The sequence below is a fragment of the Astatotilapia calliptera genome, chromosome 2, assembly GCF_964374335.1.
Source record: "Astatotilapia calliptera chromosome 2, fAstCal68.1, whole genome shotgun sequence".
In the NCBI taxonomy this organism is placed as follows: Eukaryota; Metazoa; Chordata; class Actinopteri; order Cichliformes; family Cichlidae; genus Astatotilapia; species Astatotilapia calliptera.
Genome location: NC_137423.1, coordinates 17,269,324 through 17,557,681, shown reverse-complemented (window position 1 = coordinate 17,557,681; position 288,358 = coordinate 17,269,324).

Below are 288,358 nucleotides of genomic sequence, written 5' to 3'. Positions count from 1 at the left end.
CTCAAGGTCCCCGTGCTGGGGAAACAGGTTTTGCAGCTGTTTGAGCTAAGATTTCCAAGTTATACACATAATGAAAACCTATACTTTGTTTCGGGCGAGTTCCCCATTCAAATGCATGCAACAGTGAGAAACGCACTATCTTGGCGAAAGAAAGCGTTTTTGTACAACTTCATATAAATCGCTGTAACTTTTGATAGAAGACTCGGATACACATGTTTATGGCTTTATCTTATAGAACTCAAGGTTCCCGTGCTGGGCAAACAGGATTTGCAGCTGTTTGAGCTAAGATTTCCAAGTTATACACATAATGAAAACCTATACTTTGTTTCGGGCGAGTTCCCCATTCAAATGCATGCAACAGTGAGAAACGCACTGTCTTGGCAAAAGAAAGCGTTTTTGTACAACTTCATATAAATAGCTGTAACTTTTGATAGAAGACTCAGACAAACATGTTTATGGCTTTATCTTATAGAACTCAAGGTCCCTGTGCTGGGAAAACAGGATTTGCAGCTGTTTTAGCTAAGATTTCCAAGTTATACACATAATGAAAACCTATACTTTGTTTCGGGCGAGTTCCCCATTCAAATGCATGCAACAGTGAGAAACGCACTGTCTTGGCGAAAGAAAGCGTTTTTGTACAACTTCATATAAATCGCTGTAACTTTTGATAGAAGACTCAGACAAACATGTTTATGGCTTTATCTTATAGAACTCAAGGTCCCCGTGCTGGGAAAACAGGTTTTGCAGCTGTTTGAGCTAAGATTTCCAAGTTATACACATAATGAAAACCTATACTTTGTTTGGTGCGAGTTCCCCATTCAAATGCATGCAACAGTGAGAAACGCACTGTCTTGGCGAAAGAAAGCGTTTTTGTACAACTTCATATAAATCGCTGTAACTTTTGATAGAAGACTCGGATACACATGTTTATGGCTTTATCTTATAGAACTCAATATCCCCGTGCTGGGGAAACAGGTTTTGCAGCTGTTTGAGCTAAGATTTCCAAGTTATACACATAATGAAAACCTATACTTTGTTTCGGGCGAGTTCCCCATTCAAATGCATGCAACAGTGAGAAACGCACTGTCTTGGCAAAAGAAAGCGTTTTTGTACAACTTCATATAAATAGCTGTAACTTTTGATAGAAGACTCAGACAAACATGTTTATGGCTTTATCTTATAGAACTCAAGGTCCCTGTGCTGGGAAAACAGGATTTGCAGCTGTTTGAGCTAAGATTTCCAAGTTATACACATAATGAAAACCTATACTTTGTTTGGTGCGAGTTCCCCATTCAAATGCATGCAACAGTGAGAAACGCACTGTCTTGGCGAAAGAAAGCGTTTTTGTACAACTTCATATAAATAGCTGTAACTTTTGATAGAAGACTCGGATACACATGTTTATGGCTTTATCTTATAGAACTCAAGGTCCCCGTGCTGGGCAAACAGGATTTGCAGCTGTTTGAGCTAAGATTTTTAAGTTATACACATAATGAAAACCTATACTTTGTTTCGGACGAGTTCCCCATTCAAATGCATGTAACAGTGAGAAACGCACTGTCTTGGCGAAAGAAAGCGTTTTTGTACAACTTCATATAAATAGCTGTAACTTTTGATAGAAGACTCGGATACACATGTTTATGGCTTTATCTTATAGAACTCAAGGTCCCCGTGCTGGGGAAACAGGTTTTGCAGCTGTTTGAGCTAAGATTTCCAAGTTATACACATAATGAAAACCTATACTTTGTTTCGGGCGAGTTCCCCATTCAAATGCATGCAACAGTGAGAAACGCACTGTCTTGGCAAAAGAAAGCGTTTTTGTACAACTTCATATAAATAGCTGTAACTTTTGATAGAAGACTCAGACAAACATGTTTATGGCTTTATCTTATAGAACTCAAGGTCCCTGTGCTGAGAAAACAGGATTTGCAGCTGTTTTAGCTAAGATTTCCAAGTTATACACATAATGAAAACCTATACTTTGTTTCGGGCGAGTTCCCCATTCAAATGCATGCAACAGTGAGAAACGCACTGTCTTGGCGAAAGAAAGCGTTTTTGTACAACTTCATATAAATCGCTGTAACTTTTGATAGAAGACTCGGATACACATGTTTATGGCTTTATCTTATAGAACTCAAGGTCCCTGTGCTGGGAAAACAGGATTTGCAGCTGTTTGAGCTAAGATTTTTAAGTTATACACATAATGAAAACCTATACTTTGTTTCGGTCGAGTTCCCCATTCAAATGCATGTAACAGTGAGAAACGCACTGTCTTGGCGAAAGAAAGCGTTTTTGTACAACTTCATATAAATAGCTGTAACTTTTGATAGAAGACTCGGATACACATGTTTATGGCTTTATCTTATAGAACTCAAGGTCCCCGTGCTGGGGAAACAGGTTTTGCAGCTGTTTGAGCTAAGATTTCCAAGTTATACACATAATGAAAACCTATACTTTGTTTCGGGCGAGTTCCCCATTCAAATGCATGCAACAGTGAGAAACGCACTGTCTTGGCAAAAGAAAGCGTTTTTGTACAACTTCATATAAATAGCTGTAACTTTTGATAGAAGACTCGGATACACATGTTTATGGCTTTATCTTATAGAACTCAAGGTTCCCGTGCTGGGCAAACAGGATTTGCAGCTGTTTGAGCTAAGATTTTTAAGTTATACACATAATGAAAACCTATACTTTGTTTCGGGCGAGTTCCCCATTCAAATATATGTAACAGTGAGAAACGCACTGTCTTGGCGAAAGAAAGCGTTTTTGTACAACTTCATATAAATCGCTGTAACTTTTGATAGAAGACTCAGACAAACATGTTTATGGCTTTATCTTATAGAACTCAAGGTCCCCGTGCTGGGAAAACAGGTTTTGCAGCTGTTTGAGCTAAGCTTTCCAAGTTATACACATAATGAAAACCTAAACTTTGTTTCGGTCGAGTTCCCCATTCAAATGCATGTAACAGTGAGAAACGCACTGTCTTGGCGAAAGAAAGCGTTTTTGAACAACTTCATATAAATCGCTGTAACTTTTGATAGAAGACTAGGATACACATGTTTATGGCTTTATCTTATAGAACTCAAGGTCCCTGTGCTGGGCAAACAGGATTTACAGCTGTTTGAGCTAAGATTTTTAAGTTATACACATAATGAAAACCTATACTTTGTTTCGGTCGAGTTCCCCATTCAAATGCATGTAACAGTGAGAAACGCACTGTCTTGGCGAAAGAAAGCGTTTTTGTACAACTTCATATAAATAGCTGTAACTTTTGATAGAAGACTCGGATACACATGTTTATGGCTTTATCTTATAGAACTCAAGGTCCCCGTGCTGGGAAAACAGGATTTGCAGCTGTTTGCGCTAAGATTTCCAAGTTATACACATAATGAAAACCTATACTTTGTTTCGGGCGAGTTCCCCATTCAAATGCATGCAACATTGAGAAACGCACTGTCTTGGCGAAAGAAAGCGTTTTTGTACAACTTCATATAAATAGCTGTACCTTTTGATAGAAGACTCAGACAAACATGTTTATGGCTTTATCTTATAGAACTCAAGGTCCCCGTGCTGGGGAAACAGGTTTTGCAGCTGTTTGAGCTAAGATTTCCAAGTTATACACATAATGAAAACCTATACTTTGTTTCGGGCGAGTTCCCCATTCAAATGCATGCAACAGTGAGAAACGCACTGTCTTGGCGAAAGAAAGCGTTTTTGTACAACTTCATATAAATCGCTGTAACTTTTGATAGAAGACTCAGACAAACATGTTTATGGCTTTATCTGATAGAACTCAAGGTCCCCGTGCTGGGGAAACAGGTTTTGCAGCTGTTTGAGCTAAGATTTCCAAGTTATACACATAATGAAAACCTATACTTTGTTTCGGGCGAGTTCCCCATTCAAATGCATGCAACAGTGAGAAACGCACTGTCTTGGCGAAAGAAAGCGTTTTTGTACAACTTCATATAAATCGCTGTAACTTTTGATAGAAGACTCGGATACACATGTTTATGGCTTTATCTTATAGAACTCAAGGTCCCCGTGGTGGGAAAACAGGTTTTGCAGCTGTTTGAGCTAAGATTTCCAAGTTATACACATAATGAATACCTATACTTTGTTTCGGGCGAGTTCCCCATTCAAATGCATGCAACAGTGAGAAACGCACTGTCTTGGCGAAATAAAGCGTTTTTGTACAACTTCATATAAATCGCTGTAACTTTTGATAGAAGACTCAGACAAACATGTTTATGGCTTTATCTTATAGAACTCAAGGTCCCCGTGCTGGGGAAACAGGTTTTGCAGCTGTTTGAGCTAAGATTTCCAAGTTATACACATAATGAAAACCTATACTTTGTTTCGGGCGAGTTCCCCATTCAAATGCATGCAACAGTGAGAAACGCACTGTCTTGGCGAAAGAAAGCGTTTTTGTACAACTTCATATAAATCGCTGTAACTTTTGATAGAAGACTCAGACAAACATGTTTATGGCTTTATCTTATAGAACTCAATATCTCCGTGCTGGGGAAACAGGTTTTGCAGCTGTTTGAGCTAAGATTTCCAAGTTATACACATAATGAAAACCTATACTTTGTTTCGGGCGAGTTCCCCATTCAAATGCATGCAACAGTGAGAAACGCACTGTCTTGGCAAAAGAAAGCGTTTTTGTACAACTTCATATAAATAGCTGTAACTTTTGATAGAAGACTCAGACAAACATGTTTATGGCTTTATCTTATAGAACTCAAGGTCCCTGTGCTGGGAAAACAGGATTTGCAGCTGTTTTAGCTAAGATTTCCAAGTTATACACATAATGAAAACCTATACTTTGTTTCGGGCGAGTTCCCCATTCAAATGCATGCAACAGTGAGAAACGCACTGTCTTGGCGAAAGAAAGCGTTTTTGTACAACTTCATATAAATCGCTGTAACTTTTGATAGAAGACTCAGACAAACATGTTTATGGCTTTATCTTATAGAACTCAAGGTCCCCGTGCTGGGAAAACAGGTTTTGCAGCTGTTTGAGCTAAGATTTCCAAGTTATACACATAATGAAAACCTATACTTTGTTTGGTGCGAGTTCCCCATTCAAATGCATGCAACAGTGAGAAACGCACTGTCTTGGCGAAAGAAAGCGTTTTTGTACAACTTCATATAAATCGCTGTAACTTTTGATAGAAGACTCGGATACACATGTTTATGGCTTTATCTTATAGAACTCAATATCCCCGTGCTGGGGAAACAGGTTTTGCAGCTGTTTGAGCTAAGATTTCCAAGTTATACACATAATGAAAACCTATACTTTGTTTCGGGCGAGTTCCCCATTCAAATGCATGCAACAGTGAGAAACGCACTGTCTTGGCAAAAGAAAGCGTTTTTGTACAACTTCATATAAATAGCTGTAACTTTTGATAGAAGACTCAGACAAACATGTTTATGGCTTTATCTTATAGAACTCAAGGTCCCTGTGCTGGGAAAACAGGATTTGCAGCTGTTTTAGCTAAGATTTCCAAGTTATACACATAATGAAAACCTATACTTTGTTTCGGGCGAGTTCCCCATTCAAATGCATGCAACAGTGAGAAACGCACTGTCTTGGCGAAAGAAAGCGTTTTTGTACAACTTCATATAAATCGCTGTAACTTTTGATAGAAGACTCAGACAAACATGTTTATGGCTTTATCTTATAGAACTCAAGGTCCCCGTGCTGGGAAAACAGGTTTTGCAGCTGTTTGAGCTAAGATTTCCAAGTTATACACATAATGAAAACCTATACTTTGTTTGGTGCGAGTTCCCCATTCAAATGCATGCAACAGTGAGAAACGCACTGTCTTGGCGAAAGAAAGCGTTTTTGTACAACTTCATATAAATAGCTGTAACTTTTGATAGAAGACTCGGATACACATGTTTATGGCTTTATCTTATAGAACTCAAGGTCCCCGTGCTGGGCAAACAGGATTTGCAGCTGTTTGAGCTAAGATTTTTAAGTTATACACATAATGAAAACCTATACTTTGTTTCGGACGAGTTCCCCATTCAAATGCATGTAACAGTGAGAAACGCACTGTCTTGGCGAAAGAAAGCGTTTTTGTACAACTTCATATAAATAGCTGTAACTTTTGATAGAAGACTCGGATACACATGTTTATGGCTTTATCTTATAGAACTCAAGGTCCCCGTGCTGGGGAAACAGGTTTTGCAGCTGTTTGAGCTAAGATTTCCAAGTTATACACATAATGAAAACCTATACTTTGTTTCGGGCGAGTTCCCCATTCAAATGCATGCAACAGTGAGAAACGCACTGTCTTGGCAAAAGAAAGCGTTTTTGTACAACTTCATATAAATAGCTGTAACTTTTGATAGAAGACTCAGACAAACATGTTTATGGCTTTATCTTATAGAACTCAAGGTCCCTGTGCTGAGAAAACAGGATTTGCAGCTGTTTTAGCTAAGATTTCCAAGTTATACACATAATGAAAACCTATACTTTGTTTCGGGCGAGTTCCCCATTCAAATGCATGCAACAGTGAGAAACGCACTGTCTTGGCGAAAGAAAGCGTTTTTGTACAACTTCATATAAATCGCTGTAACTTTTGATAGAAGACTCGGATACACATGTTTATGGCTTTATCTTATAGAACTCAAGGTCCCTGTGCTGGGAAAACAGGATTTGCAGCTGTTTGAGCTAAGATTTTTAAGTTATACACATAATGAAAACCTATACTTTGTTTCGGTCGAGTTCCCCATTCAAATGCATGTAACAGTGAGAAACGCACTGTCTTGGCAAAAGAAAGCGTTTTTGTACAACTTCATATAAATAGCTGTAACTTTTGATAGAAGACTCGGATACACATGTTTATGGCTTTATCTTATAGAACTCAAGGTTCCCGTGCTGGGCAAACAGGATTTGCAGCTGTTTGAGCTAAGATTTTTAAGTTATACACATAATGAAAACCTATACTTTGTTTCGGGCGAGTTCCCCATTCAAATATATGTAACAGTGAGAAACGCACTGTCTTGGCGAAAGAAAGCGTTTTTGTACAACTTCATATAAATCGCTGTAACTTTTGATAGAAGACTCAGACAAACATGTTTATGGCTTTATCTGATAGAACTCAAGGTCCCCGTGCTGGGGAAACAGGTTTTGCAGCTGTTTGAGCTAAGATTTCCAAGTTATACACATAATGAAAACCTATACTTTGTTTCGGGCGAGTTCCCCATTCAAATGCATGCAACAGTGAGAAACGCACTGTCTTGGCGAAAGAAAGCGTTTTTGTACAACTTCATATAAATCGCTGTAACTTTTGATAGAAGACTCGGATACACATGTTTATGGCTTTATCTTATAGAACTCAAGGTCCCTGTGCTGGGAAAACAGGATTTGCAGCTGTTTGAGCTAAGATTTTTAAGTTATACACATAATGAAAACCTATACTTTGTTTCGGTCGAGTTCCCCATTCAAATGCATGTAACAGTGAGAAACGCACTGTCTTGGCGAAAGAAAGCGTTTTTGTACAACTTCATATAAATAGCTGTAACTTTTGATAGAAGACTCGGATACACATGTTTATGGCTTTATCTTATAGAACTCAAGGTCCCCGTGCTGGGGAAACAGGTTTTGCAGCTGTTTGAGCTAAGATTTCCAAGTTATACACATAATGAAAACCTATACTTTGTTTCGGGCGAGTTCCCCATTCAAATGCATGCAACAGTGAGAAACGCACTGTCTTGGCGAAAGAAAGCGTTTTTGTACAACTTCATATAAATCGCTGTAACTTTTGATAGAAGACTCAGACAAACATGTTTATGGCTTTATCTTATAGAACTCAAGGTCCCCGTGCTGGGAAAACAGGTTTTGCAGCTGTTTGAGCTAAGATTTCCAAGTTATACACATAATGAAAACCTATACTTTGTTTCGGGCGAGTTCCCCATTCAAATGCATGCAACAGTGAGAAACGCACTGTCTTGGCGAAAGAAAGCGTTTTTGTACAACTTCATATAAATCGCTGTAACTTTTGATAGAAGACTCAGACAAACATGTTTATGGCTTTATCTTATAGAACTCAAGGTCCCCGTGCTGGGAAAACAGGTTTTGCAGCTGTTTGAGCTAAGATTTCCAAGTTATACACATAATGAAAACCTAAACTTTGTTTCGGGCGAGTTCCCCATTGAAATGCATGTAACAGTGAGAAACGCACTGTCTTGGCGAAAGAAAGCGTTTTTGTACAACTTCATATAAATAGCTGTAACTTTTGATAGAAGACTCGGACACACATGTTTATGGCTTTATCTTATAGAACTCAAGGTCCCTGTGCTGGGAAAACAGGATTTGCAGCTGTTTGAGCTAAGATTTTTAAGTTATACACATAATGAAAACCTATACTTTGTTTCGGTCGAGTTCCCCATTCAAATGCATGCAACAGTGAGAAACGCACTGTCTTGGCGAAAGAAAGCGTTTTTGTACAACTTCATATAAATAGCTGTAACTTTTGATAGAAGACTCGGATACACATGTTTATGGCTTTATCTTATAGAACTCAAGCTCCCCGTGCTGGGAAAACAGGATTTGCAGCTGTTTGAGCTAAGATTTCCAAGTTATACACATAATGAAAACCTATACTTTGTTTCGGGCGAGTTCCCCATTCAAATGCATGCAACAGTGAGAAACGCACTGTCTTGGCGAAAGAAAGCGTTTTTGTACAACTTCATATAAATCGCTGTAACTTTTGATAGAAGACTCGGATACACATGTTTATGGCTTTATCTTATAGAACTCAAGGTCCCCGTGCTGGGCAAACAGGTTTTGCAGCTGTTTGAGCTAAGATTTCCAAGTTATACACATAATGAAAACCTATACTTTGTTTGGGGCGAGTTCCCCATTCAAATGCATGCAACAGTGAGAAACGCACTGTCTTGGCGAAAGAAAGCGTTTTTGTACAACTTCATATAAATCGCTGTAACTTTTGATAGAAGACTCAGACAAACATGTTTATGGCTTTATCTTATAGAACTCAAGGTCCCCGTGCTGGGAAAACAGGATTTGCAGCTGTTTGAGCTAAGATTTCCAAGTTATACACATAATGAAAACCTAAACTTTGTTTCGGTCGAGTTCCCCATTCAAATGCATGTAACAGTGAGAAACGCACTGTCTTGGCGAAAGAAAGCGTTTTTGTACAACTTCATATAAATAGCTGTAACTTTTGATAGAAGACTCGGATACACATGTTTATGGCTTTATCTTATAGAACTCAAGGTCCCCGTGCTGGGGAAACAGGTTTTGCAGCTGTTTGAGCTAAGATTTCCAAGTTATACACATAATGAAAACCTAAACTTTGTTTCGGGCGAGTTCCCCATTGAAATGCATGTAACAGTGAGAAACGCACTGTCTTGGCGAAAGAAAGCGTTTTTGTACAACTTCATATAAATAGCTGTAACTTTTGATAGAAGACTCGGATACACATGTTTATGGCTTTATCTTATAGAACTCAAGCTCCCCGTGCTGGGAAAACAGGATTTGCAGCTGTTTGAGCTAAGATTTCCAAGTTATACACATAATGAAAACCTATACTTTGTTTCGGGCGAGTTCCCCATTCAAATGCATGCAACAGTGAGAAACGCACTGTCTTGGCGAAAGAAAGCGTTTTTGTACAACTTCATATAAATCGCTGTAACTTTTGATAGAAGACTCGGATACACATGTTTATGGCTTTATCTTATAGAACTCAAGGTCCCCGTGCTGGGCAAACAGGTTTTGCAGCTGTTTGAGCTAAGATTTCCAAGTTATACACATAATGAAAACCTATACTTTGTTTGGGGCGAGTTCCCCATTCAAATGCATGCAACAGTGAGAAACGCACTGTCTTGGCGAAAGAAAGCGTTTTTGTACAACTTCATATAAATCGCTGTAACTTTTGATAGAAGACTCGGATACACATGTTTATGGCTTTATCTTATAGAACTCAAGGTCCCCGTGCTGGGAAAACAGGATTTGCAGCTGTTTGAGCTAAGATTTCCAAGTTATACACATAATGAAAACCTAAACTTTGTTTCGGTCGAGTTCCCCATTCAAATGCATGTAACAGTGAGAAACGCACTGTCTTGGCGAAAGAAAGCGTTTTTGTACAACTTCATATAAATAGCTGTAACTTTTGATAGAAGACTCGGATACACATGTTTATGGCTTTATCTTATAGAACTCAAGGTCCCCGTGCTGGGGAAACAGGTTTTGCAGCTGTTTGAGCTAAGATTTCCAAGTTATACACATAATGAAAACCTATACTTTGTTTCGGGCGAGTTCCCCATTCAAATGCATGCAACAGTGAGAAACGCACTGTCTTGGCAAAAGAAAGCGTTTTTGTACAACTTCATATAAATAGCTGTAACTTTTGATAGAAGACTCGGATACACATGTTTATGGCTTTATCTTATAGAACTCAAGGTTCCCGTGCTGGGCAAACAGGATTTGCAGCTGTTTGAGCTAAGATTTTTAAGTTATACACATAATGAAAACCTATACTTTGTTTCGGGCGAGTTCCCCATTCAAATATATGTAACAGTGAGAAACGCACTGTCTTGGCGAAAGAAAGCGTTTTTGTACAACTTCATATAAATCGCTGTAACTTTTGATAGAAGACTCAGACAAACATGTTTATGGCTTTATCTTATAGAACTCAAGGTCCCCGTGCTGGGAAAACAGGTTTTGCAGCTGTTTGAGCTAAGCTTTCCAAGTTATACACATAATGAAAACCTAAACTTTGTTTCGGTCGAGTTCCCCATTCAAATGCATGTAACAGTGAGAAACGCACTGTCTTGGCGAAAGAAAGCGTTTTTGAACAACTTCATATAAATCGCTGTAACTTTTGATAGAAGACTAGGATACACATGTTTATGGCTTTATCTTATAGAACTCAAGGTCCCTGTGCTGGGCAAACAGGATTTACAGCTGTTTGAGCTAAGATTTTTAAGTTATACACATAATGAAAACCTATACTTTGTTTCGGTCGAGTTCCCCATTCAAATGCATGTAACAGTGAGAAACGCACTGTCTTGGCGAAAGAAAGCGTTTTTGTACAACTTCATATAAATAGCTGTAACTTTTGATAGAAGACTCGGATACACATGTTTATGGCTTTATCTTATAGAACTCAAGGTCCCCGTGCTGGGAAAACAGGATTTGCAGCTGTTTGCGCTAAGATTTCCAAGTTATACACATAATGAAAACCTATACTTTGTTTCGGGCGAGTTCCCCATTCAAATGCATGCAACATTGAGAAACGCACTGTCTTGGCGAAAGAAAGCGTTTTTGTACAACTTCATATAAATAGCTGTACCTTTTGATAGAAGACTCAGACAAACATGTTTATGGCTTTATCTTATAGAACTCAAGGTCCCCGTGCTGGGGAAACAGGTTTTGCAGCTGTTTGAGCTAAGATTTCCAAGTTATACACATAATGAAAACCTATACTTTGTTTCGGGCGAGTTCCCCATTCAAATGCATGCAACAGTGAGAAACGCACTGTCTTGGCGAAAGAAAGCGTTTTTGTACAACTTCATATAAATCGCTGTAACTTTTGATAGAAGACTCAGACAAACATGTTTATGGCTTTATCTGATAGAACTCAAGGTCCCCGTGCTGGGGAAACAGGTTTTGCAGCTGTTTGAGCTAAGATTTCCAAGTTATACACATAATGAAAACCTATACTTTGTTTCGGGCGAGTTCCCCATTCAAATGCATGCAACAGTGAGAAACGCACTGTCTTGGCGAAAGAAAGCGTTTTTGTACAACTTCATATAAATCGCTGTAACTTTTGATAGAAGACTCGGATACACATGTTTATGGCTTTATCTTATAGAACTCAAGGTCCCCGTGGTGGGAAAACAGGTTTTGCAGCTGTTTGAGCTAAGATTTCCAAGTTATACACATAATGAATACCTATACTTTGTTTCGGGCGAGTTCCCCATTCAAATGCATGCAACAGTGAGAAACGCACTGTCTTGGCGAAATAAAGCGTTTTTGTACAACTTCATATAAATCGCTGTAACTTTTGATAGAAGACTCAGACAAACATGTTTATGGCTTTATCTTATAGAACTCAAGGTCCCCGTGCTGGGGAAACAGGTTTTGCAGCTGTTTGAGCTAAGATTTCCAAGTTATACACATAATGAAAACCTATACTTTGTTTCGGGCGAGTTCCCCATTCAAATGCATGCAACAGTGAGAAACGCACTATCTTGGCGAAAGAAAGCGTTTTTGTACAACTTCATATAAATCGCTGTAACTTTTGATAGAAGACTCAGACAAACATGTTTATGGCTTTATCTTATAGAACTCAATATCTCCGTGCTGGGGAAACAGGTTTTGCAGCTGTTTGAGCTAAGATTTCCAAGTTATACACATAATGAAAACCTATACTTTGTTTGGTGCGAGTTCCCCATTCAAATGCATGCAACAGTGAGAAACGCACTGTCTTGGCGAAAGAAAGCGTTTTTGTACAACTTCATATAAATAGCTGTAACTTTTGATAGAAGACTCGGATACACATGTTTATGGCTTTATCTTATAGAACTCAAGGTCCCCGTGCTGGGCAAACAGGATTTGCAGCTGTTTGAGCTAAGATTTTTAAGTTATACACATAATGAAAACCTATACTTTGTTTCGGACGAGTTCCCCATTCAAATGCATGTAACAGTGAGAAACGCACTGTCTTGGCGAAAGAAAGCGTTTTTGTACAACTTCATATAAATAGCTGTAACTTTTGATAGAAGACTCGGATACACATGTTTATGGCTTTATCTTATAGAACTCAAGGTCCCCGTGCTGGGGAAACAGGTTTTGCAGCTGTTTGAGCTAAGATTTCCAAGTTATACACATAATGAAAACCTATACTTTGTTTCGGGCGAGTTCCCCATTCAAATGCATGCAACAGTGAGAAACGCACTGTCTTGGCAAAAGAAAGCGTTTTTGTACAACTTCATATAAATAGCTGTAACTTTTGATAGAAGACTCAGACAAACATGTTTATGGCTTTATCTTATAGAACTCAAGGTCCCTGTGCTGAGAAAACAGGATTTGCAGCTGTTTTAGCTAAGATTTCCAAGTTATACACATAATGAAAACCTATACTTTGTTTCGGGCGAGTTCCCCATTCAAATGCATGCAACAGTGAGAAACGCACTGTCTTGGCGAAAGAAAGCGTTTTTGTACAACTTCATATAAATCGCTGTAACTTTTGATAGAAGACTCGGATACACATGTTTATGGCTTTATCTTATAGAACTCAAGGTCCCTGTGCTGGGAAAACAGGATTTGCAGCTGTTTGAGCTAAGATTTTTAAGTTATACACATAATGAAAACCTATACTTTGTTTCGGTCGAGTTCCCCATTCAAATGCATGTAACAGTGAGAAACGCACTGTCTTGGCAAAAGAAAGCGTTTTTGTACAACTTCATATAAATAGCTGTAACTTTTGATAGAAGACTCGGATACACATGTTTATGGCTTTATCTTATAGAACTCAAGGTTCCCGTGCTGGGCAAACAGGATTTGCAGCTGTTTGAGCTAAGATTTTTAAGTTATACACATAATGAAAACCTATACTTTGTTTCGGGCGAGTTCCCCATTCAAATATATGTAACAGTGAGAAACGCACTGTCTTGGCGAAAGAAAGCGTTTTTGTACAACTTCATATAAATCGCTGTAACTTTTGATAGAAGACTCAGACAAACATGTTTATGGCTTTATCTGATAGAACTCAAGGTCCCCGTGCTGGGGAAACAGGTTTTGCAGCTGTTTGAGCTAAGATTTCCAAGTTATACACATAATGAAAACCTATACTTTGTTTCGGGCGAGTTCCCCATTCAAATGCATGCAACAGTGAGAAACGCACTGTCTTGGCGAAAGAAAGCGTTTTTGTACAACTTCATATAAATCGCTGTAACTTTTGATAGAAGACTCAGACAAACATGTTTATGGCTTTATCTTATAGAACTCAAGGTCCCCGTGCTGGGAAAACAGGTTTTGCAGCTGTTTGAGCTAAGATTTCCAAGTTATACACATAATGAATACCTATACTTTGTTTGGGGCGAGTTCCCCATTCAAATGCATGCAACAGTGAGAAACGCACTGTCTTGGCGAAAGAAAGCGTTTTTGTACAACTTCATATAAATCGCTGTAACTTTTGATAGAAGACTCGGATACACATGTTTATGGCTTTATCTTATAGAACTCAAGGTCCCCGTGCTGGGAAAACAGGATTTGCAGCTGTTTGAGCTAAGATTTTTAAGTTATACACATAATGAAAACCTATACTTTGTTTCGGGCGAGTTCCCCATTCAAATGCATGCAACAGTGAGAAACGCACTGTCTTGGCGAAAGAAAGCGTTTTTGTACAACTTCATATAAATCGCTGTAACTTTTGATAGAAGACTCAGATACACATGTTTATGGCTTTATCTTATAGAACTCAAGGTCCCCGTGGTGGGAAAACAGGTTTTGCAGCTGTTTGAGCTAAGATTTCCAAGTTATACACATAATGAATACCTATACTTTGTTTCGGGCGAGTTCCCCATTCAAATGCATGCAACAGTGAGAAACGCACTGTCTTGGCGAAATAAAGCGTTTTTGTACAACTTCATATAAATCGCTGTAACTTTTGATAGAAGACTCGGATACACATGTTTATGGCTTTATCTTATAGAACTCAAGGTCCCCGTGCTGGGGAAACAGGTTTTGCAGCTGTTTGAGCTAAGATTTCCAAGTTATACACATAATGAATACCTATACTTTGTTTCGGGCGAGTTCCCCATTCAAATGCATGCAACAGTGAGAAACGCACTGTCTTGGCGAAATAAAGCGTTTTTGTACAACTTCATATAAATCGCTGTAACTTTTGATAGAAGACTCGGATACACATGTTTATGGCTTTATCTTATAGAACTCAAGGTCCCCGTGCTGGGGAAACAGGTTTTGCAGCTGTTTGAGCTAAGATTTCCAAGTTATACACATAATGAAAACCTATACTTTGTTTCGGGCGAGTTCCCCATTCAAATGCATGCAACAGTGAGAAACGCACTGTCTTGGCAAAAGAAAGCGTTTTTGTACAACTTCATATAAATAGCTGTAACTTTTGATAGAAGACTCGGATACACATGTTTATGGCTTTATCTTATAGAACTCAAGGTCCCCGTGCTGGGAAAACAGGATTTGCAGCTGTTTGAGCTAAGATTTTTAAGTTATACACATAATGAAAACCTATACTTTGTTTCGGGCGAGTTCCCCATTCAAATGCATGCAACAGTGAGAAACGCACTGTCTTGGCGAAAGAAAGCGTTTTTGTACAACTTCATATAAATCGCTGTAACTTTTGATAGAAGACTCAGATACACATGTTTATGGCTTTATCTTATAGAACTCAAGGTCCCCGTGGTGGGAAAACAGGTTTTGCAGCTGTTTGAGCTAAGATTTCCAAGTTATACACATAATGAATACCTATACTTTGTTTCGGGCGAGTTCCCCATTCAAATGCATGCAACAGTGAGAAACGCACTGTCTTGGCGAAATAAAGCGTTTTTGTACAACTTCATATAAATCGCTGTAACTTTTGATAGAAGACTCAGACAAACATGTTTATGGCTTTATCTTATAGAACTCAAGGTCCCCGTGCTGGGGAAACAGGTTTTGCAGCTGTTTGAGCTAAGATTTCCAAGTTATACACATAATGAAAACCTATACTTTGTTTCGGGCGAGTTCCCCATTCAAATGCATGCAACAGTGAGAAACGCACTATCTTGGCGAAAGAAAGCGTTTTTGTACAACTTCATATAAATCGCTGTAACTTTTGATAGAAGACTCAGACAAACATGTTTATGGCTTTATCTTATAGAACTCAATATCTCCGTGCTGGGGAAACAGGTTTTGCAGCTGTTTGAGCTAAGATTTCCAAGTTATACACATAATGAAAACCTATACTTTGTTTGGTGCGAGTTCCCCATTCAAATGCATGCAACAGTGAGAAACGCACTGTCTTGGCGAAAGAAAGCGTTTTTGTACAACTTCATATAAATAGCTGTAACTTTTGATAGAAGACTCGGATACACATGTTTATGGCTTTATCTTATAGAACTCAAGGTCCCCGTGCTGGGCAAACAGGATTTGCAGCTGTTTGAGCTAAGATTTTTAAGTTATACACATAATGAAAACCTATACTTTGTTTCGGACGAGTTCCCCATTCAAATGCATGTAACAGTGAGAAACGCACTGTCTTGGCGAAAGAAAGCGTTTTTGTACAACTTCATATAAATAGCTGTAACTTTTGATAGAAGACTCGGATACACATGTTTATGGCTTTATCTTATAGAACTCAAGGTCCCCGTGCTGGGGAAACAGGTTTTGCAGCTGTTTGAGCTAAGATTTCCAAGTTATACACATAATGAAAACCTATACTTTGTTTCGGGCGAGTTCCCCATTCAAATGCATGCAACAGTGAGAAACGCACTGTCTTGGCAAAAGAAAGCGTTTTTGTACAACTTCATATAAATAGCTGTAACTTTTGATAGAAGACTCAGACAAACATGTTTATGGCTTTATCTTATAGAACTCAAGGTCCCTGTGCTGAGAAAACAGGATTTGCAGCTGTTTTAGCTAAGATTTCCAAGTTATACACATAATGAAAACCTATACTTTGTTTCGGGCGAGTTCCCCATTCAAATGCATGCAACAGTGAGAAACGCACTGTCTTGGCGAAAGAAAGCGTTTTTGTACAACTTCATATAAATCGCTGTAACTTTTGATAGAAGACTCGGATACACATGTTTATGGCTTTATCTTATAGAACTCAAGGTCCCTGTGCTGGGAAAACAGGATTTGCAGCTGTTTGAGCTAAGATTTTTAAGTTATACACATAATGAAAACCTATACTTTGTTTCGGTCGAGTTCCCCATTCAAATGCATGTAACAGTGAGAAACGCACTGTCTTGGCAAAAGAAAGCGTTTTTGTACAACTTCATATAAATAGCTGTAACTTTTGATAGAAGACTCGGATACACATGTTTATGGCTTTATCTTATAGAACTCAAGGTTCCCGTGCTGGGCAAACAGGATTTGCAGCTGTTTGAGCTAAGATTTTTAAGTTATACACATAATGAAAACCTATACTTTGTTTCGGGCGAGTTCCCCATTCAAATATATGTAACAGTGAGAAACGCACTGTCTTGGCGAAAGAAAGCGTTTTTGTACAACTTCATATAAATCGCTGTAACTTTTGATAGAAGACTCAGACAAACATGTTTATGGCTTTATCTGATAGAACTCAAGGTCCCCGTGCTGGGGAAACAGGTTTTGCAGCTGTTTGAGCTAAGATTTCCAAGTTATACACATAATGAAAACCTATACTTTGTTTCGGGCGAGTTCCCCATTCAAATGCATGCAACAGTGAGAAACGCACTGTCTTGGCGAAAGAAAGCGTTTTTGTACAACTTCATATAAATCGCTGTAACTTTTGATAGAAGACTCAGACAAACATGTTTATGGCTTTATCTTATAGAACTCAAGGTCCCCGTGCTGGGAAAACAGGTTTTGCAGCTGTTTGAGCTAAGATTTCCAAGTTATACACATAATGAATACCTATACTTTGTTTGGGGCGAGTTCCCCATTCAAATGCATGCAACAGTGAGAAACGCACTGTCTTGGCGAAAGAAAGCGTTTTTGTACAACTTCATATAAATCGCTGTAACTTTTGATAGAAGACTCGGATACACATGTTTATGGCTTTATCTTATAGAACTCAAGGTCCCCGTGCTGGGAAAACAGGATTTGCAGCTGTTTGAGCTAAGATTTTTAAGTTATACACATAATGAAAACCTATACTTTGTTTCGGGCGAGTTCCCCATTCAAATGCATGCAACAGTGAGAAACGCACTGTCTTGGCGAAAGAAAGCGTTTTTGTACAACTTCATATAAATCGCTGTAACTTTTGATAGAAGACTCAGATACACATGTTTATGGCTTTATCTTATAGAACTCAAGGTCCCCGTGGTGGGAAAACAGGTTTTGCAGCTGTTTGAGCTAAGATTTCCAAGTTATACACATAATGAATACCTATACTTTGTTTCGGGCGAGTTCCCCATTCAAATGCATGCAACAGTGAGAAACGCACTGTCTTGGCGAAATAAAGCGTTTTTGTACAACTTCATATAAATCGCTGTAACTTTTGATAGAAGACTCGGATACACATGTTTATGGCTTTATCTTATAGAACTCAAGGTCCCCGTGCTGGGGAAACAGGTTTTGCAGCTGTTTGAGCTAAGATTTCCAAGTTATACACATAATGAAAACCTATACTTTGTTTCGGGCGAGTTCCCCATTCAAATGCATGCAACAGTGAGAAACGCACTGTCTTGGCAAAAGAAAGCGTTTTTGTACAACTTCATATAAATAGCTGTAACTTTTGATAGAAGACTCGGATACACATGTTTATGGCTTTATCTTATAGAACTCAAGGTTCCCGTGCTGGGCAAACAGGATTTGCAGCTGTTTGAGCTAAGATTTTTAAGTTATACACATAATGAAAACCTATACTTTGTTTCGGGCGAGTTCCCCATTCAAATATATGTAACAGTGAGAAACGCACTGTCTTGGCGAAAGAAAGCGTTTTTGTACAACTTCATATAAATCGCTGTAACTTTTGATAGAAGACTCAGACAAACATGTTTATGGCTTTATCTTATAGAACTCAAGGTCCCCGTGCTGGGAAAACAGGTTTTGCAGCTGTTTGAGCTAAGCTTTCCAAGTTATACACATAATGAAAACCTAAACTTTGTTTCGGTCGAGTTCCCCATTCAAATGCATGTAACAGTGAGAAACGCACTGTCTTGGCGAAAGAAAGCGTTTTTGAACAACTTCATATAAATCGCTGTAACTTTTGATAGAAGACTAGGATACACATGTTTATGGCTTTATCTTATAGAACTCAAGGTCCCTGTGCTGGGCAAACAGGATTTACAGCTGTTTGAGCTAAGATTTTTAAGTTATACACATAATGAAAACCTATACTTTGTTTCGGTCGAGTTCCCCATTCAAATGCATGTAACAGTGAGAAACGCACTGTCTTGGCGAAAGAAAGCGTTTTTGTACAACTTCATATAAATAGCTGTAACTTTTGATAGAAGACTCGGATACACATGTTTATGGCTTTATCTTATAGAACTCAAGGTCCCCGTGCTGGGAAAACAGGATTTGCAGCTGTTTGCGCTAAGATTTCCAAGTTATACACATAATGAAAACCTATACTTTGTTTCGGGCGAGTTCCCCATTCAAATGCATGCAACATTGAGAAACGCACTGTCTTGGCGAAAGAAAGCGTTTTTGTACAACTTCATATAAATAGCTGTACCTTTTGATAGAAGACTCAGACAAACATGTTTATGGCTTTATCTTATAGAACTCAAGGTCCCCGTGCTGGGGAAACAGGTTTTGCAGCTGTTTGAGCTAAGATTTCCAAGTTATACACATAATGAAAACCTATACTTTGTTTCGGGCGAGTTCCCCATTCAAATGCATGCAACAGTGAGAAACGCACTGTCTTGGCGAAAGAAAGCGTTTTTGTACAACTTCATATAAATCGCTGTAACTTTTGATAGAAGACTCAGACAAACATGTTTATGGCTTTATCTGATAGAACTCAAGGTCCCCGTGCTGGGGAAACAGGTTTTGCAGCTGTTTGAGCTAAGATTTCCAAGTTATACACATAATGAAAACCTATACTTTGTTTCGGGCGAGTTCCCCATTCAAATGCATGCAACAGTGAGAAACGCACTGTCTTGGCGAAAGAAAGCGTTTTTGTACAACTTCATATAAATCGCTGTAACTTTTGATAGAAGACTCAGACAAACATGTTTATGGCTTTATCTTATAGAACTCAAGGTCCCCGTGCTGGGAAAACAGGTTTTGCAGCTGTTTGAGCTAAGATTTCCAAGTTATACACATAATGAATACCTATACTTTGTTTGGGGCGAGTTCCCCATTCAAATGCATGCAACAGTGAGAAACGCACTGTCTTGGCGAAAGAAAGCGTTTTTGTACAACTTCATATAAATCGCTGTAACTTTTGATAGAAGACTCGGATACACATGTTTATGGCTTTATCTTATAGAACTCAAGGTCCCCGTGCTGGGAAAACAGGATTTGCAGCTGTTTGAGCTAAGATTTCCAAGTTATACACATAATGAAAACCTATACTTTGTTTCGGGCGAGTTCCCCATTCAAATGCATGCAACAGTGAGAAACGCACTGTCTTGGCGAAAGAAAGCGTTTTTGTACAACTTCATATAAATCGCTGTAACTTTTGATAGAAGACTCGGATACACATGTTTATGGCTTTATCTTATAGAACTCAAGGTCCCCGTGGTGGGAAAACAGGTTTTGCAGCTGTTTGAGCTAAGATTTCCAAGTTATACACATAATGAATACCTATACTTTGTTTCGGGCGAGTTCCCCATTCAAATGCATGCAACAGTGAGAAACGCACTGTCTTGGCGAAATAAAGCGTTTTTGTACAACTTCATATAAATCGCTGTAACTTTTGATAGAAGACTCAGACAAACATGTTTATGGCTTTATCTTATAGAACTCAAGGTCCCCGTGCTGGGGAAACAGGTTTTGCAGCTGTTTGAGCTAAGATTTCCAAGTTATACACATAATGAAAACCTATACTTTGTTTCGGGCGAGTTCCCCATTCAAATGCATGCAACAGTGAGAAACGCACTATCTTGGCGAAAGAAAGCGTTTTTGTACAACTTCATATAAATCGCTGTAACTTTTGATAGAAGACTCAGACAAACATGTTTATGGCTTTATCTTATAGAACTCAATATCTCCGTGCTGGGGAAACAGGTTTTGCAGCTGTTTGAGCTAAGATTTCCAAGTTATACACATAATGAAAACCTATACTTTGTTTCGGGCGAGTTCCCCATTCAAATGCATGCAACAGTGAGAAACGCACTGTCTTGGCAAAAGAAAGCGTTTTTGTACAACTTCATATAAATAGCTGTAACTTTTGATAGAAGACTCAGACAAACATGTTTATGGCTTTATCTTATAGAACTCAAGGTCCCTGTGCTGGGAAAACAGGATTTGCAGCTGTTTTAGCTAAGATTTCCAAGTTATACACATAATGAAAACCTATACTTTGTTTCGGGCGAGTTCCCCATTCAAATGCATGCAACAGTGAGAAACGCACTGTCTTGGCGAAAGAAAGCGTTTTTGTACAACTTCATATAAATCGCTGTAACTTTTGATAGAAGACTCAGACAAACATGTTTATGGCTTTATCTTATAGAACTCAAGGTCCCCGTGCTGGGAAAACAGGTTTTGCAGCTGTTTGAGCTAAGATTTCCAAGTTATACACATAATGAAAACCTATACTTTGTTTGGTGCGAGTTCCCCATTCAAATGCATGCAACAGTGAGAAACGCACTGTCTTGGCGAAAGAAAGCGTTTTTGTACAACTTCATATAAATCGCTGTAACTTTTGATAGAAGACTCGGATACACATGTTTATGGCTTTATCTTATAGAACTCAATATCCCCGTGCTGGGGAAACAGGTTTTGCAGCTGTTTGAGCTAAGCTTTCCAAGTTATACACATAATGAAAACCTATACTTTGTTTCGGGCGAGTTCCCCATTCAAATGCATGCAACAGTGAGAAACGCACTGTCTTGGCAAAAGAAAGCGTTTTTGTACAACTTCATATAAATAGCTGTAACTTTTGATAGAAGACTCAGACAAACATGTTTATGGCTTTATCTTATAGAACTCAAGGTCCCTGTGCTGGGAAAACAGGATTTGCAGCTGTTTTAGCTAAGATTTCCAAGTTATACACATAATGAAAACCTATACTTTGTTTCGGGCGAGTTCCCCATTCAAATGCATGCAACAGTGAGAAACGCACTGTCTTGGCGAAAGAAAGCGTTTTTGTACAACTTCATATAAATCGCTGTAACTTTTGATAGAAGACTCAGACAAACATGTTTATGGCTTTATCTTATAGAACTCAAGGTCCCCGTGCTGGGAAAACAGGTTTTGCAGCTGTTTGAGCTAAGATTTCCAAGTTATACACATAATGAAAACCTATACTTTGTTTGGTGCGAGTTCCCCATTCAAATGCATGCAACAGTGAGAAACGCACTGTCTTGGCGAAAGAAAGCGTTTTTGTACAACTTCATATAAATAGCTGTAACTTTTGATAGAAGACTCGGATACACATGTTTATGGCTTTATCTTATAGAACTCAAGGTCCCCGTGCTGGGCAAACAGGATTTGCAGCTGTTTGAGCTAAGATTTTTAAGTTATACACATAATGAAAACCTATACTTTGTTTCGGACGAGTTCCCCATTCAAATGCATGTAACAGTGAGAAACGCACTGTCTTGGCGAAAGAAAGCGTTTTTGTACAACTTCATATAAATAGCTGTAACTTTTGATAGAAGACTCGGATACACATGTTTATGGCTTTATCTTATAGAACTCAAGGTCCCCGTGCTGGGGAAACAGGTTTTGCAGCTGTTTGAGCTAAGATTTCCAAGTTATACACATAATGAAAACCTATACTTTGTTTCGGGCGAGTTCCCCATTCAAATGCATGCAACAGTGAGAAACGCACTGTCTTGGCAAAAGAAAGCGTTTTTGTACAACTTCATATAAATAGCTGTAACTTTTGATAGAAGACTCAGACAAACATGTTTATGGCTTTATCTTATAGAACTCAAGGTCCCTGTGCTGAGAAAACAGGATTTGCAGCTGTTTTAGCTAAGATTTCCAAGTTATACACATAATGAAAACCTATACTTTGTTTCGGGCGAGTTCCCCATTCAAATGCATGCAACAGTGAGAAACGCACTGTCTTGGCGAAAGAAAGCGTTTTTGTACAACTTCATATAAATCGCTGTAACTTTTGATAGAAGACTCGGATACACATGTTTATGGCTTTATCTTATAGAACTCAAGGTCCCTGTGCTGGGAAAACAGGATTTGCAGCTGTTTGAGCTAAGATTTTTAAGTTATACACATAATGAAAACCTATACTTTGTTTCGGTCGAGTTCCCCATTCAAATGCATGTAACAGTGAGAAACGCACTGTCTTGGCGAAAGAAAGCGTTTTTGTACAACTTCATATAAATAGCTGTAACTTTTGATAGAAGACTCGGATACACATGTTTATGGCTTTATCTTATAGAACTCAAGGTCCCCGTGCTGGGGAAACAGGTTTTGCAGCTGTTTGAGCTAAGATTTCCAAGTTATACACATAATGAAAACCTATACTTTGTTTCGGGCGAGTTCCCCATTCAAATGCATGCAACAGTGAGAAACGCACTGTCTTGGCGAAAGAAAGCGTTTTTGTACAACTTCATATAAATCGCTGTAACTTTTGATAGAAGACTCAGACAAACATGTTTATGGCTTTATCTTATAGAACTCAAGGTCCCCGTGCTGGGAAAACAGGTTTTGCAGCTGTTTGAGCTAAGATTTCCAAGTTATACACATAATGAAAACCTATACTTTGTTTCGGGCGAGTTCCCCATTCAAATGCATGCAACAGTGAGAAACGCACTGTCTTGGCGAAAGAAAGCGTTTTTGTACAACTTCATATAAATCGCTGTAACTTTTGATAGAAGACTCAGACAAACATGTTTATGGCTTTATCTTATAGAACTCAAGGTCCCCGTGCTGGGAAAACAGGTTTTGCAGCTGTTTGAGCTAAGATTTCCAAGTTATACACATAATGAAAACCTAAACTTTGTTTCGGGCGAGTTCCCCATTGAAATGCATGTAACAGTGAGAAACGCACTGTCTTGGCGAAAGAAAGCGTTTTTGTACAACTTCATATAAATAGCTGTAACTTTTGATAGAAGACTCGGACACACATGTTTATGGCTTTATCTTATAGAACTCAAGGTCCCTGTGCTGGGAAAACAGGATTTGCAGCTGTTTGAGCTAAGATTTTTAAGTTATACACATAATGAAAACCTATACTTTGTTTCGGTCGAGTTCCCCATTCAAATGCATGCAACAGTGAGAAACGCACTGTCTTGGCGAAAGAAAGCGTTTTTGTACAACTTCATATAAATAGCTGTAACTTTTGATAGAAGACTCGGATACACATGTTTATGGCTTTATCTTATAGAACTCAAGCTCCCCGTGCTGGGAAAACAGGATTTGCAGCTGTTTGAGCTAAGATTTCCAAGTTATACACATAATGAAAACCTATACTTTGTTTCGGGCGAGTTCCCCATTCAAATGCATGCAACAGTGAGAAACGCACTGTCTTGGCGAAAGAAAGCGTTTTTGTACAACTTCATATAAATCGCTGTAACTTTTGATAGAAGACTCGGATACACATGTTTATGGCTTTATCTTATAGAACTCAAGGTCCCCGTGCTGGGCAAACAGGTTTTGCAGCTGTTTGAGCTAAGATTTCCAAGTTATACACATAATGAAAACCTATACTTTGTTTGGGGCGAGTTCCCCATTCAAATGCATGCAACAGTGAGAAACGCACTGTCTTGGCGAAAGAAAGCGTTTTTGTACAACTTCATATAAATCGCTGTAACTTTTGATAGAAGACTCAGACAAACATGTTTATGGCTTTATCTTATAGAACTCAAGGTCCCCGTGCTGGGAAAACAGGATTTGCAGCTGTTTGAGCTAAGATTTCCAAGTTATACACATAATGAAAACCTAAACTTTGTTTCGGTCGAGTTCCCCATTCAAATGCATGTAACAGTGAGAAACGCACTGTCTTGGCGAAAGAAAGCGTTTTTGTACAACTTCATATAAATAGCTGTAACTTTTGATAGAAGACTCGGATACACATGTTTATGGCTTTATCTTATAGAACTCAAGGTCCCCGTGCTGGGGAAACAGGTTTTGCAGCTGTTTGAGCTAAGATTTCCAAGTTATACACATAATGAAAACCTAAACTTTGTTTCGGGCGAGTTCCCCATTGAAATGCATGTAACAGTGAGAAACGCACTGTCTTGGCGAAAGAAAGCGTTTTTGTACAACTTCATATAAATAGCTGTAACTTTTGATAGAAGACTCGGATACACATGTTTATGGCTTTATCTTATAGAACTCAAGCTCCCCGTGCTGGGAAAACAGGATTTGCAGCTGTTTGAGCTAAGATTTCCAAGTTATACACATAATGAAAACCTATACTTTGTTTCGGGCGAGTTCCCCATTCAAATGCATGCAACAGTGAGAAACGCACTGTCTTGGCGAAAGAAAGCGTTTTTGTACAACTTCATATAAATCGCTGTAACTTTTGATAGAAGACTCGGATACACATGTTTATGGCTTTATCTTATAGAACTCAAGGTCCCCGTGCTGGGCAAACAGGTTTTGCAGCTGTTTGAGCTAAGATTTCCAAGTTATACACATAATGAAAACCTATACTTTGTTTGGGGCGAGTTCCCCATTCAAATGCATGCAACAGTGAGAAACGCACTGTCTTGGCGAAAGAAAGCGTTTTTGTACAACTTCATATAAATAGCTGTAACTTTTGATAGAAGACTCGGATACACATGTTTATGGCTTTATCTTATAGAACTCAAGGTCCCCGTGCTGGGAAAACAGGATTTGCAGCTGTTTGAGCTAAGATTTCCAAGTTATACACATAATGAAAACCTAAACTTTGTTTCGGTCGAGTTCCCCATTCAAATGCATGTAACAGTGAGAAACGCACTGTCTTGGCGAAAGAAAGCGTTTTTGTACAACTTCATATAAATAGCTGTAACTTTTGATAGAAGACTCGGATACACATGTTTATGGCTTTATCTTATAGAACTCAAGGTCCCCGTGCTGGGGAAACAGGTTTTGCAGCTGTTTGAGCTAAGATTTCCAAGTTATACACATAATGAAAACCTATACTTTGTTTCGGGCGAGTTCCCCATTCAAATGCATGCAACAGTGAGAAACGCACTGTCTTGGCAAAAGAAAGCGTTTTTGTACAACTTCATATAAATAGCTGTAACTTTTGATAGAAGACTCGGATACACATGTTTATGGCTTTATCTTATAGAACTCAAGGTTCCCGTGCTGGGCAAACAGGATTTGCAGCTGTTTGAGCTAAGATTTTTAAGTTATACACATAATGAAAACCTATACTTTGTTTCGGGCGAGTTCCCCATTCAAATATATGTAACAGTGAGAAACGCACTGTCTTGGCGAAAGAAAGCGTTTTTGTACAACTTCATATAAATCGCTGTAACTTTTGATAGAAGACTCAGACAAACATGTTTATGGCTTTATCTTATAGAACTCAAGGTCCCCGTGCTGGGAAAACAGGTTTTGCAGCTGTTTGAGCTAAGCTTTCCAAGTTATACACATAATGAAAACCTAAACTTTGTTTCGGTCGAGTTCCCCATTCAAATGCATGTAACAGTGAGAAACGCACTGTCTTGGCGAAAGAAAGCGTTTTTGAACAACTTCATATAAATCGCTGTAACTTTTGATAGAAGACTAGGATACACATGTTTATGGCTTTATCTTATAGAACTCAAGGTCCCTGTGCTGGGCAAACAGGATTTACAGCTGTTTGAGCTAAGATTTTTAAGTTATACACATAATGAAAACCTATACTTTGTTTCGGTCGAGTTCCCCATTCAAATGCATGTAACAGTGAGAAACGCACTGTCTTGGCGAAAGAAAGCGTTTTTGTACAACTTCATATAAATAGCTGTAACTTTTGATAGAAGACTCGGATACACATGTTTATGGCTTTATCTTATAGAACTCAAGGTCCCCGTGCTGGGAAAACAGGATTTGCAGCTGTTTGCGCTAAGATTTCCAAGTTATACACATAATGAAAACCTATACTTTGTTTCGGGCGAGTTCCCCATTCAAATGCATGCAACATTGAGAAACGCACTGTCTTGGCGAAAGAAAGCGTTTTTGTACAACTTCATATAAATAGCTGTACCTTTTGATAGAAGACTCAGACAAACATGTTTATGGCTTTATCTTATAGAACTCAAGGTCCCCGTGCTGGGGAAACAGGTTTTGCAGCTGTTTGAGCTAAGATTTCCAAGTTATACACATAATGAAAACCTATACTTTGTTTCGGGCGAGTTCCCCATTCAAATGCATGCAACAGTGAGAAACGCACTGTCTTGGCGAAAGAAAGCGTTTTTGTACAACTTCATATAAATCGCTGTAACTTTTGATAGAAGACTCAGACAAACATGTTTATGGCTTTATCTGATAGAACTCAAGGTCCCCGTGCTGGGGAAACAGGTTTTGCAGCTGTTTGAGCTAAGATTTCCAAGTTATACACATAATGAAAACCTATACTTTGTTTCGGGCGAGTTCCCCATTCAAATGCATGCAACAGTGAGAAACGCACTGTCTTGGCGAAAGAAAGCGTTTTTGTACAACTTCATATAAATCGCTGTAACTTTTGATAGAAGACTCAGACAAACATGTTTATGGCTTTATCTTATAGAACTCAAGGTCCCCGTGCTGGGAAAACAGGTTTTGCAGCTGTTTGAGCTAAGATTTCCAAGTTATACACATAATGAATACCTATACTTTGTTTCGGGCGAGTTCCCCATTCAAATGCATGCAACAGTGAGAAACGCACTGTCTTGGCGAAAGAAAGCGTTTTTGTACAACTTCATATAAATCGCTGTAACTTTTGATAGAAGACTCGGATACACATGTTTATGGCTTTATCTTATAGAACTCAAGGTCCCCGTGCTGGGAAAACAGGATTTGCAGCTGTTTGAGCTAAGATTTCCAAGTTATACACATAATGAAAACCTATACTTTGTTTCGGGCGAGTTCCCCATTCAAATGCATGCAACAGTGAGAAACGCACTGTCTTGGCGAAAGAAAGCGTTTTTGTACAACTTCATATAAATCGCTGTAACTTTTGATAGAAGACTCGGATACACATGTTTATGGCTTTATCTTATAGAACTCAAGGTCCCCGTGGTGGGAAAACAGGTTTTGCAGCTGTTTGAGCTAAGATTTCCAAGTTATACACATAATGAATACCTATACTTTGTTTCGGGCGAGTTCCCCATTCAAATGCATGCAACAGTGAGAAACGCACTGTCTTGGCGAAATAAAGCGTTTTTGTACAACTTCATATAAATCGCTGTAACTTTTGATAGAAGACTCAGACAAACATGTTTATGGCTTTATCTTATAGAACTCAAGGTCCCCGTGCTGGGGAAACAGGTTTTGCAGCTGTTTGAGCTAAGATTTCCAAGTTATACACATAATGAAAACCTATACTTTGTTTCGGGCGAGTTCCCCATTCAAATGCATGCAACAGTGAGAAACGCACTATCTTGGCGAAAGAAAGCGTTTTTGTACAACTTCATATAAATCGCTGTAACTTTTGATAGAAGACTCAGACAAACATGTTTATGGCTTTATCTTATAGAACTCAATATCTCCGTGCTGGGGAAACAGGTTTTGCAGCTGTTTGAGCTAAGATTTCCAAGTTATACACATAATGAAAACCTATACTTTGTTTCGGGCGAGTTCCCCATTCAAATGCATGCAACAGTGAGAAACGCACTGTCTTGGCAAAAGAAAGCGTTTTTGTACAACTTCATATAAATAGCTGTAACTTTTGATAGAAGACTCAGACAAACATGTTTATGGCTTTATCTTATAGAACTCAAGGTCCCTGTGCTGGGAAAACAGGATTTGCAGCTGTTTTAGCTAAGATTTCCAAGTTATACACATAATGAAAACCTATACTTTGTTTCGGGCGAGTTCCCCATTCAAATGCATGCAACAGTGAGAAACGCACTGTCTTGGCGAAAGAAAGCGTTTTTGTACAACTTCATATAAATCGCTGTAACTTTTGATAGAAGACTCAGACAAACATGTTTATGGCTTTATCTTATAGAACTCAAGGTCCCCGTGCTGGGAAAACAGGTTTTGCAGCTGTTTGAGCTAAGATTTCCAAGTTATACACATAATGAAAACCTATACTTTGTTTGGTGCGAGTTCCCCATTCAAATGCATGCAACAGTGAGAAACGCACTGTCTTGGCGAAAGAAAGCGTTTTTGTACAACTTCATATAAATCGCTGTAACTTTTGATAGAAGACTCGGATACACATGTTTATGGCTTTATCTTATAGAACTCAATATCCCCGTGCTGGGGAAACAGGTTTTGCAGCTGTTTGAGCTAAGATTTCCAAGTTATACACATAATGAAAACCTATACTTTGTTTCGGGCGAGTTCCCCATTCAAATGCATGCAACAGTGAGAAACGCACTGTCTTGGCAAAAGAAAGCGTTTTTGTACAACTTCATATAAATAGCTGTAACTTTTGATAGAAGACTCAGACAAACATGTTTATGGCTTTATCTTATAGAACTCAAGGTCCCTGTGCTGGGAAAATAGGATTTGCAGCTGTTTTAGCTAAGATTTCCAAGTTATACACATAATGAAAACCTATACTTTGTTTCGGGCGAGTTCCCCATTCAAATGCATGCAACAGTGAGAAACGCACTGTCTTGGCGAAAGAAAGCGTTTTTGTACAACTTCATATAAATCGCTGTAACTTTTGATAGAAGACTCAGACAAACATGTTTATGGCTTTATCTTATAGAACTCAAGGTCCCCGTGCTGGGAAAACAGGTTTTGCAGCTGTTTGAGCTAAGATTTCCAAGTTATACACATAATGAAAACCTATACTTTGTTTGGTGCGAGTTCCCCATTCAAATGCATGCAACAGTGAGAAACGCACTGTCTTGGCGAAAGAAAGCGTTTTTGTACAACTTCATATAAATAGCTGTAACTTTTGATAGAAGACTCGGATACACATGTTTATGGCTTTATCTTATAGAACTCAAGGTCCCCGTGCTGGGCAAACAGGATTTGCAGCTGTTTGAGCTAAGATTTTTAAGTTATACACATAATGAAAACCTATACTTTGTTTCGGACGAGTTCCCCATTCAAATGCATGTAACAGTGAGAAACGCACTGTCTTGGCGAAAGAAAGCGTTTTTGTACAACTTCATATAAATAGCTGTAACTTTTGATAGAAGACTCGGATACACATGTTTATGGCTTTATCTTATAGAACTCAAGGTCCCCGTGCTGGGGAAACAGGTTTTGCAGCTGTTTGAGCTAAGATTTCCAAGTTATACACATAATGAAAACCTATACTTTGTTTCGGGCGAGTTCCCCATTCAAATGCATGCAACAGTGAGAAACGCACTGTCTTGGCAAAAGAAAGCGTTTTTGTACAACTTCATATAAATAGCTGTAACTTTTGATAGAAGACTCAGACAAACATGTTTATGGCTTTATCTTATAGAACTCAAGGTCCCTGTGCTGAGAAAACAGGATTTGCAGCTGTTTTAGCTAAGATTTCCAAGTTATACACATAATGAAAACCTATACTTTGTTTCGGGCGAGTTCCCCATTCAAATGCATGCAACAGTGAGAAACGCACTGTCTTGGCGAAAGAAAGCGTTTTTGTACAACTTCATATAAATCGCTGTAACTTTTGATAGAAGACTCGGATACACATGTTTATGGCTTTATCTTATAGAACTCAAGGTCCCTGTGCTGGGAAAACAGGATTTGCAGCTGTTTGAGCTAAGATTTTTAAGTTATACACATAATGAAAACCTATACTTTGTTTCGGTCGAGTTCCCCATTCAAATGCATGCAACAGTGAGAAACGCACTGTCTTGGCGAAAGAAAGCGTTTTTGTACAACTTCATATAAATCGCTGTAACTTTTGATAGAAGACTCAGACAAACATGTTTATGGCTTTATCTTATAGAACTCAAGGTCCCCGTGCTGGGAAAACAGGTTTTGCAGCTGTTTGAGCTAAGATTTCCAAGTTATACACATAATGAAAACCTATACTTTGTTTCGGGCGAGTTCCCCATTCAAATGCATGCAACAGTGAGAAACGCACTGTCTTGGCGAAAGAAAGCGTTTTTGTACAACTTCATATAAATCGCTGTAACTTTTGATAGAAGACTCAGACAAACATGTTTATGGCTTTATCTTATAGAACTCAAGGTCCCCGTGCTGGGAAAACAGGTTTTGCAGCTGTTTTAGCTAAGATTTCCAAGTTATACACATAATGAAAACCTATACTTTGTTTGGTGCGAGTTCCCCATTCAAATGCATGCAACAGTGAGAAACGCACTGTCTTGGCGAAAAGAAAGCGTTTTTGTACAACTTCATATAAATCGCTGTAACTTTTGATAGAAGACTCGGATACACATGTTTATGGCTTTATCTTATAGAACTCAAGGTCCCCGTGCTGGGGAAACAGGTTTTGCAGCTGTTTGAGCTAAGATTTCCAAGTTATACACATAATGAAAACCTATACTTTGTTTCGGGCGAGTTCCCCATTCAAATGCATGCAACAGTGAGAAACGCACTATCTTGGCGAAAGAAAGCGTTTTTGTACAACTTCATATAAATCGCTGTAACTTTTGATAGAAGACTCAGACAAACATGTTTATGGCTTTATCTTATAGAACTCAATATCTCCGTGCTGGGGAAACAGGTTTTGCAGCTGTTTGAGCTAATTTTTCCAAGTTATACACATAATGAAAACCTATACTTTGTTTCGGGCGAGTTCCCCATTCAAATGCATGCAACAGTGAGAAACGCACTGTCTTGGCAAAAGAAAGCGTTTTTGTACAACTTCATATAAATAGCTGTAACTTTTGATAGAAGACTCAGACAAACATGTTTATGGCTTTATCTTATAGAACTCAAGGTCCCTGTGCTGGGAAAACAGGATTTGCAGCTGTTTTAGCTAAGATTTCCAAGTTATACACATAATGAAAACCTAAACTTTGTTTCGGTCGAGTTCCCCATTCAAATGCATGTAACAGTGAGAAACGCACTGTCTTGGCGAAAGAAAGCGTTTTTGTACAACTTCATATAAATAGCTGTAACTTTTGATAGAAGACTCGGATACACATGTTTATGGCTTTATCTTATAGAACTCAAGGTCCCCGTGCTGGGCAAACAGGTTTTGCAGCTGTTTGAGCTAAGATTTCCAAGTTATACACATAATGAAAACCTATACTTTGTTTCGGGCGAGTTCCCCATTCAAATGCATGCAACAGTGAGAAACGCACTGTCTTGGCAAAAGAAAGCGTTTTTGTACAACTTCATATAAATAGCTGTAACTTTTGATAGAAGACTCAGACAAACATGTTTATGGCTTTATCTTATAGAACTCAAGGTCCCTGTGCTGGGCAAACAGGATTTGCAGCTGTTTTAGCTAAGATTTCCAAGTTATACACATAATGAAAACCTATACTTTGTTTCGGGCGAGTTCCCATTCAAATGCATGCAACAGTGAGAAACGCACTGTCTTGGCGAAAGAAAGCGTTTTTGTACAACTTCATATAAATAGCTGTAACTTTTGATAGAAGACTCGGATACACATGTTTATGGCTTTATCTTATAGAACTCAAGGTCCCTGTGCTGGGAAAACAGGATTTGCAGCTGTTTGAGCTAAGATTTTTAAGTTATACACATAATGAAAACCTATACTTTGTTTGGGGCGAGTTCCCCATTCAAATGCATGCAACAGTGAGAAACCAACTGTCTTGGCGAAAGAAAGCGTTTTTGTACAACTTCATATAAATCGCTGTAACTTTTGATAGAAGACTCGGATAAACATGTTTATGGCTTTATCTTATAGAACTCAAGGTCCCCGTGCTGGGAAAACAGGATTTGCAGCTGTTTGCGCTAAGATTTCCAAGTTATACACATAATGAAAACCTATACTTTGTTTCGGACGAGTTCTCCATTCAAATGCATGTAACAGTGAGAAACGCACTGTCTTGGCGAAAGAAAGCGTTTTTGTACAACTTCATATAAATAGCTGTAACTTTTGATAGAAGACTCGGATACACATGTTTATGGCTTTATCTTATAGAACTCAAGGTCCCCGTGCTGGGGAAACAGGTTTTGCAGCTTTTTGAGCTAAGATTTCCAAGTTATACACATAATGAAAACCTATACTTTGTTTCGGGCGAGTTCCCCATTCAAATGCATGCAACAGTGAGAAACGCACTGTCTTGGCAAAAGAAAGCGTTTTTGTACAACTTCATATAAATAGCTGTAACTTTTGATAGAAGACTCAGACAAACATGTTTATGGCTTTATCTTATAGAACTCAAGGTCCCTGTGCTGGGAAAACAGGATTTGCAGCTGTTTTAGCTAAGATTTCCAAGTTATACACATAATGAAAACCTATACTTTGTTTCGGGCGAGTTCCCCATTCAAATGCATGCAACAGTGAGAAACGCACTGTCTTGGCGAAAGAAAGCGTTTTTGTACAACTTCATATAAATCGCTGTAACTTTTGATAGAAGACTCAGACAAACATGTTTATGGCTTTATCTTATAGAACTCAAGGTCCCCGTGCTGGGAAAACAGGTTTTGCAGCTGTTTGAGCTAAGATTTCCAAGTTATACACATAATGAAAACCTAAACTTTGTTTCGGTCGAGTTCCCCATTCAAATGCATGTAACAGTGAGAAACGCACTGTCTTGGCGAAAGAAAGCGTTTTTGTACAACTTCATATAAATCGCTGTAACTTTTGATAGAAGACTCGGATACACATGTTTATGGCTTTATCTTATAGAACTCAACGTCCCTGTGCTGGGAAAACAGGATTTGCAGCTGTTTGAGCTAAGATTTTTAAGTTATACACATAATGAAAACCTATACTTTGTTTCGGTCGAGTTCCCCATTCAAATGCATGTAACAGTGAGAAACGCACTGTCTTGGCGAAAGAAAGCGTTTTTGTACAACTTCATATAAATAGCTGTAACTTTTGATAGAAGACTCGGATACACATGTTTATGGCTTTATCTTATAGAACTCAAGGTCCCCGTGCTGGGCAAACAGGTTTTGCAGCTGTTTGAGCTAAGATTTTTAAGTTATACACATAATGAAAACCTATACTTTGTTTCGGACGAGTTCCCCATTCAAATGCATGTAACAGTGAGAAACGCACTGTCTTGGCGAAAGAAAGCGTTTTTGTACAACTTCATATAAATAGCTGTAACTTTTGATAGAAGACTCGGATACACATGTTTATGGCTTTATCTTATAGAACTCAAGGTCCCCGTGCTGGGGAAACAGGTTTTGCAGCTTTTTGAGCTAAGATTTCCAAGTTATACACATAATGAAAACCTATACTTTGTTTCGGGCGAGTTCCCCATTCAAATGCATGCAACAGTGAGAAACGCACTGTCTTGGCAAAAGAAAGCGTTTTTGTACAACTTCATATAAATAGCTGTAACTTTTGATAGAAGACTCAGACAAACATGTTTATGGCTTTATCTTATAGAACTCAAGGTCCCTGTGCTGGGAAAACAGGATTTGCAGCTGTTTTAGCTAAGATTTCCAAGTTATACACATAATGAAAACCTATACTTTGTTTCGGGCGAGTTCCCCATTCAAATGCATGCAACAGTGAGAAACGCACTGTCTTGGCGAAAGAAAGCGTTTTTGTACAACTTCATATAAATCGCTGTAACTTTTGATAGAAGACTCAGACAAACATGTTTATGGCTTTATCTTATAGAACTCAAGGTCCCCGTGCTGGGAAAACAGGTTTTGCAGCTGTTTGAGCTAAGATTTCCAAGTTATACACATAATGAAAACCTAAACTTTGTTTCGGTCGAGTTCCCCATTCAAATGCATGTAACAGTGAGAAACGCACTGTCTTGGCGAAAGAAAGCGTTTTTGTACAACTTCATATAAATAGCTGTAACTTTTGATAGAAGACTCGGATACACATGTTTATGGCTTTATCTTATAGAACTCAAGGTCCCCGTGCTGGGCAAACAGGTTTTGCAGCTGTTTGAGCTAAGATTTCCAAGTTATACACATAATGAAAACCTATACTTTGTTTCGGGCGAGTTCCCCATTCAAATGCATGCAACAGTGAGAAACGCACTGTCTTGGCAAAAGAAAGCGTTTTTGTACAACTTCATATAAATAGCTGTAACTTTTGATAGAAGACTCAGACAAACATGTTTATGGCTTTATCTTATAGAACTCAAGGTCCCTGTGCTGAGAAAACAGGATTTGCAGCTGTTTTAGCTAAGATTTCCAAGTTATACACATAATGAAAACCTATACTTTGTTTCGGGCGAGTTCCCATTCAAATGCATGCAACAGTGAGAAACGCACTGTCTTGGCGAAAGAAAGCGTTTTTGTACAACTTCATATAAATCGCTGTAACTTTTGATAGAAGACTCAGACAAACATGTTTATGGCTTTATCTTATAGAACTCAAGGTCCCCGTGCTGGGAAAACAGGATTTGCAGCTGTTTTAGCTAAGATTTCCAAGTTATACACATAATGAAAACCTATACTTTGTTTCGGGCGAGTTCCCCATTCAAATGCATGCAACAGTGAGAAACGCACTGTCTTGGCGAAAGAAAGCGTTTTTGTACAACTTCATATAAATCGCTGTAACTTTTGATAGAAGACTCAGACAAACATGTTTATGGCTTTATCTTATAGAACTCAAGGTCCCCGTGCTGGGAAAACAGGTTTTGCAGCTGTTTGAGCTAAGATTTCCAAGTTATACACATAATGAAAACCTAAACTTTGTTTCGGTCGAGTTCCCCATTCAAATGCATGTAACAGTGAGAAACGCACTGTCTTGGCGAAAGAAAGCGTTTTTGTACAACTTCATATAAATAGCTGTAACTTTTGATAGAAGACTCGGATACACATGTTTATGGCTTTATCTTATAGAACTCAAGGTCCCCGTGCTGGGCAAACAGGTTTTGCAGCTGTTTGAGCTAAGATTTCCAAGTTATACACATAATGAAAACCTATACTTTGTTTCGGGCGAGTTCCCCATTCAAATGCATGCAACAGTGAGAAACGCACTGTCTTGGCAAAAGAAAGCGTTTTTGTACAACTTCATATAAATAGCTGTAACTTTTGATAGAAGACTCAGACAAACATGTTTATGGCTTTATCTTATAGAACTCAAGGTCCCTGTGCTGAGAAAACAGGATTTGCAGCTGTTTTAGCTAAGATTTCCAAGTTATACACATAATGAAAACCTATACTTTGTTTCGGGCGAGTTCCCATTCAAATGCATGCAACAGTGAGAAACGCACTGTCTTGGCGAAAGAAAGCGTTTTTGTACAACTTCATATAAATCGCTGTAACTTTTGATAGAAGACTCAGACAAACATGTTTATGGCTTTATCTTATAGAACTCAAGGTCCCCGTGCTGGGAAAACAGGTTTTGCAGCTGTTTGAGCTAAGATTTCCAAGTTATACACATAATGAAAACCTATACTTTGTTTGGGGCGAGTTCCCCATTCAAATGCATGCAACAGTGAGAAACGCACTGTCTTGGCGAAAGAAAGCGTTTTTGTACAACTTCATATAAATCGCTGTAACTTTTGATAGAAGACTCGGATACACATGTTTATGGCTTTATCTTATAGAACTCAAGGTCCCTGTGCTGGGAAAACAGGATTTGCAGCTGTTTGAGCTAAGATTTTTAAGTTATACACATAATGAAAACCTATACTTTGTTTGGGGCGAGTTCCCCATTCAAATGCATGCAACAGTGAGAAACGCACTGTCTTGGCGAAAGAAAGCGTTTTTGTACAACTTCATATAAATCGCTGTAACTTTTGATAGAAGACTCGGATACACATGTTTATGGCTTTATCTTATAGAACTCAACGTCCCTGTGCTGGGAAAACAGGATTTGCAGCTGTTTGAGCTAAGATTTTTAAGTTATACACATAATGAAAACCTATACTTTGTTTCGGTCGAGTTCCCCATTCAAATGCATGTAACAGTGAGAAACGCACTGTCTTGGCGAAAGAAAGCGTTTTTGTACAACTTCATATAAATAGCTGTAACTTTTGATAGAAGACTCGGATACACATGTTTATGGCTTTATCTTATAGAACTCAAGGTCCCCGTGCTGGGCAAACAGGTTTTGCAGCTGTTTGAGCTAAGATTTTTAAGTTATACACATAATGAAAACCTATACTTTGTTTCGGACGAGTTCCCCATTCAAATGCATGTAACAGTGAGAAACGCACTGTCTTGGCGAAAGAAAGCGTTTTTGTACAACTTCATATAAATAGCTGTAACTTTTGATAGAAGACTCGGATACACATGTTTATGGCTTTATCTTATAGAACTCAAGGTCCCCGTGCTGGGGAAACAGGTTTTGCAGCTTTTTGAGCTAAGATTTCCAAGTTATACACATAATGAAAACCTATACTTTGTTTCGGGCGAGTTCCCCATTCAAATGCATGCAACAGTGAGAAACGCACTGTCTTGGCAAAAGAAAGCGTTTTTGTACAACTTCATATAAATAGCTGTAACTTTTGATAGAAGACTCAGACAAACATGTTTATGGCTTTATCTTATAGAACTCAAGGTCCCTGTGCTGGGAAAACAGGATTTGCAGCTGTTTTAGCTAAGATTTCCAAGTTATACACATAATGAAAACCTATACTTTGTTTCGGGCGAGTTCCCCATTCAAATGCATGCAACAGTGAGAAACGCACTGTCTTGGCGAAAGAAAGCGTTTTTGTACAACTTCATATAAATCGCTGTAACTTTTGATAGAAGACTCGGACAAACATGTTTATGGCTTTATCTTATAGAACTCAAGGTCCCTGTGCTGGGAAAACAGGATTTGCAGCTGTTTGAGCTAAGATTTTTAAGTTATACACATAATGAAAACCTATACTTTGTTTCGGTCGAGTTCCCCATTCAAATGCATGTAACAGTGAGAAACGCACTGTCTTGGCGAAAGAAAGCGTTTTTGTACAACTTCATATAAATAGCTGTAACTTTTGATAGAAGACTCGGATACACATGTTTATGGCTTTATCTTATAGAACTCAAGGTCCCCGTGCTGGGAAAACAGGATTTGCAGCTGTTTGAGCTAAGATTTCCAAGTTATACACATAATGAAAACCTATACTTTTTTTGGTGCGAGTTCCCCATTCAAATGCATGCAACAGTGAGAAACGCACTGTCTTGGCGAAAAGAAAGCGTTTTTGTACAACTTCATATAAATCGCTGTAACTTTTGATAGAAGACTCGGATACACATGTTTATGGCTTTATCTTATAGAACTCAAGGTCCCCGTGCTGGGGAAACAGGTTTTGCAGCTGTTTGAGCTAAGATTTCCAAGTTATACACATAATGAAAACCTATACTTTGTTTGGTGCGAGTTCCCCATTCAAATGCATGCAACAGTGAGAAACGCACTGTCTTGGCGAAAGAAAGCGTTTTTGTACAACTTCATATAAATCGCTGTAACTTTTCATAGAAGACTCGGATACACATGTTTATGGCTTTATCTTATAGAACTCAATATCTCCGTGCTGGGGAAACAGGTTTTGCAGCTGTTTGAGCTAAGATTTCCAAGTTATACACATAATGAAAACCTATACTTTGTTTCGGGCGAGTTCCCCATTCAAATGCATGCAACAGTGAGAAACGCACTGTCTTGGCAAAAGAAAGCGTTTTTGTACAACTTCATATAAATAGCTGTAACTTTTGATAGAAGACTCAGACAAACATGTTTATGGCTTTATCTTATAGAACTCAAGGTCCCTGTGCTGGGAAAACAGGATTTGCAGCTGTTTTAGCTAAGATTTCCAAGTTATACACATAATGAAAACCTATACTTTGTTTCGGGCGAGTTCCCCATTCAAATGCATGCAACAGTGAGAAACGCACTGTCTTGGCGAAAGAAAGCGTTTTTGTACAACTTCATATAAATCGCTGTAACTTTTGATAGAAGACTCAGACAAACATGTTTATGGCTTTATCTTATAGAACTCAAGGTCCCCGTGCTGGGAAAACAGGATTTGCAGCTGTTTGAGCTAAGATTTCCAAGTTATACACATAATGAAAACCTATACTTTGTTTCGGGCGAGTTCCCCATTCAAATGCATGCAACAGTGAGAAACGCACTGTCTTGGCGAAAGAAAGCGTTTTTGTACAACTTCATATAAATCGCTGTAACTTTTGATAGAAGACTCAGACAAACATGTTTATGGCTTTATCTTATAGAACTCAAGGTCCCCGTGCTGGGAAAACAGGTTTTGCAGCTGTTTGAGCTAAGATTTCCAAGTTATACACATAATGAAAACCTAAACTTTGTTTCGGTCGAGTTCCCCATTCAAATGCATGTAACAGTGAGAAACGCACTGTCTTGGCGAAAGAAAGCGTTTTTGTACAACTTCATATAAATAGCTGTAACTTTTGATAGAAGACTCGGATACACATGTTTATGGCTTTATCTTATAGAACTCAAGGTCCCCGTGCTGGGCAAACAGGTTTTGCAGCTGTTTGAGCTAAGATTTCCAAGTTATACACATAATGAAAACCTATACTTTGTTTCGGGCGAGTTCCCCATTCAAATGCATGCAACAGTGAGAAACGCACTGTCTTGGCAAAAGAAAGCGTTTTTGTACAACTTCATATAAATAGCTGTAACTTTTGATAGAAGACTCAGACAAACATGTTTATGGCTTTATCTTATAGAACTCAAGGTCCCTGTGCTGAGAAAACAGGATTTGCAGCTGTTTTAGCTAAGATTTCCAAGTTATACACATAATGAAAACCTATACTTTGTTTCGGGCGAGTTCCCATTCAAATGCATGCAACAGTGAGAAACGCACTGTCTTGGCGAAAGAAAGCGTTTTTGTACAACTTCATATAAATCGCTGTAACTTTTGATAGAAGACTCAGACAAACATGTTTATGGCTTTATCTTATAGAACTCAAGGTCCCCGTGCTGGGAAAACAGGATTTGCAGCTGTTTTAGCTAAGATTTCCAAGTTATACACATAATGAAAACCTATACTTTGTTTCGGGCGAGTTCCCCATTCAAATGCATGCAACAGTGAGAAACGCACTGTCTTGGCGAAAGAAAGCGTTTTTGTACAACTTCATATAAATCGCTGTAACTTTTGATAGAAGACTCAGACAAACATGTTTATGGCTTTATCTTATAGAACTCAAGGTCCCCGTGCTGGGAAAACAGGTTTTGCAGCTGTTTGAGCTAAGATTTCCAAGTTATACACATAATGAAAACCTAAACTTTGTTTCGGTCGAGTTCCCCATTCAAATGCATGTAACAGTGAGAAACGCACTGTCTTGGCGAAAGAAAGCGTTTTTGTACAACTTCATATAAATAGCTGTAACTTTTGATAGAAGACTCGGATACACATGTTTATGGCTTTATCTTATAGAACTCAAGGTCCCCGTGCTGGGCAAACAGGTTTTGCAGCTGTTTGAGCTAAGATTTCCAAGTTATACACATAATGAAAACCTATACTTTGTTTCGGGCGAGTTCCCCATTCAAATGCATGCAACAGTGAGAAACGCACTGTCTTGGCAAAAGAAAGCGTTTTTGTACAACTTCATATAAATAGCTGTAACTTTTGATAGAAGACTCAGACAAACATGTTTATGGCTTTATCTTATAGAACTCAAGGTCCCTGTGCTGAGAAAACAGGATTTGCAGCTGTTTTAGCTAAGATTTCCAAGTTATACACATAATGAAAACCTATACTTTGTTTCGGGCGAGTTCCCATTCAAATGCATGCAACAGTGAGAAACGCACTGTCTTGGCGAAAGAAAGCGTTTTTGTACAACTTCATATAAATCGCTGTAACTTTTGATAGAAGACTCAGACAAACATGTTTATGGCTTTATCTTATAGAACTCAAGGTCCCCGTGCTGGGAAAACAGGTTTTGCAGCTGTTTGAGCTAAGATTTCCAAGTTATACACATAATGAAAACCTATACTTTGTTTGGGGCGAGTTCCCCATTCAAATGCATGCAACAGTGAGAAACGCACTGTCTTGGCGAAAGAAAGCGTTTTTGTACAACTTCATATAAATCGCTGTAACTTTTGATAGAAGACTCGGATACACATGTTTATGGCTTTATCTTATAGAACTCAAGGTCCCTGTGCTGGGAAAACAGGATTTGCAGCTGTTTGAGCTAAGATTTTTAAGTTATACACATAATGAAAACCTATACTTTGTTTGGGGCGAGTTCCCCATTCAAATGCATGCAACAGTGAGAAACGCACTGTCTTGGCGAAAGAAAGCGTTTTTGTACAACTTCATATAAATCGCTGTAACTTTTGATAGAAGACTCGGATACACATGTTTATGGCTTTATCTTATAGAACTCAACGTCCCTGTGCTGGGAAAACAGGATTTGCAGCTGTTTGAGCTAAGATTTTTAAGTTATACACATAATGAAAACCTATACTTTGTTTCGGTCGAGTTCCCCATTCAAATGCATGTAACAGTGAGAAACGCACTGTCTTGGCGAAAGAAAGCGTTTTTGTACAACTTCATATAAATAGCTGTAACTTTTGATAGAAGACTCGGATACACATGTTTATGGCTTTATCTTATAGAACTCAAGGTCCCCGTGCTGGGCAAACAGGTTTTGCAGCTGTTTGAGCTAAGATTTTTAAGTTATACACATAATGAAAACCTATACTTTGTTTCGGACGAGTTCCCCATTCAAATGCATGTAACAGTGAGAAACGCACTGTCTTGGCGAAAGAAAGCGTTTTTGTACAACTTCATATAAATAGCTGTAACTTTTGATAGAAGACTCGGATACACATGTTTATGGCTTTATCTTATAGAACTCAAGGTCCCCGTGCTGGGGAAACAGGTTTTGCAGCTTTTTGAGCTAAGATTTCCAAGTTATACACATAATGAAAACCTATACTTTGTTTCGGGCGAGTTCCCCATTCAAATGCATGCAACAGTGAGAAACGCACTGTCTTGGCAAAAGAAAGCGTTTTTGTACAACTTCATATAAATAGCTGTAACTTTTGATAGAAGACTCAGACAAACATGTTTATGGCTTTATCTTATAGAACTCAAGGTCCCTGTGCTGGGAAAACAGGATTTGCAGCTGTTTTAGCTAAGATTTCCAAGTTATACACATAATGAAAACCTATACTTTGTTTCGGGCGAGTTCCCCATTCAAATGCATGCAACAGTGAGAAACGCACTGTCTTGGCGAAAGAAAGCGTTTTTGTACAACTTCATATAAATCGCTGTAACTTTTGATAGAAGACTCGGACAAACATGTTTATGGCTTTATCTTATAGAACTCAAGGTCCCTGTGCTGGGAAAACAGGATTTGCAGCTGTTTGAGCTAAGATTTTTAAGTTATACACATAATGAAAACCTATACTTTGTTTCGGTCGAGTTCCCCATTCAAATGCATGTAACAGTGAGAAACGCACTGTCTTGGCGAAAGAAAGCGTTTTTGTACAACTTCATATAAATAGCTGTAACTTTTGATAGAAGACTCGGATACACATGTTTATGGCTTTATCTTATAGAACTCAAGGTCCCCGTGCTGGGAAAACAGGATTTGCAGCTGTTTGAGCTAAGATTTCCAAGTTATACACATAATGAAAACCTATACTTTTTTTGGTGCGAGTTCCCCATTCAAATGCATGCAACAGTGAGAAACGCACTGTCTTGGCGAAAAGAAAGCGTTTTTGTACAACTTCATATAAATCGCTGTAACTTTTGATAGAAGACTCGGATACACATGTTTATGGCTTTATCTTATAGAACTCAAGGTCCCCGTGCTGGGGAAACAGGTTTTGCAGCTGTTTGAGCTAAGATTTCCAAGTTATACACATAATGAAAACCTATACTTTGTTTGGTGCGAGTTCCCCATTCAAATGCATGCAACAGTGAGAAACGCACTGTCTTGGCGAAAGAAAGCGTTTTTGTACAACTTCATATAAATCGCTGTAACTTTTCATAGAAGACTCGGATACACATGTTTATGGCTTTATCTTATAGAACTCAATATCTCCGTGCTGGGGAAACAGGTTTTGCAGCTGTTTGAGCTAAGATTTCCAAGTTATACACATAATGAAAACCTATACTTTGTTTCGGGCGAGTTCCCCATTCAAATGCATGCAACAGTGAGAAACGCACTGTCTTGGCAAAAGAAAGCGTTTTTGTACAACTTCATATAAATAGCTGTAACTTTTGATAGAAGACTCAGACAAACATGTTTATGGCTTTATCTTATAGAACTCAAGGTCCCTGTGCTGGGAAAACAGGATTTGCAGCTGTTTTAGCTAAGATTTCCAAGTTATACACATAATGAAAACCTATACTTTGTTTCGGGCGAGTTCCCCATTCAAATGCATGCAACAGTGAGAAACGCACTGTCTTGGCGAAAGAAAGCGTTTTTGTACAACTTCATATAAATCGCTGTAACTTTTGATAGAAGACTCAGACAAACATGTTTATGGCTTTATCTTATAGAACTCAAGGTCCCCGTGCTGGGAAAACAGGATTTGCAGCTGTTTGAGCTAAGATTTCCAAGTTATACACATAATGAAAACCTATACTTTGTTTCGGGCGAGTTCCCCATTCAAATGCATGCAACAGTGAGAAACGCACTATCTTGGCGAAAGAAAGCGTTTTTGTACAACTTCATATAAATAGCTGTAACTTTTGATAGAAGACTCAGACAAACATGTTTATGGCTTTATCTTATAGAACTCAAGGTCCCTGTGCTGGGAAAACAGGATTTGCAGCTGTTTTAGCTAAGATTTCCAAGTTATACACATAATGAAAACCTATACTTTGTTTCGGGCGAGTTCCCCATTCAAATGCATGCAACAGTGAGAAACGCACTGTCTTGGCGAAATAAAGCGTTTTTGTACAACTTCATATAAATCGCTGTAACTTTTGATAGAAGACTCAGACAAACATGTTTATGGCTTTATCTTATAGAACTCAAGGTCCCCGTGCTGGGAAAACAGGTTTTGCAGCTGTTTGAGCTAAGATTTCCAAGTTATACACATAATGAAAACCTATACTTTGTTTGGTGCGAGTTCCCCATTCAAATGCATGCAACAGTGAGAAACGCATTGTCTTGGCGAAAGAAAGCGTTTTTGTACAACTTCATATAAATCGCTGTAACTTTTGATAGAAGACTCGGATACACATGTTTATGGCTTTATCTTATAGAACTCAAGGTCCCCGTGCTGGGGAAACAGGTTTTGCAGCTGTTTGAGCTAAGATTTCCAAGTTATACACATAATGAAAACCTATACTTTGTTTCAGGCGAGTTCCCCATTCAAATGCATGCAACAGTGAGAAACGCACTATCTTGGCGAAATAAAGCGTTTTTGTACAACTTCATATAAATCGCTGTAACTTTTGATAGAAGACTCAGACAAACATGTTTATGGCTTTATCTTATAGAACTCAAGGTCCCCGTGCTGGGGAAACAGGTTTTGCAGCTGTTTGAGCTAAGATTTTTAAGTTATACACATAATGAAAACCTATACTTTGTTTCGGACGAGTTCCCCATTCAAATGCATGTAACAGTGAGAAACGCACTGTCTTGGCGAAAGAAAGCGTTTTTGTACAACTTCATATAAATAGCTGTAACTTTTGATAGAAGACTCGGATACACATGTTTATGGCTTTATCTTATAGAACTCAAGGTCCCCGTGCTGGGGAAACAGGTTTTGCAGCTTTTTGAGCTAAGATTTCCAAGTTATACACATAATGAAAACCTATACTTTGTTTCGGGCGAGTTCCCCATTCAAATGCATGCAACAGTGAGAAACGCACTGTCTTGGCAAAAGAAAGCGTTTTTGTACAACTTCATATAAATAGCTGTAACTTTTGATAGAAGACTCAGACAAACATGTTTATGGCTTTATCTTATAGAACTCAAGGTCCCCGTGCTGGGAAAACAGGTTTTGCAGCTGTTTGAGCTAAGATTTCCAAGTTATACACATAATGAAAACCTAAACTTTGTTTCGGTCGAGTTCCCCATTCAAATGCATGTAACAGTGAGAAACGCACTGTCTTGGCGAAAGAAAGCGTTTTTGTACAACTTCATATAAATAGCTGTAACTTTTGATAGAAGACTCGGATACACATGTTTATGGCTTTATCTTATAGAACTCAAGGTCCCCGTGCTGGGCAAACAGGATTTGCAGCTGTTTGAGCTAAGATTTTTAAGTTATACACATAATGAAAACCTATACTTTGTTTCGGACGAGTTCCCCATTCAAATGCATGCAACAGTGAGAAACGCACTGTCTTGGCGAAAGAAAGCGTTTTTGTACAACTTCATATAAATAGCTGTAACTTTTGATAGAAGACTCGGATACACATGTTTATGGCTTTATCTTATAGAACTCAAGGTCCCCGTGCTGGGGAAACAGGTTTTGCAGCTGTTTGAGCTAAGATTTCCAAGTTATACACATAATGAAAACCTATACTTTGTTTCGGGCGAGTTCCCCATTCAAATGCATGCAACAGTGAGAAACGCACTGTCTTGGCAAAAGAAAGCGTTTTTGTACAACTTCATATAAATAGCTGTAACTTTTGATAGAAGACTCAGACAAACATGTTTATGGCTTTATCTTATAGAACTCAAGGTCCCTGTGCTGAGAAAACAGGATTTGCAGCTGTTTTAGCTAAGATTTCCAAGTTATACACATAATGAAAACCTATACTTTGTTTCGGGCGAGTTCCCATTCAAATGCATGCAACAGTGAGAAACGCACTGTCTTGGCGAAAGAAAGCGTTTTTGTACAACTTCATATAAATCGCTGTAACTTTTGATAGAAGACTCAGACAAACATGTTTATGGCTTTATCTTATAGAACTCAAGGTCCCCGTGCTGGGAAAACAGGTTTTGCAGCTGTTTGAGCTAAGATTTCCAAGTTATACACATAATGAAAACCTATACTTTGTTTGGTGCGAGTTCCCCATTCAAATGCATGCAACAGTGAGAAACGCACTGTCTTGGCGAAAGAAAGCGTTTTTGTACAACTTCATATAAATCGCTGTAACTTTTGATAGAAGACTCGGATACACATGTTTATGGCTTTATCTTATAGAACTCAAGGTCCCTGTGCTGGGAAATCAGGATTTGCAGCTGTTTGAGCTAAGATTTTTAAGTTATACACATAATGAAAACCTATACTTTGTTTCGGTCGAGTTCCCCATTCAAATGCATGTAACAGTGAGAAACGCACTGTCTTGGCGAAAGAAAGCGTTTTTGTACAACTTCATATAAATAGCTGTAACTTTTGATAGAAGACTCAGACAAACATGTTTATGGCTTTATCTTATAGAACTCAAGGTCCCTGTGCTGGGAAAACAGGATTTGCAGCTGTTTTAGCTAAGATTTCCAAGTTATACACATAATGAAAACCTATACTTTGTTTCGGGCGAGTTCCCCATTCAAATGCATGCAACAGTGAGAAACACACTGTCTTGGCGAAAGAAAGCGTTTTTGAACAACTTCATATAAATCGCTGTAACTTTTGATAGAAGACTCGGATAAACATGTTTATGGCTTTATCTTATAGAACTCAAGGTCCCCGTGCTGGGAAAACAGGATTTGCAGCTGTTTGCGCTAAGATTTCCAAGTTATACACATAATGAAAACCTATACTTTGTTTCGGGCGAGTTCCCCATTCAAATGCATGCAACATTGAGAAACGCACTGTCTTGGCGAAAGAAAGCGTTTTTGTACAACTTCATATAAATAGCTGTAACTTTTGATAGAAGACTCAGACAAACATGTTTATGGCTTTATCTTATAGAACTCAAGGTCCCCGTGCTGGGGAAACAGGTTTTGCAGCTGTTTGAGCTAAGATTTTCAAGTTATACACATAATGAAAACCTATACTTTGTTTCGGACGAGTTCCCCATTCAAATGCATGTAACAGTGAGAAACGCACTGTCTTGGCGAAAGAAAGCGTTTTTGTACAACTTCATATAAATAGCTGTAACTTTTGATAGAAGACTCGGATACACATGTTTATGGCTTTATCTTATAGAACTCAAGGTCCCCGTGCTGGGGAAACAGGTTTTGCAGCTGTTTGAGCTAAGATTTCCAAGTTATACACATAATGAAAACCTATACTTTGTTTCGGGCGAGTTCCCCATTCAAATGCATGCAACAGTGAGAAACGCACTGTCTTGGCAAAAGAAAGCGTTTTTGTACAACTTCATATAAATAGCTGTAACTTTTGATAGAAGACTCAGACAAATATGTTTATGGCTTTATCTTATAGAAACCAAGGTCCCTGTGCTGAGAAAACAGGATTTGCAGCTGTTTTAGCTAAGATTTCCAAGTTATACACATAATGAAAACCTATACTTTGTTTCGGGCGAGTTCCCATTCAAATGCATGCAACAGTGAGAAACGCACTGTCTTGGCGAAAGAAAGCGTTTTTGTACAACTTCATATAAATCGCTGTAACTTTTGATAGAAGACTCAGACAAACATGTTTATGGCTTTATCTTATAGAACTCAAGGTCCCCGTGCTGGGAAAACAGGTTTTGCAGCTGTTTGAGCTAAGATTTCCAAGTTATACACATAATGAAAACCTATACTTTGTTTGGTGCGAGTTCCCCATTCAAATGCATGCAACAGTGAGAAACGCACTGTCTTGGCGAAAGAAAGCGTTTTTGTACAACTTCATATAAATCGCTGTAACTTTTGATAGAAGACTCGGATACACATGTTTATGGCTTTATCTTATAGAACTCAAGGTCCCTGTGCTGGGAAAACAGGATTTGCAGCTGTTTGAGCTAAGATTTTTAAGTTATACACATAATGAAAACCTATACTTTGTTTCGGTCGAGTTCCCCATTCAAATGCATGTAACAGTGAGAAACGCACTGTCTTGGCGAAAGAAAGCGTTTTTGTACAACTTCATATAAATAGCTGTAACTTTTGATAGAAGACTCAGACAAACATGTTTATGGCTTTATCTTATAGAACTCAAGGTCCCTGTGCTGGGAAAACAGGATTTGCAGCTGTTTTAGCTAAGATTTCCAAGTTATACACATAATGAAAACCTATACTTTGTTTCGGGCGAGTTCCCCATTCAAATGCATGCAACAGTGAGAAACACACTGTCTTGGCGAAAGAAAGCGTTTTTGAACAACTTCATATAAATCGCTGTAACTTTTGATAGAAGACTCGGATAAACATGTTTATGGCTTTATCTTATAGAACTCAAGGTCACCGTGCTGGGAAAACAGGATTTGCAGCTGTTTGCGCTAAGATTTCCAAGTTATACACATAATGAAAACCTATACTTTGTTTCGGGCGAGTTCCCCATTCAAATGCATGCAACATTGAGAAACGCACTGTCTTGGCAAAAGAAAGCGTTTTTGTACAACTTCATATAAATAGCTGTAACTTTTGATAGAAGACTCAGACAAACATGTTTATGGCTTTATCTTATAGAACTCAAGGTCCCCGTGCTGGGGAAACAGGTTTTGCAGCTGTTTGAGCTAAGATTTTTAAGTTATACACATAATGAAAACCTATACTTTGTTTCGGACGAGTTCCCCATTCAAATGCATGTAACAGTGAGAAACGCACTGTCTTGGCGAAAGAAAGCGTTTTTGTACAACTTCATATAAATAGCTGTAACTTTTGATAGAAGACTCGGATACACATGTTTATGGCTTTATCTTATAGAACTCAAGGTCCCCGTGCTGGGGAAACAGGTTTTGCAGCTGTTTGAGCTAAGATTTTTAAGTTATACACATAATGAAAACCTATACTTTGTTTCGGACGAGTTCCCCATTCAAATGCATGTAACAGTGAGAAACGCACTGTCTTGGCGAAAGAAAGCGTTTTTGTACAACTTCATATAAATAGCTGTAACTTTTGATAGAAGACTCGGATACACATGTTTATGGCTTTATCTTATAGAACTCAAGGTCCCCGTGCTGGGGAAACAGGTTTTGCAGCTGTTTGAGCTAAGATTTCCAAGTTATACACATAATGAAAACCTATACTTTGTTTCGGTCGAGTTTCCCATTCAAATGCATGTAACAGTGAGAAACGCATTGTCTTGGCGAAATAAAGCGTTTTTGAACAACTTCATATAAATCGCTGTAACTTTTGATAGAAGACTCAGACAAACATGTTTATGGCTTTATCTTATAGAACTCAAGGTCCCCGTGCTGGGAAAACAGGATTTGCAGCTGTTTGAGCTAAGATTTCCAAGTTATACACATAATGAAAACCTATACTTTGTTTCGGTCGATTTTCCCATTCAAATGCATGTAACAGTGAGAAACGCATTGTCTTGGCGAAATAAAGCGTTTTTGAACAACTTCATATAAATCGCTGTAACTTTTGATAGAAGACTCAGACAAACATGTTTATGGATTTATCTTATAGAACTCAAGGTCCCCGTGCTGGGCAAACAGGTTTTGCAGCCGTTTGAGCTAAGATTTTAAAATTATTCACATAATGAAAACCTATACTTTGTTTCAGGCGAGTTTCCCATTCAAATGCATGTAACAGTGAGAAACGCACTGTCTTGGCGAAAGAAAGCGTTTTTGTACAACTTCATATAAATCGCTGTAACTTTTGATAGAAGACTCGGATACACATGTTTATGGCTTTATCTTATAGAACTCAATATCCCCGTGCTGGGAAAACAGGTTTTGCAGCTGTTTGAGCTAAGATTTCCAAGTTATACACATAATGAAAACCTATACTTTGTTTCGGTCGAGTTTCCCATTCAAATGCATGTAACAGTGAGAAACGCATTGTCTTGGCGAAATAAAGCGTTTTTGAACAACTTCATATAAATCGCTGTAACTTTTGATAGAAGACTCAGACAAACATGTTTATGGCTTTATCTTATAGAACTCAATATCCCCGTGCTGGGCAAAAGGGTTTTGCAGCCGTTTGAGCTAAGATTTTAAAATTATTCACATAATGAAAACCTATACTTTGTTTCGGTCGAGTTTCCCATTCAAATGCATGTAACAGTGAGAAACGCATTGTCTTGGCGAAATAAAGCGTTTTTGAACAACTTCATATAAATCGCTGTAACTTTTGATAGAAGACTCAGACAAACATGTTTATGGCTTTATCTTATAGAACTCAATATCCCCGTGCTGGGCAAACAGGTTTTGCAGCCGTTTGAGCTAAGATTTCCAAGTTATACACATAATGAAAACCTATACTTTGTTTCGGGCGAGTTCCCCATTCAAATGCATGCAACATTGAGAAACGCACTGTCTTGGCGAAAGAAAGCGTTTTTGTACAACTTCATATAAATAGCTGTAACTTTTGATAGAAGACTCAGACAAACATGTTTATGGCTTTATCTTATAGAACTCAAGGTCCCCGTGCTGGGGAAACAGGTTTTGCAGCTGTTTGAGCTAAGATTTTTAAGTTATACACATAATGAAAACCTATACTTTGTTTCGGACGAGTTCCCCATTCAAATGCATGTAACAGTGAGAAACGCACTGTCTTGGCGAAAGAAAGCGTTTTTGTACAACTTCATATAAATAGCTGTAACTTTTGATAGAAGACTCGGATACACATGTTTATGGCTTTATCTTATAGAACTCAAGGTCCCCGTGCTGGGGAAACAGGTTTTGCAGCTGTTTGAGCTAAGATTTCCAAGTTATACACATAATGAAAACCTATACTTTGTTTCGGGCGAGTTCCCCATTCAAATGCATGCAACAGTGAGAAACACACTGTCTTGGCGAAAGAAAGCGTTTTTGAACAACTTCATATAAATCGCTGTAACTTTTGATAGAAGACTCGGATAAACATGTTTATGGCTTTATCTTATAGAACTCAAGGTCCCCGTGCTGGGAAAACAGGATTTGCAGCTGTTTGCGCTAAGATTTCCAAGTTATACACATAATGAAAACCTATACTTTGTTTCGGGCGAGTTCCCCATTCAAATGCATGCAACATTGAGAAACGCACTGTCTTGGCGAAAGAAAGCGTTTTTGTACAACTTCATATAAATAGCTGTAACTTTTGATAGAAGACTCAGACAAACATGTTTATGGCTTTATCTTATAGAACTCAAGGTCCCCGTGCTGGGGAAACAGGTTTTGCAGCTGTTTGAGCTAAGATTTTCAAGTTATACACATAATGAAAACCTATACTTTGTTTCGGACGAGTTCCCCATTCAAATGCATGTAACAGTGAGAAACGCACTGTCTTGGCGAAAGAAAGCGTTTTTGTACAACTTCATATAAATAGCTGTAACTTTTGATAGAAGACTCGGATACACATGTTTATGGCTTTATCTTATAGAACTCAAGGTCCCCGTGCTGGGGAAACAGGTTTTGCAGCTGTTTGAGCTAAGATTTTTAAGTTATACACATAATGAAAACCTATACTTTGTTTCGGACGAGTTCCCCATTCAAATGCATGTAACAGTGAGAAACGCACTGTCTTGGCGAAAGAAAGCGTTTTTGTACAACTTCATATAAATAGCTGTAACTTTTGATAGAAGACTCGGATACACATGTTTATGGCTTTATCTTATAGAACTCAAGGTCCCCGTGCTGGGGAAACAGGTTTTGCAGCTGTTTGAGCTAAGATTTCCAAGTTATACACATAATGAAAACCTATACTTTGTTTCGGGCGAGTTCCCCATTCAAATGCATGCAACAGTGAGAAACGCACTGTCTTGGCAAAAGAAAGCGTTTTTGTACAACTTCATATAAATAGCTGTAACTTTTGATAGAAGACTCAGACAAATATGTTTATGGCTTTATCTTATAGAAACCAAGGTCCCTGTGCTGAGAAAACAGGATTTGCAGCTGTTTTAGCTAAGATTTCCAAGTTATACACATAATGAAAACCTATACTTTGTTTCGGGCGAGTTCCCATTCAAATGCATGCAACAGTGAGAAACGCACTGTCTTGGCGAAAGAAAGCGTTTTTGTACAACTTCATATAAATCGCTGTAACTTTTGATAGAAGACTCAGACAAACATGTTTATGGCTTTATCTTATAGAACTCAAGGTCCCCGTGCTGGGAAAACAGGTTTTGCAGCTGTTTGAGCTAAGATTTCCAAGTTATACACATAATGAAAACCTATACTTTGTTTGGTGCGAGTTCCCCATTCAAATGCATGCAACAGTGAGAAACGCACTGTCTTGGCGAAAGAAAGCGTTTTTGTACAACTTCATATAAATCGCTGTAACTTTTGATAGAAGACTCGGACACACATGTTTATGGCTTTATCTTATAGAACTCAAGGTCCCTGTGCTGGGAAAACAGGATTTGCAGCTGTTTGAGCTAAGATTTTTAAGTTATACACATAATGAAAACCTATACTTTGTTTCGGTCGAGTTCCCCATTCAAATGCATGTAACAGTGAGAAACGCACTGTCTTGGCGAAAGAAAGCGTTTTTGTACAACTTCATATAAATAGCTGTAACTTTTGATAGAAGACTCAGACAAACATGTTTATGGCTTTATCTTATAGAACTCAAGGTCCCTGTGCTGGGAAAACAGGATTTGCAGCTGTTTTAGCTAAGATTTCCAAGTTATACACATAATGAAAACCTATACTTTGTTTCGGGCGAGTTCCCCATTCAAATGCATGCAACAGTGAGAAACACACTGTCTTGGCGAAAGAAAGCGTTTTTGAACAACTTCATATAAATCGCTGTAACTTTTGATAGAAGACTCGGATAAACATGTTTATGGCTTTATCTTATAGAACTCAAGGTCCCCGTGCTGGGAAAACAGGATTTGCAGCTGTTTGCGCTAAGATTTCCAAGTTATACACATAATGAAAACCTATACTTTGTTTCGGGCGAGTTCCCCATTCAAATGCATGCAACATTGAGAAACGCACTGTCTTGGCGAAAGAAAGCGTTTTTGTACAACTTCATATAAATAGCTGTAACTTTTGATAGAAGACTCAGACAAACATGTTTATGGCTTTATCTTATAGAACTCAAGGTCCCCGTGCTGGGGAAACAGGTTTTGCAGCTGTTTGAGCTAAGATTTTTAAGTTATACACATAATGAAAACCTATACTTTGTTTCGGACGAGTTCCCCATTCAAATGCATGTAACAGTGAGAAACGCACTGTCTTGGCGAAAGAAAGCGTTTTTGTACAACTTCATATAAATAGCTGTAACTTTTGATAGAAGACTCGGATACACATGTTTATGGCTTTATCTTATAGAACTCAAGGTCCCCGTGCTGGGGAAACAGGTTTTGCAGCTGTTTGAGCTAAGATTTTTAAGTTATACACATAATGAAAACCTATACTTTGTTTCGGACGAGTTCCCCATTCAAATGCATGTAACAGTGAGAAACGCACTGTCTTGGCGAAAGAAAGCGTTTTTGTACAACTTCATATAAATAGCTGTAACTTTTGATAGAAGACTCGGATACACATGTTTATGGCTTTATCTTATAGAACTCAAGGTCCCCGTGCTGGGGAAACAGGTTTTGCAGCTGTTTGAGCTAAGATTTCCAAGTTATACACATAATGAAAACCTATACTTTGTTTCGGGCGAGTTCCCCATTCAAATGCATGCAACAGTGAGAAACGCACTGTCTTGGCAAAAGAAAGCGTTTTTGTACAACTTCATATAAATAGCTGTAACTTTTGATAGAAGACTCAGAGACAAACATGTTTATGGCTTTATCTTATAGAACTCAAGGTCCCCGTGCTGGGAAAACAGGTTTTGCAGCTGTTTGAGCTAAGATTTCCAAGTTATACACATAATGAAAACCTATACTTTGTTTCGGTCGAGTTTCCCATTCAAATGCATGTAACAGTGAGAAACGCATTGTCTTGGCGAAATAAAGCGTTTTTGAACAACTTCATATAAATCGCTGTAACTTTTGATAGAAGACTCAGACAAACATGTTTATGGCTTTATCTTATAGAACTCAAGGTCCCCGTGCTGGGAAAACAGGATTTGCAGCTGTTTGAGCTAAGATTTCCAAGTTATACACATAATGAAAACCTATACTTTGTTTCGGTCGATTTTCCCATTCAAATGCATGTAACAGTGAGAAACGCATTGTCTTGGCGAAATAAAGCGTTTTTGAACAACTTCATATAAATCGCTGTAACTTTTGATAGAAGACTCAGACAAACATGTTTATGGATTTATCTTATAGAACTCAAGGTCCCCGTGCTGGGCAAACAGGTTTTGCAGCCGTTTGAGCTAGGATTTTAAAATTATTCACATAATGAAAACCTATACTTTGTTTCAGGCGAGTTTCCCATTCAAATGCATGTAACAGTGAGAAACGCACTGTCTTGGCGAAAGAAAGCGTTTTTGTACAACTTCATATAAATCGCTGTAACTTTTGATAGAAGACTCGGATACACATGTTTATGGCTTTATCTTATAGAACTCAATATCCCCGTGCTGGGAAAACAGGTTTTGCAGCTGTTTGAGCTAAGATTTCCAAGTTATACACATAATGAAAACCTATACTTTGTTTCGGTCGAGTTTCCCATTCAAATGCATGTAACAGTGAGAAACGCATTGTCTTGGCGAAATAAAGCGTTTTTGAACAACTTCATATAAATCGCTGTAACTTTTGATAGAAGACTCAGACAAACATGTTTATGGCTTTATCTTATAGAACTCAATATCCCCGTGCTGGGCAAAAGGGTTTTGCAGCCGTTTGAGCTAAGATTTTAAAATTATTCACATAATGAAAACCTATACTTTGTTTCGGTCGAGTTTCCCATTCAAATGCATGTAACAGTGAGAAACGCATTGTCTTGGCGAAATAAAGCGTTTTTGAACAACTTCATATAAATCGCTGTAACTTTTGATAGAAGACTCAGACAAACATGTTTATGGCTTTATCTTATAGAACTCAATATCCCCGTGCTGGGCAAACAGGTTTTGCAGCCGTTTGAGCTAAGATTTCCAAGTTATACACATAATGAAAACCTATACTTTGTTTCGGGCGAGTTCCCCATTCAAATGCATGCAACATTGAGAAACGCACTGTCTTGGCGAAAGAAAGCGTTTTTGTACAACTTCATATAAATAGCTGTAACTTTTGATAGAAGACTCAGACAAACATGTTTATGGCTTTATCTTATAGAACTCAAGGTCCCCGTGCTGGGGAAACAGGTTTTGCAGCTGTTTGAGCTAAGATTTTTAAGTTATACACATAATGAAAACCTATACTTTGTTTCGGACGAGTTCCCCATTCAAATGCATGTAACAGTGAGAAACGCACTGTCTTGGCGAAAGAAAGCGTTTTTGTACAACTTCATATAAATAGCTGTAACTTTTGATAGAAGACTCGGATACACATGTTTATGGCTTTATCTTATAGAACTCAAGGTCCCCGTGCTGGGGAAACAGGTTTTGCAGCTGTTTGAGCTAAGATTTCCAAGTTATACACATAATGAAAACCTATACTTTGTTTCGGGCGAGTTCCCCATTCAAATGCATGCAACAGTGAGAAACGCACTGTCTTGGCAAAAGAAAGCGTTTTTGTACAACTTCATATAAATAGCTGTAACTTTTGATAGAAGACTCAGACAAACATGTTTATGGCTTTATCTTATAGAACTCAAGGTCCCTGTGCTGGGAAAACAGGATTTGCAGCTGTTTTAGCTAAGATTTCCAAGTTATACACATAATGAAAACCTATACTTTGTTTCGGTCGAGTTTCCCATTCAAATGCATGTAACAGTGAGAAACGCATTGTCTTGGCGAAATAAAGCGTTTTTGAACAACTTCATAAAATCGCTGTAACTTTTGATAGAAGACTCAGACAAACATGTTTATGGCTTTATCTTATAGAACTCAAGGTCCCCATGCTGGGAAAACAGGTTTTGCAGCTGTTTGAGCTAAGATTTCCAAGTTATACACATAATGAAAACCTATACTTTGTTTCGGTCGAGTTTCCCATTCAAATGCATGTAACAGTGAGAAACGCATTGTCTTGGCGAAATAAAGCGTTTTTGAACAACTTCATATAAATCGCTGTAACTTTTGATAGAAGACTCAGACAAACATGTTTATGGCTTTATCTTATAGAACTCAAGGTCCCCGTGCTGGGAAAACAGGATTTGCAGCTGTTTGAGCTAAGATTTCCAAGTTATACACATAATGAAAACCTATACTTTGTTTCGGTCGATTTTCCCATTCAAATGCATGTAACAGTGAGAAACGCATTGTCTTGGCGAAATAAAGCGTTTTTGAACAACTTCATATAAATCGCTGTAACTTTTGATAGAAGACTCAGACAAACATGTTTATGGATTTATCTTATAGAACTCAAGGTCCCCGTGCTGGGCAAACAGGTTTTGCAGCCGTTTGAGCTAAGATTTTAAAATTATTCACATAATGAAAACCTATACTTTGTTTCAGGCGAGTTTCCCATTCAAATGCATGTAACAGTGAGAAACGCACTGTCTTGGCGAAAGAAAGCGTTTTTGTACAACTTCATATAAATCGCTGTAACTTTTGATAGAAGACTCGGATACACATGTTTATGGCTTTATCTTATAGAACTCAATATCCCCGTGCTGGGAAAACAGGTTTTGCAGCTGTTTGAGCTAAGATTTCCAAGTTATACACATAATGAAAACCTATACTTTGTTTCGGTCGAGTTTCCCATTCAAATGCATGTAACAGTGAGAAACGCATTGTCTTGGCGAAATAAAGCGTTTTTGAACAACTTCATATAAATCGCTGTAACTTTTGATAGAAGACTCAGACAAACATGTTTATGGCTTTATCTTATAGAACTCAATATCCCCGTGCTGGGCAAACAGGTTTTGCAGCCGTTTGAGCTAAGATTTTAAAATTATTCACATAATGAAAACCTATACTTTGTTTCGGTCGAGTTTCCCATTCAAATGCATGTAACAGTGAGAAACGCATTGTCTTGGCGAAATAAAGCGTTTTTGAACAACTTCATATAAATCGCTGTAACTTTTGATAGAAGACTCAGACAAACATGTTTATGGCTTTATCTTATAGAACTCAATATCCCCGTGCTGGGCAAACACGTTTTGCAGCCGTTTGAGCTAAGATTTTAAAATTATTCACATAATGAAAACCTATACTTTGTTTCAGGCGAGTTTCCCATTCAAATGCATGTAACAGTGAGAAACGCACTGTCTTGGCGAAAGAAAGCGTTTTTGTACAACTTCATATAAATCGCTGTAACTTTTGATAGAAGACTCGGATACACATGTTTATGGCTTTATCTTATAGAACTCAATATCCCCGTGCTGGGAAAACAGGTTTTGCAGCCGTTTGAGCTAAGATTTTAAAATTATTCACATAATGAAAACCTATATTTTGTTTCAGGCGAGTTTCCCATTCAAATGCATGTAACAGTGAGAAACGCATTGTCTTGGCGAAATAAAGCGTTTTTGAACAACTTCATATAAATCGCTGTAACTTTTGATAGAAGACTCAGACAAACATGTTTATGGCTTTATCTTATAGAACTCAATATCCCCGTGCTGGGCAAACAGGTTTTGCAGCCGTTTGAGCTAAGATTTTAAAATTATTCACATAATGAAAACCTATACTTTGTTTCGGTCGAGTTTCCCATTCAAATGCATGTAACAGTGAGAAACGCATTGTCTTGGCGAAATAAGGCGTTTTTGAACAACTTCATATAAATCGCTGTAACTTTTGATAGAAGACTCAGACAAACATGTTTATGGCTTTATCTTATAGAACTCAATATCCCCGTGCTGGGAAAACAGGTTTTGCAGCTGTTTGAGCTAAGATTTCCAAGTTATACACATAATGAAAACCTATACTTTGTTTCGGTCGAGTTTCCCATTCAAATGCATGTAACAGTGAGAAACGCATTGTCTTGGCGAAATAAAGCGTTTTTGAACAACTTCATAAAATCACTGTAACTTTTGATAGAAGACTCAGACAAACATGTTTATGGCTTTATCTTATAGAACTCAAGGTCCCCGTGCTGGGAAAACAGGTTTTGCAGCCGTTTGAGCTAAGATTTTAAAATTATTCACATAATGAAAACCTATACTTTGTTTCGGTCGAGTTTCCCATTCAAATGCATGTAACAGTGAGAAACGCATTGTCTTGGCGAAATAAAGCGTTTTTGAACAACTTCATATAAATCGCTGTAACTTTTGATAGAAGACTCAGACAAACATGTTTATGGCTTTATCTTATAGAACTCAATATCCCCGTGCTGGGCAAACAGGTTTTGCAGCCGTTTGAGCTAAGATTTTAAAATTATTCACATAATGAAAACCTATACTTTGTTTCAGGCGAGTTTCCCATTCAAATGCATGTAACAGTGAGAAACGCACTGTCTTGGCGAAATAAAGCGTTTTTGTACAACTTCATATAAATCGCTGTAACTTTTGATAGAAGACTCGGATACACATGTTTATGGCTTTATCTTATAGAACTCAATATCCCCGTGCTGGGAAAACAGGTTTTGCAGCCGTTTGAGCTAAGATTTTAAAATTATTCACATAATGAAAACCTATACTTTGTTTCAGGCGAGTTTCCCATTCAAATGCACGTAACAGTGAGAAACGCACTGTCTTGGCGAAAGAAAGCGTTTTTGTACAACTTCATATAAATCGCTGTAACTTTTGATAGAAGACTCGGATACACATGTTTATGGCTTTATCTTATAGAACTCAATATCCCCGTGCTGGGAAAACAGGTTTTGCAGCTGTTTGAGCTAAGATTTCCAAGTTATACACATAATGAAAACCTATACTTTGTTTCGGGCGAGTTCCCCATTCAACTGCATGTAACAGTGAGAAACGCACTGTCTTGGCGAAATAAAGCGTTTTTGTACAACTTCATATAAATCGCTGTAACTTTTGATAGAAGACTCGGATACACATGTTTATGGCTTTATCTTATAGAACTCAATATCCCCGTGCTGGGAAAACAGGTTTTGCAGCCGTTTGAGCTAAGATTTTAAAATTATTCACATAATGAAAACCTATACTTTGTTTCAGGCGAGTTTCCCATTCAAATGCACGTAACAGTGAGAAACGCACTGTCTTGGCGAAAGAAAGCGTTTTTGTACAACTTCATATAAATCGCTGTAACCTTTGATAGAAGACTCGGATACACATGTTTATGGCTTTATCTTATAGAACTCAATATCCCCGTGCTGGGAAAACAGGTTTTGCAGCTGTTTGAGCTAAGATTTCCAAGTTATACACATAATGAAAACCTATACTTTGTTTCGGGCGAGTTCCCCATTCAACTGCATGTAACAGTGAGAAACGCATTGTCTTGGCGAAATAAAGCGTTTTTGAACAACTTCATATAAATCGCTGTAACTTTTGATAGAAGACTCAGACAAACATGTTTATGGCTTTATCTTATAGAACTCAATATCCCCGTGCTGGGCAAACAGGTTTTGCAGCCGTTTGAGCTAAGATTTTAAAATTATTCACATAATGAAAACCTATACTTTGTTTCGGTCGAGTTTCCCATTCAAATGCATGTAACAGTGAGAAACGCATTGTCTTGGCGAAATAAGGCGTTTTTGAACAACTTCATATAAATCGCTGTAACTTTTGATAGAAGACTCAGACAAACATGTTTATGGCTTTATCTTATAGAACTCAATATCCCCGTGCTGGGAAAACAGGTTTTGCAGCTGTTTGAGCTAAGATTTCCAAGTTATACACATAATGAAAACCTATACTTTGTTTCGGTCGAGTTTCCCATTCAAATGCATGTAACAGTGAGAAACGCATTGTCTTGGCGAAATAAAGCGTTTTTGAACAACTTCATAAAATCACTGTAACTTTTGATAGAAGACTCAGACAAACATGTTTATGGCTTTATCTTATAGAACTCAAGGTCCCCGTGCTGGGAAAACAGGTTTTGCAGCCGTTTGAGCTAAGATTTTAAAATTATTCACATAATGAAAACCTATACTTTGTTTCGGTCGAGTTTCCCATTCAAATGCATGTAACAGTGAGAAACGCATTGTCTTGGCGAAATAAAGCGTTTTTGAACAACTTCATATAAATCGCTGTAACTTTTGATAGAAGACTCAGACAAACATGTTTATGGCTTTATCTTATAGAACTCAATATCCCCGTGCTGGGCAAACAGGTTTTGCAGCCGTTTGAGCTAAGATTTTAAAATTATTCACATAATGAAAACCTATACTTTGTTTCAGGCGAGTTTCCCATTCAAATGCATGTAACAGTGAGAAACGCACTGTCTTGGCGAAATAAAGCGTTTTTGTACAACTTCATATAAATCGCTGTAACTTTTGATAGAAGACTCGGATACACATGTTTATGGCTTTATCTTATAGAACTCAATATCCCCGTGCTGGGAAAACAGGTTTTGCAGCCGTTTGAGCTAAGATTTTAAAATTATTCACATAATGAAAACCTATACTTTGTTTCAGGCGAGTTTCCCATTCAAATGCACGTAACAGTGAGAAACGCACTGTCTTGGCGAAAGAAAGCGTTTTTGTACAACTTCATATAAATCGCTGTAACTTTTGATAGAAGACTCGGATACACATGTTTATGGCTTTATCTTATAGAACTCAATATCCCCGTGCTGGGAAAACAGGTTTTGCAGCTGTTTGAGCTAAGATTTCCAAGTTATACACATAATGAAAACCTATACTTTGTTTCGGGCGAGTTCCCCATTCAACTGCATGTAACAGTGAGAAACGCACTGTCTTGGCGAAATAAAGCGTTTTTGTACAACTTCATATAAATCGCTGTAACTTTTGATAGAAGACTCGGATACACATGTTTATGGCTTTATCTTATAGAACTCAATATCCCCGTGCTGGGAAAACAGGTTTTGCAGCCGTTTGAGCTAAGATTTTAAAATTATTCACATAATGAAAACCTATACTTTGTTTCAGGCGAGTTTCCCATTCAAATGCACGTAACAGTGAGAAACGCACTGTCTTGGCGAAAGAAAGCGTTTTTGTACAACTTCATATAAATCGCTGTAACTTTTGATAGAAGACTCGGATACACATGTTTATGGCTTTATCTTATAGAACTCAATATCCCCGTGCTGGGAAAACAGGTTTTGCAGCTGTTTGAGCTAAGATTTCCAAGTTATACACATAATGAAAACCTATACTTTGTTTCGGGCGAGTTCCCCATTCAACTGCATGTAACAGTGAGAAACGCATTGTCTTGGCGAAATAAAGCGTTTTTGAACAACTTCATATAAATCGCTGTAACTTTTGATAGAAGACTCAGACAAACATGTTTATGGCTTTATCTTATAGAACTCAATATCCCCGTGCTGGGCAAACAGGTTTTGCAGCCGTTTGAGCTAAGATTTTAAAATTATTCACATAATGAAAACCTATACTTTGTTTCGGTCGAGTTTCCCATTCAAATGCATGTAACAGTGAGAAACGCATTGTCTTGGCGAAATAAGGCGTTTTTGAACAACTTCATATAAATCGCTGTAACTTTTGATAGAAGACTCAGACAAACATGTTTATGGCTTTATCTTATAGAACTCAATATCCCCGTGCTGGGAAAACAGGTTTTGCAGCTGTTTGAGCTAAGATTTCCAAGTTATACACATAATGAAAACCTATACTTTGTTTCGGTCGAGTTTCCCATTCAAATGCATGTAACAGTGAGAAACGCATTGTCTTGGCGAAATAAAGCGTTTTTGAACAACTTCATAAAATCACTGTAACTTTTGATAGAAGACTCAGACAAACATGTTTATGGCTTTATCTTATAGAACTCAAGGTCCCCGTGCTGGGAAAACAGGTTTTGCAGCCGTTTGAGCTAAGATTTTAAAATTATTCACATAATGAAAACCTATACTTTGTTTCGGTCGAGTTTCCCATTCAAATGCATGTAACAGTGAGAAACGCATTGTCTTGGCGAAATAAAGCGTTTTTGAACAACTTCATATAAATCGCTGTAACTTTTGATAGAAGACTCAGACAAACATGTTTATGGCTTTATCTTATAGAACTCAATATCCCCGTGCTGGGCAAACAGGTTTTGCAGCCGTTTGAGCTAAGATTTTAAAATTATTCACATAATGAAAACCTATACTTTGTTTCAGGCGAGTTTCCCATTCAAATGCATGTAACAGTGAGAAACGCACTGTCTTGGCGAAATAAAGCGTTTTTGTACAACTTCATATAAATCGCTGTAACTTTTGATAGAAGACTCGGATACACATGTTTATGGCTTTATCTTATAGAACTCAATATCCCCGTGCTGGGAAAACAGGTTTTGCAGCCGTTTGAGCTAAGATTTTAAAATTATTCACATAATGAAAACCTATACTTTGTTTCAGGCGAGTTTCCCATTCAAATGCACGTAACAGTGAGAAACGCACTGTCTTGGCGAAAGAAAGCGTTTTTGTACAACTTCATATAAATCGCTGTAACTTTTGATAGAAGACTCGGATACACATGTTTATGGCTTTATCTTATAGAACTCAATATCCCCGTGCTGGGAAAACAGGTTTTGCAGCTGTTTGAGCTAAGATTTCCAAGTTATACACATAATGAAAACCTATACTTTGTTTCGGGCGAGTTCCCCATTCAACTGCATGTAACAGTGAGAAACGCACTGTCTTGGCGAAAGAAAGCGTTTTTGTACAACTTCATATAAATAGCTGTAACTTTTGATAGAAGACTCAGACAAACATGTTTATGGCTTTATCTTATAGAACTCAAGGTCCCCATGCTGGGCAAACAGGTTTTGCAGCCGTCTGAGCTAAGATTTTAAAATTATTCACATAATGAAAACCTATACTTTGTTTCAGGCGAGTTTCCCATTCAAATGCATGTAACAGTGAGAAACACACTGTCTTGGCGAAATAAAGCGTTTTTGTACAACTTCATATAAATCGCTGTAACTTTTGATAGAAGACTCAGACAAACATGTTTATGGCTTTATCTTATAGAACTCAATATCCCCGTGCTGGGCAAACAGAACAGGTTTTGCAGCCGTTTGAGCTAAGATTTTAAAATTATTCACATAATGAAAACCTATACTTTGTTTCGGTCGAGTTTCCCATTCAAATGCATGTAACAGTGAGAAACGCATTGTCTTGGCGAAATAAAGCCTTTTTGAACAACTTCATATAAATCGCTGTAACTTTTGATAGAAGACTCAGACAAACATGTTTATGGCTTTATCTTATAGAACTCAATATCCCCGTGCTGGGCAAACAGGTTTTGCAGCTGTTTGAGCTAAGATTTTAAAATTATTCACATAATGAAAACCTATACTTTGTTTCAGGCGAGTTTCCCATTCAAATGCATGTAACAGTGAGAAACGCACTGTCTTGGCGAAAGAAAGCGTTTTTGTACAACTTCATATAAATCGCTGTAACTTTTGATAGAAGACTCGGATACACATGTTTATGGCTTTATCTTATAGAACTCAATATCCCCGTGCTGGGAAAACAGGTTTTGCAGCTGTTTGAGCTAAGATTTCCAAGTTATACACATAATGAAAACCTATACTTTGTTTCGGGCGAGTTCCCCATTCAACTGCATGCAACAGTGAGAAACGCACTGTCTTGGCGAAAGAAAGCGTTTTTGTACAACTTCATATAAATAGCTGTAACTTTTGATAGAAGACTCAGACAAACATGTTTATGGCTTTATCTTATAGAACTCAAGGTCCCCGTGCTGGGCAAACAGGTTTTGCAGCCGTCTGAGCTAAGATTTTAAAATTATTCACATAATGAAAACCTATACTTTGTTTCAGGCGAGTTTCCCATTCAAATGCATGTAACAGTGAGAAACACACTGTATTGGCGAAATAAAGCGTTTTTGTACAACTTCATATAAATCGCTGTAACTTTTGATAGAAGACTCAGACAAACATGTTTATGGCTTTATCTTATAGAACTCAATATCCCCGTGCTGGGCAAACAGAACAGGTTTTACAGCCGTTTGAGCTAAGATTTTAAAATTATTCACATAATGAAAACCTATACTTTGTTTCAGGCGAGTTTCCCATTCAAATGCATGTAACAGTGAGAAACGCATTGTCTTGGCGAAATAAAGCGTTTTTGAACAACTTCATATAAATCGCTGTAACTTTTGATAGAAGACTCAGACAAACATGTTTATGGCTTTATCTTATAGAACTCAATATCCCCGTGCTGGGCAAACAGGTTTTGCAGCTGTTTGAGCTAAGATTTTCAAGTTATTCACATAATGAAAACCTATACTTTGTTTCAGGCGAGAACTCCATTCAAATGCATGTAATAGCGAGACGCACTAACTGGTGAAATAAAGCGTTTTTAATGGTCTTCATAAAGACAGCTGTAACTTTTGATAGAAGACTCAGACAAACATGTTTATGGCTTTATCTTATAGAACTCAATATCCCCGTGCTGGGCAAACAGGTTTTGCAGCCGTTTGAGCTAAGATTTTAAAATTATTCACATAATGAAAACCTATACTTTGTTTCAGGCGAGTTTCCCATTCAAATGCATGTAACAGTGAGAAACACACTGTCTTGGCGAAATAAAGCGTTTTTGTACAACTTCATATAAATCGCTGTAACTTTTGATAGAAGACTCAGATACACATGTTTATGGCTTTATCTTATAGAACTCAATATCCCCGTGCTGGGCAAACAGGTTTTGCAGCCGTTTGAGCTAAGATTTTAAAATTATTCACATAATGAAAACCTATACTTTGTTTCAGGCGAGTTTCCCATTCAAATGCATGTAACAGTGAGAAACACACTGTCTTGGCGAAATAAAGCGTTTTTGTACAACTTCATATAAATCGCTGTAACTTTTGATAGAAGACTCAGACAAACATGTTTATGGCTTTATCTTATAGAACTCAATATCCCCGTGCTGGGCAAACAGGTTTTGCAGCCGTTTGAGCTAAGATTTTAAAATTATTCACATAATGAAAACCTATACTTTGTTTCAGGCGAGTTTCCCATTCAAATGCATGTAATAGCGAGAAACGCACTAACTGGTGAAATAAAGCGTTTTAATGGTCTTCATAAAAACAGCTGTAACTTTTGATAGAAGACTCAGAAATATATATTTATGGCTTTATCTTATATAATTCAATATCCCCGTGCTGGGCAAACAGGTTTTGCAGCCGTCTGAGCTAAGATTTTAAAATTATTCACATAATGAAAACCTATACTTTGTTTCAGGCGAGTTTCCCATTCAAATGCATGTAACAGTGAGAAACACACTGTCTTGGCGAAATAAAGCGTTTTTGTACAACTTCATATAAATCGCTGTAACTTTTGATAGAAGACTCAGACAAACATGTTTATGGCTTTATCTTATAGAACTCAATATCCCCGTGCTGGGCAAACAGGTTTTGCAGCCGTTTGAGCTAAGATTTTAAAATTATTCACATAATGAAAACCTATACTTTGTTTCAGGCGAGTTTCCCATTCAAATGCATGTAACAGTGAGAAACGCACTGTCTTGGCGAAAGAAAGCGTTTTTGTACAACTTCATCGCTGTAACTTTTGATAGAAGACTCGGATACACATGTTTATGGCTTTATCTTATAGAACTCAATATCCCCGTGCTGGGAAAACAGGTTTTGCAGCTGTTTGAGCTAAGATTTCCAAGTTATACACATAATGAAAACCTATACTTTGTTTCGGTCGAGTTTCCCATTCAAATGCATGTAACAGTGAGAAACGCATTGTCTTGGCGAAATAAAGCGTTTTTGAACAACTTCATATAAATCGCTGTAACTTTTGATAGAAGACTCAGACAAACATGTTTATGGCTTTATCTTATAGAACTCAATATCCCCGTGCTGGGCAAACAGAACAGGTTTTGCAGCCGTTTGAGCTAAGATTTTAAAATTATTCACATAATGAAAACCTATACTTTGTTTCAGGCGAGTTTCCCATTCAAATGCATGTAACAGTGAGAAACACACTGTCTTGGCGAAATAAAAAGTTTTTGAACAACTTCATATAAATCGCTGTAACTTTTGATAGAAGACTCAGACAAACATGTTTATGGCTTTATCTTATAGAACTCAATATCCCCGTGCTGGGCAAACAGGTTTTGCAGCCGTTTGAGCTAAGATTTTAAAATTATTCACATAATGAAAACCTATACTTTGTTTCAGGCGAGTTTCCCATTCAAATGCATGTAACAGTGAGAAACGCACTGTCTTGGCGAAAGAAAGCATTTTTGTACAACTTCATATAAATCGCTGTAACTTTTGATAGAAGACTCGGATACACATGTTTATGGCTTTATCTTATAGAACTCAATATCCCCGTGCTGGGAAAACAGGTTTTGCAGCCGTTTGAGCTAAGATTTTAAAATTATTCACATAATGAAAACCTATATTTTGTTTCAGGCGAGTTTCCCATTCAAATGCATGTAACAGTGAGAAACGCATTGTCTTGGCGAAATAAAGCGTTTTTGAACAACTTCATATAAATAGCTGTAACTTTTGATAGAAGACTCAGACAAACATGTTTATGGCTTTATCTTATAGAACTCAATATCCCCGTGCTGGGCAAACAGGTTTTGCAGCCGTTTGAGCTAAGATTTTAAAATTATTCACATAATGAAAACCTATAATTTGTTTCGGTCGAGTTTCCCATTCAAATGCATGTAACAGTGAGAAACGCATTGTCTTGGCGAAATAAAGCCTTTTTGAACAACTTCATATAAATCGCTGTAACTTTTGATAGAAGACTCAGACAAACATGTTTATGGCTTTATCTTATAGAACTCAATATCCCCGTGCTGGGCAAACAGGTTTTGCAGCCGTTTGAGCTAAGATTTTAAAATTATTCACATAATGAAAACCTATACTTTGTTTCAGGCGAGTTTCCCATTCAAATGCATGTAACAGTGAGAAACGCACTGTCTTGGCGAAAGAAAGCGTTTTTGTACAACTTCATATAAATCGCTGTAACTTTTGATAGAAGACTCGGATACACATGTTTATGGCTTTATCTTATAGAACTCAATATCCCCGTGCTGGGCAAACAGGTTTTGCAGCTGTTTGAGCTAAGATTTTAAAATTATTCACATAATGAAAACCTATACTTTGTTTCAGGCGAGTTTCCCATTCAAATGCATGTAACAGTGAGAAACGCACTGTCTTGGCGAAAGAAAGCGTTTTTGTACAACTTCATATAAATCGCTGTAACTTTTGATAGAAGACTCAGACAAACATGTTTATGGCTTTATCTTATAGAACTCAAGGTCCCCGTGCTGGGCAAACAGGTTTTGCAGCCGTCTGAGCTAAGATTTTAAAATTATTCACATAATGAAAACCTATACTTTGTTTCAGGCGAGTTTCCCATTCAAATGCATGTAACAGTGAGAAACACACTGTCTTGGCGAAATAAAGCGTTTTTGTACAACTTCATATAAATCGCTGTAACTTTTGATAGAAGACTCAGACAAACATGTTTATGGCTTTATCTTATAGAACTCAATATCCCCGTGCTGGGCAAACAGAACAGGTTTTGCAGCCGTTTGAGCTAAGATTTTAAAATTATTCACATAATGAAAACCTATACTTTGTTTCAGGCGAGTTTCCCATTCAAATGCATGTAACAGTGAGAAACACACTGTCTTGGCGAAATAAAGCGTTTTTGTACAACTTCATATAAATCGCTGTAACTTTTGATAGAAGACTCAGACAAACATGTTTATGGCTTTATCTTATAGAACTCAATATCCCCGTGCTGGGCAAACAGGTTTTGCAGCCGTTTGAGCTAAGATTTTTAAATTATTCACATAATGAAAACCTATACTTTGTTTCAGGCGAGTTTCCCATTCAAATGCATGTAACAGTGAGAAACGCACTGTCTTGGCGAAAGAAAGCGTTTTTGTACAACTTCATATAAATCGCTGTAACTTTTGATAGAAGACTCGGATACACATGTTTATGGCTTTATCTTATAGAACTCAATATCCCCGTGCTGGGAAAACAGGTTTTGCAGCTGTTTGAGCTAAGAATTCCAAGTTATACACATAATGAAAACCTATACTTTGTTTCGGTCGAGTTTCCCATTCAAATGCATGTAACAGTGAGAAACACACTGTCTTGGCGAAATAAAGCGTTTTTGAACAACTTCATATAAATCGCTGTAACTTTTGATAGAAGACTCAGACAAACATGTTTATGGCTTTATCTTATAGAACTCAATATCCCCGTGCTGGGCAAACAGGTTTTGCAGCCGTTTGAGCTAAGATTTTAAAATTATTCACATAATGAAAACCTATACTTTGTTTCAGGCGAGTTTCCCATTCAAATGCATGTAACAGTGAGAAACACACTGTCTTGGCGAAATAAAGCGTTTTTGTACAACTTCATATAAATCGCTGTAACTTTTGATAGAAGACTCAGACAAACATGTTTATGGCTTTATCTTATAGAACTCAATATCCCCGTGCTGGGCAAACAGGTTTTGCAGCCGTTTGAGCTAAGATTTTAAAATTATTCACATAATGAAAACCTATACTTTGTTTCAGGCGAGTTTCCCATTCAAATGCATGTAACAGTGAGAAACGCACTGTCTTGGCGAAAGAAAGCGTTTTTGTACAACTTCATATAAATCGCTGTAACTTTTGATAGAAGACTCGGATACACATGTTTATGGCTTTATCTTATAGAACTCAATATCCCCGTGCTGGGAAAACAGGTTTTGCAGCCGTTTGAGCTAAGATTTTAAAATTATTCACATAATGAAAACCTATATTTTGTTTCAGGCGAGTTTCCCATTCAAATGCATGTAACAGTGAGAAACGCATTGTCTTGGCGAAATAAAGCGTTTTTGAACAACTTCATATAAATCGCTGTAACTTTTGATAGAAGACTCAGACAAACATGTTTATGGCTTTATCTTATAGAACTCAATATCCCCGTGCTGGGCAAACAGGTTTTGCAGCCGTTTGAGCTAAGATTTTAAAATTATTCACATAATGAAAACCTATACTTTGTTTCGGTCGAGTTTCCCATTCAAATGCATGTAACAGTGAGAAACGCATTGTCTTGGCGAAATAAAGCGTTTTTGAACAACTTCATATAAATCGCTGTAACTTTTGATAGAAGACTCAGACAAACATGTTTATGGCTTTATCTTATAGAACTCAATATCCCCGTGCTGGGCAAACACGTTTTGCAGCCGTTTGAGCTAAGATTTTAAAATTATTCACATAATGAAAACCTATACTTTGTTTCAGGCGAGTTTCCCATTCAAATGCATGTAACAATGAGAAACGCATTGTCTTGGCGAAAGAAAGCGTTTTTGTACAACTTCATATAAATCGCTGTAACTTTTGATAGAAGACTCGGATACACATGTTTATGGCTTTATCTTATAGAACTCAATATCCCCGTGCTGGGAAAACAGGTTTTGCAGCCGTTTGAGCTAAGATTTTAAAATTATTCACATAATGAAAACCTATACTTTGTTTCGGTCGAGTTTCCCATTCAAATGCATGTAACAGTGAGAAACGCATTGTCTTGGCGAAATAAAGCGTTTTTGAACAACTTCATATAAATCGCTGTAACTTTTGATAGAAGACTCAGACAAACATGTTTATGGCTTTATCTTATAGAACTCAATATCCCCGTGCTGGGCAAACAGGTTTTGCAGCCGTTTGAGCTAAGATTTTAAAATTATTCACATAATGAAAACCTATACTTTGTTTCAGGCGAGTTTCCCATTCAAATGCATGTAACAGTGAGAAACGCACTGTCTTGGCGAAAGAAAGCGTTTTTGTACAACTTCATATAAATCGCTGTAACTTTTGATAGAAGACTCGGATACACATGTTTATGGCTTTATCTTATAGAACTCAAGGTCCCCGTGCTGGGCAAACATGTTTTGCAGCCGTCTGAGCTAAGATTTTAAAATTATTCACATAATGAAAACCTATACTTTGTTTCAGGCGAGTTTCCCATTCAAATGCATGTAACAGTGAGAAACACACTGTCTTGGCGAAATAAAGCGTTTTTGTACAACTTCATATAAATCGCTGTAACTTTTGATAGAAGACTCAGACAAACATGTTTATGGCTTTATCTTATAGAACTCAATATCCCCGTGCTGGGCAAACAGAACAGGTTTTGCAGCCGTTTGAGCTAAGATTTTAAAATTATTCACATAATGAAAACCTATACTTTGTTTCAGGCGAGTTTCCCATTCAAATGCATGTAACAGTGAGAAACGCATTGTCTTGGCGAAATAAAGCCTTTTTGAACAACTTCATATAAATCGCTGTAACTTTTGATAGAAGACTCAGACAAACATGTTTATGGCTTTATCTTATAGAACTCAATATCCCCGTGCTGGGCAAACAGGTTTTGCAGCCGTTTGAGCTAAGATTTTAAAATTATTCACATAATGAAAACCTATACTTTGTTTCAGGCGAGTTTCCCATTCAAATGCATGTAACAGTGAGAAACACACTGTCTTGGCGAAATAAAGCGTTTTTGTACAACTTCATATAAATCGCTGTAACTTTTGATAGAAGACTCAGACAAACATGTTTATGGCTTTATCTTATAGAACTCAATATCCCCGTGCTGGGCAAACAGAACAGGTTTTACAGCCGTCTGAGCTAAGATTTTAAAATTATTCACATAATGAAAACCTATACTTTGTTTCAGGCGAGTTTCCCATTCAAATGCATGTAACAGTGAGAAACACACTGTCTTGGCGAAATAAAGCGTTTTTGTACAACTTCATATAAATCGCTGTAACTTTTGATAGAAGACTCAGACAAACATGTTTATGGCTTTATCTTATAGAACTCAATATCCCCGTGCTGGGCAAACAGGTTTTGCAGCCGTTTGAGCTAAGATTTTAAAATTATTCACATAATGAAAACCTATACTTTGTTTCAGGCGAGTTTCCCATTCAAATGCATGTAACAGTGAGAAACGCACTGTCTTGGCGAAAGAAAGCGTTTTTGTACAACTTCATATAAATCGCTGTAACTTTTGATAGAAGACTCGGATACACATGTTTATGGCTTTATCTTATAGAACTCAATATCCCCGTGCTGGGAAAACAGGTTTTGCAGCCGTTTGAGCTAAGATTTTAAAATTATTCACATAATGAAAACCTATACTTTGTTTCAGGCGAGTTTCCCATTCAAATGCACGTAACAGTGAGAAACGCACTGTCTTGGCGAAAGAAAGCGTTTTTGTACAACTTCATATAAATCGCTGTAACTTTTGATAGAAGACTCGGATACACATGTTTATGGCTTTATCTTATAGAACTCAATATCCCCGTGCTGGGAAAACAGGTTTTGCAGCTGTTTGAGCTAAGATTTCCAAGTTATACACATAATGAAAACCTATACTTTGTTTCAGGCGAGTTCCCCATTCAACTGCATGTAACAGTGAGAAACGCACTGTCTTGGCGAAAGAAAGCGTTTTTGTACAACTTCATATAAATAGCTGTAACTTTTGATAGAAGACTCAGACAAACATGTTTATGGCTTTATCTTATAGAACTCAAGGTCCCCATGCTGGGCAAACAGGTTTTGCAGCCGTCTGAGCTAAGATTTTAAAATTATTCACATAATGAAAACCTATACTTTGTTTCAGGCGAGTTTCCCATTCAAATGCATGTAACAGTGAGAAACACACTGTCTTGGCGAAATAAAGCGTTTTTGTACAACTTCATATAAATCGCTGTAACTTTTGATAGAAGACTCAGACAAACATGTTTATGGCTTTATCTTATAGAACTCAATATCCCCGTGCTGGGCAAACAGGTTTTGCAGCCGTTTGAGCTAAGATTTTAAAATTATTCACATAATGAAAACCTATACTTTGTTTCAGGCGAGTTTCCCATTCAAATGCATGTAACAGTGAGAAACGCATTGTCTTGGCGAAATAAAGCGTTTTTGAACAACTTCATATAAATCGCTGTAACTTTTGATAGAAGACTCAGACAAACATGTTTATGGCTTTATCTTATAGAACTCAATATCCCCGTGCTGGGCAAACAGAACAGGTTTTGCAGCCGTTTGAGCTAAGATTTTAAAATTATTCACATAATGAAAACCTATACTTTGTTTCGGTCGAGTTTCCCATTCAAATGCATGTAACAGTGAGAAACGCATTGTCTTGGCGAAATAAAGCCTTTTTGAACAACTTCATATAAATCGCTGTAACTTTTGATAGAAGACTCAGACAAACATGTTTATGGCTTTATCTTATAGAACTCAATATCCCCGTGCTGGGCAAACAGGTTTTGCAGCTGTTTGAGCTAAGATTTTAAAATTATTCACATAATGAAAACCTATACTTTGTTTCAGGCGAGTTTCCCATTCAAATGCATGTAACAGTGAGAAACGCACTGTCTTGGCGAAATAAAGCGTTTTTGTACAACTTCATATAAATCGCTGTAACTTTTGATAGAAGACTCGGATACACATGTTTATGGCTTTATCTTATAGAACTCAATATCCCCGTGCTGGGAAAACAGGTTTTGCAGCTGTTTGAGCTAAGATTTCCAAGTTATACACATAATGAAAACCTATACTTTGTTTCGGGCGAGTTCCCCATTCAACTGCATGCAACAGTGAGAAACGCACTGTCTTGGCGAAAGAAAGCGTTTTTGTACAACTTCATATAAATAGCTGTAACTTTTGATAGAAGACTCAGACAAACATGTTTATGGCTTTATCTTATAGAACTCAAGGTCCCCGTGCTGGGCAAACAGGTTTTGCAGCCGTCTGAGCTAAGATTTTAAAATTATTCACATAATGAAAACCTATACTTTGTTTCAGGCGAGTTTCCCATTCAAATGCATGTAACAGTGAGAAACACACTGTATTGGCGAAATAAAGCGTTTTTGTACAACTTCATATAAATCGCTGTAACTTTTGATAGAAGACTCAGACAAACATGTTTATGGCTTTATCTTATAGAACTCAATATCCCCGTGCTGGGCAAACAGGTTTTGCAGCTGTTTGAGCTAAGATTTTCAAATTATTCACATAATGAAAACCTATACTTTGTTTCAGGCGAGAACTCCATTCAAATGCATGTAATAGCGAGACGCACTAACTGGTGAAATAAAGCGTTTTTAATGGTCTTCATAAAGACAGCTGTAACTTTTGATAGAAGACTCAGACAAACATGTTTATGGCTTTATCTTATAGAACTCAATATCCCCGTGCTGGGCAAACAGGTTTTGCAGCCGTTTGAGCTAAGATTTTAAAATTATTCACATAATGAAAACCTATACTTTGTTTCAGGCGAGTTTCCCATTCAAATGCATGTAACAGTGAGAAACACACTGTCTTGGCGAAATAAAGCGTTTTTGTACAACTTCATATAAATCGCTGTAACTTTTGATAGAAGACTCAGATACACATGTTTATGGCTTTATCTTATAGAACTCAATATCCCCGTGCTGGGCAAACAGGTTTTGCAGCCGTTTGAGCTAAGATTTTAAAATTATTCACATAATGAAAACCTATACTTTGTTTCAGGCGAGTTTCCCATTCAAATGCATGTAACAGTGAGAAACGCACTGTCTTGGCGAAAGAAAGCGTTTTTGTACAACTTCATATAAATCGCTGTAACTTTTGATAGAAGACTCGGATACACATGTTTATGGCTTTATCTTATAGAACTCAATATCCCCGTGCTGGGAAAACAGGTTTTGCAGCTGTTTGAGCTAAGATTTCCAAGTTATACACATAATGAAAACCTATACTTTGTTTCGGTCGAGTTTCCCATTCAAATGCATGTAACAGTGAGAAACGCATTGTCTTGGCGAAATAAAGCGTTTTTGAACAACTTCATATAAATCGCTGTAACTTTTGATAGAAGACTCAGACAAACATGTTTATGGCTTTATCTTATAGAACTCAAGGTCCCCGTGCTGGGCAAACAGGTTTTGCAGCCGTCTGAGCTAAGATTTTAAAATTATTCACATAATGAAAACCTATACTTTGTTTCAGGCGAGTTTCCCATTCAAATGCATGTAACAGTGAGAAACACACTGTCTTGGCGAAATAAAGCGTTTTTGTACAACTTCATATAAATCGCTGTAACTTTTGATAGAAGACTCAGACAAACATGTTTATGGCTTTATCTTATAGAACTCAATATCCCCGTGCTGGGCAAACAGGTTTTGCAGCCGTTTGAGCTAAGATTTTAAAATTATTCACATAATGAAAACCTATACTTTGTTTCAGGCGAGTTTCCCATTCAAATGCATGTAACAGTGAGAAACGCACTGTCTTGGCGAAAGAAAGCGTTTTTGTACAACTTCATATAAATCGCTGTAACTTTTGATAGAAGACTCGGATACACATGTTTATGGCTTTATCTTATAGAACTCAATATCCCCGTGCTGGGAAAACAGGTTTTGCAGCCGTTTGAGCTAAGATTTTAAAATTATTCACATAATGAAAACCTATACTTTGTTTCAGGCGAGTTTCCCATTCAAATGCACGTAACAGTGAGAAACGCACTGTCTTGGCGAAAGAAAGCGTTTTTGTACAACTTCATATAAATCGCTGTAACTTTTGATAGAAGACTCGGATACACATGTTTATGGCTTTATCTTATAGAACTCAATATCCCCGTGCTGGGAAAACAGGTTTTGCAGCTGTTTGAGCTAAGATTTCCAAGTTATACACATAATGAAAACCTATACTTTGTTTCGGGCGAGTTCCCCATTCAACTGCATGTAACAGTGAGAAACGCACTGTCTTGGCGAAAGAAAGCGTTTTTGTACAACTTCATATAAATAGCTGTAACTTTTGATAGAAGACTCAGACAAACATGTTTATGGCTTTATCTTATAGAACTCAAGGTCCCCATGCTGGGCAAACAGGTTTTGCAGCCGTCTGAGCTAAGATTTTAAAATTATTCACATAATGAAAACCTATACTTTGTTTCAGGCGAGTTTCCCATTCAAATGCATGTAACAGTGAGAAACGCATTGTCTTGGCGAAATAAAGCGTTTTTGAACAACTTCATATAAATCGCTGTAACTTTTGATAGAAGACTCAGACAAACATGTTTATGGCTTTATCTTATAGAACTCAATATCCCCGTGCTGGGCAAACAGAACAGGTTTTGCAGCCGTTTGAGCTAAGATTTTAAAATTATTCACATAATGAAAACCTATACTTTGTTTCGGTCGAGTTTCCCATTCAAATGCATGTAACAGTGAGAAACGCATTGTCTTGGCGAAATAAAGCCTTTTTGAACAACTTCATATAAATCGCTGTAACTTTTGATAGAAGACTCAGACAAACATGTTTATGGCTTTATCTTATAGAACTCAATATCCCCGTGCTGGGCAAACAGGTTTTGCAGCTGTTTGAGCTAAGATTTTAAAATTATTCACATAATGAAAACCTATACTTTGTTTCAGGCGAGTTTCCCATTCAAATGCATGTAACAGTGAGAAACGCACTGTCTTGGCGAAATAAAGCGTTTTTGTACAACTTCATATAAATCGCTGTAACTTTTGATAGAAGACTCGGATACACATGTTTATGGCTTTATCTTATAGAACTCAATATCCCCGTGCTGGGAAAACAGGTTTTGCAGCTGTTTGAGCTAAGATTTCCAAGTTATACACATAATGAAAACCTATACTTTGTTTCGGGCGAGTTCCCCATTCAACTGCATGCAACAGTGAGAAACGCACTGTCTTGGCGAAAGAAAGCGTTTTTGTACAACTTCATATAAATAGCTGTAACTTTTGATAGAAGACTCAGACAAACATGTTTATGGCTTTATCTTATAGAACTCAAGGTCCCCGTGCTGGGCAAACAGGTTTTGCAGCCGTCTGAGCTAAGATTTTAAAATTATTCACATAATGAAAACCTATACTTTGTTTCAGGCGAGTTTCCCATTCAAATGCATGTAACAGTGAGAAACACACTGTATTGGCGAAATAAAGCGTTTTTGTACAACTTCATATAAATCGCTGTAACTTTTGATAGAAGACTCAGACAAACATGTTTATGGCTTTATCTTATAGAACTCAATATCCCCGTGCTGGGCAAACAGAACAGGTTTTACAGCCGTTTGAGCTAAGATTTTAAAATTATTCACATAATGAAAACCTATACTTTGTTTCAGGCGAGTTTCCCATTCAAATGCATGTAACAGTGAGAAACGCATTGTCTTGGCGAAATAAAGCGTTTTTGAACAACTTCATATAAATCGCTGTAACTTTTGATAGAAGACTCAGACAAACATGTTTATGGCTTTATCTTATAGAACTCAATATCCCCGTGCTGGGCAAACAGGTTTTGCAGCTGTTTGAGCTAAGATTTTCAAGTTATTCACATAATGAAAACCTATACTTTGTTTCAGGCGAGAACTCCATTCAAATGCATGTAATAGCGAGACGCACTAACTGGTGAAATAAAGCGTTTTTAATGGTCTTCATAAAGACAGCTGTAACTTTTGATAGAAGACTCAGACAAACATGTTTATGGCTTTATCTTATAGAACTCAATATCCCCGTGCTGGGCAAACAGGTTTTGCAGCCGTTTGAGCTAAGATTTTAAAATTATTCACATAATGAAAACCTATACTTTGTTTCAGGCGAGTTTCCCATTCAAATGCATGTAATAGCGAGAAACGCACTAACTGTTGAAATAAAGCGTTTTAATGGTCTTCATAAAAACAGCTGTAACTTTTGATAGAAGACTCAGAAATATATATTTATGGCTTTATCTTATATAATTCAATATCCCCGTGCTGGGCAAACAGGTTTTGCAGCCGTTTGAGCTAAGATTTTTAAATTATTCACATAATGAAAACCTATACTTTGTTTCAGGCGAGTTTCCCATTCAAATGCATGTAACAGTGAGAAACGCACTGTCTTGGCGAAAGAAAGCGTTTTTGTACAACTTCATATAAATCGCTGTAACTTTTGATAGAAGACTCGGATACACATGTTTATGGCTTTATCTTATAGAACTCAATATCCCCGTGCTGGGAAAACAGGTTTTGCAGCTGTTTGAGCTAAGATTTCCAAGTTATACACATAATGAAAACCTATACTTTGTTTCGGTCGAGTTTCCCATTCAAATGCATGTAACAGTGAGAAACGCATTGTCTTGGCGAAATAAAGCGTTTTTGAACAACTTCATATAAATCGCTGTAACTTTTGATAGAAGACTCAGACAAACATGTTTATGGCTTTATCTTATAGAACTCAAGGTCCCCGTGCTGGGCAAACAGGTTTTGCAGCCGTCTGAGCTAAGATTTTAAAATTATTCACATAATGAAAACCTATACTTTGTTTCAGGCGAGTTTCCCATTCAAATGCATGTAACAGTGAGAAACACACTGTCTTGGCGAAATAAAGCGTTTTTGTACAACTTCATATAAATCGCTGTAACTTTTGATAGAAGACTCAGACAAACATGTTTATGGCTTTATCTTATAGAACTCAATATCCCCGTGCTGGGCAAACAGGTTTTGCAGCCGTTTGAGCTAAGATTTTAAAATTATTCACATAATGAAAACCTATACTTTGTTTCAGGCGAGTTTCCCATTCAAATGCATGTAACAGTGAGAAACGCACTGTCTTGGCAAAAGAAAGCGTTTTTGTACAACTTCATATAAATCGCTGTAACTTTTGATAGAAGACTCGGATACACATGTTTATGGCTTTATCTTATAGAACTCAATATCCCCGTGCTGGGAAAACAGGTTTTGCAGCTGTTTGAGCTAAGATTTCCAAGTTATACACATAATGAAAACCTATACTTTGTTTCGGTCGAGTTTCCCATTCAAATGCATGTAACAGTGAGAAACGCACTGTCTTGGCAAAAGAAAGCGTTTTTGTACAACTTCATATAAATCGCTGTAACTTTTGATAGAAGACTCAGACAAACATGTTTATGGCTTTATCTTATAGAACTCAAGGTCCCCATGCTGGGCAAACAGGTTTTGCAGCCGTCTGAGCTAAGATTTTAAAATTATTCACATAATGAAAACCTATACTTTGTTTCAGGCGAGTTTCCCATTCAAATGCATGTAACAGTGAGAAACACACTGTCTTGGCGAAATAAAGCGTTTTTGAACAACTTCATATAAATCGCTGTAACTTTTGATAGAAGACTCAGACAAACATGTTTATGGCTTTATCTTATATAATTCAATATCCCCGTGCTGGGCAAACAGGTTTTGCAGCCGTTTGAGCTAAGATTTTTAAATTATTCACATAATGAAAACCTATACTTTGTTTCAGGCGAGTTTCCCATTCAAATGCATGTAACAGTGAGAAACGCACTGTCTTGGCGAAAGAAAGCGTTTTTGTACAACTTCATATAAATCGCTGTAACTTTTGATAGAAGACTCGGATACACATGTTTATGGCTTTATCTTATAGAACTCAATATCCCCGTGCTGGGAAAACAGGTTTTGCAGCTGTTTGAGCTAAGATTTCCAAGTTATACACATAATGAAAACCTATACTTTGTTTCGGTCGAGTTTCCCATTCAAATGCATGTAACAGTGAGAAACGCATTGTCTTGGCGAAATAAAGCGTTTTTGAACAACTTCATATAAATCGCTGTAACTTTTGATAGAAGACTCAGACAAACATGTTTATGGCTTTATCTTATAGAACTCAAGGTCCCCGTGCTGGGCAAACAGGTTTTGCAGCCGTCTGAGCTAAGATTTTAAAATTATTCACATAATGAAAACCTATACTTTGTTTCAGGCGAGTTTCCCATTCAAATGCATGTAACAGTGAGAAACACACTGTCTTGGCGAAATAAAGCGTTTTTGTACAACTTCATATAAATCGCTGTAACTTTTGATAGAAGACTCAGACAAACATGTTTATGGCTTTATCTTATAGAACTCAATATCCCCGTGCTGGGCAAACAGGTTTTGCAGCCGTTTGAGCTAAGATTTTAAAATTATTCACATAATGAAAACCTATACTTTGTTTCAGGCGAGTTTCCCATTCAAATGCATGTAACAGTGAGAAACGCACTGTCTTGGCGAAAGAAAGCGTTTTTGTACAACTTCATATAAATCGCTGTAACTTTTGATAGAAGACTCGGATACACATGTTTATGGCTTTATCTTATAGAACTCAATATCCCCGTGCTGGGAAAACAGGTTTTGCAGCTGTTTGAGCTAAGATTTTAAAATTATTCACATAATGAAAACCTATACTTTGTTTCAGGCGAGTTTCCCATTCAAATGCATGTAACAGTGAGAAACGCATTGTCTTGGCGAAATAAAGCGTTTTTGAACAACTTCATATAAATCGCTGTAACTTTTGATAGAAGACTCAGACAAACATGTTTATGGCTTTATCTTATAGAACTCAATATCCCCGTGCTGGGCAAACAGAACAGGTTTTGCAGCCGTTTGAGCTAAGATTTTAAAATTATTCACATAATGAAAACCTATACTTTGTTTCAGGCGAGTTTCCCATTCAAATGCATGTAACAGTGAGAAACGCATTGTCTTGGCGAAATAAAGCGTTTTTGAACAACTTCATATAAATCGCTGTAACTTTTGATAGAAGACTCAGACAAACATGTTTATGGCTTTATCTTATAGAACTCAATATCCCCGTGCTGGGCAAACAGAACAGGTTTTGCAGCCGTTTGAGCTAAGATTTTAAAATTATTCACATAATGAAAACCTATACTTTGTTTCGGTCGAGTTTCCCATTCAAATGCATGTAACAGTGAGAAACGCATTGTCTTGGCGAAATAAAGCCTTTTTGAACAACTTCATATAAATCGCTGTAACTTTTGATAGAAGACTCAGACAAACATGTTTATGGCTTTATCTTATAGAACTCAATATCCCCGTGCTGGGCAAACAGGTTTTGCAGCTGTTTGAGCTAAGATTTTAAAATTATTCACACAATGAAAACCTATACTTTGTTTCAGGCGAGTTTCCCATTCAAATGCATGTAACAGTGAGAAACGCACTGTCTTGGCGAAATAAAGCGTTTTTGTACAACTTCATATAAATAGCTGTAACTTTTGATAGAAGACTCAGACAAACATGTTTATGGCTTTATCTTATAGAACTCAAGGTCCCCGTGCTGGGCAAACAGGTTTTGCAGCCGTCTGAGCTAAGATTTTAAAATTATTCACATAATGAAAACCTATACTTTGTTTCAGGCGAGTTTCCCATTCAAATGCATGTAACAGTGAGAAACACACTGTATTGGCGAAATAAAGCGTTTTTGTACAACTTCATATAAATCGCTGTAACTTTTGATAGAAGACTCAGACAAACATGTTTATGGCTTTATCTTATAGAACTCAATATCCCCGTGCTGGGCAAACAGAACAGGTTTTACAGCCGTTTGAGCTAAGATTTTAAAATTATTCACATAATGAAAACCTATACTTTGTTTCAGGCGAGTTTCCCATTCAAATGCATGTAACAGTGAGAAACGCATTGTCTTGGCGAAATAAAGCGTTTTTGAACAACTTCATATAAATCGCTGTAACTTTTGATAGAAGACTCAGACAAACATGTTTATGGCTTTATCTTATAGAACTCAATATCCCCGTGCTGGGCAAACAGGTTTTGCAGCTGTTTGAGCTAAGATTTTCAAGTTATTCACATAATGAAAACCTATACTTTGTTTCAGGCGAGAACTCCATTCAAATGCATGTAATAGCGAGACGCACTAACTGGTGAAATAAAGCGTTTTTAATGGTCTTCATAAAGACAGCTGTAACTTTTGATAGAAGACTCAGAAATATATAATTATGGCTTTATCTTATATAATTCAATATCCCCGTGCTGGGCAAACAGGTTTTGCAGCCGTTTGAGCTAAGATTTTTAAATTATTCACATAATGAAAACCTATACTTTGTTTCAGGCGAGTTTCCCATTCAAATGCATGTAACAGTGAGAAACGCACTGTCTTGGCGAAAGAAAGCGTTTTTGTACAACTTCATATAAATCGCTGTAACTTTTGATAGAAGACTCGGATACACATGTTTATGGCTTTATCTTATAGAACTCAATATCCCCGTGCTGGGCAAACAGGTTTTGCAGCCGTTTGAGCTAAGATTTTAAAATTATTCACATAATGAAAACCTATACTTTGTTTCAGGCGAGTTTCCCATTCAAATGCATGTAACAGTGAGAAACGCACTGTCTTGGCAAAAGAAAGCGTTTTTGTACAACTTCATATAAATCGCTGTAACTTTTGATAGAAGACTCGGATACACATGTTTATGGCTTTATCTTATAGAACTCAATATCCCCGTGCTGGGAAAACAGGTTTTGCAGCTGTTTGAGCTAAGATTTCCAAGTTATACACATAATGAAAACCTATACTTTGTTTCGGTCGAGTTTCCCATTCAAATGCATGTAACAGTGAGAAACGCACTGTCTTGGCAAAAGAAAGCGTTTTTGTACAACTTCATATAAATCGCTGTAACTTTTGATAGAAGACTCAGACAAACATGTTTATGGCTTTATCTTATAGAACTCAAGGTCCCCATGCTGGGCAAACAGGTTTTGCAGCCGTCTGAGCTAAGATTTTAAAATTATTCACATAATGAAAACCTATACTTTGTTTCAGGCGAGTTTCCCATTCAAATGCATGTAACAGTGAGAAACACACTGTCTTGGCGAAATAAAGCGTTTTTGAACAACTTCATATAAATCGCTGTAACTTTTGATAGAAGACTCAGACAAACATGTTTATGGCTTTATCTTATATAATTCAATATCCCCGTGCTGGGCAAACAGGTTTTGCAGCCGTTTGAGCTAAGATTTTTAAATTATTCACATAATGAAAACCTATACTTTGTTTCAGGCGAGTTTCCCATTCAAATGCATGTAACAGTGAGAAACGCACTGTCTTGGCGAAAGAAAGCGTTTTTGTACAACTTCATATAAATCGCTGTAACTTTTGATAGAAGACTCGGATACACATGTTTATGGCTTTATCTTATAGAACTCAATATCCCCGTGCTGGGAAAACAGGTTTTGCAGCTGTTTGAGCTAAGATTTCCAAGTTATACACATAATGAAAACCTATACTTTGTTTCGGTCGAGTTTCCCATTCAAATGCATGTAACAGTGAGAAACGCATTGTCTTGGCGAAATAAAGCGTTTTTGAACAACTTCATATAAATCGCTGTAACTTTTGATAGAAGACTCAGACAAACATGTTTATGGCTTTATCTTATAGAACTCAAGGTCCCCGTGCTGGGCAAACAGGTTTTGCAGCCGTCTGAGCTAAGATTTTAAAATTATTCACATAATGAAAACCTATACTTTGTTTCAGGCGAGTTTCCCATTCAAATGCATGTAACAGTGAGAAACACACTGTCTTGGCGAAATAAAGCGTTTTTGTACAACTTCATATAAATCGCTGTAACTTTTGATAGAAGACTCAGACAAACATGTTTATGGCTTTATCTTATAGAACTCAATATCCCCGTGCTGGGCAAACAGGTTTTGCAGCCGTTTGAGCTAAGATTTTAAAATTATTCACATAATGAAAACCTATACTTTGTTTCAGGCGAGTTTCCCATTCAAATGCATGTAACAGTGAGAAACGCACTGTCTTGGCGAAAGAAAGCGTTTTTGTACAACTTCATATAAATCGCTGTAACTTTTGATAGAAGACTCGGATACACATGTTTATGGCTTTATCTTATAGAACTCAATATCCCCGTGCTGGGAAAACAGGTTTTGCAGCTGTTTGAGCTAAGATTTTAAAATTATTCACATAATGAAAACCTATACTTTGTTTCAGGCGAGTTTCCCATTCAAATGCATGTAACAGTGAGAAACGCATTGTCTTGGCGAAATAAAGCGTTTTTGAACAACTTCATATAAATCGCTGTAACTTTTGATAGAAGACTCAGACAAACATGTTTATGGCTTTATCTTATAGAACTCAATATCCCCGTGCTGGGCAAACAGAACAGGTTTTGCAGCCGTTTGAGCTAAGATTTTAAAATTATTCACATAATGAAAACCTATACTTTGTTTCAGGCGAGTTTCCCATTCAAATGCATGTAACAGTGAGAAACGCATTGTCTTGGCGAAATAAAGCGTTTTTGAACAACTTCATATAAATCGCTGTAACTTTTGATAGAAGACTCAGACAAACATGTTTATGGCTTTATCTTATAGAACTCAATATCCCCGTGCTGGGCAAACAGAACAGGTTTTGCAGCCGTTTGAGCTAAGATTTTAAAATTATTCACATAATGAAAACCTATACTTTGTTTCGGTCGAGTTTCCCATTCAAATGCATGTAACAGTGAGAAACGCATTGTCTTGGCGAAATAAAGCCTTTTTGAACAACTTCATATAAATCGCTGTAACTTTTGATAGAAGACTCAGACAAACATGTTTATGGCTTTATCTTATAGAACTCAATATCCCCGTGCTGGGCAAACAGGTTTTGCAGCTGTTTGAGCTAAGATTTTAAAATTATTCACACAATGAAAACCTATACTTTGTTTCAGGCGAGTTTCCCATTCAAATGCATGTAACAGTGAGAAACGCACTGTCTTGGCGAAATAAAGCGTTTTTGTACAACTTCATATAAATAGCTGTAACTTTTGATAGAAGACTCAGACAAACATGTTTATGGCTTTATCTTATAGAACTCAAGGTCCCCGTGCTGGGCAAACAGGTTTTGCAGCCGTCTGAGCTAAGATTTTAAAATTATTCACATAATGAAAACCTATACTTTGTTTCAGGCGAGTTTCCCATTCAAATGCATGTAACAGTGAGAAACACACTGTATTGGCGAAATAAAGCGTTTTTGTACAACTTCATATAAATCGCTGTAACTTTTGATAGAAGACTCAGACAAACATGTTTATGGCTTTATCTTATAGAACTCAATATCCCCGTGCTGGGCAAACAGAACAGGTTTTACAGCCGTTTGAGCTAAGATTTTAAAATTATTCACATAATGAAAACCTATACTTTGTTTCAGGCGAGTTTCCCATTCAAATGCATGTAACAGTGAGAAACGCATTGTCTTGGCGAAATAAAGCGTTTTTGAACAACTTCATATAAATCGCTGTAACTTTTGATAGAAGACTCAGACAAACATGTTTATGGCTTTATCTTATAGAACTCAATATCCCCGTGCTGGGCAAACAGGTTTTGCAGCTGTTTGAGCTAAGATTTTCAAGTTATTCACATAATGAAAACCTATACTTTGTTTCAGGCGAGAACTCCATTCAAATGCATGTAATAGCGAGACGCACTAACTGGTGAAATAAAGCGTTTTTAATGGTCTTCATAAAGACAGCTGTAACTTTTGATAGAAGACTCAGAAATATATAATTATGGCTTTATCTTATATAATTCAATATCCCCGTGCTGGGCAAACAGGTTTTGCAGCCGTTTGAGCTAAGATTTTTAAATTATTCACATAATGAAAACCTATACTTTGTTTCAGGCGAGTTTCCCATTCAAATGCATGTAACAGTGAGAAACGCACTGTCTTGGCGAAAGAAAGCGTTTTTGTACAACTTCATATAAATCGCTGTAACTTTTGATAGAAGACTCGGATACACATGTTTATGGCTTTATCTTATAGAACTCAATATCCCCGTGCTGGGAAAACAGGTTTTGCAGCTGTTTGAGCTAAGATTTCCAAGTTATACACATAATGAAAACCTATACTTTGTTTCGGTCGAGTTTCCCATTCAAATGCATGTAACAGTGAGAAACGCATTGTCTTGGCGAAATAAAGCGTTTTTGAACAACTTCATATAAATCGCTGTAACTTTTGATAGAAGACTCAGACAAACATGTTTATGGCTTTATCTTATAGAACTCAAGGTCCCCGTGCTGGGCAAACAGGTTTTGCAGCCGTCTGAGCTAAGATTTTAAAATTATTCACATAATGAAAACCTATACTTTGTTTCAGGCGAGTTTCCCATTCAAATGCATGTAACAGTGAGAAACACACTGTCTTGGCGAAATAAAGCGTTTTTGTACAACTTCATATAAATCGCTGTAACTTTTGATAGAAGACTCAGACAAACATGTTTATGGCTTTATCTTATAGAACTCAATATCCCCGTGCTGGGCAAACAGGTTTTGCAGCCGTTTGAGCTAAGATTTTAAAATTATTCACATAATGAAAACCTATACTTTGTTTCAGGCGAGTTTCCCATTCAAATGCATGTAACAGTGAGAAACGCACTGTCTTGGCGAAAGAAAGCGTTTTTGTACAACTTCATATAAATCGCTGTAACTTTTGATAGAAGACTCGGATACACATGTTTATGGCTTTATCTTATAGAACTCAATATCCCCGTGCTGGGAAAACAGGTTTTGCAGCTGTTTGAGCTAAGATTTCCAAGTTATACACATAATGAAAACCTATACTTTGTTTCGGTCGAGTTTCCCATTCAAATGCATGTAACAGTGAGAAACGCATTGTCTTGGCGAAATAAAGCGTTTTTGAACAACTTCATATAAATCGCTGTAACTTTTGATAGAAGACTCAGACAAACATGTTTATGGCTTTATCTTATAGAACTCAAGGTCCCCATGCTGGGCAAACAGGTTTTGCAGCCGTCTGAGCTAAGATTTTAAAATTATTCACATAATGAAAACCTATACTTTGTTTCAGGCGAGTTTCCCATTCAAATGCATGTAACAGTGAGAAACACACTGTCTTGGCGAAATAAAGCGTTTTTGAACAACTTCATATAAATCGCTGTAACTTTTGATAGAAGACTCAGACAAACATGTTTATGGCTTTATCTTATAGAACTCAATATCCCCGTGCTGGGAAAACAGGTTTTGCAGCTGTTTGAGCTAAGATTTCCAAGTTATACACATAATGAAAACCTATACTTTGTTTCGGTCGAGTTTCCCATTCAAATGCATGTAACAGTGAGAAACGCATTGTCTTGGCGAAATAAAGCGTTTTTGAACAACTTCATATAAATCGCTGTAACTTTTGATAGAAGACTCAGACAAACATGTTTATGGCTTTATCTTATAGAACTCAAGGTCCCCGTGCTGGGCAAACAGGTTTTGCAGCCGTCTGAGCTAAGATTTTAAAATTATTCACATAATGAAAACCTATACTTTGTTTCAGGCGAGTTTCCCATTCAAATGCATGTAACAGTGAGAAACACACTGTCTTGGCGAAAGAAAGCGTTTTTGTACAACTTCATATAAATCGCTGTAACTTTTGATAGAAGACTCAGACAAACATGTTTATGGCTTTATCTTATAGAACTCAAGGTCCCCATGCTGGGCAAACAGGTTTTGCAGCCGTCTGAGCTAAGATTTTAAAATTATTCACATAATGAAAACCTATACTTTGTTTCAGGCGAGTTTCCCATTCAAATGCATGTAACAGTGAGAAACACACTGTCTTGGCGAAATAAAGCGTTTTTGAACAACTTCATATAAATCGCTGTAACTTTTGATAGAAGACTCAGACAAAGATGTTTATGGCTTTATCTTATAGAACTCAATATCCCCGTGCTGGGCAAACAGGTTTTGCAGCCGTTTGAGCTAAGATTTTAAAATTATTCACATAATGAAAACCTATACTTTGTTTCAGGCGAGTTTCCCATTCAAATGCATGTAACAGTGAGAAACGCACTGTCTTGGCGAAAGAAAGCATTTTTGTACAACTTCATATAAATCGCTGTAACTTTTGATAGAAGACTCGGATACACATGTTTATGGCTTTATCTTATAGAACTCAATATCCCCGTGCTGGGAAAACAGGTTTTGCAGCCGTTTGAGCTAAGATTTTAAAATTATTCACATAATGAAAACCTATATTTTGTTTCAGGCGAGTTTCCCATTCAAATGCATGTAACAGTGAGAAACGCATTGTCTTGGCGAAATAAAGCGTTTTTGAACAACTTCATATAAATCGCTGTAACTTTTGATAGAAGACTCAGACAAACATGTTTATGGCTTTATCTTATAGAACTCAATATCCCCGTGCTGGGCAAACAGGTTTTGCAGCCGTTTGAGCTAAGATTTTAAAATTATTCACATAATGAAAACCTATACTTTGTTTCGGTCGAGTTTCCCATTCAAATGCATGTAACAGTGAGAAACGCATTGTCTTGGCGAAATAAAGCCTTTTTGAACAACTTCATATAAATCGCTGTAACTTTTGATAGAAGACTCAGACAAACATGTTTATGGCTTTATCTTATAGAACTCAATATCCCCGTGCTGGGCAAACAGGTTTTGCAGCCGTTTGAGCTAAGATTTTAAAATTATTCACATAATGAAAACCTATACTTTGTTTCAGGCGAGTTTCCCATTCAAATGCATGTAACAGTGAGAAACGCACTGTCTTGGCGAAAGAAAGCGTTTTTGTACAACTTCATATAAATCGCTGTAACTTTTGATAGAAGACTCGGATACACATGTTTATGGCTTTATCTTATAGAACTCAATATCCCCGTGCTGGGAAAACAGGTTTTGCAGCTGTTTGAGCTAAGATTTCCAAGTTATACACATAATGAAAACCTATACTTTGTTTCGGTCGAGTTTCCCATTCAAATGCATGTAACAGTGAGAAACGCATTGTCTTGGCGAAATAAAGCGTTTTTGAACAACTTCATATAAATCGCTGTAACTTTTGATAGAAGACTCAGACAAACATGTTTATGGCTTTATCTTATAGAACTCAAGGTCCCCGTGCTGGGCAAACAGGTTTTGCAGCCGTCTGAGCTAAGATTTTAAAATTATTCACATAATGAAAACCTATACTTTGTTTCAGGCGAGTTTCCCATTCAAATGCATGTAACAGTGAGAAACACACTGTCTTGGCGAAATAAAGCGTTTTTGTACAACTTCATATAAATCGCTGTAACTTTTGATAGAAGACTCAGACAAACATGTTTATGGCTTTATCTTATAGAACTCAATATCCCCGTGCTGGGCAAACAGAACAGGTTTTGCAGCCGTTTGAGCTAAGATTTTAAAATTATTCACATAATGAAAACCTATACTTTGTTTCAGGCGAGTTTCCCATTCAAATGCATGTAATAGCGAGAAACGCACTAACTGGTGAAATAAAGCGTTTTAATGGTCTTCATAAAAACAGCTGTAACTTTTGATAGAAGACTCAGAAATATATATTTATGGCTTTATCTTATAGAATTCAATATCCCCGTGCTGGGCAAACAGGTTTTGCAGCCGTTTGAGCTAAGATTTTAAAATTATTCACATAATGAAAACCTATACTTTGTTTCGTGCGAGAACTCCATTCAAATGCATGTAATAGCGAGACGCACTAACTGGTGAAATAAAGCGTTTTTAATGGTCTTCATAAAGACAGCTGTAACTTTTGATAGAAGACTCAGACAAACATGTTTATGGCTTTATCTTATAGAACTCAATATCCCCGTGCTGGGCAAACAGGTTTTGCAGCCGTTTGAGCTAAGATTTTAAAATTATTCACATAATGAAAACCTATACTTTGTTTCAGGCGAGTTTCCCATTCAAATGCATGTAACAGTGAGAAACGCACTGTCTTGGCGAAAGAAAGCGTTTTTGTACAACTTCATATAAATCGCTGTAACTTTTGATAGAAGACTCGGATACACATGTTTATGGCTTTATCTTATAGAACTCAATATCCCCGTGCTGGGAAAACAGGTTTTGCAGCTGTTTGAGCTAAGATTTCCAAGTTATACACATAATGAAAACCTATACTTTGTTTCGGTCGAGTTTCCCATTCAAATGCATGTAACAGTGAGAAACGCATTGTCTTGGCGAAATAAAGCGTTTTTGAACAACTTCATATAAATCGCTGTAACTTTTGATAGAAGACTCAGACAAACATGTTTATGGCTTTATCTTATAGAACTCAAGGTCCCCGTGCTGGGCAAACAGGTTTTGCAGCCGTCTGAGCTAAGATTTTAAAATTATTCACATAATGAAAACCTATACTTTGTTTCAGGCGAGTTTCCCATTCAAATGCATGTAACAGTGAGAAACACACTGTCTTGGCGAAATAAAGCGTTTTTGTACAACTTCATATAAATCGCTGTAACTTTTGATAGAAGACTCAGACAAACATGTTTATGGCTTTATCTTATAGAACTCAATATCCCCGTGCTGGGCAAACAGAACAGGTTTTGCAGCCGTTTGAGCTAAGATTTTAAAATTATTCACATAATGAAAACCTATACTTTGTTTCAGGCGAGTTTCCCATTCAAATGCATGTAATAGCGAGAAACGCACTAACTGGTGAAATAAAGCGTTTTAATGGTCTTCATAAAAACAGCTGTAACTTTTGATAGAAGACTCAGAAATATATATTTATGGCTTTATCTTATAGAATTCAATATCCCCGTGCTGGGCAAACAGGTTTTGCAGCCGTTTGAGCTAAGATTTTAAAATTATTCACATAATGAAAACCTATACTTTGTTTCGTGCGAGAACTCCATTCAAATGCATGTAATAGCGAGACGCACTAACTGGTGAAATAAAGCGTTTTTAATGGTCTTCATAAAGACAGCTGTAACTTTTGATAGAAGACTCAGACAAACATGTTTATGGCTTTATCTTATAGAACTCAATATCCCCGTGCTGGGCAAACAGGTTTTGCAGCCGTTTGAGCTAAGATTTTAAAATTATTCACATAATGAAAACCTATACTTTGTTTCAGGCGAGTTTCCCATTCAAATGCATGTAACAGTGAGAAACACACTGTCTTGGCGAAATAAAGCGTTTTTGTACAACTTCATATAAATCGCTGTAACTTTTGATAGAAGACTCAGACAAACATGTTTATGGCTTTATCTTATAGAACTCAATATCCCCGTGCTGGGCAAACAGGTTTTGCAGCCGTTTGAGCTAAGATTTTAAAATTATTCACATAATGAAAACCTATACTTTGTTTCAGGCGAGTTTCCCATTCAAATGCATGTAACAGTGAGAAACACACTGTCTTGGCGAAATAAAGCGTTTTTGTACAACTTCATATAAATCGCTGTAACTTTTGATAGAAGACTCAGACAAACATGTTTATGGCTTTATCTTATAGAACTCAATATCCCCGTGCTGGGCAAACAGGTTTTGCAGCCGTTTGAGCTAAGATTTTAAAATTATTCACATAATGAAAACCTATACTTTGTTTCAGGCGAGTTTCCCATTCAAATGCATGTAATAGCGAGAAACGCACTAACTGGTGAAATAAAGCGTTTTAATGGTCTTCATAAAAACAGCTGTAACTTTTGATAGAGGACTCAGAAATATATATTTATGGCTTTATCTTATATAATTCAATATCCCCGTGCTGGGCAAACAGGTTTTGCAGCCGTTTGAGCTAAGATTTTTAAATTATTCACATAATGAAAACCTATACTTTGTTTCAGGCGAGTTTCCCATTCAAATGCATGTAACAGTGAGAAACGCACTGTCTTGGCGAAAGAAAGCGTTTTTGTACAACTTCATATAAATCGCTGTAACTTTTGATAGAAGACTCGGATACACATGTTTATGGCTTTATCTTATATAACTCAATATCCCCGTGCTGGGAAAACAGGTTTTGCAGCTGTTTGAGCTAAGATTTCCAAGTTATACACATAATGAAAACCTATACTTTGTTTCAGGCGAGTTTCCCATTCAAATGCATGTAACAGTGAGAAACGCACTGTCTTGGCGAAAGAAAGCGTTTTTGTACAACTTCATATAAATCGCTGTAACTTTTGATAGAAGACTCGGATACACATGTTTATGGCTTTATCTTATAGAACTCAATATCCCCGTGCTGGGAAAACAGGTTTTGCAGCTGTTTGAGCTAAGATTTCCAAGTTATAAACATAATGAAAACCTATACTTTGTTTCGGTCGAGTTTCCCATTCAAATGCATGTAACAGTGAGAAACGCATTGTCTTGGCGAAATAAAGCGTTTTTGAACAACTTCATATAAATCACTGTAACTTTTGATAGAAGACTCAGACAAACATGTTTATGGCTTTATCTTATAGAACTCAAGGTCCCCGTGCTGGGCAAACAGGTTTTGCAGCCGTCTGAGCTAAGATTTTAAAATTATTCACATAATGAAAACCTATACTTTGTTTCAGGCGAGTTTCCCATTCAAATGCATGTAACAGTGAGAAACACACTGTCTTGGCGAAATAAAGCGTTTTTGTACAACTTCATATAAATCGCTGTAACTTTTGATAGAAGACTCAGACAAACATGTTTATGGCTTTATCTTATAGAACTCAATATCCCCGTGCTGGGCAAACAGGTTTTGCAGCCGTTTGAGCTAAGATTTTAAAATTATTCACATAATGAAAACCTATACTTTGTTTCAGGCGAGTTTCCCATTCAAATGCATGTAACAGTGAGAAACGCACTGTCTTGGCGAAAGAAAGCGTTTTTGTACAACTTCATATAAATCGCTGTAACTTTTGATAGAAGACTCGGATACACATGTTTATGGCTTTATCTTATAGAACTCAATATCCCCGTGCTGGGAAAACAGGTTTTGCAGCCGTTTGAGCTAAGATTTTAAAATTATTCACATAATGAAAACCTATATTTTGTTTCAGGCGAGTTTCCCATTCAAATGCATGTAACAGTGAGAAACGCATTGTCTTGGCGAAATAAAGCGTTTTTGAACAACTTCATATAAATCGCTGTAACTTTTGATAGAAGACTCAGACAAACATGTTTATGGCTTTATCTTATAGAACTCAATATCCCCGTGCTGGGCAAACAGGTTTTGCAGCCGTTTGAGCTAAGATTTTAAAATTATTCACATAATGAAAACCTATACTTTGTTTCGGTCGAGTTTCCCATTCAAATGCATGTAACAGTGAGAAACGCATTGTCTTGGCGAAATAAAGCGTTTTTGAACAACTTCATATAAATCGCTGTAACTTTTGATAGAAGACTCAGACAAACATGTTTATGGCTTTATCTTATAGAACTCAATATCCCCGTGCTGGGCAAACAGGTTTTGCAGCCGTTTGAGCTAAGATTTTAAAATTATTCACATAATGAAAACCTATACTTTGTTTCAGGCGAGTTTCCCATTCAAATGCATGTAACAGTGAGAAACGCACTGTCTTGGCGAAAGAAAGCGTTTTTGTACAACTTCATATAAATCGCTGTAACTTTTGATAGAAGACTCGGATACACATGTTTATGGCTTTATCTTATAGAACTCAATATCCCCGTGCTGGGAAAACAGGTTTTGCAGCTGTTTGAGCTAAGATTTCCAAGTTATACACATAATGAAAACCTATACTTTGTTTCGGGCGAGTTCCCCATTCAACTGCATGCAACAGTGAGAAACGCACTGTCTTGGCGAAAGAAAGCGTTTTTGTACAACTTCATATAAATCGCTGTAACTTTTGATAGAAGACTCGGATACACATGTTTATGGCTTTATCTTATAGAACTCAATATCCCCGTGCTGGGCAAACAGGTTTTGCAGCCGTTTGAGCTAAGATTTTAAAATTATTCACATAATGAAAACCTATACTTTGTTTCGTGCGAGAACTCCATTCAAATGCATGTAATAGCGAGACGCACTAACTGGTGAAATAAAGCGTTTTTAATGGTCTTCATAAAGACAGCTGTAACTTTTGATAGAAGACTCAGACAAACATGTTTATGGCTTTATCTTATAGAACTCAATATCCCCGTGCTGGGCAAACAGGTTTTGCAGCCGTTTGAGCTAAGATTTTAAAATTATTCACATAATGAAAACCTATACTTTGTTTCAGGCGAGTTTCCCATTCAAATGCATGTAACAGTGAGAAACACACTGTCTTGGCGAAATAAAGCGTTTTTGTACAACTTCATATAAATCGCTGTAACTTTTGATAGAAGACTCAGACAAACATGTTTATGGCTTTATCTTATAGAACTCAATATCCCCGTGCTGGGCAAACAGGTTTTGCAGCCGTTTGAGCTAAGATTTTAAAATTATTCACATAATGAAAACCTATACTTTGTTTCAGGCGAGTTTCCCATTCAAATGCATGTAACAGTGAGAAACACACTGTCTTGGCGAAATAAAGCGTTTTTGTACAACTTCATATAAATCGCTGTAACTTTTGATAGAAGACTCAGACAAACATGTTTATGGCTTTATCTTATAGAACTCAATATCCCCGTGCTGGGCAAACAGGTTTTGCAGCCGTTTGAGCTAAGATTTTAAAATTATTCACATAATGAAAACCTATACTTTGTTTCAGGCGAGTTTCCCATTCAAATGCATGTAACAGTGAGAAACACACTGTCTTGGCGAAATAAAGCGTTTTTGTACAACTTCATATAAATCGCTGTAACTTTTGATAGAAGACTCAGACAAACATGTTTATGGCTTTATCTTATAGAACTCAATATCCCCGTGCTGGGCAAACAGGTTTTGCAGCCGTTTGAGCTAAGATTTTAAAATTATTCACATAATGAAAACCTATACTTTGTTTCAGGCGAGTTTCCCATTCAAATGCATGTAATAGCGAGAAACGCACTAACTGGTGAAATAAAGCGTTTTAATGGTCTTCATAAAAACAGCTGTAACTTTTGATAGAGGACTCAGAAATATATATTTATGGCTTTATCTTATATAATTCAATATCCCCGTGCTGGGCAAACAGGTTTTGCAGCCGTTTGAGCTAAGATTTTTAAATTATTCACATAATGAAAACCTATACTTTGTTTCAGGCGAGTTTCCCATTCAAATGCATGTAACAGTGAGAAACGCACTGTCTTGGCGAAAGAAAGCGTTTTTGTACAACTTCATATAAATCGCTGTAACTTTTGATAGAAGACTCGGATACACATGTTTATGGCTTTATCTTATATAACTCAATATCCCCGTGCTGGGAAAACAGGTTTTGCAGCTGTTTGAGCTAAGATTTCCAAGTTATACACATAATGAAAACCTATACTTTGTTTCAGGCGAGTTTCCCATTCAAATGCATGTAACAGTGAGAAACGCACTGTCTTGGCGAAAGAAAGCGTTTTTGTACAACTTCATATAAATCGCTGTAACTTTTGATAGAAGACTCGGATACACATGTTTATGGCTTTATCTTATAGAACTCAATATCCCCGTGCTGGGAAAACAGGTTTTGCAGCTGTTTGAGCTAAGATTTCCAAGTTATAAACATAATGAAAACCTATACTTTGTTTCGGTCGAGTTTCCCATTCAAATGCATGTAACAGTGAGAAACGCATTGTCTTGGCGAAATAAAGCGTTTTTGAACAACTTCATATAAATCACTGTAACTTTTGATAGAAGACTCAGACAAACATGTTTATGGCTTTATCTTATAGAACTCAAGGTCCCCGTGCTGGGCAAACAGGTTTTGCAGCCGTCTGAGCTAAGATTTTAAAATTATTCACATAATGAAAACCTATACTTTGTTTCAGGCGAGTTTCCCATTCAAATGCATGTAACAGTGAGAAACACACTGTCTTGGCGAAATAAAGCGTTTTTGTACAACTTCATATAAATCGCTGTAACTTTTGATAGAAGACTCAGACAAACATGTTTATGGCTTTATCTTATAGAACTCAATATCCCCGTGCTGGGCAAACAGGTTTTGCAGCCGTTTGAGCTAAGATTTTAAAATTATTCACATAATGAAAACCTATACTTTGTTTCAGGCGAGTTTCCCATTCAAATGCATGTAACAGTGAGAAACGCACTGTCTTGGCGAAAGAAAGCGTTTTTGTACAACTTCATATAAATCGCTGTAACTTTTGATAGAAGACTCGGATACACATGTTTATGGCTTTATCTTATAGAACTCAATATCCCCGTGCTGGGAAAACAGGTTTTGCAGCCGTTTGAGCTAAGATTTTAAAATTATTCACATAATGAAAACCTATATTTTGTTTCAGGCGAGTTTCCCATTCAAATGCATGTAACAGTGAGAAACGCATTGTCTTGGCGAAATAAAGCGTTTTTGAACAACTTCATATAAATCGCTGTAACTTTTGATAGAAGACTCAGACAAACATGTTTATGGCTTTATCTTATAGAACTCAATATCCCCGTGCTGGGCAAACAGGTTTTGCAGCCGTTTGAGCTAAGATTTTAAAATTATTCACATAATGAAAACCTATACTTTGTTTCGGTCGAGTTTCCCATTCAAATGCATGTAACAGTGAGAAACGCATTGTCTTGGCGAAATAAAGCGTTTTTGAACAACTTCATATAAATCGCTGTAACTTTTGATAGAAGACTCAGACAAACATGTTTATGGCTTTATCTTATAGAACTCAATATCCCCGTGCTGGGCAAACAGGTTTTGCAGCCGTTTGAGCTAAGATTTTAAAATTATTCACATAATGAAAACCTATACTTTGTTTCAGGCGAGTTTCCCATTCAAATGCATGTAACAGTGAGAAACGCACTGTCTTGGCGAAAGAAAGCGTTTTTGTACAACTTCATATAAATCGCTGTAACTTTTGATAGAAGACTCGGATACACATGTTTATGGCTTTATCTTATAGAACTCAATATCCCCGTGCTGGGAAAACAGGTTTTGCAGCTGTTTGAGCTAAGATTTCCAAGTTATACACATAATGAAAACCTATACTTTGTTTCGGGCGAGTTCCCCATTCAACTGCATGCAACAGTGAGAAACGCACTGTCTTGGCGAAAGAAAGCGTTTTTGTACAACTTCATATAAATCGCTGTAACTTTTGATAGAAGACTCGGATACACATGTTTATGGCTTTATCTTATAGAACTCAATATCCCCGTGCTGGGCAAACAGGTTTTGCAGCCGTTTGAGCTAAGATTTTAAAATTATTCACATAATGAAAACCTATACTTTGTTTCGTGCGAGAACTCCATTCAAATGCATGTAATAGCGAGACGCACTAACTGGTGAAATAAAGCGTTTTTAATGGTCTTCATAAAGACAGCTGTAACTTTTGATAGAAGACTCAGACAAACATGTTTATGGCTTTATCTTATAGAACTCAATATCCCCGTGCTGGGCAAACAGGTTTTGCAGCCGTTTGAGCTAAGATTTTAAAATTATTCACATAATGAAAACCTATACTTTGTTTCAGGCGAGTTTCCCATTCAAATGCATGTAACAGTGAGAAACACACTGTCTTGGCGAAATAAAGCGTTTTTGTACAACTTCATATAAATCGCTGTAACTTTTGATAGAAGACTCAGACAAACATGTTTATGGCTTTATCTTATAGAACTCAATATCCCCGTGCTGGGCAAACAGGTTTTGCAGCCGTTTGAGCTAAGATTTTAAAATTATTCACATAATGAAAACCTATACTTTGTTTCAGGCGAGTTTCCCATTCAAATGCATGTAACAGTGAGAAACACACTGTCTTGGCGAAATAAAGCGTTTTTGTACAACTTCATATAAATCGCTGTAACTTTTGATAGAAGACTCAGACAAACATGTTTATGGCTTTATCTTATAGAACTCAATATCCCCGTGCTGGGCAAACAGGTTTTGCAGCCGTTTGAGCTAAGATTTTAAAATTATTCACATAATGAAAACCTATACTTTGTTTCAGGCGAGTTTCCCATTCAAATGCATGTAATAGCGAGAAACGCACTAACTGGTGAAATAAAGCGTTTTAATGGTCTTCATAAAAACAGCTGTAACTTTTGATAGAGGACTCAGAAATATATATTTATGGCTTTATCTTATATAATTCAATATCCCCGTGCTGGGCAAACAGGTTTTGCAGCCGTTTGAGCTAAGATTTTTAAATTATTCACATAATGAAAACCTATACTTTGTTTCAGGCGAGTTTCCCATTCAAATGCATGTAACAGTGAGAAACGCACTGTCTTGGCGAAAGAAAGCGTTTTTGTACAACTTCATATAAATCGCTGTAACTTTTGATAGAAGACTCGGATACACATGTTTATGGCTTTATCTTATATAACTCAATATCCCCGTGCTGGGAAAACAGGTTTTGCAGCTGTTTGAGCTAAGATTTCCAAGTTATACACATAATGAAAACCTATACTTTGTTTCAGGCGAGTTTCCCATTCAAATGCATGTAACAGTGAGAAACGCACTGTCTTGGCGAAAGAAAGCGTTTTTGTACAACTTCATATAAATCGCTGTAACTTTTGATAGAAGACTCGGATACACATGTTTATGGCTTTATCTTATAGAACTCAATATCCCCGTGCTGGGAAAACAGGTTTTGCAGCTGTTTGAGCTAAGATTTCCAAGTTATACACATAATGAAAACCTATACTTTGTTTCAGGCGAGTTTCCCATTCAAATGCATGTAACAGTGAGAAACGCACTGTCTTGGCGAAAGAAAGCGTTTTTGTACAACTTCATATAAATCGCTGTAACTTTTGATAGAAGACTCGGATACACATGTTTATGGCTTTATCTTATATAACTCAATATCCCCGTGCTGGGAAAACAGGTTTTGCAGCCGTTTGAGCTAAGATTTTAAAATTATTCACATAATGAAAACCTATATTTTGTTTCAGGCGAGTTTCCCATTCAAATGCATGTAACAGTGAGAAACGCATTGTCTTGGCGAAATAAAGCGTTTTTGAACAACTTCATATAAATCGCTGTAACTTTTGATAGAAGACTCAGACAAACATGTTTATGGCTTTATCTTATAGAACTCAATATCCCCGTGCTGGGCAAACAGGTTTTGCAGCCGTTTGAGCTAAGATTTTAAAATTATTCACATAATGAAAACCTATACTTTGTTTCAGGCGAGTTTCCCATTCAAATGCATGTAACAGTGAGAAACGCACTGTCTTGGCGAAAGAAAGCGTTTTTGTACAACTTCATATAAATCGCTGTAACTTTTGATAGAAGACTCGGATACACATGTTTATGGCTTTATCTTATAGAACTCAATATCCCCGTGCTGGGAAAACAGGTTTTGCAGCTGTTTGAGCTAAGATTTCCAAGTTATACACATAATGAAAACCTATACTTTGTTTCGGGCGAGTTCCCCATTCAACTGCATGCAACAGTGAGAAACGCACTGTCTTGGCGAAAGAAAGCGTTTTTGTACAACTTCATATAAATCGCTGTAACTTTTGATAGAAGACTCGGATACACATGTTTATGGCTTTATCTTATAGAACTCAATATCCCCGTGCTGGGCAAACAGGTTTTGCAGCCGTTTGAGCTAAGATTTTAAAATTATTCACATAATGAAAACCTATACTTTGTTTCAGGCGAGTTTCCCATTCAAATGCATGTAACAGTGACAAACGCACTGTCTTGGCGAAAGAAAGCGTTTTTGTACAACTTCATATAAATCGCTGTAACTTTTGATAGAAGACTCAGACAAACATGTTTATGGCTTTATCTTATAGAACTCAAGGTCCCCGTGCTGGGCAAACAGGTTTTGCAGCCGTCTGAGCTAAGATTTTAAAATTATTCACATAATGAAAACCTATACTTTGTTTCAGGCGAGTTTCCCATTCAAATGCATGTAACAGTGAGAAACACACTGTCTTGGCGAAATAAAGCGTTTTTGTACAACTTCATATAAATCGCTGTAACTTTTGATAGAAGACTCAGACAAACATGTTTATGGCTTTATCTTATAGAACTCAATATCCCCGTGCTGGGCAAACAGGTTTTGCAGCCGTTTGAGCTAAGATTTTAAAATTATTCACATAATGAAAACCTATACTTTGTTTCGGTCGAGTTTCCCATTCAAATGCATGTAACAGTGAGAAACGCATTGTCTTGGCGAAATAAAGCCTTTTTGAACAACTTCATATAAATCGCTGTAACTTTTGATAGAAGACTCAGACAAACATGTTTATGGCTTTATCTTATAGAACTCAATATCCCCGTGCTGGGCAAACAGGTTTTGCAGCCGTTTGAGCTAAGATTTTAAAATTATTCACATAATGAAAACCTATACTTTGTTTCAGGCGAGTTTCCCATTCAAATGCATGTAACAGTGAGAAACGCACTGTCTTGGCGAAAGAAAGCGTTTTTGTACAACTTCATATAAATCGCTGTAACTTTTGATAGAAGACTCGGATACACATGTTTATGGCTTTATCTTATAGAACTCAATATCCCCGTGCTGGGAAAACAGGTTTTGCAGCTGTTTGAGCTAAGATTTCCAAGTTATACACATAATGAAAACCTATACTTTGTTTCGGTCGAGTTTCCCATTCAAATGCATGTAACAGTGAGAAACGCATTGTCTTGGCGAAATAAAGCGTTTTTGAACAACTTCATATAAATCGCTGTAACTTTTGATAGAAGACTCAGACAAACATGTTTATGGCTTTATCTTATAGAACTCAAGGTCCCCGTGCTGGGCAAACAGGTTTTGCAGCCGTCTGAGCTAAGATTTTAAAATTATTCACATAATGAAAACCTATACTTTGTTTCAGGCGAGTTTCCCATTCAAATGCATGTAACAGTGAGAAACACACTGTCTTGGCGAAATAAAGCGTTTTTGTACAACTTCATATAAATCGCTGTAACTTTTGATAGAAGACTCAGACAAACATGTTTATGGCTTTATCTTATAGAACTCAATGTCCCCGTGCTGGGCAAACAGAACAGGTTTTGCAGCCGTTTGAGCTAAGATTTTAAAATTATTCACATAATGAAAACCTATACTTTGTTTCAGGCGAGTTTCCCATTCAAATGCATGTAACAGTGAGAAACACACTGTCTTGGCGAAATAAAGCCTTTTTGAACAACTTCATATAAATCGCTGTAACTTTTGATAGAAGACTCAGACAAACATGTTTATGGCTTTATCTTATAGAACTCAATATCCCCGTGCTGGGCAAACAGGTTTTGCAGCTGTTTGAGCTAAGATTTTCAAGTTATTCACATAATGAAAACCTATACTTTGTTTCAGGCGAGTTTCCCATTCAAATGCATGTAACAGTGAGAAACGCATTGTCTTGGCGAAATAAAGCGTTTTTGAACAACTTCATATAAATCGCTGTAACTTTTGATAGAAGACTCAGACAAACATGTTTATGGCTTTATCTTATAGAACTCAATATCCCCGTGCTGGGCAAACAGAACAGGTTTTGCTGCCGTTTGAGCTAAGATTTTAAAATTATTCACATAATGAAAACCTATACTTTGTCTCAGGCGAGTTTCCCATTCAAATGCATGTAACAGTGAGAAACACACTGTCTTGGCGAAATGAAGCGTTTTTGTACAACTTCATATAAATCGCTGTAACTTTTGATAGAAGACTCAGACAAACATGTTTATGGCTTTATCTTATAGAACTCAATATCCCCGTGCTGGGCAAACAGAACAGGTTTTGCAGCCGTTTGAGCTAAGATTTTAAAATTATTCACATAATGAAAACCTATACTTTGTTTCAGGCGAGTTTCCCATTCAAATGCATGTAACAGTGAGAAACGCATTGTCTTGGCGAAATAAAGCCTTTTTGAACAACTTCATATAAATCGCTGTAACTTTTGATAGAAGACTCAGACAAACATGTTTATGGCTTTATCTTATAGAACTCAATATCCCCGTGCTGGGCAAACAGGTTTTGCAGCCGTTTGAGCTAAGATTTTAAAATTATTCACATAATGAAAACCTATACTTTGTTTCAGGCGAGTTTCCCATTCAAATGCATGTAACAGTGAGAAACACACTGTCTTGGCGAAATAAAGCGTTTTTGTACAACTTCATATAAATCGCTGTAACTTTTGATAGAAGACTCAGACAAACATGTTTATGGCTTTATCTTATAGAACTCAATATCCCCGTGCTGGGCAAACAGAACAGGTTTTGCAGCCGTTTGAGCTAAGATTTTAAAATTATTCACATAATGAAAACCTATACTTTGTTTCAGGCGAGTTTCCCATTCAAATGCATGTAACAGTGAGAAATACACTGTCTTGGCGAAATAAAGCGTTTTTCAACCACTTCATATAAATCGCTGTAACTTTTGATAGAAGACTCAGACAAACATGTTTATGGCTTTATCTTATAGAACTCAATATCCCCGTGCTGGGCAAACAGGTTTTGCAGCCGTTTGAGCTAAGATTTTAAAATTATTCACATAATGAAAACCTATACTTTGTCTCAGGCGAGTTTCCCATTCAAATGCATGTAATAGCGAGAAACGCACTAACTGGTGAAATAAAGCGTTTTAATGGTCTTCATAAAGACAGCTGTAACTTTTGATAGAAGACTCAGAAATATATATTTATGGCTTTATCTTATATAATTCAATATCCCCGTGCTGGGCAAACAGGTTTTGCAGCCGTTTGAGCTAAGATTTTAAAATTATTCACATAATGAAAACCTATACTTTGTCTCAGGCGAGTTTCCCATTCAAATGCATGTAATAGCGAGAAACGCACTAACTGGTGAAATAAAGCGTTTTAATGGTCTTCATAAAAACAGCTGTAACTTTTGATAGAAGACTCAGACAAACATGTTTATGGCTTTATCTTATAGAACTCAATATCCCCGTGCTGGGCAAACAGGTTTTGCAGCCGTTTGAGCTAAGATTTTAAAATTATTCACATAATGAAAACCTATACTTTGTTTCAGGCGAGTTTCCCATTCAAATGCATGTAACAGTGAGAAACACACTGTCTTGGCGAAATAAAGCGTTTTTGTACAACTTCATATAAATCGCTGTAACTTTTGATAGAAGACTCAGACAAACATGTTTATGGCTTTATCTTATAGAACTCAATATCCCCGTGCTGGGCAAACAGAACAGGTTTTGCAGCCGTTTGAGCTAAGATTTTAAAATTATTCACATAATGAAAACCTATACTTTGTTTCAGGCGAGTTTCCCATTCAAATGCATGTAACAGTGAGAAATACACTGTCTTGGCGAAATAAAGCGTTTTTCAACCACTTCATATAAATCGCTGTAACTTTTGATAGAAGACTCAGACAAACATGTTTATGGCTTTATCTTATAGAACTCAATATCCCCGTGCTGGGCAAACAGAACAGGTTTTGCAGCCGTTTGAGCTAAGATTTTAAAATTATTCACATAATGAAAACCTATACTTTGTCTCAGGCGAGTTTCCCATTCAAATGCATGTAATAGCGAGAAACGCACTAACTGGTGAAATAAAGCGTTTTAATGGTCTTCATAAAAACAGCTGTAACTTTTGATAGAAGACTCAGAAATATATATTTATGGCTTTATCTTATATAATTCAATATCCCCGTGCTGGGCAAACAGGTTTTGCAGCCGTTTGAGCTAAGATTTTAAAATTATTCACATAATGAAAACCTATACTTTGTCTCAGGCGAGTTTCCCATTCAAATGCATGTAACAGTGAGAAACACACTGTCTTGGCGAAATAAAGCGTTTTTGTACAACTTCATATAAATCGCTGTAACTTTTGATAGAAGACTCAGACAAACATGTTTATGGCTTTATCTTATAGAACTCAATATCCCCGTGCTGGGCAAACAGAACAGGTTTTGCAGCCGTTTGAGCTAAGATTTTAAAATTATTCACATAATGAAAACCTATACTTTGTTTCAGGCGAGTTTCCCATTCAAATGCATGTAACAGTGAGAAACGCATTGTCTTGGCGAAATAAAGCGTTTTTGAACAACTTCATATAAATCGCTGTAACTTTTGATAGAAGACTCAGACAAACATGTTTATGGCTTTATCTTATAGAACTCAATATCCCCGTGCTGGGCAAACAGGTTTTGCAGCCGTTTGAGCTAAGATTTTAAAATTATTCACATAATGAAAACCTATACTTTGTTTCAGGCGAGTTTCCCATTCAAATGCATGTAACAGTGAGAAACGCATTGTCTTGGCGAAATAAAGCGTTTTTGAACAACTTCATATAAATCGCGGTAACTTTTGATAGAAGACTCAGACAAACATGTTTATGGCTTTATCTTATAGAACTCAATATCCCCGTGCTGGGCAAACAGGTTTTGCAGCCGTTTGAGCTAAGATTTTAAAATTATTCACATAATGAAAACCTATACTTTGTCTCGGGTGAGTTTCCCATTCAAATGCATGTAACAGTGAGAAACACACTATCTTGGCGAAATAAAGCGTTTTTGTACAACTTCATATAAATCGCTGTAACTTTTGATAGAAGACTCAGACAAACATGTTTATGGCTTTATCTTATAGAACTCAATATCCCCGTGCTGGGCAAACAGAACAGGTTTTGCAGCCGTTTGAGCTAAGATTTTAAAATTATTCACATAATGAAAACCTATACTTTGTTTCAGGCGAGTTTCCCATTCAAATGCATGTAACAGTGAGAAACGCATTGTCTTGGCGAAATAAAGCGTTTTTGAACAACTTCATATAAATCGCTGTAACTTTTGATAGAAGACTCAGACAAACATGTTTATGGCTTTATCTTATAGAACTCAATATCCCCGTGCTGGGCAAAAAGAACAGGTTTTGCAGCCGTTTGAGCTAAGATTTTAAAATTATTCACATAATGAAAACCTATACTTTGTTTCAGGCGAGTTTCCCATTCAAATGCATGTAACAGTGAGAAACGCATTGTCTTGGCGAAATAAAGCGTTTTTGAACAACTTCATATAAATCGCTGTAACTTTTGATAGAAGACTCAGACAAACATGTTTATGGCTTTATCTTATAGAACTCAATATCCCCGTGCTGGGCAAAAAGAACAGGTTTTGCAGCCGTTTGAGCTAAGATTTTAAAATTATTCACATAATGAAAACCTATACTTTGTTTCAGGCGAGTTTCCCATTCAAATGCATGTAACAGTGAGAAACGCATTGTCTTGGCGAAATAAAGCGTTTTTGAACAACTTCATATAAATCGCTGTAACTTTTGATAGAAGACTCAGACAAACATGTTTATGGCTTTATCTTATAGAACTCAATATCCCCGTGCTGGGCAAACAGGTTTTGCAGCCGTTTGAGCTAAGATATTAAAATTATTCACATAATGAAAACCTATACTTTGTTTCAGGCGAGTTTCCCATTCAAATGCATGTAACAGTGAGAAACGCATTGTCTTGGCGAAATAAAGCGTTTTTGAACAACTTCATATAAATCGCTGTAACTTTTGATAGAAGACTCAGACAAACATGTTTATGGCTTTATCTTATAGAACTCAATATCCCCGTGCTGGGCAAACAGGTTTTGCAGCCGTTTGAGCTAAGATATTAAAATTATTCACATAATGAAAACCTATACTTTGTTTCAGGCGAGTTTCCCATTCAAATGCATGTAACAGTGAGAAACGCATTGTCTTGGCGAAATAAAGCCTTTTTGAACAACTTCATATAAATCGCTGTAACTTTTGATAGAAGACTCAGACAAACATGTTTATGGCTTTATCTTATAGAACTCAATATCCCCGTGCTGGGCAAAAAGAACAGGTTTTGCAGCCGTTTGAGCTAAGATTTTAAAATTATTCACATAATGAAAACCTATACTTTGTTTCAGGCGAGTTTCCCATTCAAATGCATGTAACAGTGAGAAATACACTGTCTTGGCGAAATAAAGCGTTTTTCAACCACTTCATATAAATCGCTGTAACTTTTGATAGAAGACTCAGACAAACATGTTTATGGCTTTATCTTATAGAACTCAATATCCCCGTGTTGGGCAAACAGAACAGGTTTTGCAGCCGTTTGAGCTAAGATTTTAAAATTATTCACATAATGAAAACCTATACTTTGTCTCAGGCGAGTTTCCCATTCAAATGCATGTAATAGCGAGAAACGCACTAACTGGTGAAATAAAGCGTTTTAATGGTCTTCATAAAAACAGCTGTAACTTTTGATAGAAGACTCAGAAATATATATTTATGGCTTTATCTTATATAATTCAATATCCCCGTGCTGGGCAAACAGGTTTTGCAGCCGTTTGAGCTAAGATTTTAAAATTATTCACATAATGAAAACCTATACTTTGTCTCAGGCGAGTTTCCCATTCAAATGCATGTAATAGCGAGAAACGCACTAACTGGTGAAATAAAGCGTTTTAATGGTCTTCATAAAAACAGCTGTAACTTTTGATAGAAGACTCAGACAAACATGTTTATGGCTTTATCTTATAGAACTCAATATCCCCGTGCTGGGCAAACAGGTTTTGCAGCCGTTTGAGCTAAGATTTTAAAATTATTCACATAATGAAAACCTATACTTTGTTTCAGGCGAGTTTCCCATTCAAATGCATGTAACAGTGAGAAACACACTGTCTTGGCGAAATAAAGCGTTTTTGTACAACTTCATATAAATCGCTGTAACTTTTGATAGAAGACTCAGACAAACATGTTTATGGCTTTATCTTATAGAACTCAATATCCCCGTGCTGGGCAAAAAGAACAGGTTTTGCAGCCGTTTGAGCTAAGATTTTAAAATTATTCACATAATGAAAACCTATACTTTGTTTCAGGCGAGTTTCCCATTCAAATGCATGTAACAGTGAGAAACGCATTGTCTTGGCGAAATAAAGCGTTTTTGAACAACTTCATATAAATCGCTGTAACTTTTGATAGAAGACTCAGACAAACATGTTTATGGCTTTATCTTATAGAACTCAATATCCCCGTGCTGGGCAAACAGGTTTTGCAGCCGTTTGAGCTAAGATATTAAAATTATTCACATAATGAAAACCTATACTTTGTTTCAGGCGAGTTTCCCATTCAAATGCATGTAACAGTGAGAAACGCATTGTCTTGGCGAAATAAAGCGTTTTTGAACAACTTCATATAAATCGCTGTAACTTTTGATAGAAGACTCAGACAAACATGTTTATGGCTTTATCTTATAGAACTCAATATCCCCGTGCTGGGCAAACAGGTTTTGCAGCCGTTTGAGCTAAGATATTAAAATTATTCACATAATGAAAACCTATACTTTGTTTCAGGCGAGTTTCCCATTCAAATGCATGTAACAGTGAGAAACGCATTGTCTTGGCGAAATAAAGCCTTTTTGAACAACTTCATATAAATCGCTGTAACTTTTGATAGAAGACTCAGACAAACATGTTTATGGCTTTATCTTATAGAACTCAATATCCCCGTGCTGGGCAAAAAGAACAGGTTTTGCAGCCGTTTGAGCTAAGATTTTAAAATTATTCACATAATGAAAACCTATACTTTGTTTCAGGCGAGTTTCCCATTCAAATGCATGTAATAGCGAGAAACGCACTAACTGGTGAAATAAAGCGTTTTAATGGTCTTCATAAAAACAGCTGTAACTTTTGATAGAAGACTCAGAAATATATATTTATGGCTTTATCTTATATAATTCAATATCCCCGTGCTGGGCAAACAGGTTTTGCAGCCGTTTGAGCTAAGATTTTAAAATTATTCACATAATGAAAACCTATACTTTGTTTCAGGCGAGTTTCCCATTCAAATGCATGTAACAGTGAGAAACGCATTGTCTTGGCGAAATAAAGCGTTTTTGTACAACTTCATATAAATCGCTGTAACTTTTGATAGAAGACTCAGACAAACATGTTTATGGCTTTATCTTATAGAACTCAATATCCCCGTGCTGGGCAAACAGAACAGGTTTTGCAGCCGTTTGAGCTAAGATTTTAAAATTATTCACATAATGAAAACCTATACTTTGTCTCAGGCGAGTTTCCCATTCAAATGCATGTAACAGTGAGAAACACACTGTCTTGGCGAAATGAAGCGTTTTTGTACAACTTCATATAAATCGCTGTAACTTTTGATAGAAGACTCAGACAAACATGTTTATGGCTTTATCTTATAGAACTCAATATCCCCGTGCTGGGCAAACAGAACAGGTTTTGCAGCCGTTTGAGCTAAGATTTTAAAATTATTCACATAATGAAAACCTATACTTTGTTTCAGGCGAGTTTCCCATTCAAATGCATGTAACAGTGAGAAACGCATTGTCTTGGCGAAATAAAGCGTTTTTGAACAACTTCATATAAATCGCTGTAACTTTTGATAGAAGACTCAGACAAACATGTTTATGGCTTTATCTTATAGAACTCAATATCCCCGTGCTGGGCAAACAGGTTTTGCAGCCGTTTGAGCTAAGATTTTAAAATTATTCACATAATGAAAACCTATACTTTGTTTCAGGCGAGTTTCCCATTCAAATGCATGTAACAGTGAGAAACACACTGTCTTGGCGAAATAAAGCGTTTTTGTACAACTTCATATAAATCGCTGTAACTTTTGATAGAAGACTCAGACAAACATGTTTATGGCTTTATCTTATAGAACTCAATATCCCCGTGCTGGGCAAACAGAACAGGTTTTGCAGCCGTTTGAGCTAAGATTTTAAAATTATTCACATAATGAAAACCTATACTTTGTTTCAGGCGAGTTTCCCATTCAAATGCATGTAACAGTGAGAAATACACTGTCTTGGCGAAATAAAGCGTTTTTCAACCACTTCATATAAATCGCTGTAACTTTTGATAGAAGACTCAGACAAACATGTTTATGGCTTTATCTTATAGAACTCAATATCCCCGTGCTGGGCAAACAGGTTTTGCAGCCGTTTGAGCTAAGATTTTAAAATTATTCACATAATGAAAACCTATACTTTGTTTCAGGCGAGTTTCCCATTCAAATGCATGTAACAGTGAGAAATACACTGTCTTGGCGAAATAAAGCGTTTTTCAACCACTTCATATAAATCGCTGTAACTTTTGATAGAAGACTCAGACAAACATGTTTATGGCTTTATCTTATAGAACTCAATATCCCCGTGTTGGGCAAACAGAACAGGTTTTGCAGCCGTTTGAGCTAAGATTTTAAAATTATTCACATAATGAAAACCTATACTTTGTCTCAGGCGAGTTTCCCATTCAAATGCATGTAATAGCGAGAAACGCACTAACTGGTGAAATAAAGCGTTTTAATGGTCTTCATAAAAACAGCTGTAACTTTTGATAGAAGACTCAGAAATATATATTTATGGCTTTATCTTATATAATTCAATATCCCCGTGCTGGGCAAACAGGTTTTGCAGCCGTTTGAGCTAAGATTTTAAAATTATTCACATAATGAAAACCTATACTTTGTCTCAGGCGAGTTTCCCATTCAAATGCATGTAATAGCGAGAAACGCACTAACTGGTGAAATAAAGCGTTTTAATGGTCTTCATAAAAACAGCTGTAACTTTTGATAGAAGACTCAGACAAACATGTTTATGGCTTTATCTTATAGAACTCAATATCCCCGTGCTGGGCAAACAGGTTTTGCAGCCGTTTGAGCTAAGATTTTAAAATTATTCACATAATGAAAACCTATACTTTGTTTCAGGCGAGTTTCCCATTCAAATGCATGTAACAGTGAGAAACACACTGTCTTGGCGAAATAAAGCGTTTTTGTACAACTTCATATAAATCGCTGTAACTTTTGATAGAAGACTCAGACAAACATGTTTATGGCTTTATCTTATAGAACTCAATATCCCCGTGCTGGGCAAAAAGAACAGGTTTTGCAGCCGTTTGAGCTAAGATTTTAAAATTATTCACATAATGAAAACCTATACTTTGTTTCAGGCGAGTTTCCCATTCAAATGCATGTAACAGTGAGAAACGCATTGTCTTGGCGAAATAAAGCGTTTTTGAACAACTTCATATAAATCGCTGTAACTTTTGATAGAAGACTCAGACAAACATGTTTATGGCTTTATCTTATAGAACTCAATATCCCCGTGCTGGGCAAACAGGTTTTGCAGCCGTTTGAGCTAAGATATTAAAATTATTCACATAATGAAAACCTATACTTTGTTTCAGGCGAGTTTCCCATTCAAATGCATGTAACAGTGAGAAACGCATTGTCTTGGCGAAATAAAGCGTTTTTGAACAACTTCATATAAATCGCTGTAACTTTTGATAGAAGACTCAGACAAACATGTTTATGGCTTTATCTTATAGAACTCAATATCCCCGTGCTGGGCAAACAGGTTTTGCAGCCGTTTGAGCTAAGATATTAAAATTATTCACATAATGAAAACCTATACTTTGTTTCAGGCGAGTTTCCCATTCAAATGCATGTAACAGTGAGAAACGCATTGTCTTGGCGAAATAAAGCCTTTTTGAACAACTTCATATAAATCGCTGTAACTTTTGATAGAAGACTCAGACAAACATGTTTATGGCTTTATCTTATAGAACTCAATATCCCCGTGCTGGGCAAAAAGAACAGGTTTTGCAGCCGTTTGAGCTAAGATTTTAAAATTATTCACATAATGAAAACCTATACTTTGTTTCAGGCGAGTTTCCCATTCAAATGCATGTAATAGCGAGAAACGCACTAACTGGTGAAATAAAGCGTTTTAATGGTCTTCATAAAAACAGCTGTAACTTTTGATAGAAGACTCAGAAATATATATTTATGGCTTTATCTTATATAATTCAATATCCCCGTGCTGGGCAAACAGGTTTTGCAGCCGTTTGAGCTAAGATTTTAAAATTATTCACATAATGAAAACCTATACTTTGTTTCAGGCGAGTTTCCCATTCAAATGCATGTAACAGTGAGAAACGCATTGTCTTGGCGAAATAAAGCGTTTTTGTACAACTTCATATAAATCGCTGTAACTTTTGATAGAAGACTCAGACAAACATGTTTATGGCTTTATCTTATAGAACTCAATATCCCCGTGCTGGGCAAACAGAACAGGTTTTGCAGCCGTTTGAGCTAAGATTTTAAAATTATTCACATAATGAAAACCTATACTTTGTCTCAGGCGAGTTTCCCATTCAAATGCATGTAACAGTGAGAAACACACTGTCTTGGCGAAATGAAGCGTTTTTGTACAACTTCATATAAATCGCTGTAACTTTTGATAGAAGACTCAGACAAACATGTTTATGGCTTTATCTTATAGAACTCAATATCCCCGTGCTGGGCAAACAGAACAGGTTTTGCAGCCGTTTGAGCTAAGATTTTAAAATTATTCACATAATGAAAACCTATACTTTGTTTCAGGCGAGTTTCCCATTCAAATGCATGTAACAGTGAGAAACGCATTGTCTTGGCGAAATAAAGCGTTTTTGAACAACTTCATATAAATCGCTGTAACTTTTGATAGAAGACTCAGACAAACATGTTTATGGCTTTATCTTATAGAACTCAATATCCCCGTGCTGGGCAAACAGGTTTTGCAGCCGTTTGAGCTAAGATTTTAAAATTATTCACATAATGAAAACCTATACTTTGTCTCAGGCGAGTTTCCCATTCAAATGCATGTAATAGCGAGAAACGCACTAACTGGTGAAATAAAGCGTTTTAATGGTCTTCATAAAAACAGCTGTAACTTTTGATAGAAGACTCAGAAATATATATTTATGGCTTTATCTTATATAATTCAATATCCCCGTGCTGGGCAAACAGGTTTTGCAGCCGTTTGAGCTAAGATTTTAAAATTATTCACATAATGAAAACCTATACTTTGTCTCAGGCGAGTTTCCCATTCAAATGCATGTAACAGTGAGAAACACACTGTCTTGGCGAAATAAAGCGTTTTTGTACAACTTCATATAAATCGCTGTAACTTTTGATAGAAGACTCAGACAAACATGTTTATGGCTTTATCTTATAGAACTCAATATCCCCGTGCTGGGCAAACAGAACAGGTTTTGCAGCCGTTTGAGCTAAGATTTTAAAATTATTCACATAATGAAAACCTATACTTTGTTTCAGGCGAGTTTCCCATTCAAATGCATGTAACAGTGAGAAACGCATTGTCTTGGCGAAATAAAGCGTTTTTGAACAACTTCATATAAATCGCTGTAACTTTTGATAGAAGACTCAGACAAACATGTTTATGGCTTTATCTTATAGAACTCAATATCCCCGTGCTGGGCAAACAGGTTTTGCAGCCGTTTGAGCTAAGATTTTAAAATTATTCACATAATGAAAACCTATACTTTGTTTCAGGCGAGTTTCCCATTCAAATGCATGTAACAGTGAGAAACACACTGTCTTGGCGAAATAAAGCGTTTTTGTACAACTTCATATAAATCGCTGTAACTTTTGATAGAAGACTCAGACAAACATGTTTATGGCTTTATCTTATAGAACTCAATATCCCCGTGCTGGGCAAACAGAACAGGTTTTGCAGCCGTTTGAGCTAAGATTTTAAAATTATTCACATAATGAAAACCTATACTTTGTTTCAGGCGAGTTTCCCATTCAAATGCATGTAACAGTGAGAAATACACTGTCTTGGCGAAATAAAGCGTTTTTCAACCACTTCATATAAATCGCTGTAACTTTTGATAGAAGACTCAGACAAACATGTTTATGGCTTTATCTTATAGAACTCAATATCCCCGTGCTGGGCAAACAGGTTTTGCAGCCGTTTGAGCTAAGATTTTAAAATTATTCACATAATGAAAACCTATACTTTGTTTCAGGCGAGTTTCCCATTCAAATGCATGTAACAGTGAGAAATACACTGTCTTGGCGAAATAAAGCGTTTTTCAACCACTTCATATAAATCGCTGTAACTTTTGATAGAAGACTCAGACAAACATGTTTATGGCTTTATCTTATAGAACTCAATATCCCCGTGCTGGGCAAACAGAACAGGTTTTGCAGCCGTTTGAGCTAAGATTTTAAAATTATTCACATAATGAAAACCTATACTTTGTCTCAGGCGAGTTTCCCATTCAAATGCATGTAATAGCGAGAAACGCACTAACTGGTGAAATAAAGCGTTTTAATGGTCTTCATAAAAACAGCTGTAACTTTTGATAGAAGACTCAGAAATATATATTTATGGCTTTATCTTATATAATTCAATATCCCCGTGCTGGGCAAACAGGTTTTGCAGCCGTTTGAGCTAAGATTTTAAAATTATTCACATAATGAAAACCTATACTTTGTCTCAGGCGAGTTTCCCATTCAAATGCATGTAATAGCGAGAAACGCACTAACTGGTGAAATAAAGCGTTTTAATGGTCTTCATAAAAACAGCTGTAACTTTTGATAGAAGACTCAGACAAACATGTTTATGGCTTTATCTTATAGAACTCAATATCCCCGTGCTGGGCAAACAGGTTTTGCAGCCGTTTGAGCTAAGATTTTAAAATTATTCACATAATGAAAACCTATACTTTGTTTCAGGCGAGTTTCCCATTCAAATGCATGTAACAGTGAGAAACACACTGTCTTGGCGAAATAAAGCGTTTTTGTACAACTTCATATAAATCGCTGTAACTTTTGATAGAAGACTCAGACAAACATGTTTATGGCTTTATCTTATAGAACTCAATATCCCCGTGCTGGGCAAACAGAACAGGTTTTGCAGCCGTTTGAGCTAAGATTTTAAAATTATTCACATAATGAAAACCTATACTTTGTTTCAGGCGAGTTTCCCATTCAAATGCATGTAACAGTGAGAAATATACTGTCTTGGCGAAATAAAGCGTTTTTCAACCACTTCATATAAATCGCTGTAACTTTTGATAGAAGACTCAGACAAACATGTTTATGGCTTTATCTTATAGAACTCAATATCCCCGTGCTGGGCAAACAGGTTTTGCAGCCGTTTGAGCTAAGATTTTAAAATTATTCACATAATGAAAACCTATACTTTGTTTCAGGCGAGTTTCCCATTCAAATGCATGTAACAGTGAGAAACGCATTGTCTTGGCGAAATAAAGCGTTTTTGAACAACTTCATATAAATCGCTGTAACTTTTGATAGAAGACTCAGACAAACATGTTTATGGCTTTATCTTATAGAACTCAATATCCCCGTGCTGGGCAAACAGGTTTTGCAGCCGTTTGAGCTAAGATTTTAAAATTATTCACATAATGAAAACCTATACTTTGTTTCAGGCGAGTTTCCCATTCAAATGCATGTAACAGTGAGAAACGCATTGTCTTGGCGAAATAAAGCGTTTTTGAACAACTTCATATAAATCGCTGTAACTTTTGATAGAAGACTCAGACAAACATGTTTATGGCTTTATCTTATAGAACTCAATATCCCCGTGCTGGGCAAAAAGAACAGGTTTTGCAGCCGTTTGAGCTAAGATTTTAAAATTATTCACATAATGAAAACCTATACTTTGTTTCAGGCGAGTTTCCCATTCAAATGCATGTAACAGTGAGAAACGCATTGTCTTGGCGAAATAAAGCGTTTTTGAACAACTTCATATAAATCGCTGTAACTTTTGATAGAAGACTCAGACAAACATGTTTATGGCTTTATCTTATAGAACTCAATATCCCCGTGCTGGGCAAACAGGTTTTGCAGCCGTTTGAGCTAAGATATTAAAATTATTCACATAATGAAAACCTATACTTTGTTTCAGGCGAGTTTCCCATTCAAATGCATGTAACAGTGAGAAACGCATTGTCTTGGCGAAATAAAGCCTTTTTGAACAACTTCATATAAATCGCTGTAACTTTTGATAGAAGACTCAGACAAACATGTTTATGGCTTTATCTTATAGAACTCAATATCCCCGTGCTGGGCAAAAAGAACAGGTTTTGCAGCCGTTTGAGCTAAGATTTTAAAATTATTCACATAATGAAAAACTATACTTTGTCTCAGGCGAGTTTCCCATTCAAATGCATGTAATAGCGAGAAACGCACTAACTGGTGAAATAAAGCGTTTTAATGGTCTTCATCAAAACAGCTGTAACTTTTGATAGAAGACTCAGAAATATATATTTATGGCTTTATCTTATATAATTCAATATCCCCGTGCTGGGCAAACAGGTTTTGCAGCCGTTTGAGCTAAGATTTTAAAATTATTCACATAATGAAAACCTATACTTTGTCTCAGGCGAGTTTCCCATTCAAATGCATGTAACAGTGAGAAACGCATTGTCTTGGCGAAATAAAGCGTTTTTGAACAACTTCATATAAATCGCTGTAACTTTTGATAGAAGACTCAGACAAACATGTTTATGGCTTTATCTTATAGAACTCAATATCCCCGTGCTGGGCAAACAGGTTTTGCAGCCGTTTGAGCTAAGATTTTAAAATTATTCACATAATGAAAACCTATACTTTGTTTCAGGCGAGTTTCCCATTCAAATGCATGTAACAGTGAGAAATACACTGTCTTGGCGAAATAAAGCGTTTTTCAACCACTTCATATAAATCGCTGTAACTTTTGATAGAAGACTCAGACAAACATGTTTATGGCTTTATCTTATAGAACTCAATATCCCCGTGCTGGGCAAACAGGTTTTGCAGCCGTTTGAGCTAAGATTTTAAAATTATTCACATAATGAAAACCTATACTTTGTTTCAGGCGAGTTTCCCATTCAAATGCATGTAACAGTGAGAAATACACTGTCTTGGCGAAATAAAGCGTTTTTCAACCACTTCATATAAATCGCTGTAACTTTTGATAGAAGACTCAGACAAACATGTTTATGGCTTTATCTTATAGAACTCAATATCCCCGTGCTGGGCAAACAGAACAGGTTTTGCAGCCGTTTGAGCTAAGATTTTAAAATTATTCACATAATGAAAACCTATACTTTGTCTCAGGCGAGTTTCCCATTCAAATGCATGTAATAGCGAGAAACGCACTAACTGGTGAAATAAAGCGTTTTAATGGTCTTCATAAAAACAGCTGTAACATTTGATAGAAGACTCAGAAATATATATTTATGGCTTTATCTTATATAATTCAATATCCCCGTGCTGGGCAAACAGGTTTTGCAGCCGTTTGAGCTAAGATTTTAAAATTATTCACATAATGAAAACCTATACTTTGTCTCAGGCGAGTTTCCCATTCAAATGCATGTAATAGCGAGAAACGCACTAACTGGTGAAATAAAGCGTTTTAATGGTCTTCATAAAAACAGCTGTAACTTTTGATAGAAGACTCAGACAAACATGTTTATGGCTTTATCTTATAGAACTCAATATCCCCGTGCTGGGCAAACAGAACAGGTTTTGTAGCCGTTTGAGCTAAGATTTTAAAATTATTCACATAATGAAAACCTATACTTTGTCTCAGGCGAGTTTCCCATTCAAAAATGCATGTAATAGCGAGAAACGCACTAACTGGTGAAATAAAGCGTTTTAATGGTCTTCATAAAAACAGCTGTAACTTTTGATAGAAGACTCAGAAATATATATTTATGGCTTTATCTTATATAATTCAATATCCCCGTGCTGGGCAAACAGGTTTTGCAGCCGTTTGAGCTAAGATTTTAAAATTATTCACATAATGAAAACCTATACTTTGTCTCAGGCGAGTTTCCCATTCAAATGCATGTAACAGTGAGAAACACACTGTCTTGGCGAAATAAAGCGTTTTTGTACAACTTCATATAAATCGCTGTAACTTTTGATAGAAGACTCAGACAAACATGTTTATGGCTTTATCTTATAGAACTCAATATCCCCGTGCTGGGAAAACAGGTTTTGCAGCTGTTTGAGCTAAGATTTTAAAATTATTCACATAATGAAAACCTATACTTTGTTTCAGGCGAGTTTCCCATTCAAATGCATGTAACAGTGAGAAACACACTGTCTTGGCGAAATAAAGCGTTTTTGTACAACTTCATATAAATCGCTGTAACTTTTGATAGAAGACTCAGACAAACATGTTTATGGCTTTATCTTATAGAACTCAATATCCCCGTGCTGGGCAAACAGAACAGGTTTTGCAGCCGTTTGAGCTAAGATTTTAAAATTATTCACATAATGAAAACCTATACTTTGTTTCAGGCGAGTTTCCCATTCAAATGCATGTAACAGTGAGAAATACACTGTCTTGGCGAAATAAAGCGTTTTTCAACCACTTCATATAAATCGCTGTAACTTTTGATAGAAGACTCAGACAAACATGTTTATGGCTTTATCTTATAGAACTCAATATCCCCGTGCTGGGCAAACAGGTTTTGCAGCCATTTGAGCTAAGATTTTAAAATTATTCACATAATGAAAACCTATACTTTGTTTCAGGCGAGTTTCCCATTCAAATGCATGTAACAGTGAGAAATACACTGTCTTGGCGAAATAAAGCGTTTTTCAACCACTTCATATAAATCGCTGTAACTTTTGATAGAAGACTCAGACAAACATGTTTATGGCTTTATCTTATAGAACTCAATATCCCCGTGCTGGGCAAACAGAACAGGTTTTGCAGCCGTTTGAGCTAAGATTTTAAAATTATTCACATAATGAAAACCTATACTTTGTCTCAGGCGAGTTTCCCATTCAAATGCATGTAATAGCGAGAAACGCACTAACTGGTGAAATAAAGCGTTTTAATGGTCTTCATAAAAACAGCTGTAACTTTTGATAGAAGACTCAGAAATATATATTTATGGCTTTATCTTATATAATTCAATATCCCCGTGCTGGGCAAACAGGTTTTGCAGCCGTTTGAGCTAAGATTTTAAAATTATTCACATAATGAAAACCTATACTTTGTCTCAGGCGAGTTTCCCATTCAAATGCATGTAATAGCGAGAAACGCACTAACTGGTGAAATAAAGCGTTTTAATGGTCTTCATAAAAACAGCTGTAACTTTTGATAGAAGACTCAGACAAACATGTTTATGGCTTTATCTTATAGAACTCAATATCCCCGTGCTGGGCAAACAGGTTTTGCAGCCGTTTGAGCTAAGATTTTAAAATTATTCACATAATGAAAACCTATACTTTGTTTCAGGCGAGTTTCCCATTCAAATGCATGTAACAGTGAGAAACACACTGTCTTGGCGAAATAAAGCGTTTTTGTACAACTTCATATAAATCGCTGTAACTTTTGATAGAAGACTCAGACAAACATGTTTATGGCTTTATCTTATAGAACTCAATATCCCCGTGCTGGGCAAACAGAACAGGTTTTGCAGCCGTTTGAGCTAAGATTTTAAAATTATTCACATAATGAAAACCTATACTTTGTTTCAGGCGAGTTTCCCATTCAAATGCATGTAACAGTGAGAAACGCATTGTCTTGGCGAAATAAAGCGTTTTTGAACAACTTCATATAAATCGCTGTAACTTTTGATAGAAGACTCAGACAAACATGTTTATGGCTTTATCTTATAGAACTCAATATCCCCGTGCTGGGCAAACAGGTTTTGCAGCCGTTTGAGCTAAGATATTAAAATTATTCACATAATGAAAACCTATACTTTGTTTCAGGCGAGTTTCCCATTCAAATGCATGTAACAGTGAGAAACGCATTGTCTTGGCGAAATAAAGCCTTTTTGAACAACTTCATATAAATCGCTGTAACTTTTGATAGAAGACTCAGACAAACATGTTTATGGCTTTATCTTATAGAACTCAATATCCCCGTGCTGGGCAAAAAGAACAGGTTTTGCAGCCGTTTGAGCTAAGATTTTAAAATTATTCACATAATGAAAACCTATACTTTGTTTCAGGCGAGTTTCCCATTCAAATGCATGTAATAGCGAGAAACGCACTAACTGGTGAAATAAAGCGTTTTAATGGTCTTCATAAAAACAGCTGTAACTTTTGATAGAAGACTCAGAAATATATATTTATGGCTTTATCTTATATAATTCAATATCCCCGTGCTGGGCAAACAGGTTTTGCAGCCGTTTGAGCTAAGATTTTAAAATTATTCACATAATGAAAACCTATACTTTGTTTCAGGCGAGTTTCCCATTCAAATGCATGTAACAGTGAGAAACGCATTGTCTTGGCGAAATAAAGCGTTTTTGTACAACTTCATATAAATCGCTGTAACTTTTGATAGAAGACTCAGACAAACATGTTTATGGCTTTATCTTATAGAACTCAATATCCCCGTGCTGGGCAAACAGAACAGGTTTTGCAGCCGTTTGAGCTAAGATTTTAAAATTATTCACATAATGAAAAACTATACTTTGTCTCAGGCGAGTTTCCCATTCAAATGCATGTAATAGCGAGAAACGCACTAACTGGTGAAATAAAGCGTTTTAATGGTCTTCATCAAAACAGCTGTAACTTTTGATAGAAGACTCAGAAATATATATTTATGGCTTTATCTTATATAATTCAATATCCCCGTGCTGGGCAAACAGGTTTTGCAGCCGTTTGAGCTAAGATTTTAAAATTATTCACATAATGAAAACCTATACTTTGTCTCAGGCGAGTTTCCCATTCAAATGCATGTAACAGTGAGAAACGCATTGTCTTGGCGAAATAAAGCGTTTTTGAACAACTTCATATAAATCGCTGTAACTTTTGATAGAAGACTCAGACAAACATGTTTATGGCTTTATCTTATAGAACTCAATATCCCCGTGCTGGGCAAACAGGTTTTGCAGCCGTTTGAGCTAAGATTTTAAAATTATTCACATAATGAAAACCTATACTTTGTTTCAGGCGAGTTTCCCATTCAAATGCATGTAACAGTGAGAAATACACTGTCTTGGCGAAATAAAGCGTTTTTCAACCACTTCATATAAATCGCTGTAACTTTTGATAGAAGACTCAGACAAACATGTTTATGGCTTTATCTTATAGAACTCAATATCCCCGTGCTGGGCAAACAGGTTTTGCAGCCGTTTGAGCTAAGATTTTAAAATTATTCACATAATGAAAACCTATACTTTGTTTCAGGCGAGTTTCCCATTCAAATGCATGTAACAGTGAGAAATACACTGTCTTGGCGAAATAAAGCGTTTTTCAACCACTTCATATAAATCGCTGTAACTTTTGATAGAAGACTCAGACAAACATGTTTATGGCTTTATCTTATAGAACTCAATATCCCCGTGCTGGGCAAACAGAACAGGTTTTGCAGCCGTTTGAGCTAAGATTTTAAAATTATTCACATAATGAAAACCTATACTTTGTCTCAGGCGAGTTTCCCATTCAAATGCATGTAATAGCGAGAAACGCACTAACTGGTGAAATAAAGCGTTTTAATGGTCTTCATAAAAACAGCTGTAACTTTTGATAGAAGACTCAGACAAACATGTTTATGGCTTTATCTTATAGAACTCAATATCCCCGTGCTGGGCAAACAGAACAGGTTTTGCAGCCGTTTGAGCTAAGATTTTAAAATTATTCACATAATGAAAACCTATACTTTGTTTCAGGCGAGTTTCCCATTCAAATGCATGTAACAGTGAGAAATACACTGTCTTGGCGAAATAAAGCGTTTTTCAACCACTTCATATAAATCGCTGTAACTTTTGATAGAAGACTCAGACAAACATGTTTATGGCTTTATCTTATAGAACTCAATATCCCCGTGCTGGGCAAACAGAACAGGTTTTGCAGCCGTTTGAGCTAAGATTTTAAAATTATTCACATAATGAAAACCTATACTTTGTCTCAGGCGAGTTTCCCATTCAAATGCATGTAATAGCGAGAAACGCACTAACTGGTGAAATAAAGCGTTTTAATGGTCTTCATAAAAACAGCTGTAACTTTTGATAGAAGACTCAGACAAACATGTTTATGGCTTTATCTTATAGAACTCAATATCCCCGTGCTGGGCAAAAAGAACAGGTTTTGCAGCCGTTTGAGCTAAGATATTAAAATTATTCACATAATGAAAACCTATACTTTGTTTCAGGCGAGTTTCCCATTCAAATGCATGTAACAGTGAGAAACGCATTGTCTTGGCGAAATAAAGCGTTTTTGAACAACTTCATATAAATCGCTGTAACTTTTGATAGAAGACTCAGACAAACATGTTTATGGCTTTATCTTATAGAACTCAATATCCCCGTGCTGGGCAAACAGGTTTTGCAGCCGTTTGAGCTAAGATTTTAAAATTATTCACATAATGAAAACCTATACTTTGTTTCAGGCGAGTTTCCCATTCAAATGCATGTAATAGCGAGAAACGCACTAACTGGTGAAATAAAGCGTTTTAATGGTCTTCATAAAAACAGCTGTAACTTTTGATAGAAGACTCAGACAAACATGTTTATGGCTTTATCTTATAGAACTCAATATCCCCGTGCTGGGCAAACAGGTTTTGGAGCTGTTTGAGCTAAGATTTTCAAGTTATTCACATAATGAAAACCTATACTTTGTTTCAGGCGAGAACTCCATTCAAATGCATGTAATAGCGAGAAACGCACTAACTGGTGAAATAAAGCGTTTTAATGGTCTTCATAAAAACAGCTGTAACTTTTGATAGAAGACTCAGAAATATATATTTATGGCTTTATCTTATATAATTCAATATCCCCGTGCTGGGCAAACAGGTTTTGCAGCCGTTTGAGCTAAGATTTTAAAATTATTCACATAATGAAAACCTATACTTTGTTTCAGGCGAGTTTCCTATTCAAATGCATGTAACAGTGAGAAACGCATTGTCTTGGCGAAATAAAGCGTTTTTGAACAACTTCATATAAATCGCTGTAACTTTTGATAGAAGACTCAGACAAACATGTTTATGGCTTTATCTTATAGAACTCAATATCCCCGTGCTGGGCAAACAGAACAGGTTTTGCAGCCGTTTGAGCTAAGATTTTAAAATTATTCACATAATGAAAACCTATACTTTGTTTCAGGCGAGTTTCCCATTCAAATGCATGTAACAGTGAGAAACGCATTGTCTTGGCGAAATAAAGCGTTTTTGAACAACTTCATATAAATCGCTGTAACTTTTGATAGAAGACTCAGACAAACATGTTTATGGCTTTATCTTATAGAACTCAATATCCCCGTGCTGGGCAAACAGGTTTTGCAGCCGTTTGAGCTAAGATTTTAAAATTATTCACATAATGAAAACCTATACTTTGTTTCAGGCGAGTTTCCCATTCAAATGCATGTAACAGTGAGAAACGCATTGTCTTGGCGAAATAAAGCGTTTTTGAACAACTTCATATAAATCGCTGTAACTTTTGATAGAAGACTCAGACAAACATGTTTATGGCTTTATCTTATAGAACTCAATATCCCCGTGCTGGGCAAACAGAACAGGTTTTGCAGCCGTTTGAGCTAAGATTTTAAAATTATTCACATAATGAAAACCTATACTTTGTTTCAGGCGAGTTTCCCATTCAAATGCATGTAACAGTGAGAAACGCATTGTCTTGGCGAAATAAAGCGTTTTTGAACAACTTCATATAAATCGCTGTAACTTTTGATAGAAGACTCAGACAAACATGTTTATGGCTTTATCTTATAGAACTCAATATCCCCGTGCTGGGCAAACAGGTTTTGCAGCCGTTTGAGCTAAGATTTTAAAATTATTCACATAATGAAAACCTATACTTTGTTTCAGGCGAGTTTCCCATTCAAATGCATGTAACAGTGAGAAACGCATTGTCTTGGCGAAATAAAGCGTTTTTGAACAACTTCATATAAATCGCTGTAACTTTTGATAGAAGACTCAGACAAACATGTTTATGGCTTTATCTTATAGAACTCAATATCCCCGTGCTGGGCAAACAGGTTTTGCAGCCGTTTGAGCTAAGATTTTAAAATTATTCACATAATGAAAACCTATACTTTGTTTCAGGCGAGTTTCCCATTCAAATGCATGTAACAGTGAGAAATACACTGTCTTGGCGAAATAAAGCGTTTTTCAACCACTTCATATAAATCGCTGTAACTTTTGATAGAAGACTCAGACAAACATGTTTATGGCTTTATCTTATAGAACTCAATATCCCCGTGCTGGGCAAACAGGTTTTGAAGCCGTTTGAGCTAAGATTTTAAAATTATTCACATAATGAAAACCTATACTTTGTTTCAGGCGAGTTTCCCATTCAAATGCATGTAACAGTGAGAAATACACTGTCTTGGCGAAATAAAGCGTTTTTCAACCACTTCATATAAATCGCTGTAACTTTTGATAGAAGACTCAGACAAACATGTTTATGGCTTTATCTTATAGAACTCAATATCCCCGTGCTGGGCAAACAGAACAGGTTTTGCAGCCGTTTGAGCTAAGATTTTAAAATTATTCACATAATGAAAACCTATACTTTGTCTCAGGCGAGTTTCCCATTCAAATGCATGTAATAGCGAGAAACGCACTAACTGGTGAAATAAAGCGTTTTAATGGTCTTCATAAAAACAGCTGTAACTTTTGATAGAAGACTCAGAAATATATATTTATGGCTTTATCTTATATAATTCAATATCCCCGTGCTGGGCAAACAGGTTTTGCAGCCGTTTGAGCTAAGATTTTAAAATTATTCACATAATGAAAACCTATACTTTGTCTCAGGCGAGTTTCCCATTCAAATGCATGTAACAGTGAGAAACACACTGTCTTGGCGAAATAAAGCGTTTTTGTACAACTTCATATAAATCGCTGTAACTTTTGATAGAAGACTCAGACAAACATGTTTATGGCTTTATCTTATAGAACTCAATATCCCCGTGCTGGGCAAACAGAACAGGTTTTGCAGCCGTTTGAGCTAAGATTTTAAAATTATTCACATAATGAAAACCTATACTTTGTTTCAGGCGAGTTTCCCATTCAAATGCATGTAACAGTGAGAAACGCATTGTCTTGGCGAAATAAAGCGTTTTTGAACAACTTCATATAAATCGCTGTAACTTTTGATAGAAGACTCAGACAAACATGTTTATGGCTTTATCTTATAGAACTCAATATCCCCGTGCTGGGCAAACAGGTTTTGCAGCCGTTTGAGCTAAGATTTTAAAATTATTCACATAATGAAAACCTATACTTTGTTTCAGGCGAGTTTCCCATTCAAATGCATGTAACAGTGAGAAACGCATTGTCTTGGCGAAATAAAGCGTTTTTGAACAACTTCATATAAATCGCTGTAACTTTTGATAGAAGACTCAGACAAACATGTTTATGGCTTTATCTTATAGAACTCAATATCCCCGTGCTGGGCAAAAAGAACAGGTTTTGCAGCCGTTTGAGCTAAGATATTAAAATTATTCACATAATGAAAACCTATACTTTGTTTCAGGCGAGTTTCCCATTCAAATGCATGTAACAGTGAGAAACGCATTGTCTTGGCGAAATAAAGCGTTTTTGAACAACTTCATATAAATCGCTGTAACTTTTGATAGAAGACTCAGACAAACATGTTTATGGCTTTATCTTATAGAACTCAATATCCCCGTGCTGGGCAAACAGGTTTTGCAGCCGTTTGAGCTAAGATTTTAAAATTATTCACATAATGAAAACCTATACTTTGTTTCAGGCGAGTTTCCCATTCAAATGCATGTAATAGCGAGAAACGCACTAACTGGTGAAATAAAGCGTTTTAATGGTCTTCATAAAAACAGCTGTAACTTTTAATAGAAGACTCAGACAAACATGTTTATGGCTTTATCTTATAGAACTCAATATCCCCGTGCTGGGCAAACAGGTTTTGGAGCTGTTTGAGCTAAGATTTTCAAGTTATTCACATAATGAAAACCTATACTTTGTTTCAGGCGAGAACTCCATTCAAATGCATGTAATAGCGAGAAACGCACTAACTGGTGAAATAAAGCGTTTTAATGGTCTTCATAAAAACAGCTGTAACTTTTGATAGAAGACTCAGAAATATATATTTATGGCTTTATCTTATATAATTCAATATCCCCGTGCTGGGCAAACAGGTTTTGCAGCCGTTTGAGCTAAGATTTTAAAATTATTCACATAATGAAAACCTATACTTTGTTTCAGGCGAGTTTCCTATTCAAATGCATGTAACAGTGAGAAACGCATTGTCTTGGCGAAATAAAGCGTTTTTGAACAACTTCATATAAATCGCTGTAACTTTTGATAGAAGACTCAGACAAACATGTTTATGGCTTTATCTTATAGAACTCAATATCCCCGTGCTGGGCAAACAGAACAGGTTTTGCAGCCGTTTGAGCTAAGATTTTAAAATTATTCACATAATGAAAACCTATACTTTGTTTCAGGCGAGTTTCCCATTCAAATGCATGTAACAGTGAGAAACGCATTGTCTTGGCGAAATAAAGCGTTTTTGAACAACTTCATATAAATCGCTGTAACTTTTGATAGAAGACTCAGACAAACATGTTTATGGCTTTATCTTATAGAACTCAATATCCCCGTGCTGGGCAAACAGGTTTTGCAGCCGTTTGAGCTAAGATTTTAAAATTATTCACATAATGAAAACCTATACTTTGTTTCAGGCGAGTTTCCCATTCAAATGCATGTAACAGTGAGAAACGCATTGTCTTGGCGAAATAAAGCGTTTTTGAACAACTTCATATAAATCGCTGTAACTTTTGATAGAAGACTCAGACAAACATGTTTATGGCTTTATCTTATAGAACTCAATATCCCCGTGCTGGGCAAACAGAACAGGTTTTGCAGCCGTTTGAGCTAAGATTTTAAAATTATTCACATAATGAAAACCTATACTTTGTTTCAGGCGAGTTTCCCATTCAAATGCATGTAACAGTGAGAAACGCATTGTCTTGGCGAAATAAAGCGTTTTTGAACAACTTCATATAAATCGCTGTAACTTTTGATAGAAGACTCAGACAAACATGTTTATGGCTTTATCTTATAGAACTCAATATCCCCGTGCTGGGCAAACAGGTTTTGCAGCCGTTTGAGCTAAGATATTAAAATTATTCACATAATGAAAACCTATACTTTGTTTCAGGCGAGTTTCCCATTCAAATGCATGTAACAGTGAGAAACGCATTGTCTTGGCGAAATAAAGCGTTTTTGAACAACTTCATATAAATCGCTGTAACTTTTGATAGAAGACTCAGACAAACATGTTTATGGCTTTATCTTATAGAACTCAATATCCCCGTGCTGGGCAAACAGGTTTTGCAGCCGTTTGAGCTAAGATTTTAAAATTATTCACATAATGAAAACCTATACTTTGTTTCAGGCGAGTTTCCCATTCAAATGCATGTAACAGTGAGAAACGCATTGTCTTGGCGAAATAAAGCGTTTTTGAACAACTTCATATAAATCGCTGTAACTTTTGATAGAAGACTCAGACAAACATGTTTATGGCTTTATCTTATAGAACTCAATATCCCCGTGCTGGGCAAAAAGAACAGGTTTTGCAGCCGTTTGAGCTAAGATTTTAAAATTATTCACATAATGAAAACCTATACTTTGTTTCAGGCGAGTTTCCCATTCAAATGCATGTAACAGTGAGAAACGCATTGTCTTGGCGAAATAAAGCGTTTTTGAACAACTTCATATAAATCGCTGTAACTTTTGATAGAAGACTCAGACAAACATGTTTATGGCTTTATCTTATAGAACTCAATATCCCCGTGCTGGGCAAACAGGTTTTGCAGCCGTTTGAGCTAAGATATTAAAATTATTCACATAATGAAAACCTATACTTTGTTTCAGGCGAGTTTCCCATTCAAATGCATGTAACAGTGAGAAACGCATTGTCTTGGCGAAATAAAGCGTTTTTGAACAACTTCATATAAATCGCTGTAACTTTTGATAGAAGACTCAGACAAACATGTTTATGGCTTTATCTTATAGAACTCAATATCCCCGTGCTGGGCAAAAAGAACAGGTTTTGCAGCCGTTTGAGCTAAGATTTTAAAATTATTCACATAATGAAAACCTATACTTTGTTTCAGGCGAGTTTCCCATTCAAATGCATGTAATAGCGAGAAACGCACTAACTGGTGAAATAAAGCGTTTTAATGGTCTTCATAAAAACAGCTGTAACTTTTGATAGAAGACTCAGAAATATATATTTATGGCTTTATCTTATATAATTCAATATCCCCGTGCTGGGCAAACAGGTTTTGAAGCTGTTTGAGCTAAGATTTTCAAGTTATTCACATAATGAAAACCTATACTTTGTTTCAGGCGAGAACTCCATTCAAATGCATGTAATCGCGAGACGCACTAACTGGTGAAATAAAGCGTTTTTAATGGTCTTCATAAAGACAGCTGTAACTTTTGATAGAAGACTCAGAAATATATATTTATGGCTTTATCTTATAGAATTCAATATCCCCGTGCTGGGCAAACAGGTTTTGCAGCCGTTTGAGCTAAGATTTTAAAATTATTCACATAATGAAAACCTATACTTTGTTTCGGGTGAGTTTCCCATTCAAATGCATGTAACAGTGAGAAATACACTGTCTTGGCGAAATAAAGCGTTTTTCAACCACTTCATATAAATCGCTGTAACTTTTGATAGAAGACTCAGACAAACATGTTTATGGCTTTATCTTATAGAACTCAATATCCCCGTGCTGGGCAAACAGGTTTTGCAGCCGTTTGAGCTAAGATTTTAAAATTATTCACATAATGAAAACCTATACTTTGTCTCGGGTGAGTTTCCCATTCAAATGCATGTAACAGTGAGAAACACACTGTCTTGGCGAAATAAAGCGTTTTTGTACAACTTCATATAAATCGCTGTAACTTTTGATAGAAGACTCAGACAAACATGTTTATGGCTTTATCTTATAGAACTCAATATCCCCGTGCTGGGCAAACAGAACAGGTTTTGCAGCCGTTTGAGCTAAGATTTTAAAATTATTCACATAATGAAAACCTATACTTTGTTTCAGGCGAGTTTCCCATTCAAATGCATGTAACAGTGAGAAACGCATTGTCTTGGCGAAATAAAGCGTTTTTGAACAACTTCATATAAATCGCTGTAACTTTTGATAGAAGACTCAGACAAACATGTTTATGGCTTTATCTTATAGAACTCAATATCCCCGTGCTGGGCAAACAGGTTTTGCAGCCGTTTGAGCTAAGATTTTAAAATTATTCACATAATGAAAACCTATACTTTGTTTCAGGCGAGTTTCCCATTCAAATGCATGTAACAGTGAGAAACGCATTGTCTTGGCGAAATAAAGCGTTTTTGAACAACTTCATATAAATCGCTGTAACTTTTGATAGAAGACTCAGACAAACATGTTTATGGCTTTATCTTATAGAACTCAATATCCCCGTGCTGGGCAAACAGGTTTTGCAGCCGTTTGAGCTAAGATTTTAAAATTATTCACATAATGAAAACCTATACTTTGTTTCAGGCGAGTTTCCCATTCAAATGCATGTAACAGTGAGAAACGCATTGTCTTGGCGAAATAAAGCGTTTTTGAACAACTTCATATAAGTCGCTGTAACTTTTGATAGAAGACTCAGACAAACATGTTTATGGCTTTATCTTATAGAACTCAATATCCCCGTGCTGGGCAAACAGGTTTTGCAGCCGTTTGAGCTAAGATTTTAAAATTATTCACATAATGAAAACCTATACTTTGTTTCAGGCGAGTTTCCCATTCAAATGCATGTAACAGTGAGAAACGCATTGTCTTGGCGAAATAAAGCGTTTTTGAACAACTTCATATAAGTCGCTGTAACTTTTGATAGAAGACTCAGACAAACATGTTTATGGCTTTATCTTATAGAACTCAATATCCCCGTGCTGGGCAAACAGGTTTTGCAGCCGTTTGAGCTAAGATTTTAAAATTATTCACATAATGAAAACCTATACTTTGTTTCAGGCGAGTTTCCCATTCAGATGCATGTAACAGTGAGAAACGCATTGTCTTGGCGAAATAAAGCGTTTTTGAACAACTTCATATAAATCGCTGTAACTTTTGATAGAAGACTCAGACAAACATGTTTATGGCTTTATCTTATAGAACTCAATATCCCCGTGCTGGGCAAACAGGTTTTGCAGCCGTTTGAGCTAAGATTTTAAAATTATTCACATAATGAAAACCTATACTTTGTCTCGGGTGAGTTTCCCATTCAAATGCATGTAACAGTGAGAAACACACTGTCTTGGCGAAATAAAGCGTTTTTGTACAACTTCATATAAATCGCTGTAACTTTTGATAGAAGACTCAGACAAACATGTTTATGGCTTTATCTTATAGAACTCAATATCCCCGTGCTGGGCAAACAGAACAGGTTTTGCAGCCGTTTGAGCTAAGATTTTAAAATTATTCACATAATGAAAACCTATACTTTGTCTCGGGTGAGTTTCCCATTCAAATGCATGTAACAGTGAGAAACACACTGTCTTGGCGAAAGAAAGCGTTTTTGTACAACTTCATATAAATCGCTGTAACTTTTGATAGAAGACTCAGACAAACATGTTTATGGCTTTATCTTATAGAACTCAATATCCCCGTGCTGGGCAAACAGAACAGGTTTTGCAGCCGTTTGAGCTAAGATTTTAAAATTATTCACATAATGAAAACCTATACTTTGTTTCAGGCGAGTTTCCCATTCAAATGCATGTAACAGTGAGAAACGCATTGTCTTGGCGAAATAAAGCGTTTTTGAACAACTTCATATAAATCGCTGTAACTTTTGATAGAAGACTCAGACAAACATGTTTATGGCTTTATCTTATAGAACTCAATATCCCCGTGCTGGGCAAACAGGTTTTGCAGCCGTTTGAGCTAAGATTTTAAAATTATTCACATAATGAAAACCTATACTTTGTTTCAGGCGAGTTTCCCATTCAAATGCATGTAACAGTGAGAAACGCATTGTCTTGGCGAAATAAAGCGTTTTTGTACAACTTCATATAAATCGCTGTAACTTTTGATAGAAGACTCAGACAAACATGTTTATGGCTTTATCTTATAGAACTCAATATCCCCGTGCTGGGCAAACAGGTTTTGCAGCCGTTTGAGCTAAGATATTAAAATTATTCACATAATGAAAACCTATACTTTGTTTCAGGCGAGTTTCCCATTCAAATGCATGTAACAGTGAGAAACGCATTGTCTTGGCGAAATAAAGCCTTTTTGAACAACTTCATATAAATCGGTGTAACTTTTGATAGAAGACTCAGACAAACATGTTTATGGCTTTATCTTATAGAACTCAATATCCCCGTGCTGGGCAAACAGGTTTTGCAGCCGTTTGAGCTAAGATTTTAAAATTATTCACATAATGAAAACCTATACTTTGTTTCAGGCGAGTTTCCCATTCAAATGCATGTAACAGTGAGAAACGCATTGTCTTGGCGAAATAAAGCGTTTTTGAACAACTTCATATAAATCGCTGTAACTTTTGATAGAAGACTCAGACAAACATGTTTATGGCTTTATCTTATAGAACTCAATATCCCCGTGCTGGGCAAAAAGAACAGGTTTTGCAGCCGTTTGAGCTAAGATTTTAAAATTATTCACATAATGAAAACCTATACTTTGTTTCAGGCGAGTTTCCCATTCAAATGCATGTAACAGTGAGAAACGCATTGTCTTGGCGAAATAAAGCGTTTTTGAACAACTTCATATAAATCGCTGTAACTTTTGATAGAAGACTCAGACAAACATGTTTATGGCTTTATCTTATAGAACTCAATATCCCCGTGCTGGGCAAACAGGTTTTGCAGCCGTTTGAGCTAAGATTTTAAAATTATTCACATAATGAAAACCTATACTTTGTTTCAGGCGAGTTTCCCATTCAAATGCATGTAACAGTGAGAAATACACTGTCTTGGCGAAATAAAGCGTTTTTGAACAACTTCATATAAATCGCTGTAACTTTTGATAGAAGACTCAGACAAACATGTTTATGGCTTTATCTTATAGAACTCAATATCCCCGTGCTGGGCAAACAGAACAGGTTTTGCAGCCGTTTGAGCTAAGATTTTAAAATTATTCACATAATGAAAACCTATACTTTGTTTCAGGCGAGTTTCCCATTCAAATGCATGTAACAGTGAGAAACGCATTGTCTTGGCGAAATAAAGCGTTTTTGAACAACTTCATATAAATCGCTGTAACTTTTGATAGAAGACTCAGACAAACATGTTTATGGCTTTATCTTATAGAACTCAATATCCCCGTGCTGGGCAAACAGGTTTTGCAGCCGTTTGAGCTAAGATATTAAAATTATTCACATAATGAAAACCTATACTTTGTTTCAGGCGAGTTTCCCATTCAAATGCATGTAACAGTGAGAAACGCATTGTCTTGGCGAAATAAAGCGTTTTTGAACAACTTCATATAAATCGCTGTAACTTTTGATAGAAGACTCAGACAAACATGTTTATGGCTTTATCTTATAGAACTCAATATCCCCGTGCTGGGCAAACAGGTTTTGCAGCCGTTTGAGCTAAGATTTTAAAATTATTCACATAATGAAAACCTATACTTTGTTTCAGGCGAGTTTCCCATTCAAATGCATGTAACAGTGAGAAACGCATTGTCTTGGCGAAATAAAGCGTTTTTGAACAACTTCATATAAATCGCTGTAACTTTTGATAGAAGACTCAGACAAACATGTTTATGGCTTTATCTTATAGAACTCAATATCCCCGTGCTGGGCAAAAAGAACAGGTTTTGCAGCCGTTTGAGCTAAGATTTTAAAATTATTCACATAATGAAAACCTATACTTTGTTTCAGGCGAGTTTCCCATTCAAATGCATGTAACAGTGAGAAACGCATTGTCTTGGCGAAATAAAGCGTTTTTGAACAACTTCATATAAATCGCTGTAACTTTTGATAGAAGACTCAGACAAACATGTTTATGGCTTTATCTTATAGAACTCAATATCCCCGTGCTGGGCAAACAGGTTTTGCAGCCGTTTGAGCTAAGATATTAAAATTATTCACATAATGAAAACCTATACTTTGTTTCAGGCGAGTTTCCCATTCAAATGCATGTAACAGTGAGAAACGCATTGTCTTGGCGAAATAAAGCGTTTTTGAACAACTTCATATAAATCGCTGTAACTTTTGATAGAAGACTCAGACAAACATGTTTATGGCTTTATCTTATAGAACTCAATATCCCCGTGCTGGGCAAAAAGAACAGGTTTTGCAGCCGTTTGAGCTAAGATTTTAAAATTATTCACATAATGAAAACCTATACTTTGTTTCAGGCGAGTTTCCCATTCAAATGCATGTAATAGCGAGAAACGCACTAACTGGTGAAATAAAGCGTTTTAATGGTCTTCATAAAAACAGCTGTAACTTTTGATAGAAGACTCAGAAATATATATTTATGGCTTTATCTTATATAATTCAATATCCCCGTGCTGGGCAAACAGGTTTTGAAGCTGTTTGAGCTAAGATTTTCAAGTTATTCACATAATGAAAACCTATACTTTGTTTCAGGCGAGAACTCCATTCAAATGCATGTAATCGCGAGACGCACTAACTGGTGAAATAAAGCGTTTTTAATGGTCTTCATAAAGACAGCTGTAACTTTTGATAGAAGACTCAGAAATATATATTTATGGCTTTATCTTATAGAATTCAATATCCCCGTGCTGGGCAAACAGGTTTTGCAGCCGTTTGAGCTAAGATTTTAAAATTATTCACATAATGAAAACCTATACTTTGTTTCGGGTGAGTTTCCCATTCAAATGCATGTAACAGTGAGAAATACACTGTCTTGGCGAAATAAAGCGTTTTTCAACCACTTCATATAAATCGCTGTAACTTTTGATAGAAGACTCAGACAAACATGTTTATGGCTTTATCTTATAGAACTCAATATCCCCGTGCTGGGCAAACAGGTTTTGCAGCCGTTTGAGCTAAGATTTTAAAATTATTCACATAATGAAAACCTATACTTTGTCTCGGGTGAGTTTCCCATTCAAATGCATGTAACAGTGAGAAACACACTGTCTTGGCGAAATAAAGCGTTTTTGTACAACTTCATATAAATCGCTGTAACTTTTGATAGAAGACTCAGACAAACATGTTTATGGCTTTATCTTATAGAACTCAATATCCCCGTGCTGGGCAAACAGAACAGGTTTTGCAGCCGTTTGAGCTAAGATTTTAAAATTATTCACATAATGAAAACCTATACTTTGTTTCAGGCGAGTTTCCCATTCAAATGCATGTAACAGTGAGAAACGCATTGTCTTGGCGAAATAAAGCGTTTTTGAACAACTTCATATAAATCGCTGTAACTTTTGATAGAAGACTCAGACAAACATGTTTATGGCTTTATCTTATAGAACTCAATATCCCCGTGCTGGGCAAACAGGTTTTGCAGCCGTTTGAGCTAAGATTTTAAAATTATTCACATAATGAAAACCTATACTTTGTTTCAGGCGAGTTTCCCATTCAAATGCATGTAACAGTGAGAAACGCATTGTCTTGGCGAAATAAAGCGTTTTTGAACAACTTCATATAAATCGCTGTAACTTTTGATAGAAGACTCAGACAAACATGTTTATGGCTTTATCTTATAGAACTCAATATCCCCGTGCTGGGCAAACAGGTTTTGCAGCCGTTTGAGCTAAGATTTTAAAATTATTCACATAATGAAAACCTATACTTTGTTTCAGGCGAGTTTCCCATTCAAATGCATGTAACAGTGAGAAACGCATTGTCTTGGCGAAATAAAGCGTTTTTGAACAACTTCATATAAGTCGCTGTAACTTTTGATAGAAGACTCAGACAAACATGTTTATGGCTTTATCTTATAGAACTCAATATCCCCGTGCTGGGCAAACAGGTTTTGCAGCCGTTTGAGCTAAGATTTTAAAATTATTCACATAATGAAAACCTATACTTTGTTTCAGGCGAGTTTCCCATTCAAATGCATGTAACAGTGAGAAACGCATTGTCTTGGCGAAATAAAGCGTTTTTGAACAACTTCATATAAGTCGCTGTAACTTTTGATAGAAGACTCAGACAAACATGTTTATGGCTTTATCTTATAGAACTCAATATCCCCGTGCTGGGCAAACAGGTTTTGCAGCCGTTTGAGCTAAGATTTTAAAATTATTCACATAATGAAAACCTATACTTTGTTTCAGGCGAGTTTCCCATTCAAATGCATGTAACAGTGAGAAACGCATTGTCTTGGCGAAATAAAGCGTTTTTGAACAACTTCATATAAATCGCTGTAACTTTTGATAGAAGACTCAGACAAACATGTTTATGGCTTTATCTTATAGAACTCAATATCCCCGTGCTGGGCAAACAGGTTTTGCAGCCGTTTGAGCTAAGATTTTAAAATTATTCACATAATGAAAACCTATACTTTGTCTCGGGTGAGTTTCCCATTCAAATGCATGTAACAGTGAGAAACACACTGTCTTGGCGAAATAAAGCGTTTTTGTACAACTTCATATAAATCGCTGTAACTTTTGATAGAAGACTCAGACAAACATGTTTATGGCTTTATCTTATAGAACTCAATATCCCCGTGCTGGGCAAACAGAACAGGTTTTGCAGCCGTTTGAGCTAAGATTTTAAAATTATTCACATAATGAAAACCTATACTTTGTCTCGGGTGAGTTTCCCATTCAAATGCATGTAACAGTGAGAAACACACTGTCTTGGCGAAAGAAAGCGTTTTTGTACAACTTCATATAAATCGCTGTAACTTTTGATAGAAGACTCAGACAAACATGTTTATGGCTTTATCTTATAGAACTCAATATCCCCGTGCTGGGCAAACAGAACAGGTTTTGCAGCCGTTTGAGCTAAGATTTTAAAATTATTCACATAATGAAAACCTATACTTTGTTTCAGGCGAGTTTCCCATTCAAATGCATGTAACAGTGAGAAACGCATTGTCTTGGCGAAATAAAGCGTTTTTGAACAACTTCATATAAATCGCTGTAACTTTTGATAGAAGACTCAGACAAACATGTTTATGGCTTTATCTTATAGAACTCAATATCCCCGTGCTGGGCAAACAGGTTTTGCAGCCGTTTGAGCTAAGATTTTAAAATTATTCACATAATGAAAACCTATACTTTGTTTCAGGCGAGTTTCCCATTCAAATGCATGTAACAGTGAGAAACGCATTGTCTTGGCGAAATAAAGCGTTTTTGTACAACTTCATATAAATCGCTGTAACTTTTGATAGAAGACTCAGACAAACATGTTTATGGCTTTATCTTATAGAACTCAATATCCCCGTGCTGGGCAAACAGGTTTTGCAGCCGTTTGAGCTAAGATATTAAAATTATTCACATAATGAAAACCTATACTTTGTTTCAGGCGAGTTTCCCATTCAAATGCATGTAACAGTGAGAAACGCATTGTCTTGGCGAAATAAAGCCTTTTTGAACAACTTCATATAAATCGGTGTAACTTTTGATAGAAGACTCAGACAAACATGTTTATGGCTTTATCTTATAGAACTCAATATCCCCGTGCTGGGCAAACAGGTTTTGCAGCCGTTTGAGCTAAGATTTTAAAATTATTCACATAATGAAAACCTATACTTTGTTTCAGGCGAGTTTCCCATTCAAATGCATGTAACAGTGAGAAACGCATTGTCTTGGCGAAATAAAGCGTTTTTGAACAACTTCATATAAATCGCTGTAACTTTTGATAGAAGACTCAGACAAACATGTTTATGGCTTTATCTTATAGAACTCAATATCCCCGTGCTGGGCAAAAAGAACAGGTTTTGCAGCCGTTTGAGCTAAGATTTTAAAATTATTCACATAATGAAAACCTATACTTTGTTTCAGGCGAGTTTCCCATTCAAATGCATGTAACAGTGAGAAACGCATTGTCTTGGCGAAATAAAGCGTTTTTGAACAACTTCATATAAATCGCTGTAACTTTTGATAGAAGACTCAGACAAACATGTTTATGGCTTTATCTTATAGAACTCAATATCCCCGTGCTGGGCAAACAGGTTTTGCAGCCGTTTGAGCTAAGATATTAAAATTATTCACATAATGAAAACCTATACTTTGTTTCAGGCGAGTTTCCCATTCAAATGCATGTAACAGTGAGAAACGCATTGTCTTGGCGAAATAAAGCCTTTTTGAACAACTTCATATAAATCGGTGTAACTTTTGATAGAAGACTCAGACAAACATGTTTATGGCTTTATCTTATAGAACTCAATATCCCCGTGCTGGGCAAACAGGTTTTGCAGCCGTTTGAGCTAAGATTTTAAAATTATTCACATAATGAAAACCTATACTTTGTTTCAGGCGAGTTTCCCATTCAAATGCATGTAACAGTGAGAAACGCATTGTCTTGGCGAAATAAAGCGTTTTTGAACAACTTCATATAAATCGCTGTAACTTTTGATAGAAGACTCAGACAAACATGTTTATGGCTTTATCTTATAGAACTCAATATCCCCGTGCTGGGCAAAAAGAACAGGTTTTGCAGCCGTTTGAGCTAAGATTTTAAAATTATTCACATAATGAAAACCTATACTTTGTTTCAGGCGAGTTTCCCATTCAAATGCATGTAACAGTGAGAAACGCATTGTCTTGGCGAAATAAAGCGTTTTTGAACAACTTCATATAAATCGCTGTAACTTTTGATAGAAGACTCAGACAAACATGTTTATGGCTTTATCTTATAGAACTCAATATCCCCGTGCTGGGCAAACAGGTTTTGCAGCCGTTTGAGCTAAGATTTTAAAATTATTCACATAATGAAAACCTATACTTTGTTTCAGGCGAGTTTCCCATTCAAATGCATGTAACAGTGAGAAACGCATTGTCTTGGCGAAATAAAGCGTTTTTGAACAACTTCATATAAATCGCTGTAACTTTTGATAGAAGACTCAGACAAACATGTTTATGGCTTTATCTTATAGAACTCAATATCCCCGTGCTGGGCAAAAAGAACAGGTTTTGCAGCCGTTTGAGCTAAGATTTTAAAATTATTCACATAATGAAAACCTATACTTTGTTTCAGGTGAGTTTCCCATTCAAATGCATGTAACAGTGAGAAACGCATTGTCTTGGCGAAATAAAGCGTTTTTGAACAACTTCATATAAATCGCTGTAACTTTTGATAGAAGACTCAGACAAACATGTTTATGGCTTTATCTTATAGAACTCAATATCCCCGTGCTGGGCAAACAGGTTTTGCAGCCGTTTGAGCTAAGATATTAAAATTATTCACATAATGAAAACCTATACTTTGTTTCAGGCGAGTTTCCCATTCAAATGCATGTAACAGTGAGAAACGCATTGTCTTGGCGAAATAAAGCGTTTTTGAACAACTTCATATAAATCGCTGTAACTTTTGATAGAAGACTCAGACAAACATGTTTATGGCTTTATCTTATAGAACTCAATATCCCCGTGCTGGGCAAACAGGTTTTGCAGCCGTTTGAGCTAAGATTTTAAAATTATTCACATAATGAAAACCTATACTTTGTTTCAGGCGAGTTTCCCATTCAAATGCATGTAACAGTGAGAAACGCATTGTCTTGGCGAAATAAAGCGTTTTTGAACAACTTCATATAAGTCGCTGTAACTTTTGATAGAAGACTCAGACAAACATGTTTATGGCTTTATCTTATAGAACTCAATATCCCCGTGCTGGGCAAACAGGTTTTGCAGCCGTTTGAGCTAAGATTTTAAAATTATTCACATAATGAAAACCTATACTTTGTTTCAGGCGAGTTTCCCATTCAAATGCATGTAACAGTGAGAAACGCATTGTCTTGGCGAAATAAAGCGTTTTTGAACAACTTCATATAAGTCGCTGTAACTTTTGATAGAAGACTCAGACAAACATGTTTATGGCTTTATCTTATAGAACTCAATATCCCCGTGCTGGGCAAAAAGAACAGGTTTTGCAGCCGTTTGAGCTAAGATTTTAAAATTATTCACATAATGAAAACCTATACTTTGTTTCAGGTGAGTTTCCCATTCAAATGCATGTAACAGTGAGAAACGCATTGTCTTGGCGAAATAAAGCGTTTTTGAACAACTTCATATAAATCGCTGTAACTTTTGATAGAAGACTCAGACAAACATGTTTATGGCTTTATCTTATAGAACTCAATATCCCCGTGCTGGGCAAACAGGTTTTGCAGCCGTTTGAGCTAAGATATTAAAATTATTCACATAATGAAAACCTATACTTTGTTTCAGGCGAGTTTCCCATTCAAATGCATGTAACAGTGAGAAACGCATTGTCTTGGCGAAATAAAGCGTTTTTGAACAACTTCATATAAATCGCTGTAACTTTTGATAGAAGACTCAGACAAACATGTTTATGGCTTTATCTTATAGAACTCAATATCCCCGTGCTGGGCAAACAGGTTTTGCAGCCGTTTGAGCTAAGATTTTAAAATTATTCACATAATGAAAACCTATACTTTGTTTCAGGCGAGTTTCCCATTCAAATGCATGTAACAGTGAGAAACGCATTGTCTTGGCGAAATAAAGCGTTTTTGAACAACTTCATATAAGTCGCTGTAACTTTTGATAGAAGACTCAGACAAACATGTTTATGGCTTTATCTTATAGAACTCAATATCCCCGTGCTGGGCAAACAGAACAGGTTTTGCAGCCGTTTGAGCTAAGATTTTAAAATTATTCACATAATGAAAACCTATACTTTGTTTCAGGCGAGTTTCCCATTCAAATGCATGTAACAGTGAGAAACGCATTGTCTTGGCGAAATAAAGCGTTTTTGAACAACTTCATATAAATCGCTGTAACTTTTGATAGAAGACTCAGACAAACATGTTTATGGCTTTATCTTATAGAACTCAATATCCCCGTGCTGGGCAAACAGGTTTTGCAGCCGTTTGAGCTAAGATTTTAAAATTATTCACATAATGAAAACCTATACTTTGTTTCAGGCGAGTTTCCCATTCAAATGCATGTAACAGTGAGAAACGCATTGTCTTGGCGAAATAAAGCGTTTTTGAACAACTTCATATAAATCGCTGTAACTTTTGATAGAAGACTCAGACAAACATGTTTATGGCTTTATCTTATAGAACTCAATATCCCCGTGCTGGGCAAACAGGTTTTGCAGCCGTTTGAGCTAAGATATTAAAATTATTCACATAATGAAAACCTATACTTTGTTTCAGGCGAGTTTCCCATTCAAATGCATGTAATAGCGAGAAACGCACTAACTGGTGAAATAAAGCGTTTTAATGGTCTTCATAAAAACAGCTGTAACTTTTGATAGAAGACTCAGAAATATATATTTATGGCTTTATCTTATATAATTCAATATCCCCGTGCTGGGCAAACAGGTTTTGCAGCTGTTTGAGCTAAGATTTTCAAGTTATTCACATAATGAAAACCTATACTTTGTTTCAGGCGAGAACTCCATTCAAATGCATGTAATAGCGAGACGCACTAACTGGTGAAATAAAGCGTTTTTAATGGTCTTCATAAAGACAGCTGTAACTTTTGATAGAAGACTCAGAAATATATATTTATGGCTTTATCTTATAGAATTCAATATCCCCGTGCTGGGCAAACAGGTTTTGCAGCCGTTTGAGCTAAGATTTTAAAATTATTCACATAATGAAAACCTATACTTTGTTTCGGGCGAGTTTCCCATTCAAATGCATGTAACAGTGAGAAACGCATTGTCTTGGCGAAATAAAGCGTTTTTGAACAACTTCATATAAATCGCTGTAACTTTTGATAGAAGACTCAGACAAACATGTTTATGGCTTTATCTTATAGAACTCAATATCCCCGTGCTGGGCAAACAGGTTTTGCAGCCGTTTGAGCTAAGATTTTAAAATTATTCACATAATGAAAACCTATACTTTGTCTCGGGTGAGTTTCCCATTCAAATGCATGTAACAGTGAGAAACACACTGTCTTGGCGAAATAAAGCGTTTTTGTACAACTTCATATAAATCGCTGTAACTTTTGATAGAAGACTCAGACAAACATGTTTATGGCTTTATCTTATAGAACTCAATATCCCCGTGCTGGGCAAACAGAACAGGTTTTGCAGCCGTTTGAGCTAAGATTTTAAAATTATTCACATAATGAAAACCTATACTTTGTCTCGGGTGAGTTTCCCATTCAAATGCATGTAACAGTGAGAAACACACTGTCTTGGCGAAATAAAGCGTTTTTGTACAACTTCATATAAATCGCTGTAACTTTTGATAGAAGACTCAGACAAACATGTTTATGGCTTTATCTTATAGAACTCAATATCCCCGTGCTGGGCAAACAGAACAGGTTTTGCAGCCGTTTGAGCTAAGATTTTAAAATTATTCACATAATGAAAACCTATACTTTGTTTCAGGCGAGTTTCCCATTCAAATGCATGTAACAGTGAGAAACGCATTGTCTTGGCGAAATAAAGCGTTTTTGAACAACTTCATATAAATCGCTGTAACTTTTGATAGAAGACTCAGACAAACATGTTTATGGCTTTATCTTATAGAACTCAATATCCCCGTGCTGGGCAAACAGGTTTTGCAGCCGTTTGAGCTAAGATTTTAAAATTATTCACATAATGAAAACCTATACTTTGTTTCAGGCGAGTTTCCCATTCAAATGCATGTAACAGTGAGAAACGCATTGTCTTGGCGAAATAAAGTGTTTTTGAACAACTTCATATAAATCGCTGTAACTTTTGATAGAAGACTCAGACAAACATGTTTATGGCTTTATCTTATAGAACTCAATATCCCCGTGCTGGGCAAACAGGTTTTGCAGCCGTTTGAGCTAAGATATTAAAATTATTCACATAATGAAAACCTATACTTTGTTTCAGGCGAGTTTCCCATTCAAATGCATGTAATAGCGAGAAACGCACTAACTGGTGAAATAAAGCGTTTTAATGGTCTTCATAAAAACAGCTGTAACTTTTGATAGAAGACTCAGAAATATATATTTATGGCTTTATCTTATATAATTCAATATCCCCGTGCTGGGCAAACAGGTTTTGCAGCTGTTTGAGCTAAGATTTTCAAGTTATTCACATAATGAAAACCTATACTTTGTTTCAGGCGAGAACTCCATTCAAATGCATGTAATAGCGAGACGCACTAACTGGTGAAATAAAGCGTTTTTAATGGTCTTCATAAAGACAGCTGTAACTTTTGATAGAAGACTCAGAAATATATATTTATGGCTTTATCTTATAGAATTCAATATCCCCGTGCTGGGCAAACAGGTTTTGCAGCCGTTTGAGCTAAGATTTTAAAATTATTCACATAATGAAAACCTATACTTTGTTTCGGGTGAGTTTCCCATTCAAATGCATGTAACAGTGAGAAACACACTGTCTTGGCGAAATAAAGCGTTTTTCAACCACTTCATATAAATCGCTGTAACTTTTGATAGAAGACTCAGACAAACATGTTTATGGCTTTATCTTATAGAACTCAATATCCCCGTGCTGGGCAAACAGGTTTTGCAGCCGTTTGAGCTAAGATTTTAAAATTATTCACATAATGAAAACCTATACTTTGTCTCGGGTGAGTTTCCCATTCAAATGCATGTAACAGTGAGAAACACACTGTCTTGGCGAAATAAAGCGTTTTTGTACAACTTCATATAAATCGCTGTAACTTTTGATAGAAGACTCAGACAAACATGTTTATGGCTTTATCTTATAGAACTCAATATCCCCGTGCTGGGCAAACAGAACAGGTTTTGCAGCCGTTTGAGCTAAGATTTTAAAATTATTCACATAATGAAAACCTATACTTTGTTTCAGGCGAGTTTCCCATTCAAATGCATGTAACAGTGAGAAACGCATTGTCTTGGCGAAATAAAGCGTTTTTGAACAACTTCATATAAATCGCTGTAACTTTTGATAGAAGACTCAGACAAACATGTTTATGGCTTTATCTTATAGAACTCAATATCCCCGTGCTGGGCAAACAGGTTTTGCAGCCGTTTGAGCTAAGATTTTAAAATTATTCACATAATGAAAACCTATACTTTGTTTCAGGCGAGTTTCCCATTCAAATGCATGTAACAGTGAGAAACGCATTGTCTTGGCGAAATAAAGCGTTTTTGAACAACTTCATATAAATCGCTGTAACTTTTGATAGAAGACTCAGACAAACATGTTTATGGCTTTATCTTATAGAACTCAATATCCCCGTGCTGGGCAAAAAGAACAGGTTTTGCAGCCGTTTGAGCTAAGATTTTAAAATTATTCACATAATGAAAACCTATACTTTGTTTCAGGCGAGTTTCCCATTCAAATGCATGTAACAGTGAGAAACGCATTGTCTTGGCGAAATAAAGCGTTTTTGAACAACTTCATATAAATCGCTGTAACTTTTGATAGAAGACTCAGACAAACATGTTTATGGCTTTATCTTATAGAACTCAATATCCCCGTGCTGGGCAAACAGGTTTTGCAGCCGTTTGAGCTAAGATTTTAAAATTATTCACATAATGAAAACCTATACTTTGTTTCAGGCGAGTTTCCCATTCAAATGCATGTAACAGTGAGAAACGCATTGTCTTGGCGAAATAAAGCGTTTTTGAACAACTTCATATAAATCGCTGTAACTTTTGATAGAAGACTCAGACAAACATGTTTATGGCTTTATCTTATAGAACTCAATATCCCCGTGCTGGGCAAACAGGTTTTGCAGCCGTTTGAGCTAAGATTTTAAAATTATTCACATAATGAAAACCTATACTTTGTCTCGGGTGAGTTTCCCATTCAAATGCATGTAACAGTGAGAAACACACTGTCTTGGCGAAATAAAGCGTTTTTGTACAACTTCATATAAATCGCTGTAACTTTTGATAGAAGACTCAGACAAACATGTTTATGGCTTTATCTTATCTATAAGATAAGATATCCCCGTGCTGGGCAAACAGGTTTTGCAGCCGTTTGAGCTAAGATTTTAAAATTATTCACATAATGAAAACCTATACTTTGTTTCAGGCGAGTTTCCCATTCAAATGCATGTAACAGTGAGAAACGCATTGTCTTGGCGAAATAAAGCGTTTTTGAACAACTTCATATAAATCGCTGTAACTTTTGATAGAAGACTCAGACAAACATGTTTATGGCTTTATCTTATAGAACTCAATATCCCCGTGCTGGGCAAACAGGTTTTGCAGCCGTTTGAGCTAAGATTTTAAAATTATTCACATAATGAAAACCTATACTTTGTTTCAGGCGAGTTTCCCATTCAAATGCATGTAACAGTGAGAAACGCATTGTCTTGGCGAAATAAAGCGTTTTTGAACAACTTCATATAAATCGCTGTAACTTTTGATAGAAGACTCAGACAAACATGTTTATGGCTTTATCTTATAGAACTCAATATCCCCGTGCTGGGCAAACAGGTTTTGCAGCCGTTTGAGCTAAGATATTAAAATTATTCACATAATGAAAACCTATACTTTGTTTCAGGCGAGTTTCCCATTCAAATGCATGTAACAGTGAGAAACGCATTGTCTTGGCGAAATAAAGCCTTTTTGAACAACTTCATATAAATCGCTGTAACTTTTGATAGAAGACTCAGACAAACATGTTTATGGCTTTATCTTATAGAACTCAATATCCCCGTGCTGGGCAAAAAGAACAGGTTTTGCAGCCGTTTGAGCTAAGATTTTCAAGTTATTCACATAATGAAAACCTATACTTTGTCTCAGGCGAGTTTCCCATTCAAATGCATGTAATAGCGAGAAACGCACTAACTGGTGAAATAAAGCGTTTTAATGGTCTTCATAAAAACAGCTGTAACTTTTGATAGAAGACTCAGAAATATATATTTATGGCTTTATCTTATATAATTCAATATCCCCGTGCTGGGCAAACAGGTTTTGCAGCTGTTTGAGCTAAGATTTTCAAGTTATTCACATAATGAAAACCTATACTTTGTTTCAGGCGAGAACTCCATTCAAATGCATGTAATAGCGAGACGCACTAACTGGTGAAATAAAGCGTTTTTAATGGTCTTCATAAAGACAGCTGTAACTTTTGATAGAAGACTCAGAAATATATATTTATGGCTTTATCTTATAGAATTCAATATCCCCGTGCTGGGCAAACAGGTTTTGCAGCCGTTTGAGCTAAGATTTTAAAATTATTCACATAATGAAAACCTATACTTTGTTTCGGGCGAGTTTCCCATTCAAATGCATGTAACAGTGAGAAACGCATTGTCTTGGCGAAATAAAGCGTTTTTGAACAACTTCATATAAATCGCTGTAACTTTTGATAGAAGACTCAGACAAACATGTTTATGGCTTTATCTTATAGAACTCAATATCCCCGTGCTGGGCAAACAGGTTTTGCAGCCGTTTGAGCTAAGATTTTAAAATTATTCACATAATGAAAACCTATACTTTGTCTCGGGTGAGTTTCCCATTCAAATGCATGTAACAGTGAGAAACACACTGTCTTGGCGAAATAAAGCGTTTTTGTACAACTTCATATAAATCGCTGTAACTTTTGATAGAAGACTCAGACAAACATGTTTATGGCTTTATCTTATAGAACTCAATATCCCCGTGCTGGGCAAACAGAACAGGTTTTGCAGCCGTTTGAGCTAAGATTTTAAAATTATTCACATAATGAAAACCTATACTTTGTCTCGGGTGAGTTTCCCATTCAAATGCATGTAACAGTGAGAAACACACTGTCTTGGCGAAATAAAGCGTTTTTGTACAACTTCATATAAATCGCTGTAACTTTTGATAGAAGACTCAGACAAACATGTTTATGGCTTTATCTTATAGAACTCAATATCCCCGTGCTGGGCAAACAGAACAGGTTTTGCAGCCGTTTGAGCTAAGATTTTAAAATTATTCACATAATGAAAACCTATACTTTGTTTCAGGCGAGTTTCCCATTCAAATGCATGTAACAGTGAGAAACGCATTGTCTTGGCGAAATAAAGCGTTTTTGAACAACTTCATATAAATCGCTGTAACTTTTGATAGAAGACTCAGACAAACATGTTTATGGCTTTATCTTATAGAACTCAATATCCCCGTGCTGGGCAAACAGGTTTTGCAGCCGTTTGAGCTAAGATTTTAAAATTATTCACATAATGAAAACCTATACTTTGTTTCAGGCGAGTTTCCCATTCAAATGCATGTAACAGTGAGAAACGCATTGTCTTGGCGAAATAAAGTGTTTTTGAACAACTTCATATAAATCGCTGTAACTTTTGATAGAAGACTCAGACAAACATGTTTATGGCTTTATCTTATAGAACTCAATATCCCCGTGCTGGGCAAACAGGTTTTGCAGCCGTTTGAGCTAAGATATTAAAATTATTCACATAATGAAAACCTATACTTTGTTTCAGGCGAGTTTCCCATTCAAATGCATGTAATAGCGAGAAACGCACTAACTGGTGAAATAAAGCGTTTTAATGGTCTTCATAAAAACAGCTGTAACTTTTGATAGAAGACTCAGAAATATATATTTATGGCTTTATCTTATATAATTCAATATCCCCGTGCTGGGCAAACAGGTTTTGCAGCTGTTTGAGCTAAGATTTTCAAGTTATTCACATAATGAAAACCTATACTTTGTTTCAGGCGAGAACTCCATTCAAATGCATGTAATAGCGAGACGCACTAACTGGTGAAATAAAGCGTTTTTAATGGTCTTCATAAAGACAGCTGTAACTTTTGATAGAAGACTCAGAAATATATATTTATGGCTTTATCTTATAGAATTCAATATCCCCGTGCTGGGCAAACAGGTTTTGCAGCCGTTTGAGCTAAGATTTTAAAATTATTCACATAATGAAAACCTATACTTTGTTTCGGGTGAGTTTCCCATTCAAATGCATGTAACAGTGAGAAACACACTGTCTTGGCGAAATAAAGCGTTTTTCAACCACTTCATATAAATCGCTGTAACTTTTGATAGAAGACTCAGACAAACATGTTTATGGCTTTATCTTATAGAACTCAATATCCCCGTGCTGGGCAAACAGGTTTTGCAGCCGTTTGAGCTAAGATTTTAAAATTATTCACATAATGAAAACCTATACTTTGTCTCGGGTGAGTTTCCCATTCAAATGCATGTAACAGTGAGAAACACACTGTCTTGGCGAAATAAAGCGTTTTTGTACAACTTCATATAAATCGCTGTAACTTTTGATAGAAGACTCAGACAAACATGTTTATGGCTTTATCTTATAGAACTCAATATCCCCGTGCTGGGCAAACAGAACAGGTTTTGCAGCCGTTTGAGCTAAGATTTTAAAATTATTCACATAATGAAAACCTATACTTTGTTTCAGGCGAGTTTCCCATTCAAATGCATGTAACAGTGAGAAACGCATTGTCTTGGCGAAATAAAGCGTTTTTGAACAACTTCATATAAATCGCTGTAACTTTTGATAGAAGACTCAGACAAACATGTTTATGGCTTTATCTTATAGAACTCAATATCCCCGTGCTGGGCAAACAGGTTTTGCAGCCGTTTGAGCTAAGATTTTAAAATTATTCACATAATGAAAACCTATACTTTGTTTCAGGCGAGTTTCCCATTCAAATGCATGTAACAGTGAGAAACGCATTGTCTTGGCGAAATAAAGCGTTTTTGAACAACTTCATATAAATCGCTGTAACTTTTGATAGAAGACTCAGACAAACATGTTTATGGCTTTATCTTATAGAACTCAATATCCCCGTGCTGGGCAAAAAGAACAGGTTTTGCAGCCGTTTGAGCTAAGATTTTAAAATTATTCACATAATGAAAACCTATACTTTGTTTCAGGCGAGTTTCCCATTCAAATGCATGTAACAGTGAGAAACGCATTGTCTTGGCGAAATAAAGCGTTTTTGAACAACTTCATATAAATCGCTGTAACTTTTGATAGAAGACTCAGACAAACATGTTTATGGCTTTATCTTATAGAACTCAATATCCCCGTGCTGGGCAAACAGGTTTTGCAGCCGTTTGAGCTAAGATTTTAAAATTATTCACATAATGAAAACCTATACTTTGTTTCAGGCGAGTTTCCCATTCAAATGCATGTAACAGTGAGAAACGCATTGTCTTGGCGAAATAAAGCGTTTTTGAACAACTTCATATAAATCGCTGTAACTTTTGATAGAAGACTCAGACAAACATGTTTATGGCTTTATCTTATAGAACTCAATATCCCCGTGCTGGGCAAACAGGTTTTGCAGCCGTTTGAGCTAAGATTTTAAAATTATTCACATAATGAAAACCTATACTTTGTCTCGGGTGAGTTTCCCATTCAAATGCATGTAACAGTGAGAAACACACTGTCTTGGCGAAATAAAGCGTTTTTGTACAACTTCATATAAATCGCTGTAACTTTTGATAGAAGACTCAGACAAACATGTTTATGGCTTTATCTTATCTATAAGATAAGATATCCCCGTGCTGGGCAAACAGGTTTTGCAGCCGTTTGAGCTAAGATTTTAAAATTATTCACATAATGAAAACCTATACTTTGTTTCAGGCGAGTTTCCCATTCAAATGCATGTAACAGTGAGAAACGCATTGTCTTGGCGAAATAAAGCGTTTTTGAACAACTTCATATAAATCGCTGTAACTTTTGATAGAAGACTCAGACAAACATGTTTATGGCTTTATCTTATAGAACTCAATATCCCCGTGCTGGGCAAACAGGTTTTGCAGCCGTTTGAGCTAAGATTTTAAAATTATTCACATAATGAAAACCTATACTTTGTTTCAGGCGAGTTTCCCATTCAAATGCATGTAACAGTGAGAAACGCATTGTCTTGGCGAAATAAAGCGTTTTTGAACAACTTCATATAAATCGCTGTAACTTTTGATAGAAGACTCAGACAAACATGTTTATGGCTTTATCTTATAGAACTCAATATCCCCGTGCTGGGCAAACAGGTTTTGCAGCCGTTTGAGCTAAGATATTAAAATTATTCACATAATGAAAACCTATACTTTGTTTCAGGCGAGTTTCCCATTCAAATGCATGTAACAGTGAGAAACGCATTGTCTTGGCGAAATAAAGCCTTTTTGAACAACTTCATATAAATCGCTGTAACTTTTGATAGAAGACTCAGACAAACATGTTTATGGCTTTATCTTATAGAACTCAATATCCCCGTGCTGGGCAAAAAGAACAGGTTTTGCAGCCGTTTGAGCTAAGATTTTCAAGTTATTCACATAATGAAAACCTATACTTTGTTTCAGGCGAGAACTCCATTCAAATGCATGTAATAGCGAGACGCACTAACTGGTGAAATAAAGCGTTTTTAATGGTCTTCATAAAGACAGCTGTAACTTTTGATAGAAGACTCAGAAATATATATTTATGGCTTTATCTTATAGAATTCAATATCCCCGTGCTGGGCAAACAGGTTTTGCAGCCGTTTGAGCTAAGATTTTAAAATTATTCACATAATGAAAACCTATACTTTGTTTCGGGTGAGTTTCCCATTCAAATGCATGTAACAGTGAGAAATACACTGTCTTGGCGAAATAAAGCGTTTTTCAACCACTTCATATAAATCGCTGTAACTTTTGATAGAAGACTCAGACAAACATGTTTATGGCTTTATCTTATAGAACTCAATATCCCCGTGCTGGGCAAACAGGTTTTGCAGCCGTTTGAGCTAAGATTTTAAAATTATTCACATAATGAAAACCTATACTTTGTCTCGGGTGAGTTTCCCATTCAAATGCATGTAACAGTGAGAAACACACTGTCTTGGCGAAATAAAGCGTTTTTGTACAACTTCATATAAATCGCTGTAACTTTTGATAGAAGACTCAGACAAACATGTTTATGGCTTTATCTTATAGAACTCAATATCCCCGTGCTGGGCAAACAGAACAGGTTTTGCAGCCGTTTGAGCTAAGATTTTAAAATTATTCACATAATGAAAACCTATACTTTGTTTCAGGCGAGTTTCCCATTCAAATGCATGTAACAGTGAGAAACGCATTGTCTTGGCGAAATAAAGCGTTTTTGAACAACTTCATATAAATCGCTGTAACTTTTGATAGAAGACTCAGACAAACATGTTTATGGCTTTATCTTATAGAACTCAATATCCCCGTGCTGGGCAAAAAGAACAGGTTTTGCAGCCGTTTGAGCTAAGATTTTAAAATTATTCACATAATGAAAACCTATACTTTGTTTCAGGCGAGTTTCCCATTCAAATGCATGTAACAGTGAGAAACACATTGTCTTGGCGAAATAAAGCGTTTTTGAACAACTTCATATAAATCGCTGTAACTTTTGATAGAAGACTCAGACAAACATGTTTATGGCTTTATCTTATAGAACTCAATATCCCCGTGCTGGGCAAACAGGTTTTGCAGCCGTTTGAGCTAAGATTTTAAAATTATTCACATAATGAAAACCTATACTTTGTTTCAGGCGAGTTTCCCATTCAAATGCATGTAACAGTGAGAAACGCATTTTCTTGGCGAAATAAAGCGTTTTTGAACAACTTCATATAAATCGCTGTAACTTTTGATAGAAGACTCAGACAAACATGTTTATGGCTTTATCTTATAGAGCTCAATATCCCCGTGCTGGGCAAACAGGTTTTGCAGCCGTTTGAGCTAAGATTTTAAAATTATTCACATAATGAAAACCTATACTTTGTCTCGGGTGAGTTTCCCATTCAAATGCATGTAACAGTGAGAAACACACTGTCTTGGCGAAATAAAGCGTTTTTGTACAACTTCATATAAATCGCTGTAACTTTTGATAGAAGACTCAGACAAACATGTTTATGGCTTTATCTTATAGAACTCAATATCCCCGTGCTGGGCAAACAGAACAGGTTTTGCAGCCGTTTGAGCTAAGATTTTAAAATTATTCACATAATGAAAACCTATACTTTGTTTCAGGCGAGTTTCCCATTCAAATGCATGTAACAGTGAGAAACGCATTGTCTTGGCGAAATAAAGCGTTTTTGAACAACTTCATATAAATCGCTGTAACTTTTGATAGAAGACTCAGACAAACATGTTTATGGCTTTATCTTATAGAACTCAATATCCCCGTGCTGGGCAAAAAGAACAGGTTTTGCAGCCGTTTGAGCTAAGATTTTAAAATTATTCACATAATGAAAACCTATACTTTGTTTCAGGCGAGTTTCCCATTCAAATGCATGTAACAGTGAGAAACGCATTGTCTTGGCGAAATAAAGCGTTTTTGAACAACTTCATATAAATCGCTGTAACTTTTGATAGAAGACTCAGACAAACATGTTTATGGCTTTATCTTATAGAACTCAATATCCCCGTGCTGGGCAAAAAGAACAGGTTTTGCAGCCGTTTGAGCTAAGATTTTAAAATTATTCACATAATGAAAACCTATACTTTGTTTCAGGCGAGTTTCCCATTCAAATGCATGTAACAGTGAGAAACGCATTGTCTTGGCGAAATAAAGCGTTTTTGAACAACTTCATATAAATCGCTGTAACTTTTGATAGAAGACTCAGACAAACATGTTTATGGCTTTATCTTATAGAACTCAATATCCCCGTGCTGGGCAAACAGGTTTTGCAGCCGTTTGAGCTAAGATTTTAAAATTATTCACATAATGAAAACCTATACTTTGTCTCGGGTGAGTTTCCCATTCAAATGCATGTAACAGTGAGAAACACACTGTCTTGGCGAAATAAAGCGTTTTTGTACAACTTCATATAAATCGCTGTAACTTTTGATAGAAGACTCAGACAAACATGTTTATGGCTTTATCTTATAGAACTCAATATCCCCGTGCTGGGCAAACAGAACAGGTTTTGCAGCCGTTTGAGCTAAGATTTTAAAATTATTCACATAATGAAAACCTATACTTTGTTTCAGGCGAGTTTCCCATTCAAATGCATGTAACAGTGAGAAACGCATTGTCTTGGCGAAATAAAGCGTTTTTGAACAACTTCATATAAATCGCTGTAACTTTTGATAGAAGACTCAGACAAACATGTTTATGGCTTTATCTTATAGAACTCAATATCCCCGTGCTGGGCAAACAGGTTTTGCAGCCGTTTGAGCTAAGATTTTAAAATTATTCACATAATGAAAACCTATACTTTGTTTCAGGCGAGTTTCCCATTCAAATGCATGTAACAGTGAGAAACGCATTGTCTTGGCGAAATAAAGCATTTTTGAACAACTTCATATAAATCACTGTAACTTTTGATAGAAGACTCAGACAAACATGTTTATGGCTTTATCTTATAGAACTCAATATCCCCGTGCTGGGCAAACAGGTTTTGCAGCCGTTTGAGCTAAGATTTTAAAATTATTCACATAATGAAAACCTATACTTTGTTTCAGGCGAGTTTCCCATTCAAATGCATGTAACAGTGAGAAACGCATTGTCTTGGCGAAATAAAGCGTTTTTGAACAACTTCATATAAATCGCTGTAACTTTTGATAGAAGACTCAGACAAACATGTTTATGGCTTTATCTTATAGAACTCAATATCCCCGTGCTGGGCAAACAGGTTTTGCAGCCGTTTGAGCTAAGATATTAAAATTATTCACATAATGAAAACCTATACTTTGTTTCAGGCGAGTTTCCCATTCAAATGCATGTAACAGTGAGAAACGCATTGTCTTGGCGAAATAAAGCGTTTTTGAACAACTTCATATAAATCGCTGTAACTTTTGATAGAAGACTCAGACAAACATGTTTATGGCTTTATCTTATAGAACTCAATATCCCCGTGCTGGGCAAAAAGAACAGGTTTTGCAGCCGTTTGAGCTAAGATTTTAAAATTATTCACATAATGAAAACCTATACTTTGTTTCAGGCGAGTTTCCCATTCAAATGCATGTAACAGTGAGAAACGCATTGTCTTGGCGAAATAAAGCGTTTTTGAACAACTTCATATAAATCGCTGTAACTTTTGATAGAAGACTCAGACAAACATGTTTATGGCTTTATCTTATAGAACTCAATATCCCCGTGCTGGGCAAACAGGTTTTGCAGCCGTTTGAGCTAAGATTTTAAAATTATTCACATAATGAAAACCTATACTTTGTTTCAGGCGAGTTTCCCATTCAAATGCATGTAACAGTGAGAAACGCATTTTCTTGGCGAAATAAAGCGTTTTTGAACAACTTCATATAAATCGCTGTAACTTTTGATAGAAGACTCAGACAAACATGTTTATGGCTTTATCTTATAGAACTCAATATCCCCGTGCTGGGCAAACAGGTTTTGCAGCCGTTTGAGCTAAGATTTTAAAATTATTCACATAATGAAAACCTATACTTTGTCTCGGGTGAGTTTCCCATTCAAATGCATGTAACAGTGAGAAACGCATTGTCTTGGCGAAATAAAGCGTTTTTGAACAACTTCATATAAATCGCTGTAACTTTTGATAGAAGACTCAGACAAACATGTTTATGGCTTTATCTTATAGAACTCAATATCCCCGTGCTGGGCAAACAGGTTTTGCAGCCGTTTGAGCTAAGATATTAAAATTATTCACATAATGAAAACCTATACTTTGTTTCAGGCGAGTTTCCCATTCAAATGCATGTAACAGTGAGAAACGCATTGTCTTGGCGAAATAAAGCGTTTTTGAACAACTTCATATAAATCGCTGTAACTTTTGATAGAAGACTCAGACAAACATGTTTATGGCTTTATCTTATAGAACTCAATATCCCCGTGCTGGGCAAAAAGAACAGGTTTTGCAGCCGTTTGAGCTAAGATTTTAAAATTATTCACATAATGAAAACCTATACTTTGTTTCAGGCGAGTTTCCCATTCAAATGCATGTAACAGTGAGAAACGCATTGTCTTGGCGAAATAAAGCGTTTTTGAACAACTTCATATAAATCGCTGTAACTTTTGATAGAAGACTCAGACAAACATGTTTATGGCTTTATCTTATAGAACTCAATATCCCCGTGCTGGGCAAACAGGTTTTGCAGCCGTTTGAGCTAAGATTTTAAAATTATTCACATAATGAAAACCTATACTTTGTTTCAGGCGAGTTTCCCATTCAAATGCATGTAACAGTGAGAAACGCATTTTCTTGGCGAAATAAAGCGTTTTTGAACAACTTCATATAAATCGCTGTAACTTTTGATAGAAGACTCAGACAAACATGTTTATGGCTTTATCTTATAGAACTCAATATCCCCGTGCTGGGCAAACAGGTTTTGCAGCCGTTTGAGCTAAGATTTTAAAATTATTCACATAATGAAAACCTATACTTTGTCTCGGGTGAGTTTCCCATTCAAATGCATGTAACAGTGAGAAACGCATTGTCTTGGCGAAATAAAGCGTTTTTGAACAACTTCATATAAATCGCTGTAACTTTTGATAGAAGACTCAGACAAACATGTTTATGGCTTTATCTTATAGAACTCAATATCCCCGTGCTGGGCAAACAGAACAGGTTTTGCAGCCGTTTGAGCTAAGATTTTAAAATTATTCACATAATGAAAACCTATACTTTGTTTCAGGCGAGTTTCCCATTCAAATGCATGTAACAGTGAGAAACGCATTGTCTTGGCGAAATAAAGCGTTTTTGAACAACTTCATATAAATCGCTGTAACTTTTGATAGAAGACTCAGACAAACATGTTTATGGCTTTATCTTATAGAACTCAATATCCCCGTGCTGGGCAAAAAGAACAGGTTTTGCAGCCGTTTGAGCTAAGATTTTAAAATTATTCACATAATGAAAACCTATACTTTGTTTCAGGCAAGTTTCCCATTCAAATGCATGTAACAGTGAGAAACGCATTGTCTTGGCGAAATAAAGCGTTTTTGAACAACTTCATATAAATCGCTGTAACTTTTGATAGAAGACTCAGACAAACATGTTTATGGCTTTATCTTATAGAACTCAATATCCCCGTGCTGGGCAAAAAGAACAGGTTTTGCAGCCGTTTGAGCTAAGATTTTAAAATTATTCACATAATGAAAACCTATACTTTGTTTCAGGCGAGTTTCCCATTCAAATGCATGTAACAGTGAGAAACGCATTGTCTTGGCGAAATAAAGCGTTTTTGAACAACTTCATATAAATCGCTGTAACTTTTGATAGAAGACTCAGACAAACATGTTTATGGCTTTATCTTATAGAACTCAATATCCCCGTGCTGGGCAAACAGGTTTTGCAGCCGTTTGAGCTAAGATTTTAAAATTATTCACATAATGAAAACCTATACTTTGTTTCAGGCGAGTTTCCCATTCAAATGCATGTAACAGTGAGAAACGCATTGTCTTGGCGAAATAAAGCGTTTTTGAACAACTTCATATAAATCGCTGTAACTTTTGATAGAAGACTCAGACAAACATGTTTATGGCTTTATCTTATAGAACTCAATATCCCCGTGCTGGGCAAACAGGTTTTGCAGCCGTTTGAGCTAAGATTTTAAAATTATTCACATAATGAAAACCTATACTTTGTCTCGGGTGAGTTTCCCATTCAAATGCATGTAACAGTGAGAAACACACTGTCTTGGCGAAATAAAGCGTTTTTGTACAACTTCATATAAATCGCTGTAACTTTTGATAGAAGACTCAGACAAACATGTTTATGGCTTTATCTTATAGAACTCAATATCCCCGTGCTGGGCAAACAGAACAGGTTTTGCAGCCGTTTGAGCTAAGATTTTAAAATTATTCACATAATGAAAACCTATACTTTGTTTCAGGCGAGTTTCCCATTCAAATGCATGTAACAGTGAGAAACGCATTGTCTTGGCGAAATAAAGCGTTTTTGAACAACTTCATATAAATCGCTGTAACTTTTGATAGAAGACTCAGACAAACATGTTTATGGCTTTATCTTATAGAACTCAATATCCCCGTGCTGGGCAAAAAGAACAGGTTTTGCAGCCGTTTGAGCTAAGATTTTAAAATTATTCACATAATGAAAACCTATACTTTGTTTCAGGCGAGTTTCCCATTCAAATGCATGTAACAGTGAGAAACGCATTGTCTTGGCGAAATAAAGCGTTTTTGAACAACTTCATATAAATCGCTGTAACTTTTGATAGAAGACTCAGACAAACATGTTTATGGCTTTATCTTATAGAACTCAATATCCCCGTGCTGGGCAAACAGGTTTTGCAGCCGTTTGAGCTAAGATTTTAAAATTATTCACATAATGAAAACCTATACTTTGTCTCGGGTGAGTTTCCCATTCAAATGCATGTAACAGTGAGAAACACACTGTCTTGGCGAAATAAAGCGTTTTTGTACAACTTCATATAAATCGCTGTAACTTTTGATAGAAGACTCAGACAAACATGTTTATGGCTTTATCTTATAGAACTCAATATCCCCGTGCTGGGCAAACAGAACAGGTTTTGCAGCCGTTTGAGCTAAGATTTTAAAATTATTCACATAATGAAAACCTATACTTTGTTTCAGGCGAGTTTCCCATTCAAATGCATGTAACAGTGAGAAACGCATTGTCTTGGCGAAATAAAGCGTTTTTGAACAACTTCATATAAATCGCTGTAACTTTTGATAGAAGACTCAGACAAACATGTTTATGGCTTTATCTTATAGAACTCAATATCCCCGTGCTGGGCAAACAGGTTTTGCAGCCGTTTGAGCTAAGATTTTAAAATTATTCACATAATGAAAACCTATACTTTGTTTCAGGCGAGTTTCCCATTCAAATGCATGTAACAGTGAGAAACGCATTGTCTTGGCGAAATAAAGCATTTTTGAACAACTTCATATAAATCGCTGTAACTTTTGATAGAAGACTCAGACAAACATGTTTATGGCTTTATCTTATAGAACTCAATATCCCCGTGCTGGGCAAACAGGTTTTGCAGCCGTTTGAGCTAAGATTTTAAAATTATTCACATAATGAAAACCTATACTTTGTTTCAGGCGAGTTTCCCATTCAAATGCATGTAACAGTGAGAAACGCATTGTCTTGGCGAAATAAAGCGTTTTTGAACAACTTCATATAAATCGCTGTAACTTTTGATAGAAGACTCAGACAAACATGTTTATGGCTTTATCTTATAGAACTCAATATCCCCGTGCTGGGCAAACAGGTTTTGCAGCCGTTTGAGCTAAGATATTAAAATTATTCACATAATGAAAACCTATACTTTGTTTCAGGCGAGTTTCCCATTCAAATGCATGTAACAGTGAGAAACGCATTGTCTTGGCGAAATAAAGCGTTTTTGAACAACTTCATATAAATCGCTGTAACTTTTGATAGAAGACTCAGACAAACATGTTTATGGCTTTATCTTATAGAACTCAATATTCCCGTGCTGGGCAAAAAGAACAGGTTTTGCAGCCGTTTGAGCTAAGATTTTAAAATTATTCACATAATGAAAACCTATACTTTGTTTCAGGCGAGTTTCCCATTCAAATGCATGTAACAGTGAGAAACGCATTGTCTTGGCGAAATAAAGCGTTTTTGAACAACTTCATATAAATCGCTGTAACTTTTGATAGAAGACTCAGACAAACATGTTTATGGCTTTATCTTATAGAACTCAATATCCCCGTGCTGGGCAAACAGGTTTTGCAGCCGTTTGAGCTAAGATTTTAAAATTATTCACATAATGAAAACCTATACTTTGTCTCGGGTGAGTTTCCCATTCAAATGCATGTAACAGTGAGAAACACACTGTCTTGGCGAAATAAAGCGTTTTTGTACAACTTCATATAAATCGCTGTAACTTTTGATAGAAGACTCAGACAAACATGTTTATGGCTTTATCTTATAGAACTCAATATCCCCGTGCTGGGCAAACAGAACAGGTTTTGCAGCCGTTTGAGCTAAGATTTTAAAATTATTCACATAATGAAAACCTATACTTTGTTTCAGGCGAGTTTCCCATTCAAATGCATGTAACAGTGAGAAACGCATTGTCTTGGCGAAATAAAGCGTTTTTGAACAACTTCATATAAATCGCTGTAACTTTTGATAGAAGACTCAGACAAACATGTTTATGGCTTTATCTTATAGAACTCAATATCCCCGTGCTGGGCAAAAAGAACAGGTTTTGCAGCCGTTTGAGCTAAGATTTTAAAATTATTCACATAATGAAAACCTATACTTTTTTTTCAGGCAAGTTTCCCATTCAAATGCATGTAACAGTGAGAAACGCATTGTCTTGGCGAAATAAAGCGTTTTTGAACAACTTCATATAAATCGCTGTAACTTTTGATAGAAGACTCAGACAAACATGTTTATGGCTTTATCTTATAGAACTCAATATCCCCGTGCTGGGCAAAAAGAACAGGTTTTGCAGCCGTTTGAGCTAAGATTTTAAAATTATTCACATAATGAAAACCTATACTTTGTTTCAGGCGAGTTTCCCATTCAAATGCATGTAACAGTGAGAAACGCATTGTCTTGGCGAAATAAAGCGTTTTTGAACAACTTCATATAAATCGCTGTAACTTTTGATAGAAGACTCAGACAAACATGTTTATGGCTTTATCTTATAGAACTCAATATCCCCGTGCTGGGCAAACAGGTTTTGCAGCCGTTTGAGCTAAGATTTTAAAATTATTCACATAATGAAAACCTATACTTTGTCTCGGGTGAGTTTCCCATTCAAATGCATGTAACAGTGAGAAACACACTGTCTTGGCGAAATAAAGCGTTTTTGTACAACTTCATATAAATCGCTGTAACTTTTGATAGAAGACTCAGACAAACATGTTTATGGCTTTATCTTATAGAACTCAATATCCCCGTGCTGGGCAAACAGAACAGGTTTTGCAGCCGTTTGAGCTAAGATTTTAAAATTATTCACATAATGAAAACCTATACTTTGTTTCAGGCGAGTTTCCCATTCAAATGCATGTAACAGTGAGAAACGCATTGTCTTGGCGAAATAAAGCGTTTTTGAACAACTTCATATAAATCGCTGTAACTTTTGATAGAAGACTCAGACAAACATGTTTATGGCTTTATCTTATAGAACTCAATATCCCCGTGCTGGGCAAAAAGAACAGGTTTTGCAGCCGTTTGAGCTAAGATTTTAAAATTATTCACATAATGAAAACCTATACTTTGTTTCAGGCGAGTTTCCCATTCAAATGCATGTAACAGTGAGAAACGCATTGTCTTGGCGAAATAAAGCGTTTTTGAACAACTTCATATAAATCGCTGTAACTTTTGATAGAAGACTCAGACAAACATGTTTATGGCTTTATCTTATAGAACTCAATATCCCCGTGCTGGGCAAACAGGTTTTGCAGCCGTTTGAGCTAAGATTTTAAAATTATTCACATAATGAAAACCTATACTTTGTTTCAGGCGAGTTTCCCATTCAAATGCATGTAACAGTGAGAAACGCATTGTCTTGGCGAAATAAAGCGTTTTTGAACAACTTCATATAAATCGCTGTAACTTTTGATAGAAGACTCAGACAAACATGTTTATGGCTTTATCTTATAGAACTCAATATCCCCGTGCTGGGCAAAAAGAACAGGTTTTGCAGCCGTTTGAGCTAAGATTTTAAAATTATTCACATAATGAAAACCTATACTTTGTTTCAGGCAAGTTTCCCATTCAAATGCATGTAACAGTGAGAAACGCATTGTCTTGGCGAAATAAAGCGTTTTTGAACAACTTCATATAAATCGCTGTAACTTTTGATAGAAGACTCAGACAAACATGTTTATGGCTTTATCTTATAGAACTCAATATCCCCGTGCTGGGCAAAAAGAACAGGTTTTGCAGCCGTTTGAGCTAAGATTTTAAAATTATTCACATAATGAAAACCTATACTTTGTTTCAGGCGAGTTTCCCATTCAAATGCATGTAACAGTGAGAAACGCATTGTCTTGGCGAAATAAAGCGTTTTTGAACAACTTCATATAAATCGCTGTAACTTTTGATAGAAGACTCAGACAAACATGTTTATGGCTTTATCTTATAGAACTCAATATCCCCGTGCTGGGCAAAAAGAACAGGTTTTGCAGCCGTTTGAGCTAAGATTTTAAAATTATTCACATAATGAAAACCTATACTTTGTTTCAGGCGAGTTTCCCATTCAAATGCATGTAACAGTGAGAAACGCATTGTCTTGGCGAAATAAAGCGTTTTTGAACAACTTCATATAAATCGCTGTAACTTTTGATAGAAGACTCAGACAAACATGTTTATGGCTTTATCTTATAGAACTCAATATCCCCGTGCTGGGCAAACAGGTTTTGCAGCCGTTTGAGCTAAGATATTAAAATTATTCACATAATGAAAACCTATACTTTGTTTCAGGCGAGTTTCCCATTCAAATGCATGTAACAGTGAGAAACGCATTGTCTTGGCGAAATAAAGCCTTTTTGAACAACTTCATATAAATCGCTGTAACTTTTGATAGAAGACTCAGACAAACATGTTTATGGCTTTATCTTATAGAACTCAATATCCCCGTGCTGGGCAAACAGGTTTTGCAGCCGTTTGAGCTAAGATTTTAAAATTATTCACATAATGAAAACCTATACTTTGTCTCGGGTGAGTTTCCCATTCAAATGCATGTAACAGTGAGAAACACACTGTCTTGGCGAAATAAAGCGTTTTTGTACAACTTCATATAAATCGCTGTAACTTTTGATAGAAGAGTCAGACAAACATGTTTATGGCTTTATCTTATAGAACTCAATATCCCCGTGCTGGGCAAACAGAACAGGTTTTGCAGCCGTTTGAGCTAAGATTTTAAAATTATTCACATAATGAAAACCTATACTTTGTTTCAGGCGAGTTTCCCATTCAAATGCATGTAACAGTGAGAAATGCATTGTCTTGGCGAAATAAAGCGTTTTTGAACAACTTCATATAAATCGCTGTAACTTTTGATAGAAGACTCAGACAAACATGTTTATGGCTTTATCTTATAGAACTCAATATCCCCGTGCTGGGCAAACAGGTTTTGCAGCCGTTTGAGCTAAGATTTTAAAATTATTCACATAATGAAAACCTATACTTTGTTTCAGGCGAGTTTCCCATTCAAATGCATGTAACAGTGAGAAACGCATTGTCTTGGCGAAATAAAGCGTTTTTGAACAACTTCATATAAATCGCTGTAACTTTTGATAGAAGACTCAGACAAACATGTTTATGGCTTTATCTTATAGAACTCAATATCCCCGTGCTGGGCAAAAAGAACAGGTTTTGCAGCCGTTTGAGCTAAGATTTTAAAATTATTCACATAATGAAAACCTATACTTTGTTTCAGGCAAGTTTCCCATTCAAATGCATGTAACAGTGAGAAACGCATTGTCTTGGCGAAATAAAGCGTTTTTGAACAACTTCATATAAATCGCTGTAACTTTTGATAGAAGACTCAGACAAACATGTTTATGGCTTTATCTTATAGAACTCAATATCCCCGTGCTGGGCAAAAAGAACAGGTTTTGCAGCCGTTTGAGCTAAGATTTTAAAATTATTCACATAATGAAAACCTATACTTTGTTTCAGGCGAGTTTCCCATTCAAATGCATGTAACAGTGAGAAACGCATTGTCTTGGCGAAATAAAGCGTTTTTGAACAACTTCATATAAATCGCTGTAACTTTTGATAGAAGACTCAGACAAACATGTTTATGGCTTTATCTTATAGAACTCAATATCCCCGTGCTGGGCAAACAGGTTTTGCAGCCGTTTGAGCTAAGATTTTAAAATTATTCACATAATGAAAACCTATACTTTGTCTCGGGTGAGTTTCCCATTCAAATGCATGTAACAGTGAGAAACACACTGTCTTGGCGAAATAAAGCGTTTTTGTACAACTTCATATAAATCGCTGTAACTTTTGATAGAAGACTCAGACAAACATGTTTATGGCTTTATCTTATAGAACTCAATATCCCCGTGCTGGGCAAACAGAACAGGTTTTGCAGCCGTTTGAGCTAAGATTTTAAAATTATTCACATAATGAAAACCTATACTTTGTTTCAGGCGAGTTTCCCATTCAAATGCATGTAACAGTGAGAAACGCATTGTCTTGGCGAAATAAAGCGTTTTTGAACAACTTCATATGAATCGCTGTAACTTTTGATAGAAGACTCAGACAAACATGTTTATGGCTTTATCTTATAGAACTCAATATCCCCGTGCTGGGCAAACAGAACAGGTTTTGCAGCCGTTTGAGCTAAGATTTTAAAATTATTCACATAATGAAAACCTATACTTTGTCTCGGGCGAGTTTCCCATTCAAATGCATGTAACAGTGAGAAACACACTGTCTTGGCGAAATAAAGCGTTTTTGTACAACTTCATATAAATCGCTGTAACATTTGATAGAAGACTCAGACAAACATGTTTATGGCTTTATCTTATAGAACTCAATATCCCCGTGCTGGGCAAACAGAACAGGTTTTGCAGCTGTTTGAGCTAAGATTTTAAAATTATTCACATAATGAAAACCTATACTTTGTCTCGGGTGAGTTTCCCATTCAAATGCATGTAACAGTGAGAAACACACTGTCTTGGCGAAATAAAGCGTTTTTGTACAACTTCATATAAATCGCTGTAACTTTTGATAGAAGACTCAGACAAACATGTTTATGGCTTTATCTTATAGAACTCAATATCCCCGTGCTGGGCAAACAGAACAGGTTTTGCAGCCGTTTGAGCTAAGATTTTAAAATTATTCACATAATGAAAACCTATACTTTGTTTCGGTCGAGTTCCCCATTCAAATGCATGTAACAGTGAGAAACGCATTGTCTTGGCGAAATAAAGCGTTTTTGAACAACTTCATATAAATCGCTGTAACTTTTGATAGAAGACTCAGACAAACATGTTTATGGCTTTATCTTATAGAACTCAATATCCCCGTGCTGGGCAAACAGGTTTTGCAGCCGTTTGAGCTAAGATTTTAAAATTATTCACATAATGAAAACCTATACTTTGTTTCAGGCGAGTTTCCCATTCAAATGCATGTAACAGTGAGAAACGCATTGTCTTGGCGAAATAAAGCGTTTTTGAACAACTTCATATAAATCGCTGTAACTTTTGATAGAAGACTCAGACAAACATGTTTATGGCTTTATCTTATAGAACACAATATCCCCGTGCTGGGCAAAAAGAACAGGTTTTGCAGCCGTTTGAGCTAAGATTTTAAAATTATTCACATAATGAAAACCTATACTTTGTTTCAGGCGAGTTTCCCATTCAAATGCATGTAATAGCGAGAAACGCACTAACTGGTGAAATAAAGCGTTTTAATGGTCTTCATAAAAACAGCTGTAACTTTTGATAGAAGACTCAGAAATATATATTTATGGCTTTATCTTATATAATTCAATATCCCCGTGCTGGGCAAACAGGTTTTGCAGCTGTTTGAGCTAAGATTTTCAAGTTATTCATATAATGAAAACCTATACTTTGTTTCAGGCGAGAACTCCATTCAAATGCATGTAATAGCGAGACGCACTAACTGGTGAAATAAAGCGTTTTTAATGGTCTTCATAAAGACAGCTGTAACTTTTGATAGAAGACTCAGACAAACATGTTTATGGCTTTATCTTATAGAACTCAATATCCCCGTGCTGGGCAAACAGAACAGGTTTTGCAGCCGTTTGAGCTAAGATTTTAAAATTATTCACATAATGAAAACCTATACTTTGTTTCAGGCGAGTTTCCCATTCAAATGCATGTAACAGTGAGAAACGCATTGTCTTGGCGAAATAAAGCGTTTTTGTACAACTTCATATAAATCGCTGTAACTTTTGATAGAAGACTCAGACAAACATGTTTATGGCTTTATCTTATAGAACTCAATATCCCCGTGCTGGGCAAACAGAACAGGTTTTGCAGCCGTTTGAGCTAAGATTTTAAAATTATTCACATAATGAAAACCTATACTTTGTCTTAGGTGAGTTTCCCATTCAAATGCATGTAACAGTGAGAAACGCATTGTCTTGGCGAAATAAAGCGTTTTTGAACAACTTCATATGAATCGCTGTAACTTTTGATAGAAGACTCAGACAAACATGTTTATGGCTTTATCTTATAGAACACAATATCCCCGTGCTGGGCAAAAAGAACAGGTTTTGCAGCCGTTTGAGCTAAGATTTTAAAATTATTCACATAATGAAAACCTATACTTTGTCTTAGGTGAGTTTCCCATTCAAATGCATGTAATAGCGAGAAACGCACTAACTGGTGAAATAAAGCGTTTTAATGGTCTTCATAAAAACAGCTGTAACTTTTGATAGAAGACTCAGAAATATATATTCATGGCTTTATCTTATATAATTCAATATCCCCGTGCTGGGCAAACAGGTTTTGCAGCCGTTTGAGCTAAAATTTTAAAATTATTCACATAATGAAAACCTATACTTTGTTTCAGGCGAGTTTCCCATTCAAATGCATGTAACAGTGAGAAACGCATTGTCTTGGCGAAATAAAGCGTTTTTGTACAACTTCATATAAATCGCTGTAACTTTTGATAGAAGACTCAGACAAACATGTTTATGGCTTTATCTTATAGAACTCAATATCCCCGTGCTGGGCAAACAGAACAGGTTTTGCAGCCGTTTGAGCTAAGATTTTAAAATTATTCACATAATGAAAACCTATACTTTGTTTCAGGCGAGTTTCCCATTCAAATGCATGTAACAGTGAGAAACGCATTGTCTTGGCGAAATAAAGCGTTTTTGTACAACTTCATATAAATCGCTGTAACTTTTGATAGAAGACTCAGACAAACATGTTTATGGCTTTATCTTATAGAACTCAATATCCCCGTGCTGGGCAAAAAGAACAGGTTTTGCAGCCGTTTGAGCTAAGATTTTAAAATTATTCACATAATGAAAACCTATACTTTGTTTCAGGCGAGTTTCCCATTCAAATGCATGTAACAGTGAGAAATACACTGTCTTGGCGAAATAAAGCGTTTTTCAACCACTTCATATAAATCGCTGTAACTTTTGATAGAAGACTCAGACAAACATGTTTATGGCTTTATCTTATAGAACTCAATATCCCCGTGCTGGGCAAACAGGTTTTGCAGCCGTTTGAGCTAAGATTTTAAAATTATTCACATAATGAAAACCTATACTTTGTCTCGGGTGAGTTTCCCATTCAAATGCATGTAACAGTGAGAAACACACTGTCTTGGCGAAATAAAGCGTTTTTGTACAACTTCATATAAATCGCTGTAACTTTTGATAGAAGACTCAGACAAACATGTTTATGGCTTTATCTTATAGAACTCAATATCCCCGTGCTGGGCAAACAGAACAGGTTTTGCAGCCGTTTGAGCTAAGATTTTAAAATTATTCACATAATGAAAACCTATACTTTGTTTCGGTCGAGTTCCCCATTCAAATGCATGTAACAGTGAGAAACGCATTGTCTTGGCGAAATAAAGCGTTTTTGTACAACTTCATATAAATCGCTGTAACTTTTGATAGAAGACTCAGACAAACATGTTTATGGCTTTATCTTATAGAACTCAATATCCCCGTGCTGGGCAAACAGAACAGGTTTTGCAGCCGTTTGAGCTAAGATTTTAAAATTATTCACATAATGAAAACCTATACTTTGTCTTAGGTGAGTTTCCCATTCAAATGCATGTAACAGTGAGAAACGCATTGTCTTGGCGAAATAAAGCGTTTTTGAACAACTTCATATGAATCGCTGTAACTTTTGATAGAAGACTCAGACAAACATGTTTATGGCTTTATCTTATAGAACTCAATATCCCCGTGCTGGGCAAACAGAACAGGTTTTGCAGCCGTTTGAGCTAAGATTTTAAAATTATTCACATAATGAAAACCTATACTTTGTCTCGGGCGAGTTTCCCATTCAAATGCATGTAACAGTGAGAAACACACTGTCTTGGCGAAATAAAGCGTTTTTGTACAACTTCATATAAATCGCTGTAACATTTGATAGAAGACTCAGACAAACATGTTTATGGCTTTATCTTATAGAACTCAATATCCCCGTGCTGGGCAAACAGAACAGGTTTTGCAGCTGTTTGAGCTAAGATTTTAAAATTATTCACATAATGAAAACCTATACTTTGTCTCGGGTGAGTTTCCCATTCAAATGCATGTAACAGTGAGAAACACACTGTCTTGGCGAAATAAAGCGTTTTTGTACAACTTCATATAAATCGCTGTAACTTTTGATAGAAGACTCAGACAAACATGTTTATGGCTTTATCTTATAGAACTCAATATCCCCGTGCTGGGCAAACAGAACAGGTTTTGCAGCCGTTTGAGCTAAGATTTTAAAATTATTCACATAATGAAAACCTATACTTTGTTTCGGTCGAGTTCCCCATTCAAATGCATGTAACAGTGAGAAACGCATTGTCTTGGCGAAATAAAGCGTTTTTGAACAACTTCATATAAATCGCTGTAACTTTTGATAGAAGACTCAGACAAACATGTTTATGGCTTTATCTTATAGAACTCAATATCCCCGTGCTGGGCAAACAGGTTTTGCAGCCGTTTGAGCTAAGATTTTAAAATTATTCACATAATGAAAACCTATACTTTGTTTCAGGCGAGTTTCCCATTCAAATGCATGTAACAGTGAGAAACGCATTGTCTTGGCGAAATAAAGCGTTTTTGAACAACTTCATATAAATCGCTGTAACTTTTGATAGAAGACTCAGACAAACATGTTTATGGCTTTATCTTATAGAACACAATATCCCCGTGCTGGGCAAAAAGAACAGGTTTTGCAGCCGTTTGAGCTAAGATTTTAAAATTATTCACATAATGAAAACCTATACTTTGTTTCAGGCGAGTTTCCCATTCAAATGCATGTAATAGCGAGAAACGCACTAACTGGTGAAATAAAGCGTTTTAATGGTCTTCATAAAAACAGCTGTAACTTTTGATAGAAGACTCAGAAATATATATTTATGGCTTTATCTTATATAATTCAATATCCCCGTGCTGGGCAAACAGGTTTTGCAGCTGTTTGAGCTAAGATTTTCAAGTTATTCATATAATGAAAACCTATACTTTGTTTCAGGCGAGAACTCCATTCAAATGCATGTAATAGCGAGACGCACTAACTGGTGAAATAAAGCGTTTTTAATGGTCTTCATAAAGACAGCTGTAACTTTTGATAGAAGACTCAGACAAACATGTTTATGGCTTTATCTTATAGAACTCAATATCCCCGTGCTGGGCAAACAGAACAGGTTTTGCAGCCGTTTGAGCTAAGATTTTAAAATTATTCACATAATGAAAACCTATACTTTGTTTCAGGCGAGTTTCCCATTCAAATGCATGTAACAGTGAGAAACGCATTGTCTTGGCGAAATAAAGCGTTTTTGTACAACTTCATATAAATCGCTGTAACTTTTGATAGAAGACTCAGACAAACATGTTTATGGCTTTATCTTATAGAACACAATATCCCCGTGCTGGGCAAAAAGAACAGGTTTTGCAGCCGTTTGAGCTAAGATTTTAAAATTATTCACATAATGAAAACCTATACTTTGTCTTAGGTGAGTTTCCCATTCAAATGCATGTAATAGCGAGAAACGCACTAACTGGTGAAATAAAGCGTTTTAATGGTCTTCATAAAAACAGCTGTAACTTTTGATAGAAGACTCAGAAATATATATTCATGGCTTTATCTTATATAATTCAATATCCCCGTGCTGGGCAAACAGGTTTTGCAGCCGTTTGAGCTAAAATTTTAAAATTATTCACATAATGAAAACCTATACTTTGTTTCAGGCGAGTTTCCCATTCAAATGCATGTAACAGTGAGAAACGCATTGTCTTGGCGAAATAAAGCGTTTTTGTACAACTTCATATAAATCGCTGTAACTTTTGATAGAAGACTCAGACAAACATGTTTATGGCTTTATCTTATAGAACTCAATATCCCCGTGCTGGGCAAACAGAACAGGTTTTGCAGCCGTTTGAGCTAAGATTTTAAAATTATTCACATAATGAAAACCTATACTTTGTTTCAGGCGAGTTTCCCATTCAAATGCATGTAACAGTGAGAAACGCATTGTCTTGGCGAAATAAAGCGTTTTTGTACAACTTCATATAAATCGCTGTAACTTTTGATAGAAGACTCAGACAAACATGTTTATGGCTTTATCTTATAGAACTCAATATCCCCGTGCTGGGCAAAAAGAACAGGTTTTGCAGCCGTTTGAGCTAAGATTTTAAAATTATTCACATAATGAAAACCTATACTTTGTTTCAGGCGAGTTTCCCATTCAAATGCATGTAACAGTGAGAAATACACTGTCTTGGCGAAATAAAGCGTTTTTCAACCACTTCATATAAATCGCTGTAACTTTTGATAGAAGACTCAGACAAACATGTTTATGGCTTTATCTTATAGAACTCAATATCCCCGTGCTGGGCAAACAGGTTTTGCAGCCGTTTGAGCTAAGATTTTAAAATTATTCACATAATGAAAACCTATACTTTGTCTCGGGTGAGTTTCCCATTCAAATGCATGTAACAGTGAGAAACACACTGTCTTGGCGAAATAAAGCGTTTTTGTACAACTTCATATAAATCGCTGTAACTTTTGATAGAAGACTCAGACAAACATGTTTATGGCTTTATCTTATAGAACTCAATATCCCCGTGCTGGGCAAACAGAACAGGTTTTGCAGCCGTTTGAGCTAAGATTTTAAAATTATTCACATAATGAAAACCTATACTTTGTTTCGGTCGAGTTCCCCATTCAAATGCATGTAACAGTGAGAAACGCATTGTCTTGGCGAAATAAAGCGTTTTTGTACAACTTCATATAAATCGCTGTAACTTTTGATAGAAGACTCAGACAAACATGTTTATGGCTTTATCTTATAGAACTCAATATCCCCGTGCTGGGCAAAAAGAACAGGTTTTGCAGCCGTTTGAGCTAAGATTTTAAAATTATTCACATAATGAAAACCTATACTTTGTCTTAGGTGAGTTTCCCATTCAAATGCATGTAATAGCGAGAAACGCACTAACTGGTGAAATAAAGCGTTTTAATGGTCTTCATAAAAACAGCTGTAACTTTTGATAGAAGACTCAGAAATATATATTTATGGCTTTATCTTATAGAACTCAATATCCCCGTGCTGGGCAAACAGGTTTTGCAGCCGTTTGAGCTAAAATTTTAAAATTATTCACATAATGAAAACCTATACTTTGTTTCAGGCGAGTTTCCCATTCAAATGCATGTAACAGTGAGAAACGCATTGTCTTGGCGAAATAAAGCGTTTTTGTACAACTTCATATAAATCGCTGTAACTTTTGATAGAAGACTCAGACAAACATGTTTATGGCTTTATCTTATAGAACTCAATATCCCCGTGCTGGGCAAACAGAACAGGTTTTGCAGCCGTTTGAGCTAAGATTTTAAAATTATTCACATAATGAAAACCTATACTTTGTCTCAGGCGAGTTTCCCATTCAAATGCATGTAACAGTGAGAAACACACTGTCTTGGCGAAATAAAGCATTTTTGTACAACTTCATATAAATCGCTGTAACTTTTGATAGAAGACTCAGACAAACATGTTTATGGCTTTATCTTATAGAACTCAATATCCCCGTGCTGGGCAAACAGTTTTTTGCAGCCGTTTGAGCTAAGATTTTAAAATTATTCACATAATGAAAACCTATACTTTGTTTCAGGCGAGTTTCCCATTCAAATGCATGTAACAGTGAGAAACGCATTGTCTTGGCGAAATAAAGCGTTTTTGTACAACTTCATATAAATCGCTGTAACTTTTGATAGAAGACTCAGACAAACATGTTTATGGCTTTATCTTATAGAACTCAATATCCCCGTGCTGGGCAAAAAGAACAGGTTTTGCAGCCGTTTGAGCTAAGATTTTAAAATTATTCACATAATGAAAACCTATACTTTGTTTCAGGCGAGTTTCCCATTCAAATGCATGTAACAGTGAGAAACGCATTGTCTTGGCGAAATAAAGCGTTTTTGAACAACTTCATATAAATCGCTGTAACTTTTGATAGAAGACTCAGACAAACATGTTTATGGCTTTATCTTATAGAACTCAATATCCCCGTGCTGGGCAAACAGGTTTTGCAGCTGTTTGAGCTAAGATTTTCAAGTTATTCACATAATGAAAACCTATACTTTGTCTCGGGCGAGTTTCCCATTCAAATGCATGTAACAGTGAGAAACACACTGTCTTGGCGAAATAAAGCGTTTTTGTACAACTTCATATAAATCGCTGTAACTTTTGATAGAAGACTCAGACAAACATGTTTATGGCTTTATCTTATAGAACTCAATATCCCCGTGCTGGGTAAAAAGAACAGGTTTTGCAGCCGTTTGAGCTAAGATTTTAAAATTATTCACATAATGAAAACCTATACTTTGTTTCGGTCGAGTTCCCCATTCAAATGCATGTAACAGTGAGAAACGCATTGTCTTGGCGAAATAAAGCGTTTTTGAACAACTTCATATAAATCGCTGTAACTTTTGATAGAAGACTCAGACAAACATGTTTATGGCTTTATCTTATAGAACTCAATATCCCCGTGCTGGGCAAACAGGTTTTGCAGCCGTTTGAGCTAAGATTTTAAAATTATTCACATAATGAAAACCTATACTTTGTTTCAGGCGAGTTTCCCATTCAAATGCATGTAACAGTGAGAAACGCATTGTCTTGGCGAAATAAAGCGTTTTTGTACAACTTCATATAAATCGCTGTAACTTTTGATAGAAGACTCAGACAAACATGTTTATGGCTTTATCTTATAGAACTCAATATCCCCGTGCTGGGCAAACAGAACAGGTTTTGCAGCCGTTTGAGCTAAGATTTTAAAATTATTCACATAATGAAAACCTATACTTTGTTTCAGGCGAGTTTCCCATTCAAATGCATGTAACAGTGAGAAACACACTGTCTTGGCGAAATAAAGCGTTTTTGTACAACTTCATATAAATCGCTGTAACTTTTGATAGAAGACTCAGACAAACATGTTTATGGCTTTATCTTATAGAACTCAAAACCCCCGTGCTGGGCAAACAGAACAGGTTTTGCAGCCGTTTGAGCTAAGATTTTAAAATTATTCACATAATGAAAACCTATACTTTGTTTCAGGCGAGTTTCCCATTCAAATGCATGTAACAGTGAGAAACGCATTGTCTTGGCGAAATAAAGCATTTTTGAACAACTTCATATAAATCGCTGTAACTTTTGATAGAAGACTCAGACAAACATGTTTATGGCTTTATCTTATAGAACTCAATATCCCCGTGCTGGGCAAACAGGTTTTGCAGCCGTTTGAGCTAAGATTTTAAAATTATTCACATAATGAAAACCTATACTTTGTTTCAGGCGAGTTTCCCATTCAAATGCATGTAATAGCGAGAAACGCACTAACTGGTGAAATAAAGCGTTTTAATGGTCTTCATAAAAACAGCTGTAACTTTTGATAGAAGACTCAGAAATATATATTTATGGCTTTATCTTATATAATTCAATATCCCCGTGCTGGGCAAACAGGTTTTGCAGCTGTTTGAGCTAAGATTTTCAAGTTATTCACATAATGAAAACCTATACTTTGTTTCAGGCGAGAACTCCATTCAAATGCATGTAATAGCGAGACGCACTAACTGGTGAAATAAAGCGTTTTTAATGGTCTTCATAAAGACAGCTGTAACTTTTGATAGAAGACTCAGACAAACATGTTTATGGCTTTATCTTATAGAACTCAATATCCCCGTGCTGGGCAAACAGGTTTTGCAGCCGTTTGAGCTAAGATTTTAAAATTATTCACATAATGAAAACCTATACTTTGTTTCGGTCGAGTTCCCCATTCAAATGCATGTAACAGTGAGAAACGCATTGTCTTGGCGAAATAAAGCGTTTTTGTACAACTTCATATAAATCGCTGTAACTTTTGATAGAAGACTCAGACAAACATGTTTATGGCTTTATCTTATAGAACTCAATATCCCCGTGCTGGGCAAACAGAACAGGATTTGCAGCCGTTTGAGCTAAGATTTTAAAATTATTCACATAATGAAAACCTATACTTTGTTTCAGGCGAGTTTCCCATTCAAATGCATGTAACAGTGAGAAACGCATTGTCTTGGCGAAATAAAGCGTTTTTGTACAACTTCATATAAATCGCTGTAACTTTTGATAGAAGACTCAGACAAACATGTTTATGGCTTTATCTTATAGAACTCAATATCCCCGTGCTGGGCAAACAGAACAGGTTTTGCAGCCGTTTGAGCTAAGATTTTAAAATTATTCACATAATGAAAACCTATACTTTGTTTCAGGCGAGTTTCCCATTCAAATGCATGTAACAGTGAGAAACACACTGTCTTGGCGAAATAAAGCGTTTTTGTACAACTTCATATAAATCGCTGTAACTTTTGATAGAAGACTCAGACAAACATGTTTATGGCTTTATCTTATAGAACTCAATATCCCCGTGCTGGGCAAACAGGTTTTGCAGCCGTTTGAGCTAAGATTTTAAAATTATTCACATAATGAAAACCTATACTTTGTTTCAGGCGAGTTTCCCATTCAAATGCATGTAACAGTGAGAAACGCATTGTCTTGGCGAAATAAAGCATTTTTGAACAACTTCATATAAATCGCTGTAACTTTTGATAGAAGACTCAGACAAACATGTTTATGGCTTTATCTTATAGAACTCAATATCCCCGTGCTGGGCAAACAGGTTTTGCAGCCGTTTGAGCTAAGATTTTAAAATTATTCACATAATGAAAACCTATACTTTGTTTCAGGCGAGTTTCCCATTCAAATGCATGTAATAGCGAGAAACGCACTAACTGGTGAAATAAAGCGTTTTAATGGTCTTCATAAAAACAGCTGTAACTTTTGATAGAAGACTCAGAAATATATATTTATGGCTTTATCTTATATAATTCAATATCCCCGTGCTGGGCAAACAGGTTTTGCAGCTGTTTGAGCTAAGATTTTCAAGTTATTCACATAATGAAAACCTATACTTTGTTTCAGGCGAGAACTCCATTCAAATGCATGTAATAGCGAGACGCACTAACTGGTGAAATAAAGCGTTTTTAATGGTCTTCATAAAGACAGCTGTAACTTTTGATAGAAGACTCAGACAAACATGTTTATGGCTTTATCTTATAGAACTCAATATCCCCGTGCTGGGCAAACAGGTTTTGCAGCCGTTTGAGCTAAGATTTTAAAATTATTCACATAATGAAAACCTATACTTTGTTTCGGTCGAGTTCCCCATTCAAATGCATGTAACAGTGAGAAACGCATTGTCTTGGCGAAATAAAGCGTTTTTGTACAACTTCATATAAATCGCTGTAACTTTTGATAGAAGACTCAGACAAACATGTTTATGGCTTTATCTTATAGAACTCAATATCCCCGTGCTGGGCAAAAAGAACAGGTTTTGCAGCCGTTTGAGCTAAGATTTTAAAATTATTCACATAATGAAAACCTATACTTTGTTTCAGGCGAGAACTCCATTCAAATGCATGTAATAGCGAGACACACTAACTGGTGAAATAAAGCGTTTTTAATGGTCTTCATAAAGACAGCTGTAACTTTTGATAGAAGACTCAGACAAACATGTTTATGGCTTTATCTTATAGAACTCAATATCCCCGTGCTGGGCAAACAGAACAGGTTTTGCAGCCGTTTGAGCTAAGATTTTAAAATTATTCACATAATGAAAACCTATACTTTGTTTCAGGCGAGTTTCCCATTCAAATGCATGTAACAGTGAGAAACACACTGTCTTGGCGAAATAAAGCGTTTTTGTACAACTTCATATAAATCGCTGTAACTTTTGATAGAAGACTCAGACAAACATGTTTATGGCTTTATCTTATAGAACTCAAAACCCCCGTGCTGGGCAAACAGAACAGGTATTGCAGCCGTTTGAGCTAAGATTTTAAAATTATTCACATAATGAAAACCTATACTTTGTTTCAGGCGAGTTTCCCATTCAAATGCATGTAACAGTGAGAAACGCATTGTCTTGGCGAAATAAAGCATTTTTGAACAACTTCATATAAATCGCTGTAACTTTTGATAGAAGACTCAGACAAACATGTTTATGGCTTTATCTTATAGAACTCAATATCCCCGTGCTGGGCAAACAGGTTTTGCAGCCGTTTGAGCTAAGATTTTAAAATTATTCACATAATGAAAACCTATACTTTGTTTCAGGCGAGTTTCCCATTCAAATGCATGTAATAGCGAGAAACGCACTAACTGGTGAAATAAAGCGTTTTAATGGTCTTCATAAAAACAGCTGTAACTTTTGATAGAAGACTCAGAAATATATATTTATGGCTTTATCTTATATAATTCAATATCCCCGTGCTGGGCAAACAGGTTTTGCAGCTGTTTGAGCTAAGATTTTCAAGTTATTCACATAATGAAAACCTATACTTTGTTTCAGGCGAGAACTCCATTCAAATGCATGTAATAGCGAGACGCACTAACTGGTGAAATAAAGCATTTTTAATGGTCTTCATAAAGACAGCTGTAACTTTTGATAGAAGACTCAGACAAACATGTTTATGGCTTTATCTTATAGAACTCAATATCCCCGTGCTGGGCAAACAGGTTTTGCAGCCGTTTGAGCTAAGATTTTAAAATTATTCACATAATGAAAACCTATACTTTGTTTCAGGCGAGTTTCCCATTCAAATGCATGTAATAGCGAGAAACGCACTAACTGGTGAAATAAAGCGTTTTAATGGTCTTCATAAAAACAGCTGTAACTTTTGATAGAAGACTCAGAAATATATATTTATGGCTTTATCTTATATAATTCAATATCCCCGTGCTGGGCAAACAGGTTTTGCAGCTGTTGGAGCTAAGATTTTCAAGTTATTCACATAATGAAAACCTATACTTTGTTTCAGGCGAGAACTCCATTCAAATGCATGTAATAGCGAGACGCACTAACTGGTGAAATAAAGCGTTTTTAATGGTCTTCATAAAGACAGCTGTAACTTTTGATAGAAGACTCAGACAAACATGTTTATGGCTTTATCTTATAGAACTCAATATCCCCGTGCTGGGCAAACAGGTTTTGCAGCCGTTTGAGCTAAGATTTTAAAATTATTCACATAATGAAAACCTATACTTTGTTTCGGTCGAGTTCCCCATTCAAATGCATGTAACAGTGAGAAACGCATTGTCTTGGCGAAATAAAGCGTTTTTGTACAACTTCATATAAATCGCTGTAACTTTTGATAGAAGACTCAGACAAACATGTTTATGGCTTTATCTTATAGAACTCAATATCCCCGTGCTGGGCAAAAAGAACAGGTTTTGCAGCCGTTTGAGCTAAGATTTTAAAATTATTCACATAATGAAAACCTATACTTTGTCTCGGGTGAGTTTCCCATTCAAATGCATGTAACAGTGAGAAACGCATTGTCTTGGCGAAATAAAGCGTTTTTGAACAACTTCATATAAATCGCTGTAACTTTTGATAGAAGACTCAGACAAACATGTTTATGGCTTTATCTTATAGAACTCAATATCCCCGTGCTGGGCAAACAGAACAGGTTTTGCAGCCGTTTGAGCAAAGATTTTAAAATTATTCACATAATGAAAACCTATACTTTGTTTCAGGCGAGTTTCCCATTCAAATGCATGTAACAGTGAGAAACGCATTGTCTTGGCGAAATAAAGCGTTTTTGAACAACTTCATATAAATCGCTGTAACTTTTGATAGAAGACTCAGACAAACATGTTTATGGCTTTATCTTATAGAACTCAATATCCCCGTGCTGGGCAAACAGGTTTTGCAGCCGTTTGAGCTAAGATTTTAAAATTATTCACATAATGAAAACCTATACTTTGTTTCAGGCGAGTTTCCCATTCAAATGCATGTAACAGTGAGAAACACACTGTCTTGGCGAAATAAAGCGTTTTTGTACAACTTCATATAAATCGCTATAACTTTTGATAGAAGACTCAGACAAACATGTTTATGGCTTTATCTTATAGAATTCAATATCCCCGTGCTGGGCAAAAAGAACAGGTTTTGCAGCCGTTTGAGCTAAGATTTTAAAATTATTCACATAATGAAAACCTATACTTTGTTTCAGGCGAGTTTCCCATTCAAATGCATGTAACAGTGAGAAATACACTGTCTTGGCGAAATAAAGCGTTTTTCAACCACTTCATATAAATCGCTGTAACTTTTGATAGAAGACTCAGACAAACATGTTTATGGCTTTATCTTATAGAACTCAATATCCCCGTGCTGGGCAAACAGGTTTTGCAGCCGTTTGAGCTAAGATTTTAAAATTATTCACATAATGAAAACCTATACTTTGTTTCAGGCGAGTTTCCCATTCAAATGCATGTAACAGTGAGAAACACACTGTCTTGGCGAAATAAAGCGTTTTTGTACAACTTCATATAAATCGCTGTAACTTTTGATAGAAGACTCAGACAAACATGTTTATGGCTTTATCTTATAGAACTCAATATCCCCGTGCTGGGCAAACAGGTTTTGCAGCCGTTTGAGCTAAGATTTTAAAATTATTCACATAATGAAAACCTATACTTTGTCTCGGGTGAGTTTCCCATTCAAATGCATGTAACAGTGAGAAACACACTGTCTTGGCGAAATAAAGCGTTTTTGTACAACTTCATATAAATCGCTGTAACTTTTGATAGAAGACTCAGACAAACATGTTTATAGCTTTATCTTATAGAACTCAATATCCCCGTGCTGGGCAAACAGAACAGGTTTTGCAGCCGTTTGAGCTAAGATTTTAAAATTATTCACATAATGAAAACCTATACATTGTTTCAGGCGAGTTTCCCATTCAAATGCATGTAACAGTGAGAAACGCATTGTCTTGGCGAAATAAAGCGTTTTTGTACAACTTCATATAAATCGCTGTAACTTTTGATAGAAGACTCAGACAAACATGTTTATGGCTTTATCTTATAGAACTCAATATCCCCGTGCTGGGCAAACAGAACAGGTTTTGCAGCCGTTTGAGCTAAGATTTTAAAATTATTCACATAATGAAAACCTATACTTTGTTTCAGGCGAGTTTCCCATTCAAATGCATGTAACAGTGAGAAACGCATTGTCTTGGCGAAATAAAGCGTTTTTGTACAACTTCATATAAATCGCTGTAACTTTTGATAGAAGACTCAGACAAACATGTTTATGGCTTTATCTTATAGAACTCAATATCCCCGTGCTGGGCAAAAAGAACAGGTTTTGCAGCCGTTTGAGCTAAGATTTTAAAATTATTCACATAATGAAAACCTATACTTTGTCTCGGGTGAGTTTCCCATTCAAATGCATGTAACAGTGAGAAACGCATTGTCTTGGCGAAATAAAGCGTTTTTGAACAACTTCATATAAATCGCTGTAACTTTTGATAGAAGACTCAGACAAACATGTTTATGGCTTTATCTTATAGAACTCAATATCCCCGTGCTGGGCAAACAGGTTTTGCAGCCGTTTGAGCTAAGATTTTAAAATTATTCACATAATGAAAACCTATACTTTGTCTCGGGTGAGTTTCCCATTCAAATGCATGTAACAGTGAGAAACACACTGTCTTGGCGAAATAAAGCGTTTTTGTACAACTTCATATAAATCGCTGTAACTTTTGATAGAAGACTCAGACAAACATGTTTATGGCTTTATCTTATAGAACTCAATATCCCCGTGCTGGGCAAACAGAACAGGTTTTGCAGCCGTTTGAGCAAAGATTTTAAAATTATTCACATAATGAAAACCTATACTTTGTTTCAGGCGAGTTTCCCATTCAAATGCATGTAACAGTGAGAAACGCATTGTCTTGGCGAAATAAAGCGTTTTTGAACAACTTCATATAAATCGCTGTAACTTTTGATAGAAGACTCAGACAAACATGTTTATGGCTTTATCTTATAGAACTCAATATCCCCGTGCTGGGCAAACAGGTTTTGCAGCCGTTTGAGCTAAGATTTTAAAATTATTCACATAATGAAAACCTATACTTTGTTTCAGGCGAGTTTCCCATTCAAATGCATGTAACAGTGAGAAACACACTGTCTTGGCGAAATAAAGCGTTTTTGTACAACTTCATATAAATCGCTGTAACTTTTGATAGAAGACTCAGACAAACATGTTTATGGCTTTATCTTATAGAACTCAATATCCCCGTGCTGGGCAAACAGGTTTTGCAGCCGTTTGAGCTAAGATTTTAAAATTATTCACATAATGAAAACCTATACTTTGTCTCGGGTGAGTTTCCCATTCAAATGCATGTAACAGTGAGAAACACACTGTCTTGGCGAAATAAAGCGTTTTTGTACAACTTCATATAAATCGCTGTAACTTTTGATAGAAGACTCAGACAAACATGTTTATGGCTTTATCTTATAGAACTCAATATCCCCGTGCTGGGCAAACAGAACAGGTTTTGCAGCCGTTTGAGCTAAGATTTTAAAATTATTCACATAATGAAAACCTATACTTTGTTTCAGGCGAGTTTCCCATTCAAATGCATGTAACAGTGAGAAACGCATTGTCTTGGCGAAATAAAGCGTTTTTGAACAACTTCATATAAATCGCTGTAACTTTTGATAGAAGACTCAGACAAACATGTTTATGGCTTTATCTTATAGAACTCAATATCCCCGTGCTGGGCAAACAGGTTTTGCAGCCGTTTGAGCAAAGATTTTAAAATTATTCACATAATGAAAACCTATACTTTGTTTGAGGCGAGTTTCCCATTCAAATGCATGTAACAGTGAGAAACGCATTGTCTTGGCGAAATAAAGCGTTTTTGTACAACTTCATATAAATCGCTGTAACTTTTGATAGAAGACTCAGACAAACATGTTTATGGCTTTATCTTATAGAACTCAATATCCCCGTGCTGGGCAAACAGAACAGGTTTTGCAGCCGTTTGAGCTAAGATTTTAAAATTATTCACATAATGAAAACCTATACTTTGTCTCGGGTGAGTTTCCCATTCAAATGCATGTAACAGTGAGAAATACACTGTCTTGGCGAAATAAAGCGTTTTTCAACCACTTCATATAAATCGCTGTAACTTTTGATAGAAGACTCAGACAAACATGTTTATGGCTTTATCTTATAGAACTCAATATCCCGTGCTGGGCAAACAGGTTTTGCAGCCGTTTGAGCTAAGATTTTAAAATTATTCACATAATGAAAACCTATACTTTGTCTCGGGTGAGTTTCCCATTCAAATGCATGTAACAGTGAGAAACACACTGTCTTGGCGAAATAAAGCGTTTTTGTACAACTTCATATAAATCGCTGTAACTTTTGATAGAAGACTCAGACAAAGATGTTTATGGCTTTATCTTATAGAACTCAATATCCCCGTGCTGGGCAAACAGAACAGGTTTTGCAGCCGTTTGAGCAAAGATTTTAAAATTATTCACATAATGAAAACCTATACTTTGTTTCAGGCGAGTTTCCCATTCAAATGCATGTAACAGTGAGAAACGCATTGTCTTGGCGAAATAAAGCGTTTTTGATCAACTTCATATAAATCGCTGTAACTTTTGATAGAAGACTCAGACAAACATGTTTATGGCTTTATCTTATAGAACTCAATATCCCCGTGCTGGGCAAACAGAACAGGTTTTGCAGCCGTTTGAGCAAAGATTTTAAAATTATTCACATAATGAAAACCTATACTTTGTTTCAGGCGAGTTTCCCATTCAAATGCATGTAACAGTGAGAAACGCATTGTCTTGGCGAAATAAAGCGTTTTTGATCAACTTCATATAAATCGCTGTAACTTTTGATAGAAGACTCAGACAAACATGTTTATGGCTTTATCTTATAGAACTCAATATCCCCGTGCTGGGCAAACAGGTTTTGCAGCCGTTTGAGCTAAGATTTTAAAATTATTCACATAATGAAAACCTATACTTTGTTTCAGGCGAGTTTCCCATTCAAATGCATGTAACAGTGAGAAACGCATTGTCTTGGCGAAATAAAGCGTTTTTGAACAACTTCATATAAATCGCTGTAACTTTTGATAGAAGACTCAGACAAACATGTTTATGGCTTTATCTTATAGAACTCAATATCCCCGTGCTGGGCAAACAGAACAGGTTTTGCAGCCGTTTGAGCTAAGATTTTAAAATTATTCACATAATGAAAACCTATACTTTGTCTCAGGCGAGTTTCCCATTCAACTGCATGTAACAGTGAGAAACACACTGTCTTGGCGAAATAAAGCGTTTTTGTACAACTTCATATAAATCGCTGTAACTTTTGATAGAAGACTCAGACAAACATGTTTATGGCTTTATCTTATAGAACTCAATATCCCCGTGCTGGGCAAACAGGTTTTGCAGCCGTTTGAGCTAAGATTTTAAAATTATTCACATAATGAAAACCTATACTTTGTCTCGGGTGAGTTTCCCATTCAAATGCATGTAACAGTGAGAAACACATTGTCTTGGCGAAATAAAGCGTTTTTGTACAACTTCATATAAATCGCTGTAACTTTTGATAGAAGACTCAGACAAACATGTTTATGGCTTTATCTTATAGAACTCAATATCCCCGTGCTGGGCAAACAGAACAGGTTTTGCAGCCGTTTGAGCTAAGATTTTAAAATTATTCACATAATGAAAACCTATACTTTGTTTCAGGCGAGTTTCCCATTCAAATGCATGTAACAGTGAGAAACGCATTGTCTTGGCGAAATAAAGCGTTTTTGAACAACTTCATATAAATCGCTGTAACTTTTGATAGAAGACTCAGACAAACATGTTTATGGCTTTATCTTATAGAACTCAATATCCCCGTGCTGGGCAAACAGGTTTTGCAGCCGTTTGAGCAAAGATTTTAAAATTATTCACATAATGAAAACCTATACTTTGTTTCAGGCGAGTTTCCCATTCAAATGCATGTAACAGTGAGAAACGCATTGTCTTGGCGAAATAAAGCGTTTTTGTACAACTTCATATAAATCGCTGTAACTTTTGATAGAAGACTCAGACAAACATGTTTATGGCTTTATCTTATAGAACTCAATATCCCCGTGCTGGGCAAACAGAACAGGTTTTGCAGCCGTTTGAGCTAAGATTTTAAAATTATTCACATAATGAAAACCTATACTTTGTCTCGGGTGAGTTTCCCATTCAAATGCATGTAACAGTGAGAAATACACTGTCTTGGCGAAATAAAGCGTTTTTCAACCACTTCATATAAATCGCTGTAACTTTTGATAGAAGACTCAGACAAACATGTTTATGGCTTTATCTTATAGAACTCAATATCCCGTGCTGGGCAAACAGGTTTTGCAGCCGTTTGAGCTAAGATTTTAAAATTATTCACATAATGAAAACCTATACTTTGTCTCGGGTGAGTTTCCCATTCAAATGCATGTAACAGTGAGAAACACACTGTCTTGGCGAAATAAAGCGTTTTTGTACAACTTCATATAAATCGCTGTAACTTTTGATAGAAGACTCAGACAAAGATGTTTATGGCTTTATCTTATAGAACTCAATATCCCCGTGCTGGGCAAACAGAACAGGTTTTGCAGCCGTTTGAGCAAAGATTTTAAAATTATTCACATAATGAAAACCTATACTTTGTTTCAGGCGAGTTTCCCATTCAAATGCATGTAACAGTGAGAAACGCATTGTCTTGGCGAAATAAAGCGTTTTTGATCAACTTCATATAAATCGCTGTAACTTTTGATAGAAGACTCAGACAAACATGTTTATGGCTTTATCTTATAGAACTCAATATCCCCGTGCTGGGCAAACAGAACAGGTTTTGCAGCCGTTTGAGCTAAGATTTTAAAATTATTCACATAATGAAAACCTATACTTTGTTTCAGGCGAGTTTCCCATTCAAATGCATGTAACAGTGAGAAACGCATTGTCTTGGCGAAATAAAGCGTTTTTGAACAACTTCATATAAATCGCTGTAACTTTTGATAGAAGACTCAGACAAACATGTTTATGGCTTTATCTTATAGAACTCAATATCCCCGTGCTGGGCAAACAGAACAGGTTTTGCAGCCGTTTGAGCTAAGATTTTAAAATTATTCACATAATGAAAACCTATACTTTGTCTCAGGCGAGTTTCCCATTCAACTGCATGTAACAGTGAGAAACACACTGTCTTGGCGAAATAAAGCGTTTTTGTACAACTTCATATAAATCGCTGTAACTTTTGATAGAAGACTCAGACAAACATGTTTATGGCTTTATCTTATAGAACTCAATATCCCCGTGCTGGGCAAACAGAACAGGATTTGCAGCCGTTTGAGCTAAGATTTTAAAATTATTCACATAATGAAAACCTATACTTTGTTTCAGGCGAGTTTCCCATTCAAATGCATGTAACAGTGAGAAACACACTGTCTCGGTGAAATAAAGCGTTTTTGTACAACTTCATATAAATCGCTGTAACTTTTGATAGAAGACTCAGACAAACATGTTTATGGCTTTATCTTATAGAACTCAATATCCCCGTGCTGGGCAAACAGAACAGGTTTTGCAGCCGTTTGAGCTAAGATTTTAAAATTATTCACATAATGAAAACCTATACTTTGTTTCAGGCGAGTTTCCCATTCAAATGCATGTAACAGTGAGAAACGCATTGTCTTGGCGAAATAAAGCGTTTTTGTACAACTTCATATAAATCGCTGTAACTTTTGATAGAAGACTCAGACAAACATGTTTATGGCTTTATCTTATAGAACTCAATATCCCCGTGCTGGGCAAACAGGTTTTGCAGCCGTTTGAGCTAAGATTTTAAAATTATTCACATAATGAAAACCTATACTTTGTTTCAGGTGAGTTTCCCATTCAAATGCATGTAACAGTGAGAAACACACTGTCTTGGCGAAATAAAGCGTTTTTGTACAACTTCATATAAATCGCTGTAACTTTTGATAGAAGACTCAGACAAACATGTTTATGGCTTTATCTTATAGAACTCAATATCCCCGTGCTGGGCAAACAGAACAGGTTTTGCAGCCGTTTGAGCTAAGATTTTAAAATTATTCACATAATGAAAACCTATACTTTGTCTCGGGTGAGTTTCCCATTCAAATGCATGTAACAGTGAGAAATACACTGTCTTGGCGAAATAAAGCGTTTTTGTACAACTTCATATAAATCGCTGTAACCTTTGATAGAAGACTCAGACAAACATGTTTATGGCTTTATCTTACAGAACTCAATATCCCCGTGCTGGGCAAACAGGTTTTGCAGCCGTTTGAACTGAGATTTTAAAATTATTCACATAATGAAAACCTATACTTTGTTTCAGGCGAGTTTCCCATTCAAATGCATGTAACAGTGAGAAACGCATTGTCTTGACGAAATAAAGCGTTTTTGAACAACTTCATATAAATCGCTGTAACTTTTGATAGAAGACTCAGACAAACATGTTTATGGCTTTATCTTATAGAACTCAATATCCCCGTGCTGGGCAAACAGGTTTTGCAGCTGTTTGAGCTAAGATTTTAAAATTGTTCACATAATGAAAACCTATACTTTGTTTCAGGCGAGTTTCCCATTCAAATGCATGTAACAGTGAGAAACACACTGTCTCGGTGAAATAAAGCGTTTTTGTACAACTTCATATAAATCGCTGTAACTTTTGATAGAAGACTCAGACAAACATGTTTATGGCTTTATCTTATAGAACTCAATATCCCGTGCTGGGCAAACAGGTTTTGCAGCCGTTTGAGCTAAGATTTTAAAATTATTCACATAATGAAAACCTATACTTTGTCTCGGGTGAGTTTCCCATTCAAATGCATGTAACAGTGAGAAACACATTGTCTTGGCGAAATAAAGCGTTTTTGTACAACTTCATATAAATCGCTGTAACTTTTGATAGAAGACTCAGACAAACATGTTTATGGCTTTATCTTATAGAACTCAATATCCCCGTGCTGGGCAAACAGAACAGGTTTTGCAGCCGTTTGAGCTAAGATTTTAAAATTATTCACATAATGAAAACCTATACTTTGTTTCAGGCGAGTTTCCCATTCAAATGCATGTAACAGTGAGAAACGCATTGTCTTGGCGAAATAAAGCGTTTTTGAACAACTTCATATAAATCGCTGTAACTTTTGATAGAAGACTCAGACAAACATGTTTATGGCTTTATCTTATAGAACTCAATATCCCCGTGCTGGGCAAACAGGTTTTGCAGCCGTTTGAGCAAAGATTTTAAAATTATTCACATAATGAAAACCTATACTTTGTTTCAGGCGAGTTTCCCATTCAAATGCATGTAACAGTGAGAAACGCATTGTCTTGACAAAATAAAGCGTTTTTGAACAACTTCATATAAATCGCTGTAACTTTTGATAGAAGACTCAGACAAACATGTTTATGGCTTTATCTTATAGAACTCAATATCCCCGTGCTGGGCAAACAGGTTTTGCAGCTGTTTGAGCTAAGATTTTAAAATTGTTCACATAATGAAAACCTATACTTTGTTTCAGGCGAGTTTCCCATTCAAATGCATGTAACAGTGAGAAACACACTGTCTCGGTGAAATAAAGCGTTTTTGTACAACTTCATATAAATCGCTGTAACTTTTGATAGAAGACTCAGACAAACATGTTTATGGCTTTATCTTATAGAACTCAATATCCCGTGCTGGGCAAACAGGTTTTGCAGCCGTTTGAGCTAAGATTTTAAAATTATTCACATAATGAAAACCTATACTTTGTCTCGGGTGAGTTTCCCATTCAAATGCATGTAACAGTGAGAAACACACTGTCTTGGCGAAATAAAGCGTTTTTGTACAACTTCATATAAATCGCTGTAACTTTTGATAGAAGACTCAGACAAAGATGTTTATGGCTTTATCTTATAGAACTCAATATCCCCGTGCTGGGCAAACAGAACAGGTTTTGCAGCCGTTTGAGCAAAGATTTTAAAATTATTCACATAATGAAAACCTATACTTTGTTTCAGGCGAGTTTCCCATTCAAATGCATGTAACAGTGAGAAACGCATTGTCTTGGCGAAATAAAGCGTTTTTGATCAACTTCATATAAATCGCTGTAACTTTTGATAGAAGACTCAGACAAACATGTTTATGGCTTTATCTTATAGAACTCAATATCCCCGTGCTGGGCAAACAGAACAGGTTTTGCAGCCGTTTGAGCTAAGATTTTAAAATTATTCACATAATGAAAACCTATACTTTGTTTCAGGCGAGTTTCCCATTCAAATGCATGTAACAGTGAGAAACGCATTGTCTTGGCGAAATAAAGCGTTTTTGAACAACTTCATATAAATCGCTGTAACTTTTGATAGAAGACTCAGACAAACATGTTTATGGCTTTATCTTATAGAACTCAATATCCCCGTGCTGGGCAAACAGGTTTTGCAGCCGTTTGAGCAAAGATTTTAAAATTATTCACATAATGAAAACCTATACTTTGTTTCAGGCGAGTTTCCCATTCAAATGCATGTAACAGTGAGAAACGCATTGTCTTGGCGAAATAAAGCGTTTTTGTACAACTTCATATAAATCGCTGTAACTTTTGATAGAAGACTCAGACAAACATGTTTATGGCTTTATCTTATAGAACTCAATATCCCCGTGCTGGGCAAACAGAACAGGTTTTGCAGCCGTTTGAGCTAAGATTTTAAAATTATTCACATAATGAAAACCTATACTTTGTTTCAGGCGAGTTTCCCATTCAAATGCATGTAACAGTGAGAAACGCATTGTCTTGGCGAAATAAAGCGTTTTTGAACAACTTCATATAAATCGCTGTAACTTTTGATAGAAGACTCAGACAAACATGTTTATGGCTTTATCTTATAGAACTCAATATCCCCGTGCTGGGCAAACAGGTTTTGCAGCCGTTTGAGCAAAGATTTTAAAATTATTCACATAATGAAAACCTATACTTTGTTTCAGGCGAGTTTCCCATTCAAATGCATGTAACAGTGAGAAACGCATTGTCTTGACAAAATAAAGCGTTTTTGAACAACTTCATATAAATCGCTGTAACTTTTGATAGAAGACTCAGACAAACATGTTTATGGCTTTATCTTATAGAACTCAATATCCCCGTGCTGGGCAAACAGGTTTTGCAGCTGTTTGAGCTAAGATTTTAAAATTGTTCACATAATGAAAACCTATACTTTGTTTCAGGCGAGTTTCCCATTCAAATGCATGTAACAGTGAGAAACACACTGTCTCGGTGAAATAAAGCGTTTTTGTACAACTTCATATAAATCGCTGTAACTTTTGATAGAAGACTCAGACAAACATGTTTATGGCTTTATCTTATAGAACTCAATATCCCGTGCTGGGCAAACAGGTTTTGCAGCCGTTTGAGCTAAGATTTTAAAATTATTCACATAATGAAAACCTATACTTTGTCTCGGGTGAGTTTCCCATTCAAATGCATGTAACAGTGAGAAACACATTGTCTTGGCGAAATAAAGCGTTTTTGTACAACTTCATATAAATCGCTGTAACTTTTGATAGAAGACTCAGACAAACATGTTTATGGCTTTATCTTATAGAACTCAATATCCCCGTGCTGGGCAAACAGAACAGGTTTTGCAGCCGTTTGAGCTAAGATTTTAAAATTATTCACATAATGAAAACCTATACTTTGTTTCAGGCGAGTTTCCCATTCAAATGCATGTAACAGTGAGAAACGCATTGTCTTGGCGAAATAAAGCGTTTTTGAACAACTTCATATAAATCGCTGTAACTTTTGATAGAAGACTCAGACAAACATGTTTATGGCTTTATCTTATAGAACTCAATATCCCCGTGCTGGGCAAACAGGTTTTGCAGCCGTTTGAGCAAAGATTTTAAAATTATTCACATAATGAAAACCTATACTTTGTTTCAGGCGAGTTTCCCATTCAAATGCATGTAACAGTGAGAAACGCATTGTCTTGGCGAAATAAAGCGTTTTTGTACAACTTCATATAAATCGCTGTAACTTTTGATAGAAGACTCAGACAAACATGTTTATGGCTTTATCTTATAGAACTCAATATCCCCGTGCTGGGCAAACAGAACAGGTTTTGCAGCCGTTTGAGCTAAGATTTTAAAATTATTCACATAATGAAAACCTATACTTTGTCTCGGGTGAGTTTCCCATTCAAATGCATGTAACAGTGAGAAATACACTGTCTTGGCGAAATAAAGCGTTTTTCAACCACTTCATATAAATCGCTGTAACTTTTGATAGAAGACTCAGACAAACATGTTTATGGCTTTATCTTATAGAACTCAATATCCCGTGCTGGGCAAACAGGTTTTGCAGCCGTTTGAGCTAAGATTTTAAAATTATTCACATAATGAAAACCTATACTTTGTCTCGGGTGAGTTTCCCATTCAAATGCATGTAACAGTGAGAAACACACTGTCTTGGCGAAATAAAGCGTTTTTGTACAACTTCATATAAATCGCTGTAACTTTTGATAGAAGACTCAGACAAAGATGTTTATGGCTTTATCTTATAGAACTCAATATCCCCGTGCTGGGCAAACAGAACAGGTTTTGCAGCCGTTTGAGCAAAGATTTTAAAATTATTCACATAATGAAAACCTATACTTTGTTTCAGGCGAGTTTCCCATTCAAATGCATGTAACAGTGAGAAACGCATTGTCTTGGCGAAATAAAGCGTTTTTGATCAACTTCATATAAATCGCTGTAACTTTTGATAGAAGACTCAGACAAACATGTTTATGGCTTTATCTTATAGAACTCAATATCCCCGTGCTGGGCAAACAGAACAGGTTTTGCAGCCGTTTGAGCTAAGATTTTAAAATTATTCACATAATGAAAACCTATACTTTGTTTCAGGCGAGTTTCCCATTCAAATGCATGTAACAGTGAGAAACGCATTGTCTTGGCGAAATAAAGCGTTTTTGAACAACTTCATATAAATCGCTGTAACTTTTGATAGAAGACTCAGACAAACATGTTTATGGCTTTATCTTATAGAACTCAATATCCCCGTGCTGGGCAAACAGAACAGGTTTTGCAGCCGTTTGAGCTAAGATTTTAAAATTATTCACATAATGAAAACCTATACTTTGTCTCAGGCGAGTTTCCCATTCAACTGCATGTAACAGTGAGAAACACACTGTCTTGGCGAAATAAAGCGTTTTTGTACAACTTCATATAAATCGCTGTAACTTTTGATAGAAGACTCAGACAAACATGTTTATGGCTTTATCTTATAGAACTCAATATCCCCGTGCTGGGCAAACAGAACAGGATTTGCAGCCGTTTGAGCTAAGATTTTAAAATTATTCACATAATGAAAACCTATACTTTGTTTCAGGCGAGTTTCCCATTCAAATGCATGTAACAGTGAGAAACACACTGTCTCGGTGAAATAAAGCGTTTTTGTACAACTTCATATAAATCGCTGTAACTTTTGATAGAAGACTCAGACAAACATGTTTATGGCTTTATCTTATAGAACTCAATATCCCCGTGCTGGGCAAACAGAACAGGTTTTGCAGCCGTTTGAGCTAAGATTTTAAAATTATTCACATAATGAAAACCTATACTTTGTTTCAGGCGAGTTTCCCATTCAAATGCATGTAACAGTGAGAAACGCATTGTCTTGGCGAAATAAAGCGTTTTTGTACAACTTCATATAAATCGCTGTAACTTTTGATAGAAGACTCAGACAAACATGTTTATGGCTTTATCTTATAGAACTCAATATCCCCGTGCTGGGCAAACAGGTTTTGCAGCCGTTTGAGCTAAGATTTTAAAATTATTCACATAATGAAAACCTATACTTTGTTTCAGGTGAGTTTCCCATTCAAATGCATGTAACAGTGAGAAACACACTGTCTTGGCGAAATAAAGCGTTTTTGTACAACTTCATATAAATCGCTGTAACTTTTGATAGAAGACTCAGACAAACATGTTTATGGCTTTATCTTATAGAACTCAATATCCCCGTGCTGGGCAAACAGAACAGGTTTTGCAGCCGTTTGAGCTAAGATTTTAAAATTATTCACATAATGAAAACCTATACTTTGTCTCGGGTGAGTTTCCCATTCAAATGCATGTAACAGTGAGAAATACACTGTCTTGGCGAAATAAAGCGTTTTTGTACAACTTCATATAAATCGCTGTAACCTTTGATAGAAGACTCAGACAAACATGTTTATGGCTTTATCTTACAGAACTCAATATCCCCGTGCTGGGCAAACAGGTTTTGCAGCCGTTTGAACTGAGATTTTAAAATTATTCACATAATGAAAACCTATACTTTGTTTCAGGCGAGTTTCCCATTCAAATGCATGTAACAGTGAGAAACGCATTGTCTTGACGAAATAAAGCGTTTTTGAACAACTTCATATAAATCGCTGTAACTTTTGATAGAAGACTCAGACAAACATGTTTATGGCTTTATCTTATAGAACTCAATATCCCCGTGCTGGGCAAACAGGTTTTGCAGCTGTTTGAGCTAAGATTTTAAAATTGTTCACATAATGAAAACCTATACTTTGTTTCAGGCGAGTTTCCCATTCAAATGCATGTAACAGTGAGAAACACACTGTCTCGGTGAAATAAAGCGTTTTTGTACAACTTCATATAAATCGCTGTAACTTTTGATAGAAGACTCAGACAAACATGTTTATGGCTTTATCTTATAGAACTCAATATCCCGTGCTGGGCAAACAGGTTTTGCAGCCGTTTGAGCTAAGATTTTAAAATTATTCACATAATGAAAACCTATACTTTGTCTCGGGTGAGTTTCCCATTCAAATGCATGTAACAGTGAGAAACACATTGTCTTGGCGAAATAAAGCGTTTTTGTACAACTTCATATAAATCGCTGTAACTTTTGATAGAAGACTCAGACAAACATGTTTATGGCTTTATCTTATAGAACTCAATATCCCCGTGCTGGGCAAACAGAACAGGTTTTGCAGCCGTTTGAGCTAAGATTTTAAAATTATTCACATAATGAAAACCTATACTTTGTTTCAGGCGAGTTTCCCATTCAAATGCATGTAACAGTGAGAAACGCATTGTCTTGGCGAAATAAAGCGTTTTTGAACAACTTCATATAAATCGCTGTAACTTTTGATAGAAGACTCAGACAAACATGTTTATGGCTTTATCTTATAGAACTCAATATCCCCGTGCTGGGCAAACAGGTTTTGCAGCCGTTTGAGCAAAGATTTTAAAATTATTCACATAATGAAAACCTATACTTTGTTTCAGGCGAGTTTCCCATTCAAATGCATGTAACAGTGAGAAACGCATTGTCTTGACAAAATAAAGCGTTTTTGAACAACTTCATATAAATCGCTGTAACTTTTGATAGAAGACTCAGACAAACATGTTTATGGCTTTATCTTATAGAACTCAATATCCCCGTGCTGGGCAAACAGGTTTTGCAGCTGTTTGAGCTAAGATTTTAAAATTGTTCACATAATGAAAACCTATACTTTGTTTCAGGCGAGTTTCCCATTCAAATGCATGTAACAGTGAGAAACACACTGTCTCGGTGAAATAAAGCGTTTTTGTACAACTTCATATAAATCGCTGTAACTTTTGATAGAAGACTCAGACAAACATGTTTATGGCTTTATCTTATAGAACTCAATATCCCGTGCTGGGCAAACAGGTTTTGCAGCCGTTTGAGCTAAGATTTTAAAATTATTCACATAATGAAAACCTATACTTTGTCTCGGGTGAGTTTCCCATTCAAATGCATGTAACAGTGAGAAACACATTGTCTTGGCGAAATAAAGCGTTTTTGTACAACTTCATATAAATCGCTGTAACTTTTGATAGAAGACTCAGACAAACATGTTTATGGCTTTATCTTATAGAACTCAATATCCCCGTGCTGGGCAAACAGAACAGGTTTTGCAGCCGTTTGAGCTAAGATTTTAAAATTATTCACATAATGAAAACCTATACTTTGTTTCAGGCGAGTTTCCCATTCAAATGCATGTAACAGTGAGAAACGCATTGTCTTGGCGAAATAAAGCGTTTTTGAACAACTTCATATAAATCGCTGTAACTTTTGATAGAAGACTCAGACAAACATGTTTATGGCTTTATCTTATAGAACTCAATATCCCCGTGCTGGGCAAACAGGTTTTGCAGCCGTTTGAGCAAAGATTTTAAAATTATTCACATAATGAAAACCTATACTTTGTTTCAGGCGAGTTTCCCATTCAAATGCATGTAACAGTGAGAAACGCATTGTCTTGGCGAAATAAAGCGTTTTTGTACAACTTCATATAAATCGCTGTAACTTTTGATAGAAGACTCAGACAAACATGTTTATGGCTTTATCTTATAGAACTCAATATCCCCGTGCTGGGCAAACAGAACAGGTTTTGCAGCCGTTTGAGCTAAGATTTTAAAATTATTCACATAATGAAAACCTATACTTTGTCTCGGGTGAGTTTCCCATTCAAATGCATGTAACAGTGAGAAATACACTGTCTTGGCGAAATAAAGCGTTTTTCAACCACTTCATATAAATCGCTGTAACTTTTGATAGAAGACTCAGACAAACATGTTTATGGCTTTATCTTATAGAACTCAATATCCCGTGCTGGGCAAACAGGTTTTGCAGCCGTTTGAGCTAAGATTTTAAAATTATTCACATAATGAAAACCTATACTTTGTCTCGGGTGAGTTTCCCATTCAAATGCATGTAACAGTGAGAAACACACTGTCTTGGCGAAATAAAGCGTTTTTGTACAACTTCATATAAATCGCTGTAACTTTTGATAGAAGACTCAGACAAAGATGTTTATGGCTTTATCTTATAGAACTCAATATCCCCGTGCTGGGCAAACAGAACAGGTTTTGCAGCCGTTTGAGCAAAGATTTTAAAATTATTCACATAATGAAAACCTATACTTTGTTTCAGGCGAGTTTCCCATTCAAATGCATGTAACAGTGAGAAACGCATTGTCTTGGCGAAATAAAGCGTTTTTGATCAACTTCATATAAATCGCTGTAACTTTTGATAGAAGACTCAGACAAACATGTTTATGGCTTTATCTTATAGAACTCAATATCCCCGTGCTGGGCAAACAGAACAGGTTTTGCAGCCGTTTGAGCTAAGATTTTAAAATTATTCACATAATGAAAACCTATACTTTGTTTCAGGCGAGTTTCCCATTCAAATGCATGTAACAGTGAGAAACGCATTGTCTTGGCGAAATAAAGCGTTTTTGAACAACTTCATATAAATCGCTGTAACTTTTGATAGAAGACTCAGACAAACATGTTTATGGCTTTATCTTATAGAACTCAATATCCCCGTGCTGGGCAAACAGGTTTTGCAGCCGTTTGAGCAAAGATTTTAAAATTATTCACATAATGAAAACCTATACTTTGTTTCAGGCGAGTTTCCCATTCAAATGCATGTAACAGTGAGAAACGCATTGTCTTGGCGAAATAAAGCGTTTTTGTACAACTTCATATAAATCGCTGTAACTTTTGATAGAAGACTCAGACAAACATGTTTATGGCTTTATCTTATAGAACTCAATATCCCCGTGCTGGGCAAACAGAACAGGTTTTGCAGCCGTTTGAGCTAAGATTTTAAAATTATTCACATAATGAAAACCTATACTTTGTTTCAGGCGAGTTTCCCATTCAAATGCATGTAACAGTGAGAAACGCATTGTCTTGGCGAAATAAAGCGTTTTTGAACAACTTCATATAAATCGCTGTAACTTTTGATAGAAGACTCAGACAAACATGTTTATGGCTTTATCTTATAGAACTCAATATCCCCGTGCTGGGCAAACAGGTTTTGCAGCCGTTTGAGCAAAGATTTTAAAATTATTCACATAATGAAAACCTATACTTTGTTTCAGGCGAGTTTCCCATTCAAATGCATGTAACAGTGAGAAACGCATTGTCTTGACAAAATAAAGCGTTTTTGAACAACTTCATATAAATCGCTGTAACTTTTGATAGAAGACTCAGACAAACATGTTTATGGCTTTATCTTATAGAACTCAATATCCCCGTGCTGGGCAAACAGGTTTTGCAGCTGTTTGAGCTAAGATTTTAAAATTGTTCACATAATGAAAACCTATACTTTGTTTCAGGCGAGTTTCCCATTCAAATGCATGTAACAGTGAGAAACACACTGTCTCGGTGAAATAAAGCGTTTTTGTACAACTTCATATAAATCGCTGTAACTTTTGATAGAAGACTCAGACAAACATGTTTATGGCTTTATCTTATAGAACTCAATATCCCGTGCTGGGCAAACAGGTTTTGCAGCCGTTTGAGCTAAGATTTTAAAATTATTCACATAATGAAAACCTATACTTTGTCTCGGGTGAGTTTCCCATTCAAATGCATGTAACAGTGAGAAACACATTGTCTTGGCGAAATAAAGCGTTTTTGTACAACTTCATATAAATCGCTGTAACTTTTGATAGAAGACTCAGACAAACATGTTTATGGCTTTATCTTATAGAACTCAATATCCCCGTGCTGGGCAAACAGAACAGGTTTTGCAGCCGTTTGAGCTAAGATTTTAAAATTATTCACATAATGAAAACCTATACTTTGTTTCAGGCGAGTTTCCCATTCAAATGCATGTAACAGTGAGAAACGCATTGTCTTGGCGAAATAAAGCGTTTTTGAACAACTTCATATAAATCGCTGTAACTTTTGATAGAAGACTCAGACAAACATGTTTATGGCTTTATCTTATAGAACTCAATATCCCCGTGCTGGGCAAACAGGTTTTGCAGCCGTTTGAGCAAAGATTTTAAAATTATTCACATAATGAAAACCTATACTTTGTTTCAGGCGAGTTTCCCATTCAAATGCATGTAACAGTGAGAAACGCATTGTCTTGGCGAAATAAAGCGTTTTTGTACAACTTCATATAAATCGCTGTAACTTTTGATAGAAGACTCAGACAAACATGTTTATGGCTTTATCTTATAGAACTCAATATCCCCGTGCTGGGCAAACAGAACAGGTTTTGCAGCCGTTTGAGCTAAGATTTTAAAATTATTCACATAATGAAAACCTATACTTTGTCTCGGGTGAGTTTCCCATTCAAATGCATGTAACAGTGAGAAATACACTGTCTTGGCGAAATAAAGCGTTTTTCAACCACTTCATATAAATCGCTGTAACTTTTGATAGAAGACTCAGACAAACATGTTTATGGCTTTATCTTATAGAACTCAATATCCCGTGCTGGGCAAACAGGTTTTGCAGCCGTTTGAGCTAAGATTTTAAAATTATTCACATAATGAAAACCTATACTTTGTCTCGGGTGAGTTTCCCATTCAAATGCATGTAACAGTGAGAAACACACTGTCTTGGCGAAATAAAGCGTTTTTGTACAACTTCATATAAATCGCTGTAACTTTTGATAGAAGACTCAGACAAAGATGTTTATGGCTTTATCTTATAGAACTCAATATCCCCGTGCTGGGCAAACAGAACAGGTTTTGCAGCCGTTTGAGCAAAGATTTTAAAATTATTCACATAATGAAAACCTATACTTTGTTTCAGGCGAGTTTCCCATTCAAATGCATGTAACAGTGAGAAACGCATTGTCTTGGCGAAATAAAGCGTTTTTGATCAACTTCATATAAATCGCTGTAACTTTTGATAGAAGACTCAGACAAACATGTTTATGGCTTTATCTTATAGAACTCAATATCCCCGTGCTGGGCAAACAGAACAGGTTTTGCAGCCGTTTGAGCTAAGATTTTAAAATTATTCACATAATGAAAACCTATACTTTGTTTCAGGCGAGTTTCCCATTCAAATGCATGTAACAGTGAGAAACGCATTGTCTTGGCGAAATAAAGCGTTTTTGAACAACTTCATATAAATCGCTGTAACTTTTGATAGAAGACTCAGACAAACATGTTTATGGCTTTATCTTATAGAACTCAATATCCCCGTGCTGGGCAAACAGAACAGGTTTTGCAGCCGTTTGAGCTAAGATTTTAAAATTATTCACATAATGAAAACCTATACTTTGTCTCGGGTGAGTTTCCCATTCAAATGCATGTAACAGTGAGAAATACACTGTCTTGGCGAAATAAAGCGTTTTTCAACCACTTCATATAAATCGCTGTAACTTTTGATAGAAGACTCAGACAAACATGTTTATGGCTTTATCTTATAGAACTCAATATCCCGTGCTGGGCAAACAGGTTTTGCAGCCGTTTGAGCTAAGATTTTAAAATTATTCACATAATGAAAACCTATACTTTGTCTCGGGTGAGTTTCCCATTCAAATGCATGTAACAGTGAGAAACACACTGTCTTGGCGAAATAAAGCGTTTTTGTACAACTTCATATAAATCGCTGTAACTTTTGATAGAAGACTCAGACAAAGATGTTTATGGCTTTATCTTATAGAACTCAATATCCCCGTGCTGGGCAAACAGAACAGGTTTTGCAGCCGTTTGAGCAAAGATTTTAAAATTATTCACATAATGAAAACCTATACTTTGTTTCAGGCGAGTTTCCCATTCAAATGCATGTAACAGTGAGAAACGCATTGTCTTGGCGAAATAAAGCGTTTTTGATCAACTTCATATAAATCGCTGTAACTTTTGATAGAAGACTCAGACAAACATGTTTATGGCTTTATCTTATAGAACTCAATATCCCCGTGCTGGGCAAACAGGTTTTGCAGCCGTTTGAGCTAAGATTTTAAAATTATTCACATAATGAAAACCTATACTTTGTTTCAGGCGAGTTTCCCATTCAAATGCATGTAACAGTGAGAAACGCATTGTCTTGGCGAAATAAAGCGTTTTTGAACAACTTCATATAAATCGCTGTAACTTTTGATAGAAGACTCAGACAAACATGTTTATGGCTTTATCTTATAGAACTCAATATCCCCGTGCTGGGCAAACAGAACAGGTTTTGCAGCCGTTTGAGCTAAGATTTTAAAATTATTCACATAATGAAAACCTATACTTTGTCTCAGGCGAGTTTCCCATTCAACTGCATGTAACAGTGAGAAACACACTGTCTTGGCGAAATAAAGCGTTTTTGTACAACTTCATATAAATCGCTGTAACTTTTGATAGAAGACTCAGACAAACATGTTTATGGCTTTATCTTATAGAACTCAATATCCCCGTGCTGGGCAAACAGAACAGGATTTGCAGCCGTTTGAGCTAAGATTTTAAAATTATTCACATAATGAAAACCTATACTTTGTTTCAGGCGAGTTTCCCATTCAAATGCATGTAACAGTGAGAAACACACTGTCTCGGTGAAATAAAGCGTTTTTGTACAACTTCATATAAATCGCTGTAACTTTTGATAGAAGACTCAGACAAACATGTTTATGGCTTTATCTTATAGAACTCAATATCCCCGTGCTGGGCAAACAGAACAGGTTTTGCAGCCGTTTGAGCTAAGATTTTAAAATTATTCACATAATGAAAACCTATACTTTGTTTCAGGCGAGTTTCCCATTCAAATGCATGTAACAGTGAGAAACGCATTGTCTTGGCGAAATAAAGCGTTTTTGTACAACTTCATATAAATCGCTGTAACTTTTGATAGAAGACTCAGACAAACATGTTTATGGCTTTATCTTATAGAACTCAATATCCCCGTGCTGGGCAAACAGGTTTTGCAGCCGTTTGAGCTAAGATTTTAAAATTATTCACATAATGAAAACCTATACTTTGTTTCAGGTGAGTTTCCCATTCAAATGCATGTAACAGTGAGAAACACACTGTCTTGGCGAAATAAAGCGTTTTTGTACAACTTCATATAAATCGCTGTAACTTTTGATAGAAGACTCAGACAAACATGTTTATGGCTTTATCTTATAGAACTCAATATCCCCGTGCTGGGCAAACAGAACAGGTTTTGCAGCCGTTTGAGCTAAGATTTTAAAATTATTCACATAATGAAAACCTATACTTTGTCTCGGGTGAGTTTCCCATTCAAATGCATGTAACAGTGAGAAATACACTGTCTTGGCGAAATAAAGCGTTTTTGTACAACTTCATATAAATCGCTGTAACCTTTGATAGAAGACTCAGACAAACATGTTTATGGCTTTATCTTACAGAACTCAATATCCCCGTGCTGGGCAAACAGGTTTTGCAGCCGTTTGAACTGAGATTTTAAAATTATTCACATAATGAAAACCTATACTTTGTTTCAGGCGAGTTTCCCATTCAAATGCATGTAACAGTGAGAAACGCATTGTCTTGACGAAATAAAGCGTTTTTGAACAACTTCATATAAATCGCTGTAACTTTTGATAGAAGACTCAGACAAACATGTTTATGGCTTTATCTTATAGAACTCAATATCCCCGTGCTGGGCAAACAGGTTTTGCAGCTGTTTGAGCTAAGATTTTAAAATTGTTCACATAATGAAAACCTATACTTTGTTTCAGGCGAGTTTCCCATTCAAATGCATGTAACAGTGAGAAACACACTGTCTCGGTGAAATAAAGCGTTTTTGTACAACTTCATATAAATCGCTGTAACTTTTGATAGAAGACTCAGACAAACATGTTTATGGCTTTATCTTATAGAACTCAATATCCCGTGCTGGGCAAACAGGTTTTGCAGCCGTTTGAGCTAAGATTTTAAAATTATTCACATAATGAAAACCTATACTTTGTCTCGGGTGAGTTTCCCATTCAAATGCATGTAACAGTGAGAAACACATTGTCTTGGCGAAATAAAGCGTTTTTGTACAACTTCATATAAATCGCTGTAACTTTTGATAGAAGACTCAGACAAACATGTTTATGGCTTTATCTTATAGAACTCAATATCCCCGTGCTGGGCAAACAGAACAGGTTTTGCAGCCGTTTGAGCTAAGATTTTAAAATTATTCACATAATGAAAACCTATACTTTGTTTCAGGCGAGTTTCCCATTCAAATGCATGTAACAGTGAGAAACGCATTGTCTTGGCGAAATAAAGCGTTTTTGAACAACTTCATATAAATCGCTGTAACTTTTGATAGAAGACTCAGACAAACATGTTTATGGCTTTATCTTATAGAACTCAATATCCCCGTGCTGGGCAAACAGGTTTTGCAGCCGTTTGAGCAAAGATTTTAAAATTATTCACATAATGAAAACCTATACTTTGTTTCAGGCGAGTTTCCCATTCAAATGCATGTAACAGTGAGAAACGCATTGTCTTGACAAAATAAAGCGTTTTTGAACAACTTCATATAAATCGCTGTAACTTTTGATAGAAGACTCAGACAAACATGTTTATGGCTTTATCTTATAGAACTCAATATCCCCGTGCTGGGCAAACAGGTTTTGCAGCTGTTTGAGCTAAGATTTTAAAATTGTTCACATAATGAAAACCTATACTTTGTTTCAGGCGAGTTTCCCATTCAAATGCATGTAACAGTGAGAAACACACTGTCTCGGTGAAATAAAGCGTTTTTGTACAACTTCATATAAATCGCTGTAACTTTTGATAGAAGACTCAGACAAACATGTTTATGGCTTTATCTTATAGAACTCAATATCCCGTGCTGGGCAAACAGGTTTTGCAGCCGTTTGAGCTAAGATTTTAAAATTATTCACATAATGAAAACCTATACTTTGTCTCGGGTGAGTTTCCCATTCAAATGCATGTAACAGTGAGAAACACATTGTCTTGGCGAAATAAAGCGTTTTTGTACAACTTCATATAAATCGCTGTAACTTTTGATAGAAGACTCAGACAAACATGTTTATGGCTTTATCTTATAGAACTCAATATCCCCGTGCTGGGCAAACAGAACAGGTTTTGCAGCCGTTTGAGCTAAGATTTTAAAATTATTCACATAATGAAAACCTATACTTTGTTTCAGGCGAGTTTCCCATTCAAATGCATGTAACAGTGAGAAACGCATTGTCTTGGCGAAATAAAGCGTTTTTGAACAACTTCATATAAATCGCTGTAACTTTTGATAGAAGACTCAGACAAACATGTTTATGGCTTTATCTTATAGAACTCAATATCCCCGTGCTGGGCAAACAGGTTTTGCAGCCGTTTGAGCAAAGATTTTAAAATTATTCACATAATGAAAACCTATACTTTGTTTCAGGCGAGTTTCCCATTCAAATGCATGTAACAGTGAGAAACGCATTGTCTTGGCGAAATAAAGCGTTTTTGTACAACTTCATATAAATCGCTGTAACTTTTGATAGAAGACTCAGACAAACATGTTTATGGCTTTATCTTATAGAACTCAATATCCCCGTGCTGGGCAAACAGAACAGGTTTTGCAGCCGTTTGAGCTAAGATTTTAAAATTATTCACATAATGAAAACCTATACTTTGTCTCGGGTGAGTTTCCCATTCAAATGCATGTAACAGTGAGAAATACACTGTCTTGGCGAAATAAAGCGTTTTTCAACCACTTCATATAAATCGCTGTAACTTTTGATAGAAGACTCAGACAAACATGTTTATGGCTTTATCTTATAGAACTCAATATCCCGTGCTGGGCAAACAGGTTTTGCAGCCGTTTGAGCTAAGATTTTAAAATTATTCACATAATGAAAACCTATACTTTGTCTCGGGTGAGTTTCCCATTCAAATGCATGTAACAGTGAGAAACACACTGTCTTGGCGAAATAAAGCGTTTTTGTACAACTTCATATAAATCGCTGTAACTTTTGATAGAAGACTCAGACAAAGATGTTTATGGCTTTATCTTATAGAACTCAATATCCCCGTGCTGGGCAAACAGAACAGGTTTTGCAGCCGTTTGAGCAAAGATTTTAAAATTATTCACATAATGAAAACCTATACTTTGTTTCAGGCGAGTTTCCCATTCAAATGCATGTAACAGTGAGAAACGCATTGTCTTGGCGAAATAAAGCGTTTTTGATCAACTTCATATAAATCGCTGTAACTTTTGATAGAAGACTCAGACAAACATGTTTATGGCTTTATCTTATAGAACTCAATATCCCCGTGCTGGGCAAACAGAACAGGTTTTGCAGCCGTTTGAGCTAAGATTTTAAAATTATTCACATAATGAAAACCTATACTTTGTTTCAGGCGAGTTTCCCATTCAAATGCATGTAACAGTGAGAAACGCATTGTCTTGGCGAAATAAAGCGTTTTTGAACAACTTCATATAAATCGCTGTAACTTTTGATAGAAGACTCAGACAAACATGTTTATGGCTTTATCTTATAGAACTCAATATCCCCGTGCTGGGCAAACAGGTTTTGCAGCCGTTTGAGCAAAGATTTTAAAATTATTCACATAATGAAAACCTATACTTTGTTTCAGGCGAGTTTCCCATTCAAATGCATGTAACAGTGAGAAACGCATTGTCTTGGCGAAATAAAGCGTTTTTGTACAACTTCATATAAATCGCTGTAACTTTTGATAGAAGACTCAGACAAACATGTTTATGGCTTTATCTTATAGAACTCAATATCCCCGTGCTGGGCAAACAGAACAGGTTTTGCAGCCGTTTGAGCTAAGATTTTAAAATTATTCACATAATGAAAACCTATACTTTGTCTCGGGTGAGTTTCCCATTCAAATGCATGTAACAGTGAGAAATACACTGTCTTGGCGAAATAAAGCGTTTTTGTACAACTTCATATAAATCGCTGTAACCTTTGATAGAAGACTCAGACAAACATGTTTATGGCTTTATCTTACAGAACTCAATATCCCCGTGCTGGGCAAACAGGTTTTGCAGCCGTTTGAACTGAGATTTTAAAATTATTCACATAATGAAAACCTATACTTTGTTTCAGGCGAGTTTCCCATTCAAATGCATGTAACAGTGAGAAACGCATTGTCTTGACGAAATAAAGCGTTTTTGAACAACTTCATATAAATCGCTGTAACTTTTGATAGAAGACTCAGACAAACATGTTTATGGCTTTATCTTATAGAACTCAATATCCCCGTGCTGGGCAAACAGGTTTTGCAGCTGTTTGAGCTAAGATTTTAAAATTATTCACATAATGAAAACCTATACTTTGTTTCAGGCGAGTTTCCCATTCAAATGCATGTAACAGTGAGAAACACACTGTCTCGGTGAAATAAAGCGTTTTTGTACAACTTCATATAAATCGCTGTAACTTTTGATAGAAGACTCAGACAAACATGTTTATGGCTTTATCTTATAGAACTCAATATCCCGTGCTGGGCAAACAGGTTTTGCAGCCGTTTGAGCTAAGATTTTAAAATTATTCACATAATGAAAACCTATACTTTGTCTCGGGTGAGTTTCCCATTCAAATGCATGTAACAGTGAGAAACACACTGTCTTGGCGAAATAAAGCGTTTTTGTACAACTTCATATAAATCGCTGTAACTTTTGATAGAAGACTCAGACAAACATGTTTATGGCTTTATCTTATAGAACTCAATATCCCCGTGCTGGGCAAACAGAACAGGTTTTGCAGCCGTTTGAGCTAAGATTTTAAAATTATTCACATAATGAAAACCTATACTTTGTTTCAGGCGAGTTTCCCATTCAAATGCATGTAACAGTGAGAAACGCATTGTCTTGGCGAAATAAAGCGTTTTTGAACAACTTCATATAAATCGCTGTAACTTTTGATAGAAGACTCAGACAAACATGTTTATGGCTTTATCTTATAGAACTCAATATCCCCGTGCTGGGCAAACAGGTTTTGCAGCCGTTTGAGCAAAGATTTTAAAATTATTCACATAATGAAAACCTATACTTTGTTTCAGGCGAGTTTCCCATTCAAATGCATGTAACAGTGAGAAACGCATTGTCTTGGCGAAATAAAGCGTTTTTGTACAACTTCATATAAATCGCTGTAACTTTTGATAGAAGACTCAGACAAACATGTTTATGGCTTTATCTTATAGAACTCAATATCCCCGTGCTGGGCAAACAGAACAGGTTTTGCAGCCGTTTGAGCTAAGATTTTAAAATTATTCACATAATGAAAACCTATACTTTGTCTCGGGTGAGTTTCCCATTCAAATGCATGTAACAGTGAGAAATACACTGTCTTGGCGAAATAAAGCGTTTTTCAACCACTTCATATAAATCGCTGTAACTTTTGATAGAAGACTCAGACAAACATGTTTATGGCTTTATCTTATAGAACTCAATATCCCGTGCTGGGCAAACAGGTTTTGCAGCCGTTTGAGCTAAGATTTTAAAATTATTCACATAATGAAAACCTATACTTTGTCTCGGGTGAGTTTCCCATTCAAATGCATGTAACAGTGAGAAACACACTGTCTTGGCGAAATAAAGCGTTTTTGTACAACTTCATATAAATCGCTGTAACTTTTGATAGAAGACTCAGACAAAGATGTTTATGGCTTTATCTTATAGAACTCAATATCCCCGTGCTGGGCAAACAGAACAGGTTTTGCAGCCGTTTGAGCAAAGATTTTAAAATTATTCACATAATGAAAACCTATACTTTGTTTCAGGCGAGTTTCCCATTCAAATGCATGTAACATTGAGAAACGCATTGTCTTGGCGAAATAAAGCGTTTTTGATCAACTTCATATAAATCGCTGTAACTTTTGATAGAAGACTCAGACAAACATGTTTATGGCTTTATCTTATAGAACTCAATATCCCCGTGCTGGGCAAACAGGTTTTGCAGCCGTTTGAGCTAAGATTTTAAAATTATTCACATAATGAAAACCTATACTTTGTTTCAGGCGAGTTTCCCATTCAAATGCATGTAACAGTGAGAAACGCATTGTCTTGGCGAAATAAAGCGTTTTTGAACAACTTCATATAAATCGCTGTAACTTTTGATAGAAGACTCAGACAAACATGTTTATGGCTTTATCTTATAGAACTCAATATCCCCGTGCTGGGCAAACAGAACAGGTTTTGCAGCCGTTTGAGCAAAGATTTTAAAATTATTCACATAATGAAAACCTATACTTTGTTTCAGGCGAGTTTCCCATTCAAATGCATGTAACAGTGAGAAACGCATTGTCTTGGCGAAATAAAGCGTTTTTGATCAACTTCATATAAATCGCTGTAACTTTTGATAGAAGACTCAGACAAACATGTTTATGGCTTTATCTTATAGAACTCAATATCCCCGTGCTGGGCAAACAGGTTTTGCAGCCGTTTGAGCTAAGATTTTAAAATTATTCACATAATGAAAACCTATACTTTGTTTCAGGTGAGTTTCCCATTCAAATGCATGTAACAGTGAGAAACACACTGTCTTGGCGAAATAAAGCGTTTTTGAACAACTTCATATAAATCGCTGTAACTTTTGATAGAAGACTCAGACAAACATGTTTATGGCTTTATCTTATAGAACTCAATATCCCCGTGCTGGGCAAACAGGTTTTGCAGCTGTTTGAGCTAAGATTTTAAAATTATTCACATAATGAAAACCTATACTTTGTTTCAGGCGAGTTTCCCATTCAAATGCATGTAACAGTGAGAAACACACTGTCTCGGTGAAATAAAGCGTTTTTGTACAACTTCATATAAATCGCTGTAACTTTTGATAGAAGACTCAGACAAACATGTTTATGGCTTTATCTTATAGAACTCAATATCCCGTGCTGGGCAGACAGGTTTTGCAGCCGTTTGAGCTAAGATTTTAAAATTATTCACATAATGAAAACCGATACTTTGTCTCGGGTGAGTTTCCCATTCAAATGCATATAACAGTGAGAAACACACTGTCTTGGCGAAATAAAGCGTTTTTGTACAACTTCATATAAATCGCTGTAACTTTTGATAGAAGTCTCAGACAAACATGTTTATGGCTTTATCTTATAGAACTCAATATCCCCGTGCTGGGCAAACAGAACAGGTTTTGCAGCCGTTTGAGCTAAGATTTTAAAATTATTCACATAATGAAAACCTATACTTTGTTTCAGGCGAGTTTCCCATTCAAATGCATGTAACAGTGAGAAACGCATTGTCTTGGCGAAATAAAGCGTTTTTGAACAACTTCATATAAATCGCTGTAACTTTTGATAGAAGACTCAGACAAACATGTTTATGGCTTTATCTTATAGAACTCAATATCCCCGTGCTGGGCAAACAGAACAGGTTTTGCAGCCGTTTGAGCTAAGATTTTAAAATTATTCACATAATGAAAACCTATACTTTGTCTCGGGTGAGTTTCCCATTCAAATGCATGTAACAGTGAGAAATACACTGTCTTGGCGAAATAAAGCGTTTTTCAACCACTTCATATAAATCGCTGTAACTTTTGATAGAAGACTCAGACAAACATGTTTATGGCTTTATCTTATAGAACTCAATATCCCGTGCTGGGCAAACAGGTTTTGCAGCCGTTTGAGCTAAGATTTTAAAATTATTCACATAATGAAAACCTATACTTTGTCTCGGGTGAGTTTCCCATTCAAATGCATGTAACAGTGAGAAACACACTGTCTTGGCGAAATAAAGCGTTTTTGTACAACTTCATATAAATCGCTGTAACTTTTGATAGAAGACTCAGACAAAGATGTTTATGGCTTTATCTTATAGAACTCAATATCCCCGTGCTGGGCAAACAGAACAGGTTTTGCAGCCGTTTGAGCAAAGATTTTAAAATTATTCACATAATGAAAACCTATACTTTGTTTCAGGCGAGTTTCCCATTCAAATGCATGTAACAGTGAGAAACGCATTGTCTTGGCGAAATAAAGCGTTTTTGATCAACTTCATATAAATCGCTGTAACTTTTGATAGAAGACTCAGACAAACATGTTTATGGCTTTATCTTATAGAACTCAATATCCCCGTGCTGGGCAAACAGGTTTTGCAGCCGTTTGAGCTAAGATTTTAAAATTATTCACATAATGAAAACCTATACTTTGTTTCAGGCGAGTTTCCCATTCAAATGCATGTAACAGTGAGAAACGCATTGTCTTGGCGAAATAAAGCGTTTTTGAACAACTTCATATAAATCGCTGTAACTTTTGATAGAAGACTCAGACAAACATGTTTATGGCTTTATCTTATAGAACTCAATATCCCCGTGCTGGGCAAACAGAACAGGTTTTGCAGCCGTTTGAGCTAAGATTTTAAAATTATTCACATAATGAAAACCTATACTTTGTCTCAGGCGAGTTTCCCATTCAACTGCATGTAACAGTGAGAAACACACTGTCTTGGCGAAATAAAGCGTTTTTGTACAACTTCATATAAATCGCTGTAACTTTTGATAGAAGACTCAGACAAACATGTTTATGGCTTTATCTTATAGAACTCAATATCCCCGTGCTGGGCAAACAGAACAGGATTTGCAGCCGTTTGAGCTAAGATTTTAAAATTATTCACATAATGAAAACCTATACTTTGTTTCAGGCGAGTTTCCCATTCAAATGCATGTAACAGTGAGAAACACACTGTCTCGGTGAAATAAAGCGTTTTTGTACAACTTCATATAAATCGCTGTAACTTTTGATAGAAGACTCAGACAAACATGTTTATGGCTTTATCTTATAGAACTCAATATCCCGTGCTGGGCAAACAGGTTTTGCAGCCGTTTGAGCTAAGATTTTAAAATTATTCACATAATGAAAACCTATACTTTGTCTCGGGTGAGTTTCCCATTCAAATGCATGTAACAGTGAGAAACACACTGTCTTGGCGAAATAAAGCGTTTTTGTACAACTTCATATAAATCGCTGTAACTTTTGATAGAAGACTCAGACAAACATGTTTATGGCTTTATCTTATAGAACTCAATATCCCCGTGCTGGGCAAACAGAACAGGTTTTGCAGCCGTTTGAGCTAAGATTTTAAAATTATTCACATAATGAAAACCTATACTTTGTTTCAGGCGAGTTTCCCATTCAAATGCATGTAACAGTGAGAAACGCATTGTCTTGGCGAAATAAAGCGTTTTTGAACAACTTCATATAAATCGCTGTAACTTTTGATAGAAGACTCAGACAAACATGTTTATGGCTTTATCTTATAGAACTCAATATCCCCGTGCTGGGCAAACAGAACAGGTTTTGCAGCCGTTTGAGCTAAGATTTTAAAATTATTCACATAATGAAAACCTATACTTTGTCTCAGGCGAGTTTCCCATTCAACTGCATGTAACAGTGAGAAACACACTGTCTTGGCGAAATAAAGCGTTTTTGTACAACTTCATATAAATCGCTGTAACTTTTGATAGAAGACTCAGACAAACATGTTTATGGCTTTATCTTATAGAACTCAATATCCCCGTGCTGGGCAAACAGAACAGGATTTGCAGCCGTTTGAGCTAAGATTTTAAAATTATTCACATAATGAAAACCTATACTTTGTTTCAGGCGAGTTTCCCATTCAAATGCATGTAACAGTGAGAAACACACTGTCTCGGTGAAATAAAGCGTTTTTGTACAACTTCATATAAATCGCTGTAACTTTTGATAGAAGACTCAGACAAACATGTTTATGGCTTTATCTTATAGAACTCAATATCCCGTGCTGGGCAAACAGGTTTTGCAGCCGTTTGAGCTAAGATTTTAAAATTATTCACATAATGAAAACCTATACTTTGTCTCGGGTGAGTTTCCCATTCAAATGCATGTAACAGTGAGAAACACACTGTCTTGGCGAAATAAAGCGTTTTTGTACAACTTCATATAAATCGCTGTAACTTTTGATAGAAGACTCAGACAAACATGTTTATGGCTTTATCTTATAGAACTCAATATCCCCGTGCTGGGCAAACAGAACAGGTTTTGCAGCCGTTTGAGCAAAGATTTTAAAATTATTCACATAATGAAAACCTATACTTTGTTTCAGGCGAGTTTCCCATTCAAATGCATGTAACAGTGAGAAACGCATTGTCTTGGCGAAATAAAGCGTTTTTGATCAACTTCATATAAATCGCTGTAACTTTTGATAGAAGACTCAGACAAACATGTTTATGGCTTTATCTTATAGAACTCAATATCCCCGTGCTGGGCAAACAGAACAGGATTTGCAGCCGTTTGAGCTAAGATTTTAAAATTATTCACATAATGAAAACCTATACTTTGTTTCAGGCGAGTTTCCCATTCAAATGCATGTAACAGTGAGAAACACACTGTCTCGGTGAAATAAAGCGTTTTTGTACAACTTCATATAAATCGCTGTAACTTTTGATAGAAGACTCAGACAAACATGTTTATGGCTTTATCTTATAGAACTCAATATCCCCGTGCTGGGCAAACAGAACAGGATTTGCAGCCGTTTGAGCTAAGATTTTAAAATTATTCACATAATGAAAACCTATACTTTGTTTCAGGCGAGTTTCCCATTCAAATGCATGTAACAGTGAGAAACACACTGTCTCGGTGAAATAAAGCGTTTTTGTACAACTTCATATAAATCGCTGTAACTTTTGATAGAAGACTCAGACAAACATGTTTATGGCTTTATCTTATAGAACTCAATATCCCCGTGCTGGGCAAACAGGTTTTGCAGCCGTTTGAGCTAAGATTTTAAAATTATTCACATAATGAAAACCTATACTTTGTTTCAGGCGAGTTTCCCATTCAAATGCATGTAACAGTGAGAAACGCATTGTCTTGGCGAAATAAAGCGTTTTTGAACAACTTCATATAAATCGCTGTAACTTTTGATAGAAGACTCAGACAAACATGTTTATGGCTTTATCTTATAGAACTCAATATCCCCGTGCTGGGCAAACAGAACAGGTTTTGCAGCCGTTTGAGCTAAGATTTTAAAATTATTCACATAATGAAAACCTATACTTTGTCTCAGGCGAGTTTCCCATTCAACTGCATGTAACAGTGAGAAACACACTGTCTTGGCGAAATAAAGCGTTTTTGTACAACTTCATATAAATCGCTGTAACTTTTGATAGAAGACTCAGACAAACATGTTTATGGCTTTATCTTATAGAACTCAATATCCCCGTGCTGGGCAAACAGAACAGGATTTGCAGCCGTTTGAGCTAAGATTTTAAAATTATTCACATAATGAAAACCTATACTTTGTTTCAGGCGAGTTTCCCATTCAAATGCATGTAACAGTGAGAAACACACTGTCTCGGTGAAATAAAGCGTTTTTGTACAACTTCATATAAATCGCTGTAACTTTTGATAGAAGACTCAGACAAACATGTTTATGGCTTTATCTTATAGAACTCAATATCCCGTGCTGGGCAAACAGGTTTTGCAGCCGTTTGAGCTAAGATTTTAAAATTATTCACATAATGAAAACCTATACTTTGTCTCGGGTGAGTTTCCCATTCAAATGCATGTAACAGTGAGAAACACACTGTCTTGGCGAAATAAAGCGTTTTTGTACAACTTCATATAAATCGCTGTAACTTTTGATAGAAGACTCAGACAAACATGTTTATGGCTTTATCTTATAGAACTCAATATCCCCGTGCTGGGCAAACAGAACAGGTTTTGCAGCCGTTTGAGCTAAGATTTTAAAATTATTCACATAATGAAAACCTATACTTTGTTTCAGGCGAGTTTCCCATTCAAATGCATGTAACAGTGAGAAACGCATTGTCTTGGCGAAATAAAGCGTTTTTGTACAACTTCATATAAATCGCTGTAACTTTTGATAGAAGACTCAGACAAACATGTTTATGGCTTTATCTTATAGAACTCAATATCCCCGTGCTGGGCAAACAGGTTTTGCAGCCGTTTGAGCTAAGATTTTAAAATTATTCACATAATGAAAACCTATACTTTGTTTCAGGTGAGTTTCCCATTCAAATGCATGTAACAGTGAGAAACACACTGTCTTGGCGAAATAAAGCGTTTTTGTACAACTTCATATAAATCGCTGTAACTTTTGATAGAAGACTCAGACAAACATGTTTATGGCTTTATCTTATAGAACTCAATATCCCCGTGCTGGGCAAACAGAACAGGTTTTGCAGCCGTTTGAGCTAAGATTTTAAAATTATTCACATAATGAAAACCTATACTTTGTCTCGGGTGAGTTTCCCATTCAAATGCATGTAACAGTGAGAAACACACTGTCTTGGCGAAATAAAGCGTTTTTGTACAACTTCATATAAATCGCTGTAACTTTTGATAGAAGACTCAGACAAAGATGTTTATGGCTTTATCTTATAGAACTCAATATCCCCGTGCTGGGCAAACAGAACAGGTTTTGCAGCCGTTTGAGCAAAGATTTTAAAATTATTCACATAATGAAAACCTATACTTTGTTTCAGGCGAGTTTCCCATTCAAATGCATGTAACAGTGAGAAACGCATTGTCTTGGCGAAATAAAGCGTTTTTGATCAACTTCATATAAATCGCTGTAACTTTTGATAGAAGACTCAGACAAACATGTTTATGGCTTTATCTTATAGAACTCAATATCCCCGTGCTGGGCAAACAGGTTTTGCAGCCGTTTGAGCTAAGATTTTAAAATTATTCACATAATGAAAACCTATACTTTGTTTCAGGCGAGTTTCCCATTCAAATGCATGTAACAGTGAGAAACGCATTGTCTTGGCGAAATAAAGCGTTTTTGAACAACTTCATATAAATCGCTGTAACTTTTGATAGAAGACTCAGACAAACATGTTTATGGCTTTATCTTATAGAACTCAATATCCCCGTGCTGGGCAAACAGAACAGGTTTTGCAGCCGTTTGAGCTAAGATTTTAAAATTATTCACATAATGAAAACCTATACTTTGTCTCAGGCGAGTTTCCCATTCAACTGCATGTAACAGTGAGAAACACACTGTCTTGGCGAAATAAAGCGTTTTTGTACAACTTCATATAAATCGCTGTAACTTTTGATAGAAGACTCAGACAAACATGTTTATGGCTTTATCTTATAGAACTCAATATCCCCGTGCTGGGCAAACAGAACAGGATTTTCAGCCGTTTGAGCTAAGATTTTAAAATTATTCACATAATGAAAACCTATACTTTGTTTCAGGCGAGTTTCCCATTCAAATGCATGTAACAGTGAGAAACACACTGTCTCGGTGAAATAAAGCGTTTTTGTACAACTTCATATAAATCGCTGTAACTTTTGATAGAAGACTCAGACAAACATGTTTATGGCTTTATCTTATAGAACTCAATATCCCGTGCTGGGCAAACAGGTTTTGCAGCCGTTTGAGCTAAGATTTTAAAATTATTCACATAATGAAAACCTATACTTTGTCTCGGGTGAGTTTCCCATTCAAATGCATGTAACAGTGAGAAACACACTGTCTTGGCGAAATAAAGCGTTTTTGTACAACTTCATATAAATCGCTGTAACTTTTGATAGAAGACTCAGACAAACATGTTTATGGCTTTATCTTATAGAACTCAATATCCCCGTGCTGGGCAAACAGAACAGGTTTTGCAGCCGTTTGAGCTAAGATTTTAAAATTATTCACATAATGAAAACCTATACTTTGTTTCAGGCGAGTTTCCCATTCAAATGCATGTAACAGTGAGAAACGCATTGTCTTGGCGAAATAAAGCGTTTTTGTACAACTTCATATAAATCGCTGTAACTTTTGATAGAAGACTCAGACAAACATGTTTATGGCTTTATCTTATAGAACTCAATATCCCCGTGCTGGGCAAACAGGTTTTGCAGCCGTTTGAGCTAAGATTTTAAAATTATTCACATAATGAAAACCTATACTTTGTTTCAGGTGAGTTTCCCATTCAAATGCATGTAACAGTGAGAAACACACTGTCTTGGCGAAATAAAGCGTTTTTGTACAACTTCATATAAATCGCTGTAACTTTTGATAGAAGACTCAGACAAACATGTTTATGGCTTTATCTTATAGAACTCAATATCCCCGTGCTGGGCAAACAGAACAGGTTTTGCAGCCGTTTGAGCTAAGATTTTAAAATTATTCACATAATGAAAACCTATACTTTGTCTCGGGTGAGTTTCCCATTCAAATGCATGTAACAGTGAGAAATACACTGTCTTGGCGAAATAAAGCGTTTTTCAACCACTTCATATAAATCGCTGTAACTTTTGATAGAAGACTCAGACAAACATGTTTATGGCTTTATCTTATAGAACTCAATATCCCGTGCTGGGCAAACAGGTTTTGCAGCCGTTTGAGCTAAGATTTTAAAATTATTCACATAATGAAAACCTATACTTTGTCTCGGGTGAGTTTCCCATTCAAATGCATGTAACAGTGAGAAACACACTGTCTTGGCGAAATAAAGCGTTTTTGTACAACTTCATATAAATCGCTGTAACTTTTGATAGAAGACTCAGACAAAGATGTTTATGGCTTTATCTTATAGAACTCAATATCCCCGTGCTGGGCAAACAGAACAGGTTTTGCAGCCGTTTGAGCAAAGATTTTAAAATTATTCACATAATGAAAACCTATACTTTGTTTCAGGCGAGTTTCCCATTCAAATGCATGTAACAGTGAGAAACGCATTGTCTTGGCGAAATAAAGCGTTTTTGATCAACTTCATATAAATCGCTGTAACTTTTGATAGAAGACTCAGACAAACATGTTTATGGCTTTATCTTATAGAACTCAATATCCCCGTGCTGGGCAAACAGGTTTTGCAGCCGTTTGAGCTAAGATTTTAAAATTATTCACATAATGAAAACCTATACTTTGTTTCAGGCGAGTTTCCCATTCAAATGCATGTAACAGTGAGAAACGCATTGTCTTGGCGAAATAAAGCGTTTTTGAACAACTTCATATAAATCGCTGTAACTTTTGATAGAAGACTCAGACAAACATGTTTATGGCTTTATCTTATAGAACTCAATATCCCCGTGCTGGGCAAACAGGTTTTGCAGCCGTTTGAGCTAAGATTTTAAAATTATTCACATAATGAAAACCTATACTTTGTTTCAGGCGAGTTTCCCATTCAACTGCATGTAACAGTGAGAAACACACTGTCTTGGCGAAATAAAGCGTTTTTGTACAACTTCATATAAATCGCTGTAACTTTTGATAGAAGACTCAGACAAACATGTTTATGGCTTTATCTTATAGAACTCAATATCCCCGTGCTGGGCAAACAGAACAGGATTTGCAGCCGTTTGAGCTAAGATTTTAAAATTATTCACATAATGAAAACCTATACTTTGTTTCAGGCGAGTTTCCCATTCAAATGCATGTAACAGTGAGAAACACACTGTCTCGGTGAAATAAAGCGTTTTTGTACAACTTCATATAAATCGCTGTAACTTTTGATAGAAGACTCAGACAAACATGTTTATGGCTTTATCTTATAGAACTCAATATCCCCGTGCTGGGCAAACAGGTTTTGCAGCCGTTTGAGCTAAGATTTTAAAATTATTCACATAATGAAAACCTATACTTTGTCTCGGGTGAGTTTCCCATTCAAATGCATGTAACAGTGAGAAACACACTGTCTTGGCGAAATAAAGCGTTTTTGTACAACTTCATATAAATCGCTGTAACTTTTGATAGAAGACTCAGACAAACATGTTTATGGCTTTATCTTATAGAACTCAATATCCCCGTGCTGGGCAAACAGAACAGGTTTTGCAGCCGTTTGAGCTAAGATTTTAAAATTATTCACATAATGAAAACCTATACTTTGTTTCAGGCGAGTTTCCCATTCAAATGCATGTAACAGTGAGAAACGCATTGTCTTGGCGAAATAAAGCGTTTTTGTACAACTTCATATAAATCGCTGTAACTTTTGATAGAAGACTCAGACAAACATGTTTATGGCTTTATCTTATAGAACTCAATATCCCCGTGCTGGGCAAACAGAACAGGTTTTGCAGCCGTTTGAGCTAAGATTTTAAAATTATTCACATAATGAAAACCTATACTTTGTTTCAGGCGAGTTTCCCATTCAAATGCATGTAACAGTGAGAAACGCATTGTCTTGGCGAAATAAAGCGTTTTTGAACAACTTCATATAAATCGCTGTAACTTTTGATAGAAGACTCAGACAAACATGTTTATGGCTTTATCTTATAGAACTCAATATCCCCGTGCTGGGCAAACAGGTTTTGCAGCCGTTTGAGCAAAGATTTTAAAATTATTCACATAATGAAAACCTATACTTTGTTTCAGGCGAGTTTCCCATTCAAATGCATGTAACAGTGAGAAACGCATTGTCTTGGCGAAATAAAGCGTTTTTGTACAACTTCATATAAATCGCTGTAACTTTTGATAGAAGACTCAGACAAACATGTTTATGGCTTTATCTTATAGAACTCAATATCCCCGTGCTGGGCAAACAGAACAGGTTTTGCAGCCGTTTGAGCTAAGATTTTAAAATTATTCACATAATGAAAACCTATACTTTGTCTCGGGTGAGTTTCCCATTCAAATGCATGTAACAGTGAGAAATACACTGTCTTGGCGAAATAAAGCGTTTTTCAACCACTTCATATAAATCGCTGTAACTTTTGATAGAAGACTCAGACAAACATGTTTATGGCTTTATCTTATAGAACTCAATATCCCCGTGCTGGGCAAACAGGTTTTGCAGCCGTTTGAGCTAAGATTTTAAAATTATTCACATAATGAAAACCTATACTTTGTCTCGGGTGAGTTTCCCATTCAAATGCATGTAACAGTGAGAAACACACTGTCTTGGCGAAATAAAGCGTTTTTGTACAACTTCATATAAATCGCTGTAACTTTTGATAGAAGACTCAGACAAACATGTTTATGGCTTTATCTTATAGAACTCAAAACCCCCGTGCTGGGCAAACAGAACAGGTTTTGCAGCCGTTTGAGCTAAGATTTTAAAATTATTCACATAATGAAAACCTATACTTTGTCTCGGGCGAGTTTCCCATTCAAATGCATGTAACAGTGAGAAACACACTGTCTTGGCGAAATAAAGCGTTTTTGTACAACTTCATATAAATCGCTGTAACTTTTGATAGAAGACTCAGACAAACATGTTTATGGCTTTATCTTATAGAACTCAATATCCCCGTGCTGGGTAAAAAGAACAGGTTTTGCAGCCGTTTGAGCTAAGATTTTAAAATTATTCACATAATGAAAACCTATACTTTGTTTCGGTCGAGTTCCCCATTCAAATGCATGTAACAGTGAGAAACGCATTGTCTTGGCGAAATAAAGCGTTTTTGAACAACTTCATATAAATCGCTGTAACTTTTGATAGAAGACTCAGACAAACATGTTTATGGCTTTATCTTATAGAACTCAATATCCCCGTGCTGGGCAAACAGGTTTTGCAGCCGTTTGAGCAAAGATTTTAAAATTATTCACATAATGAAAACCTATACTTTGTTTCGGTCGAGTTCCCCATTCAAATGCATGTAACAGTGAGAAACGCATTGTCTTGGCGAAATAAAGCGTTTTTGTACAACTTCATATAAATCGCTGTAACTTTTGATAGAAGACTCAGACAAACATGTTTATGGCTTTATCTTATAGAACTCAATATCCCCGTGCTGGGCAAACAGAACAGGTTTTGCAGCCGTTTGAGCTAAGATTTTAAAATTATTCACATAATGAAAACCTATACTTTGTCTCGGGTGAGTTTCCCATTCAAATGCATGTAACAGTGAGAAATACACTGTCTTGGCGAAATAAAGCGTTTTTCAACCACTTCATATAAATCGCTGTAACTTTTGATAGAAGACTCAGACAAACATGTTTATGGCTTTATCTTATAGAACTCAATATCCCCGTGCTGGGCAAACAGGTTTTGCAGCCGTTTGAGCTAAGATTTTAAAATTATTCACATAATGAAAACCTATACTTTGTCTCGGGTGAGTTTCCCATTCAAATGCATGTAACAGTGAGAAACACACTGTCTTGGCGAAATAAAGCGTTTTTGTACAACTTCATATAAATCGCTGTAACTTTTGATAGAAGACTCAGACAAACATGTTTATGGCTTTATCTTATAGAACTCAATATCCCCGTGCTGGGCAAACAGGTTTTGCAGCCGTTTGAGCAAAGATTTTAAAATTATTCACATAATGAAAACCTATACTTTGTTTCAGGCGAGTTTCCCATTCAAATGCATGTAACAGTGAGAAACGCATTGTCTTGGCGAAATAAAGCGTTTTTGTACAACTTCATATAAATCGCTGTAACTTTTGATAGAAGACTCAGACAAACATGTTTATGGCTTTATCTTATAGAACTCAATATCCCCGTGCTGGGCAAACAGAACAGGTTTTGCAGCCGTTTGAGCTAAGATTTTAAAATTATTCACATAATGAAAACCTATACTTTGTCTCGGGTGAGTTTCCCATTCAAATACATGTAACAGTGAGAAATACACTGTCTTGGCGAAATAAAGCGTTTTTCAACCACTTCATATAAATCGCTGTAACTTTTGATAGAAGACTCAGACAAACATGTTTATGGCTTTATCTTATAGAACTCAATATCCCGTGCTGGGCAAACAGGTTTTGCAGCCGTTTGAGCTAAGATTTTAAAATTATTCACATAATGAAAACCTATACTTTGTCTCGGGTGAGTTTCCCATTCAAATGCATGTAACAGTGAGAAACACACTGTCTTGGCGAAATAAAGCGTTTTTGTACAACTTCATATAAATCGCTGTAACTTTTGATAGAAGACTCAGACAAACATGTTTATGGCTTTATCTTATAGAACTCAAAACCCCCGTGCTGGGCAAACAGAACAGGTTTTGCAGCCGTTTGAGCTAAGATTTTAAAATTATTCACATAATGAAAACCTATACTTTGTCTCAGGCGAGTTTCCCATTCAAATGCATGTAACAGTGAGAAACACACTGTCTTGGCGAAATAAAGCGTTTTTGTACAACTTCATATAAATCGCTGTAACTTTTGATAGAAGACTCAGACAAACATGTTTATGGCTTTATCTTATAGAACTCAATATCCCCGTGCTGGGTAAAAAGAACAGGTTTTGCAGCCGTTTGAGCTAAGATTTTAAAATTATTCACATAATGAAAACCTATACTTTGTTTCGGTCGAGTTCCCCATTCAAATGCATGTAACAGTGAGAAACGCATTGTCTTGGCGAAATAAAGCGTTTTTGAACAACTTCATATAAATCGCTGTAACTTTTGATAGAAGACTCAGACAAACATGTTTATGGCTTTATCTTATAGAACTCAATATCCCCGTGCTGGGCAAACAGGTTTTGCAGCCGTTTGAGCAAAGATTTTAAAATTATTCACATAATGAAAACCTATACTTTGTTTCGGTCGAGTTCCCCATTCAAATGCATGTAACAGTGAGAAACGCATTGTCTTGGCGAAATAAAGCGTTTTTGTACAACTTCATATAAATCGCTGTAACTTTTGATAGAAGACTCAGACAAACATGTTTATGGCTTTATCTTATAGAACTCAATATCCCCGTGCTGGGCAAACAGAACAGGTTTTGCAGCCGTTTGAGCTAAGATTTTAAAATTATTCACATAATGAAAACCTATACTTTGTCTCGGGTGAGTTTCCCATTCAAATGCATGTAACAGTGAGAAATACACTGTCTTGGCGAAATAAAGCGTTTTTCAACCACTTCATATAAATCGCTGTAACTTTTGATAGAAGACTCAGACAAACATGTTTATGGCTTTATCTTATAGAACTCAATATCCCCGTGCTGGGCAAACAGGTTTTGCAGCCGTTTGAGCTAAGATTTTAAAATTATTCACATAATGAAAACCTATACTTTGTCTCGGGTGAGTTTCCCATTCAAATGCATGTAACAGTGAGAAACACACTGTCTTGGCGAAATAAAGCGTTTTTGTACAACTTCATATAAATCGCTGTAACTTTTGATAGAAGACTCAGACAAACATGTTTATGGCTTTATCTTATAGAACTCAATATCCCCGTGCTGGGCAAACAGGTTTTGCAGCCGTTTGAGCAAAGATTTTAAAATTATTCACATAATGAAAACCTATACTTTGTTTCAGGCGAGTTTCCCATTCAAATGCATGTAACAGTGAGAAACGCATTGTCTTGGCGAAATAAAGCGTTTTTGTACAACTTCATATAAATCGCTGTAACTTTTGATAGAAGACTCAGACAAACATGTTTATGGCTTTATCTTATAGAACTCAATATCCCCGTGCTGGGCAAACAGAACAGGTTTTGCAGCCGTTTGAGCTAAGATTTTAAAATTATTCACATAATGAAAACCTATACTTTGTCTCGGGTGAGTTTCCCATTCAAATACATGTAACAGTGAGAAATACACTGTCTTGGCGAAATAAAGCGTTTTTCAACCACTTCATATAAATCGCTGTAACTTTTGATAGAAGACTCAGACAAACATGTTTATGGCTTTATCTTATAGAACTCAATATCCCGTGCTGGGCAAACAGGTTTTGCAGCCGTTTGAGCTAAGATTTTAAAATTATTCACATAATGAAAACCTATACTTTGTCTCGGGTGAGTTTCCCATTCAAATGCATGTAACAGTGAGAAACACACTGTCTTGGCGAAATAAAGCGTTTTTGTACAACTTCATATAAATCGCTGTAACTTTTGATAGAAGACTCAGACAAACATGTTTATGGCTTTATCTTATAGAACTCAAAACCCCCGTGCTGGGCAAACAGAACAGGTTTTGCAGCCGTTTGAGCTAAGATTTTAAAATTATTCACATAATGAAAACCTATACTTTGTCTCGGGCGAGTTTCCCATTCAAATGCATGTAACAGTGAGAAACACACTGTCTTGGCGAAATAAAGCGTTTTTGTACAACTTCATATAAATCGCTGTAACTTTTGATAGAAGACTCAGACAAACATGTTTATGGCTTTATCTTATAGAACTCAATATCCCCGTGCTGGGTAAAAAGAACAGGTTTTGCAGCCGTTTGAGCTAAGATTTTAAAATTATTCACATAATGAAAACCTATACTTTGTTTCGGTCGAGTTCCCCATTCAAATGCATGTAACAGTGAGAAACGCATTGTCTTGGCGAAATAAAGCGTTTTTGAACAACTTCATATAAATCGCTGTAACTTTTGATAGAAGACTCAGACAAACATGTTTATGGCTTTATCTTATAGAACTCAATATCCCCGTGCTGGGCAAACAGAACAGGTTTTGCAGCCGTTTGAGCTAAGATTTTAAAATTATTCACATAATGAAAACCTATACTTTGTTTCAGGCGAGTTTCCCATTCAAATGCATGTAACAGTGAGAAACGCATTGTCTTGGCGAAATAAAGCATTTTTGAACAACTTCATATAAATCGCTGTAACTTTTGATAGAAGACTCAGACAAACATGTTTATGGCTTTATCTTATAGAACTCAATATCCCCGTGCTGGGCAAACAGGTTTTGCAGCTGTTTGAGCTAAGATTTTCAAGTTATTCACATAATGAAAACCTATACTTTGTTTCAGGCGAGAACTCCATTCAAATGCATGTAATAGCGAGAAACGCACTAACTGGTGAAATAAAGCGTTTTAATGGTCTTCATAAAAACAGCTGTAACTTTTGATAGAAGACTCAGACAAACATGTTTATGGCTTTATCTTATAGAACTCAATATCCCCGTGCTGGGCAAACAGGTTTTGCAGCCGTTTGAGCTAAGATTTTAAAATTATTCACATAATGAAAACCTATACTTTGTTTCGGTCGAGTTCCCCATTCAAATGCATGTAACAGTGAGAAACGCATTGTCTTGGCGAAATAAAGCGTTTTTGTACAACTTCATATAAATCGCTGTAACTTTTGATAGAAGACTCAGACAAACATGTTTATGGCTTTATCTTATAGAACTCAATATCCCCGTGCTGGGCAAAAAGAACAGGTTTTGCAGCCGTTTGAGCTAAGATTTTAAAATTATTCACATAATGAAAACCTATACTTTGTTTCAGGCGAGAACTCCATTCAAATGCATGTAATAGCGAGACGCACTAACTGGTGAAATAAAGCGTTTTTAATGGTCTTCATAAAGACAGCTGTAACTTTTGATAGAAGACTCAGACAAACATGTTTATGGCTTTATCTTATAGAACTCAATATCCCCGTGCTGGGCAAACAGGTTTTGCAGCCGTTTGAGCTAAGATTTTAAAATTATTCACATAATGAAAACCTATACTTTGTTTCAGGCGAGTTTCCCATTCAAATGCATGTAACAGTGAGAAACGCATTGTCTTGGCGAAATAAAGCGTTTTTGAACAACTTCATATAAATCGCTGTAACTTTTGATAGAAGACTCAGACAAACATGTTTATGGCTTTATCTTATAGAACTCAATATCCCCGTGCTGGGCAAAAAGAACAGGTTTTGCAGCCGTTTGAGCTAAGATTTTAAAATTATTCACATAATGAAAACCTATACTTTGTTTCAGGCGAGTTTCCCATTCAAATGCATGTAACAGTGAGAAACGCATTGTCTTGGCGAAATAAAGCGTTTTTGAACAACTTCATATAAATCGCTGTAACTTTTGATAGAAGACTCAGACAAACATGTTTATGGCTTTATCTTATAGAACTCAATATCCCCGTGCTGGGCAAACAGGTTTTGCAGCCGTTTGAGCTAAGATTTTAAAATTATTCACATAATGAAAACCTATACTTTGTTTCAGGCGAGTTTCCCATTCAAATGCATGTAATAGCGAGAAACGCACTAACTGGTGAAATAAAGCGTTTTAATGGTCTTCATAAAAACAGCTGTAACTTTTGATAGAAGACTCAGAAATATATATTTATGGCTTTATCTTATATAATTCAATATCCCCGTGCTGGGCAAACAGGTTTTGCAGCTGTTTGAGCTAAGATTTTCAAGTTATTCACATAATGAAAACCTATACTTTGTTTCAGGCGAGAACTCCATTCAAATGCATGTAATAGCGAGACGCACTAACTGGTGAAATAAAGCGTTTTTAATGGTCTTCATAAAGACAGCTGTAACTTTTGATAGAAGACTCAGACAAACATGTTTATGGCTTTATCTTATAGAACTCAATATCCCCGTGCTGGGCAAACAGAACACGTTTTGCAGCCGTTTGAGCTAAGATTTTAAAATTATTCACATAATGAAAACCTATACTTTGTCTCGGGCGAGTTTCCCATTCAAATGCATGTAACAGTGAGAAACACACTGTCTTGGCGAAATAAAGCGTTTTTGTACAACTTCATATAAATCGCTGTAACTTTTGATAGAAGACTCAGACAAACATGTTTATGGCTTTATCTTATAGAACTCAATATCCCCGTGCTGGGTAAAAAGAACAGGTTTTGCAGCCGTTTGAGCTAAGATTTTAAAATTATTCACATAATGAAAACCTATACTTTGTTTCGGTCGAGTTCCCCATTCAAATGCATGTAACAGTGAGAAACGCATTGTCTTGGCGAAATAAAGCGTTTTTGTACAACTTCATATAAATCGCTGTAACTTTTGATAGAAGACTCAGACAAACATGTTTATGGCTTTATCTTATAGAACTCAATATCCCCGTGCTGGGCAAACAGAACAGGTTTTGCAGCCGTTTGAGCTAAGATTTTAAAATTATTCACATAATGAAAACCTATACTTTGTTTCAGGCGAGTTTCCCATTCAAATGCATGTAACAGTGAGAAACACACTGTCTTGGCGAAATAAAGCGTTTTTGTACAACTTCATATAAATCGCTGTAACTTTTGATAGAAGACTCAGACAAACATGTTTATGGCTTTATCTTATAGAACTCAAAACCCCCGTGCTGGGCAAACAGAACAGGTTTTGCAGCCGTTTGAGCAAAGATTTTAAAATTATTCACATAATGAAAACCTATACTTTGTTTCAGGCGAGTTTCCCATTCAAATGCATGTAACAGTGAGAAACGCATTGTCTTGGCGAAATAAAGCGTTTTTGAACAACTTCATATAAATCGCTGTAACTTTTGATAGAAGACTCAGACAAACATGTTTATGGCTTTATCTTATAGAACTCAATATCCCCGTGCTGGGCAAACACGTTTTGCAGCCGTTTGAGCTAAGATTTTAAAATTATTCACATAATGAAAACCTATACTTTGTTTCAGGCGAGTTTCCCATTCAAATGCATGTAACAGTGAGAAACACACTGTCTTGGCGAAATAAAGCGTTTTTGTACAACTTCATATAAATCGCTGTAACTTTTGATAGAAGACTCAGACAAACATGTTTATGGCTTTATCTTATAGAACTCAAAACCCCCGTGCTGGGCAAACAGAACAGGTTTTGCAGCCGTTTGAGCTAAGATTTTAAAATTATTCACATAATGAAAACCTATACTTTGTTTCAGGCGAGTTTCCCATTCAAATGCATGTAACAGTGAGAAACGCATTGTCTTGGCGAAATAAAGCATTTTTGAACAACTTCATATAAATCGCTGTAACTTTTGATAGAAGACTCAGACAAACATGTTTATGGCTTTATCTTATAGAACTCAATATCCCCGTGCTGGGCAAACAGGTTTTGCAGCCGTTTGAGCTAAGATTTTAACATTATTCACATAATGAAAACCTATACTTTGTTTCAGGCGAGTTTCCCATTCAAATGCATGTAATAGCGAGAAACGCACTAACTGGTGAAATAAAGCGTTTTAATGGTCTTCATAAAAACAGCTGTAACTTTTGATAGAAGACTCAGAAATATATATTTATGGCTTTATCTTATATAATTCAATATCCCCGTGCTGGGCAAACAGGTTTTGCAGCTGTTTGAGCTAAGATTTTCAAGTTATTCACATAATGAAAACCTATACTTTGTTTCAGGCGAGAACTCCATTCAAATGCATGTAATAGCGAGACGCACTAACTGGTGAAATAAAGCGTTTTTAATGGTCTTCATAAGGACAGCTGTAACTTTTGATAGAAGACTCAGACAAACATGTTTATGGCTTTATCTTATAGAACTCAATATCCCCGTGCTGGGCAAACAGGTTTTGCAGCCGTTTGAGCTAAGATTTTAAAATTATTCACATAATGAAAACCTATACTTTGTCTCGGGTGAGTTTCCCATTCAAATGCATGTAACAGTGAGAAACACACTGTCTTGGCGAAATAAAGCGTTTTTGTACAACTTCATATAAATCGCTGTAACTTTTGATAGAAGACTCAGACAAACATGTTTATGGCTTTATCTTATAGAACTCAATATCCCCGTGCTGGGCAAAAAGAACAGGTTTTGCAGCCGTTTGAGCTAAGATTTTAAAATTATTCACATAATGAAAACCTATACTTTGTCTCGGGTGAGTTTCCCATTCAAATGCATGTAACAGTGAGAAACGCATTGTCTTGGCGAAATAAAGCGTTTTTGAACAACTTCATATAAATCGCTGTAACTTTTGATAGAAGACTCAGACAAACATGTTTATGGCTTTATCTTATAGAACTCAATATCCCCGTGCTGGGCAAACAGGTTTTGCAGCCGTTTGAGCTAAGATTTTAAAATTATTCACATAATGAAAACCTATACTTTGTCTCGGGTGAGTTTCCCATTCAAATGCATGTAACAGTGAGAAACACACTGTCTTGGCGAAATAAAGCGTTTTTGTACAACTTCATATAAATCGCTGTAACTTTTGATAGAAGACTCAGACAAACATGTTTATGGCTTTATCTTATAGAACTCAATATCCCCGTGCTGGGCAAACAGAACAGGTTTTGCAGCCGTTTGAGCAAAGATTTTAAAATTATTCACATAATGAAAACCTATACTTTGTTTCAGGCGAGTTTCCCATTCAAATGCATGTAACAGTGAGAAACGCATTGTCTTGGCGAAATAAAGCGTTTTTGAACAAATTCATATAAATCGCTGTAACTTTTGATAGAAGACTCAGACAAACATGTTTATGGCTTTATCTTATAGAACTCAATATCCCCGTGCTGGGCAAACAGGTTTTGCAGCCGTTTGAGCTAAGATTTTAAAATTATTCACATAATGAAAACCTATACTTTGTTTCAGGCGAGTTTCCCTTTCAAATGCATGTAACAGTGAGAAACACACTGTCTTGGCGAAATAAAGCGTTTTTGTACAACTTCATATAAATCGCTGTAACTTTTGATAGAAGACTCAGACAAACATGTTTATGGCTTTATCTTATAGAATTCAATATCCCCGTGCTGGGCAAAAAGAACAGGTTTTGCAGCCGTTTGAGCTAAGATTTTAAAATTATTCACATAATGAAAACCTATACTTTGTTTCAGGCGAGTTTCCCATTCAAATGCATGTAACAGTGAGAAATACACTGTCTTGGCGAAATAAAGCGTTTTTCAACTACTTCATATAAATCGCTGTAACTTTTGATAGAAGACTCAGACAAACATGTTTATGGCTTTATCTTATAGAACTCAATATCCCCGTGCTGGGCAAACAGGTTTTGCAGCCGTTTGAGCTAAGATTTTAAAATTATTCACATAATGAAAACCTATACTTTGTTTCAGGCGAGTTTCCCATTCAAATGCATGTAACAGTGAGAAACACATTGTCTTGGCGAAATAAAGCGTTTTTGTACAACTTCATATAAATCGCTGTAACTTTTGATAGAAGACTCAGACAAACATGTTTATGGCTTTATCTTATAGAATTCAATATCCCCGTGCTGGGCAAAAAGAACAGGTTTTGCAGCCGTTTGAGCTAAGATTTTAAAATTATTCACATAATGAAAACCTATACTTTGTTTCGTGCGAGAACTCCATTCAAATGCATGTAATAGCGAGACGCACTAACTGGTGAAATAAAGCGTTTTTAATGGTCTTCATAAAGACAGCTGTAACTTTTGATAGAAGACTCAGACAAACATGTTTATGGCTTTATCTTATAGAACTCAATATCCCCGTGCTGGGCAAACAGGTTTTGCAGCCGTTTGAGCTAAGATTTTAAAATTATTCACATAATGAAAACCTATACTTTGTTTCAGGCGAGTTTCCCATTCAAATGCATGTAACAGTGAGAAACGCATTGTCTTGGCGAAATAAAGCATTTTTGTACAACTTCATATAAATCGCTGTAACTTTTGATAGAAGACTCAGACAAACATGTTTATGGCTTTATCTTATAGAACTCAATATCCCCGTGCTGGGCAAACAGGTTTTGCAGCCGTTTGAGCTAAGATTTTAAAATTATTCACATAATGAAAACCTATACTTTGTCTCGGGTGAGTTTCCCATTCAAATGCATGTAACAGTGAGAAACACACTGTCTTGGCGAAATAAAGCGTTTTTGTACAACTTCATATAAATCGCTGTAACTTTTGATAGAAGACTCAGACAAAGATGTTTATGGCTTTATCTTATAGAACTCAATATCCCCGTGCTGGGCAAACAGAACAGGTTTTGCAGCCGTTTGAGCAAAGATTTTAAAATTATTCACATAATGAAAACCTATACTTTGTTTCAGGCGAGTTTCCCATTCAAATGCATGTAACAGTGAGAAACGCATTGTCTTGGCGAAATAAAGAGTTTTTGATCAACTTCATATAAATCGCTGTAACTTTTGATAGAAGACTCAGACAAACATGTTTATGGCTTTATCTTATAGAACTCAATATCCCCGTGCTGGGCAAACAGAACAGGTTTTGCAGCCGTTTGAGCTAAGATTTTAAAATTATTCACATAATGAAAACCTATACTTTGTTTCAGGCGAGTTTCCCATTCAAATGCATGTAACAGTGAGAAACACACTGTCTTGGTGAAATAAAGCGTTTTTGTACAACTTCATATAAATCGCTGTAACTTTTGATAGAAGACTCAGACAAACATGTTTATGGCTTTATCTTATAGAACTCAATATCCCGTGCTGGGCAAACAGGTTTTGCAGCCGTTTGAGCTAAGATTTTAAAATTATTCACATAATGAAAACCTATACTTTGTCTCGGGTGAGTTTCCCATTCAAATGCATGTAACAGTGAGAAACACACTGTCTTGGCGAAATAAAGCGTTTTTGTACAACTTCATATAAATCGCTGTAACTTTTGATAGAAGACTCAGACAAACATGTTTATGGCTTTATCTTATAGAACTCAATATCCCCGTGCTGGGCAAACAGGTTTTGCAGCCGTTTGAGCTAAGATTTTAAAATTATTCACATAATGAAAACCTATACTTTGTTTCAGGTGAGTTTCCCATTCAAATGCATGTAACAGTGAGAAACACACTGTCTTGGCGAAATAAAGCGTTTTTGTACAACTTCATATAAATCGCTGTAACTTTTGATAGAAGACTCAGACAAACATGTTTATGGCTTTATCTTATAGAACTCAAAACCCCCGTGCTGGGCAAACAGAACAGGTTTTGCAGCCGTTTGAGCTAAGATTTTAAAATTATTCACATAATGAAAACCTATACTTTGTTTCAGGCGAGTTTCCCATTCAAATGCATGTAACAGTGAGAAACGCATTGTCTTGGCGAAATAAAGCGTTTTTGAACAACTTCATATAAATCGCTGTAACTTTTGATAGAAGACTCAGACAAACATGTTTATGGCTTTATCTTATAGAACTCAATATCCCCGTGCTGGGCAAACAGAACAGGTTTTGCAGCCGTTTGAGCAAAGATTTTAAAATTATTCACATAATGAAAACCTATACTTTGTTTCAGGCGAGTTTCCCATTCAAATGCATGTAACAGTGAGAAACGCATTGTCTTGGCGAAATAAAGCGTTTTTGAACAACTTCATATAAATCGCTGTAACTTTTGATAGAAGACTCAGACAAACATGTTTATGGCTTTATCTTATAGAACTCAATATCCCCGTGCTGGGCAAACAGGTTTTGCAGCCGTTTGAGCAAAGATTTTAAAATTATTCACATAATGAAAACCTATACTTTGTTTCAGGCGAGTTTCCCATTCAAATGCATGTAACAGTGAGAAACGCATTGTCTTGGCGAAATAAAGCGTTTTTGTACAACTTCATATAAATCGCTGTAACTTTTGATAGAAGACTCAGACAAACATGTTTATGGCTTTATCTTATAGAACTCAATATCCCCGTGCTGGGCAAACAGAACAGGTTTTGCAGCCGTTTGAGCTAAGATTTTAAAATTATTCACATAATGAAAACCTATACTTTGTCTCGGGTGAGTTTCCCATTCAAATGCATGTAACAGTGAGAAATACACTGTCTTGGCGAAATAAAGCGTTTTTCAACCACTTCATATAAATCGCTGTAACTTTTGATAGAAGACTCAGACAAACATGTTTATGGCTTTATCTTATAGAACTCAATATCCCATGCTGGGCAAACAGGTTTTGCAGCCGTTTGAGCTAAGATTTTAAAATTATTCACATAATGAAAACCTATACTTTGTCTCGGGTGAGTTTCCCATTCAAATGCATGTAACAGTGAGAAACACACTGTCTTGGCGAAATAAAGCGTTTTTGTACAACTTCATATAAATCGCTGTAACTTTTGATAGAAGACTCAGACAAACATGTTTATGGCTTTATCTTATAGAACTCAATATCCCCGTGCTGGGCAAACAGAACAGGTTTTGCAGCCGTTTGAGCAAAGATTTTAAAATTATTCACATAATGAAAACCTATACTTTGTTTCAGGCGAGTTTCCCATTCAAATGCATGTAACAGTGAGAAACGCATTGTCTTGGCGAAATAAAGCGTTTTGGATCAACTTCATATAAATCGCTGTAACTTTTGATAGAAGACTCAGACAAACATGTTTATGGCTTTATCTTATAGAACTCAATATCCCCGTGCTGGGCAAACAGGTTTTGCAGCCGTTTGAGCTAAGATTTTAAAATTATTCACATAATGAAAACCTATACTTTGTTTCAGGCGAGTTTCCCATTCAAATGCATGTAACAGTGAGAAACGCATTGTCTTGGCGAAATAAAGCGTTTTTGAACAACTTCATATAAATCGCTGTAACTTTTGATAGAAGACTCAGACAAACATGTTTATGGCTTTATCTTATAGAACTCAATATCCCCGTGCTGGGCAAACAGAACAGGTTTTGCAGCCGTTTGAGCAAAGATTTTAAAATTATTCACATAATGAAAACCTATACTTTGTTTCAGGCGAGTTTCCCATTCAAATGCATGTAACAGTGAGAAACGCATTGTCTTGGCGAAATAAAGCGTTTTTGAACAACTTCATATAAATCGCTGTAACTTTTGATAGAAGACTCAGACAAACATGTTTATGGCTTTATCTTATAGAACTCAATATCCCCGTGCTGGGCAAACAGAACAGGTTTTGCAGCCGTTTGAGCTAAGATTTTAAAATTATTCACATAATGAAAACCTATACTTTGTCTCGGGTGAGTTTCCCATTCAAATGCATGTAACAGTGAGAAATACACTGTCTTGGCGAAATAAAGCGTTTTTCAACCACTTCATATAAATCGCTGTAACTTTTGATAGAAGACTCAGACAAACATGTTTATGGCTTTATCTTATAGAACTCAATATCCCGTGCTGGGCAAACAGGTTTTGCAGCCGTTTGAGCTAAGATTTTAAAATTATTCACATAATGAAAACCTATACTTTGTCTCGGGTGAGTTTCCCATTCAAATGCATGTAACAGTGAGAAACACACTGTCTTGGCGAAATAAAGCGTTTTTGTACAACTTCATATAAATCGCTGTAACTTTTGATAGAAGACTCAGACAAACATGTTTATGGCTTTATCTTATAGAACTCAATATCCCCGTGCTGGGCAAACAGAACAGGATTTGCAGCCGTTTGAGCTAAGATTTTAAAATTATTCACATAATGAAAACCTATACTTTGTTTCAGGCGAGTTTCCCATTCAAATGCATGTAACAGTGAGAAACGCATTGTCTTGGCGAAATAAAGCGTTTTTGTACAACTTCATATAAATCGCTGTAACTTTTGATAGAAGACTCAGACAAACATGTTTATGGCTTTATCTTATAGAACTCAATATCCCCGTGCTGGGCAATCAGAACAGGATTTGCAGCCGTTTGAGCTAAGATTTTAAAATTATTCACATAATGAAAACCTATACTTTGTTTCAGGCGAGTTTCCCATTCAAATGCATGTAACAGTGAGAAACACACTGTCTTGGTGAAATAAAGCGTTTTTGTACAACTTCATATAAATCGCTGTAACTTTTGATAGAAGACTCAGACAAACATGTTTATGGCTTTATCTTATAGAACTCAATATCCCCGTGCTGGGCAAACAGGTTTTGCAGCCGTTTGAGCTAAGATTTTAAAATTATTCACATAATGAAAACCTATACTTTGTTTCAGGCGAGTTTCCCATTCAAATGCATGTAACAGTGAGAAACGCATTGTCTTGGCGAAATAAAGCGTTTTTGAACAACTTCATATAAATCGCTGTAACTTTTGATAGAAGACTCAGACAAACATGTTTATGGCTTTATCTTATAGAACTCAATATCCCCGTGCTGGGCAAACAGAACAGGTTTTGCAGCCGTTTGAGCAAAGATTTTAAAATTATTCACATAATGAAAACCTATACTTTGTTTCAGGCGAGTTTCCCATTCAAATGCATGTAACAGTGAGAAACGCATTGTCTTGGCGAAATAAAGCGTTTTTGAACAACTTCATATAAATCGCTGTAACTTTTGATAGAAGACTCAGACAAACATGTTTATGGCTTTATCTTATAGAACTCAATATCCCCGTGCTGGGCAAACAGGTTTTGCAGCCGTTTGAGCAAAGATTTTAAAATTATTCACATAATGAAAACCTATACTTTGTTTCAGGCGAGTTTCCCATTCAAATGCATGTAACAGTGAGAAACGCATTGTCTTGGCGAAATAAAGCGTTTTTGAACAACTTCATATAAATCGCTGTAACTTTTGATAGAAGACTCAGACAAACATGTTTATGGCTTTATCTTATAGAACTCAATATCCCCGTGCTGGGCAAACAGAACAGGTTTTGCAGCCGTTTGAGCTAAGATTTTAAAATTATTCACATAATGAAAACCTATACTTTGTCTCGGGTGAGTTTCCCATTCAAATGCATGTAACAGTGAGAAATACACTGTCTTGGCGAAATAAAGCGTTTTTCAACCACTTCATATAAATCGCTGTAACTTTTGATAGAAGACTCAGACAAACATGTTTATGGCTTTATCTTATAGAACTCAATATCCCGTGCTGGGCAAACAGGTTTTGCAGCCGTTTGAGCTAAGATTTTAAAATTATTCACATAATGAAAACCTATACTTTGTCTCGGGTGAGTTTCCCATTCAAATGCATGTAACAGTGAGAAACACACTGTCTTGGCGAAATAAAGCGTTTTTGTACAACTTCATATAAATCGCTGTAACTTTTGATAGAAGACTCAGACAAACATGTTTATGGCTTTATCTTATAGAACTCAATATCCCCGTGCTGGGCAAACAGAACAGGTTTTGCAGCCGTTTGAGCAAAGATTTTAAAATTATTCACATAATGAAAACCTATACTTTGTTTCAGGCGAGTTTCCCATTCAAATGCATGTAACAGTGAGAAACACACTGTCTTGGCGAAATAAAGCGTTTTTGATCAACTTCATATAAATCGCTGTAACTTTTGATAGAAGACTCAGACAAACATGTTTATGGCTTTATCTTATAGAACTCAATATCCCCGTGCTGGGCAAACAGGTTTTGCAGCCGTTTGAGCTAAGATTTTAAAATTATTCACATAATGAAAACCTATACTTTGTCTCAGGCGAGTTTCCCATTCAACTGCATGTAACAGTGAGAAACACACTGTCTTGGCGAAATAAAGCGTTTTTGTACAACTTCATATAAATCGCTGTAACTTTTGATAGAAGACTCAGACAAACATGTTTATGGCTTTATCTTATAGAACTCAATATCCCCGTGCTGGGCAAACAGAACAGGATTTGCAGCCGTTTGAGCTAAGATTTTAAAATTATTCACATAATGAAAACCTATACTTTGTTTCAGGCGAGTTTCCCATTCAAATGCATGTAACAGTGAGAAACACACTGTCTTGGTGAAATAAAGCGTTTTTGTACAACTTCATATAAATCGCTGTAACTTTTGATAGAAGACTCAGACAAACATGTTTATGGCTTTATCTTATAGAACTCAATATCCCGTGCTGGGCAAACAGGTTTTGCAGCCGTTTGAGCTAAGATTTTAAAATTATTCACATAATGAAAACCTATACTTTGTCTCGGGTGAGTTTCCCATTCAAATGCATGTAACAGTGAGAAACACACTGTCTTGGCGAAATAAAGCGTTTTTGTACAACTTCATATAAATCGCTGTAACTTTTGATAGAAGACTCAGACAAACATGTTTATGGCTTTATCTTATAGAACTCAATATCCCCGTGCTGGGCAAACAGAACAGGTTTTGCAGCCGTTTGAGCAAAGATTTTAAAATTATTCACATAATGAAAACCTATACTTTGTTTCAGGCGAGTTTCCCATTCAAATGCATGTATCAGTGAGAAACGCATTGTCTTGGCGAAATAAAGCGTTTTTGAACAACTTCATATAAATCGCTGTAACTTTTGATAGAAGACTCAGACAAACATGTTTATGGCTTTATCTTATAGAACTCAATATCCCCGTGCTGGGCAAACAGGTTTTGCAGCCGTTTGAGCTAAGATTTTAAAATTATTCACATAATGAAAACCTATACTTTGTTTCAGGCGAGTTTCCCATTCAAATGCATGTAACAGTGAGAAACGCATTGTCTTGGCGAAATAAAGCGTTTTTGTACAACTTCATATAAATCGCTGTAACTTTTGATAGAAGACTCAGACAAACATGTTTATGGCTTTATCTTATAGAACTCAATATCCCCGTGCTGGGCAAACAGGTTTTGCAGCCGTTTGAGCTAAGATTTTAAAATTATTCACATAATGAAAACCTATACTTTGTTTCAGGTGAGTTTCCCATTCAAATGCATGTAACAGTGAGAAACACACTGTCTTGGCGAAATAAAGCGTTTTTCAACCACTTCATATAAATCGCTGTAACTTTTGATAGAAGACTCAGACAAACATGTTTATGGCTTTATCTTATAGAACTCAATATCCCGTGCTGGGCAAACAGGTTTTGCAGCCGTTTGAGCTAAGATTTTAAAATTATTCACATAATGAAAACCTATACTTTGTCTCGGGTGAGTTTCCCATTCAAATGCATGTAACAGTGAGAAACACACTGTCTTGGCGAAATAAAGCGTTTTTGTACAACTTCATATAAATCGCTGTAACTTTTGATAGAAGACTCAGACAAACATGTTTATGGCTTTATCTTATAGAACTCAAAACCCCCGTGCTGGGCAAACAGAACAGGTTTTGCAGCCGTTTGAGCTAAGATTTTAAAATTATTCACATAATGAAAACCTATACTTTGTTTCAGGCGAGTTTCCCATTCAAATGCATGTAACAGTGAGAAACGCATTGTCTTGGCGAAATAAAGCGTTTTTGAACAACTTCATATAAATCGCTGTAACTTTTGATAGAAGACTCAGACAAACATGTTTATGGCTTTATCTTATAGAACTCAATATCCCCGTGCTGGGCAAACAGGTTTTGCAGCCGTTTGAGCTAAGATTTTAAAATTATTCACATAATGAAAACCTATACTTTGTTTCAGGCGAGTTTCCCATTCAAATGCATGTAACAGTGAGAAACGCATTGTCTTGGCGAAATAAAACCTTTTTGAACAACTTCATATAAATCGCTGTAACTTTTGATAGAAGACTCAGACAAACATGTTTATGGCTTTATCTTATAGAACTCAATATCCCCGTGCTGGGCAAACAGAACAGGTTTTGCAGCCGTTTGAGCTAAGATTTTAAAATTATTCACATAATGAAAACCTATACTTTGTCTCGGGTGAGTTTCCCATTCAAATGCATGTAACAGTGAGAAATACACTGTCTTGGCGAAATAAAGCGTTTTTCAACCACTTCATATAAATCGCTGTAACTTTTGATAGAAGACTCAGACAAACATGTTTATGGCTTTATCTTATAGAACTCAATATCCCGTGCTGGGCAAACAGGTTTTGCAGCCGTTTGAGCTAAGATTTTAAAATTATTCACATAATGAAAACCTATACTTTGTTTCAGGCGAGTTTCCCATTCAAATGCATGTAACAGTGAGAAACGCATTGTCTTGGCGAAATAAAGCGTTTTTGTACAACTTCATATAAATCGCTGTAACTTTTGATAGAAGACTCAGACAAACATGTTTATGGCTTTATCTTATAGAACTCAATATCCCCGTGCTGGGCAAACAGAACAGGTTTTGCAGCCGTTTGAGCAAAGATTTTAAAATTATTCACATAATGAAAACCTATACTTTGTCTCGGGTGAGTTTCCCATTCAAATGCATGTAACAGTGAGAAATACACTGTCTTGGCGAAATAAAGCGTTTTTCAACCACTTCATATAAATCGCTGTAACTTTTGATAGAAGACTCAGACAAACATGTTTATGGCTTTATCTTATAGAACTCAATATCCCCGTGCTGGGCAAACAGGTTTTGCAGCCGTTTGAGCTAAGATTTTAAAATTATTCACATAATGAAAACCTATACTTTGTCTCGGGTGAGTTTCCCATTCAAATGCATGTAACAGTGAGAAACACACTGTCTTGGCGAAATAAAGCGTTTTTGTACAACTTCATATAAATCGCTGTAACTTTTGATAGAAGACTCAGACAAACATGTTTATGGCTTTATCTTATAGAACTCAATATCCCCGTGCTGGGCAAACAGAACAGGTTTTGCAGCCGTTTGAGCAAAGATTTTAAAATTATTCACATAATGAAAACCTATACTTTGTTTCAGGCGAGTTTCCCATTCAAATGCATGTAACAGTGAGAAACGCATTGTCTTGGCGAAATAAAGCGTTTTTGAACAACTTCATATAAATCGCTGTAACTTTTGATAGAAGACTCAGACAAACATGTTTATGGCTTTATCTTATAGAACTCAATATCCCGTGCTGGGCAAACAGGTTTTGAAGCCGTTTGAGCTAAGATTTTAAAATTATTCACATAATGAAAACCTATACTTTGTCTCGGGTGAGTTTCCCATTCAAATGCATGTAACAGTGAGAAACACACTGTCTTGGCGAAATAAAGCGTTTTTGTACAACTTCATATAAATCGCTGTAACTTTTGATAGAAGACTCAGACAAACATGTTTATGGCTTTATCTTATAGAACTCAATATCCCCGTGCTGGGCAAACAGAACAGGTTTTGCAGCCGTTTGAGCAAAGATTTTAAAATTATTCACATAATGAAAACCTATACTTTGTTTCAGGCGAGTTTCCCATTCAAATGCATGTAACAGTGAGAAACGCATTGTCTTGGCGAAATAAAGCGTTTTTGAACAACTTCATATAAATCGCTGTAGCTTTTGATAGAAGACTCAGACAAACATGTTTATGGCTTTATCTTATAGAACTCAATATCCCCGTGCTGGGCAAACAGGTTTTGCAGCCGTTTGAGCTAAGATTTTAAAATTATTCACATAATGAAAACCTATACTTTGTTTCAGGCGAGTTTCCCATTCAAATGCATGTAACAGTGAGAAACGCATTGTCTTGGCGAAATAAAGCGTTTTTGAACAACTTCATATAAATCGCTGTAACTTTTGATAGAAGACTCAGACAAACATGTTTATGGCTTTATCTTATAGAACTCAATATCCCCGTGCTGGGCAAACAGAACAGGATTTGCAGCCGTTTGAGCTAAGATTTTAAAATTATTCACATAATGAAAACCTATACTTTGTTTCAGGCGAGTTTCCCATTCAAATGCATGTAACAGTGAGAAATACACTGTCTTGGCGAAATAAAGCGTTTTTCAACCACTTCATATAAATCGCTGTAACTTTTGATAGAAGACTCAGACAAACATGTTTATGGCTTTATCTTATAGAACTCAATATCCCCGTGCTGGGCAAACAGAACAGGATTTGCAGCCGTTTGAGCTAAGATTTTAAAATTATTCACATAATGAAAACCTATACTTTGTTTCAGGCGAGTTTCCCATTCAAATGCATGTAACAGTGAGAAACACACTGTCTTGGCGAAATAAAGCGTTTTTGTACAACTTCATATAAATCGCTGTAACTTTTGATAGAAGACTCAGACAAACATGTTTATGGCTTTATCTTATAGAACTCAAAACCCCCGTGCTGGGCAAACAGAACAGGTTTTGCAGCCGTTTGAGCTAAGATTTTAAAATTATTCACATAATGAAAACCTATACTTTGTTTCAGGCGAGTTTCCCATTCAAATGCATGTAACAGTGAGAAACACATTGTCTTGGCGAAATAAAGCGTTTTTGAACAACTTCATATAAATCGCTGTAACTTTTGATAGAAGACTCAGACAAACATGTTTATGGCTTTATCTTATAGAACTCAATATCCCCGTGCTGGGCAAACAGGTTTTGAAGCCGTTTGAGCAAAGATTTTAAAATTATTCACATAATGAAAACCTATACTTTGTTTCAGGCGAGTTTCCCATTCAAATGCATGTAACAGTGAGAAACGCATTGTCTTGGTGAAATAAAGCGTTTTTGTACAACTTCATATAAATCGCTGTAACTTTTGATAGAAGACTCAGACAAACATGTTTATGGCTTTATCTTATAGAACTCAATATCCCGTGCTGGGCAAACAGGTTTTGCAGCCGTTTGAGCTAAGATTTTAAAATTATTCACATAATGAAAACCTATACTTTGTTTCAGGCGAGTTTCCCATTCAAATGCATGTAACAGTGAGAAACACATTGTCTTGGCGAAATAAAGCGTTTTTGAACAACTTCATATAAATCGCTGTAACTTTTGATAGAAGACTCAGACAAACATGTTTATGGCTTTATCTTATAGAACTCAATATCCCCGTGCTGGGCAAACAGAACAGGATTTGCAGCCGTTTGAGCTAAGATTTTAAAATTATTCACATAATGAAAACCTATACTTTGTTTCAGGCGAGTTTCCCATTCAAATGCATGTAACAGTGAGAAACACACTGTCTTGGTGAAATAAAGCGTTTTTGTACAACTTCATATAAATCGCTGTAACTTTTGATAGAAGACTCAGACAAACATGTTTATGGCTTTATCTTATAGAACTCAATATCCCGTGCTGGGCAAACAGGTTTTGCAGCCGTTTGAGCTAAGATTTTAAAATTATTCACATAATGAAAACCTATACTTTGTCTCGGGTGAGTTTCCCATTCAAATGCATGTAACAGTGAGAAACACACTGTCTTGGCGAAATAAAGCGTTTTTGTACAACTTCATATAAATCGCTGTAACTTTTGATAGAAGACTCAGACAAACATGTTTATGGCTTTATCTTATAGAACTCAATATCCCCGTGCTGGGCAAACAGAACAGGTTTTGCAGCCGTTTGAGCAAAGATTTTAAAATTATTCACATAATGAAAACCTATACTTTGTTTCAGGCGAGTTTCCCATTCAAATGCATGTATCAGTGAGAAACGCATTGTCTTGGCGAAATAAAGCGTTTTTGAACAACTTCATATAAATCGCTGTAACTTTTGATAGAAGACTCAGACAAACATGTTTATGGCTTTATCTTATAGAACTCAATATCCCCGTGCTGGGCAAACAGGTTTTGCAGCCGTTTGAGCTAAGATTTTAAAATTATTCACATAATGAAAACCTATACTTTGTTTCAGGCGAGTTTCCCATTCAAATGCATGTAACAGTGAGAAACGCATTGTCTTGGCGAAATAAAGCGTTTTTGTACAACTTCATATAAATCGCTGTAACTTTTGATAGAAGACTCAGACAAACATGTTTATGGCTTTATCTTATAGAACTCAATATCCCCGTGCTGGGCAAACAGGTTTTGCAGCCGTTTGAGCTAAGATTTTAAAATTATTCACATAATGAAAACCTATACTTTGTTTCAGGTGAGTTTCCCATTCAAATGCATGTAACAGTGAGAAACACACTGTCTTGGCGAAATAAAGCGTTTTTCAACCACTTCATATAAATCGCTGTAACTTTTGATAGAAGACTCAGACAAACATGTTTATGGCTTTATCTTATAGAACTCAATATCCCGTGCTGGGCAAACAGGTTTTGCAGCCGTTTGAGCTAAGATTTTAAAATTATTCACATAATGAAAACCTATACTTTGTCTCGGGTGAGTTTCCCATTCAAATGCATGTAACAGTGAGAAACACACTGTCTTGGCGAAATAAAGCGTTTTTGTACAACTTCATATAAATCGCTGTAACTTTTGATAGAAGACTCAGACAAACATGTTTATGGCTTTATCTTATAGAACTCAAAACCCCCGTGCTGGGCAAACAGAACAGGTTTTGCAGCCGTTTGAGCTAAGATTTTAAAATTATTCACATAATGAAAACCTATACTTTGTTTCAGGCGAGTTTCCCATTCAAATGCATGTAACAGTGAGAAACGCATTGTCTTGGCGAAATAAAGCGTTTTTGAACAACTTCATATAAATCGCTGTAACTTTTGATAGAAGACTCAGACAAACATGTTTATGGCTTTATCTTATAGAACTCAATATCCCCGTGCTGGGCAAACAGGTTTTGCAGCCGTTTGAGCTAAGATTTTAAAATTATTCACATAATGAAAACCTATACTTTGTTTCAGGCGAGTTTCCCATTCAAATGCATGTAACAGTGAGAAACGCATTGTCTTGGCGAAATAAAACCTTTTTGAACAACTTCATATAAATCGCTGTAACTTTTGATAGAAGACTCAGACAAACATGTTTATGGCTTTATCTTATAGAACTCAATATCCCCGTGCTGGGCAAACAGAACAGGTTTTGCAGCCGTTTGAGCTAAGATTTTAAAATTATTCACATAATGAAAACCTATACTTTGTCTCGGGTGAGTTTCCCATTCAAATGCATGTAACAGTGAGAAATACACTGTCTTGGCGAAATAAAGCGTTTTTCAACCACTTCATATAAATCGCTGTAACTTTTGATAGAAGACTCAGACAAACATGTTTATGGCTTTATCTTATAGAACTCAATATCCCGTGCTGGGCAAACAGGTTTTGCAGCCGTTTGAGCTAAGATTTTAAAATTATTCACATAATGAAAACCTATACTTTGTTTCAGGCGAGTTTCCCATTCAAATGCATGTAACAGTGAGAAACGCATTGTCTTGGCGAAATAAAGCGTTTTTGTACAACTTCATATAAATCGCTGTAACTTTTGATAGAAGACTCAGACAAACATGTTTATGGCTTTATCTTATAGAACTCAATATCCCCGTGCTGGGCAAACAGAACAGGTTTTGCAGCCGTTTGAGCAAAGATTTTAAAATTATTCACATAATGAAAACCTATACTTTGTCTCGGGTGAGTTTCCCATTCAAATGCATGTAACAGTGAGAAATACACTGTCTTGGCGAAATAAAGCGTTTTTCAACCACTTCATATAAATCGCTGTAACTTTTGATAGAAGACTCAGACAAACATGTTTATGGCTTTATCTTATAGAACTCAATATCCCCGTGCTGGGCAAACAGGTTTTGCAGCCGTTTGAGCTAAGATTTTAAAATTATTCACATAATGAAAACCTATACTTTGTCTCGGGTGAGTTTCCCATTCAAATGCATGTAACAGTGAGAAACACACTGTCTTGGCGAAATAAAGCGTTTTTGTACAACTTCATATAAATCGCTGTAACTTTTGATAGAAGACTCAGACAAACATGTTTATGGCTTTATCTTATAGAACTCAATATCCCCGTGCTGGGCAAACAGAACAGGTTTTGCAGCCGTTTGAGCAAAGATTTTAAAATTATTCACATAATGAAAACCTATACTTTGTTTCAGGCGAGTTTCCCATTCAAATGCATGTAACAGTGAGAAACGCATTGTCTTGGCGAAATAAAGCGTTTTTGAACAACTTCATATAAATCGCTGTAACTTTTGATAGAAGACTCAGACAAACATGTTTATGGCTTTATCTTATAGAACTCAATATCCCGTGCTGGGCAAACAGGTTTTGAAGCCGTTTGAGCTAAGATTTTAAAATTATTCACATAATGAAAACCTATACTTTGTCTCGGGTGAGTTTCCCATTCAAATGCATGTAACAGTGAGAAACACACTGTCTTGGCGAAATAAAGCGTTTTTGTACAACTTCATATAAATCGCTGTAACTTTTGATAGAAGACTCAGACAAACATGTTTATGGCTTTATCTTATAGAACTCAATATCCCCGTGCTGGGCAAACAGAACAGGTTTTGCAGCCGTTTGAGCAAAGATTTTAAAATTATTCACATAATGAAAACCTATACTTTGTTTCAGGCGAGTTTCCCATTCAAATGCATGTAACAGTGAGAAACGCATTGTCTTGGCGAAATAAAGCGTTTTTGAACAACTTCATATAAATCGCTGTAGCTTTTGATAGAAGACTCAGACAAACATGTTTATGGCTTTATCTTATAGAACTCAATATCCCCGTGCTGGGCAAACAGGTTTTGCAGCCGTTTGAGCTAAGATTTTAAAATTATTCACATAATGAAAACCTATACTTTGTTTCAGGCGAGTTTCCCATTCAAATGCATGTAACAGTGAGAAACGCATTGTCTTGGCGAAATAAAGCGTTTTTGAACAACTTCATATAAATCGCTGTAACTTTTGATAGAAGACTCAGACAAACATGTTTATGGCTTTATCTTATAGAACTCAATATCCCCGTGCTGGGCAAACAGAACAGGATTTGCAGCCGTTTGAGCTAAGATTTTAAAATTATTCACATAATGAAAACCTATACTTTGTTTCAGGCGAGTTTCCCATTCAAATGCATGTAACAGTGAGAAATACACTGTCTTGGCGAAATAAAGCGTTTTTCAACCACTTCATATAAATCGCTGTAACTTTTGATAGAAGACTCAGACAAACATGTTTATGGCTTTATCTTATAGAACTCAATATCCCCGTGCTGGGCAAACAGAACAGGATTTGCAGCCGTTTGAGCTAAGATTTTAAAATTATTCACATAATGAAAACCTATACTTTGTTTCAGGCGAGTTTCCCATTCAAATGCATGTAACAGTGAGAAACACACTGTCTTGGCGAAATAAAGCGTTTTTGTACAACTTCATATAAATCGCTGTAACTTTTGATAGAAGACTCAGACAAACATGTTTATGGCTTTATCTTATAGAACTCAAAACCCCCGTGCTGGGCAAACAGAACAGGTTTTGCAGCCGTTTGAGCTAAGATTTTAAAATTATTCACATAATGAAAACCTATACTTTGTTTCAGGCGAGTTTCCCATTCAAATGCATGTAACAGTGAGAAACACATTGTCTTGGCGAAATAAAGCGTTTTTGAACAACTTCATATAAATCGCTGTAACTTTTGATAGAAGACTCAGACAAACATGTTTATGGCTTTATCTTATAGAACTCAATATCCCCGTGCTGGGCAAACAGGTTTTGAAGCCGTTTGAGCAAAGATTTTAAAATTATTCACATAATGAAAACCTATACTTTGTTTCAGGCGAGTTTCCCATTCAAATGCATGTAACAGTGAGAAACGCATTGTCTTGGCGAAATAAAGCGTTTTTGAACAACTTCATATAAATCGCTGTAACTTTTGATAGAAGACTCAGACAAACATGTTTATGGCTTTATCTTATAGAACCCAATATCCCCGTGCTGGGCAAACAGGTTTTGCAGCCGTTTGAGCTAAGATTTTAAAATTATTCACATAATGAAAACCTATACTTTGTTTCAGGCGAGTTTCCCATTCAAATGCATGTAACAGTGAGAAACGCATTGTCTTGGCGAAATAAAGCGTTTTTGTACAACTTCATATAAATCGCTGTAACTTTTGATAGAAGACTCAGACAAACATGTTTATGGCTTTATCTTATAGAACTCAATATCCCCGTGCTGGGCAAACAGGTTTTGAAGCCGTTTGAGCAAAGATTTTAAAATTATTCACATAATGAAAACCTATACTTTGTTTCAGGCGAGTTTCCCATTCAAATGCATGTAACAGTGAGAAACGCATTGTCTTGGCGAAATAAAGCGTTTTTGAACAACTTCATATAAATCGCTGTAACTTTTGATAGAAGACTCAGACAAACATGTTTATGGCTTTATCTTATAGAACCCAATATCCCCGTGCTGGGCAAACAGGTTTTGCAGCCGTTTGAGCTAAGATTTTAAAATTATTCACATAATGAAAACCTATACTTTGTTTCAGGCGAGTTTCCCATTCAAATGCATGTAACAGTGAGAAACGCATTGTCTTGGCGAAATAAAGCGTTTTTGAACAACTTCATATAAATCGCTGTAACTTTTGATAGAAGACTCAGACAAAGATGTTTATGGCTTTATCTTATAGAACCCAATATCCCCGTGCTGGGCAAACAGAACAGGTTTTGCAGCCGTTTGAGCTAAGATTTTAAAATTATTCACATAATGAAAACCTATACTTTGTCTCGGGTGAGTTTCCCATTCAAATGCATGTAACAGTGAGAAATACACTGTCTTGGCGAAATAAAGCGTTTTTCAACCACTTCATATAAATCGCTGTAACTTTTGATAGAAGACTCAGACAAACATGTTTATGGCTTTATCTTATAGAACTCAATATCCCCGTGCTGGGCAAACAGAACAGGATTTGCAGCCGTTTGAGCTAAGATTTTAAAATTATTCACATAATGAAAACCTATACTTTGTTTCAGGCGAGTTTCCCATTCAAATGCATGTAACAGTGAGAAACACACTGTCTTGGCGAAATAAAGCGTTTTTGAACAACTTCATATAAATCGCTGTAACTTTTGATAGAAGACTCAGACAAACATGTTTATGGCTTTATCTTATAGAACTCAATATCCCCGTGCTGGGCAAACAGGTTTTGCAGCCGTTTGAGCTAAGATTTTAAAATTATTCACATAATGAAAACCTATACTTTGTTTCAGGCGAGTTTCCCATTCAAATGCATGTAACAGTGAGAAACGCATTGTCTTGGCGAAATAAAGCGTTTTTGAACAACTTCATATAAATCGCTGTAACTTTTGATAGAAGACTCAGACAAAGATGTTTATGGCTTTATCTTATAGAACCCAATATCCCTGTGCTGGGCAAACAGGTTTTGCAGCCGTTTGAGCTAAGATTTTAAAATTATTCACATAATGAAAACCTATACTTTGTCTCGGGTGAGTTTCCCATTCAAATGCATGTAACAGTGAGAAATACACTGTCTTGGCGAAATAAAGCGTTTTTCAACCACTTCATATAAATCGCTGTAACTTTTGATAGAAGACTCAGACAAACATGTTTATGGCTTTATCTTATAGAACTCAATATCCCCGTGCTGGGCAAACAGAACAGGATTTGCAGCCGTTTGAGCTAAGATTTTAAAATTATTCACATAATGAAAACCTATACTTTGTTTCAGGCGAGTTTCCCATTCAAATGCATGTAACAGTGAGAAACACACTGTCTTGGCGAAATAAAGCGTTTTTGTACAACTTCATATAAATCGCTGTAACTTTTGATAGAAGACTCAGACAAACATGTTTATGGCTTTATCTTATAGAACTCAAAACCCCCGTGCTGGGCAAACAGAACAGGTTTTGCAGCCGTTTGAGCTAAGATTTTAAAATTATTCACATAATGAAAACCTATACTTTGTTTCAGGCGAGTTTCCCATTCAAATGCATGTAACAGTGAGAAACGCATTGTCTTGGCGAAATAAAGCGTTTTTGAACAACTTCATATAAATCGCTGTAACTTTTGATAGAAGACTCAGACAAACATGTTTATGGCTTTATCTTATAGAACTCAATATCCCCGTGCTGGGCAAACAGGTTTTGCAGCCGTTTGAGCTAAGATTTTAAAATTATTCACATAATGAAAACCTATACTTTGTCTCGGGTGAGTTTCCCATTCAAATGCATGTAACAGTGAGAAATACACTGTCTTGGCGAAATAAAGCGTTTTTCAACCACTTCATATAAATCGCTGTAACTTTTGATAGAAGACTCAGACAAACATGTTTATGGCTTTATCTTATAGAACTCAATATCCCCGTGCTGGGCAAACAGGTTTTGCAGCCGTTTGAGCTAAGATTTTAAAATTATTCACATAATGAAAACCTATACTTTGTTTCAGGCGAGTTTCCCATTCAAATGCATGTAACAGTGAGAAACGCATTGTCTTGGCGAAATAAAACCTTTTTGAACAACTTCATATAAATCGCTGTAACTTTTGATAGAAGACTCAGACAAACATGTTTATGGCTTTATCTTATAGAACTCAATATCCCCGTGCTGGGCAAACAGAACAGGTTTTGCAGCCGTTTGAGCTAAGATTTTAAAATTATTCACATAATGAAAACCTATACTTTGTTTCAGGCGAGTTTCCCATTCAAATGCATGTAACAGTGAGAAACGCATTGTCTTGGCGAAATAAAGCGTTTTTGTACAACTTCATATAAATCGCTGTAACTTTTGATAGAAGACTCAGACAAACATGTTTATGGCTTTATCTTATAGAACTCAATATCCCCGTGCTGGGCAAACAGAACAGGTTTTGCAGCCGTTTGAGCTAAGATTTTAAAATTATTCACATAATGAAAACCTATACTTTGTTTCAGGCGAGTTTCCCATTCAAATGCATGTAACAGTGAGAAACGCATTGTCTTGGCGAAATAAAACCTTTTTGAACAACTTCATATAAATCGCTGTAACTTTTGATAGAAGACTCAGACAAACATGTTTATGGCTTTATCTTATAGAACTCAATATCCCCGTGCTGGGCAAACAGAACAGGTTTTGCAGCCGTTTGAGCTAAGATTTTAAAATTATTCACATAATGAAAACCTATACTTTGTTTCAGGCGAGTTTCCCATTCAAATGCATGTAACAGTGAGAAACGCATTGTCTTGGCGAAATAAAACCTTTTTGAACAACTTCATATAAATCGCTGTAACTTTTGATAGAAGACTCAGACAAACATGTTTATGGCTTTATCTTATAGAACTCAATATCCCCGTGCTGGGCAAACAGAACAGGTTTTGCAGCCGTTTGAGCTAAGATTTTAAAATTATTCACATAATGAAAACCTATACTTTGTTTCAGGCGAGTTTCCCATTCAAATGCATGTAACAGTGAGAAACGCATTGTCTTGGCGAAATAAAGCGTTTTTGAACAACTTCATATAAATCGCTGTAACTTTTGATAGAAGACTCAGACAAACATGTTTATGGCTTTATCTTATAGAACTCAATATCCCCGTGCTGGGCAAACAGGTTTTGCAGCCGTTTGAGCAAAGATTTTAAAATTATTCACATAATGAAAACCTATACTTTGTTTCAGGCGAGTTTCCCATTCAAATGCATGTAACAGTGAGAAACGCATTGTCTTGGCGAAATAAAGCGTTTTTGTACAACTTCATATAAATCGCTGTAACTTTTGATAGAAGACTCAGACAAACATGTTTATGGCTTTATCTTATAGAACTCAATATCCCCGTGCTGGGCAAACAGAACAGGTTTTGCAGCCGTTTGAGCAAAGATTTTAAAATTATTCACATAATGAAAACCTATAGTTTCTCTCGGGTGAGTTTCCCATTCAAATGCATGTAACAGTGAGAAATACACTGTCTTGGCGAAATAAAGCGTTTTTCAACCACTTCATATAAATCGCTGTAACTTTTGATAGAAGACTCAGACAAACATGTTTATGGCTTTATCTTATAGAACTCAATATCCCCGTGCTGGGCAAACAGGTTTTGCAGCCGTTTGAGCTAAGATTTTAAAATTATTCACATAATGAAAACCTATACTTTGTTTCAGGCGAGTTTCCCATTCAAATGCATGTAACAGTGAGAAACGCATTGTCTTGGCGAAATAAAGCGTTTTTGAACAACTTCATATAAATCGCTGTAACTTTTGATAGAAGACTCAGACAAACATGTTTATGGCTTTATCTTATAGAACTCAATATCCCATGCTGGGCAAACAGGTTTTGCAGCCGTTTGAGCTAAGATTTTAAAATTATTCACATAATGAAAACCTATACTTTGTCTCGGGTGAGTTTCCCATTCAAATGCATGTAACAGTGAGAAACACACTGTCTTGGCGAAATAAAGCGTTTTTGTACAACTTCATATAAATCGCTGTAAGTTTTGATAGAAGACTCAGACAAACATGTTTATGGCTTTATCTTATAGAACTCAATATCCCCGTGCTGGGCAAACAGAACAGGTTTTGCAGCCGTTTGAGCAAAGATTTTAAAATTATTCACATAATGAAAACCTATACTTTGTTTCAGGCGAGTTTCCCATTCAAATGCATGTAACAGTGAGAAACGCATTGTCTTGGCGAAATAAAGCGTTTTTGAACAACTTCATATAAATCGCTGTAACTTTTGATAGAAGACTCAGACAAACATGTTTATGGCTTTATCTTATAGAACTCAATATCCCCGTGCTGGGCAAACAGGTTTTGCAGCCGTTTGAGCTAAGATTTTAAAATTATTCACATAATGAAAACCTATACTTTGTTTCAGGTGAGTTTCCCATTCAAATGCATGTAACAGTGAGAAACACACTGTCTTGGCGAAATAAAGCGTTTTTGTACAACTTCATATAAATCGCTGTAACTTTTGATAGAAGACTCAGACAAACATGTTTATGGCTTTATCTTATAGAACTCAAAACCCCCGTGCTGGGCAAACAGAACAGGTTTTGCAGCCGTTTGAGCTAAGATTTTAAAATTATTCACATAATGAAAACCTATACTTTGTTTCAGGCGAGTTTCCCATTCAAATGCATGTAACAGTGAGAAACGCATTGTCTTGGCGAAATAAAGCGTTTTTGAACAACTTCATATAAATCGCTGTAACTTTTGATAGAAGACTCAGACAAAGATGTTTATGGCTTTATCTTATAGAACCCAATATCCCCGTGCTGGGCAAACAGGTTTTGCAGCCGTTTGAGCTAAGATTTTAAAATTATTCACATAATGAAAACCTATACTTTGTCTCGGGTGAGTTTCCCATTCAAATGCATGTAACAGTGAGAAATACACTGTCTTGGCGAAATAAAGCGTTTTTCAACCACTTCATATAAATCGCTGTAACTTTTGATAGAAGACTCAGACAAACATGTTTATGGCTTTATCTTATAGAACTCAATATCCCCGTGCTGCGCAAACAGAACAGAATTGGCAGCCGTTTGAGCTAAGATTTTAAAATTATTCACATAATGAAAACCTATACTTTGTTTCAGGCGAGTTTCCCATTCAAATGCATGTAACAGTGAGAAACGCATTGTCTTGGCGAAATACAGCGTTTTTGTACAACTTCATATAAATCGCTGTAACTTTTGATAGAAGACTCAGACAAACATGTTTATGGCTTTATCTTATAGAACTCAAAACCCCCGTGCTGGGCAAACAGAACAGGTTTTGCAGCCGTTTGAGCTAAGATTTTAAAATTATTCACATAATGAAAACCTATACTTTGTTTCAGGCGAGTTTCCCATTCAAATGCATGTAACAGTGAGAAACGCATTGTCTTGGCGAAATAAAGCGTTTTTGAACAACTTCATATAAATCGCTGTAACTTTTGATAGAAGACTCAGACAAACATGTTTATGGCTTTATCTTATAGAACTCAATATCCCCGTGCTGGGCAAACAGGTTTTGCAGCCGTTTGAGCTAAGATTTTAAAATTATTCACATAATGAAAACCTATACTTTGTCTCGGGTGAGTTTCCCATTCAAATGCATGTAACAGTGAGAAATACACTGTCTTGGCGAAATAAAGCGTTTTTCAACCACTTCATATAAATCGCTGTAACTTTTGATAGAAGACTCAGACAAACATGTTTATGGCTTTATCTTATAGAACTCAATATCCCCGTGCTGGGCAAACAGGTTTTGCAGCCGTTTGAGCTAAGATTTTAAAATTATTCACATAATGAAAACCTATACTTTGTTTCAGGCGAGTTTCCCATTCAAATGCATGTAACAGTGAGAAACGCATTGTCTTGGCGAAATAAAACCTTTTTGAACAACTTCATATAAATCGCTGTAACTTTTGATAGAAGACTCAGACAAACATGTTTATGGCTTTATCTTATAGAACTCAATATCCCCGTGCTGGGCAAACAGAACAGGTTTTGCAGCCGTTTGAGCTAAGATTTTAAAATTATTCACATAATGAAAACCTATACTTTGTTTCAGGCGAGTTTCCCATTCAAATGCATGTAACAGTGAGAAACGCATTGTCTTGGCGAAATAAAACCTTTTTGAACAACTTCATATAAATCGCTGTAACTTTTGATAGAAGACTCAGACAAACATGTTTATGGCTTTATCTTATAGAACTCAATATCCCCGTGCTGGGCAAACAGAACAGGTTTTGCAGCCGTTTGAGCTAAGATTTTAAAATTATTCACATAATGAAAACCTATACTTTGTCTCGGGTGAGTTTCCCATTCAAATGCATGTAACAGTGAGAAATACACTGTCTTGGCGAAATAAAGCGTTTTTCAACCACTTCATATAAATCGCTGTAACTTTTGATAGAAGACTCAGACAAACATGTTTATGGCTTTATCTTATAGAACTCAATATCCCCGTGCTGGGCAAACAGGTTTTGCAGCCGTTTGAGCTAAGATTTTAAAATTATTCACATAATGAAAACCTATACTTTGTTTCAGGCGAGTTTCCCATTCAAATGCATGTAATAGCGAGAAACGCACTAACTGGTGAAATAAAGCGTTTTAATGGTCTTCATAAAAACAGCTGTAACTTTTGATAGAAGACTCAGAAATATATATTTATGGCTTTATCTTATATAATTCAATATCCCCGTGCTGGGCAAACAGGTTTTGCAGCTGTTTGAGCTAAGATTTTCAAGTTATTCACATAATGAAAACCTATACTTTGTTTCAGGCGAGAACTCCATTCAAATGCATGTAATAGCGAGACGCACTAACTGGTGAAATAAAGCGTTTTTGTACAACTTCATTTAAATCGCTGTAACTTTTGATAGAAGACTCAGACAAACATGTTTATGGCTTTATCTTATAGAACTCAATATCCCCGTGCTGGGCAAACAGAACAGGTTTTGCAGCCGTTTGAGCAAAGATTTTAAAATTATTCACATAATGAAAACCTATAGTTTCTCTCGGGTGAGTTTCCCATTCAAATGCATGTAACAGTGAGAAATACACTGTCTTGGCGAAATAAAGCGTTTTTCAACCACTTCATATAAATCGCTGTAACTTTTGATAGAAGACTCAGACAAACATGTTTATGGCTTTATCTTATAGAACTCAATATCCCCGTGCTGGGCAAACAGGTTTTGCAGCCGTTTGAGCTAAGATTTTAAAATTATTCACATAATGAAAACCTATACTTTGTTTCAGGCGAGTTTCCCATTCAAATGCATGTAACAGTGAGAAACGCATTGTCTTGGCGAAATAAAGCGTTTTTGAACAACTTCATATAAATCGCTGTAACTTTTGATAGAAGACTCAGACAAACATGTTTATGGCTTTATCTTATAGAACTCAATATCCCATGCTGGGCAAACAGGTTTTGCAGCCGTTTGAGCTAAGATTTTAAAATTATTCACATAATGAAAACCTATACTTTGTTTCAGGCGAGTTTCCCATTCAAATGCATGTAACAGTGAGAAACGCATTGTCTTGGCGAAATAAAGCGTTTTTGAACAACTTCATATAAATCGCTGTAACTTTTGATAGAAGACTCAGACAAAGATGTTTATGGCTTTATCTTATAGAACCCAATATCCCCGTGCTGGGCAAACAGGTTTTGCAGCCGTTTGAGCTAAGATTTTAAAATTATTCACATAATGAAAACCTATACTTTGTCTCGGGTGAGTTTCCCATTCAAATGCATGTAACAGTGAGAAATACACTGTCTTGGCGAAATAAAGCGTTTTTCAACCACTTCATATAAATCGCTGTAACTTTTGATAGAAGACTCAGACAAACATGTTTATGGCTTTATCTTATAGAACTCAATATCCCCGTGCTGCGCAAACAGAACAGAATTGGCAGCCGTTTGAGCTAAGATTTTAAAATTATTCACATAATGAAAACCTATACTTTGTTTCAGGCGAGTTTCCCATTCAAATGCATGTAACAGTGAGAAACGCATTGTCTTGGCGAAATACAGCGTTTTTGTACAACTTCATATAAATCGCTGTAACTTTTGATAGAAGACTCAGACAAACATGTTTATGGCTTTATCTTATAGAACTCAAAACCCCCGTGCTGGGCAAACAGAACAGGTTTTGCAGCCGTTTGAGCTAAGATTTTAAAATTATTCACATAATGAAAACCTATACTTTGTTTCAGGCGAGTTTCCCATTCAAATGCATGTAACAGTGAGAAACGCATTGTCTTGGCGAAATAAAGCGTTTTTGAACAACTTCATATAAATCGCTGTAACTTTTGATAGAAGACTCAGACAAACATGTTTATGGCTTTATCTTATAGAACTCAATATCCCCGTGCTGGGCAAACAGGTTTTGCAGCCGTTTGAGCTAAGATTTTAAAATTATTCACATAATGAAAACCTATACTTTGTCTCGGGTGAGTTTCCCATTCAAATGCATGTAACAGTGAGAAATACACTGTCTTGGCGAAATAAAGCGTTTTTCAACCACTTCATATAAATCGCTGTAACTTTTGATAGAAGACTCAGACAAACATGTTTATGGCTTTATCTTATAGAACTCAATATCCCCGTGCTGGGCAAACAGGTTTTGCAGCCGTTTGAGCTAAGATTTTAAAATTATTCACATAATGAAAACCTATACTTTGTTTCAGGCGAGTTTCCCATTCAAATGCATGTAACAGTGAGAAACGCATTGTCTTGGCGAAATAAAACCTTTTTGAACAACTTCATATAAATCGCTGTAACTTTTGATAGAAGACTCAGACAAACATGTTTATGGCTTTATCTTATAGAACTCAATATCCCCGTGCTGGGCAAACAGAACAGGTTTTGCAGCCGTTTGAGCTAAGATTTTAAAATTATTCACATAATGAAAACCTATACTTTGTTTCAGGCGAGTTTCCCATTCAAATGCATGTAACAGTGAGAAACGCATTGTCTTGGCGAAATAAAACCTTTTTGAACAACTTCATATAAATCGCTGTAACTTTTGATAGAAGACTCAGACAAACATGTTTATGGCTTTATCTTATAGAACTCAATATCCCCGTGCTGGGCAAACAGAACAGGTTTTGCAGCCGTTTGAGCTAAGATTTTAAAATTATTCACATAATGAAAACCTATACTTTGTCTCGGGTGAGTTTCCCATTCAAATGCATGTAACAGTGAGAAATACACTGTCTTGGCGAAATAAAGCGTTTTTCAACCACTTCATATAAATCGCTGTAACTTTTGATAGAAGACTCAGACAAACATGTTTATGGCTTTATCTTATAGAACTCAATATCCCCGTGCTGGGCAAACAGGTTTTGCAGCCGTTTGAGCTAAGATTTTAAAATTATTCACATAATGAAAACCTATACTTTGTTTCAGGCGAGTTTCCCATTCAAATGCATGTAATAGCGAGAAACGCACTAACTGGTGAAATAAAGCGTTTTAATGGTCTTCATAAAAACAGCTGTAACTTTTGATAGAAGACTCAGAAATATATATTTATGGCTTTATCTTATATAATTCAATATCCCCGTGCTGGGCAAACAGGTTTTGCAGCTGTTTGAGCTAAGATTTTCAAGTTATTCACATAATGAAAACCTATACTTTGTTTCAGGCGAGAACTCCATTCAAATGCATGTAATAGCGAGACGCACTAACTGGTGAAATAAAGCGTTTTTGTACAACTTCATTTAAATCGCTGTAACTTTTGATAGAAGACTCAGACAAACATGTTTATGGCTTTATCTTATAGAACTCAAAACCCCCGTGCTGGGCAAACAGAACAGGTTTTGCAGCCGTTTGAGCTAAGATTTTAAAATTATTCACATAATGAAAACCTATACTTTGTTTCAGGCGAGTTTCCCATTCAAATGCATGTAACAGTGAGAAACGCATTGTCTTGGCGAAATAAAGCGTTTTTGTACAACTTCATATAAATCGCTGTAACTTTTGATAGAAGACTCAGACAAAGATGTTTATGGCTTTATCTTATAGAACCCAATATCCCCGTGCTGGGCAAACAGGTTTTGCAGCCGTTTGAGCTAAGATTTTAAAATTATTCACATAATGAAAACCTATACTTTGTCTCGGGTGAGTTTCCCATTCAAATGCATGTAACAGTGAGAAATACACTGTCTTGGCGAAATAAAGCGTTTTTCAACCACTTCATATAAATCGCTGTAACTTTTGATAGAAGACTCAGACAAACATGTTTATGGCTTTATCTTATAGAACTCAATATCCCCGTGCTGGGCAAACAGGTTTTGCAGCCGTTTGAGCTAAGATTTTAAAATTATTCACATAATGAAAACCTATACTTTGTTTCAGGCGAGTTTCCCATTCAAATGCATGTAACAGTGAGAAACGCATTGTCTTGGCGAAATAAAACCTTTTTGAACAACTTCATATAAATCGCTGTAACTTTTGATAGAAGACTCAGACAAACATGTTTATGGCTTTATCTTATAGAACTCAATATCCCCGTGCTGGGCAAACAGAACAGGTTTTGCAGCCGTTTGAGCTAAGATTTTAAAATTATTCACATAATGAAAACCTATACTTTGTTTCAGGCGAGTTTCCCATTCAAATGCATGTAACAGTGAGAAACGCATTGTCTTGGCGAAATAAAACCTTTTTGAACAACTTCATATAAATCGCTGTAACTTTTGATAGAAGACTCAGACAAACATGTTTATGGCTTTATCTTATAGAACTCAATATCCCCGTGCTGGGCAAACAGAACAGGTTTTGCAGCCGTTTGAGCAAAGATTTTAAAATTATTCACATAATGAAAACCTATAGTTTCTCTCGGGTGAGTTTCCCATTCAAATGCATGTAACAGTGAGAAATACACTGTCTTGGCGAAATAAAGCGTTTTTCAACCACTTCATATAAATCGCTGTAACTTTTGATAGAAGACTCAGACAAACATGTTTATGGCTTTATCTTATAGAACTCAATATCCCCGTGCTGGGCAAACAGGTTTTGCAGCCGTTTGAGCTAAGATTTTAAAATTATTCACATAATGAAAACCTATACTTTGTCTCGGGTGAGTTTCCCATTCAAATGCATGTAACAGTGAGAAACACACTGTCTTGGCGAAATAAAGCGTTTTTGTACAACTTCATATAAATCGCTGTAACTTTTGATAGAAGACTCAGACAAACATGTTTATGGCTTTATCTTATAGAACTCAATATCCCCGTGCTGGGCAAACAGAACAGGTTTTGCAGCCGTTTGAGCAAAGATTTTAAAATTATTCACATAATGAAAACCTATACTTTGTTTCAGGCGAGTTTCCCATTCAAATGCATGTAACAGTGAGAAACGCATTGTCTTGGCGAAATAAAGCGTTTTTGAACAACTTCATATAAATCGCTGTAACTTTTGATAGAAGACTCAGACAAACATGTTTATGGCTTTATCTTATAGAACTCAATATCCCATGCTGGGCAAACAGGTTTTGCAGCCGTTTGAGCTAAGATTTTAAAATTATTCACATAATGAAAACCTATACTTTGTCTCGGGTGAGTTTCCCATTCAAATGCATGTAACAGTGAGAAACACACTGTCTTGGCAAAATAAAGCGTTTTTGTACAACTTCATATAAATCGCTGTAACTTTTGATAGAAGACTCAGACAAACATGTTTATGGCTTTATCTTATAGAACTCAATATCCCCGTGCTGGGCAAACAGAACAGGTTTTGCAGCCGTTTGAGCAAAGATTTTAAAATTATTCACATAATGAAAACCTATACTTTGTTTCAGGCGAGTTTCCCATTCAAATGCATGTAACAGTGAGAAACGCATTGTCTTGGCGAAATAAAGCGTTTTTGAACAACTTCATATAAATCGCTGTAACTTTTGATAGAAGACTCAGACAAACATGTTTATGGCTTTATCTTATAGAACTCAATATCCCCGTGCTGGGCAAACAGGTTTTGCAGCCGTTTGAGCTAAGATTTTAAAATTATTCACATAATGAAAACCTATACTTTGTTTCAGGTGAGTTTCCCATTCAAATGCATGTAACAGTGAGAAACACACTGTCTTGGCGAAATAAAGCGTTTTTGTACAACTTCATATAAATCGCTGTAACTTTTGATAGAAGACTCAGACAAACATGTTTATGGCTTTATCTTATAGAACTCAAAACCCCCGTGCTGGGCAAACAGAACAGGTTTTGCAGCCGTTTGAGCTAAGATTTTAAAATTATTCACATAATGAAAACCTATACTTTGTTTCAGGCGAGTTTCCCATTCAAATGCATGTAACAGTGAGAAACGCATTGTCTTGGCGAAATAAAGCGTTTTTGAACAACTTCATATAAATCGCTGTAACTTTTGATAGAAGACTCAGACAAACATGTTTATGGCTTTATCTTATAGAACTCAATATCCCCGTGCTGGGCAAACAGGTTTTGCAGCCGTTTGAGCTAAGATTTTAAAATTATTCACATAATGAAAACCTATACTTTGTCTCGGGTGAGTTTCCCATTCAAATGCATGTAACAGTGAGAAATACACTGTCTTGGCGAAATAAAGCGTTTTTCAACCACTTCATATAAATCGCTGTAACTTTTGATAGAAGACTCAGACAAACATGTTTATGGCTTTATCTTATAGAACTCAATATCCCCGTGCTGGGCAAACAGGTTTTGCAGCCGTTTGAGCTAAGATTTTAAAATTATTCACATAATGAAAACCTATACTTTGTTTCAGGCGAGTTTCCCATTCAAATGCATGTAACAGTGAGAAACGCATTGTCTTGGCGAAATAAAACCTTTTTGAACAACTTCATATAAATCGCTGTAACTTTTGATAGAAGACTCAGACAAACATGTTTATGGCTTTATCTTATAGAACTCAATATCCCCGTGCTGGGCAAACAGAACAGGTTTTGCAGCCGTTTGAGCTAAGATTTTAAAATTATTCACATAATGAAAACCTATACTTTGTTTCAGGCGAGTTTCCCATTCAAATGCATGTAACAGTGAGAAACGCATTGTCTTGGCGAAATAAAACCTTTTTGAACAACTTCATATAAATCGCTGTAACTTTTGATAGAAGACTCAGACAAACATGTTTATGGCTTTATCTTATAGAACTCAATATCCCCGTGCTGGGCAAACAGAACAGGTTTTGCAGCCGTTTGAGCTAAGATTTTAAAATTATTCACATAATGAAAACCTATACTTTGTCTCGGGTGAGTTTCCCATTCAAATGCATGTAACAGTGAGAAATACACTGTCTTGGCGAAATAAAGCGTTTTTCAACCACTTCATATAAATCGCTGTAACTTTTGATAGAAGACTCAGACAAACATGTTTATGGCTTTATCTTATAGAACTCAATATCCCCGTGCTGGGCAAACAGGTTTTGCAGCCGTTTGAGCTAAGATTTTAAAATTATTCACATAATGAAAACCTATACTTTGTTTCAGGCGAGTTTCCCATTCAAATGCATGTAATAGCGAGAAACGCACTAACTGGTGAAATAAAGCGTTTTAATGGTCTTCATAAAAACAGCTGTAACTTTTGATAGAAGACTCAGAAATATATATTTATGGCTTTATCTTATATAATTCAATATCCCCGTGCTGGGCAAACAGGTTTTGCAGCTGTTTGAGCTAAGATTTTCAAGTTATTCACATAATGAAAACCTATACTTTGTTTCAGGCGAGAACTCCATTCAAATGCATGTAATAGCGAGACGCACTAACTGGTGAAATAAAGCGTTTTTGTACAACTTCATTTAAATCGCTGTAACTTTTGATAGAAGACTCAGACAAACATGTTTATGGCTTTATCTTATAGAACTCAAAACCCCCGTGCTGGGCAAACAGAACAGGTTTTGCAGCCGTTTGAGCTAAGATTTTAAAATTATTCACATAATGAAAACCTATACTTTGTTTCAGGCGAGTTTCCCATTCAAATGCATGTAACAGTGAGAAACGCATTGTCTTGGCGAAATAAAGCGTTTTTGTACAACTTCATATAAATCGCTGTAACTTTTGATAGAAGACTCAGACAAAGATGTTTATGGCTTTATCTTATAGAACCCAATATCCCCGTGCTGGGCAAACAGGTTTTGCAGCCGTTTGAGCTAAGATTTTAAAATTATTCACATAATGAAAACCTATACTTTTTCTCGGGTGAGTTTCCCATTCAAATGCATGTAACAGTGAGAAATACACTGTCTTGGCGAAATAAAGCGTTTTTCAACCACTTCATATAAATCGCTGTAACTTTTGATAGAAGACTCAGACAAACATGTTTATGGCTTTATCTTATAGAACTCAATATCCCCGTGCTGGGCAAACAGAACAGGTTTTGCAGCCGTTTGAGCTAAGATTTTAAAATTATTCACATAATGAAAACCTATACTTTGTCTCGGGTGAGTTTCCCATTCAAATGCATGTAACAGTGAGAAATACACTGTCTTGGCGAAATAAAGCGTTTTTCAACCACTTCATATAAATCGCTGTAACTTTTGATAGAAGACTCAGACAAACATGTTTATGGCTTTATCTTATAGAACTCAATATCCCGTGCTGGGCAAACAGGTTTTGCAGCCGTTTGAGCTAAGATTTTAAAATTATTCACATAATGAAAACCTATACTTTGTCTCGGGTGAGTTTCCCATTCAAATGCATGTAACAGTGAGAAACACACTGTCTTGGCGAAATAAAGCGTTTTTGTACAACTTCATATAAATCGCTGTAACTTTTGATAGAAGACTCAGACAAACATGTTTATGGCTTTATCTTATAGAACTCAATATCCCCGTGCTGGGCAAACAGAACAGGTTTTGCAGCCGTTTGAGCAAAGATTTTAAAATTATTCACATAATGAAAACCTATACTTTGTTTCAGGCGAGTTTCCCATTCAAATGCATGTAACATTTAGAAACGCATTGTCTTGGCGAAATAAAGCGTTTTTGAACAACTTCATATAAATCGCTGTAACTTTTGATAGAAGACTCAGACAAACATGTTTATGGCTTTATCTTATAGAACTCAATATCCCCGTGCTGGGCAAACAGAACAGGTTTTGCAGCCGTTTGAGCTAAGATTTTAAAATTATTCACATAATGAAAACCTATACTTTGTCTCAGGCGAGTTTCCCATTCAACTGCATGTAACAGTGAGAAACACACTGTCTTGGCGAAATAAAGCGTTTTTGTACAACTTCATATAAATCGCTGTAACTTTTGATAGAAGACTCAGACAAACATGTTTATGGCTTTATCTTATAGAACTCAATATCCCCGTGCTGGGCAAACAGGTTTTGCAGCCGTTTGAGCTAAGATTTTAAAATTATTCACATAATGAAAACCTATACTTTGTCTCGGGTGAGTTTCCCATTCAAATGCATGTAACAGTGAGAAACACACTGTCTTGGCGAAATAAAGCGTTTTTGTACAACTTCATATAAATCGCTGTAACTTTTGATAGAAGACTCAGACAAACATGTTTATGGCTTTATCTTATAGAACTCAATATCCCCGTGCTGGGCAAACAGAACAGGTTTTGCAGCCGTTTGAGCAAAGATTTTAAAATTATTCACATAATGAAAACCTATACTTTGTTTCAGGCGAGTTTCCCATTCAAATGCATGTAACAGTGAGAAACGCATTGTCTTGGCGAAATAAAGCGTTTTTGAACAACTTCATATAAATCGCTGTAACTTTTGATAGAAGACTCAGACAAACATGTTTATGGCTTTATCTTATAGAACTCAATATCCCCGTGCTGGGCAAACAGGTTTTGCAGCCGTTTGAGCTAAGATTTTAAAATTATTCACATAATGAAAACCTATACTTTGTTTCAGGCGAGTTTCCCATTCAAATGCATGTAACAGTGAGAAACGCATTGTCTTGGCGAAATAAAGCGTTTTTGTACAACTTCATATAAATCGCTGTAACTTTTGATAGAAGACTCAGACAAACATGTTTATGGCTTTATCTTATAGAACTCAAAACCCCCGTGCTGGGCAAACAGAACAGGTTTTGCAGCCGTTTGAGCTAAGATTTTAAAATTATTCACATAATGAAAACCTATACTTTGTTTCAGGCGAGTTTCCCATTCAAATGCATGTAACAGTGAGAAACGCATTGTCTTGGCGAAATAAAGCGTTTTTGAACAACTTCATATAAATCGCTGTAACTTTTGATAGAAGACTCAGACAAACATGTTTATGGCTTTATCTTATAGAACTCAATATCCCCGTGCTGGGCAAACAGGTTTTGCAGCCGTTTGAGCTAAGATTTTAAAATTATTCACATAATGAAAACCTATACTTTGTTTCAGGTGAGTTTCCCATTCAAATGCATGTAACAGTGAGAAACACACTGTCTTGGCGAAATAAAACCTTTTTGAACAACTTCATATAAATCGCTGTAACTTTTGATAGAAGACTCAGACAAACATGTTTATGGCTTTATCTTATAGAACTCAATATCCCGTGCTGGGCAAACAGAACAGGTTTTGCAGCCGTTTGAGCTAAGATTTTAAAATTATTCACATAATGAAAACCTATACTTTGTTTCAGGCGAGTTTCCCATTCAAATGCATGTAACAGTGAGAAACGCATTGTCTTGGCGAAATAAAACCTTTTTGAACAACTTCATATAAATCGCTGTAACTTTTGATAGAAGACTCAGACAAACATGTTTATGGCTTTATCTTATAGAACTCAATATCCCCGTGCTGGGCAAACAGAACAGGTTTTGCAGCCGTTTGAGCTAAGATTTTAAAATTATTCACATAATGAAAACCTATACTTTGTCTCGGGTGAGTTTCCCATTCAAATGCATGTAACAGTGAGAAATACACTGTCTTGGCGAAATAAAGCGTTTTTCAACCACTTCATATAAATCGCTGTAACTTTTGATAGAAGACTCAGACAAACATGTTTATGGCTTTATCTTATAGAACTCAATATCCCGTGCTGGGCAAACAGGTTTTGCAGCCGTTTGAGCTAAGATTTTAAAATTATTCACATAATGAAAACCTATACTTTGTCTCGGGTGAGTTTCCCATTCAAATGCATGTAACAGTGAGAAACACACTGTCTTGGCGAAATAAAGCGTTTTTGTACAACTTCATATAAATCGCTGTAACTTTTGATAGAAGACTCAGACAAACATGTTTATGGCTTTATCTTATAGAACTCAATATCCCCGTGCTGGGCAAACAGAACAGGTTTTGCAGCCGTTTGAGCAAAGATTTTAAAATTATTCACATAATGAAAACCTATACTTTGTTTCAGGCGAGTTTCCCATTCAAATGCATGTAACATTTAGAAACGCATTGTCTTGGCGAAATAAAGCGTTTTTGAACAACTTCATATAAATCGCTGTAACTTTTGATAGAAGACTCAGACAAACATGTTTATGGCTTTATCTTATAGAACTCAATATCCCCGTGCTGGGCAAACAGAACAGGTTTTGCAGCCGTTTGAGCTAAGATTTTAAAATTATTCACATAATGAAAACCTATACTTTGTCTCAGGCGAGTTTCCCATTCAACTGCATGTAACAGTGAGAAACACACTGTCTTGGCGAAATAAAGCGTTTTAATGGTCTTCATAAAAACAGCTGTAACTTTTGATAGAAGACTCAGAAATATATATTTATGGCTTTATCTTATATAATTCAATATCCCCGTGCTGGGCAAACAGGTTTTGCAGCCGTTTGAGCTAAGATTTTCAAGTTATTCACATAATGAAAACCTATACTTTGTTTCAGGCGAGAACTCCATTCAAATGCATGTAATAGCGAGACGCACTAACTGGTGAAATAAAGCGTTTTTGTACAACTTCATATAAATCGCTGTAACTTTTGATAGAAGACTCAGACAAACATGTTTATGGCTTTATCTTATAGAACTCAAAACCCCCGTGCTGGGCAAACAGAACAGGTTTTGCAGCCGTTTGAGCTAAGATTTTAAAATTATTCACATAATGAAAACCTATACTTTGTTTCAGGCGAGTTTCCCATTCAAATGCATGTAACAGTGAGAAACGCATTGTCTTGGCGAAATAAAGCGTTTTTGTACAACTTCATATAAATCGCTGTAACTTTTGATAGAAGACTCAGACAAAGATGTTTATGGCTTTATCTTATAGAACCCAATATCCCCGTGCTGGGCAAACAGGTTTTGCAGCCGTTTGAGCTAAGATTTTAAAATTATTCACATAATGAAAACCTATACTTTGTCTCGGGTGAGTTTCCCATTCAAATGCATGTAACAGTGAGAAATACACTGTCTTGGCGAAATAAAGCGTTTTTCAACCACTTCATATAAATCGCTGTAACTTTTGATAGAAGACTCAGACAAACATGTTTATGGCTTTATCTTATAGAACTCAATATCCCCGTGCTGGGCAAACAGGTTTTGCAGCCGTTTGAGCTAAGATTTTAAAATTATTCACATAATGAAAACCTATACTTTGTCTCGGGTGAGTTTCCCATTCAAATGCATGTAACAGTGAGAAACGCATTGTCTTGGCGAAATAAAGCGTTTTTGTACAACTTCATATAAATCGCTGTAACTTTTGATAGAAGACTCAGACAAACATGTTTATGGCTTTATCTTATAGAACTCAATATCCCCGTGCTGGGCAAACAGAACAGGTTTTGCAGCCGTTTGAGCTAAGATTTTAAAATTATTCACATAATGAAAACCTATACTTTGTCTCGGGTGAGTTTCCCATTCAAATGCATGTAACAGTGAGAAATACACTGTCTTGGCGAAATAAAGCGTTTTTCAACCACTTCATATAAATCGCTGTAACTTTTGATAGAAGACTCAGACAAACATGTTTATGGCTTTATCTTATAGAACTCAAAACCCCCGTGCTGGGCAAACAGAACAGGTTTTGCAGCCGTTTGAGCTAAGATTTTAAAATTATTCACATAATGAAAACCTATACTTTGTTTCAGGCGAGTTTCCCATTCAAATGCATGTAACAGTGAGAAACGCATTGTCTTGGCGAAATAAAGCGTTTTTGTACAACTTCATATAAATCGCTGTAACTTTTGATAGAAGACTCAGACAAAGATGTTTATGGCTTTATCTTATAGAACCCAATATCCCCGTGCTGGGCAAACAGGTTTTGCAGCCGTTTGAGCTAAGATTTTAAAATTATTCACATAATGAAAACCTATACTTTGTCTCGGGTGAGTTTCCCATTCAAATGCATGTAACAGTGAGAAATACACTGTCTTGGCGAAATAAAGCGTTTTTCAACCACTTCATATAAATCGCTGTAACTTTTGATAGAAGACTCAGACAAACATGTTTATGGCTTTATCTTATAGAACTCAATATCCCCGTGCTGGGCAAACAGGTTTTGCAGCCGTTTGAGCTAAGATTTTAAAATTATTCACATAATGAAAACCTATACTTTGTCTCGGGTGAGTTTCCCATTCAAATGCATGTAACAGTGAGAAACACACTGTCTTGGCGAAATAAAGCGTTTTTGTACAACTTCATATAAATCGCTGTAACTTTTGATAGAAGACTCAGACAAACATGTTTATGGCTTTATCTTATAGAACTCAATATCCCCGTGCTGGGCAAACAGGTTTTGCAGCCGTTTGAGCTAAGATTTTAAAATTATTCACATAATGAAAACCTATACTTTGTTTCAGGCGAGTTTCCCATTCAAATGCATGTAACAGTGAGAAACGCATTGTCTTGGCGAAATAAAGCGTTTTTGAACAACTTCATATAAATCGCTGTAACTTTTGATAGAAGACTCAGACAAACATGTTTATGGCTTTATCTTATAGAACTCAATATCCCCGTGCTGGGCAAACAGAACAGGTTTTGCAGCCGTTTGAGCTAAGATTTTAAAATTATTCACATAATGAAAACCTATACTTTGTCTCAGGCGAGTTTCCCATTCAACTGCATGTAACAGTGAGAAACACACTGTCTTGGCGAAATAAAGCGTTTTTGTACAACTTCATATAAATCGCTGTAACTTTTGATAGAAGACTCAGACAAACATGTTTATGGCTTTATCTTATAGAACTCAATATCCCGTGCTGGGCAAACAGGTTTTGCAGCCGTTTGAGCTAAGATTTTAAAATTATTCACATAATGAAAACCTATACTTTGTCTCGGGTGAGTTTCCCATTCAAATGCATGTAACAGTGAGAAACACACTGTCTTGGCGAAATAAAGCGTTTTTGTACAACTTCATATAAATCGCTGTAACTTTTGATAGAAGACTCAGACAAACATGTTTATGGCTTTATCTTATAGAACTCAATATCCCCGTGCTGGGCAAACAGAACAGGTTTTGCAGCCGTTTGAGCAAAGATTTTAAAATTATTCACATAATGAAAACCTATACTTTGTTTCAGGCGAGTTTCCCATTCAAATGCATGTAACAGTGAGAAACGCATTGTCTTGGCGAAATAAAGCGTTTTTGAACAACTTCATATAAATCGCTGTAACTTTTGATAGAAGACTCAGACAAACATGTTTATGGCTTTATCTTATAGAACTCAATATCCCCGTGCTGGGCAAACAGGTTTTGCAGCCGTTTGAGCTAAGATTTTAAAATTATTCACATAATGAAAACCTATACTTTGTTTCAGGCGAGTTTCCCATTCAAATGCATGTAACAGTGAGAAACGCATTGTCTTGGCGAAATAAAGCGTTTTTGTACAACTTCATATAAATCGCTGTAACTTTTGATAGAAGACTCAGACAAACATGTTTATGGCTTTATCTTATAGAACTCAAAACCCCCGTGCTGGGCAAACAGAACAGGTTTTGCAGCCGTTTGAGCTAAGATTTTAAAATTATTCACATAATGAAAACCTATACTTTGTTTCAGGCGAGTTTCCCATTCAAATGCATGTAACAGTGAGAAACGCATTGTCTTGGCGAAATAAAGCGTTTTTGAACAACTTCATATAAATCGCTGTAACTTTTGATAGAAGACTCAGACAAACATGTTTATGGCTTTATCTTATAGAACTCAATATCCCCGTGCTGGGCAAACAGGTTTTGCAGCCGTTTGAGCTAAGATTTTAAAATTATTCACATAATGAAAACCTATACTTTGTTTCAGGCGAGTTTCCCATTCAAATGCATGTAACAGTGAGAAACACACTGTCTTGGCGAAATAAAACCTTTTTGAACAACTTCATATAAATCGCTGTAACTTTTGATAGAAGACTCAGACAAACATGTTTATGGCTTTATCTTATAGAACTCAAAACCCCCGTGCTGGGCAAACAGAACAGGTTTTGCAGCCGTTTGAGCTAAGATTTTAAAATTATTCACATAATGAAAACCTATACTTTGTTTCAGGCGAGTTTCCCATTCAAATGCATGTAACAGTGAGAAACGCATTGTCTTGGCGAAATAAAGCGTTTTTGTACAACTTCATATAAATCGCTGTAACTTTTGATAGAAGACTCAGACAAAGATGTTTATGGCTTTATCTTATAGAACTCAATATCCCGTGCTGGGCAAACAGGTTTTGCAGCCGTTTGAGCTAAGATTTTAAAATTATTCACATAATGAAAACCTATACTTTGTTTCAGGCGAGTTTCCCATTCAAATGCATGTAACAGTGAGAAACACACTGTCTTGGCGAAATAAAGCGTTTTTCAACCACTTCATATAAATTGCTGTAACTTTTGATAGAAGACTCAGACAAACATGTTTATGGCTTTATCTTATAGAACTCAATATCCCCGTGCTGGGCAAACAGGTTTTGCAGCCGTTTGAGCTAAGATTTTAAAATTATTCACATAATGAAAACCTATACTTTGTCTCGGGTGAGTTTCCCATTCAAATGCATGTAACAGTGAGAAACGCATTGTCTTGGCGAAATAAAGCGTTTTTGTACAACTTCATATAAATCGCTGTAACTTTTGATAGAAGACTCAGACAAACATGTTTATGGCTTTATCTTATAGAACTCAATATCCCCGTGCTGGGCAAACAGAACAGGTTTTGCAGCCGTTTGAGCTAAGATTTTAAAATTATTCACATAATGAAAACCTATACTTTGTCTCGGGTGAGTTTCCCATTCAAATGCATGTAACAGTGAGAAATACACTGTCTTGGCGAAATAAAGCGTTTTTCAACCACTTCATATAAATCGCTGTAACTTTTGATAGAAGACTCAGACAAACATGTTTATGGCTTTATCTTATAGAACTCAATATCCCGTGCTGGGCAAACAGGTTTTGCAGCCGTTTGAGCTAAGATTTTAAAATTATTCACATAATGAAAACCTATACTTTGTCTCGGGTGAGTTTCCCATTCAAATGCATGTAACAGTGAGAAACACACTGTCTTGGCGAAATAAAGCGTTTTTGTACAACTTCATATAAATCGCTGTAACTTTTGATAGAAGACTCAGACAAACATGTTTATGGCTTTATCTTATAGAACTCAATATCCCCGTGCTGGGCAAACAGAACAGGTTTTGCAGCCGTTTGAGCAAAGATTTTAAAATTATTCACATAATGAAAACCTATACTTTGTTTCAGGCGAGTTTCCCATTCAAATGCATGTAACAGTGAGAAACGCATTGTCTTGGCGAAATAAAGCGTTTTTGATCAACTTCATATAAATCGCTGTAACTTTTGATAGAAGACTCAGACAAACATGTTTATGGCTTTATCTTATAGAACTCAATATCCCCGTGCTGGGCAAACAGAACAGGTTTTGCAGCCGTTTGAGCTAAGATTTTAAAATTATTCACATAATGAAAACCTATACTTTGTCTCGGGTGAGTTTCCCATTCAAATGCATGTAACAGTGAGAAATACACTGTCTTGGCGAAATAAAGCGTTTTTCAACCACTTCATATAAATCGCTGTAACTTTTGATAGAAGACTCAGACAAACATGTTTATGGCTTTATCTTATAGAACTCAATATCCCGTGCTGGGCAAACAGGTTTTGCAGCCGTTTGAGCTAAGATTTTAAAATTATTCACATAATGAAAACCTATACTTTGTCTCGGGTGAGTTTCCCATTCAAATGCATGTAACAGTGAGAAACACACTGTCTTGGCGAAATAAAGCGTTTTTGTACAACTTCATATAAATCGCTGTAACTTTTGATAGAAGACTCAGACAAACATGTTTATGGCTTTATCTTATAGAACTCAATATCCCCGTGCTGGGCAAACAGAACAGGTTTTGCAGCCGTTTGAGCAAAGATTTTAAAATTATTCACATAATGAAAACCTATACTTTGTTTCAGGCGAGTTTCCCATTCAAATGCATGTAACAGTGAGAAACGCATTGTCTTGGCGAAATAAAGCGTTTTTGAACAACTTCATATAAATCGCTGTAACTTTTGATAGAAGACTCAGACAAACATGTTTATGGCTTTATCTTATAGAACTCAATATCCCCGTGCTGGGCAAACAGAACAGGTTTTGCAGCCGTTTGAGCTAAGATTTTAAAATTATTCACATAATGAAAACCTATACTTTGTCTCAGGCGAGTTTCCCATTCAACTGCATGTAACAGTGAGAAACACACTGTCTTGGCGAAATAAAGCATTTTTGTACAACTTCATATAAATCGCTGTAACTTTTGATAGAAGACTCAGACAAACATGTTTATGGCTTTATCTTATAGAACTCAATATCCCCGTGCTGGGCAAACAGAACAGGATTTGCAGCCGTTTGAGCTAAGATTTTAAAATTATTCACATAATGAAAACCTATACTTTGTCTCAGGCGAGTTTCCCATTCAAATGCATGTAACAGTGAGAAACACACTGTCTTGGTGAAATAAAGCGTTTTTGTACAACTTCATATAAATCGCTGTAACTTTTGATAGAAGACTCAGACAAACATGTTTATGGCTTTATCTTATAGAACTCAATATCCCGTGCTGGGCAAACAGGTTTTGCAGCCGTTTGAGCTAAGATTTTAAAATTATTCACATAATGAAAACCTATACTTTGTCTCGGGTGAGTTTCCCATTCAAATGCATGTAACAGTGAGAAACACACTGTCTTGGCGAAATAAAGCGTTTTTGTACAACTTCATATAAATCGCTGTAACTTTTGATAGAAGACTCAGACAAACATGTTTATGGCTTTATCTTATAGAACTCAATATCCCCGTGCTGGGCAAACAGAACAGGTTTTGCAGCCGTTTGAGCAAAGATTTTAAAATTATTCACATAATGAAAACCTATACTTTGTTTCAGGCGAGTTTCCCATTCAAATGCATGTAACAGTGAGAAACGCATTGTCTTGGCGAAATAAAGCGTTTTTGAACAACTTCATATAAATCGCTGTAACTTTTGATAGAAGACTCAGACAAACATGTTTATGGCTTTATCTTATAGAACTCAATATCCCCGTGCTGGGCAAACAGGTTTTGCAGCCGTTTGAGCTAAGATTTTAAAATTATTCACATAATGAAAACCTATACTTTGTCTCGGGTGAGTTTCCCATTCAAATGCATGTAACAGTGAGAAATACACTGTCTTGGCGAAATAAAGCGTTTTTCAACCACTTCATATAAATCGCTGTAACTTTTGATAAAAGACTCAGACAAACATGTTTATGGCTTTATCTTATAGAACTCAATATCCCCGTGCTGGGCAAACAGGTTTTGCAGCCGTTTGAGCTAAGATTTTAAAATTATTCACATAATGAAAACCTATACTTTGTTTCAGGCGAGTTTCCCATTCAAATGCATGTAACAGTGAGAAACGCATTGTCTTGGCGAAATAAAACCTTTTTGAACAACTTCATATAAATCGCTGTAACTTTTGATAGAAGACTCAGACAAACATGTTTATGGCTTTATCTTATAGAACTCAATGTCCCCGTGCTGGGCAAACAGAACAGGTTTTGCAGCCGTTTGAGCTAAGATTTTAAAATTATTCACATAATGAAAACCTATACTTTGTTTCAGGCGAGTTTCCCATTCAAATGCATGTAACAGTGAGAAACGCATTGTCTTGGCGAAATAAAACCTTTTTGAACAACTTCATATAAATCGCTGTAACTTTTGATAGAAGACTCAGACAAACATGTTTATGGCTTTATCTTATAGAACTCAATATCCCCGTGCTGGGCAAACAGAACAGGTTTTGCAGCCGTTTGAGCTAAGATTTTAAAATTATTCACATAATGAAAACCTATACTTTGTCTCGGGTGAGTTTCCCATTCAAATGCATGTAACAGTGAGAAATACACTGTCTTGGCGAAATAAAGCGTTTTTCAACCACTTCATATAAATCGCTGTAACTTTTGATAGAAGACTCAGACAAACATGTTTATGGCTTTATCTTATAGAACTCAATATCCCCGTGCTGGGCAAACAGGTTTTGCAGCCGTTTGAGCTAAGATTTTAAAATTATTCACATAATGAAAACCTATACTTTGTTTCAGGCGAGTTTCCCATTCAAATGCATGTAACAGTGAGAAACGCATTGTCTTGGCGAAATAAAACCTTTTTGAACAACTTCATATAAATCGCTGTAACTTTTGATAGAAGACTCAGACAAACATGTTTATGGCTTTATCTTATAGAACTCAATATCCCCGTGCTGGGCAAACAGAACAGGTTTTGCAGCCGTTTGAGCTAAGATTTTAAAATTATTCACATAATGAAAACCTATACTTTGTTTCAGGCGAGTTTCCCATTCAAATGCATGTAACAGTGAGAAACGCATTGTCTTGGCGAAATAAAACCTTTTTGAACAACTTCATATAAATCGCTGTAACTTTTGATAGAAGACTCAGACAAACATGTTTATGGCTTTATCTTATAGAACTCAATATCCCCGTGCTGGGCAAACAGAACAGGTTTTGCAGCCGTTTGAGCTAAGATTTTAAAATTATTCACATAATGAAAACCTATACTTTGTTTCAGGCGAGTTTCCCATTCAAATGCATGTAACAGTGAGAAACGCATTGTCTTGGCGAAATAAAGCGTTTTTGAACAACTTCATATAAATCGCTGTAACTTTTGATAGAAGACTCAGACAAACATGTTTATGGCTTTATCTTATAGAACTCAATATCCCGTGCTGGGCAAACAGGTTTTGAAGCCGTTTGAGCTAAGATTTTAAAATTATTCACATAATGAAAACCTATACTTTGTCTCGGGTGAGTTTCCCATTCAAATGCATGTAACAGTGAGAAACGCACTGTCTTGGCGAAATAAAGCGTTTTTGTACAACTTCATATAAATCGCTGTAACTTTTGATAGAAGACTCAGACAAACATGTTTATGGCTTTATCTTATAGAACTCAATATCCCCGTGCTGGGCAAACAGAACAGGTTTTGCAGCCGTTTGAGCAAAGATTTTAAAATTATTCACATAATGAAAACCTATACTTTGTTTCAGGCGAGTTTCCCATTCAAATGCATGTAACAGTGAGAAACGCATTGTCTTGGCGAAATAAAGCGTTTTTGAACAACTTCATATAAATCGCTGTAACTTTTGATAGAAGACTCAGACAAACATGTTTATGGCTTTATCTTATAGAACTCAATATCCCCGTGCTGGGCAAACAGGTTTTGCAGCCGTTTGAGCTAAGATTTTAAAATTATTCACATAATGAAAACCTATACTTTGTTTCAGGCGAGTTTCCCATTCAAATGCATGTAACAGTGAGAAACGCATTGTCTTGGCGAAATAAAGCGTTTTTGTACAACTTCATATAAATCGCTGTAACTTTTGATAGAAGACTCAGACAAACATGTTTATGGCTTTATCTTATAGAACTCAATATCCCCGTGCTGGGCAAACAGGTTTTGCAGCCGTTTGAGCTAAGATTTTAAAATTATTCACATAATGAAAACCTATACTTTGTTTCAGGTGAGTTTCCCATTCAAATGCATGTAACAGTGAGAAACACACTGTCTTGGCGAAATAAAGCGTTTTTGAACAACTTCATATAAATCGCTGTAACTTTTGATAGAAGACTCAGACAAACATGTTTATGGCTTTATCTTATAGAACTCAATATCCCCGTGCTGGGCAAACAGAACAGGTTTTGCAGCCGTTTGAGCTAAGATTTTAAAATTATTCACATAATGAAAACCTATACTTTGTCTCGGGTGAGTTTCCCATTCAAATGCATGTAACAGTGAGAAACACACTGTCTTGGCGAAATAAAGCGTTTTTGTACAACTTCATATAAATCGCTGTAACTTTTGATAGAAGACTCAGACAAACATGTTTATGGCTTTATCTTATAGAACTCAATATCCCCGTGCTGGGCAAACAGAACAGGTTTTGCAGCCGTTTGAGCTAAGATTTTAAAATTATTCACATAATGAAAACCTATACTTTGTCTCGGGTGAGTTTCCCATTCAAATGCATGTAACAGTGAGAAATACACTGTCTTGGCGAAATAAAGCGTTTTTCAACCACTTCATATAAATCGCTGTAACTTTTGATAGAAGACTCAGACAAACATGTTTATGGCTTTATCTTATAGAACTCAATATCCCGTGCTGGGCAAACAGGTTTTGCAGCCGTTTGAGCTAAGATTTTAAAATTATTCACATAATGAAAACCTATACTTTGTCTCGGGTGAGTTTCCCATTCAAATGCATGTAACAGTGAGAAACACACTGTCTTGGCGAAATAAAGCGTTTTTGTACAACTTCATATAAATCGCTGTAACTTTTGATAGAAGACTCAGACAAACATATTTATGGCTTTATCTTATAGAACTCAATATCCCCGTGCTGGGCAAACAGAACAGGTTTTGCAGCCGTTTGAGCTAAGATTTTAAAATTATTCACATAATGAAAACCTATACTTTGTCTCGGGTGAGTTTCCCATTCAAATGCATGTAACAGTGAGAAACACACTGTCTTGGCGAAATAAAGCGTTTTTGTACAACTTCATATAAATCGCTGTAACTTTTGATAGAAGACTCAGACAAACATGTTTATGGCTTTATCTTATAGAACTCAATATCCCCGTGCTGGGCAAACAGGTTTTGCAGCCGTTTGAGCTAAGATTTTAAAATTATTCACATAATGAAAACCTATACTTTGTCTCGGGTGAGTTTCCCATTCAAATGCATGTAACAGTGAGAAATACACTGTCTTGGCGAAATAAAGCGTTTTTCAACCACTTCATATAAATCGCTGTAACTTTTGATAGAAGACTCAGACAAACATGTTTATGGCTTTATCTTATAGAACTCAATATCCCCGTGCTGGGCAAACAGGGTTTGCAGCCGTTTGAGCTAAGATTTTAAAATTATTCACATAATGAAAACCTATACTTTGTTTCAGGCGAGTTTCCCATTCAAATGCATGTAACAGTGAGAAACGCATTGTCTTGGCGAAATAAAGCCTTTTTGAACAATTTCATATAAATCGCTGTAACTTTTGATAGAAGACTCAGACAAACATGTTTATGGCTTTATCTTATAGAACTCAATATCCCCGTGCTGGGCAAACAGAACAGGTTTTGCAGCCGTTTGAGCTAAGATTTTAAAATTATTCACATAATGAAAACCTATACTTTGTTTCAGGCGAGTTTCCCATTCAAATGCATGTAACAGTGAGAAACGCATTGTCTTGGCGAAATAAAGCGTTTTTGAACAACTTCATATAAATCGCTGTAACTTTTGATAGAAGACTCAGACAAACATGTTTATGGCTTTATCTTATAGAACTCAATATCCCCGTGCTGGGCAAACAGGTTTTGCAGCCGTTTGAGCTAAGATTTTAAAATTATTCACATAATGAAAACCTATACTTTGTTTCAGGCGAGTTTCCCATTCAAATGCATGTAACAGTGAGAAACGCATTGTCTTGGCGAAATAAAGCGTTTTTGTACAACTTCATATAAATCGCTGTAACTTTTGATAGAAGACTCAGACAAACATGTTTATGGCTTTATCTTATAGAACTCAAAACCCCCGTGCTGGGCAAACAGAACAGGTTTTGCAGCCGTTTGAGCTAAGATTTTAAAATTATTCACATAATGAAAACCTATACTTTGTTTCAGGCGAGTTTCCCATTCAAATGCATGTAACAGTGAGAAACGCATTGTCTTGGCGAAATAAAGCGTTTTTGAACAACTTCATATAAATCGCTGTAACTTTTGATAGAAGACTCAGACAAACATGTTTATGGCTTTATCTTATAGAACTCAAAACCCCCGTGCTGGGCAAACAGGTTTTGCAGCCGTTTGAGCTAAGATTTTAAAATTATTCACATAATGAAAACCTATAGTTTGTCTCGGGTGAGTTTCCCATTCAAATGCATGTAACAGTGAGAAATACACTGTCTTGGCGAAATAAAGCGTTTTTCAACCACTTCATATAAATCGCTGTAACTTTTGATAGAAGACTCAGACAAACATGTTTATGGCTTTATCTTATAGAACTCAATATCCCCGTGCTGGGCAAACAGAACAGGTTTTGCAGCCGTTTGAGCTAAGATTTTAAAATTATTCACATAATGAAAACCTATACTTTGTCTCGGGTGAGTTTCCCATTCAAATGCATGTAACAGTGAGAAATACACTGTCTTGGCGAAATAAAGCGTTTTTCAACCACTTCATATAAATCGCTGTAACTTTTGATAGAAGACTCAGACAAACATGTTTATGGCTTTATCTTATAGAACTCAATATCCCGTGCTGGGCAAACAGGTTTTGCAGCCGTTTGAGCTAAGATTTTAAAATTATTCACATAATGAAAACCTATACTTTGTCTCGGGTGAGTTTCCCATTCAAATGCATGTAACAGTGAGAAACACACTGTCTTGGCGAAATAAAGCGTTTTTGTACAACTTCATATAAATCGCTGTAACTTTTGATAGAAGACTCAGACAAACATGTTTATGGCTTTATCTTATAGAACTCAATATCCCCGTGCTGGGCAAACAGAACAGGTTTTGCAGCCGTTTGAGCAAAGATTTTAAAATTATTCACATAATGAAAACCTATACTTTGTTTCAGGCGAGTTTCCCATTCAAATGCATGTAACAGTGAGAAACGCATTGTCTTGGCGAAATAAAGCGTTTTTGATCAACTTCATATAAATCGCTGTAACTTTTGATAGAAGACTCAGACAAACATGTTTATGGCTTTATCTTATAGAACTCAATATCCCCGTGCTGGGCAAACAGAACAGGTTTTGCAGCCGTTTGAGCTAAGATTTTAAAATTATTCACATAATGAAAACCTATACTTTGTCTCGGGTGAGTTTCCCATTCAAATGCATGTAACAGTGAGAAATACACTGTCTTGGCGAAATAAAGCGTTTTTCAACCACTTCATATAAATCGCTGTAACTTTTGATAGAAGACTCAGACAAACATGTTTATGGCTTTATCTTATAGAACTCAATATCCCGTGCTGGGCAAACAGGTTTTGCAGCCGTTTGAGCTAAGATTTTAAAATTATTCACATAATGAAAACCTATACTTTGTCTCGGGTGAGTTTCCCATTCAAATGCATGTAACAGTGAGAAACACACTGTCTTGGCGAAATAAAGCGTTTTTGTACAACTTCATATAAATCGCTGTAACTTTTGATAGAAGACTCAGACAAACATGTTTATGGCTTTATCTTATAGAACTCAATATCCCCGTGCTGGGCAAACAGAACAGGTTTTGCAGCCGTTTGAGCAAAGATTTTAAAATTATTCACATAATGAAAACCTATACTTTGTTTCAGGCGAGTTTCCCATTCAAATGCATGTAACAGTGAGAAACGCATTGTCTTGGCGAAATAAAGCGTTTTTGATCAACTTCATATAAATCGCTGTAACTTTTGATAGAAGACTCAGACAAACATGTTTATGGCTTTATCTTATAGAACTCAATATCCCCGTGCTGGGCAAACAGGTTTTGCAGCCGTTTGAGCTAAGCTTTTAAAATTATTCACATAATGAAAACCTATACTTTGTTTCAGGCGAGTTTCCCATTCAAATGCATGTAACAGTGAGAAACGCATTGTCTTGGCGAAATAAAGCGTTTTTGAACAACTTCATATAAATCGCTGTAACTTTTGATAGAAGACTCAGACAAACATGTTTATGGCTTTATCTTATAGAACTCAATATCCCCGTGCTGGGCAAACAGAACAGGTTTTGCAGCCGTTTGAGCTAAGATTTTAAAATTATTCACATAATGAAAACCTATACTTTGTCTCAGGCGAGTTTCCCATTCAACTGCATGTAACAGTGAGAAACACACTGTCTTGGCGAAATAAAGCATTTTTGTACAACTTCATATAAATCGCTGTAACTTTTGATAGAAGACTCAGACAAACATGTTTATGGCTTTATCTTATAGAACTCAATATCCCCGTGCTGGGCAAACAGAACAGGTTTTGCAGCCGTTTGAGCTAAGATTTTAAAATTATTCACATAATGAAAACCTATACTTTGTCTCAGGCGAGTTTCCCATTCAAATGCATGTAACAGTGAGAAACACACTGTCTTGGTGAAATAAAGCGTTTTTGTACAACTTCATATAAATCGCTGTAACTTTTGATAGAAGACTCAGACAAACATGTTTATGGCTTTATCTTATAGAACTCAATATCCCGTGCTGGGCAAACAGGTTTTGCAGCCGTTTGAGCTAAGATTTTAAAATTATTCACATAATGAAAACCTATACTTTGTCTCGGGTGAGTTTCCCATTCAAATGCATGTAACAGTGAGAAACACACTGTCTTGGCGAAATAAAGCGTTTTTGTACAACTTCATATAAATCGCTGTAACTTTTGATAGAAGACTCAGACAAACATGTTTATGGCTTTATCTTATAGAACTCAATATCCCCGTGCTGGGCAAACAGAACAGGTTTTGCAGCCGTTTGAGCAAAGATTTTAAAATTATTCACATAATGAAAACCTATACTTTGTTTCAGGCGAGTTTCCCATTCAAATGCATGTAACAGTGAGAAACGCATTGTCTTGGCGAAATAAAGCGTTTTTGAACAACTTCATATAAATCGCTGTAACTTTTGATAGAAGACTCAGACAAACATGTTTATGGCTTTATCTTATAGAACTCAATATCCCCGTGCTGGGCAAACAGGTTTTGCAGCCGTTTGAGCTAAGATTTTAAAATTATTCACATAATGAAAACCTATACTTTGTCTCGGGTGAGTTTCCCATTCAAATGCATGTAACAGTGAGAAATACACTGTCTTGGCGAAATAAAGCGTTTTTCAACCACTTCATATAAATCGCTGTAACTTTTGATAAAAGACTCAGACAAACATGTTTATGGCTTTATCTTATAGAACTCAATATCCCCGTGCTGGGCAAACAGGTTTTGCAGCCGTTTGAGCTAAGATTTTAAAATTATTCACATAATGAAAACCTATACTTTGTTTCAGGCGAGTTTCCCATTCAAATGCATGTAACAGTGAGAAACGCATTGTCTTGGCGAAATAAAACCTTTTTGAACAACTTCATATAAATCGCTGTAACTTTTGATAGAAGACTCAGACAAACATGTTTATGGCTTTATCTTATAGAACTCAATGTCCCCGTGCTGGGCAAACAGAACAGGTTTTGCAGCCGTTTGAGCTAAGATTTTAAAATTATTCACATAATGAAAACCTATACTTTGTTTCAGGCGAGTTTCCCATTCAAATGCATGTAACAGTGAGAAACGCATTGTCTTGGCGAAATAAAACCTTTTTGAACAACTTCATATAAATCGCTGTAACTTTTGATAGAAGACTCAGACAAACATGTTTATGGCTTTATCTTATAGAACTCAATATCCCCGTGCTGGGCAAACAGGTTTTGCAGCCGTTTGAGCTAAGATTTTAAAATTATTCACATAATGAAAACCTATACTTTGTTTCAGGCGAGTTTCCCATTCAAATGCATGTAACAGTGAGAAACGCATTGTCTTGGCGAAATAAAACCTTTTTGAACAACTTCATATAAATCGCTGTAACTTTTGATAGAAGACTCAGACAAACATGTTTATGGCTTTATCTTATAGAACTCAATATCCCCGTGCTGGGCAAACAGAACAGGTTTTGCAGCCGTTTGAGCTAAGATTTTAAAATTATTCACATAATGAAAACCTATACTTTGTTTCAGGCGAGTTTCCCATTCAAATGCATGTAACAGTGAGAAACGCATTGTCTTGGCGAAATAAAGCGTTTTTGAACAACTTCATATAAATCGCTGTAACTTTTGATAGAAGACTCAGACAAACATGTTTATGGCTTTATCTTATAGAACTCAATATCCCGTGCTGGGCAAACAGGTTTTGAAGCCGTTTGAGCTAAGATTTTAAAATTATTCACATAATGAAAACCTATACTTTGTCTCGGGTGAGTTTCCCATTCAAATGCATGTAACAGTGAGAAACGCACTGTCTTGGCGAAATAAAGCGTTTTTGTACAACTTCATATAAATCGCTGTAACTTTTGATAGAAGACTCAGACAAACATGTTTATGGCTTTATCTTATAGAACTCAATATCCCCGTGCTGGGCAAACAGAACAGGTTTTGCAGCCGTTTGAGCAAAGATTTTAAAATTATTCACATAATGAAAACCTATACTTTGTTTCAGGCGAGTTTCCCATTCAAATGCATGTAACAGTGAGAAACGCATTGTCTTGGCGAAATAAAGCGTTTTTGAACAACTTCATATAAATCGCTGTAACTTTTGATAGAAGACTCAGACAAACATGTTTATGGCTTTATCTTATAGAACTCAATATCCCCGTGCTGGGCAAACAGGTTTTGCAGCCGTTTGAGCTAAGATTTTAAAATTATTCACATAATGAAAACCTATACTTTGTTTCAGGCGAGTTTCCCATTCAAATGCATGTAACAGTGAGAAACGCATTGTCTTGGCGAAATAAAGCGTTTTTGTACAACTTCATATAAATCGCTGTAACTTTTGATAGAAGACTCAGACAAACATGTTTATGGCTTTATCTTATAGAACTCAATATCCCCGTGCTGGGCAAACAGGTTTTGCAGCCGTTTGAGCTAAGATTTTAAAATTATTCACATAATGAAAACCTATACTTTGTTTCAGGTGAGTTTCCCATTCAAATGCATGTAACAGTGAGAAACACACTGTCTTGGCGAAATAAAGCGTTTTTGAACAACTTCATATAAATCGCTGTAACTTTTGATAGAAGACTCAGACAAACATGTTTATGGCTTTATCTTATAGAACTCAATATCCCCGTGCTGGGCAAACAGAACAGGTTTTGCAGCCGTTTGAGCTAAGATTTTAAAATTATTCACATAATGAAAACCTATACTTTGTCTCGGGTGAGTTTCCCATTCAAATGCATGTAACAGTGAGAAACACACTGTCTTGGCGAAATAAAGCGTTTTTGTACAACTTCATATAAATCGCTGTAACTTTTGATAGAAGACTCAGACAAACATGTTTATGGCTTTATCTTATAGAACTCAATATCCCCGTGCTGGGCAAACAGAACAGGTTTTGCAGCCGTTTGAGCTAAGATTTTAAAATTATTCACATAATGAAAACCTATACTTTGTCTCGGGTGAGTTTCCCATTCAAATGCATGTAACAGTGAGAAATACACTGTCTTGGCGAAATAAAGCGTTTTTCAACCACTTCATATAAATCGCTGTAACTTTTGATAGAAGACTCAGACAAACATGTTTATGGCTTTATCTTATAGAACTCAATATCCCGTGCTGGGCAAACAGGTTTTGCAGCCGTTTGAGCTAAGATTTTAAAATTATTCACATAATGAAAACCTATACTTTGTCTCGGGTGAGTTTCCCATTCAAATGCATGTAACAGTGAGAAACACACTGTCTTGGCGAAATAAAGCGTTTTTGTACAACTTCATATAAATCGCTGTAACTTTTGATAGAAGACTCAGACAAACATATTTATGGCTTTATCTTATAGAACTCAATATCCCCGTGCTGGGCAAACAGAACAGGTTTTGCAGCCGTTTGAGCTAAGATTTTAAAATTATTCACATAATGAAAACCTATACTTTGTCTCGGGTGAGTTTCCCATTCAAATGCATGTAACAGTGAGAAACACACTGTCTTGGCGAAATAAAGCGTTTTTGTACAACTTCATATAAATCGCTGTAACTTTTGATAGAAGACTCAGACAAACATGTTTATGGCTTTATCTTATAGAACTCAATATCCCCGTGCTGGGCAAACAGGTTTTGCAGCCGTTTGAGCTAAGATTTTAAAATTATTCACATAATGAAAACCTATACTTTGTCTCGGGTGAGTTTCCCATTCAAATGCATGTAACAGTGAGAAATACACTGTCTTGGCGAAATAAAGCGTTTTTCAACCACTTCATATAAATCGCTGTAACTTTTGATAGAAGACTCAGACAAACATGTTTATGGCTTTATCTTATAGAACTCAATATCCCCGTGCTGGGCAAACAGGGTTTGCAGCCGTTTGAGCTAAGATTTTAAAATTATTCACATAATGAAAACCTATACTTTGTTTCAGGCGAGTTTCCCATTCAAATGCATGTAACAGTGAGAAACGCATTGTCTTGGCGAAATAAAGCGTTTTTGTACAACTTCATATAAATCGCTGTAACTTTTGATAGAAGACTCAGACAAACATGTTTATGGCTTTATCTTATAGAACTCAAAACCCCCGTGCTGGGCAAACAGAACAGGTTTTGCAGCCGTTTGAGCTAAGATTTTAAAATTATTCACATAATGAAAACCTATACTTTGTTTCAGGCGAGTTTCCCATTCAAATGCATGTAACAGTGAGAAACGCATTGTCTTGGCGAAATAAAGCGTTTTTGAACAACTTCATATAAATCGCTGTAACTTTTGATAGAAGACTCAGACAAACATGTTTATGGCTTTATCTTATAGAACTCAAAACCCCCGTGCTGGGCAAACAGGTTTTGCAGCCGTTTGAGCTAAGATTTTAAAATTATTCACATAATGAAAACCTATAGTTTGTCTCGGGTGAGTTTCCCATTCAAATGCATGTAACAGTGAGAAATACACTGTCTTGGCGAAATAAAGCGTTTTTCAACCACTTCATATAAATCGCTGTAACTTTTGATAGAAGACTCAGACAAACATGTTTATGGCTTTATCTTATAGAACTCAATATCCCCGTGCTGGGCAAACAGGTTTTGCAGCCGTTTGAGCTAAGATTTTCAAGTTATTCACATAATGAAAACCTATACTTTGTCTCGGGTGAGTTTCCCATTCAAATGCATGTAACAGTGAGAAACACACTGTCTTGGCGAAATAAAGCGTTTTTGTACAACTTCATATAAATCGCTGTAACTTTTGATAGAAGACTCAGACAAACATGTTTATGGCTTTATCTTATAGAACTCAATATCCCCGTGCTGGGCAAACAGAACAGGTTTTGCAGCCGTTTGAGCAAAGATTTTAAAATTATTCACATAATGAAAACCTATACTTTGTTTCAGGCGAGAACTCCATTCAAATGCATGTAATAGCGAGACGCACTAACTGGTGAAATAAAGCGTTTTTGTACAACTTCATATAAATCGCTGTAACTTTTGATAGAAGACTCAGACAAACATGTTTATGGCTTTATCTTATAGAACTCAAAACCCCCGTGCTGGGCAAACAGAACAGGTTTTGCAGCCGTTTGAGCTAAGATTTTAAAATTATTCACATAATGAAAACCTATACTTTGTTTCAGGCGAGTTTCCCATTCAAATGCATGTAACAGTGAGAAACGCATTGTCTTGGCGAAATAAAGCGTTTTTGTACAACTTCATATAAATCGCTGTAACTTTTGATAGAAGACTCAGACAAAGATGTTTATGGCTTTATCTTATAGAACCCAATATCCCCGTGCTGGGCAAACAGGTTTTGCAGCCGTTTGAGCTAAGATTTTAAAATTATTCACATAATGAAAACCTATACTTTGTCTCGGGTGAGTTTCCCATTCAAATGCATGTAACAGTGAGAAATACACTGTCTTGGCGAAATAAAGCGTTTTTCAACCACTTCATATAAATCGCTGTAACTTTTGATAGAAGACTCAGACAAACATGTTTATGGCTTTATCTTATAGAACTCAATATCCCCGTGCTGGGCAAACAGGTTTTGCAGCCGTTTGAGCTAAGATTTTAAAATTATTCACATAATGAAAACCTATACTTTGTCTCGGGTGAGTTTCCCATTCAAATGCATGTAACAGTGAGAAACGCATTGTCTTGGCGAAATAAAGCGTTTTTGTACAACTTCATATAAATCGCTGTAACTTTTGATAGAAGACTCAGACAAACATGTTTATGGCTTTATCTTATAGAACTCAATATCCCCGTGCTGGGCAAACAGAACAGGTTTTGCAGCCGTTTGAGCTAAGATTTTAAAATTATTCACATAATGAAAACCTATACTTTGTCTCGGGTGAGTTTCCCATTCAAATGCATGTAACAGTGAGAAATACACTGTCTTGGCGAAATAAAGCGTTTTTCAACCACTTCATATAAATCGCTGTAACTTTTGATAGAAGACTCAGACAAACATGTTTATGGCTTTATCTTATAGAACTCAATATCCCGTGCTGGGCAAACAGGTTTTGCAGCCGTTTGAGCTAAGATTTTAAAATTATTCACATAATGAAAACCTATACTTTGTCTCGGGTGAGTTTCCCATTCAAATGCATGTAACAGTGAGAAACACACTGTCTTGGCGAAATAAAGCGTTTTTGTACAACTTCATATAAATCGCTGTAACTTTTGATAGAAGACTCAGACAAACATGTTTATGGCTTTATCTTATAGAACTCAATATCCCCGTGCTGGGCAAACAGAACAGGTTTTGCAGCCGTTTGAGCAAAGATTTTAAAATTATTCACATAATGAAAACCTATACTTTGTTTCAGGCGAGTTTCCCATTCAAATGCATGTAACAGTGAGAAACGCATTGTCTTGGCGAAATAAAGCGTTTTTGAACAACTTCATATAAATCGCTGTAACTTTTGATAGAAGACTCAGACAAACATGTTTATGGCTTTATCTTATAGAACTCAATATCCCCGTGCTGGGCAAACAGAACAGGTTTTGCAGCCGTTTGAGCTAAGATTTTAAAATTATTCACATAATGAAAACCTATACTTTGTTTCAGGCGAGTTTCCCATTCAAATGCATGTAACAGTGAGAAACGCATTGTCTTGGTGAAATAAAACCTTTTTGAACAACTTCATATAAATCGCTGTAACTTTTGATAGAAGACTCAGACAAACATGTTTATGGCTTTATCTTATAGAACTCAATATCCCCGTGCTGGGCAAACAGAACAGGTTTTGCAGCCGTTTGAGCTAAGATTTTAAAATTATTCACATAATGAAAACCTATACTTTGTCTCGGGTGAGTTTCCCATTCAAATGCATGTAACAGTGAGAAATACACTGTCTTGGCGAAATAAAGCGTTTTTCAACCACTTCATATAAATCGCTGTAACTTTTGATAGAAGACTCAGACAAACATGTTTATGGCTTTATCTTATAGAACTCAATATCCCCGTGCTGGGCAAACAGGTTTTGCAGCCGTTTGAGCTAAGATTTTAAAATTATTCACATAATGAAAACCTATACTTTGTTTCAGGCGAGTTTCCCATTCAAATGCATGTAACAGCGAGAAACGCACTAACTGGTGAAATAAAGCGTTTTAATGGTCTTCATAAAAACAGCTGTAACTTTTGATAGAAGACTCAGAAATATATATTTATGGCTTTATCTTATATAATTCAATATCCCCGTGCTGGGCAAACAGGTTTTGCAGCTGTTTGAGCTAAGATTTTCAAGTTATTCACATAATGAAAACCTATACTTTGTTTCAGGCGAGAACTCCATTCAAATGCATGTAATAGCGAGACGCACTAACTGGTGAAATAAAGCGTTTTTGTACAACTTCATATAAATCGCTGTAACTTTTGATAGAAGACTCAGACAAACATGTTTATGGCTTTATCTTATAGAACTCAAAACCCCCGTGCTGGGCAAACAGAACAGGTTTTGCAGCCGTTTGAGCTAAGATTTTAAAATTATTCACATAATGAAAACCTATACTTTGTTTCAGGCGAGTTTCCCATTCAAATGCATGTAACAGTGAGAAACGCATTGTCTTGGCGAAATAAAGCGTTTTTGTACAACTTCATATAAATCGCTGTAACTTTTGATAGAAGACTCAGACAAAGATGTTTATGGCTTTATCTTATAGAACCCAATATCCCCGTGCTGGGCAAACAGGTTTTGCAGCCGTTTGAGCTAAGATTTTAAAATTATTCACATAATGAAAACCTATACTTTGTCTCGGGTGAGTTTCCCATTCAAATGCATGTAACAGTGAGAAATACACTGTCTTGGCGAAATAAAGCGTTTTTCAACCACTTCATATAAATCGCTGTAACTTTTGATAGAAGACTCAGACAAACATGTTTATGGCTTTATCTTATAGAACTCAATATCCCCGTGCTGGGCAAACAGGTTTTGCAGCCGTTTGAGCTAAGATTTTAAAATTATTCACATAATGAAAACCTATACTTTGTCTCGGGTGAGTTTCCCATTCAAATGCATGTAACAGTGAGAAACACACTGTCTTGGCGAAATAAAGCGTTTTTGAACAACTTCATATAAATCGCTGTAACTTTTGATAGAAGACTCAGACAAACATGTTTATGGCTTTATCTTATAGAACTCAATATCCCCGTGCTGGGCAAACAGAACAGGTTTTGCAGCCGTTTGAGCTAAGATTTTAAAATTATTCACATAATGAAAACCTATACTTTGTCTCAGGCGAGTTTCCCATTCAACTGCATGTAACAGTGAGAAACACACTGTCTTGGCGAAATAAAGCGTTTTTGTACAACTTCATATAAATCGCTGTAACTTTTGATAGAAGACTCAGACAAACATGTTTATGGCTTTATCTTATAGAACTCAATATCCCGTGCTGGGCAAACAGGTTTTGCAGCCGTTTGAGCTAAGATTTTAAAATTATTCACATAATGAAAACCTATACTTTGTCTCGGGTGAGTTTCCCATTCAAATGCATGTAACAGTGAGAAACACACTGTCTTGGCGAAATAAAGCGTTTTTGTACAACTTCATATAAATCGCTGTAACTTTTGATAGAAGACTCAGACAAACATGTTTATGGCTTTATCTTATAGAACTCAATATCCCCGTGCTGGGCAAACAGAACAGGTTTTGCAGCCGTTTGAGCAAAGATTTTAAAATTATTCACATAATGAAAACCTATACTTTGTTTCAGGCGAGTTTCCCATTCAAATGCATGTAACAGTGAGAAACGCATTGTCTTGGCGAAATAAAGCGTTTTTGAACAACTTCATATAAATCGCTGTAACTTTTGATAGAAGACTCAGACAAACATGTTTATGGCTTTATCTTATAGAACTCAATATCCCCGTGCTGGGCAAACAGGTTTTGCAGCCGTTTGAGCTAAGATTTTAAAATTATTCACATAATGAAAACCTATACTTTGTTTCAGGCGAGTTTCCCATTCAAATGCATGTAACAGTGAGAAACGCATTGTCTTGGCGAAATAAAGCGTTTTTGTACAACTTCATATAAATCGCTGTAACTTTTGATAGAAGACTCAGACAAACATGTTTATGGCTTTATCTTATAGAACTCAAAACCCCCGTGCTGGGCAAACAGAACAGGTTTTGCAGCCGTTTGAGCTAAGATTTTAAAATTATTCACATAATGAAAACCTATACTTTGTTTCAGGCGAGTTTCCCATTCAAATGCATGTAACAGTGAGAAACGCATTGTCTTGGCGAAATAAAGCGTTTTTGAACAACTTCATATAAATCGCTGTAACTTTTGATAGAAGACTCAGACAAACATGTTTATGGCTTTATCTTATAGAACTCAATATCCCCGTGCTGGGCAAACAGGTTTTGCAGCCGTTTGAGCTAAAATTTTAAAATTATTCACATAATGAAAACCTATACTTTGTTTCAGGCGAGTTTCCCATTCAAATGCATGTAACAGTGAGAAACACACTGTCTTGGCGAAATAAAACCTTTTTGAACAACTTCATATAAATCGCTGTAACTTTTGATAGAAGACTCAGACAAACATGTTTATGGCTTTATCTTATAGAACTCAAAACCCCCGTGCTGGGCAAACAGAACAGGTTTTGCAGCCGTTTGAGCTAAGATTTTAAAATTATTCACATAATGAAAACCTATACTTTGTTTCAGGCGAGTTTCCCATTCAAATGCATGTAACAGTGAGAAACGCATTGTCTTGGCGAAATAAAGCGTTTTTGTACAACTTCATATAAATCGCTGTAACTTTTGATAGAAGACTCAGACAAAGATGTTTATGGCTTTATCTTATAGAACCCAATATCCCCGTGCTGGGCAAACAGGTTTTGCAGCCGTTTGAGCTAAGATTTTAAAATTATTCACATAATGAAAACCTATACTTTGTCTCGGGTGAGTTTCCCATTCAAATGCATGTAACAGTGAGAAATACACTGTCTTGGCGAAATAAAGCGTTTTTCAACCACTTCATATAAATTGCTGTAACTTTTGATAGAAGACTCAGACAAACATGTTTATGGCTTTATCTTATAGAACTCAATATCCCCGTGCTGGGCAAACAGGTTTTGCAGCCGTTTGAGCTAAGATTTTAAAATTATTCACATAATGAAAACCTATACTTTGTCTCGGGTGAGTTTCCCATTCAAATGCATGTAACAGTGAGAAACGCATTGTCTTGGCGAAATAAAGCGTTTTTGTACAACTTCATATAAATCGCTGTAACTTTTGATAGAAGACTCAGACAAACATGTTTATGGCTTTATCTTATAGAACTCAATATCCCCGTGCTGGGCAAACAGAACAGGTTTTGCAGCCGTTTGAGCTAAGATTTTAAAATTATTCACATAATGAAAACCTATACTTTGTCTCGGGTGAGTTTCCCATTCAAATGCATGTAACAGTGAGAAATACACTGTCTTGGCGAAATAAAGCGTTTTTCAACCACTTCATATAAATCGCTGTAACTTTTGATAGAAGACTCAGACAAACATGTTTATGGCTTTATCTTATAGAACTCAATATCCCGTGCTGGGCAAACAGGTTTTGCAGCCGTTTGAGCTAAGATTTTAAAATTATTCACATAATGAAAACCTATACTTTGTCTCGGGTGAGTTTCCCATTCAAATGCATGTAACAGTGAGAAACACACTGTCTTGGCGAAATAAAGCGTTTTTGTACAACTTCATATAAATCGCTGTAACTTTTGATAGAAGACTCAGACAAACATGTTTATGGCTTTATCTTATAGAACTCAATATCCCCGTGCTGGGCAAACAGAACAGGTTTTGCAGCCGTTTGAGCAAAGATTTTAAAATTATTCACATAATGAAAACCTATACTTTGTTTCAGGCGAGTTTCCCATTCAAATGCATGTAACAGTGAGAAACGCATTGTCTTGGCGAAATAAAGCGTTTTTGATCAACTTCATATAAATCGCTGTAACTTTTGATAGAAGACTCAGACAAACATGTTTATGGCTTTATCTTATAGAACTCAATATCCCCGTGCTGGGCAAACAGAACAGGTTTTGCAGCCGTTTGAGCTAAGATTTTAAAATTATTCACATAATGAAAACCTATACTTTGTCTCGGGTGAGTTTCCCATTCAAATGCATGTAACAGTGAGAAATACACTGTCTTGGCGAAATAAAGCGTTTTTCAACCACTTCATATAAATCGCTGTAACTTTTGATAGAAGACTCAGACAAACATGTTTATGGCTTTATCTTATAGAACTCAATATCCCGTGCTGGGCAAACAGGTTTTGCAGCCGTTTGAGCTAAGATTTTAAAATTATTCACATAATGAAAACCTATACTTTGTCTCGGGTGAGTTTCCCATTCAAATGCATGTAACAGTGAGAAACACACTGTCTTGGCGAAATAAAGCGTTTTTGTACAACTTCATATAAATCGCTGTAACTTTTGATAGAAGACTCAGACAAACATGTTTATGGCTTTATCTTATAGAACTCAATATCCCCGTGCTGGGCAAACAGAACAGGTTTTGCAGCCGTTTGAGCAAAGATTTTAAAATTATTCACATAATGAAAACCTATACTTTGTTTCAGGCGAGTTTCCCATTCAAATGCATGTAACAGTGAGAAACGCATTGTCTTGGCGAAATAAAGCGTTTTTGATCAACTTCATATAAATCGCTGTAACTTTTGATAGAAGACTCAGACAAACATGTTTATGGCTTTATCTTATAGAACTCAATATCCCCGTGCTGGGCAAACAGGTTTTGCAGCCGTTTGAGCTAAGCTTTTAAAATTATTCACATAATGAAAACCTATACTTTGTTTCAGGCGAGTTTCCCATTCAAATGCATGTAACAGTGAGAAACGCATTGTCTTGGCGAAATAAAGCGTTTTTGAACAACTTCATATAAATCGCTGTAACTTTTGATAGAAGACTCAGACAAACATGTTTATGGCTTTATCTTATAGAACTCAATATCCCCGTGCTGGGCAAACAGAACAGGTTTTGCAGCCGTTTGAGCTAAGATTTTAAAATTATTCACATAATGAAAACCTATACTTTGTCTCAGGCGAGTTTCCCATTCAACTGCATGTAACAGTGAGAAACACACTGTCTTGGCGAAATAAAGCATTTTTGTACAACTTCATATAAATCGCTGTAACTTTTGATAGAAGACTCAGACAAACATGTTTATGGCTTTATCTTATAGAACTCAATATCCCCGTGCTGGGCAAACAGAACAGGTTTTGCAGCCGTTTGAGCTAAGATTTTAAAATTATTCACATAATGAAAACCTATACTTTGTCTCAGGCGAGTTTCCCATTCAAATGCATGTAACAGTGAGAAACACACTGTCTTGGTGAAATAAAGCGTTTTTGTACAACTTCATATAAATCGCTGTAACTTTTGATAGAAGACTCAGACAAACATGTTTATGGCTTTATCTTATAGAACTCAATATCCCGTGCTGGGCAAACAGGTTTTGCAGCCGTTTGAGCTAAGATTTTAAAATTATTCACATAATGAAAACCTATACTTTGTCTCGGGTGAGTTTCCCATTCAAATGCATGTAACAGTGAGAAACACACTGTCTTGGCGAAATAAAGCGTTTTTGTACAACTTCATATAAATCGCTGTAACTTTTGATAGAAGACTCAGACAAACATGTTTATGGCTTTATCTTATAGAACTCAATATCCCCGTGCTGGGCAAACAGAACAGGTTTTGCAGCCGTTTGAGCAAAGATTTTAAAATTATTCACATAATGAAAACCTATACTTTGTTTCAGGCGAGTTTCCCATTCAAATGCATGTAACAGTGAGAAACGCATTGTCTTGGCGAAATAAAGCGTTTTTGAACAACTTCATATAAATCGCTGTAACTTTTGATAGAAGACTCAGACAAACATGTTTATGGCTTTATCTTATAGAACTCAATATCCCCGTGCTGGGCAAACAGGTTTTGCAGCCGTTTGAGCTAAGATTTTAAAATTATTCACATAATGAAAACCTATACTTTGTCTCGGGTGAGTTTCCCATTCAAATGCATGTAACAGTGAGAAATACACTGTCTTGGCGAAATAAAGCGTTTTTCAACCACTTCATATAAATCGCTGTAACTTTTGATAAAAGACTCAGACAAACATGTTTATGGCTTTATCTTATAGAACTCAATATCCCCGTGCTGGGCAAACAGGTTTTGCAGCCGTTTGAGCTAAGATTTTAAAATTATTCACATAATGAAAACCTATACTTTGTTTCAGGCGAGTTTCCCATTCAAATGCATGTAACAGTGAGAAACGCATTGTCTTGGCGAAATAAAACCTTTTTGAACAACTTCATATAAATCGCTGTAACTTTTGATAGAAGACTCAGACAAACATGTTTATGGCTTTATCTTATAGAACTCAATGTCCCCGTGCTGGGCAAACAGAACAGGTTTTGCAGCCGTTTGAGCTAAGATTTTAAAATTATTCACATAATGAAAACCTATACTTTGTTTCAGGCGAGTTTCCCATTCAAATGCATGTAACAGTGAGAAACGCATTGTCTTGGCGAAATAAAACCTTTTTGAACAACTTCATATAAATCGCTGTAACTTTTGATAGAAGACTCAGACAAACATGTTTATGGCTTTATCTTATAGAACTCAATATCCCCGTGCTGGGCAAACAGAACAGGTTTTGCAGCCGTTTGAGCTAAGATTTTAAAATTATTCACATAATGAAAACCTATACTTTGTCTCGGGTGAGTTTCCCATTCAAATGCATGTAACAGTGAGAAATACACTGTCTTGGCGAAATAAAGCGTTTTTCAACCACTTCATATAAATCGCTGTAACTTTTGATAGAAGACTCAGACAAACATGTTTATGGCTTTATCTTATAGAACTCAATATCCCCGTGCTGGGCAAACAGGTTTTGCAGCCGTTTGAGCTAAGATTTTAAAATTATTCACATAATGAAAACCTATACTTTGTTTCAGGCGAGTTTCCCATTCAAATGCATGTAACAGTGAGAAACGCATTGTCTTGGCGAAATAAAACCTTTTTGAACAACTTCATATAAATCGCTGTAACTTTTGATAGAAGACTCAGACAAACATGTTTATGGCTTTATCTTATAGAACTCAATATCCCCGTGCTGGGCAAACAGAACAGGTTTTGCAGCCGTTTGAGCTAAGATTTTAAAATTATTCACATAATGAAAACCTATACTTTGTTTCAGGCGAGTTTCCCATTCAAATGCATGTAACAGTGAGAAACGCATTGTCTTGGCGAAATAAAACCTTTTTGAACAACTTCATATAAATCGCTGTAACTTTTGATAGAAGACTCAGACAAACATGTTTATGGCTTTATCTTATAGAACTCAATATCCCCGTGCTGGGCAAACAGAACAGGTTTTGCAGCCGTTTGAGCTAAGATTTTAAAATTATTCACATAATGAAAACCTATACTTTGTTTCAGGCGAGTTTCCCATTCAAATGCATGTAACAGTGAGAAACGCATTGTCTTGGCGAAATAAAGCGTTTTTGAACAACTTCATATAAATCGCTGTAACTTTTGATAGAAGACTCAGACAAACATGTTTATGGCTTTATCTTATAGAACTCAATATCCCGTGCTGGGCAAACAGGTTTTGAAGCCGTTTGAGCTAAGATTTTAAAATTATTCACATAATGAAAACCTATACTTTGTTTCAGGCGAGTTTCCCATTCAAATGCATGTAACAGTGAGAAACGCATTGTCTTGGCGAAATAAAGCGTTTTTGTACAACTTCATATAAATCGCTGTAACTTTTGATAGAAGACTCAGACAAACATGTTTATGGCTTTATCTTATAGAACTCAATATCCCCGTGCTGGGCAAACAGGTTTTGCAGCCGTTTGAGCTAAGATTTTAAAATTATTCACATAATGAAAACCTATACTTTGTTTCAGGTGAGTTTCCCATTCAAATGCATGTAACAGTGAGAAACACACTGTCTTGGCGAAATAAAGCGTTTTTGTACAACTTCATATAAATCGCTGTAACTTTTGATAGAAGACTCAGACAAACATGTTTATGGCTTTATCTTATAGAACTCAATATCCCCGTGCTGGGCAAACAGAACAGGTTTTGCAGCCGTTTGAGCTAAGATTTTAAAATTATTCACATAATGAAAACCTATACTTTGTCTCGGGTGAGTTTCCCATTCAAATGCATGTAACAGTGAGAAACACACTGTCTTGGCGAAATAAAGCGTTTTTGTACAACTTCATATAAATCGCTGTAACTTTTGATAGAAGACTCAGACAAACATGTTTATGGCTTTATCTTATAGAACTCAATATCCCCGTGCTGGGCAAACAGAACAGGTTTTGCAGCCGTTTGAGCTAAGATTTTAAAATTATTCACATAATGAAAACCTATACTTTGTCTCGGGTGAGTTTCCCATTCAAATGCATGTAACAGTGAGAAATACACTGTCTTGGCGAAATAAAGCGTTTTTCAACCACTTCATATAAATCGCTGTAACTTTTGATAGAAGACTCAGACAAACATGTTTATGGCTTTATCTTATAGAACTCAATATCCCATGCTGGGCAAACAGGTTTTGCAGCCGTTTGAGCTAAGATTTTAAAATTATTCACATAATGAAAACCTATACTTTGTCTCGGGTGAGTTTCCCATTCAAATGCATGTAACAGTGAGAAACACACTGTCTTGGCGAAATAAAGCGTTTTTGTACAACTTCATATAAATCGCTGTAACTTTTGATAGAAGACTCAGACAAACATATTTATGGCTTTATCTTATAGAACTCAATATCCCCGTGCTGGGCAAACAGAACAGGTTTTGCAGCCGTTTGAGCTAAGATTTTAAAATTATTCACATAATGAAAACCTATACTTTGTCTCGGGTGAGTTTCCCATTCAAATGCATGTAACAGTGAGAAACACACTGTCTTGGCGAAATAAAGCGTTTTTGTACAACTTCATATAAATCGCTGTAACTTTTGATAGAAGACTCAGACAAACATGTTTATGGCTTTATCTTATAGAACTCAATATCCCCGTGCTGGGCAAACAGGTTTTGCAGCCGTTTGAGCTAAGATTTTAAAATTATTCACATAATGAAAACCTATACTTTGTCTCGGGTGAGTTTCCCATTCAAATGCATGTAACAGTGAGAAATACACTGTCTTGGCGAAATAAAGCGTTTTTCAACCACTTCATATAAATCGCTGTAACTTTTGATAGAAGACTCAGACAAACATGTTTATGGCTTTATCTTATAGAACTCAATATCCCCGTGCTGGGCAAACAGGGTTTGCAGCCGTTTGAGCTAAGATTTTAAAATTATTCACATAATGAAAACCTATACTTTGTTTCAGGCGAGTTTCCCATTCAAATGCATGTAACAGTGAGAAACGCATTGTCTTGGCGAAATAAAGCCTTTTTGAACAATTTCATATAAATCGCTGTAACTTTTGATAGAAGACTCAGACAAACATGTTTATGGCTTTATCTTATAGAACTCAATATCCCCGTGCTGGGCAAACAGAACAGGTTTTGCAGCCGTTTGAGCTAAGATTTTAAAATTATTCACATAATGAAAACCTATACTTTGTTTCAGGCGAGTTTCCCATTCAAATGCATGTAACAGTGAGAAACGCATTGTCTTGGCGAAATAAAGCGTTTTTGAACAACTTCATATAAATCGCTGTAACTTTTGATAGAAGACTCAGACAAACATGTTTATGGCTTTATCTTATAGAACTCAATATCCCCGTGCTGGGCAAACAGGTTTTGCAGCCGTTTGAGCTAAGATTTTAAAATTATTCACATAATGAAAACCTATACTTTGTTTCAGGCGAGTTTCCCATTCAAATGCATGTAACAGTGAGAAACGCATTGTCTTGGCGAAATAAAGCGTTTTTGTACAACTTCATATAAATCGCTGTAACTTTTGATAGAAGACTCAGACAAACATGTTTATGGCTTTATCTTATAGAACTCAAAACCCCCGTGCTGGGCAAACAGAACAGGTTTTGCAGCCGTTTGAGCTAAGATTTTAAAATTATTCACATAATGAAAACCTATACTTTGTTTCAGGCGAGTTTCCCATTCAAATGCATGTAACAGTGAGAAACGCATTGTCTTGGCGAAATAAAGCGTTTTTGAACAACTTCATATAAATCGCTGTAACTTTTGATAGAAGACTCAGACAAACATGTTTATGGCTTTATCTTATAGAACTCAATATCCCCGTGCTGGGCAAACAGGTTTTGCAGCCGTTTGAGCTAAGATTTTCAAGTTATTCACATAATGAAAACCTATACTTTGTCTCGGGTGAGTTTCCCATTCAAATGCATGTAACAGTGAGAAACACACTGTCTTGGCGAAATAAAGCGTTTTTGTACAACTTCATATAAATCGCTGTAACTTTTGATAGAAGACTCAGACAAACATGTTTATGGCTTTATCTTATAGAACTCAATATCCCCGTGCTGGGCAAACAGAACAGGTTTTGCAGCCGTTTGAGCAAAGATTTTAAAATTATTCACATAATGAAAACCTATACTTTGTTTCAGGCGAGTTTCCCATTCAAATGCATGTAACAGTGAGAAACGCATTGTCTTGGCGAAATAAAGCGTTTTTGAACAACTTCATATAAATCGCTGTAACTTTTGATAGAAGACTCAGACAAACATGTTTATGGCTTTATCTTATAGAACTCAATATCCCCGTGCTGGGCAAACAGAACAGGTTTTGCAGCCGTTTGAGCTAAGATTTTAAAATTATTCACATAATGAAAACCTATACTTTGTTTCAGGCGAGTTTCCCATTCAAATGCATGTAACAGTGAGAAACGCATTGTCTTGGCGAAATAAAGCGTTTTTGTACAACTTCATATAAATCGCTGTAACTTTTGATAGAAGACTCAGACAAACATGTTTATGGCTTTATCTTATAGAACTCAATATCCCCGTGCTGGGCAAACAGGTTTTGCAGCCGTTTGAGCTAAGATTTTAAAATTATTCACATAATGAAAACCTATACTTTGTTTCAGGTGAGTTTCCCATTCAAATGCATGTAACAGTGAGAAACACACTGTCTTGGCGAAATAAAGCGTTTTTGTACAACTTCATATAAATCGCTGTAACTTTTGATAGAAGACTCAGACAAACATGTTTATGGCTTTATCTTATAGAACTCAATATCCCCGTGCTGGGCAAACAGAACAGGTTTTGCAGCCGTTTGAGCTAAGATTTTAAAATTATTCACATAATGAAAACCTATACTTTGTCTCGGGTGAGTTTCCCATTCAAATGCATGTAACAGTGAGAAATACACTGTCTTGGCGAAATAAAGCGTTTTTCAACCACTTCATATAAATCGCTGTAACTTTTGATAGAAGACTCAGACAAACATGTTTATGGCTTTATCTTATAGAACTCAATATCCCCGTGCTGGGCAAACAGGTTTTGCAGCCGTTTGAGCTAAGATTTTAAAATTATTCACATAATGAAAACCTATACTTTGTTTCAGGCGAGTTTCCCATTCAAATGCATGTAACAGTGAGAAACGCATTGTCTTGGCGAAATAAAGCGTTTTTGAACAACTTCATATAAATCGCTGTAACTTTTGATAGAAGACTCAGACAAACATGTTTATGGCTTTATCTTATAGAACTCAATTTCCCGTGCTGGGCAAACAGGTTTTGCAGCCGTTTGAGCTAAGATTTTAAAATTATTCACATAATGAAAACCTATACTTTGTCTCGGGTGAGTTTCCCATTCAAATGCATGTAACAGTGAGAAACACACTGTCTTGGCGAAATAAAGCGTTTTTGTACAACTTCATATAAATCGCTGTAACTTTTGATAGAAGACTCAGACAAACATGTTTATGGCTTTATCTTATAGAACTCAATATCCCCGTGCTGGGCAAACAGAACAGGTTTTGCAGCCGTTTGAGCAAAGATTTTAAAATTATTCACATAATGAAAACCTATACTTTGTTTCAGGCGAGTTTCCCATTCAAATGCATGTAACAGTGAGAAACGCATTGTCTTGGCGAAATAAAGCGTTTTTGAACAACTTCATATAAATCGCTGTAACTTTTGATAGAAGACTCAGACAAACATGTTTATGGCTTTATCTTATAGAACTCAATATCCCCGTGCTGGGCAAACAGGTTTTGCAGCCGTTTGAGCTAAGATTTTAAAATTATTCACATAATGAAAACCTATACTTTGTTTCAGGCGAGTTTCCCATTCAAATGCATGTAACAGTGAGAAACGCATTGTCTTGGCGAAATAAAGCGTTTTTGTACAACTTCATATAAATCGCTGTAACTTTTGATAGAAGACTCAGACAAACATGTTTATGGCTTTATCTTATAGAACTCAATATCCCCGTGCTGGGCAAACAGGTTTTGCAGCCGTTTGAGCTAAGATTTTAAAATTATTCACATAATGAAAACCTATACTTTGTTTCAGGTGAGTTTCCCATTCAAATGCATGTAACAGTGAGAAACACACTGTCTTGGCGAAATAAAGCGTTTTTGTACAACTTCATATAAATCGCTGTAACTTTTGATAGAAGACTCAGACAAACATGGTTATGGCTTTATCTTATAGAACTCAAAACCCCCGTGCTGGGCAAACAGAACAGGTTTTGCAGCCGTTTGAGCTAAGATTTTAAAATTATTCACATAATGAAAACCTATACTTTGTTTCAGGCGAGTTTCCCATTCAAATGCATGTAACAGTGAGAAACG